At 40.6% G+C, this 259,915-nt stretch overlaps 3 protein-coding genes across 3 annotated transcripts; 2 read left to right on the forward strand and 1 right to left on the reverse strand.

Moving 5' to 3' along the window:
• The first annotated feature begins 1,493 nt into the window (after positions 1 to 1,493).
• LOC123827225 (transmembrane 4 L6 family member 4) lies at positions 1,494 to 33,134 on the forward strand. The gene is made up of 5 exons (XM_045851665.1): positions 1,494 to 1,911; positions 2,641 to 2,730; positions 21,087 to 21,223; positions 29,253 to 29,442; positions 32,547 to 33,134. The coding sequence occupies exons 1-5, from the start codon at positions 1,738 to 1,740 to the stop codon at positions 32,562 to 32,564; spliced, it is 609 nt and encodes a 202-aa protein (XP_045707621.1). The 5' UTR covers positions 1,494 to 1,737; the 3' UTR covers positions 32,565 to 33,134.
• Positions 33,135 to 54,286: 21,152 nt separating this feature from the next.
• LOC123827369 (transmembrane 4 L6 family member 4-like) lies at positions 54,287 to 66,785 on the forward strand. Its single transcript, XM_045851886.1, has 5 exons — positions 54,287 to 54,460; positions 55,197 to 55,286; positions 60,284 to 60,420; positions 65,445 to 65,619; positions 66,765 to 66,785. The coding sequence occupies exons 1-5, from the start codon at positions 54,287 to 54,289 to the stop codon at positions 66,783 to 66,785; spliced, it is 597 nt and encodes a 198-aa protein (XP_045707842.1).
• Positions 66,786 to 84,800: 18,015 nt separating this feature from the next.
• WWTR1 (WW domain containing transcription regulator 1) lies at positions 84,801 to 217,105 on the reverse strand. Its single transcript, XM_045851395.1, has 7 exons — positions 216,743 to 217,105; positions 215,876 to 216,309; positions 139,435 to 139,571; positions 109,024 to 109,226; positions 96,298 to 96,431; positions 92,286 to 92,398; positions 84,801 to 88,185 (listed from the first exon to the last, which is right to left on the reverse strand). The coding sequence occupies exons 2-7, from the start codon at positions 216,304 to 216,306 to the stop codon at positions 88,001 to 88,003; spliced, it is 1,203 nt and encodes a 400-aa protein (XP_045707351.1). The 5' UTR covers positions 216,307 to 216,309; positions 216,743 to 217,105; the 3' UTR covers positions 84,801 to 88,000.
• Between the last annotated feature and the right edge of the window lie 42,810 nt (positions 217,106 to 259,915).

The raw sequence follows: 259,915 nt of genomic DNA on the forward strand, positions 1-259,915 counted from the left end.
TCACTGTATCCAGATACTGTATACATAGTACCATTCTACTGAAAATAATTTTTTTTAATTTCTAAAAGAGAAAATCTATTAGAAGGCCATAGCCTGGGTTTTGGTGACACAGTCTTGATTTAAAATTTTAGCTCCCCCATATAATGCTGGAATGACCTTGCATAATATACTTAGCCTCTCTGAGCTTGAGTGTCTTAACCTGTAGAAGAGGTGTACCTTCTTCACGAAGAGTGAGGAGCAGTTAAAGTGCTTCTTTGTGCTCAGTATATTGTGCACACTCAATAAACACTTACTGTTTCTCTTCTCACCCCAAACCTGACAGCTCCGAAAGTATCTCTACAGAGAAACCAGTACACACTTCTTAGAATCTTTAGAAGGAGCCTCATCGCCCATCCACACTGACTTCTCTGGAATCTGATCCACAGCTTCCTTGGCCAAAAGTCCCTGAGCCTTGGCAAAGTGCCCCTCACTGCTTCTCTGGGAGGGACAGAAAACCCCATTGCCTGACAGGAATCACCACCATCATAATAATAATTCTTTTTATTCAGCTAAAACTTGACTCCCTATAAAATTCTACCTATTGTTAATTCTAACCTCTAGACTTTCATTAAAGAATTAGCAGGCTCCCTGTTCCACTCCTTAGACCTTTGTAACACCAGTACCAAGCAGGTCATGGCCTAATGTACAGCTTGGTCTAGGCATGACAGAGAGCTTCTTCAGTGACACAAAGTATCACAAGTTAGTAACTGAATCTTGACCCTGGCCATTGCAGAGTTTGCAGTAGGGGTCCATCTTACTGCCTCCTTCATTCCCTAGCTGCTCTTCCAACTTTGCCTGCTTGGCCTCCAGTCTACTCTACAGTGTCCTTTCTCTCTTCTACCCAACACCAACATTCCTTTCCCCTTAGAAGGCAGAGGTTTTTATTCCTTCATGGAAGATGTAGTTGAACAGGATGATTGCAAAACCATTTTCTAATTCCACCATATCATGTAGGAAAAGAGATAGAACTTGATGCAGTAACAGGTATAGAAATACAGCAATCAGGCAATAAAATGAATAGTTACACAGATTTTATTGTTTAAAAAGTCCTATAGGCCTGAATTTAGTGTTAGTCAACTAGACCATTAAATTCTTACCTTTGTATTGAAGAAAACAGAATCTTTTTTGAATAATCCTTACATTTCAGGCTTGCAGTGGAAAAAACAAAGACACATACTGTCCACCACGAAGTACTTCAGAAACATCAGTTTAGCTAGGTTGTAATTGAATTTATACAGTGATTTATAAAGAGCCTTGGGAAAATATTTCTTTATTTGGGCAGGGACACTGCCAGATTAAAGGTGCAGTAGTTCCAAATGCTGTTTGTTCCAGCCCTGTGCCCGATTGCAACAATGTGAGTGTCTTGTCTGCATAGGTGGATTATTAACAGAGGTTATTGGTCTCCATGGCAAAATGACTGCACTGAACATAATCTCATTTATGGGAGTGCAAAAACAAAAAGGGGGGGCTCCAGGTCAGGGAGAATGTATAAATATCCATCGTCATCGAGGTTCTGCTGTATTTGAGAAGCTGAAGCAACTCCACGGACACAGTTCACAGGCTGATTTGCTTCTCTGCTCCAAATACGGATTGAATTGGGGACATTTACTAGAACCCTCTGGCCGACAACTTTGAAGAGACACTGTGAAGGAGGCAGTGAAGAGAATTTCTCCCAGCCCATCCCTGTACTCTTCCAGCATGTGCACTGGGAGCTGTGCCAAGTGCCTGGGGGGCACGCTGATTCCCCTCTCTGTTTTTGGCTGTCTGGCTAACATTCTGTTATTTTTCCCTGGAGGAAAAGTGATAGACGACAACAAATACCTTTCAGAAGAGGTCTGGTTTTTCGGAGGAGTATTAGGAAGCGGGGTCTTGGTGAGTAGGAAAGCCTTAAAATCCTCCTCGAGGAGATTTTTACCCCATTCTTCTATCAGGATACTTCATTGCTAACAACAGCCTAAGCATTGCATGATGAATGAAGTCAATGCCTTAATTTTTCCCTTCTCCATTAGCACCTGACAAGGAGACCATGCCCCCCAAATTTACTAAGTAATTTAAACTTGGGCTGGTAGTTCTCGAGGTTCAATTAAGTTCCAGGAATTATCTAAAGGCCACAGAATTTCTTTATTCTGACAGGACATGGTGCTGGGGTGAGAGCAGTATGTGGGGGGGGGTGCATGTAGAAATACACTTTCTAGCCAACTGATTGACTAAACACCCCCCAGATAGGCAGGTGTCAGTAGAATCTTCTTCCATCCATGCATGGATTTCTTACCTTTTTTTCTCAATAGAGATTGGGAACTTCTGCTTTAGAGAGAGGTACTTTTCATGACAATTGAGGACACATTTTTTTTCTTTTCCTAACCTACCATCTAAATGTAAATTTATGTTGTTAGATATTGAAATCTTGATCCATTGAAACTGCAGCATGGCCAAATGGCATCTAAATGTTCAATAACACTTGCCCACCCTATCAGCCATGCCCTGTTAGTCCCTTTGGCCACCAAATTCCAGGTCATAGCTGTGACTTCTCACACACACAGACAGGTATGAGTCTTCCTTTCACATCTCAGAGCCATTCTGAGTTGCTTCTCTTGCTCATAGATGCTCTTCCCCGCACTGGTGTTCCTGGGCCTAAAGAACAATGACTGCTGTGGGTGCTGTGGCAACGAGAGCTGTGGAAAAAGATTTGCGGTGAGTAATGGGGGCGGGGCGGGGGGAAGGGGAGGGTAGGGGGCCAGACATGAGAATTATTCCAGGGCACACTGTCCCCTGGTGTTAGGCATTTTGAGCTGAAGATGAGTAATCAACCCCAAGCAAGACTCTGGGGACAGCGGGTAAAGGGATAGAAATTAAATTCTTCCTGTGGACGGAAAGTAACAATAAAAGTACATTTTAACACACAAGTGCCCTCTTATTTATAGGGAATGAGTATCATTTTATATTTTAAAAACAAGCAGGGATGTCTGAGCCGGAGAGCTGCATGGTGCCATATAAAGAATGCAGGCTGAGAAGGGGACTGGACCTCTCCCTCAGCCATGAGAGGCCCTGAGACCTTAGACAAGTCATTTCCTTCTCTGGTCCATCAGTAAAAGGGAACATTCCCTTCCCAGTAGCCCCCTAAAGTCCCCATCCACATCATTGCTAGGTCTCTGTCTCAGTGCCCAGCTCTTCCCACTTCTCCCTGGATTTTGCCTCAGGACTTCTACCTTCATGTAGCCACCCATCTTTTTGCAGTGGGCAGAGAGATTAGGCATCACTGTTCTATGGTGGGGTGGGAAGAATTCTGGGACAGAGGGTCGGGCTTCACTTCCACAAATAGGCAGGTTACTATGCTGCTCTTTGCCTTCCTTTGCTCACCTGTAATAGGAGGAAGTTGGACTAGATCAGAATTTCCTAAGTTTGGGACACACTCTGCTTGTTGGTACATAGATGTGCTGTATTTTTCAATAACATGGAAAGTCATTCCTTTTCTCTTTCAACCCTTTGATTTTATCACACAAAATTCTTATTTTGATGGAAAGAAGTCTTGACTTTTTCTAAACATTTATAATCTCCCTTTCCAACAAAAAAAAACATGCATTCAACTCCACGAATGCAAGCAATATTAACGAAGAATTCAATGATATTGTGTTGTGTTTGCTGAAGATTCTAGTTTTCTATTCAGACAAATTAAAGAAAAGTATTAAGAGTTCAAGAAGTTGATATGACAAAGACAAAATAGAACTGGAATGAGAGAATGATGATGAGTAAGGCCAGCTCCTGCTCCACTCTCCCGAGGTTCAGTTGTCTACCTAAGAGACTCACGTACCCTAGTGATAAACTATACCCACTCACCTGAACTTCTTAAAGGGAGAGCTCTTCTTCTGAAACAAAATCATGTCATCATTCTTTGTAACCATATTTGCTCATTTGTGCCATCAAAAATATTTATTGAGCACACACAAAGGGCTGAGGCTGGTACATTGTGCATACCACATGGATTTCCATGTAAAATCAAAGATCATGCAAAGAAAACGATCACACCTTCTTCACATCATCTTGAGTCCCAAGTAAGCATGAATTATTATAATGACCTTTAAATCACAATTTACAAAGAGTTGTAAAATAACCACAGTTTGATCTGATTATACTATATGTATTAAATGTGATATTTTTAAGGAATTAAATAGGAAAAATATAAAACTAATTTTCCCTTTTAAATGTAATTCTGTTCAACTTGGGAGACTTGAAGGAATAAGTTGAAGATGAGAATTTGAAAAAGAACAGCAATTAAGGAAATTGGGTAAAAAGAAACAAGACTCACTTCTTACAGATCTACCAGCTCATTCCCTGATGCTGAATAGAGATGAAGATTAGCCCATTAAAACAAGGGGTTTTATTTGTTTATTCTTATTTTTTGTTTTACATACAACGAGAGCGAGAAGTGAAATAACATTCAAGGTATTGTACAAAGTTTGTTTTCTAGTTAGATTTATGTGAAGTCCAAGACAGAGGCTGAAAAGTCACACCTTTAAGTTTTATTATTATTTTTTTCTTCACCTGAGGACATGCTTATTGATTTCAGAGAGAGAGGAAGGAAGGAAGAGGGAGAGAAACATCAATGCAAAAGAGAAACATTGATTGGTTGCATCTCCTATGCACCCTGACGAGGGACCAAACCTGAAACTTAAACATGTGCCCCCTGACCAGACACTGAATTCATGACCTTTTGATTTATGGGATGACGCTCCAACCAACCAGGGCTGAAAAGTCATGTTTTTACAAGAACAGTTAAGTCAATATGATCTGAAACATATGGTGGGTCCAATTCAAGTTGTCCCTCTGAGCTCCCTAAACCACCCACTCATCCCTGAATACCTGATATGACCTGCCCTTGGTGTGATTGAGGGTGACACCTCCAAATGACTGGCTGATTGTCCACAGGCCGTGCTGGAACCGGTGGACAGCAGAACCATTTCTTGTTTTTGTCTTGTTTGTTTGTAATCCAGCTGCCAAATTTTAAAAATAGCATTCACTAAAAGTATGTGCATACCTTACATCTTTATCAAAAATTAAAATATTACCGTGGCAGTCCTAGGCGTGTGCTTGGCACGATGGCCTGTGCTGGGCAAGGCTGAGCCAGCCTTTGTTTAGCGTCCCTGTCCTGCCCCTAAGAGCCATGGACCCAGGTCGCTGCTCTGGTGCCCTGTTTCCTTATTGTTCTGAGGGTCTGGAGCAAAGCAATAACCATTTTATGAAGAAAGGTATTTACAAACATTTTATCAGACAAAAAGAAAGAAGCAACAGCATAATCTGATCGGTGCTATAACACGGAAAGATTTGAATTATGTCCCAAAGGCTCACAGCATTCTCCTCCAGGTGTTTAAGGAACACCGGGCTTCTGTGGAACATTGTTCAACAAACCCTGCTGGGCAGAAAGGCCCCGGAGCATAAACGCACCAGGCCATTTGTGTGGGGGGTGGGGCTAAGGCCTGTTGCAGTCTGAAGGCCTTCCTCTCTATCCTTCCCTTCCTTTCCTAGCCCCTCTCTCTCCTCTTCTTTGCTATATTTTTCTGGAATATTCTTCAGAAGTCAGCTGCATCATTCTCTTTCCTTTCTTTGGGTAGTAAAACCAGGAACAAGAATCGCCAGTAGAAGCAGGATGAGGTGACTGTAGACCTGAAAAAAATTGTAATTGATAGTTCATGGTGAAACCAGAAAATGGAGATACACTCTCCTCCAAGGAAGAGCAAGATGGGAACCCAGCCCCCATCTACCCTCTTCTGCCTTCTTCAATGAGCTGGACTAAGTGAGGGTGGGGGGGGGGCACTTCAAAGGACCTGGGTTTATTTTCAGGTCTCAACCTCTTCCTCCCATACTAGAGGTTCTTCTGCCCTGTGATCCTTTTTAAACATTGATCTCTCAGGGTTCAGTGGGACTGCTAATTAATTTCATCAGCTCATTCGTGTTAAGTATGTAAGTAAGTAATAGGAGCCTTTTGAAGGCCTTGACTCAAAGAGCATCTTTAATAATGGAAATGAAGGTAGACTGTTAAGGAAATATGTTAGGGGCAGGGACACATTTCAGCATCCTTTTTACATAGATAAGGGTCCATCCTGCCCATAGGCAGGGCCAGAGGGCTGATAGGCCTGTTGACATGAAGATTTCAGTCAGGCCCTAAAGGAGTGTTTCATTATAGAGTCCTCAGGAGGGCCCCTAGGGATGCCCCTTGTGTGAGCATTTCTGGGGTGGGCATTTCAGCTAGTTTGAGGGGTATTTAAGAAGAGAGTTCTTTTGAAATAATAATCTTCAAAGTAGAAATATAGTACGGAGACTCCTTCATCGTGATATTTTTTATGCTATAAAATTAATCATAGCACTTGCTACCTTTTATAGGAACATTGCAAGGTTTGGGGGAAGATGTATTAGTGTGCCAGGAAAGGGAGAGTAATACCAAGTGCCTTAGGTATCGAGGACAAATGTTCTCAATAAATGCTTGTTGGATGAATGAAGTAAATGAACACTCAGGAGGGATTTCAGGTGATTTCCAAACTTACAGTTTCAATTCTCATAAACCTTTCAGTTAGGCATTGAACACCCCACTTTATAAATAGGGAATCTGAGGCACATGACATTATCTTTCTGACTGTAACACTTGTCTCTGCCATCTGTCCCCACTTCCCTGGCATTGCTGAGGTACAAAATATAGGACATTACCATTTTAAGTGGGGTGGGGGAAGCAGGTAATCTCTATATATCTTTTAGCATAATTGGTAAGGAGGAACCTCCTTGTCTACCAGAGATGTTTCCGCAACATGTTGCTACTACCCAAGTCTCTAAACACCATGTCCCAAACCACCCATTTTTACTCCCTTCCCAGTCCCTAGTGCCTCTTTCCTCTGGTTCAGCAGACATTAGTACACACCTGACCAAGGACCCACTGTGGATGGGGACAGAGCTGGGGTCCTACCAAAGTGGTCTGCTCCCACAGCCCAACAGAAAGGGGAGTCTTAAAGCTGACAAGTGGTGAACTAAAGCGCATCTGATTAGAAGATATTTTTATCTCCCATTTCAAGGGAAGGGTTTACAGCATATACATAAACAAATTTCTTTATCAATGTGGACAGAACAGGTGTGTTGAACAGCCATAAGGGAGTTAGCATTTTTACTTTTGTTTTCCTCCTCAGGGTTATGCTTTCCATATTGTATTTGTAGAAATGAATGTGTCAGGATATGATAATAAAAATGTTATGATATAATAATAACATTACAAGTGCTTGCTAATGACGTGGGAAATTATCTGAAACGTGGATGTAAGCAAAAGAGATTTCTGGGTATCCCATCAGTGAAGTACTGGGCACTATCTATTGTAATAACCCACCTATCTGGGGTCATTTGATGTCCTATTCACTATTGATTAGACAATCTTATACATTATGGTCTCCCTCAGGCAGGTACCTTTTATTGAGCCTTATTTTACAGAATGGAAATGGAGGTCTCAGAAAATTAACTTACCAAGGTCAAAAGGGAGTAATAAGGACTCAGACCCAGAATGGTCTGCCTGTAATTCATGCCCATGACCATTGCACTCTAGTGTCCCTCTTTAGCATTTATTCATTTAGCTGAGGAAAAACATTTTCACAGCACAAAGACTACAAAGGAAGCTTCCTACTCCTGACTCCAGACTCTGGCTTCTTCTCTTCTTCTCCCCTAAACCCCATGAGTTACCGCTGTTCCCAATTATTGAGTCTTCTTCCAGAGATATTCCAAACCTGTTGTCTATTCACTTAAAAAAAACACCAATTTATAGCATCTGTTCTCTAACATATACAACTTGATCTCAATAACTTTTTAACATAAAAATTGTGTATCTTGAAACCCATGATAAATTAAAGTTATTCCATATTGCCAAATTTGACAATTTTTAGAGACTTCTGAACCTAAAATTACTTAAAACAAAATGATGTAAAGTGTACTTTGTGTGTTTCATCTGAAAACATGAAAAATAAATTTGGGGGTGATTGTTTTATTTATCTTAAGGTGAGCTATGATTTCAAATTGGAATGTCAAAACAGAACATGGCACTTGTAGTTTTATGAAGTTATGCTCAATGCCATATTGTCTTCAGATCACTTTATAAAGAAATTAAAATTATTGGTTCAATTGAGAGTCACTGTGTTCCTGTCCTCTATTACATGTCCCTCCCTCCTGAGAATAACTGTAACATTGTCCATGTGCAAGCATCCAAACCTGTACAGAATTTTTATGAGTTTATTGAAGCCACACTGAGGACATGCCAGGAAGCAAGGTCTCCAGTGCATCAAAAAAAGGACCACTGGTGTTCTTTCTTACTCATTGGGAATTAAGGAAGGAATATAAGGAAGATTAAATGAAGGCTGAAAGAAAGCAAGCAGGGCAAGGAAATCTCTGTGATTGGATTATAGGGTAATTAACAGGATTTGATGATTCCTTGAGGGAGGTTCTACCTCTGGGGGTCTGAAAAACAGGCATTTCCAAAGGCTGTTAACCTAGATGCACAAGGAGACTTACGACCTCGGTTAAGGGGAAGATAAGCCTTTTTTAGGCCTGTTGCATGCATACCCACCATGATCTGCCCAGTTAACAATTTGTGATCAGATCACCAGATGAGGTTACTTTTAGTTAGATTTATTATAGATCCCCATTTTAATCCACATCATAAATTCAATACAGACCATATTCATGCATTTGTTTAAAAGTTTAGTACAAAAAAATTAATTTTCAATTGTTCTAAACTATGCTGTCCAGTACATCAGTCACTATCCATGTGTAGCTGTTGAGCACATGGAATGTGGTTGATCTAAATTGAGATGTAACATAACTATAAAATACACACCAGATTTCAAAGAGTTAGTACAAAAAGAAGAAGGTAAAATATATCCTTGGTAACTTTTATATTAATTATATGATAAAATAATGATATTTTAGATATGCTGAGTTAAAGAAAATATACATACTTAAAAAAAGATTTAATGGTGGATACTAGATAATTTTAAATTATATATATAATTTTAAAAATATATTTTATATAGATCTAAATATATCTAAATATATATCTAAATATATATATATATATATATATATATATATACACACACACACACACACACACACACACACACACACACAGGGTGGGAAAAAAGAAGGTTTATAGTTGTGAGTACACAAAACACAGTTTATTCTTATATTATTACTTATTAATTATTGCATTATTTTCCATACAAACAACAACACACCCACTTTTGCTTGATCCTGTATATACAAATAACATAACTGTATTGACAATATTTACAGTGGAAACTTTTTGGTAAAGAGAAAAATCATCTCATTGATATTTTATGTTAACCTGGTTTTAAATTTATTTAGACTTGCCTAAAATATAGAATGTTGGCATTTGTACTGTTTTTGTGTCTATAAACATTTACTGGCTAAAATGTTCCAAGAGGGATATCTAAAGCCTCACTCAGTTCACACAGCAGTAATAGCACTAGTCAATTTCTCCTCTCACTACTAACAATAGATGTTGAAGTCTTGGGTTGCTTTAACTTAAGGGCCCTTCTAGAACTTTCCACCACTTTCTTATGTTTAACACAGGAAACTGAGGCCAGAGAGGTTGGAGCCTGGGTGATGCTGAGGGTTGGAGCCAGGTCTCCTTGGAGTTCCAAGTGCTTCCCTATAAATGCAGTCTTTCCTTTTCATTACAGCTATTTTAGATACTCTGACACTCTCAATCAGTAGTTTAATAATTCCTGACTAATGATTAGAAATCAAGTCAAGTAAGCAAAAAGAAATTTTTCCTCATATGCTGTTTTATTTCTCTGAGAAAACCAATGTCATTCACAGGGAAACTTGCACGAACAAGAGTGTCTGGTGTTAGTGGCAGTGTGTTGTGGAGGTGTGTGTTCAATTTAAGGAGTGGAGGGTACAGGACACTGGGAAGGGAGGGTAGACACCCCAGTTCACAATCTAGCTCAGCCACCTTCTAGACATGTGACTTGGGAAAGTCACAAGGTCAGAGCATGGGCTTTGGAAGCAGTGGCTGTGAACTCATCCCAGTCATGCCACTTTGCTCTTAGATTTAGAGCAATCATCTTAATTTCTAGTGGCCTCAGTTTTCTGTCTGGAAAATGTACATTATACTACCCACCTCACAGGTTTGCTGAGAAAATTAAATGGCATTATGTGTCCAAAGCTCTTATGGAATGAAACTATTTTTATTATCTAGAAAGTGAGATGTGCTCTAGATGGTTACTGAGATTTTCTTTTTTAAAAAAAATAATTATAAAAATATTTAACCATTTATTTAGTGGAAATTCTGGTTTTGGGTCACTTTTAACTATTTTTAAGAAGTGAGGAAACCCTTCCTTCCTAGAGACAGCCCACTCTATGATGAGAGACAGCCCACTCTATGATGAAAGTGTTTCAGAGCACTCAGATCTCTGCTCTGAAAGGCCAGGAATAATGTTAGAAGACCCTGACCTGAGTGTAAGTTTCCATGCTGCACTGGGACAATCTGACCCTTCCTAGAGGTAGACCATCTGAGTCTAACTGATCAGCTATTTCGAAGAAGCATGGAGGTGGCTCAGAGACAAAGGACTCCTTAGACAAGCTCTCTCAGAATAGGAATTACATTTCCTGAAGTGTTTTCTTGCAAGAACTCACACACAAAAGAAGGTTATAGGTTCCATGAGACTGAGAAACTCTGCAAATTACTATATATACCCTAATACAAAGCAATAATTAATATAAAACCAATTCTTAGTTTCCCATAAAGAAGTTTCAAAATAAGCTCTTGACTAACATTAATATGTAAACTTTCAGTGACATGTGCCTATTTTAAATCACATGTATTAAACATAAAGTAATTTTAATATATTCATTTTGAAATATGACTTTTACCCCCACTCATGTGTTTTTAATGTATTTATGCTTATGTAATATTAACATATTTGCTTCTGTTAAAGACACTTGTGGAGCCATCAAAAGTTTTCCACTGCATCTTTCTTCCATTTTAGTTTGGGCGTGCACTTTTGTATCCATGTATGATGCTGTCAGTGGAAATCTTATTCCTTCACAAATATTAATTCACATAAGACAAATGCCATATTCAAACATTCCTCTTGCAGGTATATATTAGTATTCCCTACAATCATAAATACTGTGTGTTCCTTTAGAACGCCCTAAAAGGCTTGTTAGCTATAATAGCCAGTACTATGAATTATAAGGTCAACTTTCCTAATTAATAAATGTGTTAAGAAAATTTTCAATTAGTTCTGTCATCTAGCATTAATTGGGTTGTATCTGACAAATGTCCTCCCCATGCTCTACTCGGTTTTCAAAATAGACATTTGAGGAAGTGACCGATTGCCTGATAGGTGAAATTAAGGCTCAAATCTAACACAATTCCCTCAGGTCTGAAGGATAATCTGAAAGTTAATAATTTTCTTGTATTTTTGCATAAGTAATATGTTCCCTTTCTGAAATTTCACACATGTAAGTATATCACAAAGATTCTTAGACATACAATAGGAATAAACCCTATTTAACTTTATATAATTCCTCAATTTCAAAAATTATTCAAGAAAAGATCCTTTGGAAAAGATACTGCTGTTCTAATATGATAAACTGAACAAAATTTTCATTCATTCATGACCTAGATTTTATTCACAAATGTTCTCAATGGTGAGAGTGGACTTAGGATACTCTAAACATAAAAATCAAGAAAAAAATCTAAATAATAAATAATATAAAACCTTAGTCATTTAAAACATCCAACAGGTATTTGTCCAGTGTCTTTGATAAGCCAAGAAGAAGAAAAATTGAACAATGTCCTAACTAGCTTCAAAGAATTCACTGCTCAGGGCTTTAAGGAGGTTGTGCTTAGGATGGGGAAGACAGATATAAAAAGCTACACATTTGAGTCTTCAGGCATTGTGCTGTGATAGAAGTTTAGATAGTCAAGTACCTGAGATAAGAGGTATTAAGGAGGGATTGGTACATTCTATTTAAGAAGTCAGACAAGGCTTCATAAGGCATATGGGGCCATAGCTCAGTCTGGAAGGTTGCACCAAAAACACATTTATATATGATACAAAAACAAATATGAACAAAAGTGAAACTTCATTGTCACATAGATTTCAATTGTCCAGGCACAACCTGGTCCTCTCTTTCAAATCCTATTTCCCAAATATACATCGTGATAAGATTGTTAGTAATACATGTAGGGGAAAGGGAAGTACCTGACATTTAACTTAGGTTATCACATCTAATTTTCTCAACATACCTTTAGGTAAGCTTTATCATGCCCATTTTATAGATGGAAAAACTAAGATCCTGAGGAAACATACATTATGCAGAGTTATCACACAGAAAAAAGTGACAATCCTGAGATTTGAGTCTGGATATTCTGACTTGAAAACTTTTGGGCTTTGCAAGCGGAAACCATCTAAAGATCTCTTTTAGCTCATACCAAGTAGCAGGGCACAGGCAACAGGAGAACTTGGCTTGAACAAGAAGCCCTCCTAAGAGCCATCAATACACATGGTGGCCAGCTTCATGACCACAGCAAAGTACCACCCAACCACCTTTACAAGAGACACAACCAATGGGCAAAATGAGCAGGCACCAGAACCCAACCAAAGCAAATCTTGCTTTAGCCTCAGCACCTTCACATGGCTTTTTCCCTGTAGCCACAGTCAGTCCTCACAACATATCTTCCTGAGGCTCAATCCCTCCAAATGATATTCCAATAGCACTCAATGCTCAACTGCAATAAGAGGGCACACACAACCCACACAAGGGACAAACTTGAAGCACACAGCTCAGGTGAAAAGAAAGACACTGGACCTCATAGGACACTTAACTACCTAAGGCCATTCTACCAAGAATGGCAAAAGTAGCAGCTCTACCTAATACATAGGAACTAACACAAGAAGGCAGCCAAAGTGAGAAAAAAACAAAAATGTCTCAAATGAAAGAGCAGAACAAAATTCCAGAAAAGGAGCTAAACAAAATGGAGACAAGCAATCTACCAGATGGAGAATTTAAAACACTGGTTACAAGGATGTTCAATGATCTCAGCAAGAACTTCAACAAGGAGATAGGAAACCTAAAAATGGAGATAGAAAACATAAAATAAAACCAAAAATAAGGATAAGAATTATAGTGCAGTAAATACCTAAGCTAGCAACATAGTTATGTATTATCAAGTATTACATACCCTATATAACTGCACGTGTTATACTTTTATACCATTGGCAGTGTAGAATGTTTGTTGACACCAGCATCCCCACAAACACATGAGAAATGTGTTGCACTAGAGGTTGTGAGGCTATGGCATCAATGGGTGACAGTAAATTTTCACTTCTATTACAATCCTATGGAATCATCATCATATATGCAGGCCTGTTGTTGACCAAGACATCATTATACAGCACATGAATGCAAAATATTAGTAAACCAAACCCAGCACAATATTAAAACAGTTGTGCATCATTACCAAATGGAGTTTATTTCAGATATGTAAGGATGATTCATTATTAAGAATTCTATTAATAAAATTTACCTTAAAGACCAATAATAAAAAAAAAGCCCTGGTTGGTGTGGCTCAGTGGATTGAGCGCCAGCCAGTAAACCAAAGGGTCGCTGGTTCAATTTCCAGTCAGGGCACATGCCTGGGTTGTGGGCCAGGTCCCTGGTGGGAGGCGCTCAAGAGGCAACCACACATTGATGTTTCTCTCCCTCTTTTTCTCTCTCCCTTCCCCTCTCTCTAAAAATAAGTAAACAAAATCTGTTTTAAAAAAGATTAATAAAAAAGAAAACATAAAAAAGAACCAGTCAGAAATAATGAATAAAAATAATTGAAATGAAGAATACACTAGAAAAAATCAACAAGTTAGATGAAGCATAAGATAATATCTTCAGTGGAAAAATAAGGAAGCAGAAAACAGCAGCAAAAACAGAAGAAATGTAAAAATATGAGGATAGTTTAAGGGGCCTTTGGGACAACATGAAGCATACCAACATTAGTATCATACAGGTAACAGAGGGAAAAGGAAAAGAATAGTAAACTGAAAACCTGTTTGAAGAAATAATGACAAAAAATTGCCTTAACCTGGAGAGAAAATAGACATGCAGTCCCGGGAAGTGCAGAGTCCCAAAAAAGATGAACTCAAAGAGGCCTATACCAAGACACATCATAATTAAAAAGCCAAAAGAGAATCTTAAAAGCAGCAAAAGAAAAGCAGTTAGTTAGCTACAAGGGAGCTGCATAAGAGAGTCAGTTGATTTCTCAATAGAAACTTTGCAGGCTAGAGGGATTGGCAGAAAATATTTAAAGTGATTAGAAGCAAGGATCTACAACCAGGATTACTCTACCCAGCAAAGCTATCATTTAGAATCAAAGGACAGATAAAGAGCTTTGCAGACAAGAAAAAGCTAAAGGAGTTCATCTCCACAATCCATATTACAAGGAATCTTAAAGGGACTACTTTTAAAAGGATAGAAGAAAGATAAAAAATATGTATAATAAAATACCAATAACTACATATTTATCAACAATTACTTTAAGTGCAAATGGAATAAATACTCCAATCAAATGACATAGGGTGGCTAAATGGTTAGGAAAATAAGACCAATTCATATGCCACCAACAAGATATTCTCTCAGATCAAAAGGCACACACAGACTGAAAGAAGAGGGATGGAAAAAATATTCATAAAAATGAAAACTAAAAAAAGCTGGGGTAGCAATACCGGTACCAGACAAAACAGACTTTAAACAAAGGTTATAACAAAAGGCAAAGAAGGAGCCAGCAATTCCACTTCTGGATATTTATTCAAAGAAACTCAAAACACTAATTTAAAAAGATATATGCACCCCTATGTTTATTGTAGTGTTGTTTACAAAAACTAAGATAAGGAAGCAACCTAAAAGTGTCCATCAATAGACAAATGAATAAGGAAGAAGTGATACTATATATACAATGGAATATTACATGGCCATAAATAGAATGAAATCTTACCATTTGTGACAGCATAGATGGACCTAAACGGTATTATGTTAAGTAAGGTAGTCAGAGAAAGACACACACCAGTGATTTCACTTATATGTGGAATTTAAAAAACAAAATAAATGAGCAAACAAAACAGAAACAAACTCAGATACAGAAAACAAGCTGATGGTTGCCAGATGGGAGAGTAGTTGAAGCGTAGCATGAGTGAAAAGGAGGAAGGGATTAAAAAGTACAAATTGGTAATTACAAAATAGTCATGGGCTTGTAAAGTACAACATAGAGAATATAGTCATAATATTGTAATAACTATGTATGTTGTTAGATGGGTACAATATTTATTGGGGTGATCACTTAGTAATTATATGTGATTAATCATTATATGTGATTAATCATTGTGGTATGCCTGAAAGTGGTATAATATTGTACAACTGTAAATTTAAAATAAATATTATTTTTAAGAAAAATAAACTTTTTCACTTTGAAGTACACCTTCATGTCACCAAAGTAATAGAAGCGATCTTTTTCCACCTTTATTTCCAAAATTATTATGTTTCCATGCTATTTTCCTATTGCTGTTTAGAAGAGACATTACATCCATGGGCCTAATTTTTTTTTTAAATATACTATATGAATTTTGCCATTACAGTTGTCCCAATTTTCTCCTTTGCCCTGCTCCACCCAGCACCTCCCACTCCCTCAGACTATCCCCACATCATTGTTCATGTCTGTGGGTCATGCGTATAAGGTCTTTAGCTATTCCATTCCCTATATTATATTTTACATACCAATGGTTGTTCTGTAACTACCTATTTGTACTTAATCTGCTCACCTCTGCACCCATTCCCTTACAGACCCCTCCCATCAGCAAACCATCAAAATGCTCTCTGTATCCATGATTCTGTCTCTGTTCTTGTTTGCTTAGTTTCTATTTTTAGATTCAATTGTTGATAGATATGTATTTTTGTTATTTTGTTGTTTGTAGCTTTGATCTTCTTTTACTTAAGTAATCCCCTTTAACATTTCATATAATAATAGTTTTTTGATAATGAACTCCTTTAGTTTTTCTTGTCTGGAAAGCTCTTTATCAGCCCTTTGATTCTAAATGATAGCTTTGCTGGGTAGAGCAATCTTGGCTGTAGATTCCTGCTTTCCATGACTTGGAATATTTCTTGCCAGTCCCTTCTAGCCAATGAAGTTTCTTTTGAGAAACCAGCTGACTGTCTTATGGAGCTCCCTTGTAGCTAACTAACTGCTTTTCTCTTGCTGCTTTTAAGATTATCTCTGTATCTTTAACTTTTGGTATTTTAATATTATGTGTCTTTTTTAAGTATATCTTATTGAGTATGCTATTATAATTGTTCCATTTTTTCTCCCTTTTATCCCCCTTCACCCTGCATCCAACTCCCACTGGTATTTCTCACCACCCCTTAGTTCATGCGCATGGGTTGTACATATAAGTTATTGGGCTTCTCCATTTCCCATACCATTCTTAATAGCCCCATGTTTATTTTGTATCTACCAATTATGCTTCTTATTCCTTATACCTTTACCCCCTTCCCCTCTCCCCCTCCCCAATGATAACCTTCTATGTGATCACCATTTCTATGATTCTGTTCCTGTTCTAGTTGTTTGCTTAGTTTGTTTTTGTTATTGTTTTTTAGGTCCAGTTGTTGATAGTTGTGATTTTGTTGTCATTTTACTGTGTATAGTTTTGATCATTCTTTTTCTTAGATAAATCCCTTTAACATTTCATGTAATAAGGGCTTAGTGATAATGAACTCCTTTAACTTGACCTTATCTGGGAAGAACTTTGTCTGCCTTTCCATTCTAAATGAGAGCTTTGCTGGATAGTGATCTAGGTTGTAGGCCCTTACCTTTCATGACTTTGAATATGACTTCTTTCCAGTTGCTTCTTGCCTGTAAGGTGTTTTTGAGAAATCAGCTGGAAGTCTTATGGGAACTCCTTTGTAGGTAACTCTCTCCTTTTCTGTTACTGCTTTTAAGATTTTTTCTTTGTCTTTAATCTTAGATAATGTAATTATTATGTGTCTTCATGTGTTACTCCTTTGGTCCAATTTCTTTGGGACTCTCTGGGCTTCCTGGACTTCCTGGAAGTCTATTTCCTTCACCATATTGGAGAAGTTTTCCTTCACTATTTATTAAAATAAGTTTTCAATTTCTTGCTCTTCCTCTTCTCCTTCTGGCACCCCTATGATTTGGATGTTCCTAAGCCTCTCCTCATTTTTTTGAATGCTTGTTTCTTCATTCTGTTCTACATGAATGTTTATTTCTTCCTTCTGTTCCAAATCATTGATTTGAGTCCCAGTTTCCTTCTCTTCACTGTTGGTTCCCTGTATATTTTTCTTTATTTCACTTTCATGGACTTCATATCTTCCTTTATTTTATAGCTGTACTCAATCATTAGGATGTGAGTATCCTAATCACCACTGTTTTGAACTTTGCATCTGATAGGTTGGCTATCTCCTCCTCACTTAGTTCTTTTCCTGGAGTTTGACCTGTTCTTTCATTTGGGCCATATTTTTTGGTCATGGTGTACCTGTAGCATTGTAAGGGGTGGAGCCTTAGGTATTTATCAGAGTGGGACAACTCACTTTGCTTCATAGTGGCACTGTCTGTGGGGGAGGAGTCAGAGAGGGAATACTGCTGCTTGCTCAGCTCTCAATCCATTTTCAGTCCCTTCCCCCACCACCCACAAGTGAATGGTGCCCTTCCAGGTACTGCCTTGGTGCTGATTCTTGTGTGGGTGGGCTTGTGTACATTCTAGGACCCCACTGGTCCCTCAGATGGACTCTCCTGAGAGACTGGCTGTTTCTTCTGCTACCACAACTCCCACAGATTTTTACAGCCAGAGATTATGAGGCCTTATTTTTTCCTGTGATGGAACCCTGGGCTGTGTGGCCTATCTTGCTCCCTAGTTGTTCCTCCTGGCTTATCCACATGTGAACGTGGGACCACCCAGTCCACAGCCAATGGGTTGCCTGCCCAATCCATCTCCTTGCCACATGTCCTCTCCACCCCAGGTGCCTGTCTCTACCCCTCCTACCAATCTGGATGAATTTTTCTTCTTTAACTCCTTGGTTGTCAGACTTCCATACAGTTCTATTTTCTGGCAGTTCTGGTTGTTTTTTGTTTTTAATTTGTTGTTGTCCTTCTTCTGGTTGTGCAAGGAAGCAAAGGGCATTTACCTATGCATTTATCTTAGCCAGAAGTCCCCCCAAATGACCTTTCTTTTCTCCACTGAGGGAGAGAATTAGTCCTCACCAGGCCACAACCTCTCTGCAGTCATAGGAGGCCCAACTAATTATGATGTGTCTTGAAGTGGTCCTCTTTGCATCCATCTTGTTTGGGACTCTCTATGCTTCCTACTTGCATGTCTATTAACTTCACCAAATTAGGGAAGTTTTCTTTCATTATTTTCTCAGATTTTCAATTTCTTGTTCTTTCTCTTCTGACACACTTATGATGCGAATGTTGGACCACTTGAAGTTGTCCCAGAGGCTGCTTATACCATCCTCATTCTCTTTATTCTGTTTTCTTCTCAGTGTTCTGATTGGTTGTTTGTGGTTTTTTATGTTCCAAATCATTGATTTGATTCTCAGCTTCATCTAATCTACTGTGGTTTCCCTGTAATTGTTCTTTATTTCAATTAGTGTAACCTTAGTTTCTGACTAGCTCTTTTTTATGCTGTTGAGGTACTCACTAAGTTCCTTGAGCATCCTTATGACCAGTGTTTTGAAGTCTACATCTGACAGATTCCTTATCTCCATTTTGTTTATTTCTTTTTCTAGAGTTGTGATCTGTTCTTTCAATTGGGCCAAGTTTCTTTGCCTATTTATTTTGGCCACCTCCCTGTGTTTGTTACTATGTATTAGGTAGAGCTGCTATGATTCCTTGTCTTGGTAGCATGACCTAATGTAGCACATATTCTGTAGGGTCCACTGGCACATCATCCCCTATCAGCCAAGCTGGATACTTGAGGTGCACCCTTTGTGTGGGCTGTGAGTACACCCTCCTCTTGTAGTTCACCTTGGTTGCTGTTGGCAGGTCAATGGGAAGGATTTACTTAGGCTAGTCAGCTGCAAGGACTGTCTGTGACCAATAAACCCCACCCTCTGTGGAGGATCAGCTGTGCAGGGCAGGGTGTTGGTACTACAACATGGTCTGTAGCTGTTTGCTGGGTGTGCAGAGCTATGCAAATTCAGCTCCCACCTGTTTCTGCCCAGAGCTACCACGTATGAGCTAAAAGCAATCTGGGATGGCTGCTACTTACACTGGTTTTGGAGATTCTCAAGGAAAACCAAGCTGTCAATGTAAGCTGACTGCTGCTAGTGCCAGGTCTGGGGCCACTTAGCAAGAGGTACAGGGACTGGGGGCTCACTGAGGCCAGCTGTTGCTTGTTTAGGAGGAATTAGGAACTTGTGAAGCCTGGGCCAAGACCAGCCATTCATTCATCCAGAAAAGCCACCGTTAACAGCTTGGGTAGGCCCTTTATTTGTGTGGGACAAAGCTTCCAGAGATCTCCAGCGTTGGGCAAACAGTGTTAGCCAGGTTGATGGAGTCTCAGATATGATGCCTGCCTACCTGCTGGCTCTGTGGCTCTCAGGAGGAGGGGCTCACTCCAAAAAAGGATAATGGTGTCTTCCCACCTTTCTGTCTGGGAGAAGGCTGTCCATCAGCTCTGCCTTGATGTCATACACTTCAGCTCCTCCCTGTATGCCACTGGTTACTTTCATGTTGCTACCCCAGTGCGGGAACTCAGAGGGAGTGAGTCTAGTAAGTCCATTGTGAGTTCTTTAAGGGGCACTGCCTAGGACTCCAGAAGTTCTTTCACTGATTCAACCCCTGCCGGTTTTGCAGCTAGAAGTTATGAGGACTTATCTTCCTGGCACTGCAGCCCTGGACTGAGGGGCCTGGGTTGGGTCTGGGACTCCTCACTCCTGAGATATCCCTTCTGAATTTTTATCCATCCACACGTGGGTATGGTACCAGCCTGTTTTGCATCTCCTTTCCTCTTATTGGCCTGATGGGTATAGTTTCTTTAATTCCATTGTTGTTAGACTTCCATTCAACTCAGTTTCTGATGGTTCTGAGTGATGGTTGTTCTATAGTTTAGTTGTAATTTTGATGTGGTTGTGGGATGAGATGAGCCATGTTTTCCTGTGCCACCATCTTGACTGGAAGTTCAGGATGAGTTTCCTTGAGCGTAATTTTTTTTCATCTGTAAGAGACAGCTTGCTTGGATAGGCTCCAGGATTTTATTTTTCTGCTTTATTATTTAATTTTGTAATTTAAAAAAGCTGTTAGTACAATCTTTTTTTTTACTAAGTAATCTCTGTCATATAAAAATATTTAAAAGAACTGAAATTGTTGGACTTGTTTAACCCAACAAAGAGAAAATTTTCAGAGGGCAGAAGAAGTAGACAGATATAAAATATAAACTACCCTTATTTAAGATATAAAGTGTCCAGATATTTTTAAGGCTCCTATCACATGGATGAGAGGTTGAACTCAATCTTTTTGACCTCAAGGAATGTTAACTATAACCAATGAGGAGAATTTCTAGACTCCTGCCCTTTCTCATAAACATAACTTGCTTGCTATATAAGACAACAGAGTAACTTAGGCTCAATCAGATGATAGAACAGAAAACTTCTATGATTACTTTCAACTGTAAAATTCTTTGATTCTATAATAGACTAGTCTATATTACCTGTAAAGGAGATTCTATACTTAACGAGATTGAAAACCCTGGTTCAGAGGCATCAAATTGTAAGTAGCGCTTTAGTCATCAATCAATAAATGAAAAAGATATGGGCATGAGATAAAGAAGGGACATGAGACACCAAATTTCATTCTAGGAGATTCCAGAGTTCCCATTTCCTGTGAACACTGCCTTCTGTCTGCAATGGCCATGCCCGAAAAACAGGCGGGTTATGTGTGTTGAGACCAACATATGGACCACCTTAAGAACCTGACTGTTTCTCTCCTCTTTCAGATGTTCACCTCCACAATATTTGCTGTGATTGGATTCTTGGGTGCTGGGTACTCATTTATCATCTCAGCTGTCTCCATCAACAAGGGTCCTAAATGTAACCTGGGCAATGCCACGTGGGACTATCCCTTCCACAATGGGTAAAGTATACGCTGCAATGCCCACTTGCCATTACAAGGGGCACAGTCAGATAAATGGCCTAAGGAGAGAGACTGCACATATACTGTCACCTTAATTTACAAGTCTCAGCCATGTTGCTCTTTCAGGCAGAGCTGGAGTTGTGGACTGCAGTTAAGTTGAACAAGACCTCACCCCTAATCTCACCTCTAACTGCTGTTCTGACAGAGACCAGGAGCAATAATGAAAGAGGGCACCTCAGCTGGCCTGAGGGAAGGAGATTTGTGGTGTCCTCAATGACAACCAAAACTTATTAGCTGACACATGAGACAACTAATAATACTGATAGAGTATTGGGTTCCACTGCAAATCTTATAATAGAAAAGAAGAATGTCTACTCACTAACAGGGTGTGAAACCTTTCAATGCTTTGCTATAGTCTATAGCAAAGCATTTTTTAAGGTGCAAATTTACAGCAAATGGTTTCAGAAACATTAGAGATTCTCCATGAGATTTTATGTTAATAGAACTCATTAAAATCACTTCATATTTTCAAGGTACTTTGTAGTTTATAAATAACTTTCTTGTTTTCTTTTTTTAAAAATTTTATAATTTAATATCCATAACAACCCCAAAAGGTAATTTACTTCCTGCCAAGACAGGCATAATAAATTTGACTTGCTCCCAGTTGGCCCACTAGTTGTGGGCAGAGGCAGGATGTCCAGGCTCAGTCTTTCATGTTACACATTCTCTGCCTCTCCATTGCACTGTCCAATGCAGTCGCCAGTAGCCTTATGTAGCTATTTACATTAAATTGATTTCAGTGAAGTAAAATCTAAAACTCCTCAGTCACATTAGTCACCTTCCTAGTCCTCAGTGGCCACACGGGGCCGGTAGTGACTGTCCTGCAGATCACAGACAGAGGACAGCTCCGTGGATGCACACAGTCTGTCGGATGCTGCTGGGTAGCCTCTAACCTCTGCGAGGGCGGGGCCTTCCTGCTCTGTTCACCGCAGCAGCCCCTCTGCCCAGCACGGTCGCTGACAGATGTGGAGGGTCAGGAAAGGCGGGTGGTCCTCCTGCACGTGGAAGATGAGATCTTTGCTAGAAAAGCTATTGGATATCAATTTATTAACTGGAATCCATATTATTAACTTATAGTGAGAGGCTAAAGAACCTGAGGGTGGGATTCTGGCAGGGGATATGGTGGTAGTGGTTCTGTTATGATCTGAGGACTTGATGTGTTCACGAGTTTCACATGAAATATCATCCCCATCCTTCTCTATAGTTAATCAGGAATACAAGTCCTCCACTATCTTCATAACACAGTCAGGGCTACCTAAATTTATTACAAAGAGCCCTCTCATCTCACAGAGAACTGCTGGGGCCCCACTGCCATGGGAAGCCTTGTACTTTCATTTAACTTTAGGATAAGGTACCGGTGATAGGCATCAATGCAGCATTATATATAATTTTTTATTTATCTGTTACATGAATAATATCATCCTTGGTCAACTTAAAATCAATTAGAGTAAATCTGTATCCAAAACAAAGGAGGGAAAAAGGAAACACAACAGATGCCGAGCCACACATAAGGCAGCATGACATTCTCCTGTCTCTGACACAAGGCCACGTGTCCCCGGCACACCCGCACCTGCCAGTGATGCGATGGAACCGATGGCCTAGCTCATGAGAGTGACAGCTAATCTGTGGGCCAGCACAGGAAATGCCAGCTTGGGGGAAGGGCAGGAAACCAGCTTTCAAAGTACTTTGTGTTTGTCTTTCTGGCAAAGCAAGTTTTCAGTCTCATCACAACTATGTATTGCACATTATTCTGTGATAGACACTACTATATGTGTTATTTTATCTACTCCCCATGGCGACCAATTCATCCATTAATAGGTATTGGATTAGAGACTTTTAATAATTTTTTTAAATGAAGTAAATTTTTCAGGCAAGCAAGAACTTTTCAGAATTCTCTACTATCTCTGTTCACTGTATGGCTTTGTTAAGGCTCTGAGGGATGGATGTTCAAATACCTAAACATCCGCACAGTGACTTCAAATTATCATATGATCAAAAATTGCTATGTAGGGTTGTATTACCAAACTATATATACTATATTTTCCAGGTGATTTATAGGGTAAGAGTGGTTCTGACTATTCATGGTCTTCATGCCCTGACTTTAGAATTTAATCTCACATAAGGTGCAAGTCCACTCTCTGCTCAAGGAGAGACGTGACCCGAGTGGTAAAGGAAGGCTTTCAGGAGGGCGGGTCCAGGCAGATTGCTTCTCACTGTGTCCTTTGCCACCTGAAATACTTTCTCAGTGTTCCACTGTCTTCTATGTCCTATGGTCTATCTTCTGAGACAAGAGCTCACATTCCTTTTTGACTGAATCTCCCAATGCCAGCTCCAAACCTTGCCTCAGACTGCAGAGGTCCATTTGCATTTCAGTTAGCAAAGTGCTTTCACCTACAAGGTTTTATTTGATACTCTCAAAAAAGCTTGTGAGATTTTAACTGTCCTTCAGAGGAAACAGCTGAGGCCTGTAGAGTTGACAAGTAATTCACCCAAAAGAATACCAGTTCATAATGACTGGAGCTTGAACCAAAGTTTTCTGACTCCAAGTCACAATGCTTTATCTTTTTAAAAAAGTTATTTATTTATTTACTTATTTACTTATTTATTTTTAAAGAGAGGGGAAGGAAGAACAGAGGGAGAGAAACATCGATGTGCAAGAGAAACATATATCAGTTGCCTCTTGCATGTGCCCCAATCGGAGACCAAACCCGCAACCTAGGCATGTGCCCTGATAGGAAATCAAACCAGTGACTTTTTGCTTTGTAGGATGACTGGTCCTGAACCAGTCAAGGCACAGTGTGTTATCTTGACCACAATTCACACTGATTGGCACTATCTGCTTTTTGTATAGCTCCCACCTAGCAAAGCTCCAGTCTGTTTTACTAGACCATGGAATTTTCTTATCCATCAGATCCCAGTGTATGAGCATCGCAGCAGTCAGCACCATAGCTGCAATCCTAACACGCATGCACAGCTGCTTCAGAAGTAGAAAAGAGTAGTTACTGTACAAGCCCAAATAAAAGGACTCAAAACAGTTGCCACTCTTTCCTCATCACCAAATAGCAGCAATGACAGCTGCTTCTCCCTCCTCTTCCTCCTTCTCCTCCTGTTAATGATTAAGGGCTAAGTATTTTACATGAATTATCTAATTGATCTTCCTAATAAATATGAATCTGAGAAGAATTCTTATCCCTGAAGTAGAAAAATAAAGTTCAAGAGGCTAATTTGCTGAGGGCTCCCTAACTAGTAATTAGTAGAAGGAGAATTAATAAACAGACAAAATAAAAACACTTGGCAATACCCTACTTTGGTCTGAAGTTTGTCCCAACATACGAAGGAAGACAGACATACTCCCCACCTCCGCGAGCACCAGGTGACAACACAGGCCAGAGCTTCACAATGCAGAAAGGGATGAAATGAAGGGGTGCAAGAAACACTTCCTCAAGGCAGTGACATGGGCTGGTTTCGGAAGATGAGAAGTGTGCCCTCCAGGAGGGAATGGGCATGCATTTCAGAGAGAAGAACAAGCCCTGAAGCAAAGAAAAGGCCCGACATGCTCAGAGAATGGCTGGAATTTCAGGGTGAATGTGAAGGAGCGGAAGAAAAGGAGGCACCACTTGAAGGGGGTGAATGAGAGGCAGCCTGGACCATCAGGACACCAGGGAACAGCAGAGGACTTCAGGCAGGACACACCACTTGGGAGTTTCAGGATGATCATGCTGGTAGCAACATGGACAATGAACAGAAGGACTCTGTAACTGGACGTTGGACCAATAATCCAGATAAGATCATGAGCATCTGCAAGGCAGTGGAACTGGGGCTCAGATTTCAGAGACTCTGAGATGGAATCATCAGGATTTGGTGTGAGGGGGAGGTGATCAAGGTGCACTCAGATTTCCAGCTTGGGACCCAGGAACCACGGCTCTTAAGTAAGGCAGGATTTCACACTGTATTTCTCAGAAGTGTATATTGGTGATCATGTTAAAGGAGCAAAGACAGTTAACATCTCCTGTCATGAGAACAATACTAAAAAGGCATCCTAAAGAAGAAAAAGAAACTGAGATACTTTGAAATATGCTCTCTGGGCTTCCTTTGAAGTAAGATCTCCTCCCATCCAAGGTCTTCCTTTCTAAGACAATTGGCTACCTTTACCTTGACCTTGAGCTGCTGAAAAGGAAACAGCTTGCACAGGGCATGGGGACAGCTGTGGGAGGGAAAACTGGAGGAAAGGCCAAGGAAATTTAGCAGTGGGTGGAGGACAAGGGACATAGCCAAGCACAGCACTCCCTAGTCAGACTGTAGCCCTCCTTGGTCCCTGAGGAAGTGGTGAGGAGAGCATTCTCCCACCAAATCACAGAACTGAATTCAATTACATGATCATCCTGGACTTTCAGGTAATGCTATTTGCATTTGCACTTCAAAGATTACTTATGAGCAAGACACCTCATAAGCTGCTCATGAACACATGCCCTAGAGCCAAAAGACACACCCTCATCAGAAAGGTGAGATGGGACTACATCACCTGTTCCCAGCTTGCATGAAGCAGGGAAAACATACAGATGTTAAGAACTGCCTTTGCCCTAGGCCTGACTAGACTTAGGCTCCCGTCATACCTCAGCACATAACAATGATGTGACTTTGGGCCATGAATTTATGTCTCAGCTCTTTCTCCATAAAGAGGGGTAACAGAAAGGTCTACTTCACAGCTTCAGGCGAGAATGAAACAATATGATGTACGTAAAGCACTCAGCACAACGACTGCCATGTAGTGCTTGCTACACTTTCAACATCACTATCCATTTTTTATGAATACAACTCATTGCTACAAATGGAATTTCTTATTATGCATTAGAGCTTTCTAAAATGTTATGCTCCTATAATGATTTGTGATTTAATTTGAATATTGTCAAGCACTTACATGAAGACCCAAAGAGAATAATCTCTTTATCATGGTATAAATAAAACTTGATTGGCACACTATTATACATGTATTTATATTATTTCATCAATAAATCATATTTTAAATATACTAAGCAGACATAATTACTTAAATAGAGGGATTTGTAAAATAGTTAGGAGCATTGGCTTTCCACTCAGACAGACCTAAGGCTGAATCCAGACACTTCCATTTCCAGCCTCAACTTCTTTATCTCCACATGGTGTATGTTCATTCACTCAGTACCTATTTCCTGAAGGCGATTCCCTGACAGGCATCGTCCAAGGGGGGCAGCACCTCCTGGTCAGGCTGGGGAAGGTGATATAAAGCAGCTGCCCCAGAGCCCAGAACAGGGGCAGGTTGAGGTCCCTGAAAACTGCTGTTAGTTACTGAAACTGCCTGTGCTGGAACTGGGGACAGAGACAGGGGACATGCTCCTGCCCAAATGGCCAGATGGTGACACAGAGTGCTGAGAAGCACAGAAGGGGCACCGAAGGCAGCGGAGTGCAGGAGGAGCATCAGGAGCTGTGCTGGAGCAGGAGGTGGCACCTGGAGAAGCCAGACAGAGGGGCCAGGCTGAGCAGTCAGGCTCCCCTGATCCTTCAGCTGCAGGAAGTGAGTTGAGTGAAACACATGGCACTCCCTTCCAATGTTGATGGATCATGGCAGCTCAGGTGGAAATGCCATGTACAAGAACAGGATGCTTTAAAACTCTGACTCAGTCAGCTGGCTGTAAAGTGCCCCAGCTCCCCTTGCTTCACAGAATGAGGAAACAGGATTAGTCCCCAGGTCCATGAAATATGAGAGCTCTTCTCACTTGGGCTTGGAGGTTGGGCACAGCAGTCATTGCTGGGATGTCAGAGAGGCTCAGCATCTGGGAGTTAGGGGAGAGAAGAAGGACCTAGAACGGCCATCCGTGGTGGCTTGCGAGGGGTGAGGCAACAGCAGGAGTGGGACTGGGGATTGCTGCAGGCTCTAAACTCAATCTATGCTTCCAAGTTCCTCCTCTCCCCGCCCCAGCATTTACCAATCTCACCACCAGGGGGTGCTGTCATCCCAACACTGAACACCCTTCAGAAGAGGGAAAGAACTAAGCACTGCCAATCCCTTCATCTCAGGGTCGTTTCTTTACTAAATGTGTCTGGAAAATATTGTCTCTCTATGTAACTCCTTATCATCATCGTTTAAAAACTGTATAGCTAGATAGGACTGCAAGGGAAAATGCAGAACAGAAAGACGAGTGTTTAAAAAATAACAACTACTGGAATGAGTTCTTGCACAGCAATTCTTAAGTGGTATCATCTCAGTGAATTCTCACCATTGAGAGGTTCTTTTCAGCCTATTCCATAGATGAAGAAACCAATACCGCCTGGGGAAAGGGGTGGGGAGGGTGAGTAACTTGCATGAGGAATTCACAGCTAGTGAGAGGAGTGCTTGCACTCAAACCCATGCCCATTGAAATCCAAAATACCAGGTTCTGTCCTTTAGATCAGACAGCTCAGATTAAGTGACATTATAACAAGACCAATATTTATTGAGCACTTACTCTATGCCAGGCACTGTCCTAAGCACTTTCCTAGTGTGAACTCATTTAATCCTCACAGTAACTCTCTGATTTCATAGAGGATGTCATTCCCATTTTACAGGTAAGTCACACAGCTAGTGCACAGCTAGAACCTGTGCTCCTGTGGAAAGGTGAATCAATGCTATAAACAGTCTTTTATTTTTAAATCAGGAACAAATGCTCGTTTCTTTGTTCCTTTGATTCTGTTAAGAGACAGGGCATCTTCCATCACTGTAAAGATTTTTCAAATGTCAACACAGAGCATATTTAAATAAGTGTGTACTGATTACTAAAGAGTTTATCAGAAACAGAGTCATGAAAAAGATCTGAAAACAATAGGTGGGTGTTGATGTAGTAGCCATCTGCAGACAGATGTTCCCATTGAAGCCTTGAGAGGATAGAGAGGAATAAGGAAACAGTTGTGACCAATTTGTGGCTCTAGAATGTGAGAAGCAATAATAATGAGCCAAAAGACTGACCCACTCCCTGTGCTTTTTGTTGAAGACGGCATAGTGCACATTTCTCCTTCATAGCATGATGCCCTTTATATGCAGTGGACTCCTAATACGCAGAATTCATAAATATATTGCAGTGCTCCTATTTCAAAGGTTTTGTAAAATACATATTAAGGCAGCAGATCATTTAGTGATTTTTATTAATTAAATATTTTTGTATGTGGAATTCCCACATGTAAACAAAATATAATTGAGTCAAATTAAAAATTTAGCTATAAGATCTTTAAAAAAATCAAGCTCTTCCTTTTAACTGTATGACACAATTGTACTTTACATGGCTTCAGATGACCAGTAGATGTGACAGAATTTTGTCAAATGTCCACGTGGTCCCGAATGACAATAGGTGGGATGAAGCCCAGTAACATTTGTGTCTTCATTTTCCCAGCTCCCTATTAAGTATTGAATTTACCCATTCTCTTGATCAGCTCACAAGAATCACTCTGTAACACGTAGCTATGAGACCTAGGGGCAAGACACTTAACCTCTCTGTGCCTCCATGTCTTTATTTGTGAAACAGAAGAGATACATAAGGTTTCTTCCTTCTTCTTTTTACTGAAGAGAGAGAGAGATTTGTTGTTCCACTTATTTATGCATTCATTGGGTGATTCTTCTATGTGCCATGACTGGGGATCAAACCCACAACCTTGACATATCGGGACAACACTCTCATCAACTGAGCTACCCAGCCAGGGCCAAGAACCATAAGGTTTCTATAAGACATAAAAGAGTGAATATGTGTAAAATGTTTGGAACAGGGTCTAACACATAGTATAGAGTCTATAAAAATATTAGGTATTGTTTTTTAAAAAGTGTTGTTATGGGATTTTTTTTTTCTTATTGAGCTTATGTTTTTGGATGGAAAGTATTACCAAAAAAATTATTATAGTAACTTTGTAGTCTAGGGTATTGCCTATGTTTTATAGATGTCTCCTTTCCACCCCATGCTCCTGACAGGGATTACCTCGCTGACAAATCCTTATGGAAAAAGTGCATGGAGCCTGAGAATGTGATTCCCTGGAATTTGACCCTCTTCTCCATCCTGCTGGTCATAGCAGTGATCCAGATGATTCTCTGCATCATCCAGGTGGTCAATGGCCTCCTGGGGACCCTGTGTGGAGACTGCCAGTGTTGTGGCTGCTGTGGGGTAAGCTGAGGTCTTGGTCCTTACTTTTCAGGATGGGTGAGACGAGGCTGGCCTGCAGTGCTAGTGGAATGACATGGTGCAGAAGTGGCAGCTACAGAAAACCAGAGCCAGGCTGAAGAGTCCAGGCAGCCCCCTCTGCCAATACAGGGAAACAGTGACATGGTATTCCTGGAGCCCAGAAATTCTCTCTGTGCACATTAACAAATCCAGGTTGAAGTTGAGCAAAATTTTTAGTCTCTCACCCAGTTGACCATAGTCCTGGAGGCAAAGGACTGCATATACATACAGAAATTTACAAAATGTTACGTGAAAATCCCCAAGGAGTGAGCATTTGTCATATGCACATATTGCCAACAGTAACACATCATTGTCTGGCCAGAAATGTTCTCATTATTTCCTGACTAGAGCTACATGGTGGGTTAAAGTTATCAATATATGAAACACACTTCAGGGTATTTTTTTTTCTCCAACCAAAGTATTAGATGATAGTTGTTTGTGGGTAAGAAGACTTTCATTTTTCTTTCTTTCCACTTTATATTATTCAAATAAGGTTTAACAATTATATATTTTAAAATATAAAAAAGTATCCCTAGCCAAGTAGCTCAGTTGGTTAAAGCATTGTCCTGGTATGTCAAGGTTGCAGTTTTGATCTCCACTCAGGGCACATACACGAATCAACTAATGAATGCTTAAGTAAGTGGAACAATGAATCAGTATTTCTCCCCCCTTATTCTTCCTCTCCCTCCTTCTCCCCTCTTCCTCCTCCTTCTTCTTCTTCTCCTTCCTCCTCTTCTTCTTCTTCTTCTTCTCCTCCTCCTCCTCTCTATTTCTCAAAAAATAGTAAATAAAAATAAAATAAAATATAAAAAGTATAAACAAAAAGTTCAAAAATCTACCATAAAAATGCATGTCTTCCAAATAAATTTTACTGAGTATTGGCTTTATTGCTATACATTTTCAATTCTATTGCATTGTATTTAAATTTTTTGGTCAATAAACACAATTGGAGAGAAAAGAAAACTACCAATTATTCATCAAATTATTTTTAGGATTCAGTAAGAATATTGAGCATTTGAAGCTTGTGATTCCTCTTAAATGAATTCTTGCTTTCTAAATCAGGCAATTCATTTCAAACACTGATGTTATTTCTTTGTTTTTCTTTCACAGAAGACAGTTACACTTTTTAGTTAGGTAGCAAATTTTCATTGCAAGGTTTATTGGAAATAAAACTGCTCTTTGAATATAAAACAGTTTAATAAATCTGAGGATTATCTATAAATTTAAAAACATACCTGTAAATGTTAGTACATTGATTCTTTTCAGTGAGTGTCATATATTCAGGTACCATATTTGAACTATTTTAATGAATACATCATTTGATAGTCAAAAGACAGTGAATGGTGAATGAACCCTGCTGGAATTCTCTTCCTTCTTTCCTTCCTTCCTTCCTTGTAGGAGATCATTCTGCGTGGCATGGGCCCAGCTCCCACTCAGAGATGCCCAGGACCCACGCCCATGGATAGGTTCTCCCATAGGGAATCAGGCCTGAAATGTACCTAGGCTGCTTTGAGTCTTGCTTTTTGCTAAAACTCCCTCACCCTGAATTGAGGACAGTTACTGCAAAGTAACTTCCTAAAATCCATGCTAAACCTTCCAAGGATAAATGTAACCAGTTCAACCACTTTTGCCTTTTCATTTGCCAATATCCCATATCCCTCTTCTGTGATGTGATTAGCGGCATTGGCTCCTTTGTTTTCTGTAAAAGGTAACCTAAAGCAAAACTGTGCATACTAAATGAGGACCATCATGTAATGTGCCCAGAGATAGAAAGAAAGGCCTGTCATGGTCGAGGCCACGGCTTTTGCTCCCCTTCAGAGAAAAGCCATGTGTCCATTTTCCTCCACCAGACTTGGTAGTCTGTGTGAATGTCTCATTTCATCCATAATGACTTGGACAATGTGGGCTGGTGTCTGCATCCCTCCCTCCCTCCCTCCCTTCCTTCCTTCCTTCCTTCCTTCCTTCCTTCCTTCCTTCCTTCCTTCCTTCTTTCCTTCCTTCCCTTTTTATTTGGAAAACTTCAAATCTGTGTAAAATTTAAAAGAACAGTACAATGAACACCTGTAAGTTTTCACCTAGATATATAAGTTGTTCATATCTGCTCACCCTCTCTTTTTTAACCATTGGAAAATAATTTGCAGATATCCAGAAACTTCACTACTACATATTTCAGTGCATATTAGACCTGCATTTTTAAAAACTCAGTCTGGTGAGAATTCCTTTTTTGTTGCCAGCTTGCCTCTTATAAAGCGGGTCAGCATTCCTCTCCCAGGAGGACACTGTGGAAAGATGTGGGCTCTCAACAGTTTTTTTAATAGCTGAGTTACCCTAGCAAGCTTCCTAACTTCTCAGAGTCATAGTTACCCCAACCACTTTTGCCCAACTTCTGTACAGAGTGAGTAGATCAGCATTCATTCATTCAGACAGAAAAACATTTATGGAGAAGTTCCTCAGCATGACACAATCCTTGAATGAGGTAATAGACAAAAATGTTCTTTAAATTCAAACTATGACCTAGGATGAATGTCAGCTGTGCAGTCTTGGCCAAGTCAGTTGCCCTCGCCTGTTTCTTTGTAAAATGTTATTGTTAAACCAACTTTCTAAGGGTTGCTGACTGAGTATCTAACATGGGGTGATTAACATACATTCATTTGAACAGTTAGAAGGCTCAGTACTTTGTACTGATTGTTATTTACTAAGAGCATGAAAAACAGTGAGGCAGCATAACTTTCAGAAAAGAACACAATCTCTGGGTTAAACCTCCATGGGTTCAAATCCTGGCTCCTCTGCTTTGCTGAGGTTTTGGAGACATCGCTTGAGTTCTCTGTGCCTCTTACAGAAATTATTTTTAATAATAAATGATGCATAATAAATTGAAGCTTAAATTCCTATAACCAAAATGCAGTTAAGATACAGATTAAAGCTCTGAAAAAAAGTCAAAATAAATAGTATAGAAAACATTCCAGAAGTGACAAATAAGGGAAGGGAGGAGGGAAGGAAAATGTAAAAAAAAAAGTCATAATTAATTAATTTTTTCTACTTTCTAGGGAGATGGACCAGTTTAAACCACTCCGATGACCTTCTCTAACTCAATGGCATATGGAAAGACACCTTAAACTTAACTTTTTCTCCTTGTAGTTGTCAGTTTCTATCTGTGCCCAAACTGTCAAAGCTTAGGAAGGGCACAGTTATTCCTTCTCCTTTCCAACCAGCTTAGCTCCACTTTGAGTTTTATGTTAGTTTCAAAAAAAGAAAACAGGTTGTCCACTTAAGTTAGATTTGTAAATCTTTTAAATTAGCTTCCTTTTAGGATTGAAGAGCAGGTAAAAAGCTTGTTTTTCACAATTTTTTCTTTAAGAATGAAAAATGGATGTCACATGTACCACCACACTGCTTTTTGTATAAACAGGTGTTTATGTCTCTGAAAGTTTTCTATAATTCAGAGGAAGGAAGAATATGAAAAGTCAGAAACTGAGACCAGTTTTTGTTGTCAAAATTTATGGGAAAAAAGTGACTGGTGTGTCATAAATAATTTTTTATTTTTTTCTAACATGTTTGAATTGATTATGACTACCCTTTGAGTAAGAATTTCCTTATATATATTAAATTAAAATCATGATTCAGTGGTAATATAATAAAGGTGGTGTGTGTTTTGTGAAAGAGGGGCAGAAGGAATGAATAAAACCCACTTTTTACCTCTCTACAAATGCTGTCTTTCATCAAACATAAAACAATGTTGTTATGGTTGATTTTGGTAATTACTTGTCAGCCTATGGCTCTGGATTAATGTAATAGGTATAATTCTATGTGTTATATTATGACATTAACTTTGGTTGTATGAGTCAGGCACTAATAGGGAGTTAAATCCACAGTGTTTACATTCAAACCCCAGCTGCACCACATACCAGCTAGGGACCCTGGGAAGTTACTTTCTCAGTCTCCATTTCCCCATCTGTAAAAGAGTATTAATAGGCAATCAACCACCCAGAAAATGTTGAAGTCCCCCAAGGGTGAAACAAAGAGGCCTGTGGGGTTGGTCACATGACTCAGGTACAATAAGGAGAACCCCAGAGGCAGTTCCAAGCCAGTGAATCTCACCTCTGCACCTGCTGAGCTGATGGACCACACCATGTAAGTTAGACACACTGACAGCTAGGTTTCTAATAGTTATTAATAAGGCAATTCCCAATCTCCACCGAGTGCTGGCCCCTGAGGGACTGCCACTGAAGGCAAGGAGTTGCATGTCTTTTGATTTTGTCCTTACTACCTACCATGAGAACTCTGAGATCACAGATCAAATCTGGCACTTAACAGGGAAAAGGAAGAAAAGCAGTCATGCCACTGGTTCTCAAACATGGCTGATCATCAGAATCACCCAGGAAATGGTCTAAAACTGAATCCTGAGCCCCAGCATAGACCTAATGCATCTGAAAATTGAGGCATGAGGCATGAAGCCTATCTTTTGTCCATTACTTAGCTTTTAAAGCTCACCAGGGAATGCTAAAAACCAGCCACTTTGAGCAACCATTGATAGACCACAGACTGGCAGGCACTAAGAATGAAAAGGAGTCAGAGAGCATTGGGAACTCACACTGTAATGATTAATATTAACACAATGTAGTGTATGCCAAATCCTAAAGGGAAGCACAGGTAATTATGTGCCCAGAGGTTCAGAGATGTTAATTAGGACTGATCCACCTACCTAAGTTCTTTGATGAATAAATAAGAATGTGGGTAAGAGGCATCAATTCCTTATTTAGGAATTTTCATTGATTCAGATATTATTTTTTTCCTTTTAAATTATATTTTCTTGATTATGCTGTTATAGTTGTCACAATTTTTCCCCCATTACCTCCCCCAGTGAGCAACCTCCATTCCCTCAGGCAATCCTCACATCATTGTTCATGTCCGTGGGTCATTCATATAAGTTCCTTGGCTACTCCATTTCCTACACTGTACTTTACATTCCCATGACTATTTTGTGAATACTTACTTCTTATACTTCTTGTACTTCTTAATTCTTTCACCTCTCCACCCATTTCCTCAAAACCCCATCCCATCTAGCAACCATCAAAATGCTCTCCAATGATTCTGTCTCTGCTTCATTTCTTAGTTTATTTTTTAGATTTAATTGTTGATGATTATGTATTTATTGCCATTTTATTCTTCATAGTTTTGATCTTCTTTTCTTAAATAAGTCCCCTTAGTATTTCATATAATAATGATTTGGGATGATGAACTTCTTTAGGTTTTTTGTTTGTTTGTTTATTTGTTTGTTTGTTTTGGTCTGGGTAGCTCTTTATCAGTCCTTCAATTCTAAGAGATAGCTTTGCTGGGTAGAACAATCTTGGCTATAGGTCCCTGCTTCTCATGACTTGGACTATTTCTTGCCAATTCCTTCTACTCAACAAAGTTTCTTTAGAGAAATTAGCTGACAATCTCATGGGAACTGCCCTGTATGTAACTAACTACATTTTTCTTGCTGCTTTTAAGATTCTCTTTATCATTTGACATTTTAATTATGATGTGTCTTGGAGTGGGCCTGTTTGCATCCATCTTGTTTGGGACTCTCTGTGCTTCCTGGACTTGCATGCCTGCTTCCTTCATCAAATTAGGGAAAGTTTCTTCCATTATTTTTTCAGTTAGATTTCCAATTTCTTGCTCTTTCTTTTATGGAACCCTTATGATGTGAATTTTGGAATGTTTGAAGTTGTCCCAGAGGCTCCTTGGTTTTGGGGGGGTTCTTTTTTCTCCTTGTTGTTCTGATTGGTTGTTTAATCTTCCTTGTGTTCTATATCATTGACTTGATTCTCAGCTTCATCCATTCTACTGTTGATTCCCTATAAAATGTTCTTTATTCCCACTAGTATATCCTTCATTTCTGCCTGGATCTTTTTTATGTTGTTGAGGTATTCACTGAGTTCCTTGAGAACCCTTGTAACCAGTGTTTTGAATTGTGCATCTGATAAATTAGTTATCTCCATTTTGTTTAATTCTTTTTCTAGAGTTTTGATCTTTCTTCCATTTAGGCCATGTTTCTTTTTATGCTCATTTTGGCAGCCTCCCTGTGCTGTTTCTATGTATTAGGTAGAGCTTCTATGACTCCCTAGCTAGGTTGTGTGGCCTAATATAGTAGGTGTCCAGTAGGGTCCAGTGGCACAACCTTCCCTATAAACTGATCTGGGCACTCAAGGTGTGTCCTCCATGTGGGGTGAGTAAACACTCCTCTTATAGTTTAGACTTGATTGCTATTGGCAGACCACTGAGAGGGATTTACCCAGGACAGTCAGCTGCAAGGACTGGCTCTGACACTACCAACCTCTGCCCTCTGTGGAGAATCAGCTGTGCAGCGGCAGAGTGGTGGTGCTTCAACATGGTCTGTAACCACTGAGTGCACAGGCTCAGGGTTTCCCAGGAGGTGGAGGCCAAATTCAGCTCCCATCTGTGTTCTGCACAGGCCTACCTACCATGAGCTACAAAGCAATCTACAGATGGCTGCTGCTTGTTCTAGGCTTGGAGATTCCCAGGCAAACTCAAACTGTGATCCAAAGCTAGCTGCTGCTAGTTCCAGGCCTGGGGCCACTTAGAAAAAGGTCTGGGGGCTGGGGGCTCACTGAGGCTGGTTGATGCTTATTTGAGAGGATTTAGGAAGTTGTAAAGCCTGAGATGAGACCAGCCATTCATATGGAAAAGCCACTGTTAACAGATTGGGTGTGCCATAGGTTTCGTGGGGCAAAGCCTCAGGAATTCCCCAGGGCAGAGCAAACCATGTGAGCCAGACTGATGGAGTTTCACATATGACACCCATCTGCTGGCTTTGTGGCTCTGTTGTGGGGGAGTGGGGAGGGGATCCTCAGAAAAGCAACAATGGCCTCTGCCCACCATTCTGTCTGGGAGAAATCTGTCCCCTAGCTCTCTCTGTGATGTCAGACACTTCAGTTCCTCCCTTTATGCCACTGGTACCTTTCAAGCTGCTATTCCAGTGCTGGAGCTCCGAGGGAGTGAGTCTGAGTAAGTTTGTGTGTGAGCCCTTTAAGAGGCGCTGCTTGGTACTCCAGCAGTTCCTTTACCAACTCAAACCCTTCTGGCTTTTACAGCTAGAAGTTATGGGGCTAATCATTCTGGCACTGGACCCTGGGCTGGAGGGCCTGGTATAGGGCTGGGACCCCTCACTCTTGAGAAAAATTTCCTCTACCACACGTGGGTATGAGACCAGCCCATATCTCCACGTCTCCATATCTCCATGTCTGCATATCTCTTACCAGTTTGGATGAATGCACTTTTTAGTCCATAGTTTTTGGACTTCCATTCAACTCCATTTCTGATGGTTCTGAGTAATGGTTGTTCTGTAGTTAAGTTGTAATTTTTATGTGGGTGTATGAGGAGGCACACCTTCATCTTGACCCAGTGATTCAGGTTTTAGAAATGAAGGTTTGTTCATCATCAAATTCAGTCTCATTATTTTATAAAGAAGTAAAACATGTCTTTGAAAAGTTTGCACACAAAGACCCATTTTTCAAATTTAATTACCATAAAAATAGGGAATAAAACTTACCATGGATAAGAGAACTTAACAAGAAAAGGCAGGAAATAACAGGTATAGTCGAATGGGTCCCTTCCTTTGTAGATTATCCTCTACAAACACACACACGACCCAAGGTTGGTAATAAAACTGTCCAGAAACTTCACATATGTGAGCTGCTAACTTTGCATTGCTTTATTGTTAACATGACTTTTTTCTCTACATTTTGGAGTACAAAATCACAAGGAAAGGACAGTATCTGATATGAGGCTGCACCCCAGTGCCTAACAAAAGAGCTGGCATGTAGGAGGCAGTCCATAGATTTGTTGTATCAGTGGAGGTGCCCAGAGCTGACTCCCCTTTCTCCTGCATCCTCAGACTGAATAAGGTAGTGTCCCTGGCCCTGAAATAAACTGTAGGAAGATTTCCAAAGTAAGTAACCAAAACAAAAAAAGAAGTAGAAAGTAGGCATCTAAACTACACATTGAAAAGGAGCTAAAATGATCTCATAGAACCATAACAGATCCCCGAGTATAAAAGTTGAACTGTATTTCCTCTAAGTGCAATAGTTCCTGACTTTGGGCACTGGACTTTAACCTGGGCAGATTGTAGGGCTTCCCCTCTGCCTCAGCATTCCACTGGGCTCATGAGCTCAAGGCCCAAAGCCTACCTGGTAGGTGCCTCCCAGGAATTGAGGTCAGCTCTGCTCTGAGCATCTTAAGGAAGGCATGAGGACTCTGGAGATCTCCAGAGAAAGACAAACTAACAAACAGAACACAGATTAATATTCTAGCTATGACATCATAATAATCCAGTAGACAAAAACTCAGGTGGCAGAAGGATATGACTGAGGACTTTGTGTTGATCTCCTATAAAGGGCACATAAAGTGCACACAAATTAGTCAACAAATCATGGGTAACTGTCTTGGCACACACCTGTAAATGCAGGAGAGAGAACTCTAGCATATAGTATAGTCTACGGTGTGCATTCATCCAAAAGGTGAGACAGGACCAAAGACAGATGAGGTGAAGGAGGTGAAAGAGGAAGAAGAGTGGAAGGAAGAAAAAATAAGTCCAGGATTTAGAACAATTCATGGGAAAGGATCACTAATTGGGCCCCAGGGAGGTAAAAAAATATATATATATATTATTCTGCTCCAAAGAAAGAAAAAACCATCTTTAAACACTTTGTAATCAAACATTTATAATTTAAAAAAATAGCACTCTTTGTTAACATGCTGCCTTTCTACAAAGTTACTTTGTCCCATGTTAGAAACAATAATAGGCTGACTGTGACCATAACCTAACATTTTGGTCAGAGTTCAGAGACTGAAAAGATACATATGCATGTGTATGGATATAAAGGATTTGTAGGAACCAGTTAAGAAGCCTCTGAGATTCTCGCCTTTGTGTCTGACTCAGGAGCTATAAGTCCACAGGGCAGGGCAGGCAAGAGGAGGTGGACGTCAGGTGTGAGAGAACAGGCATGAGCTGAAGGCCATGCAGATGAACTGAAACCCATGTCCATTCTTACTGCTTGTGGCTTTGGAGGTGTGGGTGTCCTGAAGAAGCTGGAGTCCTTGATCATGGAGCTGAAAACACTCTTTCTGGCCCAGAGATTGGAGAAGCTGAGGGAGACTCAGGAAGGCAAGAGCTGTAGGTTCAGCTGCTGGCTAACGTAAGTGCAGGGAGGCAGCACGTGGGCCACATGTATGTGAGCTGCAAAGTGCTGCTGTTTCGCTCTGCCTCCAAAGCTTGCAGAACCACTCTTGTGCTGCATCCTAACAGGAAACTGAGAGAAAGGGGGGCTTTGGGGAATGCAGTTTGGCTTAGCCCTGTTGACAAATTGCAGTACCACTACATGCAGTTTGCAGAAGGGAATGGTGTTTTAGTTTTGTATGTGTAGACATGCTGTTTCTTAATGCAGGTCAGGATTTCTCATCCTCTACACTGGGACCAGATAATGTTTTTGTAGAGGGTGGGAGAGCTGTCCCATGCACTGTAGGATGTTCAGCAGTGTCCTTCACCTCTACCTACCCGACACCAGTAGCAACCTCTCCTCCTTAGTTGTGACAACCAAAATATCTCCAGACATTGGCAAGTGTCCCCATGGGCCAAATTCCATGGCTAAGAATCACTGTTCCTAACTGTGTGCTGTTTGAAGAGAACAGTAATTTTTTATCCTGGAAACCAACAGTGTTTTGCATATAGAAAGTGCTCAGTAATTGCTGGTCAAATGCACACATATGTGCAGGAACAAATGTTTACCTAGCACCACAGTGACAGACTTGCATTTAAAGGGAGGTGTTGGGAACCGCCCTTCCTGGTTTCAGAAGCTGTAACCCCCACCAAGGCTAAGGCTGAGGGAGCGACCTTGGACATAAGCCACTAAGGAAACAAAGATTATCTCCCTGGCAGGAACTCGGCTTCTGCTCCTTTTACTTCATCCATAACTGGCCCCCAATGCTTGGTCAGTTCGCCAATGATGGGTAAGATTCCCCAAAGGGGGGAACAACCTAAGCCAGGCACGATCACATGGGAGGCCCCCAAGGAAAGACTTAGGGGGCTACAGCAAAAGGAGGTGATCAACCCTCGCCCCTCAGCTATGACAAAGCCTGAGTCCTCATTCTGTCTGCAAGAAGTCTCCTAATCTCTTGGCTGCCTTACTTCCCTTGCCCCACCTAAGCCTGAAACAATGACAGAGGGTGGTGCAGCCCTGTGCTAGAAAGGGCAGGTTCCCCGGGCAATCAGGCCTAAGAAAGAATATGTAAAATCCTGTGAAACCTGCTTTGTTTAGAATGCTTTCAATTAAATGATAAGGGTCCAAGCAAGAAGTAAGTTAGTTCCTCAAAGTTTTATAGCTCTTTAGCTATCTGACCCTGACTCAAAATAGGCCCTTAAAGTTCTTTGTTATCTGTTGTTTGATCCTTACTTCCTGACAATGATTAATGAGCTTTATCTGTATTCCTGTGCAAATGAACCCAATAAAAACCCATTGAGGAACAGGCTCCTGGCCCTTCTCCTTTGAGAGAGTGGCCACCCCCTGTAGGCGGACCCCCCTCCCCACAGGGAGGTATCTGCACTTGAAATGTCAGTGTTCTGACTTCAGACACTGCTCTTTTGGTCAAATACTCTCCTAGATGACCTTCCCTGCTGTGGTTTTTATGATTATGTTCATGACTCCTGTATCTTTACCTCCAGCCCAGACCACTGCCTGACCTGCTAAATGTCTGTTTTCAAATGTCTCAGTGGTGCCTCAAAGCAACATTTCTAAGCTGAACTCTTCCAGTCCCTCCATACATGCTTCTCCTGAAATCCTGGTGTCAGGGAATGTCATCATCTGCAGAAGCAGACACAGAGCCTCACAGGTGATCCTGCCTCAGGGATGATCCTAGATGATCAATACACAACTTACCATGCCATGCCCTTTCCGGGGTTCTGTCACCCAGCCCCTATTGGCTGCTGCACTGGACCTGAACATAGTAGATGCTCACTGAATAGGATGTTATCATTGTTGTGGCAATGTGACTAAACTATTCTGCTCTGCCCTGGCTATTGTGGCTCAATGTATAGAATACTGGCCTGTGAACCAAAGGATCATCAGTTCAATTCCCAGTCAGGGCACATGCCTGGGTTGCAGGCCAGGTGACCAGTAGGGGGTGCGTGAGAGGCAACCACACATTGACATTTTTCTTCCTCTTTTTCTCCCTCCCTTCCCCTCTCTCTAAAAATAAATAAATAAAATCTTTAAAAAATATATTATTCTGCTCCAAAGAAAGAAAAAGCCATCTTTAAACACTTTGTAATCAAACATTTATAATTTAAAAAAGCAGCACTCTTTGTTAACATGCAGAAATCTTGGTAAGTTATAGCATGGATAACTTAACTTACTCCTCAGAACAACTGACCAAGGATTCACCATTGCCCATTTCTTACCCTTGGCTTTATCTTGACTTTTGCAAAGATTCTCCCCTCCTCACAGGACTCTTTGCTTGGCCCCCAGCCTGCGACAGCACTCAGGTGTCCCTTTGTCTGCTTCCCTTTTAAAAATATCCCTTTATCAGGGTACTGGGCTGACCACAGTGAAAGACCTTTCCTATCTGACTCCAACCATCATGCCCCCTTGCTTGCCCAACTTCTTGTTGCTGCTAAGGTCTGCCTCCTTCTTCCCATTTTGTGTAAGAGTAAAGTGAGGCTTAAAAAAATCATATCTCTCCAAGGCCCAGTGAACAGTGTCAATGAAAGAAGAAAGTCCAAACTTATAGAAAACTTTTGTTAGTGTTTATTTGAGCCAAAAGATACTGAAGACTTGCCTGGAAGCCTCCTTTCCAAGGACTGAGAGTACGCTCTGAAAAATGGCACTTTTGCAGGCTTTGTAAAAATACATGTAGAATCAAAGGAAAAAACATAAGGAAGATTACATGAAATCCATTGGTAGTATGTTAAGGATGGTATTTAAGGTGAAGGCTTCTGCCATTTTGGTGAGTTACTCAGTTTTCAAGTGTGCCAGAGGTATGCATGTTATTAAACTTTCACTTGTTTTTCTTCTCCTAAAATAGCCTGAAAACCCTTGGAGAGTAGAGGGAATTTTTCCTCACTGCTTACCTGAATTAGTGAAAACTATCAATTAAAATATTGAAACTGAGGGTACTTTAAGACTGATTAAATTTAGCTTTAAATCTCAGCCCTGGAAATCACCTGAAGAAATGGCTCAGTACCCTTACCTCACTTCTGACCAATCAGCTTCCAGCACATCCCTGAACCCTCTAACCCACTTGTGTCTTGTGATTTTGCCCTATTTAACGCGCAACCTGCACACCATTGGGGAGTTTGGGCTTTTGAGCATTAGTTTCCTGTTCTCCAGGATGGTGCCGCTCATAATAAAATAGGCCTATTTTATTTGTTTGTTTGGCAGGAGGAAAAACTTTACTGATCCTCTAGCCCTACTTTTTTGCCCTGCATAGTCTTGGTTCCCTGTAGACGTCCAGTCCAGCAGACAGCTCTTCTCACTGTCCAGTGTTTTTTGCTCTAACGCCAGGTGGATGGGCTCTTTCTGTTCAGTAACAATATCATAATCAAAATTAGCATTTTTTAAATATTTTATTTATTTATTTATTTATTTTTAGAGAGGGGAAGGGAAGGAGAAAGAGACGGGGAGAAACATCAATGCGTGGTTTCCTTTCACACACCTCCTACTGGAGACCTGACACAGCCTAGGCATGTGCCTTGACTGGGAATCAAACCTGAGACCCTTTGATTCCCAGGCCAGCACTCAATTCACTGAGCCACACCAGCCAGGGCTCAAAATTAGTATTTTTATATAATCTTTCAAAGACAGCCACATAGAATCCCCCTGTTTGCTCACTCCCATGCTTCTTACTTCCCAATATTTCTATTTAGTTGAGGAAAGAATGAAGATAGAGAGTATATAAAATTGAGTCACTATAACCAAGCTGCTATAATAATTAATATTATGAAGATTAAAGCATGGGAAAGACTCCATTCTTGTTCTAAACAACTTGGAAACTCAAACTTTTTTTAGCTTTCCAGTCCTGCAGCGATGCCTGGATATACATTTGAACCCCCAGGTGGTCCCCTAGTTATCCCCTGAAGGACTCACATGTACAGCTACATGACATCCATTATCCTGACCCCTGGGACGCAACCAGACCTCCTGATACTCATCTTCTGGACCACCTGTCATCAAACTGATAACCATCCTAGGGCTAAAAATGCAGGACTGATAATTCTCAAGAATGCAGTTTTTGCTATAAGAACTATTAACTTTCCTCTCTTCTTTGGAACACTTCTATGTTTTGGCCTGGCTGTTTCCAATTTGCAAACTCTAAGACTCTTGAATAAATACCTACTATTTATTTGTAGCAAAGCCCCCTAACTCTTTTTGAGTTTGCCCAGCATAATAATTTTATCTTCTCTATGTGGAAGAAGGCCAAATGAAGAGGTAGATTTCTATAGTGCTCAGTGTCAGAAAAGAAAAAGCAGGTTCCTAAGTAAGCTCTCTGCCCCTGTGCAGCACCAAAGAGGCTCTCCACGTCCCTTGTGCCTGCAACCCCGCTTGAGGGGCTGACACTTGCAGAGCATGATGCAGATGTGGACACCACTCTACACATGTGTCAGCCCCACTTAACACCACAACTCTCAACAGCAGTTGTGCTGATATTACCTTATATGAGAAGTGAGGAGACTGAGGCACAAAGAGGCTCAGCAAGAAGCCCAAGGTCACACAGCAGCTCAGTTGCAGAGTTGGCATTAATCACAGGACATCTGGCTCCAGAGCTTCCCCCAACGCTACCAGACTCTTCTGCCCTGTCCCCCAAAGACTGTCCCTCTGCTGTTCTACAGCTCTGCTGCTTTCCACAGGCCACACAAAGGCTAAGCCCTTCTCAGTACTGAGCAGACCAGCGGCCCTTTCAGTCACAGGATCCATCATAGAGCTCTCAGCGTGATACATGCCTACAGACCCTAACGTTAACAGATTCTTCAAATACCTATTCCTATTTGTTTTCACAAGTATCTACTCCTATTCATTGTCAAGATTCTTCATATATCTATGAAGATAGATATTCTCTCAGATTAGTTCTCAAGGAGCTTGAGGAACTGAATTCTAACAAAAGAGCAACAGGCACTTGCAGACATTGGGCCAAAGAGGAAAATTACTTGGAGCTGACATGTCATTAGCATGAACTATCTTCATCTTCTCATCCAAAATGTGGCATGTAAAGCTCATAGAGAAACTTTGATGTATGTGGTTTTCTATCCTTTTAAAATTTTCTTTTTTGAATACTTTATAAGGTATACAATACATTAGAACAGTCATCCATGCATATAATTTGTAAATAAAGGAATAAAAAAGCAAACACACATACATCAGGGCTCCATGACAAAGGAATTGGGAGACTACACATCAAGGTCTGGTGGTCCTCAATCTTAAGAGTCACCAGAACTGCTTGAAAGGTGGCGAGGGCAGATTCCCAGCCCTCAGCCTCATTCAGATTCAGGAGTCAGAGAAATTCACAAATTACCCTGACATCTTATGACATTGGACCAGTGACCCAAGACTCAACTATGAACCTTGCCCAGAAGATGCATTCATTTTTAGCCTCTGTAGTTAAAAATATCTTTCATGTAAAAGCCACAGATCTTCTTGGCTATAAAAGTGACTGAAAAGAAGGAAATGAAAAATATCAGTATTCTGAATGTCTTTCTACTTCCCCTTCCCCTGACACCCCACTCTTTTCCCCAGGATCCCCTGTCCCTCCCCCTAGTGGGGCTATGCTCACAGCACTACAGCAAAGCCAACTACTACCCTCTAGTGGCCACTCCACCCAGCAGACCACTCAGGAGATCATTTCTCAGGGTCATGTTTGGCCTTCTTAAAGAGCTCCATTTTTCTCTATGGCCTCCACTTCAGGCAACTTTTTCAGGACATGGAAGGGTGGGAAAACAAGTCAATCAGAAGTGGTGTCATCCAGAGGAATAGTTGTAGTATTAAAGACAATAGGCTCACAAACATATTCATTCATTCAACAAATATATTGAAAATATTTGGAACAGTGTACTAGGCATTGTTCAAGGTGCTCATACAAAACAAACAAAAATTCCTGCTCTTACAGTGATGACAGACTAATGGGGTGAGACAGTGAAGAAGTGAATTAGCTCTTCTCTTAGCTGGTGTTAACTGCTGTGGAGGAAAACAGGACCCGGAACAGAGGGAAGAGCTCCCACAAGGAAGAAGATGAACATTTATGGACTACCTATGAATTGAATTACTAGGTGCTTTACATAAGTCATCTCTCCTAATCTTCCCCATTCCCTCATTGTATCCTCCCCTTTTTCATCACTATCAGACTCTCAGAAATGCTACAAGAAAAAGAGTGCATGTAAGAGCACATGACATAATCCATCTATCTCCTGAATGTAGAAAATCTGTTCAAATACTAGGGAAAATTATACAATGAGACAAAGTGAGTCTTTTGAAGATAAGGAGAATAAGAAATAAGACATGGAAAGATTAAGTGAATTTTGGAGACTGTAATTGTTACCGGTCATTCCATATAGAACTACCATTAGTGCCTGACTTCCAACACTGAGGTTTTGAGGGGTTTTATTTGTTTGTTTGTTTGTTTGTTTTTTGTCTACCCATCTTCAACTTTCATACTTTCAGGATATTAAGAAAGCAGTTGAATTGAATTTTTTAAAAAATATTATGAAGATGTTAATTCTATCTAAGTAGCTCTATAAGTATAGTGCTATTCCAACACACACACACACACACACACACACACACACACACACACAAACACAAACACACAGATGGACTACTGCTGCCAAGTTCCCAGGCCACAAAAGGTTGTCATTATACATTGTTGCTCGTCCATTGTTTCTCCCAGGACTTTGTTTAATGGTTCCCTATGCCCAGGATGCTCTCCCTGCTCCCCTCATCCTACCTCATCACCCAGCCCCAAACGATCTCCCTCTCTCCAGAACTGCATTAGCATCCACTTGATACTAAACATAGAATAGTGTATGAGGTCTGTCCAGAAAGTATGCAGCCATGTAAAGTGAAAAATGGAGACATTCATTGAAGAAGATACAAGATACAAAAAATATTATACATGGAAAATGATGCCTCAGTCCCTTTCAAAGTAGTCACCTTGGGACCTCACACAGTTCTCCCAATCACCTGCCCAGCTGCCCAGTTGTATTTTCCTGAATCTCATCAATGCTCTGAAATCTCTTCCTTTCGAAGGTGATTTTGGTTTTAGGAAAAGAGAAGTCACAGGGCCCCAAATCTGTGCTGTAGGGCAGCTGAGTCACCTGGGTGATTTGATGTTTCTCCAGAAAACTCTGCATGAGACGTGATGCATGAGCAGGTGCATTGTGTCATGATGAAGCTGTTCATCACCAGTTGCCCACAACTGCAGCCTTCTGAATCATCTGAATAGTTTCCATGGAGGAATGTTCAAGATTAATGCAAAATGTGATGCAGATTTGTTGCTCTACTCAGTCATTTTGAATGCAATGGCCACACAGTACACATGCTCACTCAATGGTGTCTGCCTCCCCCACTGACTAGTACAGTGCAGTCATCATTGTTCATGCATGCACATTCCAGTCCATTCTCCTTGGCTGCCAGGTTACCCTGATGTTGCCCAAACTGTTCTCATTACATTAACAATGGCTGGACTTTTTCTGGACAAACCTCATATTATTGTTTTGGAGGCAGAAGCCATGATATCAATTTCTTCCTGTCCTCTTAGCACCAAATAGGCCTTTGCACTTGGAAAGGGCCACCAACTTCTCTCCAATTGCATCCACTTCTACTTTTTGGCCTGTTTGCCTGAAGTTGCTCTGCTATTGGAAATCCTCCTGTGGCTTCCACTATTTAAGATAAACTCCAACTCTGGAGTACAAAATAATTTTAGGACTGTATAAATGTAACTACTCCTTAACTATGAAGGAGTTGAAATTACATTTGGCCTTTTGAAGGCAATCACAATGCTGATGTCACCCCCCGGCGAAAATGAGTTTGAGGCTCCTGCCTTAGAGGATCATCCATCAGCTCCTTCTACCTTACTGGGCCTCGCCTCCTGCCTCATTGTCCCCACACACTCTCCCTCCAGGGCCACGGACCTCACCTCTCTTCTGCCCAAATCCTCTGCTTTCCTGTATGCTCTGTCCTTTACCTGAAATGCCTGGGGAACTCCTTGAAGCTAGGAGTCCTTCACTGCCCAGCTGGAGGGCCTACTTCAGACACCATGACCTATTTGAGGCTGTTCACTCCTCTTCTTCCTTCCCTGCTCTGAGCTCCCATTTCTCTTTGTCCCACGATATATGGCCCTGATTGAACTGTAAGTTCAAAAAGGATTGAGTTTTCTTCATCCTTGTATTTCCAACGCGTATTCAGTGCTTCTAACATGGCAGGGGCTCAGCAAGTACAGAGGTGAATGAATGAATGAATGTGAAATAGATATTTGCTTGTTGTTGATACCTGTGACCCCGAGGCTATTGGGAGATATTAAGGAAGGTCCTAAAAGAGTTTCACATTTTTTGGCATCCTTGGGAGAGATCAAGTCTGACTTAGGACCAAAGGCCCCAGATTCACCAAACTGTCTCCTAACATTGGAAACCCAGCTGACTACCTGAAATAGTTAATGAGAGGTTATTTCCGAAGAAAATATTAATAATTCCCTGGCTTCACACAGGCTCCCGCTCAGAAGGGCCCATACTTGTTTAACTGCTCTAATGCCACCACCTTGGAATTCTTCATTTTAGCATGCGACTCATGCTTTTGTTTGGCACTGGACTTGCCCCTATTCATTTATTAGGCCGATACTTCTTAGAAAAGTATCATGCTGGAAATTTTTTCCTCCCAAAAGTGGGGAATAACTCTAGAATTTGACAGTAGCATCAAAATAACCAATCAGGCAAATTAAATGACCCTTTGACATCTTTTATTTGCTCTTTTCCAGTGTCACTGTAGCTGAACCTGGGAGCACTGATCACTTATTGCCATCCCTTTTTTGGGCAAAATCTTCCACTGCTATTGGCAGAATTCACAGTGCACCTCCTATCGCGATTCAAATAGATCCTTCAAAACCCCTCAGAATAAATCAATATCCCATGCCTAAAGAAGCTTTTCAAGGTATAAGGCCCATAGTAAAAAGAATACCAGGTTCAGAGCCTTGTTCACCCTTGCACTAGTGTCTGTAATACTCCTCTTTCATCTTTGAGGAAACCCAAGGGCTGAGTGTGGAGGTTTGTGTGGAGGTTTGTTTAAGATCTCTGAGCAATAAACAACATTGTTATACCTCAACACCTGTTGCTCTAACCTCATATGCTACTGACATCCATCTCGACTGAAAGTAAATTCTTTGTACTGATGTATGCAGTGCATTCTTTTCCATTCCAGTTAATGAAGGTAGTCGATACCTTTTTATCTTCACTTAGAAAGGAAAATAACCTGGACAATTATTTCTCAGCGATTTACTGGGAGCCCTTCTTATTCTCCCAGATTCTGAAGCCTGATACAAATGATATGAAGTTCTCTAGGGGTTCTACTTGTTGCAAAGCAGATGTGAACCACTGGCTTCTTTGCCTTCCTCCCAAGTCTCCTGACAGGAAGATATCATCCACTTGCTAAAGCTTTTAGCCTTTGAGAGACATAAGGTCATCTAGGAAACCATGAAGTTTGTCCAAACCCAAGTTTGATATTTAGTGCATTTGATATCAGAACAAGGGCTGCACCCAGGTCCAGATAGGCTTCATTGTGTCCTAAGTTTCCCCAAACCCCAAACTAAGCATCAACTGCAAGATCTTATCAAGCTCTTTGGGTACTGCTGGAAGTGGATTCCAAATTTCTCCCTTATGGCCAAACCTCTATATGTTTTAGTAATGAACAGCCCCAGCCCAATTTTATAGGAAGATGAGGACTGACATAGCCTTTAAAGCCTTAAAGCAGAGTTTAAATGAACCCACCTGCCCTTGGGCATCCAATTATCACATCCCCTTGTTCCTTTATGTGTATGAAAAGGAAGGGAATGCCCTTGGGGTACTTAGCCAGTAACATGGAGACAAGCACCAATCCATAGGGTATGATAGCACCAACTGGGCCCTGTGGCATGGGGACATCCCCCTCCTTAGGGCCATTGTGGCCACTGCCCTTTTGGTTAAGGCCACTGAGGAAGTCATTCTGGGATCCCCTTTAGCCATCTTTGTCCCTCATGCAGTGGAATCTCTTCTAAATTCTCATTAAACTCAACATTTTTCATTCAGCTGCTTTACCTCCCATGAGGTCCTTTTGTTAACTACTCCTCACAGAACTCTTTCATGTCAGAATAACCTTAACCTCACTACTCTTTTCCCCTCCATAACTGATAAAGCCCTCATGGCTTCTGATTAAGATGTCAGTGCAGGTGAATGTGGTACTCTCATCCTTCCACAACCACATCAGATGCAACTAAACTGTGCAGGGGACTTGCTCCCTGAAATGGGGAGGGTTGAATGGTGTATGTGTACATTGCCCTGACAATGAGGATGATGTGTGCTGGGGTGCAAGGGATTTGAGGGAGAGAGATTCATTAAAAACAAAACAAAACAAAACAAAACAAAACAAAGGAGCACAGGGCAACACAGCTTGTTTTGGTCTCTCCTCCTTGTGCTGAAAGTCCTGGGCCCCAGACATTAGGGACAGTGAGAGTAAAGGGGAGGAGGCTCAGCCTGTCAGTGGCAGATCCTGTGCCCTTCCCCCAGTAGGGGTGTGTCAACAACTGCCAGGGCAGGCCAGTGAAGTGCAGTTGACAGCCTGCTGCCAATAGGAGATCTAGAAGCACAGATGCTGAAAGATGCCTGAAACTGAACAGTGACTAGAGACCAGCTAAGCCACCTGGTTTAAGATACTTTTGGCTGGGAGAGGCAGTTCCTGGTGTAACTTTGAACTGAGCTGGCAGAGGGTGACAAGGTGATTTTTCTTGGGTGTCTAAGAGAAAATGGGCAGTAAGGCAGAAACTTGCCATTATTTCAAATAATATGATTGTTACAAATACTTAAACAGCTATTTTGGGGGTTTTTACCCTTTACCTTTATAGTGATTATTAAATAAAATATTCTTTTCCTTCCCACTGAACTCTGCCTTTAGACATTTTCCTGGTAGGCAGCAAGCAGTAGGATCCCTCACCCGCTTACCGGTTGAGTTTGGTAGCAAAACTACAGACCAACCATCCCTCAGAACCAACAAAGCTTCTCATGACTGCTTAACACTGACAGATCACCTCCTGACCCCTCATGATGATCTGCAGGAAACTCCTTGAGTAACACCAGCTTCTCGTGGTTCACTGAGAGTTCATCTTTAAAAGGTGGCAATGGCAAATGTACAAGAAATGCAATGTCAACACCCTTTGTAACTGGAACAGCACCTTTGCCTTTGCTACTGTAGTCTGACAAGTCTAATTATATGGCTCATTCTTGCTCACACTGGCCTGCACCCCAGCCAAGGTCAAGACTGACAACATTTATATTGACAATGGATCTACTTTTGGAGCAACTCATGATTTTGGAATGTTGTAGAAACAACATGGCTTCCTTACTTTCAGTGGAAATAAGATTAAAATTGGTCATATGTCCTGGAATTATTGGAAGCCATACTTTTGCTTGCTACTTTAGCTATCATTAAGTTCCCAGGGTATTCTAAGCACATCCCTCTGAAGTTAAAGGAAATCAACTTGCTGACACTTGTGGAGGGAATGCTGCTTTTAAAGGAACCAACAAGAATCAAAAAGATATTTCCCCAAATGATAACTTAGAAAAGCTGGCTAGAAAAGCCCAACAACTGGCCTCATAAAAGGAAAGCCAAGATTGGAAATCCAGCAATTGTTAGCTTGGTAAGAAGAGAAAGCTCTGTTTCAAACCAAGTAACAACCCAGTCCTACTGGATACTCTACAATATCCACTTCTAACTACTGTACCTGCATAAAAGCATCGGTCCACTAACAAAATGATAGCATTCATGAATCAGTGTGGGTGGGGGAATAATAACAATAAGGCGACAAAAAGCACTAATCTCACTTGTGTCACTTCTTCAAAGTACAACCTAGGGAAGCCTGTTTGCACTGCTCTCAGATGTTTTAAATGACCTAACGGACTATTCAAGTGGCAAATGGCTTTCATACAGTTTCCTCATCTCATGGATATAAATGTGTTTCAGTATCAGGGTCTGTATATGTTCTCACTGGACTGAAGCTTTCTCTGCAGACAGGCTACTGCCTCTTCTGTGGCTGAAGTCCTTTAGTAAACATTATCCCTACCTGAGGAACAAACTCCATAGTGATAGGAGAACCCATACTATGGATCAGGTGCTTTCACAAGTCTGTGTTGTTTGGCTAGTTTTATACAACACTTTGCACTTACCACCCTCAATCCTCAGGTTACTTGAATGCACTAACAGCATTGTTAAGACTCAACTGGCAAAAGTTGGAGAGATCTTCCAAATACCTTGGTCAAAAGCATTGTCAACAGTCCTTCTAAATCTCAGATCCACCCCCTTGGGAACTCACAAACTTTCACCAACTGAAATAGTCTTGAAATAGCCCCAGGGCACTCAATGTACACAGCCTCTGCCTCTCTTGAACCACAGCTGACAAAGGGAGACATACTTCAAAATTATGAAGGCCTAATTGCTTCTATCAAAATTAACCATGTTGTGGTATAGCAATCTTTTCACAGTGTGCTTGCTCCAGGCAGATGAAGACCTTAAGCAACATACTCTGCAACCTGGAGATTTCATCTATTGGAAAAGAAACCTCCAATCTCACTGTCTTCAACCTCACTGAAAAGACCCTTGTTAGGAGTTGCTAGCCAACATTTGTGCCAGGGAATAGATTCCTGGATTCATGTGACATTTCTAAAGAAAGCATCCTACCCTGACTGGACCTGCACACTATCTGGTGACCCGAAGGTGAAGATTTCCTGGAACTGAAGTAGACAGCACCTGATGAGACAGCTGTCACAAGACATTCAGACCAGGCCAGTTAGAAGACTTAAAATTCACAGAAACCTCTTTCATCAGGGGTATTAACTGACTCTGCATTCTTACCAAATTTCTAAGTTCCTGAATTTACCCTATAGGTTGTATTATTGATAAGGCATTCTATTCCAAATAATTTCTTCTGAGATAATAGTTTAATTTGTTTTATGTTTTATTCCTACATCATATCTTCACAAAGCATTTGTTTAATTCTTTCAGTTCTGTGTATCTTTACTGTATTCACTATTGTAAGATATAGACTTTAGGTGGGAAATGCCTGAAGATTTTCTATCCTACCCCTTCTTGTACTCACATGTGACTACAGTAGGTTTCCAACTATGCATTTCCCTCTGACATGGAACATGACAATGAGTCATGGAGGCAGAAAGCAGTTCACCTGCAGACTTGCTCCGCTCTATCACTTCTCCCAAGAGGCCCAGGAAATGTCAGGTCATGGCTGCACCCAAGTTACAATGGTATTTATTACAGCCAGGTTAGAAAGGGCTCATTTTTGTTCAGAGCAGACTCTACATCATTGAAGAGGGGGATCAGATCTTCAGATTCCAAAGTGCCGAGGTCCACATTGGTTCCTGGAAGACAGTCCAGAAAATCAGAGAAACGGGTCTGCTGAGGATTGATGTTCATGGGCATCTGTCCTGCACTTTCTCCTATAACAGAATAAAAGGAAACCATTTGACTCTTTTTTTTAGGCTCTTATAAGTACCATGCGCTAACCGGTTGCACCACTGGAGCCCCCTTTTTTTAAGCTCTTGAAAGAGAAACAGTCCTTCTAAAATTTATAAAGAACTCACAAAACTCAAGACCAAAAAAAAAATCAGCCCAATTAAAAAGTGGGGAAAAGACCTGAATAAACACTTCTCCAAAGAGGACATACAAATGGCCAGTAGACATACAAAAATATGCTCAAACATCAATAACCATCAGAGAGATGCACATTAAAACCACAATGAGACATCTCACATCTGTCAGGATGACTACCATTGATAAATCAACAAACATGCTGGCAAGGATGTGGAGTAAGGGGAACCCTTCTGCACTGTTGATGGGAATGCAGATTGATTGATGTAGATTGATTGATGTGGAAATCAGTACGGAGATGTATCAAAAACTTAAAAATGGATCTGCTTTTGACCCAGCAATCCCACTTCTGGGAATATATCTGAAGGAACCCAGAACACTAATTTGAAAGAACATAAATGCCCCCTAGGTTCATTGCAGTGTTACTTACAATTGCTAAGATTTAGAAGCAGTGCAAGTGTCCATAAGTAGATGAGTGGATAAAACAACTATGGGACATTTACACAATGAAGTACTACTTGACTCTTAAAAATAAGAAAGTCTAACACTTTGCAATAGCTTGTATGGACCTGGAGAATATTATGCTAAGTGAAATAAATCAGGCAGAGAAAAGCAAACACCATATGATTTCACTCATATACGGAATCTAACAAACAAACCGAACTAATAAACAAAAGAGAGCAGAATAACAGTTAAGGGTGGGGAGGTTAGGGTGTGGAGGAACTGAGCAAAAAGGAAAAAAGACTCATGGACATGGACAACAGTGTGGTGATTGCAAAGGGGAGGGGAGTATAAGGGACTAAATGGTGGTTAAAAAATATAATAAAAATTATTTTTAAAAATAAATTAATGAAAAGTTAAAAAAAGAAAGAGGGACAGTCCAAGTGTTAACATAACTCTCATCTTCATCTGTGCTGTGCCTAAATTTAACCAGAAGATTATATTGCTGCAAGTCTAAAATATTCCATCTCTGGGCAAAATTTCAGCTGCCACAACAGACACTGAGTCAGTGACGTTCACCCCTAGGAGACACAGAGGTGCCGGCTGAATCTTCCACAGCTCTGGGTAGACATGGTCCAGAATAGGGAAGTCCAAGGAGACAGGAAAGGTGCATGTGAAAGCCCTTTGGGTCTGATCTATGACCCATGCTTTCCTGTGACAGCTGCATGAAGAGTTCTTTTTGTGAAAGAGCAGAGAGGCCCTGCCCATAATAACTTCCTCATCATGGGGTATAATCTCAGGATTTAATTGCAAGCTTCTATGTACCCATATCCTCCCTCTTTCTGTTCAAAGATAGTGGTGAGGAATTTCTTTTCACCATGTTATTAAAAGGCTGTCTTCATAGATGGCTCCAGGGATCAATTTCAAAGCATTTTATGAAGTGGGTTCTGTAGGTCATCCCCCTCCCTCCACACACACATACACACCCCACCCAGCTACCTGCCTTTCTCACAATGCCTATGAGTCACAATGCATGCAAACATATCAAAGTTCTTAGAAGTCTTGAAGTAAAGAAATCTGTTCATTTTGTTTAAGCTACTATTACCTAACTCATTTAATCACATAATCCTATATTGATAGAACTTCTATCCTGATAAAACCAGAGTCTGTAGAACACACTTGGTCTCCATGGCAAAATGATTGCTCTAAATGAGGTACAAAATCAAAAAGGACTTGGGGTCAAGGAGAATATATGAATATCCTTCACCATCGAGGTTCTGCTCTTTTGAGAAGCTGAAACAACTCCACAGACACAGTTCATAAGCTGATTTGCTACTCAGCTCCAAAATACAGACTGAGATCGGAAACGTTTACTAGGACCCACTGGCTAATACCTTTGAAGAGACCTCGAGAAGGAGCCAGTGAGGGGCCTTTTCCACAGACGTGTCCTGGACTTCCCCATCATGTGCGCTGGGGACTGTGCCAAGTGCCTGGGGGTCACCCTCCTTTCCCTCTCCACAGTTGCTTTCCTGTGTAACATCCTGCTATTTTTCCCTGGAGGAAAAGAGATAGGCAACATCAACCACCTTTCCCAGGAGGTTTGGTTATTTGGAGGAATATTAGGGAGCGGGTTCCTGGTGAGTACAAAGCCATAAAAATCCCCCTGAAGGAGATTTTTATCACATTCTTCTAAAAACAGGCTCTTTTTGACCTGCAAGATATTTTGTTGCTAACAAAAACCTAAGCATTGTATGGCTAATTGCCTAAGCATTGCCTTCATTTTTCCCTTCTCCATCAGGGCCTGACAAGGAGGCCATGTCCCCCACATTTGCTAGGTAATTTCAACTTGGGCTGATGGTTCTCATGGGTCAGTTAAGTTCCTGGAACTAAACTGAAGGTCACCCCAGAGAAGGTGCTTGGAGTGCTGGAAGTGGGGGGTAGAAATACACTTTCTAGCCAATTGATTGACTAAAAACCATCCAGAGAGGCAGGTGTCAATGGATTCTCCTTCCATTCATGCATGAAGGATTTCTTACCCTTTGTTCCTTATAGAGATTGGGAACTTCTGCTTTAGAGAGAAGTACTTTTCATGACAATTGAGTACACTTGTTTTCTTTTCCTAACCCATCAACTAAATGGAAATTCGTATTGTCAGATATTGAAATCTTGATGCATTGAAACTGCAGTATGGCCAAATAGCATCTAAATGGTCAATAACACTTGTCTAACATACCAGCCATACTCTCTTAGCACTCGCCATACCCTTTGGCCACCAAGTCCCAGGTCACAGCTGACACTCCTCATACACACAGGCACATATGAGCCTTCCTTTGACATCCCAGACCCATTCTGAGGTGCTTCTCTTGCTCACAGATGCTCTTCCCCGCTAACATGTTCTTGGACCTGAAGTACAATGACTGCTGTGGGTGCTGTGGCATCAAAAGCTGTGGACAAAGATTTGCGGTGAGTAACCAGGGGGGCAGACACCTGCCAGGGTACACTGTCCCCTTGTGTTGCGCATCTTGAGGCAAAGACGATAACCAAACTTAGGGAGAGCTGGTGCAGGGATAGAGATGAAATTCTTCCTATGGATGGAAAGTAACAATAAAAGTAAATTTTAACACACAAGCACCCTCTTACTTATAGGGAATGAGTACCAGCCTTGGAGTGCAGCTTGGCCCCTCCTATGCCCAGCTCTGCAAAACTGCCAGAAAATCAAACTGAATGGAAGCCAAACAACCAAGGAGTTAAAGAAACATTCATCCAGACTGGTAGGAGGGGCGGAGCCAGGCAGTGGGGCAGAGGAGACACATGGAAAGGCAACAGACCATGCAGGTGAGGCACTGGCTGGTGGACCAGGCCATCCCACATTTGTACACAGATAATCCAGGAGGAACAAATGAAGAGCAAGACAGACCATGAGACCCAGGGTTTCAGTGCAGGAAACTGAAGACTCAAAAACCTCTGGCTATAACAATCTATGGGGGTTGAGGCAGCAGGAGAAGCTCCTCATATCACAGGAGAGTCCGGTGGAGAGGACCACTGGGTACTAAAATATACACAAACCCATCCATCTACAAATAAGCACCTGAGGGGCACAACCCACTTGTGAGAAGCAAGGAAAATGCAGAAAGTGGAGCAAGAATGAGCAAGCAAGCAAGCATCAGTGTTCCTTCTCTGACCCCTCCCCCCTAGACAGCGCCACAAGGCAGATATTACACATTGCCTATTAAAATACCAATGGTATATTTCACAGACCTAGAAGAAATATTCCAAAAAATTATAAGGAAACAGAAGAGATTCCAAATAGCCTCAGAAATCTTGAGAAAGAAAGAACAATTGGAGGGATCACAATACTGGATATCAAACTATACTACAAGGCCACTGTAATCAAAACAGCCTGGTACCTGGCACAAGAACAGGAAGATAGATCAGTGAAACAGAACAGAGAGCCCTGAAATCAACCTACACCTTTATGGTCAATTAATATTTGACAAAGGAGGCAAGAGCATACTATGGACTATAAACAGTCTCCTCAATAAATGCTGTTGGGAAAATTTGACAAGTACTTGCAAAAAAAAAAAAAAAAGGAAACTGGACCAACTTATACCATAGGCAAGAATAAGCTCAAAATGAATTTAATAAAAAAATTCAAATGTAAATTTCAAAACAAAAAAAAATGGAGGAAAAACAGGCAGTAAAATCTCAGATAATTCTCAGACAAATATTTTTGCTGATATTTTTGCTGCCCTTCTGGTGCAAGGGAACACAGGAAAAACAAAACAAATGGGACTACATCAAACTAAAAAGCTTCTGCACAGCAAAAAGAAAACCACAAACCATCAACAAAATGAGAAGTGAATTTATCATATGAATGAACATATTCACTAGTGCTATATCTGATAATGAGTAATCTCCAAAATATATAAAGAACTTGTACAACTCAACACAAAAAATCCAACTGAAAAATGGGATCTACACAGAGATTCAAATTAAAACTGCAATGAGGTATTACCTCACACCTGCCAAAATGGCTACTATCAATAAATAAACAAACAAGTGCTGGCAAGGAAGTAGAGAAAAAGGAACTCTATATCACTCTTGGTGGGAATGCAGACTGGTATAACTTCTATGGAAAACAGTAGGGAGTTTCCTCAAAAAATTAAAAATTAAGTACTTTTTGACTTAGTGGTCCCACTTCTAGATATATATCCTAGTAATCCCAGAACCCAATCAGAAAGATTACTGTATTTTATGCACTTTTTACTGTATGAAAGTGCATATGTAATGTGTACTTTTTTGCCCAAATTTTTGAAGAAAAAATAAGAGTGCATATACATGCATATAATGATTCCATACCATGAGTATAATAATGGGTATAATAATCCCATGTATAACATGCACAAAAACCTGGGTGTGCATTACATGCAGAAAAATACAGTACATACACTTCTGTGTTCATATTAGTGTTGTTTACAGTAGCCAAGATCTGAAAACAGCCCAAGTGCCCATCAGGTGATGAGGGGATAATACAGTTGTGGTACATTTACGCAATGGAATGCTATGTAGCTTTAAAAAAAGAAGGATCTCTCACCCTTTGCAACTGCCATGGATAAACCTGGAGATTATTATGTTAAGTGAAATGAGCAAGTCAGAGAAAGAGAATACCGTATGATCTCACTAATATGTGAAATCTAATGCACAAAATAAACTAATGAACTAAATAAAACCAGAAGCATGGGTACATGGAACAGACCGAGAAATGTCAGAGGGAGATGGTGGGGGGAGTGGGTGAAAGAAGGTGCAGGGACTAGCTAAAGAACGTACATACATACCTCATGGGCACAGACAACAGTGCAGTGAAGGCCAGGGGAGGTAGGGGCAGGGGCTGGGTGGCAGTAGGTAAAGGTGAGGGATAGGGGGCATCTGTAATAGTGTCAACAATAAAAATTAAAATTAAAAAGGACAAAGCTAAATAAATAAATAAATAAATGCATACTTTTAGCTAAAGTCCAAGCTAATCTGATTAAAACACATTTACACTGAAAAAAAGAAAGTTATTTAACTTTATGTAATTTAACAATTTCCAAAATTATTCAATGAGACATATTTTGGAAAAGAACACCTATTCTGACATAAGAAATTCACCAAAATTTTTATTTACTTATGACCTAGATTATATTCACAGATGTTCTTGATGGTGAGAATGGATTTAGGGCACCCTGGACATAAAAATTAAGCAAAAATTCTAAACAGGGAATGATATGAAACTTTAGTTATTGAAATCATCCAACAGGTGGTTATAAACCAATATCCTAACTACCTTCATATAACTCACTGTCCATGGCTTCAAGGAGTTTGTGCTATGGTTAAGGAAGACAGACACAAAAAGCTAAACATTGAAGTGATGTAGGCACTGTGCTGTGATAGAAGTTTAGGCAGTCAGAGTACCTGGGGTGGGAGATAGGGAGAGAATGGCCACTTCTACATAGGAAGACAGACAAGGCTTCATAAGGCACTTGGGGTCAGAGCTGCATAGAAAGTTGCACCAAAAACATATTTATATATGATATGAAAACAAATACCAACTAAAGTGGAACTTCATTACTATGTGGATTTCAAATGCCCAGGCACAATCAGATCCTCTCTACTCCCAAACCCCACCTCCAAAATATGCATTACAGTAAGATTGTTAGTAATACGCAGAGAAGAAAGGGAAGAAAGAAACTGACATTTAACTCAGGTTTCACAATGGACCTTTAGGTAAGCTTCACCATTCCCATTTTATAGATCAGAAAACTCAGATTCTGAGGAAACACTCATGATGCAAAATCACTACACAGAAAAGTAGCAAAGCTAAGATTTGAGTCTGGGTCTGCTGACTTTTAAAATCGTGTACTTTGATTCCACTGCTAGGATTGTATCCTAAGAACCCTGAAACACCAATCCAAAAGAACCTATGCACCCCAATGTTCATAGCAGCACAATTTACAATAGCCAAGTGTTGGAAGCAACCTAGATGCCCATCAGTAAATGAATGGATCAAAAAACTATGGTGCATTTACACAATGGAATTCTATGCAGCAGAAAGAAAGAAGGAGCTCCTACCCTTTGCAACAGCATGGATGGAACTGAAAAACATTATGTTAAGCGAAATAAGCCAGGCGGTAAAAGACGAATATCATATGATCTCACCTTTTACAGGAACCTAAGCAACAAAACAAAGAAACAAGCAAAATATAACCAAAGACACTGAAATATAGAAAAGACTGACAGTGTTCAGAGGGGAGAGGAAAGGGAATTTCAGGGGAATTTCAGTGGAAAAGGGGAAGGGTTTACAAGAACAAGTATAAAGGACACATGGATAAAAAATAGGGGTGGGTGGAAATGGAAGAGAGGAGGGGAGGGCTGGGTGGGTGGGTTGGGATGGGATTAAAAGATAGGAAATTGTACTGCAACAACAATTAAAATAAAATTTTTAAAAAATCATGTGCTTTGCAGTAAACCTTCAAGTCACCAAAGTAAAGTTAATAGAGGTGATAATTTTCTACTTCTATTTCCAAAATTATTAATGTTTCCACACTACTCTCCTACTACTGTTTAGAATCAACATCACATCTCTAGACCTAATATGATTCATCTGTAAGAGACAGCCAAATGGGCTCCAGGATTATTTCTGCCTTTCATATTGCATAATTCTATTTGGATTTATAATTAATTAAGTAAAAAGAAAGATGCTAGTTCAATTAATATTTTATTAAGTAATCTCTGTCATATGAAAATATTTAAAAGAACTAGGGTCCTAACAGGTGTGGCTCAGTTGTTTGGGCATTGTCTTGCAAAGCAGAAGGTCACTAGTTTGATTCCCAATCAGGGAACATGCCTAGGTTGTGGGTTCAGTTCCTGGTCAGGAAATGTATGAGAGGCAACCAATGTGTCTCTCTCACACTGATGTTTCTCTACCTCTCTTTCTCTATCCTTTCCCCTCTCTTTAAAAATAAATAGGATCTTTAAAAAAAAAGAAGAAGAAGAAGAAATGGAAAGTTGGGCTTATTTAACCCAAAGAAGAGAAAACTTTTAGAGAGTGTAAGGGGTGGAGAGATGTTGAATATATAAAATAAGAGATATTTAAGATATAAAATGTCTGCAAATATTTTAAAAGCTGCTACCATATGGAAGAGAGGCTGGGCTCAATCATTTCAATCACAAGGAATATAACTACAACCAATGAGAAGAATTTCTAGACTTCTACTCTTTCTCAACAGCAGAACTTGCATGGTACATGACACCAAAATCATTCTCTGAGACCCCAGAAACCCCATCCCCTGAAAAGACTGACTCCTGCCTGTAACAACCCTGTAGCCACCATGTTCAGCAATGGGCTGGTCAAGTGTGTTAAGACCAACATATGGACCACCTTAAGAACCTGGCTACAGGCTGTCTCTCTTATTCTCTTTCAGATGTTCTCCTCCATAATATTTGCTGTGATTGGATTCTTGGGTGCTGGGTACTCATTCATCATCTCATTCATCTCAATCAGGAAGGGTCCTAAATGCCTCATGGACAATAACGAATGGGGCTACCCCTTCCACAACGGGTAAAGTACACCCTGCAATGCCCACTTGACACCACAAGGGGAGAAGCTACACATGTCCAGTCATCTTAATTTACAAGTCTCATGCATGTTGCTCTTTCAGGCACAGTTGGAGTCGTGGACTGGAGTGAAATTGCACAAGACCTCACCCCTAATCTCACCTTTAACTGCTGTTCAGACAGAGAACAGGAGCAATAATGAAAGAGGGCAGGCACCTCAGCTGGCCCAAGTGAAGGAGATTTGTGGTGTTTCCACACACATCCAAAATTTATTAGCAAGACACAGGAGACAACTAATAATACTGATAGAATATTGGGTTCCACTGCAAATCTTATAATAGAAAACAAGAATGATTATTCACTAACAGAGCTCAAAGCTTTCACTAATACCTCAAGTTGTCTATAACAAAACCATTTTTAAGGTGCAAGTTTACAGCAAATGACATTGGAAACATTAGAGATTCTCCATGAGAGTTTAAGTTAATAGAACTCATTAAAATCACTTCATATTTTCAAGGTACTTTGTAGTTTATAAATAACTTTCTTGTTAAAAAATTTCTTTTTTTAAAAAAGAAAGTTATAAATAACTTTCTTGTTAAAAAATTTCTTTTTTAAAAAATTTTATAATTTAATATCCGTAACAACCCCAAAAGGTAATTTACTTCCTGCCAAGACAGGCATAATAAATTTGACTTGCTCCCAGTTGGCCCACTAGTTGTGGGCAGAGGCAGGATGTCCAGGCTCAGTCTTTCATGTTACACATTCTCTGCCTCTCCACTGCACTGTCCAATGCAGTCGCCAGTAGCCTTATGTAGCTATTTACATTAAATTGATTTCAGTGAAGTAAAATCTAAAAATCCTCAGTCACATTAGTCACCTTCCTAGTCCTCAGTGGCCACACGGGGCCGGTAGTGACTGTCCTGCAGATCACAGACAGAGGACAGCTCTGTGGATGCACACAGTCTGTCGGATGCTGCTGGGTAGCCTCTAACCTCTGCGAGGGCGGGGCCTTCCTGCTCTGTTCACCGCAGCAGCCCCTCTGCCCAGCACGGTCGCTGACAGATGTGGAGGGTCAGGAAAGGCGGGTGGTCCTCCTGCACGTGGAAGATGAGATCTTTGCTAGAAAAGCTATTGGATATCAATTTATTAACTGGAATCCATATTATTAACTTATAGTGAGAGGCTAAAGAACCTGAGGGTGGGATTCTGGCAGGGGATATGGTGGTAGTGGTTCTGTTATGATCTGAGGACTTGATGTGTTCACGAGTTTCACATGAAATATCATCCCCACCCTTCTCTATAGTTAAACAGGAATACAAGGCCTCTGTTGCAGGCAGTGATTCCGAATGTGTATTACGGTAAAGAGCCCTCTCCTCTCAGAGAGGATCGTTGGGGCTGCACTGCCATGGGGTTGGCTTGCCTGAGAATGGCATCCAGACATCAGAAGGCTGAGCCATCTCCTAAGGTTTCTTACTCCGATGGCTCTCTCTCTCCCTCCTGGGGGTGTGGCTATGAGCTACAGAATCTGTCTTCTTTCAAGGACCTGTTTCTTATTATTTCTAACAACATCAGTGCAGTGTAGATAGGTTTTACTATTTATTCAGGTATGTGAATAATATCATCCTTGGTCAATTTAAAATCAATTAGAGTAAATCTGTCTGAAACAAAAAAGGGAGAAAGGAAACACAACAGATGCCGAGCCACACACAAGGTACCACAACATTCTCCTGTCTCTGACACAGGGCCACGTGTCCCCAGCATGCCCACACCTGCCTGTGATGCGATGGTACTGTCACCTAGCTCCCATTAGCTCACTTCAGAGAGCAGAAACTCTTTTTTTTTAATTTAGCTACAGGCATATCATTAATAATTTTGTGACTTAATTTGATCTTTTGGAGCACTCCCATGAAGACTCAGAATAATCTCTTTATTGTGGCAGAAGTAAAACTTGATTGGCACACTATTATACATGTATTTATGTATTTTATCGATAGATCACACTTCCAATATGCTAAGGAGGTATAATTCGTTGGAGGGACTTGTGAAATAGTTAAGAGCATTGGCTTTCCACTCAGACAGATCTAAGGCTGAACCCAGGCACTTCCATTTCCAGCCTCAACTTCTTTATCTCCACATGGTGTATGTTCATTCACTCAGTACCTATTTCCTGAAGGCGATTCCCTGACAGGCATTGTCCAAGGGGGGCAGCACCTCCTGGTCAGGCTGGGGAAGGTGATATAAAGCAGCTGCCCCAGAGCCCAGAACAGGGGCAGGTTGAGGTCCCTGAAAACTGCTGTTAGTTACTGAAACTGCCTGTGCTGGAACTGGGGACAGAGACAGGGGACATGCTCCTGCCCAAATGGCCAGATGGTGACACAGAGTGCTGAGAAGCACAGAAGGGGCACCGAAGGCAGCGGAGTGCAGGAGGAGCATCAGGAGCTGTGCTGGAGCAGGAGGTGGCACCTGGAGAAGCCAGACAGAGGGGCCAGGCTGAGCAGTCAGGCTCCCCTGATCCTTCCTTCAGCTGCAGGAAGTGAGTTGAGTGAAACACATGGCACTCCCTTCCAATGTTGATGGATCATGGCAGCTCAGGTGGAAATGCCATGTACAAGAACAGGATGCTTTAAAACTCTGACTCAGTCAGCTGGCTGTAAAGTGCCCCAGCTCCCCTTGCTTCACAGAATGAGGAAACAGGATTAGTCCCCAGGTCCATGAAATATGAGAGCTCTTCTCACTTGGGCTTGGAGGTTGGGCACAGCAGTCATTGCTGGGATGTCAGAGAGGCTCAGCATCTGGGAGTTAGAGGAGAGAAGAAGGACCTAGAACGGCCATCTGTGGTGGCTTGTGAGGGGTGAGGCAGCAGCAGGAGTGGGACTGAGGATTGCTGCAGGCTCTAAACTCAATCTATGCTTCCAAGTTCCTCCTCTCCCCGCCCCAGCATTTTACCAATCTCACCACCAGGGGGTGCTGTCATCCCAGCACTGCACACTTTTCAAAAGAGGGAAAGAACTAAGCACTGCCAATCCCTTCATTTCAGGGTCTTTTCCTTTACCAAATGTGTCTGGAAAATATTGTCTCTCTATGCAACTCCTTATCATCATCAAATTTAAAAACTGTATAGGAAAGTATTGCAAAAATATGTACAGTTTTACAAGTTTAAAAATTGTAAGAAAAAATGCAGAACAGAGAGACAAGTTTTAAAAATACTACTGAAAAGAGTTCTTGCACAGCAATTCATAAGGGGTATCATCTCAGTGAATTCTCACCATTGAGAGGTTCTTTTCAGCCTATTCCATAGATGAAGAAACCAATACCGCCTGGGGAAAGGGGTGGGGAGGGTAACTTGCATGAGGAATTCACAGCTAGTGAGAGGAGTGCTTGCACTCAAACCCATGCCCATTGAAATCCAAAATACCAGGTTCTGTCCTTTAGATCAGACAGCTCAGATTAAGTGACATTATAACAAGACTAACATTTACTGAGCATTTACTCTATGCTAGGCACTGTCCTGAGCACTTTCTAGTGTGAACTCATTTAATCCTCACAGTAACTCTCCGATTTCATAGAGGATGTCATTCCCATTTTACAGGTAAGTCTCACAGCTAGTGCACAGCTAGAACCTGTGCTCTTGTGGAAAGGTGAATCAATGCTATAAACAGTCTTTTATTTTTAAATCAGGAACAAATGCTCGTTTCTTTGTTCCTTTGATTCTGTTAAGTGCCAGGGCATCTTCCACCATTGCAAAGATTTTTCAAATGTTAACACAGAGCATATTTAAATAAGTGTGTACTGATTGCTAAAGAATTTATCAGAAACATAGCCCTGGCTGGCGTAGCTCAATGGATTGAGCTTGGGCTGCAAACCAAAGTGTCACAGGTTCAATTCCTAGTCAGGGTACATGCCTGGGTTGCAGGCCATGACCCCCAGCAACCACACATTGATGTTTCTCTCTCTCTCTTTTTCTCCTTCCCTTCCCTCTCTAAAAATAAGTAAATAAAATCTTTAAAAAAAAAGAATTTATCAGAAACAGAGTCATCAAAAAGACCCAAAAACAATAGGTGGGTGTTGATGTAGTAGCCACCTGCAGACAGATGTTCCCATTGAGGCCTTGAGAGGATAGAGAGGAATAAGGAAACAGGTGTGACCAATTTGTGGCTCTAAAAATGTGAGAAGCAATAATAATGAGCCAAAAGATTGACCCACTTCCCTGTGCTTTTTGTTGAAGACGGCATAGTGCACATTTCTCCTTCATAGCATGATGCCCTTTATATGCAGTGGACTCGTAATACACAGAATTCATAAATATATTGCAGTGCTCCTATTTCAAAGTTTTTGTAAAATACCTATTAAGGCAGCAGATCATTTAGTGCTTTTTATCAATTAAATATTTTTGTATGTGGAATTCCCACATGTTAACAAAAATACAGTTTAGTCAAATTCACAGTTTGGCTAGAAGTCCTTTAAAAAATCAAGCTTTTCCTCTTAACTATGTAACACAGTCGTCCCTTACATGGCCTCCATTGACCACTAGATGTGATAGAATTTTGTCAAATTCCAAGTAGTCCTGAATGATAATAGGTGAGGTAAAGCCCAGGAACATTTGTGACATTCTCCTCCTAGAGTATTTCATTTCCAGGCTCCCTAATAGATATTGAATATACCTATTCTCTTGACCAACTCACAAAAATTACCATGTCACTTAGTAGCTGTGTGCCTTATACATAAATTACTTAACCACTCTGTGCTTCAGTATGTTTACTTATGGAAAGGAAGAAAACCATAAGTTTTCTATGAGAAATATGAGAGTGTATTTGTGTTAAGTATGTAGAACACACACTAACACATAGAATATAGTCAATAAAAATGTTAGGTATTGTTTTTAAAAATAGTAATATTATGGGATATATTTCTTATTGAACTTAGGTTTTGAGTGGAAAGTATTGCAAAAAAATTATTATGGTGATTTTGTAGTCTAGGGTATTGCCTACATTTTGTAGATGTCTCCTTTCCTCCTTACGCTCCCGACAGGGATTACCTCACTGACAAATCTTTGTGGAGCAAGTGCCTGGAGCCTGAGAATGTGATTTCCTGGAATCTGAACCTCTTCTCCATCCTGCTGGTCATAGCAGTGATCCAGATAGTTCTCTGTGCCATCCAGGTGGTCAACGGCCTCCTGGGGACCGTGTGTGTAAACTGCTGTAAGGTAAGCTAAGGTCTTGGTCCTTACTTCTCAGGATGGGCGAGCCAAAACTGGCCTGCAGTGCTAGTGGGATGACATGGTACAGAGGTGGCAGCTACAGAAATCCAGAGCCAGGCTGAAGAGTCCAGGCAGCCCCCTCTGCCAACGCAGGGAAACTGAGACAGTGTTACTGAAATCAGAAGTTTTGCTTTCTGTGTGTATTAACAGACTCACGCTGAAATTAACCAAAATTTTTAGTCTCACTCCCAGTTGACCATAGTCCTGCAGACAAAGTGCTGTATATCGTATAGAAACGTACAATAATGCCATGTGAAAATCCCCAGGGAGTCAGCATTTGTCATAGGCACATACTGTCAGCAGTAACACATCATGGTCTCAGCTGAAATGTTCTCACCGCTTCCTAACTAGTGCTACACAGTGGGTTAAAGTTGCCAGGTAGTAGTATTGAACATACCTCAGGGTATTTTCTTTTCTCTGGAAAAGAACAGAACTCACCAATGTATAACCTGTATTTTGATGAAATTTATGATCCAGATGAGAGAAATAGTAACATGTGGAAAAACAGTCACTGAGGATTTAATATAAGTAACCAATAAATGGGGATATTAATCAGTACAACAGGGGTGATGGGGAGGGAAGAAGGAAAAAAGGAAGCAAGAAAATAAGAATAATATTATAATTAATTTTTCTACCTTTTAGGGGTATAGACGAATTTAAACCTCTGTGATGACTTTCTCTAACTCAGTGGCATGTGGGAAGACACATTAAACTTAACCTTCCATCCTTGGGGTCGTCGGTTTCTGTCTGTATCCGAACTGTGGAAGCTCAGGGAGGGCCCAGTTCTTCCCTCTCCTTTCCAGCCAGCTTAGCTCAAGTCAGAGTTTTATGTTAGTCTCAAATGAGAAATACTTTGCCCCTTACATTATATTTTTAAATCTTTCAAATTTACTTCCTTTTGGAATTGATTCAAGCAGATTTAAAGTAAATTTACAAAATTTTTTCTTCCAAAGTGAAAATATATAAAATCACATGTACTGCCACACTGCTTCTTTGTACTTCCACATGTTTATGTCTTTGGAGGTTTTACATAATTCAGAGGAAGGAAGTACATTAAAAGTGAAAAACTAAGACTATTCTTTGTGTTTCAGATTTATGGGGGGAAAAAGTGATTGATGTATCATAAACAATTTTTATTTGGTTTCCTTTGGCTAACATGTGTGAAGAACATGTGACTAGTCTTTGTGCCTACCATCACTAGCAAGGGTTTCCTTATGCACATTAAGTTAAAATTATAATTCAGTGGTCATATAATAAAGATGATGTGTGATTCCAGAGGAAGGACAAAATGTTGAATAACGCTCTTTTTTCACCTCTCTACAAGTGCCTCTTGTGAGCAAACAGAAAATGACATTTTTAAAAAGCTGATTTGGGTCTATGGCCCAAGAATTAAGGTAATAGGTGTAATTAATTCTATGTGTCATATTATGACATTTACTTTGGTTTTGAGTCAGACACTAATAAGGAGTTAAATCCATTGTGTTTAAGTTCAAACCCCAGCTGCACCACATACCAGCTAGGGATCCTGGGAAGTTACTTTCTCAGTCTCCATTTCCCCATCTGTGAAAGAGTATTAATAGGCAATCAACCACCCAGGAAATGTTGAAGTCCCCCAAGGGTGAAACAAAGAGGCCTGTAGAGTTGGTCACATGACTCAGGTACAATAAGGAGAACCCCAGAGGCAGTTCCAAGCCAGTGAGTTCCACCTCTGCACCTGCTGAGCTGATGGACCACACCATGCAAGTTAGACACACTGACAGCTAGGTTTCTAATAGTTATTAATAAGGCAATTCCCAATCTCCACCGAGTGCTGGCCCCTGGGGGACTGCCACTGAAGGCAAGGAGTTGCATGTCTTTTGATTTTGCCCTTACTACCATGAGAACTCTGAGATCACAGATCAAATCTGGCACTTAACAGGAAAAAGGAAGAAAAGCAGTTGTGTAGGCATTAAGATCTCCCTGGGGGAAATGTAAATAGACACACACACACACACACACACTCATATATATAGTGTTTCAAATCAGATGAGACCACTGGTTCTCAAACATGGCTGATCATCAGAATCACCCGGGAAATGGTCTAAAACTATGATTCCTGAGCCCAAGCATAGACCTAATGCATCTGAAAATCGAGGCATGAGGCACGGAAGTCTGTCTTTTGTCTGTTACTTAGTTTTTAAAGCTCACCAGGGAATGCTAAAACCAGCCACTTTGAGCAACCATTGACAATTTAGTATTTGTAATTAAAACAAAAAACAAAAACAGCATTTTTTACAGAAATCTTGGTAAGTTATAGCATGGATAATTTCACTCACTCCTCAGAATGACTGACCAAGAGTTCACCGTTGTTCAATTCTTATCCTTTGCTTTGTCTTGACTTTTATGAAGCTTCTCTCCTCCCCACGGGCCCCTCTCCTTGGTGCCCAGCCTGGGACAGCACTCAAGTGTCCCTTTATCTGCTTCTGGGGAGACTGGGCTGACCACAGTGAGAGACCTTTCCATCAGACCCCAGCCACCATGCCCCCTTGCTTGCATAGCCTCCTGTTGCTGCTAAGGTCTGCTTACCTCTCCCTAAGAAAGAAAAACTTTTTCTGTGTGTGCCTGAGGCAACAGCAAATTACTGAGACTGGAGATTCTTCTGCTGCAATTGTCCTTTTGAATAAAGTTTCTCCTTAGCTAAATCTGGGTCTGTTTGTATTTGGCACAGCCTTCTGACATAGAAACTATGATTAGCCCATTTTGTATAAGAGCAAAGTGAGGCTTAGAATAAAATTGTAGCCTTCCAGGGCCCCATAAATGGGAAATCCAGATCCAGGCCCAAACAGTTGAGTATTTGAGGGTGAGAGTCCACTCTCGCAGCCACTGTGCTAAGTAGCTTCACTGAGTCTCCTAAAGGCATCTAGGAAAACATGCTACCTTATTTAAGGCTCCTGTGTAGAATGAAAATTTTGCTATTTTTCAAATATTATAATTAATTCATACTAACCTGAATTTAAGTAAGAACTATCAATTTAAAAAACTATAATCAAAATTAATATTGTGTATAATCTTTCTGAGCACTGATATAAATACAGCCACACTCCGGCCCCCTGGATGCTCATTCCTGTACTTTTTATTTCCCAAGTATTTCTTTTTCTTCTCTTTTAGTTTCTTCTTTTTTAAAATATATTTTACTGATTATTCTTTCCTTGATTTTCTAATTAAGTTTATTAATTAGAAAAGCTGCTTCCTGCCCACTGACATTGGAGTGACATTGGTTAATAAAATTATATAGGCTTCAAGTGTACAATTCTATGGTACATCATCTATATATTGCATTGTGTGCCCACCATCCCCAATTATTTCTATTTACTGATTTTATCCTCTGTATGGAAGAAGCCAGGATGCAGGAGAGGATTTCTAGAATTATCAGGGTTTAAAAAGAAGAAAAGAAAAGGCGGGTTCCTAAACTCTCTTCCCCTGTGCAGCACCAAGGAGGCTGTCCACGTCCCCTGTGCCTGCCACCCGCCTTGAGGTGCTGACACTCGCAGAGCATGACACAGATGTGGACACCACTCTACACATGTGTCAGCCCCACTTAACACCACAACTGTCAGCAGCAGTTGTGCTGATATTACCTTATATGAGAAGTGAGGAGACTGAGGCACAAAGAGGCTCAGCAAGAAGCCCAAGGTCACACAGCAGCTCAGTTGCAGAGTTGGCATTAATCACAGGACATCTGGCTCCAGAGCTTCCCCCAACGCCACCAGGCTCTCCTGCCCTGTCCCCCAAAGACTGTCCCTCTGCCGCTCTATAGCTCTGCTGCTTTCCACAGACCACACAAAGGCTGAGCCCTTCTCAGTACTGAGCAGACCAGCAGCCCTTTCAGTCATAGGATCCATCACAGAGCTCTCAGCGTGATACATGCCTATAAACCCTAACATTAACAGATCCTTCAAATATCTACTCATATTAGTTCTCCAGAAAGCTCCATGAACTGAGTCCTAAGAAAACACCAGCAGACACTGCAGACATTGGGAGCTCCTGTCTGTGGTCTGCAGCTGACAATGCCGTGATTTGAGCTACATTACCAATGTGTGTCTTCTTCAGGAGTGCTTTGGATTCACTCTTTTAGTGTGGCACTAGACCAAGGAAGAGAGAACTAGATGCTGGCAGAGATAATAATAACTGTATTGCTGTGGAGAAACTTCAGTCCCGCGGCCTCACTTGCCTGGTCTGTAAATGGAATCAATGATTCAGGCTGTCACTACATCTTCTCTAACACTACCATGCTCGGGTTTTGGAATTGCCAGAAGTAGCCTAGGTCTTTAATATTTGGGTCCACAGAGCTTAGCTTCTGTGGAGAGCTTTAAAAAACCCCAGTATCCAGGTGCCATCTCCAGAGCATGGAGTAAATTCCAGAGTAAATGCCTTTAGCCTAGGCATTAGTCTTTTTTTTTTTTCTTATAACTCACCATGTAATTCTGATAAGGAATGAAGAGGCAGGTTTGAGAACCAGTGCTCTGGAGTGTTCTCAAACTTGAATATTCATCAAAAGCACCTGGAAGGCTTATTCCCACCCCAAAGTTTATGATTCAGTAGGTTTGGAGGTGAAGCATTTCTAGTAAGTTCCCAGGATATGCTGACACTGCTGGCTCAGAGGTCCCACTTTGAAAACTGCAGGAGTTTCCACATGCTCTGAAATGGTATAAATGGTCAGATGAGCATATTTTTTTCCCCTGCCACGTAGAGAATGTTTATAAATTGCATTAGATTCTCAAAAAGACCCATAATCCTAGGCATTAAGAGCCAGATTTAGAGTCTAATCATGAATTTTAAACTTTTTGAAAGCAAGGATTCATAGCAGATGATTTTGCAACTTGTTCAGTTTTGAAGCAGGGTGTATGTGAGTGTGTGTGTGTGTGTGTGTGTGTGTGTGTGTATGTATGTAAGTACCTAAGCATTGCTGGGCTCCATGTTGCCATCACACTGACCAGTCCACTCAGGGCACAGGTTAAGGAAGAGGGTAAACATGACTACTTCCCTGAATACCAAATGTGAATTCATAGGGAGTTAAATATAGAGATAGATATACGAAGAGAGAGAGAGAGAGAGAAGGAGAGAGAGAGAATATCCCCAATGACACTATGAAGCAAAAATAAAATCTCTACAGATAATCATACTGCTTCCTGCCCACTGATGTTGAAGCCATAAACTTGAAGAAATGAAAGTTGTGCCATCACAATCACCCTGAGGATCAGTTAAATAATATTCCCTCAGCATGCACTATCCTCATATTCTCATCCAAATTGTGGTGTAGAAAGTTCAAACAGAAATTTTAAAGACTTCTGATCAAGATGGAGGCATAGGCAAACATGGCTCACCTCTTCCCACAACCACACCAACATTACAACTAAAATATAGAACAACCTTCACTCAGAACCATCTGAAACTGACTCGAATGGAAATATGACAACTATGGACTGAAAAAAACCACATCCATCAAGACTGGTAGGAGGGACATAGACATGGAATGAACTGGTCCCTTATTCATGTGTCTTGGATAAAAATTCAGGAGGGATATATCAGGAGCAAGGAGTCCCGTCCCCACACCAGGAAACCCAGGCCAGGGTACCAGTGCCAGGGAGATAAATACCCACAACTTCTGGCTGCAAAAACCAGTGGGGATTAAGTTGGTGGACGAAACTTCTGGAGCCCCAGGCAGTTCATCTTAAAGAAACCACACGTGGATTCACCAACTCAGACTCACTCCCTTTGAGTGCCAGTGCTGGGGTGGCAGCTTGCAAAGCACCAGTGGCATAGAGGGAGAACATGCAGGTGTTCTCACTTCATGTTATTTCATCAAGGTGAACAGAGAACATTGTCCCTTTTCTGAGCCCTTTCCCCACAGATCTGGCAAGCTGGTGCCATATCCGAGACTCCATCAACCTGGCTAATACTATTTGACGAACCTTGGAGAGCCTCAGAGATTCTGCCCCACATAACTTACAGCCCCACCCAAGCTGCTTTTCCATATGAATGGCTGGTCTTGGCTCATGTTTCACAACTTCCTAAATCCTCTCAAACAAGCAGTCACTAGCCTCAGTGAGCCCCAGGACCAGCACTAGCAGCAGCCAGCCCAGATTCACAGCTTGGCTTCATCTGAGAATCTCCAAGCCCAGAACAAGTAGCAGCCTTCTCATATTTCTTTATAGCTAAGGCAAGGTGGCCACAGGAAAAACACTGGTGGGGGCTGACCTTGGCCTGCATTACCTGGGAAATCCCAGGACCAACATACCCAGTGGACAGCTACAGACCACCCGCCCCTGCACAACTGATCCTCCAAAGAGGGTAGAGGTTGGTGATACACAGTCACAGCCAATCCTTGCAGCTGACTGGCCTGAGTAAATCCCTCCCATTGATTAGCCAACAGCAACTGGTGCTCAACTATAACAGAAAAGTGTACTCACATGAAGGGTGCAACTCCAGCATCCAGCTTGGGTGATATGGGAAGTTGTGCCACTGGATTCTACAGGACACCTGCTACATTAGGCCACACTATTAAGACACAGAGTCAAAGCAGATCAACCTAATGCACAGAAACAAACACAGGGAGGCTGCCAAAATGAGCAAAGAAGCATGGCCCAAATAAAAAAAAATCAAAATTCCAGAAAAAGAGCTAAATGAAATGGAGATAAGCAATCTATCAGCTGCAGAGTTCAAAACACTGGTCATATGAATGCTCAAGGAACTTAGTGAGGACCTCAACAGCATAAAAAGGATCCAGTCAGAAACTAAGGATACAGCAACTGAAATAAAGAACAATTGACAGGGAAAACAGTAGAGTGGATGAAGCTAAGAATCAAATCACTGATTTGGAACTTATTAAGGAAGCATAACACAATCAATCAGGACAACAAAAAGAAAAAACAAATACCCCCCAAACGAGGGCAATATAAGCAGCCTCTGGGACAACTTCAAGCAGTCCAACATCTATCAAATGTTGGAGATGGCCAACCTATCAAATGCAGAGTTCAAAACACTGGTAATCAGGAAGCTCACAGAAATGGCTGAGTATGGCCACAAAATAGAGGAAGATGTGAAGGCTATGCAAAGTGAAATAAGTGAAAATATACAGGGAACCAATGGTGAAGGAAAGGAAACTGGAACTCAAATCAACAATTTGGAACAAAAGGAAAGAATAAGCATTCAACCAGAACAGAATGAAGAAACAAGAATTCAAAAAAATGAGGAGAGGCTTAGGAACCTCTGCAACAACTTCAAACATTCCAAAATCCAAATCATAGGGGTGCCAGAAAGAGAAGAGGAAGAGCAAGAAATTGAAAACTTATTTGAAAACATAATGAAAGAAAACCTCCCCAATCTTATGAAGGAAATAGACATGCAAGTCCAGGAAGAACAGAGAGTCTGAAACAGGATGGATGCAAAAAGGCCCACTCCAAGATGCGTCATAATCAAAATGCCAAAGGTTAAAGATAAAGAAGGAATCTTAAGAGTGGCAAGGCAAAAGACGTTAGTTACCAACAGAGGAGATCCCATCTGACTTTCAGATGATTTCTTAGAAGAAATTTCACAAGCTAGAAGGGCTTGGCAAGAAATATTCAAAGTCATGAAAAGCAGGGACCTACAGCCAAGATTGCTCTACCCAGCAAAGCTATCATTTAGAATTGAAGGACAGATCAAGAGCTTCTCTGGCAAGAAAAAACTAAAGGAGTTCATCATCCAAACCATTATTATATGAAATGTTAAAGTGACTTATTTAATAGAAAGATCAAAACTATGAACAATAAAACTACAAAAAAATACATATCCATCAACAATTGAATCTAAAAAACAAACTAAGCAAACAAGAACAGAGACAGAATCATGGATACGAAGAGTGTTTTGATGGTTGCCAGGTAGGAGGTGGTTGTGGAGGGAATGAGTGAGGAGGTGAGGGGATTAAGAAGTACAAATAGGTAAGCCCAGAATAGTCATGGGGATGTAAAGTACAGTGTAGGGAATGGAGTAGCCAAAGAAATTATATGAATGACCCATGGCCATGAACAATGGTGGGAGGATACCTGAGGGAGTGTGGGGTCTTGGGTGGAGGGGGGCAGAGAGGAAACAACTATAATAGCACAATCAATAAAATATCATTTTAAAAAGAAACTTGAATGTGTATGGTTTTTCATCCTAAAATTTTCATTTTAGTGAATGTTTTATAATATATGCAATACACTAAAACAGTCATCCACAAATATAATTACAAATAAAAAAGCAAACACATACATCAGGGCTCCATGACAAAGGAGTTGTGGGACCACCCATCAGTTGTTGTGGTCCTCAATCTTAAGAGTCACCAGAGCCACCAGGAAGCTTGCTAAATGAATGCCAATTCTCAGCTCTCAGTCTCATTCAGAAGTCAGAGAAATTCACAAATTACACTGACATCTTATGACATTCTGACCAGTGATCCATTGACTCCACTATGAAACTTGCTCAGAAAATGCCTTATTACTCTTAATACTTAAAAATAACTTTATTCTCACAAAAAAAAGCCACAGATCTTCTGGCTATGAAGGTGACAGCGAAGAAGGAAAAGTATCAGTATTCTGCATATCTTTCTACTTCCCCTTCCCCTGAGACCTCACTCTTTTCCCCAGGCTCCCCTGTCCCTCCCCCTAGTAGGGCTCTGCTCACAGCACCACAGCAAAGCCCACTGCTGCCCTCTAGTGGCTACTCCACCCAGAAGGCCACTCAAGAGATAATTTCTCAGGGGCAGTTTTGGCCAGCTTCTTAAAGAATCCCACTTTTCTCTACTGCCTCCTTCCCCACTTCAAGCAACTTTTTCCAAAAGCCCTGTTCATTCAGGACATGGAAGGGTGGGCAAACAAGTCAGTCAGAGCTGGTGTCATCCAGAGGAGTAGTTGCAGTGTGAAAGACAATAGGCTCACAAACATATTCAATCATTCAACAAATATTTTGAAAATATTTGGAACAGTGTACTAGGCATTGTTCAAGGTGCTCATACAAAACAAACAAAAATTCCTGCTCTTACAATGCTGACAAACTAATGGGGTGAGACAGTGAAGAAGTGAATTAGCTCTTCTCTTAGCTGGTGTTAACTGCTGTGGAGGAAAACGTGACCGGGAATAGAGGGGAAAGCTCCCACAAGGAAGAAGATGAACATTTATGGACCACCTATGAATTGAATTACTAGGTGTTTTACATAAGTCACCTCTCCTAATCTTCCCCATTCCCTCATTGTATCCTCCCCTTTTATCATAATAGCCAGTTTTACATGTAGAGAAACTGAAGTTCCAAAACTTTAGGAAACTTGGCCAAAGTGTTCATTAATAGCTGCAGGCACGGATGTTCTTGACTAGTTGTAGGAACAAAGCCCTGTGCCAAAGTGCGAAGGACACTGCTCACACCTGCCTGTGTCCACTGCTCACACACCCACCTCCTCCAGGGCCTGCCATGTGGCAGGGAATATGCCAGCCACCTTCCCCTTAGTGTTTCCCAGTCCTCATTCTCTGAAACCCTTTTGTTACTCTATGCTAATTCCATAATACATTCTCTTTCTGGAGGGCAAGGGGTTGGTGACGGTTAACTTCTGCTAATCACACAAACTAATTTACTCCATTTTTTGCCCTATTGTCAAATCATCATTACCCAGGTAGTATCTCTGGGCAGGGCCTTTTTCTGGAAACAGTTACTAATCTTAATAGTGGAAATGTCAGGCCCTCTAGTTGGGCAGTGAAGAACATGCTTGCTGAGGTTATGTCATTTACGAGGATCAGAGTCATAGTTAAAATATGTTTCTCATCTTCCAGTCTTAGAACTATCAGACTCTCAGAAATGCTACAAGAGAAAGAGTGCGTGCAGGAGCACATGATGCAAATCCATCTATCTCCTGAATGTAGAAAATCTGTTCAAACACTAGGGGAAATTATACAATGAGACAAAGTGAGTGTTTTGAAGATAAGGAGAATAAGAAATAAGACATGGAAAGGTTTAGTGAATTTTGGAGACTATAATTATCTCCATTGCAGATAGAACTGGCATTAGTGCCTGACTTTCAACACTAAGATTTTGAGGGGTCTGATTTGTTTGGTTTTTGTCTACCCATCTTCAACTTTTATACTTTCAGGATATTAAGAAAGCAGTTGAATTGAATTTTTTAAAAAATATTATGAAGATATTAATTCCATCTAAATAGCTCTAAAAGTATAATTCTATTCCAACACACACACACACACACACACACACACACACACACACACACACAAACACACAGATGGACTACTGCTGCCGAGTTCCCAGGCCACAAAAGGTTGTTATTATACATTGTTGCTCGTCCATTGTTTCTCCCAGGACTTTGTTTAATGGTTCCCTATGCCCAGGATGCTCTCCCTGCTCCCCTCATCCTACCTCACCACCCAGCCCCAAACGATCTCCCTCTCTCCAGAACTGCATTAGCATCCACTTGATACTAAACATATAATAGTGTAGGAGGTCTGTCCAGAAAGTATGCAGCCATGTAAAGTGAAAAATGGAGACATTCATTGAAGAAGATACAAGATACAAGAAACACTGTACATGGGACAATGATGCCTCAGTCCCTTTGAAAGTAGTCACCTTGGGACTTCACACAGTTCTCCCAATCACCTGCCCAGCTGCCCAGTTGTATTTTCCTGAATCTCATCAATGCTCTGAAATCTCTTCCTTTCAAAAGTGATTTTGGTTTTAGGAAAAGACAGAAGTCACAGGGCCCCAAATCTGTGCTGTAGGGCAGCTGAGTCACCTGGGTGATTTGATGTTTCTCCAGAAAACTCTGCATGAGACGTGATGCATGAGCAGGTGCATTGTGTCATGATGAAGCTGTTAATCACCAGTTGCCCACAACTGCAGCCTTCTGAATCATCTGAATAGTTTCCATGGAGGAATGTTCAAGATTAATGCAAAATTTGATACAGATTCGTTGCTCTGCTCAGTCATTTTGAATGCAATGGCCACACAGTACACATGCTCACTCAATGGTGTCTGCCTCCCCCACTGACTAGTACAGTGCAGTCATCATTGTTCATGCATGCACATTCCAGTCCATTCTCCTTGGCTGCCAGGTTACCCTGATGTTGCCCAAACTGTTCTCATTACATTAACAATGGCTGGACTTTTTCTGGACAAACCTCATATTATTGTTTTGGAGGCAGAAGCCATGATATCAATTTCTTCCTGTCCTCTTAGCACCAAATAGGCCTTTGCACTTGGAAAGGGCCACCAACTTCTCTCCAATTGCATCCACTTCTACTTTTTGGCCTGTTTGCCTGAAGTTGCTCTGCTATTGGAAATCCTCCTGTGGCTTCCACTATTTAAGATAAACTCCAACTCTGGAGTACAAAATAATTTTAGGACTGTATAAATGTAACTACTCCTTAACTATGAAGGAGTTGAAATTACATTTGGCCTTTTGAAGGCAATCACAATGCTGATGTCACCCCCGGCGAAAATGAGTTTGAGGCTCCTGCCTTAGAGGATCATCCATCAGCTCCTTCTACCTTACTGGGCCTCGCCTCCTGCCTCATTGTCCCCACACACTCTCCCTCCAGGGCCACGGACCTCACCTCTCTTCTGCCCAAATCCTCTGCTTTCCTGTATGCTCTGTCCTTTACCTGAAATGCCTGGGGAACTCCTTGAAGCTAGGAGTCCTTCACTGCCCAGCTGGAGGGCCTACTTCAGACACCATGACCTATTTGAGGCTGTTCACTCCTCTTCTTCCTTCCCTGCTCTGAGCTCCCATTTCTCTTTGTCCCACGATATATGGCCCTGATTGAACTGTAAGTTCAAAAAGGATTGAGTTTTCTTCATCCTTGTATTTCCAACGCGTATTCAGTGCTTCTAACATGGCAGGGGCTCAGCAAGTACAGAGGTGAATGAATGAATGTGAAATAGATATTTGCTTGTTGTTGATACCTGTGACCCCGAGGCTATCGGGAGATATTAAGGAAGGTCCTAAAAGAGTTTCACATTTTTTGGCATCCTTGGGAGAGATCAAGACTGACTTAGGACCAAAGGCCCCAGATTCACCAAACTGTCTCCTACTATTGGATACGCAGCTGGCTACCTGTAGTATTTGGTGGGAAACATGTTAGTAAAATGTTAATAATTTCTTGGCTTAATTCTTGTAATTATTTCTTTTATTAGAAAGCCCTTGTGTCAGCCTCTTCTTTTTCTTTTTCTTTTTTTTATTCTTAGAATGGAATCCACTCAAAAATCCTCTGATTTGCAGGATCGCAATGGGCAGGACTGGCTTCCTGGACAATGTTTCCTGCGTGGTCGCACAGGGTCCCCACCCAGAAGCGCCCCACACTTGGTTTAATGCTTTAATGCTACCATTTTGCAATTCTTACAAAATTTGAGCAAGGAGCCCATATTTCATTTTGTACTGGGTCCCATAAATCATGTAGCCAGTCCTGCCAATGAGTATATGATGCACTGTTCTCAACTCTTCCCAGTTTGCTTGGACTTTCACAATTTTAACACTTAAAGTCCCTCAAAACAGAAAAACTTTTTGTACTAGGCAAACCATAACAATTGGCCACCCTGCTTTTGGTCCTCAAGCTGCAAACATATGAAGCATGTTTCATATTGTTCAGTTAATAGTATGACCTCATGACTTATAAACAGAAGAGTCAATTTAGAACATGTAATATTCTATGGTACACTCTATTTGTGACTTCTACAAATTAATGTTTCTAAATACAACTTATGCATCTCTGCTAACTCCAGTTCAAAACTTTATCAAATCACATTTTTAATTTATAAGGGACCTATTTCAAAGTGTAGTTGTGGGAACAAATTGCAGAACCTAATGTCACTAGGAGGGCTTTAGCAAATTTATGAGCATCTGGAATTCATGTAAATGTATATGTGAGCACTGACTATGAACAACATCCAAAGCCTTGATCACTTTCTCAAGTCCTTCAGAGACCATGAAAAGTATAATGCAGTTGTTAACTGTCGGTTAGTATTAAAATTTGGGGGAATTCCAGAGAAAGTTCTAAGGTACTCTTCTTTAAGGATCTCAATGTACCGGATCTTCTAGGGCATCTGTGGAATAAATCCATTCTGTTTTAGGGCCAGAATTTTTAGACCTAGCTCGTTCCAGTGACCAGAAACTCTTCCAAAAAGTCTTCCTAACAGGACATAGTATGTCTGATGTTGATTCTATATTCATTTTAATACATTACATATACTTATCTATTCTGGGCAGCAAGGCAGACATTGTAGCTTCTCCAGATTTTAACCTAAGAGTTATAATACCATCATATGTGCTCTGGATTAAATTGTATATTCAGGATCTATAAGGTCCATACAATATTTAATCGTAATATTTTAAAATAGTGCCTCTGGGGAAAATCTAAAATATAGTGGTTGCAACTTTTCATTAGAAATGGCAATACATGAATTTTCAATAAATGTTAATCCTAAAAAAAAATCTGGAATACACTGTAAATGTAAAAGTCCCAGCTCAGAACTGATTTAGCTGCAAAGCCTGTGACAGATTTAGTTGTCAGATAGATTAATCAACTAGATAAGCATGGTTGGCCTTAATGCCCACTGATTTGTGACAGATTTGTTTAATCAACTAAATTGTCTAGAAAGCCCCTTCTTTTCTATCTTTGCAACACACCCCCACCTCATTCTCTGTATTTTCCCTCTGAAACTGCTCACTTCCTTGGGGAATACAGAGTGCAAGAAAATTCATTCACTGAAATATTTACTGCTCATCTGCTATATTTTGGGCATTGCCCTCAGGACTGGGGATACAGTGGTCAACAAAACAGCAAGTTGCCAGCTTCGCGGGGGTTACAAAATGCCTGTATCAGTTTACACTGCCAACAGTGTGTTGTGTTCCCCTTTCACCACATGCTAGCCAACACTTTGTGTTGGTCTTTCTGACTGTAGTTTGATAGAAGTGAATGGGTCTGTCATCATTACCTAGTTTCCATTTTCCTGATTAGTAATGAAGTTGGTAAATTATTTGCCATTCAATTTTCTGTCCTATAAATTTTCAGTTCATATCCTTGGCTTATATTTCTATTGGACTGTATGTTTTCCTTATTAATTTACCTTATTTTGTTTTGCATTCTGGATACCATCTTCAGTCTAGTTCCCAGATCCTGATGCAAGTGTTCATGCACAAGTGATTTTTAAAGAAACATTATTACTAAAGAATTATGTACAAGGAAGTGGATATATAGAGGGGAAACGGGTAAGAGAGTGGGTAAAGCAGGACAGGAAAAGGAAGGAAACAAAGCATGGGTGTGCTCTTAGGCAAAGTCCGGAAGAAGGCGGACTCTGCCGGATACCACCTGGCTCCGGAATGCTGCACACCCACCTGTCATTGGCCAAAAGTCATGCAGGATGTAAATTCTTTGGCATTTCCAGTTTTCCACGCATGTGGGGCAAAAGACTCTAGCATGCTTTTTAAGAAGAGCCACAGGAATTAGCTGTTGGAAGCAAGGTAGGTGTGGGGCCCCAAAACAGCGAAAAGGAACAGAGGGTGGAGAGCCGACATCATGCATTATAGACAATCATGTTATAAAAAGAGCCTTCAAATTTACTATTAATTCCAGAAATTCAAACGGTAAGGTATTTTTACCTGTCATATTTATAAAGATTTAAGAATTAGACCAAAGTTCTCACCACAAAAGAAAAAAGAAAAGAAAATTGGAACTAAATAATCTATGTATTAACTAACTTTACTGTGGTAATCATGTTGCGATACATACATATATAAAATCACTATGTTGTACACCTTAAACTAATATACTGTTATATATCAATATCTCAATAAATCTGGGGAGAAAACAGAACTCATTTGCATCGTATGTTATTACTAGAATAGAACCTATATTTTTCATTCAAATTTTGAACTTTACCTATTCCACATACCTTCCCAAATATTTTGTTGAAAGTGTAAGCTGGAGAAAAACAAAAGTTAGTGTTTATGCAAATCAAATGTGACTATTTTTTAAAAAAACTTCATGTTTGTAGTAAACCTTTTTAATATTAAAAATAATTAGGAGCCTGCCCTGCCTGGTGTGGCTCAGTGAGTTTTGCATCATCCAGCAAACTGAAAGACTGAGGCACATTCAATTCCCAGCCAGGGCACGTGCCTGGGCTGCAGGCCAGGTCTCCGGTTGGGGGCGCGCAAAGGCAACTGATCAGTTTCCCTTGCACATAGATATTGCTATTTTTCCCTCCCTTCCCCTCTCTCTAGAAAATAAATAAATACAATCTCTTTTAAAAATTAGGGGGCTGGTCAAGATGGTAGTGTAGGTAAACACAGCACTCCCATCCTCCCACAACCAAATCAAAATAACAACTAAACTAGGGAACAACCATCATTCAGAATCACCTGAAATCTACCTGAACAGAAGTCCTACAACTAAGGATATAAAGAAGCCACATCAAGACTGGTAGAGAGGGTGGAGATATAAATGGGCTGGTCCCACCCACATAAGGTGGTTAAAAATCAGGAGGGATATTTCAGCTGCAGAGGAGACCCTGAGAAGCAAGGGGACCCAGTCCCACACCAGGCCTACCAGCCCAGTGTTCCAGTGCCTGACAGAGAAGTTCGTATGAGTTATGGATGAGAAAACCAGCACAAATTTTGTCTGAGTAAGACAGGGAGGCCACTGGAATCCCAGGCAGTTCCTCTTAAAGGACCCCCACACAAACTTAATCGACTCTCTTTGAGCTCCAGTACCGGGGCAACTGCTCAAAAGGAACCAGGGACATACTAGGAGAAACTGAGTTGCCTGGTATCAGCTCAAAAGCTGGAGGGACAGCTTTCTCCCAGACAGAAGTACTGGCAGAGTACATTGTTCCCTTTCTGAGCCCTCCCTTCACAGAGCAAGCAGGTAGGTGCCACGTAAGTCAACCTGGCTCACACTGTTAACTCCACCTGGTGATTCCCTCACACTCTGTCCCACCCAACTTTCAGGCCCACGCAAGCTGTTTCCAGTGGCTTTTCATTATGAATGACCTATCTTGACTCATGCTTCAGACTTTCCTAAAAATCCTTTAACAAGCAGCATCTGGCCTTGGTGTGCCACCTCCCTATGCCCCAGCACTATTGGCAGCTGGCCATGGTGTACAGCTTGTCCTCTCCTGGGCACCTTCAAGACCAGCACAAGTAGCAACTATTTGCAGATTGTTATGTAGCTCATACTGGGTGGCCCCAGGCAGAACACAGGGGGCTGCTGTCCTGGGTCTGTACTTCCAGGGAGGTCCCAGAGCAAGAGCATCCAGTGGACAACTTTAGACCCTGTCAAAGCACTACCACCCAACCACCTCCACAAGTGACACACTCCAGCAGTGGACTCAGTGGACACCAGAGCCCTGCTGAAGTAAGTCCTGCTCCATGGGGTGAGGCCCCGAATAGCAATGGTCACAGCTAGTCCTTGCAGCTGATCTGCCTGAAGGTAAATCCCTCCCACTGAGGTTCCAACAGCAATCAAGGCTCAACTACAACAGAAGGGTGTACACAGCCCACATAGGGTGGAGGGAGGTGGGCACACCTGGACTGGCCAGCTTGGTTGAACAGAGAGGCTGTGACACAGGACCCTACAGGACACCTACTACATTAGGCCACTCTACAGAGCCCAGTAGATGCAGCAGCTCTGCTTAATGCATGCAAACAAACACAGAGAAACAGCCAAAATGCAGAATCAAAGAAACATGTCCCAAATGAAAAAACAGGTCAAAACTTCAGAGAAAAAAACTAAACAAAATGGAGACAAGCAAACTACCAGATATGAAGTTCAGAACACTGGTAATAAGGATACTCAATGAACTTAGGGGAAGAATAGATGAACTTAGAACTTCAACAGCATAAAAAAGGACATGGAAACCATAGAAAAGAACCAGTCAGAAATGAAGGATACACTATTTGAAATGAAGAATAATTGACAGGGAATCAACAGCACAGTAGCCAAGAATCAAATCAGCAATTTTGAATATAAGGAAGCAGAAAATACCCAATCGGAAGAGCAAAAAGAGAAAGGAATTCTCTCCTTGACCCCAAAATGAGGATAGCATAAGGAGCCTCTGGGACAATTTCAAACATACCAACATTCATACCAAGGGGTGCTAGAAGAAAAAGAGAGTAAGGAATTGAAAACATTTTTTAAAATGACAAAAAAAACTTCCCTAACTTGGTGAAGGAATTAGACATACAAGTGCAGTAAAGGCAGAGAAACCCAAACAAGATGAACCTGATGAGGCCTACTCCAAGGCACAGCATAATGAAAATGATAAAGATTAGAGGAAAGGAGAGATTCTTAAAAGCAGCAAGAGAAGAGCAGTTAGTGACCTACAAGAGAGCTCCCATAAACTGTCAGCTGATTTCTCAACAGCAGCTTTGCAGAGAAGGGATTGGCATGAAATATTCAAAGTGATAAAAAGCAAGGGGGACCTACAGCCAAGATGCCAAGATTACTTATCCAGTAGAGCCATCATTTAGAGTTGAAGGACAGATAGAGCTTCCTAGGCAAGAAAAAGTTAAGGAGTTCAACATTACCAAAACAGTATTACACGAAATGTTAAAGGGTCTTCTTTAAGAAAAAGAAAAAGATTAAAAAATAAGCAATAAAATGGTAATAAATATATATCTATCAACAACTGAATTTAAATAACAAAATTAATGAACAAGTAGAACAGAAACAAACTCATAGATAGAGGACATTTTGACAGTTGCCAGATGGGAAGGGGTGGGGAAATTGGGTGAAAAGGTGAAGGGATCAAGGGAACAAATTTGTAGTTACAGAATAGTCATGGTGATGTAAAGTACACCATAGGGATCACATTCAATGGTATTCTAACAACCATGGTGTCAGATGTGTACCAAATTTATAGAATGACCACTTAATAAGTTATATCATGGCTAATCACTATGTTGTATGCCTGAAAGTTATATAATATTGTATGTCAACTGTAATAGAAAAATTAAGTGTTTTAAAAAATGAAGTATAAACAGAAACACACAGAAAAAATAGATAACATATAGCAACTGTTTTGCATAATGATGCCTAGCACACAGTATTTGCTCAATAAGTATTAGTAACATCACTATTATTGTTAAAGAGAAAAAAAATGAAAGCTTCTAAACAGCATGTATAATTGCTTTCCATTTGCAAAAACATCCATCTTATAGGAGAAAGAGCTAATGTGCATTTTTTTTTAAATGTGAGATTTGGGGGATACAGAACTTTCAGCTTTTACTTTATACATGTTGTGTTTATAACATTTTCAACAATGAGCACGTGTTACCTTACAAGTGGTGATGAAATATGGTTTAAAAAATGATGCTTGAGACTTTGACCCTGGAATGCTGGTGATGTTTCCACTAGAATTTTTTCTCTCTGTTGTTTAGCTGAATGCTTCTGATTAAAACACTCTTTTTTAAAAGATTTTATTTATTTATTTTTAGAGAGGGGAATGGAGAGAGGGAGAGAAACATCAATGTGTGGTCGCCTCGAAAGCACCCCCTACTGGGGGCCTGGCCCACAACCCAGGCATGTGCCCTGCCTGGGAACTGAACCAGTGAATCTTTGGTTTGCAGGCCAGTGCTCAATCCACTGAGGCACACTAGCCAGGACTAAAAACACTCTCGTATTAAGAGTGCTCTCACCTAGTGTTTCTGTGCAGTGACAAAGGTATCACGACTGTGAGAATCAAGGGACTCAACAGGCAGAGAAAATATATTCTCATGAACACACAGAAGGGTGAGGGGCTGTTTTCAGTTTTGACAACAAAAAAGGTAAACCATATTGTTAATAACAGAAGAAAAACTGAATTCCTCTAGTTCCGATGTCTCAGTCGTATCTGTGAGGGTGTTGGAGGGACAGTGGATTTTTTAAGTAAATCCCAGTGGGTCACTTCAAATAACATAGAAACCAGAATTCTGTGAATATTTAGAATATTAAAGAATAGGCATTTGGGCCAAAAAAATGTTTGCCTACAAAATTTTGTTTCTTTCATTGTCTGCCAGGAGGGTTGCATAAGCTTGTCTTCAGCACCACCCAAAGCCCTCAGTAAAAGAACACATACAAGAAAAAGACAAAGCCTCCAGGTGGAAATTCAATTGTATTTATTTTTTTTATACAGAATCAGAGAAGTAAAAACCAGTACCAAAGTCCAGGTAAAATGGTTTGATCTGATTGATTTGGCTGCATACTTCTGTATGCATAGCATTCTAAATTAAAAATAAACACACATATGTCATATTATAAAATGTAGGAGTAAGTTTTTTTTTAAAGTTAAAGTACTAGCACATAAATGATGTAGTGTGTTAGGGAAACAGTCTCTGTCAATCATCCATTTTCCCAATTAAATTAATCTACAATTTCTTTTCGACAGCTTTTTTTTTTTCATAAAAGTTGTACTCTCAGAAATTACTTCCTAATGTCATGAGAACACGACTCATAACTACCAGCACCTGTGCCACTCCAGATCGCCTTCTTCCGCAGAGAGCTTTCCTACCACGCCAGGAACTGCCGCCCCCCACCCCACACACTAACAGTTTTGTTCTGTTTGACGTGCTTCCTGTGGAAGACATGGCATTTTACATCCTAAATACTATGGTGAAATACGAAGAATTACTTAGACTTAACAGAGTTGCAAATACGTTTTAACAATGTATTCACTTCAAGAAAAATATGTTTAATCAGAAAAAAAAGACCTAGAAAGATCTCCAAAATTATTTTTCAATTTCAATTTTAATATGACTTTCCTATGGCAATACTATTGGATGAAATGCTGAAATTTATTGATTGACGTAGGACTACATGACTAGATATCCTGGCAGTTGTTCTCTAATAAGAAAAACAGTATAAATAGCACCTTATCATGATTCTGCAGGGGGTTTAACACTTACAATCATAGGAAATAGCCTTTAAAAAGCCGCTCTTACATTGATTTCTAGCTTTAGTGTTCTTTAACAAAGGCCATATTTTAGGGCCTTAAAAACAAACAAAAAATTATATCTGGCTTTATCTATTAGTAAACACATAGTCAGGGTCCATATTTAATTCTGGAAAAATATTTATGTTCATTAATTATGTTTCAACTAATTTCTCTAGGAAAACTTCTAGTGTTTTCTAATGCCACAAGCTTACTAGGAAATTACTTCTAAAAATAGATAATATAAATCATCAATGTTTTAACTACTTTTAAAAAAAAGAGGGGTATCTGTTTCTTTTATATCTGATAACCTGAAAATGAGTCTATAAAAATATTTTTTAAAAAAATACAGTAACACTGCTCAGTTTTGTTAGGTCCCTTGTTTTTGTTTTTTTCCTTAGAATGTACAACTCTTTTTGCAATTATTACTAACGTAAGAGAAAAAGATATAGTGCTCCCTTCAATTTAGTAGCAACACAAACATCACCCCCGTCTCTCTCAGAGCACTTGGAGAGAGAGAAAGAATCAGAGGAACATAAACCATGGGTCCTTCAGGAAAAAGCAATCTCTTCATTGTGTTGGAAGCAACAGCAGGCTTATGCCCTTGTCCTCCTAATGCTTAGCATCGGCAAGGCCAGAGCTCCACTGCCCCTGCCCCTCCCCCTCCACATAAAGTGCACCAAAGGCTGCTTTTCTTCTACAACACTCTTTTGGTATAAAGGTTGTAGTAGAAAATTGCTGTTTTGTTCTTTTGGGGCACCTCTTATACCTCCTGCTTGTCTTGCTTTTGGGGTACTACAACTTGTCAATTTCCACTTCACAACTGGTAGGCTTCCCCCTGTATTCCATAACTTCTACTACTTCATCTCTGACCTTTTCACATGCCTTCTTTCCAACAAGATAGAATGTATTCTTTCTGTCTATATTCTGATAGATCGAAAAGGATCTTATTTAAGATTCTGAACAAATAAGCCCCCTTGGGAATTGAAAGGTTCCTCTCAGAGACCTGAATTATTGTCTTTCTAAAAAGATATTAAATTCATAGATTATAAATAATGTCAGCTGAAAACATTAAACAGTTGAGGACTTCATTGGCAATGCAGACAGAGTGCATGCCAGGTGAACCTGATGCTCTCGCTCAGTCCTTAAAAGCTAGTAAAAAATAATTTTTGGTTACATAAGAGGTATTGAGTACATATTTCATGCCTTTTTATACCAACTGTAGCTAACAGGGTTAGGGTAATATACTTAGGAATCAATTTTACTGAATTCAGAAACATATGTCTCCACCATACACCCACAAAGGGCATTTTTTAAAACGTCAGTCAGAGATCTGCTTCATCCTTCAAACAGTTTCATAGATAAGACTATTTTAAACACTTGAAATCTTAAAAGCAAAACTGACAAGGCTTCAGAATTCAAAAAGCAACAGCTTACTGTGTGTGCCATCATGTTGAAAGCTACGCTTTCCCGATGTTTTCAGAACAGTTTCAAAAGACAAAATTACAGTTGCTACTGATTTATCAAAAAACATTTGGCTGCCCTTTGTCATCAGCTACGGAATTATAGTGCATCAGAAAATAAACATCAAATTCTAAGCTGCAACTTTTAAAAAAATCCAACTTGCAATTTTAAAATGTTTTGTTTGATAAATGCTCATGATTAGTACCAAACTGGTCTCTTTCCTCAGACCTGTGGCGTAGGACTGTGGACACCACTGCCGCTACTCCCCTGCTAAAAGGGCCAGTTGTCTAGATGCTACCACATAAATGGAGGATAAACTAACGTGCGTGACGTTGTAAATACAGAGTAATAAGAATCATCAAAACCAGCATGGATTCACAACTACATTGTTTTCCATACAGCAGAATTTTACTATCCATATGATGAGTTTTTTTTTAAAGCTTGGGTTAAATATGTAAAGCATTTGGTACTACGGTCATCAATACAGTTTTTGAAACTGTAAATCAGGTCTAATTTTGTGTACATTTCCTGGACCAAGCCGCCTGTCTGAAGTCACTGCCTGTGGTCAGCTTTTTATGGTTTATAATCAAATGATGTATAAATTTCAACTAACACCCATAAAGCTTAGTCATGGGGCTGCAGAGAGAAAAACGAAGAAGCTATTCTGCGTAACCCACCACAGGAATGCAGGCTTGCAGAAAATGAAAATAGAATATTTATTTATGTTTAACTTAAGTTACTGTCAATCAAATCCAGGCAATGATTAAACTGGCCAAATGGAAAGGAGGGAGCATGAGTCGTGGAGGCAGAAAGTGGTTCACCTGCAGACTTGCTCCGCTCCATTGCTTCTCCCAAGAGGCCCAGGAAATGTCAGGTCATGGCTGCACCCAAGTTACAATGGCATTTATTACAGCCAGGTTAGAAAGGGCTCACTTTTGTTCAGAGCAGACTCTACATCATTGAAGAGGGGGATCAGATCTTCAGATTCCAAAGTGCCGAGGTCCACATTGGTTCCTGGAAGACAGTCCAGAAAATCAGGGAAACGGGTCTGCTGAGGATTGATGTTCATGGGTGTCTGTCCTGCATTCTCTCCTGTAACAGAATAAAAGGAAACCATTTTAACTCCTTTCTTAAGCTTTTGAAAGAAGGAGAGTCAAAGTGTTAACATAATTCCCATCTTCATCTGTGCTGTGCCTACATTTAACCAGAAGATTATTTTGCTGCAAGTCTAAAATATTCCATCTCTGGGCAAAATTTCAGCTGCCACAACAGACACTGAGTCAGTGACGTTCACCCCTAGGAGACACAGAGATGCCGGCTGAATCTTCCACAGCTCTGGGTAGACATGGTCCAGAATAGGGAAGTCCAAGGAGACAGGAAAGGTGCATGTGAAAGCCCTTTGGGTCTGATCTATGACCCATGCTTTCCTGTGACAGTTGCATGAAGAGTTCTTTTGTGAAAGAGCAGAGAGGCCCTGCCCATAATAACTTCCTCATCATGGGGTATAATCTCAGGATTTAATTGCAAGCTTCTATGTACCCATATCCTCCCTCTTTCTGTTCAAAGATAGTGGTGAGGAGTTTCTTTTCACCATGTTATTAAAAGGCTGTCTTCATAGATGGCTCCAGGGATCAATTTCAAAGCATTTTATGAAGTGGGTTCTGTAGGTCATCCCCCTCCCTCCACACACACATACACACCCCACCCAGCTACCTGCCTTTCTCACAATGCCTATGAGTCACAATGCATCGAGGGTATGAAGGTCCTGAGAAATCTTGCAGTAAAAACAAAACAAAACAAAACAAAAAAACCCACTTTTGTTTATCTTGTTTGTTTGGAAATTTATTTCCTAAACCCACTGAATCACCTAATCTGATTTTGGCAGCATTTATATCCAGATAGAACTAGAGTCTACAGAACACAGTTGAGAAAATGCTTGAGGACTTCATTGGCAGTGAAGGTTTTTGCCTTCATTGGAGGAAGGTTCAACATCTGGGGTATAACATGAGGAATACATGTTCTTCATAATAATACTATAGGAGAAAATGTACTGATCTTTGTGCCAGTAGACTGACCTTTTTAGCTGTGTGAACTTATACACACATAACTTGTGTGTATATGTGTTGTCTGGCCCTCAGTTTACTCATATGAGATTGGGATTATAGTACCTTTTTCACAAACTGGAGGAATCCCCCATGTGATGGGCTCCACAGCGCCATGGCTCTAGACACCATTTGCACATACAAACTTATATGCATACACAACTACCATAAATGTTTCCTGATTGTGTTAGAGAAAGAAGAACCTTGGAACTCAATCTTGTTGGCTACACAGTATTAGAACGGCTAGTTAATTCAAGCAATTTTCTGAAGGGACACAATATACCCAAAGACTGGGGAGCACTGATAACCAAGGCTAGCCCCCACACTGCATCATTTTTAAGAAACTCATTAAATTAGCTTTTGTGTCTCAAAAGTGCAGTAGTCTTCCTGAAAAGCATGCACAGAAATTTTACCATCCTGAGTAAAATTGCAGAAAATTCATTTTAACCACATGCATTAAATATTTTCTGGGGAGAAAAATTACATCTTCTCTAGTGATGAGGGAAACATAATCAAACTTTATTTTGGTGATAGCAAAACTTAATGACTTTTCTATGACTCATAAAATATCAATGTTTCTTGAGAGTATTTTATAGGATTTCAGTGCAAAAGGCAATGAAAAAATAAATCAAGTTTAGCCACATATTGAAAACATCAAAATAGAAAAGAAAATCCAAAATAACTTTTTCTACCCACTAGAGCATAAGAAATGGAAGTGACGTTTAAAATCTCCAATCTCAGGTGCCAGATGTATTTTTTCTTTATCTCCAGTTAAAATAATTATCTCAATTTTCTATTTAACTTTCTAATAACTCAAGAATACATTTTTTAGCCAAACAAAAGCTCCCTGTTTTAAAGAATTCCTATTATCCTTTCTCTTCAGACATTGAAAACATGAGGAGACTAGTTAGGGATTTTTGTTGAGGTTAACAATTTTAAAATGCCTCTCTTTGGAGCAACCCTGCAATCTCATTGTAATCTTTTCACTTAACAATTTAAATATAACAAATATTTGTTTGGAGCAACTTTGCAATCCTTTTGGTCTTTGTAGTAGTATCCATTTAAAAAGTGGGAGAGATAAAAATCATGCAAATCTTACAGGGGTGTGATAATTTCAGAATATTCTGGAAGGATGAATAACTTCCCAGGCTTTGCTCTTGCTATCTATCTCCTGTACTCTGTTCACACCAAGTCCAACTGTTGTTTCCAGAGCATTTTGCAAGGGCAGTGCTCAGCTGGCTCCTCCCATTCAATATGTGGTCAGTGGATCTAACCCACCTTTTCTAGCTACACTTGAGCTCTGTCCACTGTCAACTGCTCCTCATTTTGTTCGAGTGTAATCACATTTCTCCTTTCCAGAGGGTTCACGTCCACTTCCTATAAAGATGTCACAGAAGTGACCCTAAACTCAGTGGGATGATACTCATTTAACCAGGTTAACTTGGAGCCCTAACACTTACCAAGTTCCTTCTGTACATCACCTCAACCTTCTCAGAAGGAGGGGAAATGAAGGCCAAGCTCTGTGATCTCATGACTCCTCACAACTCGAAGAAGTGAGCACATTATTCCCCCTTTATAGGTGAGAAATCTGTGTCCCAGGGAGGCTACAGGACTTACCCAGGAAGTGGGGAAGCAAGGATTCCACTTAGGTTGCCTGCCTGTGAGGACCATGTTCTTTTCAGGAAAACAATTCTACATTGAGGCTTTAAAACATTTCCTATTTACACACTCAAGGCCATATATTTATTTGTTTGTTTGTTTGTTTATATTTATGTCAAGCTTAGATTTAGGTCCTTAGTCTTTTTTTATTTAACTTTGCTTTTTACATTTACTGGCTTCCCACTGTATAAAAGATGAAGCAAAAGAATATTAAACATAGGAAGGAACCACTCCAAAGAGGGCAAAACAAATCTCACACCGAAAAATAAAGGAATGAAGAAAGAAAGGGAGGCAGGAACAGAGGGGAAAAATTGAGGTAATAAATTAAAGTAAAACTAAACAAATAGTTAAAACTATTCCTGGGTGACTCTTCACAAGACAGTCTGTACAATCCTCTAAAAGTGGAGATGATGCCCTGCCTCATCTCCAGGAGACCCCGGGGCAGCCGCTCCAGCGTCTACACTGGCTGGTGGACGATGTCTCTTGTCTGACTGAAAATTTAGATTCAGAGTGATAAGTGCAGGCACTAGGAGCAGAGTGTGACGAACATAGGCACTATGGGCAGCAGCAGCTGGAAAGCAATTATGTTCATCACAGAACAACTCATTTCTATCATCAGTGAAGAGAAAGGAGAAACTTGCATAAGAAAACTCCAAATAGTGAACACCTCAGCTGTCTGTTATTTTTAGTTCTAGAATATCTTCTGGAAGTTTAGGACTTTGATAACTAACTCGAGATTTAACTAATAAAACCAAATCCAGTTTTTGCAATTGAAGGCCTTTCTCCTTGCGAAGAGGAGGCAAGGAAAGGTAACCAGGAAGCCAAGTGAGGCCTGGCCTGAAGGAGGAGCAGGGACTAGGTTCAAGTCACCCTGACTCTCCTTTTTAATTGCTGGGAGAGGACATTATTACCATTGGGATTTGGAGCTGACAATTTAGAATCCTCTGAGTTGCTTAACTTTCCAAATGCCCACTGCCAATTGCCTCCCAAATGCAGTGAACGACATGAAAAAATCTGCACGCTGGTGGAACTACAAACCAGTAGCCTTCCCAAGAGCAAAAGTGTCCCATATGTTACAACTGAAAACCACACAGCATTTAACTCTTCACCTGTTGAAGAATGAAAAAGCAGGCGGTAGTGTATTCATGTGATTGTGAGGAAAGGGCTAGATGAAGCAAGGACAAGCAAAAGCAAAGAGAAAAAAAAAGCAGAATTTAAAATCTCATGCCCATACATAAACTATATTTGTATAAACCAGGGGGAAGGGACTAGAGTTTGTGAACAGTGCTTGGGGAGCTGGGTGGCCTTTTAGCTGTCATTTTATGTTGTTTTGAGATTAAGTGGTTCTCACTGGATTTTAGAATTGAGATGACTGAAAAGATGATTTAAAAATACAAACGCATTGAAAGTCCTTGCAGGCTTTGCTCCTACCTGTGTCCATCTCATCCACGTTGCTAAGGAAGTCCTCCGGGGTTGTGGGGACACTGTAGCACCCTAACCCCAGGCCACTGTCATTGCTCTGCTCCCTTGAATGATATGGTCCTCTGGAGAGAAAAAGATGGAGAAACTTCAGTGTGAGACCATTAAAGATATTTCAAAACTAAAATAGTCATGAAAACCCTAACCCAGTGTAGTTCTGTCACTACCCAACTTTCCAGGTAATGAAGAGAGGCAGACTTTGTACCTCCTTTTAATTTTTTTTGAAATATACATCCTAATGTCAATGTAATTAATAAGTTGCAAGCAAATAAAATGGGCTATTCATAGTAAAATGACACTGTTTTCTTTTTTCCTTCAAAATAATTTGAACACTATTTATGTAAATTTAAAAAAACGCCAAACAATGTTGAACACTGCTTCTGGATGCACATGGTATCAGGCAGTAAGAAGCATAAAAATACATGTGAGGAACACATGCCAACTTGGAAATAGTGCATCCACTAGGGAGAGAAGAAAAAGAAGACACATTTCAGTAGTAGAAGGGATGAATTTAAATATTAACTGTAATACTTATTTCAAAAATGTAAGGTCTGGGTTTTGGGTACATGGGTCTTACATTATTCTTTATACTTTTCTGAATATTTGAAAACTTTTAAATCAACAATTTAAAAAGTTTCCTTTATTATTTCAGCCACTGTTTGTTTTCATCTCTCTGTTTTTAGTAACTTTTCAAACTTGTTTTTATTTGCCAGAATCCTCTGGAAGGGCAGAAAAACACAGGAAATAGAATACTGCCCTTTATTTGAATTTAAAAGACTACATTAAGGTTGACTACTTCTATTCATGAAGATACCCCTTTTTTTGTTTGTTTGTTTTACTTTTTTTAAATTGATTATGTTATTAGAGTTGTCCCAACTTCTTCCTCTTTGTCCCTCTTCACTCTCACCCCCCACTCCAGTAGCCCCCTCCTCTGTTCATGTCCATGGGTCATGCATAAGTTCTTTGGCTACTCCACTTCCTATACTTGCTCTTAACATCCCCCTGCCTATTCTGTAACTACCTATTTGTACTTAATTCCCTCACCTTTTGCCCCATTCCCCCAGACCTCCTCCCACCTGGCCACCATCCCAATATTCTCCCTATCTATGATTCTGTTTCTATTCTGCTTGTTTGCTTAGTTTGTTTTTTAGATTCAACTGTTGATAGTTGTGAATTTATTGCCATTTTAATGTTCATAGTTTTGATCTTCCTCTTCTTAAAAGTTCCTTTAAAATTTCATCTAATAAGGGCTTCTTGATGATGAACTCCTGTAGCTTGGACTTGTCTGGGAAGCACTTTATCTGACCTTCGATCCTAAATGATAGCTATTCTGGATAGAGTAATCTAGGTTGAAGGTCCCTGCTTTTCATGACTTTACTTCTTCCCAAACCCTTTTAGGCCTGCAAAGTGTCTTTTGAGGAATCAGCTGACAATCCTATGGGAATTCCTTTGTAGGTAACTATCTGCTTTTCTCTTGCTGCTTTTAAGTTTCTCTCTTTATCTTTAACCTTTGGCGTTTTAATTGTGGTGTGTCTTGGTGTGGTCTTCTTTACGTCCATTTTGTTTGGGATTCTCTGTGCTTCCTGGACTCATATGTCCATTTCTTTCACCAAATTAGGGAAGTTTTCTTTTATTTTTTCTTGCCCATTCTCTTCTCCTTCTGACACCCCTATGATGCAAATGTTGGAACATCTGAAGTGTCCCAGAGGCTCCTTGCACTATCCTTGATTTTTTGGATTCTTTTTCCTTCTTGCTGTACTGATGTCTTTTTCTTCCTTATGTTCCAAATCATTGATTTGATTCTTGGCTTCATCCATTCTACTATTGTTTCCCTGTAAGTTGTTCTTTATTTCAATTAGTGAATCCTTTGTTTCTAACTGGATCTTTTTTATGCTGTTGAGGTCCTTACTAAGTTCCTTGAGCATCCTTATAACCCCTTTTGAACTCAGTATCTAATGGATTACTTATCTATATTTTGTTTAGTTCTTCTGGAGTTCTGTTCTGTTCCACCATTTGGGTCATATTTCTTTCTCTCCTCATTTTGGAAGCCTCCCTGTGTTTGTTTCTATGTATTAGGTAGAGCTGCTTTGACTCTGTGTCTTGGTAGTATGACCTAACATAGTATGTGTCCTGTAGGGTCCAGTGGCACAGCCTCTCCTATCTCCCCAAGCTATGCACTCAGAGTGCTCCCTATGTGTGGGATGAGTACACCCTCCTCTTGTAGATGAGTCTTGTTGCTGTCAGCAGGTCAATGGGAGGGATTCACCCAGTCCAGACAGCTGGCAGGATGGGCTGTGACCCCTGGCCAGCAACTATCTCCCTCCATGGCTTGTGGAGGTGGTTGAGTGGTGCTCTGACTCTGACATGGTCTGTAACTGTTCGCTGGGTATACAGGCTCTGGGGTTCCCCAGGTGGTGCAGGCCAAGGTCAGCCTCCACCTGTGTTCAGTCTGAGGCCCCTTGGCATAAGCTACAAAGTTATCTGCAGATGTCTGCTGCTAGTGCCAGGCCTGGGGACACTCAGTGAGAGGTATGGGGGTTGGGCTCAGCTGTTACTTGTTTGAGTGGATTTAGGAAGGTGTGAAGCCTACAGCTAGCCCAGCCCTTCATATGGAAAAGCCACTGTTACCGGGGTGAGACGATTGCTTGGGTAGGCCTGTAACTTGGATGGGACAGACCCTTAGGTAATCATCAGGGTGGGATTTACCACGTGAGCCAGGCTGATGGAAACTCAGATATGGTGCCACTGCACTGTGGCTCTGTGGGGGAAGGGTCACAAAAGTTACAATGGCTGCTGTCTACAGTTCTCTCTGGAAGCTGCACCCCAGCTCTCACCCTGATGCAAGATACTTCACTTTCTCCCCATATGCCACTGGTGACCTCCAAGCTGCTGCCCTGGTGCTGGAGCTCAGTGGGAGTGAGTCTGAGTAAGTCTGTGTGTGGTGTGAGGCCCTTTAAGAGGAGAGGCCTAAGAATCCCTCAGTTTCTCCTGCCGACCTAACCCCACTAGTTTTTACAGCCAGAAGTTATGGAGACTTATCTTCTTGGCACTGGAACCCTGGGCTGGGTGGTTTAGTGTGGGAGTGGGGTCCCTTGCTCCCGAGATAGCCCTCCATTTTATATCCACTACATGTGGGTTTGGAATCAGCCAGGTCCATGTTTCTATGTCTCTACCCCTCCATCCCTTCCACCTGTCTGGATGAATATGGTTTCTTTAATTCCTGAGTTGTCGGACTTCCAACAGCTTGATTTTCTGGCAGTTCTGAGTGATGGTTGTTCTACAGTTTAGCTGTAATTTTGCTGTGGTTGTACAAGGAGGCGAGATGCATTTGTCTATGCCTCCATCTCTAACTGGACATTGATATTCCTGACAAAATTATCTTTTCCCTCTGCCCAAGTGTTTTCTATTCTAAAACATCATCTCTTTTTATTATTTTATTGTGAAATAATTTTAGAGTCTCATAGAGGATGCTAAAGAAACAGATTCCTATGCACCCTTCCCCCTGCTTCACCCAGCGACAGCTTACATAACCACAATACAATGATCAAAACCAGGAAATTGACATCACATAATACTATTAACTAAACTATAGACCTTATTCAGATTTCACCATAAACACCACTTCTTAATTATTATGGTCTCTATTTGCCACATGGAATGCTTCTCCCCACACTGGCCACATAAAACCACTAGAATCTTCCAAATAATTACTGTGCAACACCATCCCATAGAAATTATAAGTTTATCCCCATTTTAAAATTATTGACTAGGAATTTGAGATTTTTTTAAAAAGTAGGTAACTTCCTCTGCTTTTATTTTTTCTGCTACCACCCTCTACTTGCTGCCTCTATTCTCACTCTAACTTCTAGCTCCCCACCTTCTCCCAACATAAACAAAGGCTCACCATACTCTGGACCACAAAATAAAGAAAGCAAAAAGAAATGACTCCAAAATGTTAACTTACCCATTGAGGAAAGGATCTGAGCTATTATTAGTGATGGATCTCATGTCTGGGGTCATGGCGGGTGGGTTGACAGCAGCCTGAACCGTGGCCAGAGTCTCTGCTTCCATGGGGAGCTGTCTACAGAGGGCGGCTTCCTGGAGAAATATACCAGTCACAGGGAGAGGCAAGAGTTATTCCCTTGGTCACAAGGATCGGAGCGTAGCACGTGCCCCACGAAAATGTTTTACCAAATACAAAGCATTTTACATTTATTCCTAATTTGCCTGCGGACACCTAAAGTAGCAACTGTCCCACCCATCCAATTCTTTAAATAGCTAATTTGCATAAAGGCCTCTCAAGACACTTTCTCAGAGACAAGGCTATTTTTATCCCAGACACTCAGACCAAATCTAAATCACTCAAAGCAACTGGACTCCTCTAGACTAGTAGGTACCTTCTGCTCTCTACCATTTATCAGTCCTTAAAAATCTGAATTATAGAGTTCAGGCTCTACATTAAGTTATATCATTAAGTCTTCTGGCAATTTTATGTCAGTAGCCAGGAGAGCAAAACAATCAGTTAAAATTTCTTTGTCAATCAGTCTTTCCATTTAACTAATTGTTTTGTTGACCTGACTAAAACAGCTGAAGGTTAGGGAAGCATGTAGACACAATCTAAATCCTACTGCTGATTAACTGAGAGCATCTGGATTTCATTAGTAAAAATTAGGAGCTAGAATTATTCTTTTAAAGCTATCATCTCTTTGCCCAGGAGAGTCAATCCAAAAGTTATGGATTTGACTGCAATTTTTTTCTCTAGGTATAACCTCCGAGGAGTCTCTCCCATCTTGACAAACATGACCAGACATTAAATTTCTTTCAAATTTGCTGCTCTTTCCAGAGAAGAATACATTTGTATGTTTATACTTCATCCAAAAATCAAGACTGGACCCTTCCTATATGTACGCCTATCAGTTGCCCACTTTCCAGGCTAATGACATTGATCTTACTGTCCCTTAAACTCTCAAACCATGGTAACAATGGTGAAGAGAATATTTAAGCCACCTAAGTTACAGTATCTTTGTTAGATCTGTTCCAGTCCTAACATGCTATGATTTTAGAGAGTAACTGCTGTCTAGACAAGTCTAATGAAGTCATCGGCTATAAAAATTTTCGGTTACTAGAGTTCATTGCACTGTTACTAGGTGTTCTGGTAGCATGACTCTTACAAGCTGAGAGAGACCTGATTGACAAGACACTGCATTGCTAATGTATACTGAACTTAGGGCTCTTGGTTCACTCCTGCTCTTTCAGAATGCAAACATCCAGAATACTTTACTAACAAATTTTATTCAGTTAATCCATAAAAAGCAAACCAGGAAAAAAAAAGGAGATTTTTAAAAGGTAATTAAAATCCATAATCTAAATCTTGGAAGTCTCTTCTTGATAAATCTAGGAAAAAAATGGAATATTTTCTGATAGCTGTCTTTCCATGGCAGGGAGTGTGCCCTGGAAACCTTATTCTCCAACCAGAGTTTACCTGAAGGTCTCACGTGGATGAACAGCAAGGACTAAACCTGCTGTGAGGAGACTGGAACCCACCAACCCCTTAAGCACACTCACACACTAATAAACATGGGGTTATCCCCCAAACTGATATCCTTTGAAACATACAAATTGAAGAAATGGCTACATTTCATTGTATTTGACATCATTTGAGCACCATATGCTTTAAGAATACTGAATGAATTTGAAATTTCTATGTGGTTTGGATATAAATATAAGAATCATTTCTGGAATTTCATGGCAATTAAAAATGCATATTATATACATAAAGCATATGAATTATTCATCATCTGTTATTGTATATGGAAATGTTCAAATTATAAGAAAAATATCAGAAACCAGGGACATTATATATAACCCTAAACTTTCCTCTTCATTTATTATTTTAAAGATTTTATTTATTTATTTATTTTCACAGAGATGAGAAGAGAGGGAGAGAAACATCAGTGTGTGAAAGAAACTTCAACTGGTTGCCTCTCACACACCCTCAACCAAAGACCTGGCCCACAGCCTAGGCATGTGCCCTGACCGGGAATTGAACAAGCGATCTTTCAGTCAGCAGTACGATGCCCAACCCACTGAGCCACACCAGTCAGGGCTCCTCTTCATTTAAATTACTCCTGGCATATTGCAAATAAATACAACATAGATTTTTTTATGCTTGTGTGGCTAAATACATAAATAAAATCCAAAAGAACTATATCTAATAATCAAAGCTGAAAGAGCCTATACTACATTGGGGAAAACATTTGGACCATTTCCCATCTGTTTCCTCTATTTTAAATCAAAGACAGCCAAAGTTCTGTTCTTCAGCATCAATGTTCAGCCCGAGTAAAGTATAATGAGCCACAAGAGTTTCGGATAGGTGGAGCATGCCTTGCACACCTTCCTCCTGATAAGCCATTCCTTACTTAAGTCCCTGCCTTTGTCATTTAGTGATTATGATTTAATTGTGCCTTCCAATTCTTTCCAAATCTGTCACCTCCAGAATATGACCAGGACACCAACGGTCCAGTAATGCCAGCCTTTGGACACCAAACCTGCAACTTCCTGGTAACAGCCAACTAACCAGGATTCTGTAAGGTCCTTCCCCTTACAGGAAGGACTCCCTCCATGCTTCATCCCCCCTTTCAGGGCACCCCTGACCCACGGGTAGGTAGGACAACATCCATGTCCAGCCGGAAGCAGTTACAAGAAGATGAGACCTTCGTCCATTGTCCCTTTATATGATTATAAAGTTGTATATCTGGAAGGAGGGATTTGTAGGAGGGTGCAGCCAGAGGGTTCCCAAAAGAAGGATTTGTAATGGGGTCCAGAACTCAAGGTGTCCAGATTTTAGGATGTCCTAAACAAGAACTCAAGGTGTCCAGATTTTAGGATGTCCTGGATGTCCTCACCCCACCCCCCGCCCCCAGGTGTGGGTTGGGGGAAGGGACAAATGGAGCAGGGCCATTGAAAACTGTTTCCCATAGCAACAGCCTTGCAGCTACCCTCTGGCATGGTCATTTAACATATCTATGGCCTTTGGCTGGTTACACAGATAAGTTAAATAGCTGTGGCCAAGCTCTGAGTCAGGGGAATGGAAGTAACTTCCCCACTGAAAAGCAACTGGGGGGCAAGTCCCCCGAGTTACAGCGCCTGCGTGGGAGCTTGGAGATGGTTGGCTCCATGACATGGGGCCACGCCTGCCCAGACCCACAATGGCAGCCCAGCAAAGCTGGAAGGATATAAGTTCTGGCATGTGAGGCCGAGTGTGGGAGGAGTCGGAAATGGGGCTGCAGAGGAAGATTGGTGCGGGGATTTAAAACCCAGACAGGGCAGCCATTGAGGGGAGAACCATGGGGCTTTAGCAGAGTGGGGACTCCCGCAGCTCTGCGAGAGAGAATCACCGTGCGGCTTTAGCAGAGAACCACCACTCGGCTTTGGCAGAGTGGCGACCCCCACCCCCGCTCCTTGCAGCCATTGAAGAGAGGTAAGCACGCGGCTGCAGCCATGTAAGGAGAACCTCGCACTTTTGGCACAGGGGGATCACCCCTCCCTCCCTTCCCCCTCAGCCATGAGAAGAATCACCACGCGGCTTTAGCTGGAGATCCTGGCAACACAGCTGATGGTGCTGGGAACCAAGGAAGTCCTGCCAGCCAGGCATGGATTACCGGGAAGAACCAGGTGCTGCCTGAGCCACGGACTTCCATTTCTTTTCCTGAGATGTGGTACCCCAGACTGGGCAAAGGGGGGAAGGAAGGACTGTGTATGTTTGTGGGTGTTTTAAGGGACTTTGGGATTTTGATGAAGACATTAAGTCATTACCCTTTAGTCTGTATAACTTAAATAAATAACTCCTTTCCTTTTCACCAATCTCGAACATGGAAAGCTATAATTCTCTGGCAAAGGGAAAGGTGAACCTAGTGCAGGGTGACCCCAGGAGAAACGGGGGTCAATTCGGTAGCATAGTGGGACCCTCTTTCCTGGTGGCCAATCGGGGAGGATCATGGGAGACCACATGCGCAGTAGCTTTAAAGTAATGCAACTACTTGTACACACTCAGTAAAAGCCCACCAAAACTAGCCAGGAAGGATCCGCTCTATAAGAATAGAGTCCCTCCAGCCCATGATGGTCAATCTCTGCTTGGAATTGGCCTGCTCCCATGTTCTCTACTATAAACTCTGGGTGTTCAGTTCAATTCTTTGTCCCAATCACTAAGAACCTGGTTACCTGTGCCCACCTGTGACACTATGAAGAAGCAGGGGACCGTTTAACTAAAAGAGAGACTTGAGGGGCACACCTATTCAAACTATTAAGGAACCATGACGTGAAATGAGGAAGATCTCTTTTGCCCCAGATGGAGGCTGATACAAATGAAGGGCTTTCTAGGTAGTCCATTTAGGGGTAAAACGGGCTCTTCTCAGTTCTCTGGGGTACTGGACTCTCAAGCAGTTGTTAAAGATTCAGTGTTATTAGACATGTCCCGGGCTTGACACAGGAAAAACAGTGTCCTTGGAATCAGAAAGCTTGGAGTTCAAATCCCAGCTTAGTTACTCCCTAGCTATAACATCTTAGACTAAATTCTTAACCTTCCTTGATAGTTTGTTCATCTGACTCATTTTGCTGGGCTGTTAATAAAGATTAAACTCCCTATTTGTAAAGAACCGGGTACCATGAGGCAGCCGACAGAATGAACGTCCCACAGCGGTAAATGTTTTTGGAGGCACCGATATTAGCTGATACCTGCATATTGCTCAGGATGTGTGAAGCACTGTCCTAAGCATTTTAACATGCTCTTTCCTTTCATCCTCATGACAGTCCAATCATCTCCATCTTACAGATGAGGAAACAGTCATGGAGAAGCGAAGCAACTTTCCCAAGATCTGGCTCCAGAGTCTGTTCTCGTAACCGCCACATGAAAAGTGGTAGAGAGGGGAAAGCTGAGGGTTGAAGTTGGCAGGCCTCAAAATTTTGGCCCTTTTCACCTACTGGCTGTGGGACTTGGACAAGTATTTCATTTCTCTGAGCCTGTTTTCCCAGCTCTGAAATGGAAATACTAACCCTTATCCTTCACACAGTTGAGAGGAGGATTTAACAAAGCAGCCTGTTTGACTCTTGAATACAGTTAACTGTTTTGAATTGGGAAAGAGATGGAACCGCATGAATTCTATGATCCTTTTCAATGTATATGGGTGGAGCTAGTGTCCTGGGAATTCACAACACATCAACAAAGTCATATGTTCAGATTTTAAACGCCAGTTTCAGAAAGATCTGGAAAGCTGCCTCTGGTAACCCCACCTCTCCCCTCCTCCACCACAACTTTATTTTTTCTCTAGATCCAGGCTGGGGGTGGAAAGACTGTGGCAAAATGAGAGCTTAAGAATCTCTTTCTGAATTTGTGGTGGAGGCTGTGGTCGTCCATCTAGCTCCCTGAAATGAATAATTACATGTAGGTTTAACAACACCCTCTCCTAGCAGCTGGGGCCTGGGGGGAGGGTGGTGGGTAAAATAGTTGGAGGGATGAGGGATGTGAAAATGCTGATTTGTCGGTGGAAGGTGTCCCTGGAAGTAAACCCCAAACCTCCTCTCCTTCCAGCTCCACACCGCCTGCAGCTTGCCTGCAGAATAAATCAACAGAGGAGTGAGAAAGTCAACAGCAGCTGAAAGCATCCTGCAGCCCCTCTGTCCTTGGCCTAGGGCACATCTCCACCAGCCAGCTCCTGCTCACTGGAATGTACTTCAAAGAGAAACGAATGACAATAACCTTTTCTGAGGGTGCTCTGCTTGATATAAGTGTGTGTGGCCAGGGATTCCACACAAATGGAAAATTGAATTGTTTTAATTATAAAGGGTGGGGTGACTAGAAACAAATGAAAAAAAAAATAAAGACAATATTTTGAAATCCTAACATTAAAATAGTTATTCTGGTGCAGAGAAGCTGTTCTCTCTGCCAAAACCCTGAGGGACTTCAGAGGCAGAATGCTAAATTATTTACCTTCTTTACATAAAAAAAAAAAATCCTGATGTAAAGTTCTTTTTAATTATGTGCCAAAGGGTTCTAGAAATTCATTGTCACGTTTCCTGGAGCCTCCCTTTCTAAAATACTTCATCGCACCGCTCAGCTGCCCGAATGTCGCTATGAAAGAACAGTCAGAACTCCAGCACTGCAGGGAAGACATTGGTTGAGTCTGTAATTATTATCCACGGCCTGTTTGTGGCTCTTTTAATTCAGGATGTACATAACAATCTTGTGTTATTCTATAATCTCTGTTGTTTCTTAGAATCACATTAAGGGACACATTATAATTTAGATATTCTATTATAGTCACAACATAATTCCATGACACTCTCTTTACTTAAAAAAAATAGCCAAATGCATTTTGAAATGGAATATTTCCTCATATTTTCATTATCTTATTAAGGTCAGAAATAAGAAGCTGTGTTTTCCTTTGTGTAAACTTCGTGAACCTCCATTTTTAAAATGTGTTCAATTTATAACATTTTCAAAAGGCTCCTTTTAAAAAGACTTTAGTTTATATTACTCCTCAACAACATGAGAGCACCAGGACATTTTAGAAAATGGGTTATTTCTGGGACTGGTTGGCATATACAAGAATACTTGACAGAGACTGGAAGGGAAGCCCTACGAGAAGTGGAACCAAGTCTGTCTGTCCACTGCTCTGCGTTCAGTGTCTCCAGCATCTGCTGAACAAGGAGTGAATGAACTTCACTCGCCAGGTTGCTCTAGAGAGATTTATGCATTGGTGGAGTCACAGTCAACCCTGAAACATAATTCCATGAAACGCTTTTTTAAAAGTTAAATTATAGCCCCTGTTCTAAAGAAAAGACTTTATGAAGTAGCTACCATTTATGCTTCTGCTATGCTGTGACACTCTGTAACCTCTCTAAATAGCTATTCTTCACGTGACAAAAAACAGACCTCAGAACCTTCCCCCCAGACCAGAGCTGCTACAGCCGGGTGTGTCCCTCCCCAGGGCCCTTGGTCAGGAATGGCCGTGAGCAGCTGGCCAGCTGGCCAGCCAGACCCGGTAGTGGCTTTCAAGCCCAAGAGAAATCGGTGAGACCTGCCAAAAAAATTCCTCAGCCTCCTGCCCAAACCCTCTGTCTTGTCGCTGTTGCCCTGACAACCAGAGCCCAAGCTTAGTCAGCATTTTTGTTTGACAAGCTGCATTCTCCTGTCCACTGAGCCCCAATTAAGGAAAGTATGGAGGTAAAAACAGTGCTGGATTTGCTTGGGAACGATAATGATTTCTCAACAATACATCCCCTCGGGAGGGGCAAGGGGAAGCCAAGACTTCTCCACTTCGAGTTTTCTGGGCCCTGTGGGCTGACAGGAAATCTTCAAGGTTAAAATCTTGGAGGCAGAAGCTCATTCCCCCCATATCCCCTGCTTCATATTGAAATGAATAATATACAGGGAAGGGAATATTGTCCTCAGATAAAGGCATGAGTCTGTTTTCATGTCAAGGAATTGTTCTTTCAGATGGGTAAATAGGGACAGAGAAGGCTGTTTCTCAATATCTGACTGGTTACTAAAATTTTCCATTATATTGAGCAAAGTTGCAAACATGTCCTTTGTAATACTGAGCAAATACTGCGTTGAATTTGAAGCTGTAACAGCAGGATATTCTGCAGTCATTATAGGCACGTGTGACTCATGTTATCTTAAAACACATTTCACACTGTGGTAGAAAGGATTCCTGGTAGCTTAGAATCGATACGACCGAAGTCACAGCACAACTTGCATCACAGAAAGTAAATAAATGATGACTTCCCAAAATATTGAGATTAAAAAAATAGTAAGAGGATGTAATATTAATTGTGTTTTAAGAAATAATGTACATACACAGATACAAAGACCGGAAAGAAATCATCATCTTCATAGCTGCTCTACCTACGTAAAAGTATCAGTGGTTATTATGCCCTTCCTTGTTTTCTGAGTACTTGAAATATTTCCTGTAATGAATGTGTTTTATCTTTGTTATTATTTTTATTTACATACAGTTCTGAGTTTTGACAAATACATTCAGTGATGAAACAGCCACCAAAGTTAAGATATACAACTGCGCCATGATGCTCCAAATTCCCCAGGGCTGTCCCTTCTCAGGCAGCCCCTCTCCCCTTCCCCTCACCCTGGCCGCCACTCATCTGTTCTCTGTTCCTACTACTTGCCTGTTCCAGAATGTCATATAAATGGAATCATATCGTATGTAGCTTTTTTGGATCTGGCTTCTTTCACTTAGCAAAAATGCTTTCTTTTATCTTAACTAGAAAAAACTAAATATATTTTTTAAAGTTAAAAACGTTATCTTTCCAATATAAAAGAAAACTCCACAAACTAGATTCTATTTTCTTTTTATATGAAGATACCAGGAAGTACAACTTCAACTGAGATTCATTTTTTTTCCCTAAGCCTGCCATTTCTCTGATAGACCTGAAGCTGCCTGAAAGCTTTTTGGAAAATTTAGCAAAACTTAAACTCTCACTATCCGGGACAATGGAGGAGGTCTTTCACAAAAGTTCACTCTCCACAATGTCTGTGCTGGATGCCTCTTAATAGCAGGCGAAGATCTGCTTCCCTAACAAGGAAGTGCACTGGGGCCCCAGCAGCCACACTCATGGCACCCCTGCACGCGGAGCACCTGGCACATTCCGGGATGATTCATCAATGATCAGATACATGAAGTTCAGCTCTGTTGCTGCAGCAGCCACTGGTAATTGTAGAAGCCATTTTTAATGAGCCTCTCCTGCTTCAGAAGATTCTAGTGGGGGATACACCAAATCTTGCTGGCCCTTGGATCCTAATTCTGTAACAACTTGTTAGCCAAATGGGCCACCAGAAAAAAAAAAAAAAAAAAGGAGCATCCGATGCTCACGTTCATCGCACTCTGTGCTTGGAGGAATCTGACCTCTGCTCCAGTAATGAAAGCCAAAATGGTAGCTACCTGGACCCCAGTAAGTAGGGAGTAGTCTGAATTCACCCTCCCAGCCAACAATTAGATTTAATCATATTGTCTCCTCAGATAATATATAACTTGCCTGAAAGCAGCCATGTCCCATTTATTATTTTCCAGCTATATACATGTTGGTTGAATAAAGAGATGGTAAGATAAAGGAATTAAAAACATGTTTCCATCACGAAATCATGGAGGTTCACTTTAGATCTGCAATCAAACGTTCCTCCAATCTAGTTTGTTAATATCCTGACATGACTTCAGTAGCAACGAGTGAACACAGGAGCCCTTGGCATCATGAGGTGGACATCAGATTGTGCACTGAGGACTGAGGAGTGGTTTTGTTCCATGGCACAAGATCATCTGACCATATGCCTAGAGGACTAATGACATGGAAGAAAGAAGCAAGAAGAGGAGGGAGGAAGGGGAAAGGAGAGGAAGGTGGGAGAAGGGGGAGGAGGAGGAGAAGAAAAGAAACAGAATATTTATATAGCACAGAATTTATAAGGAACTTTCACATTTATTATATATTTAAGTATGATAAAAAATGTACAGAATAGTGATGATCTCCCAAGAATTAGGGAATAAATTCATCTACTTAATAAGTTTGTCACCCTCCCTTCCTACTCTAGAGATGGAACACAGGTAATTCTCCCTTGATAAAATGCATGTAGGCAGAGGGCCTGCCTGTGGGGCAAGGGCCCTGTTAAGAGAGGCTCTAAAACTAGGGCTGCCCTTCAAGCACAAGGGGAGCTGGGCAGTTACAAACCGCCCAGTGAGCCAAGGATATTCAGGCAGTTGTTGACCACCAAGGACATGGAGTAGGGCAGAATGAACACATGGAAGTGTAAGGATACTCTTCAGACCTCACCAGAACCAATCATTTCCTCCATCCCTATAACATTTCAACCAGATTCTGGAAGGTGGCTAACAGGTGAACTAAATATCACTTTTACTGCCAATCCATTTCCCTGCCTCTGCCCTGACAGGGCAACTAGTGCAACTAGTGAACCAGGAAAATCACCAAAAGAAACAAGTAGAAAAACCACCAAGATGATAGACATAATCCACACCTGCACAATCAGGCATCTTGACAAATGCCCCAGAAAACTATCCTGGAACACTCCAATACCAGTTGTTATATGGCTTTAAGTAATATCTTTGACATTAAGGAGCAGGTTACTTCTAGATGGGGAACAAAAGCTTCCACCATTAAAAAGCCTCTTTAGACCTCTATTCCTATATTCCATAATAAAAATAGTGAGACATGTACCATCCATCCCATCTCTTTCTCCTCCTCCTCCTTCCAACTACACACACACACAGTCGAAGCTGAACTCTGTGAGGCTCTGTGGGCAAATCTGGACAGCTTTTCTCCCCACTGTCCTACACAGTGGAATGCATACCATGAGGCAGCAAAATGCACTAAATTCCTTACCCTGTAGGGATCAGCATTTAAGGAACTTGGTTGGCATTTCTGTAATATGAACCATCAATACTACATTCTGGTTCAAAAGCACCTACAGTTGCAATAGAAGAAACAATCTGGGGTACTTTTCCCCACCCGCTTTCAGAAATACTTTCTGTGGGAAAGAAGGAGGTGGGGCAAGAGAGAGAGAAACACATAAAGGCGGAAACTGAGAAACAAGCCTACACTGCAGAATGATTATGGCTTTGTCTAAGAAAAACTTATGAAAGCTTACTGAAATATAAAACTGAGAGAAAACTTACAAATGTTACTATAACAATACTGTTTAATTTACTCTACATTATCAAAAAGAAAAGTTATTCCAAATGCAATTATTATCCAAAGACAGAAAACAATAATATAATTATTTCCTACTGAGAAACATGATTCTGTTTATCTAAAAGCAGTATAAACAACTGTTACCCTGAAATAACCATGAAACTTTTGTACATAAATCCTCATGGTAAAAGGCAAAATTGCAGTCACAATGTAAAGCTGACCTCAAATTTAGAGAATAGTTCAAATGAACAACAAAGCACAATATATGTTCATTTCCCTCATTTTCTTTTTTTTTTAATCAAGATTTCATTTATTTACTTTCAGAGAGAGGGGAGCGGAGGGAGAAAGGGAAGGAGAGAAACATCATTGTGCAAGAGATATATCAATCAGTTGCCTATCACAAGCCCCCCAACCAAGCATCTGGCCCACAGCCCAGGCATGTGCCTTGACTGAGAATCAAACTGGTGACCTTTTGGTTCACAGGTCGGTGCTCAATCCCCTGAGCCACACCAGCCAGAGCTATTTCCCTCATTTTCAAAGGCTCTGTATAAGGACTTATTTTAATTCACCATGTTTTTCAAACCTCACATAGCATAGATACTTTATATCTTAGAATGTATTTGATGAGAAATACATTATTCATTAATGGTAAGTCAATGTATTTTTTTAAAGTATCAGCTGTAATTAAAAGAAAAAAAAAACAGTATTTACCCTAATACCCCTACTCCCTGCAAGAACAAGTGAAAGGAAGTACCCGTGTATCTGGCTTCATGGGAATCATAAAGCCAAGTCTGAAGAATCAGAATAAACTGAAGCTTTTCTCCCCAAAACGTAGCCAGCAAAATTTATGAGATCCCGAAAACTTGTGCTACCTTCATTTTGCAGCTCAGAAGCAAGACTTCGGCTCTTGTGTAGGACAAGCTTCAGAAGCAGGGAAAAAAACTGGGTTCCCTCAGGGATTCTCTGTATTCAGTTTTTGAGGTATAGCCCTGAGCCCAATCCACAGATCAACATTCTGTTGACTGATCAAATGAATAAATGGATACATGCTGTCTGATACAAAGGTTCCCAATCAACACCCAGGCAATTTTGCAGACCACTCTCCCAGTCCACATGCAAATCATTTTCTTTTTTCACTCTTCCTCAATTTTTCCTCTTTTCCATGTTCCATGGTGAATCAAATATGTTTGCAAATTGTTTGTCATTTCTTCCACAGAACACCCCCTCTGCTATCTGCTCTATCCGGGGCAGTGGAGTGGGAATCTCTGACTGCTTTGATCAAGAGAATTCAGCAGAAGTGACTCTGTGACAGTTTCCAGAGCCAGGCCCTAAGACACTGGCAGTTCCATTTCCTGTCTCTCGGAACATTCTCTCAGGAAGGCCCACACTGCTATGCAGTATGTCCCATTACTCTGAGATCACCATGCTAGACATGCCATATGTAGATGCTCCAGGTTTTAGTCCCTGCAGAGCCCACTCTCCCAGCTATTCTGACCACAGGGCCACATACTGAGTAAAGCCATCTTGGACCCTCCAGACCAGCCTGCCCACCAGCTGAATACCACAAAGTGACCCCAGTCAGTACCATGTGGAGCAAAAGAACAGTCCAGCTGAGCCCTGCCTACATTCCAGACCCCGCAAAGTATATGATGTAATAATATGGCTATTGTTTTAAGTCACTACATATCAGGAAAATTTGTTACCCAGCAATAAATAATTGGAACATACTCCTTCTAAAGATTGGCAGTGGCAGCCAAAGGCAGCATGCTGGTATACCTCATCCTTGTATTAGCTCTGAAGACAGTACAGGCAGAGAGGCTGGGAGAAGAAACTGGGTTCTATTCATGAAGTCTGAAGCAGGGCTTTGGGCCTTTAATGCTTCTAGAGAAAGATTTACCCTGGTGGCAAGCAGCTACCTATCCAATAGCTTTGGCAACAAAGGCCACAAACCCTCTCCAGGCACCATGAAAGGTCTTACCTGCCTCATGAGCTCCTCTTGGCGCATTCTAATCCTCTCTCTCTCCATCTGGATCCTCTGAAGCCGAAGTTTCTGCTGGTGCTGCTGCTGAGTGGTCAGCGCATTCGGCATACTCATGAGCCCTGCTGGTGGGTTCTGAGTAGGGTGGTTCTGCTGGCTCAGGGAACTGGGTGCCATTTGCTGCTGGTGCTGGTGACTCATCACTATGGGAGGGAAGAACATACGGGAGATTAATGCCAAGGGTCTACAGGAATCCATCAGACTGTTTTGTGCTTTGGAGAATAGGTTCCTGAGATTCCTCCCAAAGTTCTTTCCTGTTAATCAATACTGTTTAAGTAATCACCACCTTGATTCAATTCATGGACACTCAGATACTGGCCTCACTGGTGATTCATTTAGTTTCATCTTTTGTGCCCTGTAAAAATGTTAATTCATACCTTCCCTGTGTCTCCAGTGCATTTTAAGCCTTTCAGAGAAGATAGTGATCAAAAGTAAATTCTACAAAGGTGACCACAACATATGAGACAATTTCACCAGGACACCTGGGTATGTGCGTACTTCCTTAGGCAACCTGTCTGCTGAGGGCAGAGCTAAGGAAAGACATGGTCATCAGTACATGTTGGGTATACAATAATATCTAGGGTGAATGAGGGAACGGATAAGCAACATGTAAAACACAGCACCTGGACCAGGGACATACACGCGACCAGGACACCGTTAATGTTTTGTTAATAAAAAGGGTGCACCAAAGAAGTAAGAGCCAAGCTCAGGAAAAAATAACTAATTGAGAAAAAAAAAACACGTTTCAGTCTTTGCAAAGAGAAAAATTAGTGATAAAAAATTACATAACAAAGTTAATGATGCTTGTGATTGGATAAAGGCACTAGAAGTGTTTTAAACTTTTTAAGGATTTTCTATTTGTCTGCATTTACCAACATTTTATATTTTAGCATGTTGTACTTCACATTAGAAAACAATTAAAAAATCCTCTAATAAATTCTGTAACTGGCATTCTCACACACAAAAAATGTATTTTAAAATGTGCTAGTTTTTCTCAAAACAGTTTACCAGTCAAATTTGCTTAACTTCTGCCTGGGCAATATCCTATAATAATGAGAACCATGCTTTTTAATCTATTTATTCTTAGGTCAGAGGCAAAGACAGCAACTTCACTCACATATATACACACACAAGTACACACACAATGAAAATTATCTATAGGAAAATTGGCTCTTCTAAGGAACAATTAATTTCATGGTGGGACTTCCTCCAGCTAGGGGAGAGGGGGTATACCACTCTTTTTTTTTCTTTCAAGAATAGTCTTTTAAAATTTTTTTTCTTAATTGATTGATTATTAGAGAGAGAGAAAAAGTGAGAGACAGAAAGAGAGAAACATCAATTTGTTGTCCCACCCATTCATGTATTCATTGGTTGACTTTTGTATGTTCCCTTACTGGGGATGGAACCTGAAACTTCAGTGTTTTGGGACAATGCTCTAACTGAGCTACCAGGATAGGACTAAACCATTCTTTTTAAAATTTTTATTTATTTCTTTTTAGAGACAGGAGAAGTAAGGGAAAGAAACATCAGTGTGTGAGAGAAACATCTATCAGCTGCCTGTTGCATGCACCCCAACTAGGGACTGGGCCTGCAACCCAGGCATGTGTCCTGACCAGGAATTGAACTGGTGACCTTTCTTTTTTCAGGATGACACTCAACCAACTGAACCACACTGGTCAGGGTAGAAACTGTTCTTTTTTTTAAAAAAATGTATTGATATTTTTTAATATAATACATTCAAATCTTTACTGCATTCCCACTGTGTTCTAGGCACTGGGCTTGCAGTTGGAATAAAGAGCTCCTGCCCCCACGGGAGCCGATATGCTACTGGAAGAAATGTGTGAAGAAAGGAGTGGGATTTTATGTGTGGCTGTGGAACTTTACAATGTTAGGCTTTGTAAGGAACCTTGGAGGTTATCTAGTCCATCCCTCCATTTTTTGGAAGAGAAGACGAACCCAGAAAGGTGAAGAAATGTGCTCTGATTAGTGGCAGGTAGAACTATGGCCAAAGTTGCCTCCTGAAACCCAGTCCACCTGCTTTTTCAACTGTCCTTGGCTGCCCTCTGCTTCGCCTTAGACTGAAGAACAGGAACAATTGCTCAAACTGACAGCAACCCTTCACACAGTCTGCCTATGATAGCAAGGAAGTACCACTTAGACAGCAGGTCGTCAAAAACGGACCCTAGGCCCAAAGGCTGACCAAGTTACAAACAGGAAGTTTTCAAGGAGGGTTTAGATAGATTGACAACTCTCTGCTCAATAACGAGCTACAGAGGGAGGTCAGAATATGTGGAATAGTTTGCCTAAACCGTTTAGGTCTCCTTTCCTGAATTCACCCCACCACAAAGGATGCTCACCTCCTGGCACCATCTCTGGCACTTGGGAGGCTCAATAAATAATGTGATGGATGAATAAAAGCACCTGGAAATGTTTTATGTTCTTAAGGGATGCCAAAAGAACCCAAGTAAGTATTCCATTCCCATAGCTTGTTAAAGCACAATTTCAACCTCTATTGGAAGGGCTGAGTAGGAGGCCAGGGATCATGCACGGGGTAAAAAGTGCTCTTAAATGCAGAGTCAAGGAAGACAAAGTGCAGACATCCAGGAGGGAGCAGCTCATTAGACCTCTTTCAGGCCAAGGGGATGGGGATTATTTCCAGGCACTGTTACTTCCAAGCCTCCTAAAAAATGATGCTCCTTTTTTTCTGATATAACTAGCAACAACAACAATGACAAAAAATGCCCAGTTGTGTCTATAAGGGAAATATGTAAATTGAATATTTCCAATACCAGAAACCCTCAAGTTAGGGAAAAGAGGCTTGTAAAGGTTAGTTTTTTTTGTTAGTAGTTTGGAAGTTATTAACTGTTAATTTTTATAACTCAGATATATTGAAACATGTTTAAAAATGACCCAAGTCTGGTAACTTATTGATGTCATAAATAAACAGGAGCCAGAAAATCTTCAGCAGCTGGCTTGGGAAGACTGCTGTCAGGGTACAAAAGCCTGTGCTGGGTTTGCTTACAGTGGATTCTACCACTCATCTCCACATAGTAACCAGACACTGCTGCAGACTTGATTGATGTCTACGTCCTAATCTGAGGGAGTGTAAGACTGGGAGAAGAGCTCTTCCAAAACCACACCCTCGTTAGTCTTCAGAACATCAGCCCTGACACAGCTGTCCACAGAGGGGAAAGGTGAAGATGCTGCGTTCTTGCACTTAATTTAGATTTGACCATTCAGACTAAACATCTCCAGTTATTAACTGTAGAGAATGAAAAAGAGCGGAACTTAGACAACGGCTTTGTTTTTAAAGCAAGGCACACACAAAAACAAGTAAGTTTGTATGAAGCTATTCACTGTGGTAGAGTACGTAATAGCAAAGACTAAAAATGTCTACCAGTGGGAGATGATGATCCATTCACTGAGAGGAATTGTGTTCACTGCTGCAGAGAACAAGGGAGTTAAGCAGGTATGCCTTTAAGAAACATTGTTCAGAGAGGGAAAAATTTGAGGGACAGCACTAGATCTATGAGCATGCTCTTATCTGCAGTTAGAAAAGGGGGACTTTATTATACATATACAGCAAATCTCTGTAGAAGGACACACAAGAAAGCAGTTACAGTGGTGCCTCTGCAGAGGAAACTGGGGGTTGGGGATGGGAGATCTTCCTTTTCCTTTTCTGCACTGTTTGAACTTTTCCTATGCACACATATTACTTATGTAAAACACAAACAAAACGTAAAAGTAAAAAACACAAAATGAAATGCTCATGTATGCATCAAACTTGGTATTTTCCTGGTGGAGTGAAAGGAGGCAATCTCAAAATTATTTGAAAAATAAATAGGGCTTAAAATATAATCAAGGTCATCAAAGCTGAGAGCCTGCCTGATGTAATTCCTCCTGGTGGAGATGAGGAAATCAATACCCAGAGAAAGAGGATTGAGTCAGGACACCTGATTTCCAGGTGCTCATTATTCGACCTGCCGCTCTGCTCCCTGTAGTTGTTTCACTTCAAACTGTTACTAAACCTTCTCTGAGACTGGAGCTCTCTTTGAAGTCACTGCTTCTGTTAGCCACTCAAAGACAATAGGGACAGAGGAGGCCCAAGGCCGAGATAAGCAGAGAAGAGGACTGAATAAAAAGGCCAAATACCTAAATTTATGATGAACAAAATACAACTTGGGAAAATATTTCAGAACATTTTAGGGAGAGAACAAGAGCTCATTTAAGAAAAAAAAAGGGGGGGGGGGGAGGGAAGCAGAGTATCCCAAATGCAGCATCTGAGGCCAAACCAGTTAAGGGCAGACTGCCATTAAATGCCTCAAAAAGGCTAAAGACCTCATCAGTTCTAGACTTTTGCCAGTCCCCACACAAAGGAATAACCCAAACAAGATCTCTCCATCAAAGCAGGAATGCATCAAATCTAAAGCAGAGACAATCTTTTTTCTTTCCAAAACAGTCAGAATTTCAATTTAAATCCACATTTCTCTTTTTCATTGTTTTCATCTCCTTCTCCATTTTGTTTCTTTTTGCCTTCAATACTTGGCTTTCTGTTCTGTGCTTGGAAATCAATATAACCATGCTCTGCAGATATGTGACCAGAAACATTTCATTGCTATTATTTAATATAATGAAACACGAAGAAAAAGAAACTCCACAGCATCTAAGATATAAACATTCTTTTGATTCAATGATTGTGTCCTTGTGAAGCAAACAGTGAACATGGGAATGGGGTATATATAGCAGGATGGGGGTGACCATACTGGACAGGACCGTCTGGTTAATGCTGCCCGGGACAAGGTACACTGATGCACCTTCTAATGTGTTCCAGCAACACCCTTGGTCAATTCATCTAAAAACTCCAAGCTGTGTGCCTCAGTTGGTTGAGTGTCATCTTGCAAAGCCAAAGGTCACTGGTTTGATTCCTGGTCAGGACACATGTTTGGGTTGTGGGTTCAGTCCCCAGTTGGGCATGTACAAGAGGTAACTGATCAATGTTACTCTCACATCGATGTTTCTCTCCCTCTCTTTCTCCCTCCCTCCCCTTTGGCTCTAAAATAAATAAGTAAAATCTTTAAAAACCCCACAAGTAGGCTCAAGGCCAGGAAAGTCCCTGGACTCAGTTCTAAGCCTACACATCATTTGCCATATAAGAAGCAAACATGGGAAACGTAAAGGCTTCACTCCAGAACGTTTGCCTTTTGCCACACCAGGAAACAGAGAGCAACAGCTCATAAAGTGCTTTGGCAGTTTCCCCAAGCCAGGAGCTGCAGACGACGAGGGAGGCCAATGAATCAGAGGCTGTCCAGCATGCCTCCTGGAATGTTTGACAAATGTCTTTTTGACCTTTTGGGCTTGCTTTTCTGTGTCCTCAGTGTGCATGTGTGTGAGTACACACACACACACACACACACACACACACACAGAGCCAAGTGAAGAAAACAAAAAGTTAGGCTCAAGTACAAAACCTATCACAGGCCCGCATGCGGCTGGCTATGTAGGCTATGGAAAAGGCAATCAGTGTGCCAATGGCAAGAAGTCACACTTAAGCCCTAGAAAGACAAAAATTATTTTCTTTAAATCCTTCTTCCCAATTCACATATGAGTCTCAGGATGGAGGAAAAAAAGTTCTCATCACAGCCCAAAATGGAGGGATAGGTGGATGCACTGTGCCTGCTTGCAGACCCAAGATAGGGACAACAACAATTTAGAAACAGAATAACAACCACAACTGACAGGAAATTGATCTGAATGGAAGTCGGTCAACCAAGAAGTTGAAATTGACCCATTCATCCACACCGGTAGGAGGGGCGGAGTTGGGAGGCCAGCAGGGGTTGGAGCACAGAGAGTAGAGAGCATTGGGACCAGTGCATAAGGCCTCCAGGGGCGAGTAAGGCATCCGAGGCGCGCAAGACCGCAGCAGGTAGATCCTGAGTACGCAATCGGCAGCTGGCAGACCCCGGCCAAGGGGTGGCAACTGGCAGTCCCAGTGAGGTGGCAATTGTGAAGCAAAGTACTGCGTGCAACCCAGGATCCCAGAGCTGGGAAATAAGAGCCTTGGGACACTGACTGAGGTCACCTGTGGAAATTGAGGCGCACAGAGAGACACCCAGACTCACAGGAGAGGTTCTTGGAGGGTCCCACGGTGTGCATAAGCCCACCCACACGGGAACTGGCACCAGAGGGGACCAGTTTGCTCAGGGGAAGCAGCAGAAGGGACTGAGGTCCCAAGGAGAACGGAGCAACCGCCATTGTTCCCTCTCGACCCTGCCCCAACATACAACGTCACAACCCAGCAACTGGGGTGCCCCACCCTGGTGGACACCCAAGGCTCCACCCCTTACCATAACAGGTGCAACCAGACCAAAAAAAAAGAGAGAGAGAGAGAGAGATGGCTCAAACAGAAGACCAAATAAAAGCCCCAGAATCCATCCTTTTAAGTGACCGAGAGATAGCCAACCTATCAGATGCATAGTTCAAAACACTGGTGATCAGGAAGCTCACAAAATTGGTTGATTTTGGGCGCAAATTAGATGAACAAATGCAGGCTACAATAAGTGAAATGAAGAAAAATACACAGGGAATCAATAGTGATGGAAAGAAAGCTGGGTCTCACAACAATGGAGTGGACCAGAAGGAAGAAAGACACAACCACATAGAAAAGAATGAACAAATAAGAATTCAAAAAAATGAAGAGAGGCTTAGGAACCTCCAGGACATCTTTAAAGATTCCAACATCTCAATTATAGGGGTACCAGAAGGAGAAGAGGAAGAGCAACATGTGGAAAAGTTATTTAAACAAATAATAAAGGAGACCTTCCGCATTCTGGCAAAGGAAATAGACTTCCAGGAAGTCCAGGAAGCTCAGAGAGTCCCAAACAAGTTGGACCCAAGGAGGAACACACCAAGGCTCATCATAATTAGATTAGCCAAGGTAAAAATGAAGGAGAGAATCCTAGAAGCAGCAAGAGATAAGGGGACAGTCACCTACAAAGGAGTTCCCATCAGACTGTCAGCTGATTTCTCAAAAGAGACCTTACAGGCAAGAAGGGGCTGGAAAGAAGTATTCCAAGTCATGAAAGACAAGGACCTACATCCAAGATTACTCTATTCAGCAAAGCTTTCATTTAGAATAGAAGGGCAGATAAAGTGCTTCTCAGATAAGGTCAAGTTAAAGGAGTTCATCATCACCAAGCCCTTATTTTATGAAATGTTAAAGAGACTTATCTAAGAAAAAGAAGATTAAAAAAAAAACATGTATAGTAGAATGACAGCAAACTCACAATTATTAACAACCACACCTAAAACAAAACCAAAAGAAACTAGGCAAACAACTAGAACAGGAACAGAACCACAGAAATGGAGATCACATGGAGGGTTAGCAACAAGGGAGTGGGAGAAGGAGAGAGGGAGAAAAGGTACAAAGAATAAGTAGCGTAGATGGTAGGTAGAAAATAGACAGGGGGAGGGCAAGAATAGTATGGGAAATGTAGAAGCTAAGGAACTTATGACACATGGACATGAACTAAAGGTGGGGAATGTAGGTGGGAGAGGGTATGCAGGGTAGAGGGGAGTGAAGGGGGAATCAGACAACTGTAATAGCATAATCAATAAAATATATTTTTTAAAAAGTTCTCATCACAAGAAAAAAAATGTAACTATGTGTGGTGATACATGTTAACTCGAATTATTGTAGTGATCATTTCATAATATATACAAATATTGAATTATGTTATACACCTGAAACTAATTAGCTATCTGTAAATTACATCTCTTGAAAAGTAAATGAAATTGAAATAATAATAATAATGTATCAATATTGGTTCATGACTCATAACAAATATAGCATACTAATGTAAGATGTTAATAATATGGGAAATTGGATGAGAGGATATATAGGAACTTGATCTTATCAATTTTTCTGTAAATATAAAACTGTTCTTAAAATACAATGTGTGTGTGTGTGTATGTGTGTGTGTGGTAACCATGTCTTCAATAAATATCAGGACCATACTGGGCACTGTCTCTTCAGCATTCACTTATAACCGGCTTTCATGGGGTGTATAAAGCGGGTATTCAGAAAAAAACATGGTCTATAGTTATGTTTTATGGGAGTAAATAGATATTAAGTTAAAATTTAAATAATTATAGCTGCTTTCAGGAGTGTTCCATGGTCAAATAAGATTGGGAAATGTTTAAACAAAGTTAAAAGAGCGTATTTTACTGTAGGATTTCTTGGAGCCTTTAATATACTGACACTGAGACTTTCTGAGAGAGAGAGATAAAATACAGCACTTCTCAAACTTGGAAGACTGGTGTTGTTCTGTGTAGGAACACTGGACAACATTGGTTCACTTCAGCTCAACAGATATCTTGGCAGTGCTGAATTATAAATTGGGTTGAAAATGAATTAATATATATTAAGCTCCTACTATGTGCTAACCTCTTTAAAACCAACTAAGAAGCTACATAAGATGTGGAGCCAGAAAAGAAAACATGGCAGCCTGTGGGTGTTGCACAAAGTGATTTCATGTGTTTAGAATTATGACTGCTGTGCAAGATACAAACAAAAACACAGCAAAACAAGACACAGGGAAAGCAAGCATTTTATAAAAGACAGAAAGAACATAGCTGAAATTCTCCATAGCAAATGCCAATTTAATGGGAAAATTTCAAAGACGAATTAACCTGTACATCGGTTTTCACAGGTGCTGAACAGAACCTTGCTAAAATAACTTTAGTTCCATATAGTCACAATAAGCTATCTGTCAAATTCAGTTAGGACTTTTTTACTTGCTTTCTATGATAAAACAACATTAACTCTTCCAAACAATGCTTCTAACCTCATCCCTTAAAAGTGTAAAGAGGAAAAGACTGACATTGTTTGAAAACCTGGTTGCAACTTCCTCAAAATAGGTGAATATATAACATTCAAGTACCACCTTTTTCAAAATAGCTGAGAATACACAATGTCCAAGTAATATTGAGTATTGGGTAACTGGGTAATATGCTTGACTTGGGATCTGGAAAACCAGACAGAACAGGTGTTTAATTCAGTTTGATGTCTGGGCTAATAAATTTATATAAATTGCATCAGAAACTTTATGGGAGGGAAGTATAAGAGCTCCCGAATCCTGGACTGGGGAGCTAAAAGCTTAACCATCACTTCATTCTCTGCCCCCACTCTACAAATGCTGAAGTTGAGGTTTGTCACAGTGGACTGAGAGGTCTCCTGAGACACAGCATGTTCAGTGCTAAAGCTGGGAGTGCCCAAGCAAATGGACTGATTGGTTACCCTAGGCCTGTGACTGTCCACTGCCCCAGAGCTGGGTCATGGCAGTAGAACCTGTTTCCTGTTTCCACCCCAATGTGTTCCCTGACAAAGAGAACCAGTACCAGCCAGCATGAAATAACCTCTTGATGTATAGAACCACAGCCACACTGTCCAGATCAGCTCTCCGTGTGTCCCTCCATGGATTACAACTAGCTAGTTGCCTTTTTGTACCCATATTACTTGATAATCAGAGAGTCAATGTTATTCTTCCACTGACTAACTTTTAAGGAAATCAAGCAGCATTTATGACATTGCATTGCATGACTTGTAAGCATGTACTTGGTTAAGTCTGAAAGTCAGGGAATCTTTCCTGCTGGATTCCTGACTGAGCCATCGGCATTTAAGCACTTTAAGAAACAGTGAACTATTTTCTTGTAATCTGAACTAACTCATCTTCCTGAGGGCTGAATTTGTGCTCTTTATAAATAAGTCCTGGGAAGGAGCCAAGTGTCCCCTTACTGCTCAGAACCAACCTCAGCAATATGGATCTTCCTTATAGACAGAACAAAAAACAATTTAGTGCACTTGTATGCTGGTTCACTGTGGACCTGGTACCTCTTCTGTGAGATGGCAGCTGAGCAGATTGCGGCACTCACCATGGCCAACAAAAAGCCCAAGGAAAGAGTCAAGACTGAGAACAAGGATCAGATTAATTTGAAGGTGATGGGGCAAGATGGTTCTGTGATGCAGTTTAAGATTAAGACGCATACACCATTGGTAAACTAATGAAAGCCTATTGGAAACCACAGAGTTTGTCAATGAGGCAGATCAGATTCTGATTTGACAGGCTGCCAATCAATGAACAGACACACCTGCACAGTTGGAAACAGAGCTTGAAGATACAATCGGTATGTTTTGGTAGCAGATGGGAGGGGCTGCTAAAAAGGGAACCTGCCACTTTACTCCAGAGCTCTGCTCCTCCAGGCCAAGAAGACATTCTCACTTAAAAAAGCTGCAATTTGGTTCCACCGCACTGACTACCACAGTATAGTTTTCTCCATTCTTTCATTTTCCCCTTCCACTAAGTGCATGAAATAACTGATGTATGTGCACAAGCACTTGCATTTTTTAAATTAAATGGCCAATTGTATGGTTTGATTGGCATCAAATGGAGATGGGATGAGGAAAAATACTGGGTCTGTTGAAATACCCCCTCCTTTCTCCATTAGTGGCATGCTCATTCAGCTCTTTACATCCTAGTACGTTACTTTGCTCTCACTGTTTAACAACGACAACAAAAAAAAAAAAACCCCATAAAAATTCTTGAATACCTTGTTTGGTGGGAGAATTTTAATGTTTTTCATTTATCATTGTAAAACCAGACAATTTTATAACTTTTTTGTACATAGCTGTCACATGTAGAACAATCTGTCTTTAAGTAGGAATAAATTACTGTAAAAAAAAAAAAGAATCCTAGTTTTCCCTTCAAGTCAAGCATCGGGTTTAAATAAAGCTCTTATTTAAATTGAAAATAATAATAATAATAATAATTTACTGTACTTAAAATCTGACTTGCTAAGGCACACAGTAGGTATTAAATACATTTTGCCTGAATTTAGCATCAAGAGTTTGTGAGTGAGAAATTGGTAGTAAAATACCAGTTTTATTTATAAGATGATGATCATCACAGGCATTCCAGAACAAACTGGAAACCTCTTCCCACTCCTAAAACACAACAAACACAAGTCTTTTTCTCCTGAGGAATGCATTTTAACCATTACTCCCATAATTTTTAGGTGGATATTTAATGAATACTAAAGTTTTGTTGCTGTTGTCTCTGTATGTCCAGAGCATATTCCCTGCTCAGCACCCATTTCATTTTGCTGCTTTATCATTAGTGGTTAGCAAACCCACTTTCCCCACCACACTTCTTATAGGTGGGGCCGAGCATTCATCCTACATTGTATCACCCTAGAAGTTAAGGCTGGAAGGGGCCTTAGTCCATTAGACCAGGGTTCTCAAACTTTTCTTTAGCAGTAGGATCTTTCTCCAGAGCTCGATACATGGGGTGAAGCAGAGGCAACCCTCAAGTGCAGGGATTCATTCAAAGCAGGCCTGGGGCCTGCACTGGTGCTGGTGGGCAGGTGAGCACTCAAGGGCAGCACTCAAACTGTCTTCTCTAAGTGCTCTTGGTCTTGCTTTCACTCTGCTTTCCCTGCTGGTGTTGTCAACTCTTATATCACAAAATACAAACCAACTTTTAAAATCTGCTGACACCACTTTTGGAGACTTTGGACACTAACTCAGCTTTGCTTCTGCTCACATATCCCTGAAACCCTGCCATGGGACCTTGGGACACAATTTAAAACCAATGATTTAGGCCAATTCACTCATTTTAGAGATGAAAAAACTTGGAAGGTTAAGTGACTCAGCACAAATCACAGGCATAGAATGACAAACCTATGAAGCCCAGAGAATGCTAGAATGCCCTGGCTGGCATCAGTTGTGCTGGTCACCAATGGCTACCCTGTCCTGTCCAACCTCAGTAATCAAAAATACTTACTGGGTTAAATTTGGTGGCAAGAAGTATTTCCTTTTCCCTGTGTCATAAAAAAGCCTAATGCAGATTAATGTAATTAACTTAGTTACTACTATAAAACCGACAGGGATCACATGTTATGATGGCAACCTGCTTGTGTCATCTGGTTTTACAGAATATGGTATAAGGCGTTCTTTTCAGTTCTTAAAAAAAAAGGAAAAGACAAAATCAGATAACTCTGACAAGTTACATTTCATAATTCAAGAAGGTTTAAACAAGAAGAGGTACTTGCAGGAAGTAGTGCTATGTATGCAACAAAAGAGGCCAAAACACGCAGGTGTCCATCGTTTCTGACACACAGGCGGACCCATCCACCAAGCTTCAAAAGTGCTTCAGAGTTAAGAGTCCTGAGAGCAGTTACGGGTCTTTTCCTCTCTGCTGATGGGCCGTACATGGTTTAGCTCATGTGGACTGGCCAATGTCAGGTGTCACGCAGTCCTGTCTGATGGGAAACATATGTCTACAGAGGTAGAAAGAAAACCCAGGCACAGACCAGCCCTGACTCAGTCACGATACAATGAAGGGAAAAAGGACTGCAGACGCGTCTCTCGCCCTCGTTGTGTCTCTCTTAGGTCCTGCCAACAATGAGCTGCTTGTTTCTCCTATTTCCCAGAAACAGCATTAGCCGTCCAACAAGGTCAGCAAAAAAAAGAGCAGCTTTTCACTTCATGGTACATTTGGTTCCAAAAATCTGTTAAATATTAAACCAAGAAGTCGTACTATCCCAACTTCACACTAAGCGCTTTCTTCCAATTCAGGGTGAGAAACGCTGTAAGGAAATTTCTCACCAGCTCAGTGGATAAGGCCCCAAGCCCCAGGACACATGTGCGTTCAGCCCCACCTTCCCAGCCTCACGGTGTCAAGCCTTCAGATCACTTCCAGGTGCCCCAAAGCTTGACAGGTGGACCTTCGGTTTCCCAGACGCCCCCAGCTCTTCTGGCTTTAGACTTATAACCCAGGCTGCATTTATTTCACAGGGACCTTAAATTTTTAGGATAAGAGATGAGTTTCCTACTTGCTACCCTGTCTGCCCATCAGAACAGCAATGTGGCCAACATACCAGTGGTGCAAGTATCTAGCAACTCTGCTCTCCCAGGTGTAAAGATGTTAATACCAATAGCACGGGGTTTTATGTCACCCTAGCAAATGCACTACCTAAAATGTATATTTTATTTGCGTTTAAAGGAGTTAGACATCAGTTGTCATCACAGCAATATTTCCAGAACTAGCAAGGAAAAAAAAATCTTATCTTTCTGGCATGTTGATTTCTTCTGGATCCTTTTGGTGTAAAGGAATCACATTTCTTTACTGAAAGCAGCACCAGAATGTGCTACTCAGATTCCATCTGACTTCAGGGATATCTCCAGATTTATCATCAGTGGCTTGTGGCAGGAAGCACATTGATGAAGCTAGTGAATTTAGCAAATAATGACCTAACTTGGAAAAAAGAGGAAATTGAGTTTCACTGTGCTGCTTCACAAAGTTATCTTTGTGTCTTTGAATTTAATGCCATGGCCTGGCAACAGCAGCAAAACCAAAACTGTTTTATCTCCAGACAATAGGTATACTTTTACTCCAGCAGGAAATGGAAACTCTGATTCATGCACTCATTTTCATTAGTCAGGAGAGAGTTGACTGTAGCTTTTTACTGGTCAGCTTCCCTGAATGGTTTTAAAACTACTCCAGGTGCAAAGTGTGGCAACACAAGCTAAATATCAGAAAATGAATCTACAGCTGTTTTCCACAGAAGCAGAGAAAATTTACCAGTGTGAGCCACTAGTTTTTAATCTTTTTTCTTTTCATAACATGCCATTTCAGTAAACATCCTTATTATTTAAAGAGCTCATAGAGCAGACACTATAAGAACCAGTCAACAGACTTGAATAATTAATGAAAGAGAACATGCAATTAGTAATCAAACATGGAAAAATTATAAGCTTCACATGAAATCATAGAAATGCAAATAAAAGTAGGCCATTTTTCATCAATCAAATTAACAAAGACAATAATGTGATGTGAGTGGTTTTCATGGGGCCAGGAATACTGGGGGGACGGGGTGGGGTATAAAACAAGAATTAAATCAAGGGTAGCAGGATTAAGAATTCTGATATAATGACATGTCAAATCGTAGGTGTTTGTGTCTATGCATTTTGAGGACCATACCCTTAGATCTAACGAGATTGCTAGTGACTCCAAAAGGATACCTACCTTTGAAAAGAAAAAGTATCTAAGTACTAATAATAGTGGTGTTTGGATGGTAGGACTATAGATGATTGTTTTCAGTGTTCGTTCTGCAGTTCATGTAACTATTCACTCACCAACTATCTGCTGAACCCCAAGTAGGAGCAAGGCACTGCTTCCAGGTGCTACAGATACTAATGAACAAGATGGAAAGCTCCTGGCCCTCTGGGAGCTTGTGGTCTAGTGGGGACATAGACAATAGCGAATGTACAGTGTAACTCTAGGGCTAAGGGCTTTGAGCAAACAAATGTGGACTGCTTTGGTCACGGAAGTTAAGGAAGACCTCTCTGAGGAGGTGATATGTGATCTAAGAAAAATCTGAATACAGTGCAAAAATCAGTGTGGGGGGTCAATCTAGGATGAGGAATAACAAATGCAAAGGTCCTAAGGTGGGAAGGTGCCTGACCTGTGGGCTTCGAGTAGGGTGGCCCGCATGGCTAAGGAGCAGAGAGTGAGGGACCAGGGCCCGTGGGCCTCACAGCTGTGGTGAGCACTGTAGTTGGCCTCTATTCTAGCATGATAGCAACCTCCTTCTGGCTCCCTGCTCCGACTACATGGGAAACTGCCAGAGTGTTTCATACTATGGTAAAATAACAACTTCTGAGAAAACGCAGAGTTGCAGAAATTCTGGGGGTACACCCCTCAAGATCAGTGTCTGTGAGCTGTTGTCCCTTCAGCCTGTGAGGTGGTTCAGAGTCACCTTTTGGGAAGAAAGGAATACGGTTTACACTGGAACTAAGGGAAGTAGAATCCAAAGCAGCTTTGTTTTAAAATGCTCCAAAAGAGATTCTGGTCCCAAGCAAAACAAAACAAAAACCTGTAACTCTAAATTTTATTTGGATGGGTGTGTTAAAGGGGTTCTACTCTTTTTGAAAATTATTTTTATATCCTCACCCAAGGAAATGTTTATTGATTTTAGAGAGAGAAGAACGGAGAGAAACATCGATGTGAGAGAGAAACATCAATGATCAGTTACGTCCCATACACGCCCCGACCAGGTCCAAACCCACAACCTAGGTATGTGCCCTGACCAGGAATTGAGCCCACAACATTTTGGTGCACAGGACGACACTCCAACCAACTGAGCAACCCAGCCAGGGTAAGGGTTTTATTCTTAAACACAAAAACAAAACATACAACAATAAGAAAAGCCACAACTCTGGATATCCTGAGTTAATCCTTGACTCACACTGGGCATGTGGTGGACCCTTGTCTGGTCTCCAGCGACTCCTGGCTGGTGCTGTGAGATCATGTCATCCCAGTATTTAGGGCAGTTACAGAAAACCTCTCTCTAAAACTCGTGGTGTTCACTGTTGGGAGATTTTTTGAGGACTGTCCCCTAAATCACAGTGTATAGATCATTTATGGGGAATTACACAAAGAACTCCCTCTTAAGTACCTAAACCTGAAAAAAATAAGATTTGTCCTCCGTGCTAGGCAAGCCTTTAGCTCAGGCATGCTTTGACTCCTGTAATTGAACGTATTGCCCTCTTTGCAAGGGCTCCCCAAGTTTCAAAGCCAAGTCTGCAGGCACCTCTAACTACCACATAGGGTCTGTGTATGCATGTTTTCCCTGGCTAGTAAAATAATAAATGTTCTTAGCCACAGTCTCCCTTAACCCCAATTTAACTCAATTGTTTATATGTATTCTTTTAAATTATATGTTTTGTAAGAGGCAAAAGTAGGGAATAAATGCATGGAAGCATTGCAGTTTCATTTCAAAACCCAATCTCTGTGTATATAGCTGCATAGATATATTGTTTTATTTGTTGATTAAATACTGTTCTGTGAAGCTTAACCAGGCATACTGGAAATGGCATTTGCATGTTATCCGAAGAAGAAAAGTTGACATGACCTGATGTCATCTCTTACAAACACCTGGTGAACCAAACAGTTTTCTTCATATTGCATTGTCTTTACAAAACATGCTCACTGGGGGAGCCAGTTGACTCAGGCAAACCCTGCTCCCCCACCCCCCTCCCTTCCACAGACACTGCCTTAACCAAGTCATGGAAGCCACCATCACCCAGACTGGAACAAACTGATGGCACGTGCCTCTTGATAGGACGCAATGAGCAGAACACAACCTCACTTCTGTGCTCTTCCAGACAAGAATGTACAAACTAAATCTAAATCATAAGGAACACTAGACAAACCCAAATTTAAAAACAATCCACAAAATAATTGACCTATACTCCCAAAATGTCAATGTCCAGAAACACAAGGGCCAAGGAACTGTTCTAGGTAAAGATTAAGGAGACAGGACAACTAAACGCAGTATACGATCCGTGATAGCTCCAGAGCCAGAAACCAAAACAGCCATTACAAACATTAAAATTTGAAATATGGCCTGCAGATTAGACAATAATATCATACCAACGCTGAATTTCCTGGTTTTGATACCTCTAGTGCACTTAGGTAATTGGAAAATACAATCTGATGTATTTTGGGGTAAAAGGGCACATGTCTCCAACTTAGTCTCAAAGGGCTCAGGAAAAAAAGAAATAGATATATATTTATATACAGAGAGATATATACACACAAAGAAAGAGAGATAAGAAATGTGGCAAATCATAAACAATTAACAAAGACAAACTTGGGCAAAGGGTACATGGGAATTCCTTGTAATGCACTTGAAACTCCTTTCTAAGTTTAAGATTATTTCAATATTAGCCCTGGCTGGCGTAGCTCAGTGGATTGAGTGCGGGCTGGGAACCAAAGTGTCCCAGGTTTGATTCCCAGCCAGGGTACATGCCTGGGTTGCAGGCCATAACCCCCAGCAACCGCACATTGATATCTCTCTCTCTCTCTCTCTCTCTCTCTCTCTCTCTCTCTCTCTCTCTCCCTCCCTTCCCTCTCTAAAAATAAATAAATAAAATCTTTAAAAAAAAAAAGATTATTTCAATATAAAAAGTAACATGTTAAAAAACAACAACAAAAAAAGAAAGAAAAAACTTCCCTATATACATCTTAAACTCCCTGACAATGGAAAATTCTCTAGCTGGCAGGGTCCAGAGTAACTGCATTGTACAAGGGCCACTGTCCTGTGGCGTTATCTCTCTTTGAGGAAACCCCTCCTAAACAATGGTTTTGAGAACTGACTGGGGCTTGTAGGGGCGAGAACCCTGGTTGTAACACGTGCTAAATGATTCTGATACCTCTTACTCACTGTTCCTTCCAGCCTCCCCATCCCACCTCCACCCCTCAGAGCTAATGTAAAAAACACTTCTGGATGAAGGTGGTCAAAAGACACAAACTTCTGATTATAAAAATAAATCCTGAGGATGTAATGTACAGCATGGTGACTGTAGTTGATAACATTGTATTGCATATTTGAAAGTCACTAAGAGAGTAGATCTTAAAAGTTCTCATCACACGAAAATTTTGTAACTATGTGTGGTGATGGATGTTAACTAGATTTATTGTGGTTATCATTTTGCCATATATACATGTATCAAATCATTTATGCTGTATACCTAAAACTAATATAATGTTATATTTCAATTAAATCTCAGTTTAAAAGGATCCCATTTTCAAAAACAGAGAGCCTGGGAATACAGAATCTGGAGGTGCCTTAGGGACGGGTTGGGATGGTCTTTCAGAAGACACAGCTCTGCACAGCTGTACCTGACAGGACATTGGACTAAAGAATTACAGGTTTTCTTGGGGGGAACCTGGGTTCCAAGAGCTAGTTGACCACAAAGCTTAAGGCTCTGTGGTGAAAGGCCCTTACTTCATAGGGTCACAGCTGAAGAAACCACTCTACGTTAGCATTCTTTTCTTTTTAATCCTCACCTGAGAGGACATGCTTATTGATTTTAGAGAGAGGACAGAGGAAATGAAACATTGATCCACTGCCTCCCATATGCACCCTGACCAGGGACCAAACCAGCACCCTAGGCATGTGTTCTTGTAACAGGGTGCAGCCAAGAGGGTGCCCCCAAATAGGGATTTGGAATGCCATCCAGAACTCAAGGTGTCCAGGAAATATTAGGATGTCCTCACACCCCGCCCCCCCACAGGTATGGGCTAGGGGAAGGGACAAAGAGAGCAGTGCCATTGAGAGCTGTTTCCCACAGCAACAGCCTTGCAGCTACCCTCTGGCATGGTCATTTAGCATATCTATGGCCTTTGGCTGGTTACATAGATATGTTAAATAGCTGTGGCCAAGCTCTGAGCCAGAGGAATGGAAGTAAATTCCCCACCAAGATGTAACTGGGGGCAGGTCCTGAGTTACTGCGTCTGAGTGGGAGCTTGGAGAAGATTGGCTCGATGACATGAGGCCACACCTGTCCAGATTCATGATGGCAGCCCAGTAAAGCTGGAAGGATATGAGAGTGATGGCAAGTGTAGCCAATTGCGGGAGGAGTCGGAAATGGGGCTGCAGAGGAAGATTGGTGCAGGGATTTAAACCCAGACGCAGCAACCCTGGGAGGGAGAACCATGTAGTTTTGCCAGAGTGGGGACTCCCATAGCTTTAGAAGGGAGAACCACCACCCGGCTTTAGCAGAGATCCTGGCGACACAGCTGATGGTGCCGGGAACTGAGGGAGGCCTACCAGCCGAGACGGATTACTGAGAAGAACTGGGGGCTTGCCTGAACCACGGACTTCTATTTCTTTTCCTGAGATACAGTACCCTAGACTGGGCAAAGGGGGAAGGAAGGACTGTGTGTTTGTGGGTGTTTTAAGGGACTTTGGGATTTTCATGAAGACATTAGGTCACTACTTTAAGTCTGTACAGCATTAAATAAACATTTCCTTTCCTTTTCACGAATCTCTGGCATTGAGAGATGTCTTTCCTCTGGCAGCTGACATAACGAACCTGGGGCTTCCTTTTGGTAATAGTATATTGTCCCAGCCCCCCCCCCTTGTTGTTCTGTAATACTCTGACTGGAAATTGAACCCACAACCTTTTGGTTTATAGGAAGACACTCCAACCAACTGAGTCACATCGGCTAGAGCCATGTTGGCATTCTTAATGAAGGAAAAGCGGGACAAGCTAAGGAGGGTAGAGTTGCACATGGAGAAGGAACTAGCAAATGCAAACATATGGCAGCATGTTCCAGAATGGAATGTCTCAGGCCAAAACCATCCTATTTTAATACAGTTTGGATCCTGGGATTCCTTCGAGCTGCAGGGGAAAAAATTGTGCCTGGAACTGGTGTAGAGACAGAGGAGAAGACATACACAAGCAACTGAGACAAGAGGGGCTCAGAGGAGCATCCTGAGTTTGCAGTGTCCCAGGCGGTAGCAACGGGAAAATGACATGAACGGTGATGGCTGGAGTCCGGCACCTTCCACGTGCTGCTGCCCCAGCTTTCATTATATTAGGATGGGATGATCCAATTCCATTTGGGGAGAAATTACAGCTCCATTCTAAATAATTACAGCATTGTAGCAGTTGATAAGGGTGGAAATAGAATGCTTTTCTTGATAGTTAAAGTGTGAGCTTTGAAGCAGCAAAACGCAAAGTCTTGGGAGCCAGAACTAAATCAGCCACGTTAAAAATTGTTTCACTTTATTTTTTTTCCAGCTCTGAAAATATTTAACTCTTGGCAAAATTGAAAACTCAGAACTCACTCTCCATTGGTGTCTGAGAAATATAATACTGGAAAGGAAAAGGATGAAAATAACATGGAATGAAATGCATGACATGTAATACTGGGAAGAAAAATAACTTCAAATGAAACTTCCATTTATGGCTTTAGTCAAAAACATATGGATGTGCGAACTGAAGAACAGAGCCAGTGGGAAGGCTAGGTGCCTGGTTAAAAACACACTTTTTGAGGCAATCTTAAATCATTTTTTGTAAAAGCAAGTAGCACCCCAAATAAATGCCTGCCCCCAACACACGCACAGTGCATCTGCCGACAATTATTTGTTTAGTTCCATAAAAGCAAACCATGGCAAAACTGTATTTCTAAAGGAATCCTTCTACTTTACTAAAAAACATTCCAAAGAAACTGGAGAAAATGAGGGAATTAAAGGAAGGCACAAAAGTTTATGTCCAAGAATTTTACTGTAACATCATTTATAATGGTTAAAAAAAATGCATCAGCTTATATGGTCTCTGGGTAGAAGAACTGGTTACATAACTTATGGTTGAGTCACAAAATAGGGTATTATACAGGCATTAACATGATATAATGATTTATAAACATAAATCTTACCAAGTCTAGTCATAACTTAAAAATATATAAATTAAACAATGAATCTAGTTTGTACCTATCAGAATGATAAAGACTAAAAAGTTTGATCATGGACATTACTGGCCAGACTGGGGGAAAGAAGCACTTTGTTCCACTGTTGGTTGAGAGTGTAAAGTGGTGTAACCGTTTTGGAGGGAAGTGGAACATCTCTTGTAACTTCAATGCACACCATCTTTGACCCAGGAATTTCACCACTGCAAAATTATCTTCTACATAAGCAGCATATGGCAAAGGACTATATATAAGGATTCACACTGTAGTAATTTTAATAATAGGAAACAATCAGAAAAGAACTTCAATGTCCAGCATAGGGGACTTACTTAAATAAATTATGGCACAACAATAGAGTAAAATATTATATTGGTTTGGCCAAAATATTTATTTAGTTTTTTCCATAAAAGACACATTTTTCATTTTCACCAATAACTTTATTAATTTGGACATTTTTAGTATGTTGGCTATCTCCTACATGGTATAATGTTGACTGTTCTCAATTAATGTCTTAATTTGATCGCTATCAACTTCAACTGGTCTACCTGACTGTGGAGCATCATCCAGCAAGAAATCTCTAGCACAAAACTTCACAAACCACTTTTGACACATTCAATCAGTCACAGCACCTTCTCCATACACTGCACAAATCATTTTTTGCATTTCAGTTGCATTTTTACCTTCCTTGAAATAATAAAGCATAAAATGCTGAAAATGTTGCTTATTTCCTTCCATCTTCAATATTAAAATGGCTACATAAAAATTCACCAATTGTGGTAAGTTTTTATAATGCACACTGTTTCAAATGCACACTGACATGACAGCTGTCACAATACAATCAAACAAAATTGTTTCGAATGAAATTAAAGACAACCAGGCGCTACTAGGGCCATCTTATGGGAAAAACGAATGAACTTTTTAGCTAACCCAATATATTGCTGACAAGGAATGAATACATCTAGAAGTTGTAGTTTAGAAGTCTAAGATGTATGAAATTTTAAAAAGATATACATCCAAGCATGCATATATGTATGTAGAATATTTCTAGAAAAACAGCTAATCAAAAAATATTGTAGAAAATGGTTATTGAAATGGATAGATGGTCACAATACATGAGTGAAAAAAAAAAGGGTACAAAAGAATGTAGAAGATTTTCCAACCTTTTTTTGTTTATGTTTGTACTGAAAAAAAGACAAATATATGAGAAAAAGTTAGTATGATTTTGAATGGTCAAATTATAGTGTTTTATATTTTCTCATTTTTTGCTGATCAGCATTTTCTAAAATCACCAAATATTAATTACATACTGTGTGTATGGGGTAAGATTTTCAAATCTTGCTGCCTCAAATACATTTAGGATTGTATTTTTTCTTTTTATCCCCCCCTCTCCAAACCAGCACTTAATGAGAAAAGACTATGAAGGCTTTTGTTTTGCTGGATTCTATTATGGTATTATTTTGCTGACTGCATCACAGAGAATTATTCAGAGTCAAGCATGGCGGAGCAGCTGTCCCTGACCACCAGCAACTGCTGAACACTCAGGGCATAAATTTAGACTTCCAGAAAGGAAGAAGAAATCAATCTTCCAGTTGATATGGGGTGGGGGAGGTGATGATCACATTGAGGCGGGACAACATTTCTAGAGGCCCCAAAGAGGAGACCAAAGAAAAGTATCCAAATGTCACTTGGCACTTATCAATTTTGGAACAAGTGACTGAACAACAAACCATCTCAGAATCCCTTTGCCTCAAACTTTAGGCAAAATGGTCCACAGCAAGAACATTCCCAAGGGCAAACTATGCAAAGTCAGCCAGCAAATAGTACTAAAACTGTCAAAATTATTTTTAAAACTCTCAACAGAGGCCCACAGCTTGGTGAGATTAGATTCTGTTATAAATGAATGAATAAATAAATAAATAAATAAATAAATAAAGTGCTCACGAAGAAATGACTAAGGAAAAACTTGAAGGAGGTGAAGACCTAGCCTCTGCTCTTCTTTGGGGTATGGGGTGCCCCTCTGAAATCTTAGGCCTGCAGACCCTGACTGTCTAGCCAATTCTCAGGAAGCAACGTTAAGACAGGCTGACATGCTTACCTTATGAATTTGGACAATTACAGTAATCTGAATCCCAAACTGAAACATTTCCCTGAGTTTTTGAACTTTACTTGGTATGACTGGGGTTAAAAGTTTCTGGAAAGTGGCTTCAGCATTCACTCACCTACTTGGGTACTTGTTGAAGATTCATTCACTCACCCACTTGGTGACAAACGTCAATGCCATAATGTCTATTTCAGGCAAAGAAGACAGTCTTTGTCCAAAAAAGTAGGTGAGTGTTCTGGAGTTCTTTTTAGGTAACTCAGCTTAAAGATTTAATATCTGAGTGGGGTTTTGCCACTTATTATGATGGCATTCTCCAATCATGGCGCTCAAACACACAATTCACTTATGGTTCCTATGTCTGGCTGATGACCAGAGTCATCTGGGCACATGAAACAGCACCCATTCCCAGACCCACCCTACATTGTCTGAAACAGGATATCACAGGGTTGGCGCCCAGGCAGTATTCCTCCTAGAAGCAGCCCATGACTGTTCTTTGGGGAGCAATCAGACTGCTGGATTCTGAACATGTGTGTTGGACAAATGCTCCATGGGATACAAATAGTGCTAGACCTGGGCCCCAACTTGGAAAAACACTGAACTTAGAGAACAGAAAATGACTTGTTGGTCACAGGCAGACTAGGTCAGCTGCCTAAGCTTGACCATTCAAGGTTCTGTCCATATTACTCATGAGGGGTAGGAGTGGGGAGTTACAGCCTTCTTTCTGATACTGAATCTGCCTTTCCCACCATAGAAACTGCACCAAGCAATTCTCCTTTTTTTTTCCTTCTAGCTACTATAAAAGTTATATAACCATATTATAGAAAAAATAAAGGGAATCACCCCCAATCTAAAAGTCTTATTATAATCACTATTAACATTTAAAAATACGTAACCGATTTATTCTACAAAATTGTACACCTGTGCCACACAATGCACCTGGTCGGCTAGGGGCTGGAAATACACAGCTGGAGAGCAAACTCTTGTGGGAAAAAGAATCTGAGAAAAATGTTTTAAAAATAAAATTATAATTATAGCATAAGCAATTTTGCCTGTTTTATAATATTAGACTGACAAAGTTTTCTATGTGCCACATAGTACTTATAACTATTATTTTAATGGTTAAAATAGATTTATTTTTTGTATTTAATTGAGGGTGAACTATATTATAAATAACACACCTTTTTTTGTATAGATTTCCAAAGTGTTCATCTAACATACTACATAGGAATTTTGTCTTGAAGGATATTTTCTTATGAAAATTGTGGCAGTTTTCATTGCTCTTGAGATTTCTTATCAAACATGAGATTTCCTACCTAAATTCATAAATTTCATATAATAAAATCTACAAAGCTTCATTACCTAATCTTAACGTATCAAGATAAACAAAAACTGATCTAAATAAAAGATTCATGAATATTAAGATAAATAAAATATGCTATGAAAACACAAAGTTCATTTCTTTATATACTATTTTGTTCTATTTTATTGCACAAGAGGAACTGAATCAGTTGAGGCCCTGGCTGGATAGCTCACTTGGTTAGAGTGTAGTCCTAATATATCAAGGTTGTGGGTTCAATCCCCGGTCAGGGCACATACAAGAATCAAGTAATGAATTCATAAATAAGTGGGATAATAAATTGATGTTTCTCTGTCTTTTGCTTTCTCTCTCTTCTCTCCCTTCCTCTCCAAAACTTTAAAAAAAAAAATCAGTTGATAATTTGTTTTCAGCAACCATTTCACATAGTCCTTAAAAACCTTAAAAGAAAGGAACTGCAATGATTCTCCTTTTGGAAAACCCAAAAATCAGTCTTTAATACTGCTGACTAAATAGAATAAATTTGGACAATAGATGGCTTCCTCCAATCTAAGAAGAAATTATAATATTGATTTTCTACAGAGTTTAGAAAACTGTTTCTTCTTTTCCTAGTCAAGGGGGAGAAATGCTTTTATACCTCAAATTAATACAAAATAATATTGAATGTGAACTGTAATTAGAAAATAAAATTTAAAAAGAATGCCTTTTTACCAGAAGCCTTTCCCCATACCTACCAGTCTCCCTTCACTCCCATAAACACCCACTTCCTACCACTCCAGCCCTATTACCTCTACCCTCCCTCACAGAGTCTGCAGGTTTTCCATTTGTCTTTGGGTTTGCGTGTGTGTGTGTGTGTGTGTGTGTGTGTGTGTATACGCGCGTGCATACACTCGCATGCTAGTGCACTTTAGGCTAATTTATCCTGCAGAAACCACAAAGTTCAAAAAGTAGTGAGAACATCAGAGCTGGAAAAAACACAGTAGCCAGATGTGTCTGCCATGAACTCACCACATAAAGTCGATTAGGGGGGAAAAAAACACTGGAAAAAGAAAAAAAATAAAAATCCTACATATAAACCTGACATTTAACAAACTTTCAGGCTACCTTTCTACATGCTTTAAGCAATGCTAGGCCATTTTATTTGCTTTTGATAAAATGGTTTGAAGTGTCTCTGTGCACTTCCTAGAGGGAAGAATGAGCCAATTTAGCAAATGAGCACAGACAAGATTTTCTTTCCATCTTGTCTTGAAAAGCAGGCTTTGCAAAAAAAAAAAAAAAAAGCCACACATATGTTTATAATTTGAAGTACAGATGAAGACAGACCTGGAGGACATTGACTCTGGCCTGGGGGATGGCACACCTTCAAAGGGAGTGTGTGTGAGTGTGTGTGTGTGTGTGTGTGTGTGTGATATTTTAAAAATTCCTATAGCATTAAAAATATACTCTGGCTGCACTTAACCACAAGTCTCTAAACCGGCTAGGGCTGGCAGTCTGATGAAGTTTTTATGCAGTTTATTTTTCCTGTCCTGTCTGGGAGGATACTGGCACCCTCAGCTGGGGCCTCATTCCAGCAAAGAGGTCATTAATGTGTGACAGGGGCCCAGCACACCATGGTTTATGATTGCTAGGGTTCTCACCAAAGAGGCAACATTGTATATCACTTTCTCTTGGCAAAAACATCTGAAAACAGTCCTGGCCAGGTAGTTCAGGTTAGAGCATTGTCCCCATGTACAAGGTTATGGGTTCCGTCCCCAGTCTGGGCACATATAAGAATCAACCAATGAATGCACAAATAAGTGCAACGGCAGGTCAATGTTTCTCTCTCTCCCTCTCCTTCCTCTCTTTCAAATCAATAAATTAAAATTTTTTTAAGTTTTTTTTAAAAACATGGGGATATCTTAAGTAACCACATTATTTCAGATGCTCACAAACCCCCTGTCAAAGATGTGACAGTTGAAAAGCCAGGTTACCAGCATGTTCCTCTTCATTCCTCACAACTGCCATCTGGGGTTAAAAATTACTTTAGTAGTGTATAAGCAAACGTGCCTAAGCGATAAAAATTACAGGCACCACGTCTGGGCTTTCCAGAGGAGGAAGTACATAGGCTCTTCCTTCAGTACACAGGGGCCAGAAATGTGAGAGAAAACCAGGCTACCAGCTAACAGTGAGGTTTTCTTTTTAAAATTGAATTTACCGGGGTGACATTGAAAATTATATACATATCAGGTGTACAATTCCATAATTCATCATGTCTATATTGTATTGTGTGTTCACCACCCCAAGTCAAGTCTCTTTCTATCACCATTTGTCCTCCTTTTACCCTCTTCTACCTCCCCCTCCCCCCGCCACTCCCATTTCCCTCTGGTAACGAGACATGTTTTGGGGCCTTTCTCTAGGCCAAGTACCAAGGCATGGACAACCTCAGCACTCAAAAAAACTTTTATGAGGCAGGTACTCTCATTGCCACTGTTTTACACATAAGGAAAATGAGTCTCAGAGAGGTTAAATAACAAAAGCAATTCATAAAAGTCGAACCCAACAGAAACTCAGTTCTGACTTCAAGTTCTTCCCATTAAGCACTAAACAAAAAGATCCGCTGCCCTCCACCCCACCCCCATCACCACCCTAACACTCTGATTTCTTTAGCAGGCTCCATTTTTCCCCAAGCCCATTATTCTATATATTATAATAGGGCCTGTGTAGAGTCTATTTCACTTTTTTAACTCCTTCAAAAAATTTTAGTGGTTATTAATAGTTATCAATCATACCAAGAACCCATTCAAAAGATCCTATCCAGTTTGTGTCATGGGAAAAAAAAATCCACTTTCAGAAGTGTACTGATTTCCCCGTCAGCCCTCGAGGGATGGGCTTTCACCTAGTGGTGATCTCTTTACTCTCTGAAGTCCTCCAAGGTCTCCCTTTCTTCCTCCTTCACTGAGTATCTCTGGGACACACACTTGAAGGTCACTGATCTGCTCAGACAGAGTTGAATAGGATAACACCTGACAGAAAACACAATTTGGCAAACTCAAAAACAAACATTTCAGTTTAAAACCAGACAAAGCTAAAAACAGTTATTTGAAAAAAGTGCCAAAACATTTTTTAACATTTTTTCACTTGCAGAATATTTTATTTTACAGGCATGTGAAAAGTCAGTGAATTCAAACCCATAACAACTCTGCCGTCCTGTAGAGAGATGCCTTTGCACTGCATACTGACACAGCCTGACAGAGGATGCTCCACTTGGACAAAGTCACCCATCCAGGATGTTTTCAAGTGATAGGTTATTTTTTCCGCTCTGCCCATGAAAATAAGGTTTCATTTACAAGGCACATTGCTGGGGGGTGGGGTGCCCCGTGGCGATGGGGGGGGGGGCGGTTAAGGAAACCTGGGGGTGGGAACTAAAATATTTCCACCAGATGGCGCTATCCTCGCTGAAAGTAATAAATACAGTATTCCTGATTTAAAGCACTTTGTATTCTAACCAGTCCAAAACAAATCTTATTTTTTTTCTTGAGATCTTTTGCAACAATGGAAGTGTCTTCAAACCTAACACTCTATAATTAAAGAAAATGTAAAATAAAGTTTTTCTTTCCACAAAGAATGATGATGATAATAAGAATAAACACTTATTTTATAGCTCATTATGTGCCAGGCATGGATCTAAACACTTCATATATATAAACTTATTTAATTACTTCATACTACAAAAATAATCCTCATTTTACACATGGGGAAACTGAGGCACAATTAAGTAACTTAACAGAGACATTAAGCTGGTACTGGGCAGAGTTGGTATTGAAATTCTGACAGTCTGGTCCCCAAGTCCATGTACCTACCCTACAGAAAACATAGAATCCCAGTAAAAGGAAATTTATCAATAAATGTACTTATCTACATTACTAATTATATCAGAGCTCTAGAAATACATTAAAATTGGCTTATGAAAGTTACAAATTCTATTATGTGATAGAAATGTTATGAACTGTATTTTAACATTTTCACACACACATAAATACCTCCCAGTGAAGGGGACATATTGCTTAAGTTCACTTATTTGTCAGGTATATTCCACTGAAAAGATAAAACTTCTACATTCAGGGAGAAAAAAGAGGAGAAAGATATGTTCTAGCCAAAAGGTAAAAAGAGGAAAAAATGCAGTTGATGTAAAACAGACATAGAAACTTTGAATCATATTCAAAATATCAATTTTTATATACATGTTTATATATGTTAATGTACATGACACAGGTAAACATTTATATGATATATATAAAAGCAGTGATATATATCTATTATTTTTCAAATAATAAAAATAAAATACTACATTCTAAATCTTTAAACAATAGGAGAAGAATCTGCTCTTTATATTTTAAAGATTGGTAATAAAGAGTATAAACTACAAGTAGACCTTTAGCTTGAAATCAAATATGCTGTGTACATCATTTGCTATTAGGACCACACTGTGGCTCTAAATCACCCCCATCTTTGGCGCTTACTTTGCATTCCCCATTACATTCCCACGTACGGAACACGGCTGAGATTCTCCATCGGCTAGCAGCATGCTTTGTAATGGGTAAATGCTCAAATATTGTGGGAAAAACCCCAGAATGTGTGTCTGGAGAAATTTACTGCCCCAATTTATTAGAAACCTGGAAGGTAAAGTATTTTATTCAACCACAGGTAAACTTACTTCAGACATTCAGATTACAATTTCTTTAGATATGCTTTACAGCAATGGAGCTTTTAGTGTGTGGCAGGGGAGGCATGGTGCGTGTGCAGTGGTGACACGTGCAGATTCACATGTGCCTACAAAATCAAGTTTCAAGATTTAAAGTCCTTTTTCTTGTTAGTCTCCTTCCTACTTGCTGCACAATTTTTAAAAATTAACTCTAGTAATTTATGTACTAGCCACATACTAGTATCTAAATATCCATCAGTTGGGGGTTAGTTACTAATTATAGCATACCAACATGTTGGACTATTAGGCAATTTTTTAAAAGGAGACAGCTCTGCCTGTACAGACATAGAAGTGGAAAAAGCAAGGTGACAACTGTGGGTATAATATACTAGCATTTGTGTGCAACTGAAAATTCTGGTTGGCTCCAGGCCACATTTAAGGGACCAAGGAATGGGGACCTGAGGAAGACTTACTTTTTGAACATCTCTTGGAAAGAGTGTTTGATTTTTTTTTTAACCAGGCCCATAAAAGATTTTTTTCCAATTATAGTGATTATAAAATTAAGGTTAATATTTTATCATCAGTTTTTAGAATTTTTAATGAAAATTAAATGGTTAAAGAAACCCTGAAACTATTCTAATGCTACCTAATGCATGGTTTCTTCACTACACTTGCATCTGCTTGCTTCCTACTTGAGCTCCTATTTTTGGGACAAATGACTCATGGGAAGTTTTGGTTTACCGCTGCTGGTAGAGGCATTGAACCATTTTCCTTGCTCTGCCCTTTAGACAAGTAACACAACAGAGGTTATTCCAAGTCATTTACCTTTCAGCTAAACATTTTAAATCTGCAAGCTTTAAAATGGTACACCCAAACTTCCTGGAAGAACAGACAAGGTATTTGCTTGAAGCTGACTTGGGTCTACTTCAGTTCCCACTCTGGCCACGCCACCGTGTGAGGGACAGGTGTCTAGGAAAAGGGCTTCCATTCCCACAAATTTCATGGGATTCTTTTTGCTCGCTAAAGTTAACAGTTCTGTGTATAAAGCAGTATCTAGACATTTGATCTTAAATGGAAATGTTATCTGAAAATGGTACCATCTTTTAGAAAACTTTAAAATTTGCCATTTTATTTTTATCCTTTGGGGGAGGGAGGGAATGACTACAACAAAATCTCAGTTCTGTTGCTATAGTATATTAGTTCACATCTGATTATCTCTCCTGGGCAATTAGCAGAAAATAATCTCTTCTCAAGTCTAAAATCACACTTAAACATTCAAAATCAGATGACAAATGAGTCACACTACCTCCGGGCAGGTATGGCGAGAAGCTGCCTGCAGATTATGTGACTGTGGGATGCCTTCCCAAACAAACCGACTTCGATTCAAACCACTCCCTCCTCGCTCTGTTAGCCTCAGGCTGTGTGACTTTGAGAAAGTTTCCCCATCTATAAATGGGAATGCTGTCACTTCTTGTAGGATTGTTGTGAGAATTTAATGAGATAAAGCAAAAAACACCTACCTTGGTATCAGTCATACATTATGCAGCAGAAAAAAGAAAAATAGGAGGAAGGAAAGAAAGGGATTTCTTTCCAGAGTAGCACCCTTTGGCAGTCTTCAGGGACCAAAATTCACAGAGAGGAGCTATGTGCCCTCCTTGCTTTTGTCTGGATGAAGACAGGAGGCCTATGTGATTTCTTCAAAGAATCTCAATAAAGGCATTTGGAGGGGATGCTGGAAATGTAGTGCAAACCCCATCATAAACTGTAGCAGAGGCCAAGAAAAGAAGGCCAAGGTGGTGGAAAGGTGAGGCAGCCAAGATGTGGCAAAGAAGGCTCTCTGGGTGCACACATAGGTGTTGGGGCAAGCAGAGCTGCTTCTGGGCCCACAGGCCCTCAGTTGACACCTGTGTATTCAACTCCGAGTCAAAGCTTGGCTTACCGAGATTTGGCTGAGACACGGCCATGGCCCTCTGGGGTGCTGGTGTGGAAGTGGCGGCAGGGTGGAGGCTCATATGATTCAGGGGCTGATTCATCACCTTCCTAGGGTCTTGCCATGTGGTGATTTTTTCTATGTGACTAAAAGAAGGAAAACAATTACCTTTTTAATTGCTGCATCATTATCATTATCACCATCACCAATAACAGTGCAACAGTTAAATGACTTTGGCTCTTTTTTCCTTAGGATTTGCTTACAAGCAGCTGACACATTCTACTTGTTTTCATCCAAGGTCAGGTCACTTACCTCCCGTCCAAACTGTGCCACACTGAGATTTTGCAGGTGACTCTCTAAACACAAGCCCATCGCTTAGTTGTCCCAGATGCTCCTACTGGCAAAAACCCTCTCAAGTGTTTTCTGCCTTACTGGGGACAGACAAGCCCCAGCATACCTCCCCATATCAAGAAGCCTGCATTTCCAGGTCCCTGGCACTGGGACACCACGGTGTGAACTCTCAACAAGCAGGGCCAGCCTGCCCTCCCACACTGGAGGCACACATAATTGACATAATGAGGACACCTCTGCCTATCCTCAGTCAAAGACAGGGCCCTTGAAACCACCCTCGAAAACATGGCGTGACTGAGCTCTTACTAAGGGTAAGGCACTGTGATGTACACACAGGTAACACATAAAACCCTCACCAGGCTTACGTTCTACTGTGCAAGGTAACAGCTGTGCAGCTGAAACAGGAAGTAGCTGGAAGTTAGTGCAAGAAGGCATGCGAGAGCCAGATTATGGAGAAACCTAGACATGGAGGCTTGAAGGTTTCTGGGGGAGAAAACATGATAAGACTTTGGCTCATATACAACTTCCAATATTTGTTATTATGACTTAATCTGAAAGAAAGTACCACAGCATAAGCTTCTGCCCAGGGTTTTTGGCTATGCCCACCTCCCTCCAAACCATATCACGAATCATCCCGGGTGCCTTATATAAACCCTATGCCACTCCACGGGCTCCATCTTTTTTTTGGAGGTTATCACATTTTTTTTTTTAAAGCTGAGCAAACTTATCTGCTGCCACACCTTTGTTTTAGGAACTGTATCAGAGATGTTTCTATATTTATCAAAGACAGCAAACTGACAGCTGAAGCTGAAAGTCATCCTTAGTTCTAGGCCTCACAACTAGGTTTGACTCTCCCAAATCAATTGGCAATGTCTGCCCCCAGGCACTACAGACCCTCACAGATCCATAAGAAAGGGGACAAGATTGCTCCCTCCTTTAAACACACCTCAATCATTAATAGCAATAGCCTCTTCTCGAAACAACTATTACTATTGTTAACTGTGGTTGTATTTCCTTATCTTTTGCTTCTGTTCTCCTCATATTTAAATGCTGCCCCTGCTAAAAGCCATCTTTAAATTTCTTCATCCCAAACTGGAAGTTATTGCCAGGGGGAACTCGTCCATTGCCTTGACGAAAACCTTGGACCTTGTCCCAAGAAAGCCTTTAAATGAGTGTGAGTTTTCAAAAAGGGGGGTCAGCCTTGGTAAAAATGGCAAAATTAAGTTGAACTTCTGAGTTTCACTACTGTAAGAGCCATCAGCCGTCTTTTAAAATATCCTCAAAAATGAACTGGAAGGAATAAAATCAAAGAACCAAAACTATCTTAAGAAAAAAAAAAAAGGAAGTAGAAGGGGGAGAGACTGATCTAAAGAGATCAGAATCAATTGCCTAAGCACTAAAAAAATGAAAAAGAAATGATGGTCTTAGTTATACCTTTAGTTGAACAATGTAATTCTGTGTAAAGCTTTCATAAAGTCTTTCTGTCAACTTTTGGTTCTGTGGAAACTCATGGGGTTGTACAACAGGACCCTGAGGGGGATTTATAACAGGTCTTCAGAATGAGAAATGAATGGAGGAGGATGTCAAAGTTAAGTAAACTTGCTTTAGCAAAGTAATTAGGGCTAAGAAACCCTTTGACTAACTATTTCTTTAGGACCCATGCTATTAAAACTTGTTTTCCACAGTAGGCACATCCTGCATACTTGGTACCATGTATGGTACCATCCACCATGGTACGAAAGGGGGAGGAATCATCCTCTCTGCCAGGAGCCTTGCTTAGACCCTCTGACACCATGGATGTTGATGCTGTGCTACAGCCTGAACACAACCTGGGTGAGATGGAGTGATATACAGGGAATAGAAGAAGACATTAAGGACACTGCCGTGGTCAGACACTCAGCTACAACTCAGTAGTAGTACTAACACAGGAGCCGGAGGATACTTTTCCGAAATGTTGGTTCCCCATTCTGCCCTTCTGAACTAGAGGGCCGTGAGTCAACAATATTGTGATAACTATGTATGGTGCCAGTGGGTACGTGAAAAATCGTCAGGGACAGACTTTGTGAAGTATATGAATGTCTAACCACTGTGCTATACACCTAATACTAATACAAAACAATGTTGGATATAAACTTTAATTTAAAAATAAAATAGCCCTGGACAGTGTGGCTCGGTTGTTTAGAGAATTGCTCGGTAGATGGAGGGGCTGCAGGTTCAATATCTAGCCAAGAGGCAATCAATCTCTCTCTCCTCTCCTCTCTCGCTCTCTCTCCCCCCCACACCCCATTCCCTCCTTCCGTCATTCTGAAAGCACTGAAAAATATCCTCAGATGAGGATATAAAAAATAAATAAATAAAATAAATTTTAAAAGTTAAAAACACACACGCTGGACCATGGCTCCAGGATCTGGGGGGAGCAGTAAGACCCACACTCCAGTGGTAGATGACCTGACCTTGCCTAAGCACTGCCACCAAGGCTGGCCGCCTCCATCCCCTGGAACAGAGTGCAGGGCTTTCTGGACGAACTCTCTGGCCCTCTTTCCGATAGGTCTGACCCCAAAGCTGTACACCTCCACCATGGCTTCAAGTTCCAGCACTCCCCCAGGACCGTGGGAGCCTCCACAGCCCACCCTTCAAACTCTACAACCAGCCAAGGCTTTTAAAGTTTTGTTCCCAGCGGATTTGTTAATTAAAAGTGTCACTCACAGTATTTCCCAAAGTCTCGAGGACAAAAGGGAGACTTTCTTAAGTGAACAGTTCTCATTGCTCTGAAACAACTCTGAGAAGAAAGCCACTCAAATTCCCAGCCTCTGTGGACCTGTCCACAGGACACCAGCTCTTCCCTGAGGCTCAGCTTATGTGATAATGTCCAGGGTGGCTCCCAGTCTGAATGCCAAATGTAAGGGCATTACTCACAAGAACTTAATACATCGCTGATGATTTGATTTGAAACCTCAATTCCCCTATTGTTCAAATCACATAGCGCCCCTCACCCCATTCCCAAATGTAGGATAAACCATTCAGTCTTACACGCTGCTGTCTCATCTCCCTCTCTGAGTTAACTGAGTCATTTCCTTTCTCGTATTTCTCAGCGCAACCTTACTGCTTGCCAGAACCCACAGTTTAGCTAGATTAATCCCCACTTCCCTGCTACTCCCACCTTCTTCCTGATTTCACTCTCTTGCTAAATCTACTGCAAGAAAATATCTCTCTGCCATCTTTAAAAGTCTAATTTTTCTTGGGAACTTATATATACATATAAATAAAGGAAATATTTATACATATATTAAAAAGGGAAAAAAGATACCAAAAATATTTAGGCTGATATATTCAATTGCTCACTGGTGATTTTTTTCCTTATCTAAACTCTTCTATACTTTCCAGGTTTTTAACAGTGACTAGGTATTGTTTTCATAACCAGTAAAAACAAAAATACTCATGAAAGTACAAAAAGACAAAAAGGAAAATGATGCATATCTGTCTTCATTTGGCCAAAGTAAGAAGGGAAATGGAATCAATTACCGGGCTCCATGTTGTTTATTAAGAAAAAGAACACCAGTTCCTAAGGGAAAGAAAAACTGACCTCCCCATACACACCCACTCAAAATTTTTTTCTGGACTAAAAAAAGAAAAAAAAAAAGACTGCAGGGCTTCCCTTTGAGGCCCAGGTGTGTGAGGAGAAAAAGTTGCCTGTAGCAAAGATAATGGGGATGGTCTTTTCTTGTTCCTTTGAGGGTCCCTCTGACCATTGCTTCCCAGACTGCCTCTATCACAGCCACAGCAAGAACAAGACAAATCTTCCCCTCCAATCAGCTGCAAGTTTGGAGAAGACCTTCAGTCGCCTGGGGGCAAGATGGGTGAGTGAGCACCTCTCTAATGAGACATCTTTCTGGAAATGGCACCTTATGGAAAATTGTCATGTGTGAAATAATTTTTGTTTCTTGGATTAGTATGTTCTTCAGTAAGGACACATACTTAAAAAGCCATTTATTTACTAAGGAAATTCTGTGTTTGGAGTTAAAATGTTGAAATCAGTGGGGGAGCGGGCAGCGTTAGCACCCTCCCAGTCACCGGCTCCACTCTGCCTGGCCTCTCCCATCAGCCTCCAGGGGATTGTTAACTTAGCTCCTATTTCCTTCTCGATGGCCTCCTGGGTGACCTTTCACCTAGATGATCACAAAGGCCTCCAGGCTTCCCTTCCTCCAGGCTTTAGGTTCTCTTCCCACCCTCCAGCCCTTCCCCACCCTATCTGACAATCCACTCTCTACCCCACCTCCAGACTCTCATCCCAAAGACAGGGGGGATCCAAGTCACCCCTGGGCCCTTGGTCCCCATTGCCCGTGAAATAAATAAAAGTCCTATTCACATAGGCATCTTTCAGACAGACAGCCTCCTGTGAGACACTGTGGGCTCTAGCACGACCAGTCTTGGAGTCATGCTTACCTGAGTTTTAATGCTAACTCTGACCTCGTGTGACCTGTGTGAGCCATTTAAGCCATTCTAGTTTCAGCACCTGTATGCATGAGATGAGTGAGGTAAAAATATTACCACACACACCGGGATTCCTTGTTGTGAAGGCAAAACAGACCTGTTCTGGGAAACTACAGATTTCTTGACCACTGGACTCCCGCAGTGAACGCATGGAAGGCAGCTCCAGCCTTCCCAAGGCTGGCCAACACTTGGTTCGAGTTTATTCAACAACCAGGGATAGTATTCCTATTGTGTGTGATGTACTAGTAGGTATAAAAAGGAAAAGAATTTTGTAAATACAAAACCCTGACTAGCAGCAGAACCATTAAAGGCAAAGATAAAATCTTATCTGTAAAAGTAGAATCCACCAGCTTCTCACAGCCCAGGAAAAGGCCTAGTGTTTTTGGATGAATTTACCCTCCAGTTCATGACCTATTACACCAACTTTATGGAAGGAAGCCACATAACAAAGACTTTCTGAAATAGAGTAGGCCTATGTAATACATTTTGTATTGCTGGAAACATACAAAGATATAAAAATAGGAATGACTACAAATGCTTAATTTTGAAAGAATTTAGAGTTCTTAGCAACATAAGCCGCTTGCTTATTTCCACGGGCAAAGATTTCATCTTCAAATTTACAGCATTTTTCTTCCCTTTCTCTCTGCCCTCTCTTCTTTAATATATCATCAGTTGATTAGTGTCAGACAATAATCAGACAATACTCAGAGTTCCCTACCATCAGCAGAGCTGTTACGACAAGACTTAGAAGCAGCCTCCAACCTGCCTCTTCTTTTCCACCACAACTTAGAAAGGTAGTTAGAGAACCACATCAATGAGATGGGGAGTTAAAGGCGGCCTGGCGTCATACAAGCAAGGCTGACTGGTTCAAAACTTGGTTCACATTCCATGACACTTGGCTTCACCCTCTGACAATCCCAGTTTCTTTGTAACCTCTCCCTTCTTGCTTGGGGGTTGCTGATATTTCTCTTCCAATGGAGCACAAACTCTTTTGATGACAGAAATAACTGGATAGGGCAGAGAAAAAGTGTTCCTGCCCATTAGCAGGCGTCTGAAAAACAATGCTGCTGTGATCTCCACAGTATTCACAAGCCTGATTTAGGGTATAAGTAAATTGTCTTATTTTTTTAAATCAGCCATTAAAAACCTTTTTGATTTGCGAGGCCAATTTACCACCCTCCTAATGTCATAACCAATGTACATACACTGAAGATTATTTGCTTAAAAAACTGCTAAAGGAAATAGCTTCGAAACTTGCTTGTTGTGACCCAGTTCAATTAAACCCATCAGTGTTCAAAATGAAAACTGAAACAGGCTTGCATGAGGTTGACAATTTCCCAGGTAGGTCTGGCCAAGTAAATCTGATCCACTGTCAGCAGACAGCAAACACCATGCCAGTGCTTGATCCTGGAAAGGCTTGCCCAAGACTCGCATTAAAGTTTTGAAATGTTCCCTAATTAAAATTAAAATACAAATATGCAAAAACTGGCTTACTTTTTTGTTGTTTTTCAGGGATAAATGCTGCCTCTGTTTCAATTAATATAAACGTGCTAGCAGTGTGTTCAAATTTTAATTTAAAGACCTGGGAAAGACACATCCTATCTGACTCATATCTTACATGTCTTTGAGTGGCGCCTTTTGTTTTTGTTTTGTTTTTTTGCCAGTGCTACTTAGCTCTTCTGACTGACACCAGAGGTGGGTCTTAACCACAAGGACAAAGACAGCTGGCATACACAGTTACTAATTCTCCCAGGCCCAGATGCACATTCTTTCTCCACATAGTTCCTCTGCTGTCACCTAAAACCAGAACACAGAAGCAAGAGCTGATCACAGCGGCGCCCCATGGCCACCGCCCCATCGCCACCATGATAGCTCACAGCCCGCATGTAAACTGGCAACACCACCTGACTAGTGGCCATCCGGTAAATTGTTTCCCTCTGCTTAACCCTATCAGCTCAGTTGCAAAATGGGGAGTCAGCTCCTGGACTTGGTTGGATACATTGACAATCAAAAATAAAGTGCTGGCTCTTCGTCTGGCTGAAGCACTCATAATGTTCCATAGCATTTCTAAAACCATCAATCTTCCTCCCAAGTTGTCACCACAAAGGATGATTCTTTGCCCCAAAGCAGCTTTCATAGTGCTATAATTGGTTACAATTCTTCTTCTGTTCTCCCCAAATCCTAAACAACGCTGTCTCTTGCTAGTCCAATGTGTTAGAATAAAAGATACAAAAAGGTAAGAAAGAGGCAGGCTGCAAATGTACTAAGCTGACACATCCATTAGCTAAACACACACATCATTCACGGATTAAGTCTCAAAGCTATAAAAACTGAGTTGCTCATGCCATACAATACAGGTGGCTGGTTCATATAGCAGGAGTGTGTTGGATGAGAAAGCTCATCCTACTTTAAAACCACAAGGAATTTATAGTTAAAAGGTTCCGGTCACATTTTCACTTAAGCAGCTCATCAAACATAGCTGCAGTGTATGACACAGAAATAATAACTCAAATATAAAGAGGGGACTTTTTAGGATCCTCTAATAAAAGATGATACAAAACCAGAAGCATTATTTTGGTGCATGCTTCCGGTCTGTACAATTCCAGCATTCTCTGGAATTTCGAATGAATGGCAGGGATTGTATTTTTAACTACCAGGCTCTAATCCTCAACTTCCATCACAGCCGTGCCAAGAAGCCTCCACTTGTTTAAATTAGCAGCAGTAGCAGCCGCAGCAGCGAGGAAGGTCTGTTAGCACTTCCGCTGCAACCAGCTGTGACGATCTATCTACTCGAATCCTTTCCACTGAGCACTGTGACTCTGCAGACTCACTGCTGAACCTGCTCAGTCGGGGCAGAAGCTGAGTCAAGCAGACCTGCTGTCCGACCCCTGAGCTCAATGTGAGCCACTTGAGAGGGTAACATCCGGCAGTTCCTGCACGGGTTTATTTACCAGCATTCTGTTCCCGGGGCGATAAAGAAGAGGACTCTATGAATGTGCCACAGTCTGGAGAAAACCACTTTGAGAAGCCAATGACTCATCAACACAGCCTGAGGTGTGATTCACCGACCTGGCTCCAGAGGGTGAGCCATTGTGCTGGAGAGCTCAGTCGTCCCAGATGAGGTCCCCCAACACCACCCAACCTAGGCAAACTTGATATCGCCTCTGCAAACTGAGCCAAACTCTTGCTTAACCTCATTTCCCCTACCCCCTACAAAAGCAAGAAGAAAAAGTAAAGGACTGGGCTATTGTTTGCTTGTTTGCTTCAGGCTGAGAGGCCTACTAAAAAACTTTGGCTATATGGAGATTTTACTATCAATACTTGGCATTTTTTTCTCTTCTCATGTCGGGATTGAAAATTCTTCATGTCAAGGTCAAAAATGCTATTAAAAGATTTACAAATTACATGAAGTTTCTTATGTTTAATGGAACAACAGTATAACAGCTTATTTCACTGTCTTATTCTTTAACAATACCAAGTATAAATTATGTATTTGGTACATGTTTTCCCACTTTTTCCTTTTTCACAAACAAAAATATGGGAGTGAAATGAGGAAAGTGGAGAAGAGATGAGGCTTTTACCAATGGTGAATTCTAGAATTATCAGGAAGAGGTGGAATATATTTGTCCGTTTCTTCATTTGATAATCATTTATGGTGGAGCTGTACCTTCCGTGCAGATTTAGTTTCAAGATCAGTTTTGGCAAATGTGGATGTGGTGAAAATCACCACTGAAAATCATTTAAGTGGCCCCTAATGGACAGTCTACTAAGCTTTCTGTATATTATATTGTTTCCCAGTAAATCCATCACAGTCAGCTCCTTCCAGGGTTAGGGCATGGTAATGTTAATACAGCCAAACTCCAGATGAAGTGATGCTGTCCCCAAGCACTCACGTTGGGATTTGCTAGATGTGTCGTGTTGAATTCATGTCACACAAATAGGCATTGGCTCCAAGTGCCTGCGGTGTCTTCTGCTCCAGGAGCCGCATGTGACAGAAGATGATCTACCATGGACTCTAGAAGCTGGCAATCAAATTGGTAGGGATGTAGTGACAATGAAATAAATAATGAGTGGTGTGGAGGTTGAACGAGCTCAGCCCCTATTTTCATGGGTTAGTGCAAGTGGTCCAGAGCCTAACATTCTATCTCGAAAGCTGCATGTAGATACACTTCCCACATCAGCTGTGTCTGATATCTGAGAAACAGCTTTCATTTTGTGATCAGTTTTTAAAAGGAGCTTGTTTTTAAGCCACTGAGCTACCCTAAATGTTAAAATACTTTGAATATTGTTTTTCCAGGCTCTCTGTGCCCAACACATGTTTCAACGTGTTGTTTTTCCAGTTGTTCTTAAATAGGACATTGACACACTGCTTGTCTGCCCCTAAGCCACTCCAAATATAAAATACCTCAAAGCTAAATCTGCAGCTGCCCTTCTTTCTCTTCCTCCTAACGAGACCAAATGAATTAAATGTCACTTGCTCAAAAACAAATAAATAAAAGGCAAAGTCTCCTTAAAACCAAAAATTCTTTTGGGTTAAGTCTAGCTTCTCCTCTGGTTCATGTGAAGAGACTCAATTCCCTTTGGGTTTTTCTTTTTTAATTCTGGGAAGAGGATGAGCCACCCTGGGCTCTGGACGTCTGACTGTCAGAGTCACTTTCTGCACACATTTAAAAGACATGACACAACTGGAACTAGTGAAAAAGCTGGCAGGGACCCCACCCCCCCATCTGGAGAAAGACTAGATATGCTTTTCAGAACCAGGGTCCCCTTTCACAGGAAATGATTTGGAGTCTCAAGACAAAAACTGAGGCGTTAAAAGGGATGGAGTTAGGCTTCCGCAGGGAGGGGAGGGGTTGCTGGGGACTTGAAGATAATTACTGGGCAACGCTGCTTATGTTTCATGTTTTAAACTCTGCCCACAACATGCCTTTACATGTATTTCTTGGCATCTGGTTGCAAGTATCACCCAAATGAGGCAGACTGGTACAGTGGATTTGAACTTTACCTCTGATATTAACCAGTTAAGTGATATTTTTGTTTTGAATATTTCATCAAATAATAAAAGTGTCAGACACACATGACACTATAAATATTCATTTCCCTCCTTTCCCTTATGAAAATCTATCACAACTATTTAAAGAAATGTGAGGAATTCAAGTGCAAAACAATCAGCAAACACCTTATAGTACAATGAACCTTCCAAAATGGGGGGAAATAATGCTGGGTATCAATTTGCTACAAAAACTACAGATATATTTGACTTCACATAGAGTGTTAAGTAATAACTGATCTAGAGACAAAAACCTTCTCAAAACACAAAAGAGCCAGCTAACCACCAGCCTCAGGTGGCTCCTCCACCTTCTTTTTGTGCATTCCAATATTATGTCAGATCCCGTGTAAGAAAAGGCCAAAGCTAGGGTTCCTTTAGTGCCGTTAGGTCCTCCTGGTGGTGATGAGCATCCCACGCCAGCACAACACTTTCAGCCTCAGAGTAGAAAGAAATTTCACCCTGAAGTGGAAAACGTGGTACGAATGAATACTGCAAAAAGAGTATGTAAAAGCCTCCCATACTTTTCTAACAGAAAGGCTCACAAAGTTTTAGCGTCATTTAGTTTTTCAATCATTTACAAAGTGACAATAATTAACCTCCACAGTTTCCCCCGAAGGTAGGGGTACCAATCAGGTTACAGAAATACAAGACTGGAGGTTTCTGGGACACAACAAATGGAAAAACATAATTTAGCCAAAAAGTATTATAGTTTTATACAAAGCATGTTTATGCAAACTTCAGATAGAGTTAGCTTTGTACCCACAGGTGGATGTATTTTAAAAAAAATATACTATTGTTTAATCTTTTTTATTCAACAAAGAATAGAAATACGTATGTTTCAATTTTTATGACTAATTTCCCCCATCCAACCCCAACTGTTCTTCACTAAAATAGTTTTAGTTCCCATATAAAATAAGCATCTACTTATATGTATGTAACTTTTAACTTTGATATGAGTTTAAACTTATAGGAAACTTGCCAGAATATACAAGGTGCTTCCATCAACTGATTCATAAATTGTCACATTTTTTTCAAAGTTAGTTCTGACTGAAAAGTAGCACTAACATAATCATCTGTTTTTATATGATTCCTTAGTGATAGTAATACTTTGGCAGGTCACTTTTCTAACTTTGAAGAGAAGTGAATCTCATTCTGTAACACATGCAAGATAAAGATGAAAAAAGGCCAAGATCATCGATCTGAATAACTAAATCAAGAAACAGAGCGGCACCAAATTTGTCCATGTCTAATCAGAAACTATAAAAATTCGGCAATAATGGTGACCCTTAAAATCTTTTCCCTGAAAGAGAAATAGGCACCACCCAAGAGCAGGGAACCACAGGCAGATGATTCCAGTATTTCTGGAACTGCGGATGGTCACCCTGCGGCGTCAGAGGAATCAAACACGTGTCTGAACACCAACTTGGGCAGAGCAGCGCTTTCACTGCGCTCTTTACTTAACTGGCAGGGAGATTTTTCAAACTGGAAGAGAGCCGCCTTAGTTTGGTTAGCTTATTAATTCAATCTCCAAATAACTTTTCTTAGAAGTGGAGGAAATGTGTATAAATAACATTTAACTTCTCAGGCAAACATCTTTCCAGTATCTGTAATGAATGCTTTACTTATATAGACAGATTTTGAAGAAAAAATTATAAACATATCAAAAATCCCCACGTCACCCTCTGCAGAACGTGTGCTTTAAACAAAAGAAAAACACAGCTTCTAAAGGAAAGAAAGAAAGAAGGGTGGAAAGAAAGACACAGCTTCAGTACACCAGCTTCAAAGATGCTAATAAAAAGCTCACAAAAGAACCCATAGTCTTGCCCTGGCTGCTATGGCTCAGTGGATTGAGCACTAGCCTGAGAACTGAGAGGTCACCAGTTCAATTCCCAGTCAGGGCACATGCCTGGGTTGCAGGCCAGGTGCCCAGCTGGGGGCATGTGAGAGACAACCAACTGATGTTTTTCTCTTTCTCCCTCCTTTCCCCTCTCTCTAAAAAATAAATAAAATCTTAAATAAAAAAAAAAAAGAAGAAGAACCCACAGCCTTACTAAGGGTCACTCATGCATATAACTACACTTAGCTTGGTATCATCTTTCTGGAGGATAGTTTGCCAACATGTAACAAAATGCTTTGGAAAAGTTTTGGTCCAGCAAGCCCACTTCCATGAAGCTCATACGAAGGGTACAATTAAATAGATATAGCAGAGATGGCAGGCTGCTTCTGCATATCCGTGCCCCCTTCTTCTAGGTGCCAGGTGTGGCCAGACTAAATTCTCAGCAATAAAGAGAATAAAAAGAAGAACTGTGTGGGATTCTGGGGAGACTTTCTTTCCTCTGGCTTCAAGCCCATTTCAGATTTATGCAACATTAGAGATAAATAGACAATCTCATTTCACATCCCTGTTAATCACAAACATGATTCTAAACAACAAGCATGCTAACTGTATGCACAGCATGTCAACTGTATGCACAGACATGTCCATTGCAGTTTTATTTATAACTTAAATGTGTTAATAAATTATGACTTAGTCAGACAAGGAAAGACTAAACAGTAAAAACAACATAGACCTGACCTATATTTGTCAAAACAGAAAACTGTTCACAATATATTACTAAGAGAATATAAGCCCATTTTGGTCAATATACAAACATATAAATGAGGGCAAAGTGAGTTTTATTCCTATCTTTAGATTTCTTTGTACTTTATTTTGTACAATAAGCATTATTATTATTTTTTATCAGAAAAAAGAGACAGTGAGCCCTGGCTGATGTGGCACAATTAGTTGGAGCATCATCCCATGGACCGAAAGGTCACAGGTTCAATTCCTGGTCAGGGCACATACCCAGGCTGGGGATTTCATCCCTGATTGGGGTTGGGGCATGTACAAGAAAGCAACCTCTCTCTCTCTCTCTCTCTCTCTCTCTTCCTTTCTACTCTCTCTAAAAGCAATGAAAAAAAAAAATGTCCTGGGGTGAGGATAAAAAAAGAAAAAAGAGAGAATGAGAAAGCTGTCCTCTCCCCAAATGAACTCACTTCCTCCTTAAAAAATAATGTTGCATTCCACATTTGAACTTATAACTGCTAATTACAGCCCCTGAGAATAATTGCACAGCTAGAGTGTAGGGGTAAAAATCTTGTCAGTCCCTTAAGTGTGAGCTGGAAATGGCGCCACAGTAATGCTCCCATGAGTGCTTAGCTTAAAGGTGCTGAACCGGGGAAGGGTACAAAAGAGGTGGGAAGGGAGCAGTAGAAAGAAGGGATAAAGAGGATGAAGGGAAATTCTATAATTAAGCAATATTTTATGGCTGCCTTTGGCAGCTGTTTGAGCGAGGGGGAGACTGAACAAGGAAGGCGTCAATAGAGGGGAGCAGGCCCTCCTCAGGCAGATCAAGCGGGGCCTATCATCCCAGCACTGTCTACACTTCACAGGGCAGATGGGGCATCTTATATCCAGCACCTGTCAGCTGTGGAGACGCCCAGCTGCGGTGCTGTTATTGCTGTCATCTGCCTAATCCAGAAGGGACAGGCATTTATCGTATCTAGAAAGATTAAGATGAAACTATCTTTGATTGTTTTTATAAAAGAGAATGCATGCCTCATGCAATTGTGTTTGTTTTCTTCTGGCTCGTACCCCACCTCCAACTTTTCTCTCTCTCTTTTTTTTTTTACCTACCCTTGCAGCTCTAGTTTTCATTTTAAACCCCCATGTTAATTATATATTCATCCCAAATAATGGTTTAAATTTAGTCTGATGACCAGCCGCAAGGTTCCTTCTCATCCCACTGGGAGGCACATCCTGCCTTCAGACCCTTTACACAATTCCCATTGACTTGGAGAGGAACTCCATGCAAGGAATGGCGCAGGATATAGACCATAAGAATTGTCAGAGGAAATAGTATTTTCTTTACAGGATGCTTTCAGATTTTTCCTTCCCATGAGACTCTTTTAAAGGGTGTTGAAATTGAAGGAGACTTTAAATAAGCTTCCAACTTCTCAGTAGTTCCCACTGGGAATTGAGTAGAAGGCCTGACACACAGCAGATATTCCAGTACCACTCATGGAATAATTGAACTAAGTAAAGGAGTGAGTGAGTGAATATATTCAATGGTTGTCCTTTAGCAAATCATTTTATTGTCAGTGTTGGTACCAAATGAATCTTATGAATGGAATATCTTATATATCTTTATAAAGTACTTGAAGAACCTACCCGGGAAGATCTGGTCTTTATTTGCCCCCGTGAGAACATGACAGCTAGAAAATACTTTAACATTCTCTAAAACCAGTGAAAAAATTATAGGTTTATTCAGCAAACAGGTTGACTGAGTCTCGACCAGGTTCCACCCACCATGGGCTCTGAAAGCACACCACCCTGGACTATAATACACATTCAATAAATGCTTGTTGAAAGAATAAATAAATGAACTGGTACTAATCTTCATGAATAATGATAGTCATGATAATAATGATTCATTTAGTCATACACCATAATATTCACCATAATGATAGTAACAATGTCTGAGAGTAAGAGTAGAGAGTTATATAGCATTTTATAGCTTCAAAAATTACCTTAATTTGATCCTCACATAACAGACTTATTAATCTCCATTTTGTAAGATCCAGAAACTAATTTGGGATGACTAAAATGACTTAACAAATTCCTTGAAATTCTATATGACAATCCTGCTCTAATAGTGGTGTGTGGGGCTTTTCCCATTACATGATACTGCTTTGTGACCCTGAAGAGGTTGACGCAATAACCTGGAGCACTAGGCAGGAAGGAAAAGAGGGTATGGACAGTGGGTGCTGCCGATAGCCGGACTTTGTCCTGAAACTTCTATAGGCTCAACCCTTCAGAGGAAAGGGTCCACGGACAGATTCTTCTTCCTCTCGCTTCAGTGACACACTACCATGCCTCCTTGTCCCTCCTCAAGCCCCTGAGTCACGTAGTGTGTAAACGTGCCTGCCAAGTTGACCTTTTAACCGCCTGTTTTTAATCAGGCCCATCCTGTCAATAAAAGGGACTCTTGCATGACAATAAAACAAATGAGTTCCATATGATCTTGTAGTAAATATCAGGGAGAAAGGAGAGGGTGAAACAATGCTACCTTAAAAACATAAACCAAATACAAGGAGAAGCTAACACTCTGCTCTTACTCAAAAGAAAAAGGGTAAAAGGACCTGAAGATGGACTTGGAGATGCAACAGCAACTGAACATGCCTGGCATGCACAGGGCTGCAAGGCCAAGCCAGAGCTGGGCTACCATGCTGAGGGCCCCACCTCCGAGAAAGGAAGCCCTTTTCTCCAGAAACCAGTCTCTGACAATAACAGTTTCAGCCTGACTTGTTCTTAGTTTTTATTAATGTCGATTACTAGGGAAAATATCCAAATATGGTTATGTTCCATAAAACAAATGTGTGCATTCTGTAACATGCTAGGTTATTAGCCTCTTTTATTGACTATAATTACTGAACTGAAATTCAATATCTTTCCTGCTTAGTTTTGTTTCAAAGGAGAAAAAAGATACATCAGAGATAATTCCAATTTTCCTAAGCTCTTTATAATAACATTTCACATTTTTAACATTTACAGAAGGCATGTTTTTGTGACAAGCTGAAATAGTGACATTGGAAGGAACATTTCATTGGGGGTTAGGATTTACATTCATTGTAAATGACTTTTGGAGAAAAGGTTCATATTTGCCCGTTCAAGCAAATAAATACAATGTTAATATTAAAAAGTACAAGAAAATGTACAAATGTTGGTTAACATATGTTGCTTAATGTGAGAAAAGTGTAGAAGCCTATTATTACATGGAAATGAAGCCAAGAGGCAAATGATAGAAACTTGACTTTCTATGACTATTTAAATTAACTACCTGTATTTTCTTAGTTTGCTCCAAAATATTCCTTGAACATTATGTTTCTGCAAATATAGTCCGTCAAAAGGAGGCTGAGGCAATAACCAGGCAATTGTGCTTAAGTCCGGAAAATTCCCATAATACCGACAACAACTACTTTGACAAAAAGATGGAAGTGTGCAATAAGGTGGGCATCCTGGGGGTAACCAACACTAAGTCATTGTGAGGCAATTACAGAGAGACTCTCCTGATGTGCCAAGCACGCAATTGCAAGGATGGGCCTTACCTGACATTCCACCCTAAAATCTACTTCTCTACGTCTACAAGAGTTTTAAGGCTCATTCACATTGTGAGGAGGTACAAGGTGTTGGGGGGAGGGGCAAAAATCCAGAATTTATTTATAAAAAATTCTATTTATTGTTACATGTTTAAATTTCAGTTGCCTTCTAAGTACTCTCCCATTTGCTACAATACACCTTTCGAGATGTTTTTTCCACTGCTCAGAACAGTTTTTGAAGTCATGGATTTTAATGCCTTTTAGTGCTTCTGCTGTTTCCTGTTTCACCTCTTCCACTTGACAAAATGGTTCCCTTTAAGGATTTTTTCATCCAGGGAAACAAAAATTTTTAAAAAGTCACTTGGGGCAAGATTGGTGAATAGGGAGGGTAGGGCATGGGAGTCATGCTGTTTCTGGTCAAAAACTGCTGAACACTTAGCGCGGTGTGGACAGATGTGTTCATAAATCACCCATCATGAAACGGGCAAATGCATCGAAAGTCTTCAAAAAATTCACCAAAGCCGAACACAGCCTCTCACAACACCAGCTGGTACACTGCTACAGACGGGCTCCTAGAACACTCACCTAGCCGAGAAGCCTGTACTACAAGGGGAAACACTGAATGTTATATTTCCCTCATAAAATCTATACTATATATATGCATTATTATAAAAGGTTCTGGGTTTAAATTAGCTTAACCCAACATTTCTGTAATTTATTTTAGGTGTGATCTTTTTTCTACTTTATTAATATGCTGTAGAATACATTTTTAGGAATTAGAATATACCATTTGTGGTATTTATTACAAGCATGACTTCAGCTTCAATTCAGCAGCATTGACTGAACACACTAATTGCTTCAGATATTATAACAATATTTTCATACCAAATTTATCAGAACTAAAAAACTATAGGCAGTTCCCATTGAGGCCCACTCGACAAATATGAATGTGATGCTATGAAGCCCTGATTCCAAAGCATCCCAATGACAAAGTTTATCCAATGCAGAGTTAATACAGATAAGACAAAAAGAGAGAGGAGGGGGCATATATAGGCATGTATGTATGTGTTTTAAACACTAAATTTAGTTTGAAGTTTAATATGTGTGTGTATATATACAAAATTATATTAAAATTAAACTGGGGTTTTTAAAAAGTGAACTGAGCTGTTTGCATCCAGAAGCTTTTAACCTCCATCCTTACTTTAAAATCAAAAGCCTGTGGGTGTCTATTCTTAGTGTACTTTCAGTATGGAGTTTCCCTTGGCTCAGGGACACAGCTGCTGCACAGCACTCTGGGTGGCTCCTCTCCATCTCCTTGAAACAACTTGTGGGAACCTCGCACTGGACCATCAACCCAGCTGTTCAATCTCACTTTCTAACTTTAGCAAGTCACTTCAAAACGGATGTCACTAGGGCATGCCACATTGTAAACCCCATCAGTGAAGGCAGATGCCTATCTCCCCTCCTAAAAAACTCTAGGCACACAAAGCAAAGTCACACTCAGGTGCGCATAGCAGTCTCACCCAGATGCAGAATGCGTGACGCACATAAGCTCATTTCCTGGGCATCCACTAGACACCACTACTCAGTAGGCCACCACTGCATTCCCCAGGTCAGCCCATTAGAAAGTTACCTATGAGCAGGTACAGAGCCCAATAACCTAGAGCTGCAATTTTCAACCTTTTTCATCTCGGGGCACACATACACTAATTGCTAAAATTCTGTGGCACACCAAAAAATATATTATTTTGTTGATATGACCAAAATATAATTAGGTGTAATTTTAATTGATATACAAAAAATAGTAATAATAGTAAGTATGTACACTTTTTGCTCCAAAGGGACTTTAAAAAAAAAAATCAGGTGCCTGTACTTGTATATAAGGATTTCTGGTACCAAGAATGAATCAATCACACACACACAACCTTACCATGCAACGTGACCAATAAGATGCAACTCTACTATGCGACCTATATATGTATGGTTCAAGACAAGGAATTCACACCGGATGGCTACTGTTGTGTTGGCTGTGGTCATTTTTTTATTTGACAGTCTAACGGGAAAGAGGTCAGTGCCAGCACTGCATGTTTTAAAAATCTGGCACACTGGTCGCAAATTGCTGACATAGAGTCTAGAAGACCCTGACAGCAATGCTGGGGTAAGCACATACACTGTGCTATGTGTTGGCTTTCTTACGAGAATGCAGGATGCATGCTTTTCCACACTGTTAATGTACCATAAAATTGTCATGAAGCCCTCATGAGGTAATTACTTACATTTAATTGATTGTACATGCCCCCATCCTAGTTTTCTTTTTTTTAACTGCATGCTCATTGTAATTGCTTGTCCCAAAGCCAGATTTCAGAATTATTTGACTGTTTATTATCCTTTGAGAGTTACTAATTAAAATAATTTCCTTCAGTGAAAAGAGTTGCTCTTTTCCGAATTCACTCTGACACCGCTCACCACTGAGGAGAACTCTAAGAATGCTTCGCTAAGCTCCCCTACAATTGACTGCCTCCATTGTTAGCATATGCGTGGACTTAAAAAACATTAAACGACTTATACAAATGGAAACAAAATGCCCTTTGAGTTCTATTGATAACTTAACCTTTAGCTTTTTGGATGAAATCCATTTTCCCGGGAAGCAGGGAGAGCCACTGAATGAAACCATTATGTAAAACCTTGTTGTGGGAATTATTTTGTGTGAAAATATATACAGCATATCATTTAAAATTTCTTTGATTAAAGGTGGGTTTTCATAATTTGTAACTAAAACATACATCTCTTCTACGGTTTCTCTGATTTGTGTTCCTCTTTCAGGGCAATAGAAGTCCTTCTGAGCAAGCCAACGAACCCATGGCTGAGCATAAGGAGAGTGGCACCCTTCGGGGTTGTGAGGGTATAGAAGGGGGAAGGAGGCTGCTTCTTGCAGCCGGGAATGTCCTGTTTCTTGAAAGCTGCTTACATGGGTGTGTGCTATTTAAAAATTCATCTAGCAGCATACTTAAAATCTGTATATGTTTCAACAAAAAGTATACTTCATTTTTAAAAGATAAACTGCTTTAATTTCTGTATATGTTTCTACAAAAAGTATACTTCAGTTTTAAAAGATAAAGTGCTTTAATTTTTAAAAGTAATTTCTACAAGAGAAAAACAGATATAGTTGCCATCTCCAGAAGCATAAGAATTAACCTAAAGTTTTCACAAGGAATAGGATTAAAACTGTCATTTATTTTTCTGCTTTGTTTTTCTTAAAATGATGCATCGTATTTGGTTTGAACAAACCAATGTAGAAAGCACATCTGGGACAACTGGGAAAATTTGAGTATGTACAGGGTATTACAGATGCCCTTAACATAGATATTAAGAAATTATGGTTTGTGTTCTGGCTGGTGTGGCTCAGTGGACTGAGTGCCAGCCTGAGAACCAAAGAGTCACTGGTTCAACTCCCAGTCAGGACACAATCCTGGGTTGCAGGCTGGATCCCCTGTGGGGGGGCCACGAGAGGCAAACACACATTGACGTTTCTCTCCCTCTCCCTCTCCTTCTCCCTTCCCTTCTCTCTAAAAATAAACAAATAAAATCTTTTTAAAAAATTATTGTTTGTATGTTGATGTGATGCAATAGGAAATTCACAAAATAATTTATGTTGTATTTGTTAAAATTCTGACAAATCATAAATTTTTAATCATAAAAAACCCATGTGCGATATTGGTCTAAAGTCTTAAAAAAGAAAAACTTAATGTTGTGGAAAAAAATAAGGGAGAGAGGGGCACTGTTTTGAATCAAGAGACATAACAACTAAATGCCCCGCGTAACCCCTGATTGGATGCTAGAGCAGGAGCACGAACACCCGAACACACACGCCTACTCGCACTCTAGGCGGCAAAAGGCGTTTTGGAACTGCGAGTGTTTGAATAAGGGCTGCTTATTAGGCTACATTATTTAACTAAGGCTACTTTTCTTGGGTGTAATCATGGTATTTGCTGTTGTGTAAAATAATATCCTTATTCTAAGTCACTGCATGTTGAACTATTTGGGGTGAAATCTCTCATTGCCTGTAACTTGCTTTCAAGTGTTTAGTAAAATATAAACCACTGTTAATTTTGTTAGGTCTGAAAATAGTAATTTTACTATGAAAAAAAAAAGCCCTTATTTTTTTTAGAGACACCTACTGAAATAGTTAAGGTTAAACTATCCTATCTGTTATTTGCTCAAAATATTTCCCATTTAAAAGATATGAAACGACTGTGGGAAATGTTAACCATTCTTAATCAGGGTAAAGGTATACAGTAGGTCATTATACCGTTTCTCTATTTGCATATTTGAAATTCTGTACACTGAAAGGTCAAAAATAGCAAGCTTTGTGATATTTCTTCTCTCTTTAACAATGAAATCCTTCCCACGTCTTTCTGGTCTCATTACCAAAATAAATTGCAGAATTTCTTCCCAATTAATTTTCAAAGTTCTCTATAAACTGGTAGAGCACAGGGAGACTCTATTGGACCTGAAATTCTGATTCTTTATAAATAAAGTAAAAGGGTACATATTCCTCTCTTCCAGTTATAAAAATAATGAGGGGAAGGGGTGGTAAGTATCCTCAAAGTTGGGACCTTTTCCAAAGACAAACCATCATATTCCTGCCCTGCTCACTAAAACACTGCCACCAATAACACCATGGCCTTCGGGAATTCCTTCTCTTGCGGACCATTCTCCATTGGGGGATTAGCTCTGGCACTTGTAGCGCTCCTGCTGGACCCTGAGCAAGCCCCGGCACTACAGGAAAATCACTCACAAACTGCTGTAGGCCAGTGCACTGAAAAAATTCAAAAGGGAGAGCCACTTCTTTGCTGTCCTCCAAAGCAAGGCAATAGTTCTAGGGCAGGGGACCTTTATTGGGAACCTGCCCCTGTCTTCTCCCTGCTGTTATGACAGCAGACAGCAAAAAGCCCTAATCCCATAGCCTCAGTCTTCAAGGCCATACTGCACCACAGGCAGTGGTGTGGAGTCTCAAAAACCTGGTTTGAAGGCTGGCCACCTCTGCCACTCAGTAGATGTGTGACCTTAAGCAAGTTATTCAGCCTCTATTTCTCATTTTCTTAAATGGAGATATCAATTAGTGGTTAACAGATTTGGAGAGGGTGGGGGAAATGAGTGATGGTGGTCAAAACGCACAAACACGCTTATAAGATAAATAAGTGCTGGGGATGCACTGTACCACACAGTGACTGTAGCTAACGAGACTGTAAGACTGTAACTGAAAGCTGGTAGGAGAGCAGATCTTAAAAGTTCTCATACAAGAAAAGAAAATTTTAACAATTTTTTAATTTTTTTAACTTTTTAAAAGATTTTATTTATTTATTTTTAGAGAGGGAAGGAAGGGAGAAAGAGAGAGTGAGAGAAACATCAGTGTGCAGTTGCTAGGGGCCGTGGCCTGCAACCCAGGCATGTGCCCTGACTGGGAATCGAACCTACGATGCTTTGGTTAGCAGCCCATGCTCAATTCACTGAGCTACGCCAGCCAGGAGAAAAAAATGTTTCAACTATGTCAGTGACAGATACCAATATACACATATATCAAATCATTACACTGTACACCTTAAACTTACAAATGTTAAATGTCAATTATATCTCATAAAAGTAGAAAACAATTATAATATTTTAAAAAAAAAAAAAAGAGTTCTGGAGCTACACTGTGTCCCAATCCTTCAATCCTAGCTCCTGCACTTGAGCAAGTTGTTGAATCTTTCTGGGCATCAGTTTGCCACCAACACCTATTGCATACAAAGACCTTGGCAGGCTGGCAAGTAGAAAGCGATCAGTAAGTGTTAGCTACCATTATTATTATTAGAACAAAAGGATCCACCCCATAAAGTTATCTTGAAATTAGAGTCACTAAGTCATGTAAAGCTCTTAGCATAGTGCCTGGCACATAATAATTGTGTATAAATGTTATTATTGGGCTTCACAATAATCCTGTTAAGTAAGCAATGCCAATATTAGTACTTGACTGATGAGGAAACAAAGGATCAGAAAGACTCAGTGACATTCCCTTGGCTGCATGCTGACAAGAATGACCACTGCTCTATGCCACTTCCTAAAATTCTCCATGCCTCAAGGATCCACTATGAAGGAGAGAGCAAAACTAAAATAGCATTTGAAGATATACTCATGACATCAGCATAAGCATTCAGAGGCACAGTTTAAAATATAAAACAGTGCCCTGGATGGGTGGCTCAGCTAGTTGGAGTCTCGTCTACACACCAAAAAATTGTGGGTTCAGTCCCCAATTGGGGCACATACAGGAGGCAACTGATTGATGTTTCTCTCTCTCTTCCTTCCTCCTTTTTTTTTCTATAAAACAAAAACAAAAACAGTAAACATATCCTCAGGTAGTAAGTAGGTGATGAGAACAATTGCAGACTGCCCTACAAAGTGTTTGAAAGAAAAGAAAGGAGTCCAACATTAGGCACAAAATGCACTTTACTTTGTGTCATTGAAAGTTTATGCTGAAACCCTTTTATATGTGGTTTGTTTTCATCGCATTTTAAATGCACAGAGAGCTCCCTTTGAAAAATAATTTCGTTGCATATCTTTTAGAAAAGTGGATAGTTATTTTTCCTAAAGAAATAAGCTCCCCCTTTATCAATGTTATTGGATGTATAGATTTTTCTGTACTTTAAGTAAAAAATAATCAGGATCTGTATTCAAGAGTGCTTGCCGGCAGGCTGGTGTTATTGGCTCATCTCCAGGAGACAGTGATGGTCCCTGAACACGTGACAGTGCCTATACTGGACCAAAAAAACCATAAAGGCAAATTCTCCCAAACAGATGCTTCATAGCATCTCTGTTTCTCAGTGTCAGGTCCTACTAGGAGCTAACAATGCAAAAATCAGAGCACAACACCAAAGTCAAGAATACAACTGAGATCCCCTTGAAGTGGTTGGTACTAGCTACCACCCAGCTATAGGTCTCCTATAGAATCTCAACAATTTTAGTTGAATCATTACCTCATTTAATATAATAATCCTGCCAAAAAAAATTATCTCTATTTTATGAATGAGGAAAATGAGGTTTTCCTCTGACAGTGTAAGAGACTTGCCTAAAGACCAATAGCTCATTAATAGTGTAGGGATTTGGACCTAGGTCAGCCTGGCACCAAAGCCAAGCAGTCCTGAGATTTTCTTTACTTTTCTTGTTAGTGTCACTTGGAAGAAAAAAATAAGATACTTAGAATCTTAAGAATCTGAATCTAAAATTAAAAGAAAATAAATATTATAAAGAGTTGAGCTCAGTCAAGTCCAAGAATTCCCCTGTGGGCTCTGTGCAGAGCAAAAGACATTACTTTCTAAACAAATGCAGGTTGATGGGTTCCTGGCCCCTGCGTTCTGCTTACTGTGCAGGTCGCCTTCTGCTTGGTTCTTGGCCATCATCCACAGTGATAACCACAGGCTATGGCCTCCCACTGACTGTTCTGGACCAGTTCACTACTCAGAATCAATATTCTTAGGTCCAATCACAGTTGGGAGGGTGATGAGGTTTTAAAAGAGAGACAGTGAGGGTAGGGGAGAAAGGAGGGAAGGACTCTCCTCACTAAAGAATGTGATTGAATGTTGAGCTGCAATGTGGAGAAAAGCAGTTGACAGCCATCACAGCATCTGAGGTTGAGCTGTACTTCAAGAAAAGTAGTCCATGATTTTGGCTACTACCTTTGTGCTACAGAGAAGCTTTTCTACAATGTGCATTTAGACAAATTTCTGTTTACCTTCCAACTGGCAGGCTTTCTTTCCAGGCCTCTTCGAGGAGATAAAACTCAACAGAAGGGGAAAAACTGCTAGAGCAGCAACTTTATTTTTAGCAAAATAAATATAAGTGGTATTTTTAACCATTGTGACCTGCAGTGGTAGGTCCAACCTCTCCGTGAAGGGCTGAAAAGAGTGAGGTTTGATGACATCTTGTCTACATGGTCCCTGTAGTTTCATACATATAAGAGATTGGCTTACATGTTGAAATGATTTTTAATTAAAAGAAACAAAAAATGAATAAAATGTTGATAAATTTCCTGACATTTCATGACACTTATTAGTATCAAAGCCAGGAGTCACAGCATTTTTATTATATTTAACTTTTGAGCCCTTGTGGGGAAAACATATTGAAACAGATTTTTCCATAAGGATAATATTATAGACCACAATGTTATCATTTTCAATAAAAGAGCCCTGAAAAGATGTTCCAAATATAGATTAGCCTGCCCCATTCTCATCAAGCTTTGTGTGACTAAGTAAATATACTGATAATTAAAATATCAAGATTCTTTAATATGCACCCAAAATACATCCCAAATATCTCTAGCAATGGTCTGGTAATTGAATACAGTGGCCATAAGTCATACTGCCTCCACTACAGCACGTAAGTAACTTTTTCTAACAGAACTCCTATGTTCCTCAAATTGCTTGTATTACATAAAGCCCTCAGGTAGGCTCCAGAGAAGACCAGATTTGCAGGCATCCTCAGTGCAGGCTCATTTCTCCTTAAATGGTTTTATTAAAGACTCAGCAACATGCAGACAGTCATCACTTATCAGAAAGGCTGTGCTTCCAGAAAGCTGTTATCAAGTATAACTTTTTAACTCAAAGTGCCTTTTCCCTTTCATTTGCATTATGATCAAAGAGCCTATTCCTAGAAAACAAAAATGTATGCATCATTCATTCCACATACACCTACGATGTTAAGAAATAAAAAATCCTTAGAGACCATCTAATCGAACTTCCTTGTTAAATTGTCTTCTGCTTCACTGTGCCACATTCCTGAATGACAGCAGGAAGCACTAGAATCACACACCTCTCACAGACCATCTCAAAAAGAGAATGTGACTTGAGCATGGGTATCATTTTTTCTGGGTGGCAGCCAGTGGACCTCTCCAGTCTTTCATTACCCAAGGGCTTTGTTCACCTTTTGGAGGGCTAGCACAATTGACAGTCAGCCAGTGGCAGCAACCAACTTTTATCTCTTGCTTATTTTTATTAAGTAAAAAAATTGATTGCCTTATTAAGGATGACTCATTACATATGAACTTTTATAATTATATGTGCATAAGAGCATATTAATGATATTTGACTATAAAATTATCTTTAATTAACAAACCAATTTTTAATCATAGGTCACTGATGTCCTGTTCGTGCCCTATTTGGATTTGCCAGTCTATAAGGTAAGGATTCTAAAACTGCAATGACCAAGGTCTACCAAAGGAAACTTGTTTAGAAATTAACATCAGTCTGCATAGTACTGACTTGTAGACTAATTGCTAGATACTGGAAGGAAGATTTGATTCATCAAAGTTAATGGGCTGGGGAAAATAAAAGCTCTAATTAGCAAATGGATTATTCTTGGACTATTTGCTAAATTCAGAGAGATAAGCTTATTGGTTCCCATGGTAGAAAATGCAGAACAAATAACCAGGTTAATCACTAAAGTTCAAACAAAGTTGGCCAGTAATGTCTGTCAGGGCTCTGTGTCCAGGAAATCCTGCCAGACAGGCACTGTTTGCAAATGGCTGGGAAATATGCTCCATTGCCATTAAAAACAGATGAAAAAGCAGGATTTGGTTAAAAGAGGAGTCTCTGCCCAAGCAAAACCTTTGCAAAATAAAGAAACAGTGTATGCTGGCTGCCGACTGACCTCACTCAGCTAGAAAGAAGGGACAGTCCCACACTGGTGCTCATTATACTCAATATACCAGGTCTGTCCAGAAGGTATCCAGCCATGTACTATGAAAAATGGAGACATTCATTGAAGAAGATATAAGATACAAGAAACACTGTACATAGGACAATGATGCCTCAGTCCTCTTCAAAGTAGGCAAGTTGGGACCTCACACAGTTCTCCCAATTGCCATCAGCTGCCTCATAGTATTTTCCTAAATCTCATCAATGGTCTGAAATCTCTTCCCTTTCAAAGGTGATTTTAGTTTGGGGAAAAGCCAGAAATCACAGTGTGCCAAATCTGGGCTGTTGAGGGGCTGAGTCACCTGGGCAATTTGATGTTCTGCCAAAAAAGTCTGCACGAGACGTGATGTATGAGCTGGCACTTTGTCATGATGAAGCTGCCAATCACCAGCTGTCCATAGCTGTGGCTTTCTGAATCGCCCAAATAGTTTCCATGGAGAAATGTTCAAGTTTAATACACAATTTGAGGTATATTCATTGCTCTACTCACTTCAGTCATTTTGAATGCGATGTTGACACAGTACACATGCTCACTTAACAGCGTCTACTGCCCTCACTGACTAGTACAGTGAAGTCGTCATTGTTCACACATGTGCATTCCAGTCCACCCTCCTTGGCTGCCAGGTTACATTGATGTCGTGCAAACTATTCTTGTTATATTAAAAACATCTAGACTTTTTTCAGACAGACCTTGTACTGTTAAATGGTATTGAGTGCAAATAAGACGTAGTCAAGGGAAGACCCTGTCAACTCTGACAGTGTGGTAATATCCCAAACTAAAATACTTGGATTCTCATTAAATCAGATTTTTTTTAAGCTTAAAAGTAAAATACACTAAGATAATATCTATTCTAGTATTAAGAGAAACGATGATAATATGAGGAAATATTTAAGTATGTAGTAATCAAAAACATCAAAAATGCAAGAATTTCATCTTTACAATTATCTTTAAATGGCAGCAAGGTATATACTATACAGAGTAATAAAAAAAGCAAAGGATTATTAGGAATAATCTCTTCCAAAAGTAATGTCATTACTGAGACTCAATAGCAGCAGTAGTTTAAGATTCTACCAGCCCTGGGTAGTTCAGTTGGTTAGAGTGTCATCTGATACACCAAGGTTATGGGTTCAATCCCCAGTCAGGGCACATACAAGAAGCAATAAATGAATGCATAAATAAGTGAAGCAACAAATCTCAATCTCTCTCTCTCTCTCTCTCTCTCTCTCAAATCAATAAATTAAAAAATTAAAATTTCTTTTTCTAATTATATTTGATTTATTATGCTATTACAGTTGTCCCAATTTTTTCCCCTTTGCCCTCCTTCACCCAGACCTCCCCCCCACCCACTCCCTCAGGCAATCCCCACCACGTTGTCCAGGTCCATGGGTCATATATATACGTTTTTTGGCCACTCTATTTCCTATGCTGTACTTTACATCCCCAGGACTACTAACAATTTGTTATTAACTACCAATTTGTTCTTAATATCTTCAGCTTTTGGCCCACCCCTCCACCCCACTCCCTTCTGGCAACCATCAAAACGTTCTTTACAAAAAAGAAGATTCTACCAGTAACATCACCTCTTTAGGGAATATAACTGAGATAATACCTATAAAGTGCCTGGTACATTGTAAATACTATGTAAGTAGTAGCTCAGCTAATAAAGTCACAGAGCCAAAAGGGAAAAGAAGCCTGTCAGCTTCCTCACCCCAATCCTAACACAAGTGTGCCCTCCACATCCCTCCAAGAAGCTTAAGCTGGGATCCAGCACTCTGTTCCTGACACTCCATTCACCTGAACGGGAATAGTAAAACAGACCTGTAATAAGCATTAACTGTACCTCTCAGAATTAACACCTTCCTCTAACCCATGGTAGGAATAAGGCCACCTTCCCCAAGGCAAGAGCCACCAAGAGAAAGGGAGAAGGGATCTATTTGAAGCATTAAATGAAATTCAAACAAAGTGTTTCTATAAGCCATATAATTACCTATTTAAAATCATATTCTCAACTGTTTGACCATTAGAATATGGTGCCAGTTTCTGAGCTCAAGTTTTGACAAACTCACAGTTTCCACTTTCTATCTCTTGGAATGCTCATGCTTGGCACCCAGCCACCATGCCATCAGGAAGCTCAAGCAGTCAACAGAGAAACCCTCATGGACTTGGCACTTCACGGACATGCACTGCGCTGACTGCTAGTTGTGGGAGTGAGCTGCCTCTCCAACTGAGGCTATGTGAACAGAGGTAAGCTGTTCCTGCCAAATGCTGTCAGAATTGCAGATCTGAGAGAAAAATAAATGACATCTTTAAAAAAGTCATATCATATCAGTAAAACAGAGCCATGCTCAGGTTCTAATTGGTCAACATTTCTGAACCCCAAAAATATTGACATATGAATTTTAAGGGGCGGGTGCATATTTCAAAAGAAGCAACCAGAAAACGGCAACGCTTGGTTGGCTCTTTGTCCTTTACTTGAAAGTTCAAGATCAATCCTCCCCCAACAACTTTCCCACAGTTAATACCTACTGCTTCTCCAGTTAACAACCAGCCCAAATACCCCTAAACCAATACAGCCTTCAATTCTTCTTCCTATAATGTCACTGTAAACAAAGCCATATGACTTAGGATATGAAAAAATAAATTTACAAGATACTGTTTCTTGCATACCATTTAAGGGTTTAAGGATCCTCTAGTCCACTTGAGAAATAAGATGTACATGTCTATAACAAAGAGCAAACAATTCCACAGGCAGTACTGTAGCAAGTGCCTGGACCACATCTAATCTTCACATTCACCACTAATAACCACAAGCCAGGTGCCACTAAAAAAGAACTATCAATATGCATTTTGTAGGCACTCAAATATTGCTGATGGGAAAATGAGGGGGGAAATTGTTTTGTTTCTCTCCCATAGGAGAAAAGTATCTATATGAGGTTCAGAAGGCCTGTTAGGAAAATGCAAGACAAAGTTCAGTTAGAATTTTTCATTCCCAAAGTCACAGTATAAAAGGATATTTTAAAATCTTTTATATTTTTTTAAAAAATAAAAATAAAATCTTTTATATTCTTGAACGAGCATTTGCATATACTTTTGCTAACAACTACTTTGGAATGAGCTGAGGGTCTGGATTAACTTGGAAGCAGAGGATGTGAATGCAGGCAACCTGAGACGGAAAGGGGTTTTCAATAGTAGCAATCCTCCCTCCTTCATTTCACTCAGAGCCCTGAGTAACTTGGAAATCCCAGCAGACACAGGGTCCTCAATGCTTGGGGCCATCCCAACTCAATCTCTCAGGCTTCGAAGGTATAAAGCAGGAGATCTCAACAGGAACTTAACACCAGTGTTGATTGCCACCATAGCGCACCTTTTGAATGGTCACTAAACCTGTTAAATAGCTTTATCATCATTTAAATTGACCATGATGATATTCAAATAATTTATGAGAAAAGCCTAATTTTAAAGTCTAATTAATAATAACAACCAGGCTTCTCCAATTCTATGCTTTAACTGTAGAAACATGTTTTCAAGCTGCAAAAACTATTAACTTTGGCCAAGAATTTTTAAAATCTGATAAGAAGAAACCCTAAGGTAACAACTGGGTTCTTCTTTGAGGAGCCATTGTCCTGGTGACTTGCCCGTCTTTGTCCCCACTTGTCCTGGGCTCACAAACTGCCCTCATCACTACTATTCTCTGGCTTCCCATCAAGTCCTCAAGAAATGACTTACTAAGTTCCATCAAGTAACCAGATTCTATAAAATAATAAAAGGAAAATAGAGTTCATGGCTGAAATCAAGCTGGGTGGAGACATAAAGGGTCTTTTGTTAATAACTGTACAAGGGAATGCAAATGAAGACAGGCTTCACAAGGAATTCTGACATCTTAATGAAGATTTATGAAGAATTTTTGGCATGTAAACCTCAAATGCAAAGGAAAATGGTCACGTAAAAAAATGTTTTATGACTTCTACAGCTTAAAACTATTCAAAAGACAGTTTCTTCATAATAATCCTAATAATTGAGTTGTGGAGGGGTGTTTTTCTCTGTCCTCTACTCCAGCTACACTCCCCGTAACCCCTCACACTCCTCCTTTTCTTCTTTGGTTAACTCCGAAGTGGCAGCTCACTAGCTTGCCCTAAAGCTGTGAGCCGCCCTACTGATGAAATCATGAGGGCGATTAGATTTCCCTACTCCACACAGACAGTTTTGTGTTACACAGTTTTCTTTGTTCATGTTCTTAGTAATGCAGAAAATCAACTGACATTTTCTCCTAATAATGATTGGATTATGAGATGCCGTCAATGAAAAAAAATGCTGTCACAGTAAAATGCTTTACTGGGGCTTTGTAAATGTCATACAAAAACCAGCATGTGAAGCAGTACAGATCTCAGTAGGGAACACATTTCCCACATCCCAGGTCAGTGATGGCATTTTGCCACAGCCATGGATTTTATGATGTGTTCATGATACATAGGAAAAAATCAAAATGACTGTGAACTTATGAAATATACTTGATAGGCAAAAATTGTTTAAACTTTATAAGAAGGAATAATAATATTACTGGTAGTACCAATACTATAAGTAGCATATGCAAAATATTTCTACATTTCAAAATAGACAAAACATTTTTGCTTTTGATTCCCTTTATTTATTTCATGTTCTAATCCTGCAAGGTAAGTGTTATCCCCACTTTGTGGATAAAGAAACAGAAGATTGAAATAATTTGCCTAAAATCAGGTACCTAGACAATGGCTGAGACCCCGATCCCTGAAATGGGCCCCTAATCACAGCTCATAGGGTAGAAGTCCCAGGGCACCCTGAAAAAGGGTTTGCCACAAGGCTGGGTAAGGGCACCAGAGTTGGCTTTCATTTCTACTCATCATTTAGACAAGCTCTTTAACTAAAATTTAGTCAGTCTCAGGAAATGAATGCTAGCAGCCTGGTTTACTCCTAGGGTTCTATCCCAACGTTTAGCTATAATTCAGAAAGTCCAGGATGCTAAGGAATGAGGTCAAAGGAAGAGCCCTGGGACTTCCAGGAGGACCAGGTGCTCCCTGTGTTGCAGTTGCTGCTCTGAGGGCTGCCTTAATCCCCAGTCCCCAGCCCAGCCCCATTCTTCCCAGCCCACATGCTGGCCAGCTGCTCAGTGCGTGCGTGCGTGCATATGTGTGTGTGTGTGTGTGTGTGTGTGTGTGTGTGTGTGTGTGTGTGTGTGTGTGTGTGTGTGTGTTTAGGGGTTGGGAAGCCTCCTGGCCCTTCCTGCTGAAGTGCTGCTGACCTGCCCCCCCTCAGGCTCTCCCCACGTCTCCTAGGATCAGACATACTGGCAGACCAGAAGGCAGGTGTGAGGACAGGTGCCAGGAGAGACCAGGCACAGAGAAAGGCCCACAAGGAAACTGAAGCCATAAATTCTACACTCACCCACCAAGCAAAGAGGAAAAATGTCAATGAAGGCTTGAGTTACTGAGGTTCACAGTCACCTCATTTCCTGGATTTCAGGGTGTCAAGGTTCAAAGAAAGCCTTTCAGGCCTGTGTGTTGGGAGACTGAAGGATCACTGACTGAACAGTCAAGTAATTGAGGCGGAGGGAACAGCACTGCCAAAGGTCCAGAGGCTAAAGAGAAAACAGTATGTGGCAGGTCTTGTAAGAAGTTCAACATGGCTAGGGCTGGGTAAGGGCCATGAGGCGCCTTGTAAACTCAGTTAAGGCATTTGGATTTTTTGAGGAACTTTAAAGCAGAGGACATGATATTAAGACCTTTGTCTTTTAAGAAAATCACTATGGCCAAAGTGTGGCATTGAATCAGAGGAGAGTAAGGCCACCCAGGAGGAAGATCAACTAGAATAGAAAACTACTGCAGGAGCCTGAGCAAGAGAGGATGGTGACCTAGACAAGGGAGTGTGGAAAAGGGAGGTTATGGAAAATTCTGGAGGTGGAACTGAGAGGACTTGAAGGAAGGTTAAATGTGATGGGTAAGGAAGAAATGATGGGTGAGGTTCCAGCTTGAGCAACACTTAATAGTTCCAAAACAATGGAGGAAAGCAAGTTTGGGAGTGAAAAAATGAATTCACCTTGGACATGTTTTCTTGGAGGTGACGATGGAACACATGAGTGCATCTAATGGTATACATCTAACGGTAAATATCTCATTGTATTTAATAGGTACAAGGGTCTGGAACGCAAAAGAAAGATTTAAACTGAAGGTTTGGACAGGGGATTTGTCACAGACAGTGGCTGAAATTTTGTCTAGTTACTGAAATGTGGCTGTGACTTGCAGGCCCCCTCAAGCCCCAGCCACTCTATGAAGCTGCTTTCTCACCACCAATTCGTACTCTGAACTCCTCTTCTGAATATAATAGCCTGAATATAATGGTTGCAATGAGATACTGGAGGGGAAACATCAGACTGGGATACAGACAGACAGACAGTGTCATTGTTTGCATACTAAGCATTTCATGCATATGTATTTTCCAGTCCCACCCATCTTTAAGTTGTTTAAAGACAATGATGTGTCTATTATATGCCCTGATTTTTTCCAAGGAGTTCTGGGTTCCAAATATTCTGGCCCTATGCATTCTTGTGCCATTAAATGTTCTAAAAAGTTCCAACATTTCCTTAAAGAGTAATTAAACAAATCTAGTCAGCTAACATTGTAATTAAAGGTATAGGCCATGAAAGTTTGAGACCCACAAAAGATACACAGAAACAAGGGATGCAGGAACATCAAGACTTCTCACTAAATCACATGAGTAGTAGTGGCTTATACTAATAATTCTCTGACTGAAAGGTCCAGGAGGGAGGCTCTGGGGCAACATGAACCTGGCTGGCATCCCAGCTGCATCATGGACAGGGAAGTAACCTTGGGTAAATCACTTAGCCTTTCTATACCTCTAAAGCCTAAAGCCTCCTTTGTGAGGGGAAGGTATACATACATAACAAATACATCCATTTATACCAAGTGCTGGGGTAGAGTAACAGGCAATACAGACTCTACACTCATCTGGCTTACTGTCAGATAATGGCATAAATAATTAATGACCGTTGTTATAAAGAAATTGAGGATGATATAGGGCGTATAACAAGGGGAGCCTTCCATCCCCAGAAAGGTCAGGGAATGCTTCAGTGAAGAAAGGATGGATCTTTTAAGATGAGACATCAGAAATTAACTAGATGATAGAGTTGGAAGAGAGGGGCAATGAATGTGTGAGAGGTCTGAGGCCAGATTTAACTTTCTTTTATCAGAAAAACTGAGTGGTAACCACTCTGGTCAGAAGCAGAGCAGAGGGGGAGTGGTGTGGACGGGAGTGACGAGGAACAGCAGTTATCGTTGGGCTGCTATTGTTATTATTATGATATTATTGTGGGGGCATTTTTTTCTATCTGTAAAGCCCAACACCACCACCCCCTCATAAAAATAAACAAAATTTGTGACATCTAGGTAAAGCCATGAGACAGGTTTAACAAGTATTAAGTATTTTTGGTTGCTTTTATTTTGCCCATAATTGTTTCAGTATTCATTGAACAAATGCATGTGGAATATTTTAGAAGGAATATTGTATAATGCTAAACATAAATTCACTATTATTACTTAGAAGGCTGGTAGTATAGATAACTTAAGTTCCTTTGAGAACTTGACAGAGTAATTTTCTAAAGGACCTATTTGATTAGCTTTATCTAAAGTTTTACATAGCTTGAAGTGGTTTTCAAATTACCTAATATAACTAAAAGGAGTTAATTCATTCTTTGTCAGTGAGGAGTTAGAATTATGTCCAATGATTAATAATTTTAGAAGACTGGGAAGGTCAACAAAGACCTGTGTGACCAACTCTGATAATTCAAAAGCATCACTCAGAGATTTGCCAAGAGATAACTGAAACAAAAAACATACACCTCTGAAAAACAAGTGGTGAATAGGCAGACCTCTTGTGGAAAGTAAAAGTAAAACTACCTACCCATCACCTTCACCAAAAGATTCTTATTAGAATATAAGCTTTATATTTAAAAAATAAAAATAATTTTTAAAAAATAAGCTTCATAAGGACAATTTGGCCCTCAATGCAGAGACCAGTGCCTTGGCACATAGTAGGTGCTCAAGAAATATGTGTTGCATAAATGAGGAACTACAGTAACAATGCAAATACTGAAATCTGATCCTTTTTAAAATTTTCAATTTCATATAATTATTATATGTTTTAATGTATTTCAAATGTATGATTACCCATTATATTGTTTTTATAACTATAAGAAAGGCTACTTTTCTCTTTTTCACAATATAGAAAAGGTTTTGTTTGGAATACCAAAATGCAGTTTTGTGTTCTGACTACCCCACCATCTACCTCCACACACACAGCCACCGCTGCCACCAAACCCTACACAATTAGGGCATATCTGTTTCTCAGTAAATATCTAAATAAGTTTAAGGAAGATAAATTGCAAGAATTTTCATCAGCATACGTACAGGTGATATAGGGCCTAAATGTTGAAATCTACATGAAGCCTTAAAAGTCACCTAGTCCACCTGGCTGGTGTGGCTCAGTGGATTGAGTCTGGCCTGCAAACCAAAGTGTCACAGGTTCAATTCCCAGTCAGGGCACATGTTGGGTTGCGGGCCAGGTCCCCAGTGTGGGCCACATGAGAGGCAGTCACGCACTGATGTTTCTCTCCCTCTCTTTCTCTCTCCCTTCCCCTCTCTCTAAAAATGAATAAATAAAATCTTAAAAATTAAAAAAAAAGTCACCTAGTCGGACCCCTCCATACACCAGATGAACTACCAAGTGCCACTCAACTCTGTATCCATGGGACACGGGCTCCTACAGAGTCATCCACACTCCACCAGGGATTTTCCTCACTAGTTTGTGTTAACCGATCATAATGAGACTAAAAGGTAAACCAAAAAGTACTAACTATGCAGTGTGTTTACCACTACACACCTCCTACCCAACTCCAAGAAACATGCTGATGATGGAGGGGAGTCAGCAAACAGTGACCCGCAGCCATGTCCCCCTACCCAGTTTTCTTGCAGTCAGCAAGCTAAGATTGGTTTTTACATTTTAAATAAGTGAAACAAATTAAGAATATAACAGTGTCTGTGACACATGAAAATTCAAATAAAGCTTTATTGGAACCCAGCCACACTTATTTGTTTATGTTCCATCTACGGCTGCTTTTGTGCCATAACAGCAGAGCTGAACAGTTGCAACAGAGACTATACGGCCCACGAAATCTAAAATATTTATCTGGCCCTTTACCGAAAAGGTCTGCTGACCCTTGCACTAAGAGACAGTCAATGTGACTTTGGTAAATTTCACCTTCTAAAAGAGCCAGCCCTGCCCCTGCCAACCAGCTGCAGTCACTCATATGCTATTTCCTCTTCTTTGATTATTGAAACTTCACAGCAAACTATTGTTTTTACCAGTCACTTAGAAAACAAAGATAAAAGTTTCCACAAAGGAAATAATAACCTTCCTTTTCCAAGGTCCTCATCTGCCTCACTTCCAGTGAAATTAAAAGCAGTTCTCCCCTCATGAGTTTGAATCATTTTCCCCAACTGAATTCAGGACTCCAAAGGCTCACTTTTGCAATGAAGGATTCAGGCAGGGGAGGAAAAAAACTAACAGCTACGTTAGCAAAAGTGAATTTATCGTGGGGGCAGGGGGATGTTTATTATTTGAAACTGAAAAGCACTTTTCTCTTACTTTGAGATGCTATTCTCCTAATATCAAAGTGTGAAAACTATCCTTACATGCTACACATCTTCTACAAATTGAGAATAGTAATGTCCATACTTAGATTTTCAACTTGCCAGATTTCCAAATGAAAACAAAGTTCTAAACTCATACATGTTCAGTGATTCAAAATAATTAAGATGTTATCAAATTATTTGTTTTGATTTTGTTTTATTTTCCTTTTCTTTTCCAGTGTACAAATTACTGCCTTGTAATGCGTAACGTAGGAAATAACTTTAAGGGTGTCTATGTTCACTTACATCATGACCCCCAGCTGTTATGCTTCTAAAGGCACAAATGGCCACTCTTCTTCATTTTAATAGCACATTTAAAGAAACCTAATGTTAGTTCAACACGAGTAAACAGTCTCTAACTCTGTGTAAATAAAGAATTCTTTGAGTTGTAAACAGTAGTTGCTCAAAGTAATAGAGGGCTGGCTGAGAAAGACAGAGACAAAGGTCGTCACAAAGGTGGTCACAAAGCTCGGAGGCCCCTGCTCCTCCTTTCTAAAAGGGCCACAGGAGGGGCCAGGACACCACACATCAGGAAGGCACTAAGAATGTCAGCTCTTGAAACCAGCCACCATTTGGCCACTGTTCACTCATTTGCCAAACATCAGCAGAACACCTCTTAGCTATACAACATCCAGGGGATTACAGAGAGCAGAAAGGCTCTGACTCTGCCCTTAAGAAAACTACTCACCAGCAGATAAAATAAAATGTGCACAAAACCAATAACACTACATAGTTGACAATGACATGTGCTAGGGGTTGACTAACTATAGCCTGCAGGTCAAATCCAGCAGGCAACTTGTTTCTGTAGATGAAGTTTTATTGGAATATGGTCACACCCACTCATTTATATATTGGCTATAGCTGCTTTGATGCTGTGTTGAGAAGATGCAACAGAGACCATGCAGCCCGCAAAGCTGAAATATTTGTTATATGGCCCTTTTCAGAAAAAGTCTGCCAACCCCTGAATATGCCAGAGATCACATCCAGCTGGGGTAATAGGAGGAGACCACATAAAAGAGCTGGCATGTGGTCTGAGCCTTGAAAAATACACAGAATTTCAAAAGGCAAAATGGGAAAAGAATATTGCGAGAGGTAGAATGGCCAAGATGAGAAAAGTCTGAGAAATGAACAGACCACATTTGAACGGGGAACAAAATATGAAGAGGGGAATTGTGGTAAAGTGGCCAATAGCACTTACCTAGACCACACAGTTTAACCATTGATAACACAGTACCACAGGGTCTGCTCACTTACTGGCAAGGTCATTTCCCTTTCCTCTTTATCTTCCTTGGCATTTATGACAAACCTCACTGGGACCTAGCAAAAGCCAAGCTGCAATACAAGGGTTCAAAAACGAAATGGTTGTTCACTGATTGGTTATTATGTTCAATTTGCGTGTGACTTCAATTTCAAAAACACTTTTTCACATTATTGCCTTGACTTGCATTTAACCCTCAATCATAGTAGACATTACTTACTTCCACTTGGCAAAGGAGGCAGACTCGGAAACTAACCTCCTGTCTCACATGGAGTCAGGGGCCAAGAGCCCTTGGATTCTCTGCTCCATCCCATGACTAACTTCAGGAAGACACGCATGTTGGAGGGGCTGCTACATGGGCTGCAACGGAGACTAGAAATTCCAATAACCAAAAACACCAAATAATCACTCAGAAATGTTTTATTTGGACACATTCTTGCCAAACTTGAGCTGCGGATTGATAGCCACATTAGTTAAAGCTTGGTGCTACTCAAAAGCCAGACCAAAGGCCAAGAGCTTGAGGTAAGTTCCTTTTGGACTTCAGTGAGCTCTGGTTAACATGCATAGTTGTGTTACATCAGGTACCAGGTAAATGTTCACAGGGATTACATTAATCAGTTACAGATAAAAATAAAACCCACCTACCAATACACACCTTGGCAGTTGGATCATCGTTATTCTGTACTGGAAAACTTTAGGATCCATAGGCATTTTGTGTAATTAACTCTCCTGTCTCTCTGTACTGGCTAGTCACAATAAACAATATTTGAATGAACCCATTAGAACCCCCAGTTGCCTGCTAATTAAGTAATATCTTCTTTTCAGGGAAACACTAAGTATTTCCTATGCAAGAGGATATGAGGCTGCAGCACTGAATTTCTCCAGCAGGATATTCAGTATGATGAGTAAATTAGCATGGAAACCAGAGTCACTCTCACCATTTGTCATTCCAGAGGTCAGAGTTTCCACAATCACCAAGTTTGTATAAATGGTTTCTTTAACCATGGAAGTTGTCTTCTCTCAACCCCTTCCCCATGCCTCTCCCCTCACACCCACCTCCACAGATCCCTCAAACATCTCTTCCTGAACAGTTTTTAATGTTTTGTTCCTTCAAATGCTTGCTTTACACAAGCCTATCTAGAGGTCTCTATAAATTATTTCCATTATGGTTAACTTTAGAACAGACAATGGTCTGAAAACCATTTTGAAATATGTGGTAATTCTTTTTCCAAGGTAGACATTAGGAGGCTGGCAGCGGGGCAAAGACACATTTTTATACTTTCAGGGTTGGAAAGGGGACTACCCCTGTTCTCTGAGGTGCCTGTTCAAAGCACTCTGCTAACGTCCGGTCTATCAGCACCCACCATCTCCTAGCCTTTCCCATCACCCATCTCTGGAAGCCAGCTTCAGAAGGAAGATCAGAAAATGTAAAGGCAACTTCTGGCCAAGATGGAGGCGTAGGTAGACAGACTGTGCCTCCTCGCACAACCAAAATAAGGTCAGCAACAAGTTAGAAACAACAACAAGATCTGACAGAAAATTGAACTGTATGGAAGTCGGACAACCAAGGAGTCAAAATATACACATTCATCCAGACCAGTAGGAAGGGTGGAGCAGCTGGGCAGAGAGGGGTCACACAGGACACAAAAGTGGTGGCACCGAATGCGTAAAGCATCCCGGGTGCATAAGGCATCCCGAGCGCAAGACCGAAGCAGGCAGACCCTGGGCATGCAGGCAGCTAGCAGACCCAACGAGGAGGCAACTGTGAAGCAAGGCACTGCGCGCAAGGCGCCTGGCTGTCTGGGCAATCCCACATTCACACAGAGATAAACCAGGCGAAATTGGTCAGGGAGACAGATCATGCAACCCAGGGTCTCAGCGCTGGGAAATAGATCCTCGGGACACTGATTGAAAACACCTGTGGGGGTTGGGGCGCAGGGAGATACTCCCAGCCTCATAGGAGAGTTCATTGGAGAGACCCACGGAGTCCTAGAATGTGCACAAGCCCACCCACACAGGAATCAGCACCAGAAAGGCCCAGTTAGCTTGGGGGAAGCGGCGGAAGGGACTAAAATCCAACGGAGAGAGGAGCAAGCACTATGGTTCCTTCTAGGACCCCACCCCCACATACAGCGTCACAACCCAGTGACTGGGTTGCCCCGCCCTCGTGAACAACTAAGACTCCGCCCCTCATATGTAACAGGTGTGATGAGGAAAAAAAAATGGCCTGAACAGAAGAGCAGATCATAGCTCCACAGCAAATACAAGTGACCAAGAGATAACCGACCTATCAGATGCACAGTTCAAAGCACTGGTGATCAGGATGCTCACAGAATTGGTTGAATTTGGTCACCAAATTAGATGAAAAAATGAAGGTTACAATACGTAAAATAAAGGAAAATGCATAGGGAACCAATAGTGATGGGAAGGAAACTGGGACTCAAATCAATAGAGTGGACCAAAAGGAAGAAAGAAACAACCAAACAGAAAAGAATGGAGAAATAAGAATTCAAAAACATGAGGAGAAGCTTAGGAACCTCCAGGACATCTTGAAATGTTCCAACATCTAATTATAGGGGTATCAGAAGGGGAAGAAGAGCAACAAGTAGAAAACTTATTTGAACAAATAATAAAGGAGAACTTCCCCATTCTGGCAAAGGAAATAGACTTCCAGGAAGTCCAGGAAGCTCAGAGAGTCCCAAACAAGTTGGATCCAAGGAGGAACACACCAAGGCACATCATAATTACATTAGCCAAGGTAAAAATGAAGGAGAGAATCCTAGAAGCAGCAAGAGATAAGGGGATAGTCACCTACAAAGGAGTTCCCATCAGACTGTCAGCTGATTTCTCAAAAGAGACCTTACAGGCAAGAAGGGGCTGGAAAGGAGTACTCCAAGTCATGAAAGACAAAGACCTACATCCAAGATTGCTCTATCCAGCAAGGTTTCATTTAGAATGGAAAGGCAGATAAAGTGCTTCCCAGATAAGGTCAAGTTAAAGGAGTTCATCATCCAAGCCCTTATTTTATGAAATGTTAAAGGGACTTATCTAAGAAAAGAAGATAAAGAAAAAACATGTATAATAAAAGGATGGCAAACTCACAATTATTAACAACCACACCTAAAGCAAAACCAAAACAAACTAAGCAAACAACTAGAACAGGAACAGAACCACAGAAATGGAGATCACATGAAGGGTTATCAACAGGGGAGAGGGAGGAGGAGAGGGGAAAAAGTTACAGAGAATAAGTAGCATAGACAGTAGATAGAAAATAGACAGGGGGAGGGCAAGAATAGTATGGGAAATGTTGAAGCTAAAAAACTTATGACACATGGACATGGACTAAAGGTGGGGAATGTGGGTGGGAGAGGGTGTGCAGTATGGAGGGGAGTGAAGGGAGGAAATGGGACAACTGTAATAGCATAATCAATAAAATATATTTTAAAAAAAGAAAATATAAAGGCAAAAACAGAACATCCCTGACTGGTGTGACTCAGTGGGTTGGGCATCGTCCCACAAACCAAAATGTCACCAGTTCAATTCCCAGTCAGGGCATATGCCTGGGTTGTGGGCCAGGTCTCCAGTTGGGGGTATGTGAGAGGTAACCTATCAATGTTTCTCTCACACATTGGTGTTTCCCTCCCTCTCTATCTCCCTCTTTTCTCCTCTCTCTAAAAATAAATAAATAAAATCTAATAAAAGAATATGAAGACAGAACAGAATCAAGTATGTTTCTGTTCTGAATACAGCTTCAGGGGGACTTGCCTATGAAATATGGTCAACTCTCCTCCCACCTGATCTAGTAAAATGATAGAAATGTCATGAAGGTGAACATCACTTCCCGTCAATGATGAGGAAACAGAGGTGAGAGCCAGGGACCAAGTTCGGGGCTGAGGAGAAGCAACAAGGCTAAGGGTAAAAACTTGGTATCTGCATTCCCTTCACATTCACCTCAATATAGCCAATCTCTACTCCCTGTATGCCTTCTTTTATCTTGGTAATTCACATTCTTTGATGACTTTTTAAACAATCAAATAACCTAGACTCATGTTGAAAAAATTATAAAGTATGGATAAACGAGAAAGATGACTGGATAAAAAAAAGAAAAGAGAAGTAAATCCGTAATTCCCCAACCAGAGAACCCACTGCTAACACTCTAGTATTGCCGTATAGCCTTCCAAACTTGTTCTTGCTTTTGAAAGGGTGTTTCTTGAGCTGGCTTCAAATGTCATATTTTACTTTTATTCCATATGGAAAAATCAGTTCAGAGAGCCATCACCAACATACTTCTCAAAGGCAACAGCACTGATGATTATGAATTTTTTTCCATCTAGTAAAACATAAATGCATAATTCTATACTTTTTTCAAAAATTAAGATGGCCATTTTGTCCCTGGAAGTCTTTTCTAAAAAACATAAACATTTTTCAAAAGGAGACATCAGAGACATACCTTAGGTGATGGGATCGGGGGGTTTATTATACTTCTGCTAGTATCGGGTATGTTTGAAATCTTCTATTTAAAAAAAAAAATTCATTGCACATGTACCTAAGTGCTGATTTTGTATGCAGATCATGATGTGAAGTATTCATTGAATGAAATAAACAATATTTTGTACTTTCAAAGTGTCACTCTTGAATAAAATATTTGCAAACATCTTCTGATTTAAAGCAGAAACACCTAAAACTCAACTATGAAAATTAGTTTCAAAATACTGACTTCTACTGTTTTTTAAAGGGTTTCTTTAGCCTACTGATTTTTTCAGACTAACTATGCACAAAATTATGTGTTATCTTGAAGTTGCTTTAAAATGACTTAGCTAGCAGTTGTTGCAAACTTTAAAACATTTCTAAAAATGAAAGGGATTTCATGAACAAGACTGGCAGACTGCTGAGAATTGTTTAAGTGGGTGATGATGGGTATATGGGAATTTATTACACTAGTCTCTCTACTTTCATGTATAGTATTTCGACATTTCCATAACACAAAGTTCTTTTAAATCACTGTGAATATATTGCTCCTATCACAAATAAATCTTTCATACCCAGTGTAAAGATTACTAAGCTTTGCTGGAGTAGCTACTGTGGGGCCAGCACTGTTCCCTAGCACTGTATACACATCTGTTCGCCATGACATGCCTGCTCAGTCGCTGTGATTTGTCCCAATTTGATATCTGAGAAAACTGAGACTCAAAGGAACGAGGCCAAGGGCTCAAGGCAAGTGAGATGGAGGAGCAGCCACACCGTGGAGGTGTCTGCTACACACATTGTTTGGTCTCTTTATAAATATTATTGTACGTGAGCATGTCTGTTTCATTGTCACTTGCAGTATTTTAGTGCATCCTGTTTTTCTAGAAAAATGAATCAGCCTCTCTCTGTTTATCCAAGATAACAAAACCAAAAAAAAAAGGCCTGAGAACAATATTGGTTTGATGGAGGCCATCCTGACTGTAAAAGGAAATGTCCCTGAGTCAATATCCTCAGAGAGAGACATCCCCTCATAAAACAAACCAGGAATATTCCAACAGGATTCAAATGCACATAAACATCCCCAGCATCCAATGGGTGCTACTCTGCTCTCACCCATTGGAGTCTGAACGCCGGGGTAGGCCTCTTCTGTCCCCTCTCAGATTCATCCCATAGACTATTTCCTCAAATGGCTCCAGCTTTAAAGCTGCCATTGGGTCTCTTACTTCTTCCCTTAACTGAGATGCCCTCTCCCTGCCCCTGGCCCCTGTCTTCTGCCTATCGTAACTCTACCCCAACTTTAAAACCCAGCTCAGGAAGCACACCCCTCCAGGACCCTATGATCCCCTAGTGGCAACTATGTGTTTCTTCCTCTGTATTTTCCTAATGAAATGGCTGTCATCTCCTTTAATAAATTTCCTCCATTCACCATTTATTATGATAAGCCATTTTCAGGTTTCTTTCTAAAACTCGATGTCAATTATTTAGGACGAAGTCCCTGTGTTGATTCATGCTTACATCCCACAGTCCCAGAACATAGCAGAAGCTCAGTGTGGCAGAAGAAAGCAGGAGGAGATGTTGCTTTATATATATGGGCCACGGATGAGTCTAATAAGGGGGTTAGGCTGGCTCTAAAGTCACCAAGTCAAGACAAACTGATGCAGGAAAATTGCTTCTGAAAATTTATTTGCACACTAAGTTCACTGTGCTGTTTTTAGACATTCTATCGCTTAACAAAACCAGCATACCCAGTCTTCCCCCCTCAGCTCTGGGTCAGAAAGCTGAAAACACAGCCAGCCTGCACTTAGGTGCCACACTATGGTCACATTCTTAAGGGTCTCCTGGGAATCAAGATGAGCAGAAGGAAAAACAGACTCATATCTCATTTCACAGTCACCCCAGGCATACCTTCCCAGAGCCTATGTGAAGCACTGTGCAACCCATCTTACTCTCTCTCTGTGCCCCACTCGCTCTCCAGGCCCACGGAGTTGCACACATAATGCGATGGTGTCACTGTGCTTCTTCACATACCCAACTACTAGAGCCTTACGGGTTTCCACAGACTGGTCTCATTCTAACAAAGGATTTATTTGGAGCCCCTCAGAATTCCATAAATCATATCAGTATTATTCATGAACTCTAAAAACCTCTCTCATGGATATGAAAATAAAATGTAGAATATTCCACCACTGGATAAAAGCTGTTATTATAGTACATGCTCGTAGAAACACCTGAAAGGATGTATACCACAGTGGACAATGGATATTTAAATGGTGGGTTATGGGAGATTCCCCCCCTTATTTAACAAAAAACTATGATTATCTTTGAAATAATTTTTTAAGAGATTTTTTTTAAAGGCCACTATGAAGTTCTCAGGGATGGACTAAGATAAGAGATTATAAAGACAAGTCTGTGCCCTCTGCAAGCACGTTCTTTCGGACACTGAAGAATGGCATGAGGGGCTCCTCGAGCCAACAGGCTGCCTGCCCAAGTTGGCCACAGGCCTGGGCTACGAAGTCATGCAGCCAACAGATATGTCCAGGCATGCTGGTGGGGTCGGCAGACAGCGAGGCGCTGGTACCAAGCTGGGGGTGCGTGGCCCAACAACTGAGCATCCATCTGTGCCAGTCTTGGTGCCAGAGGACCCACACATGTCTATCTCTACCCTTCATAACACTCCAGGCAAGCAAGAGGCTATGTAATTGATCCCAGGTCGCAGAGCCAGAAATAGCAGAGCCAGGGTTTGAAACCAGGTAAGTCTGGCTCCAGAAAGTTCTCTAAACCAAAGGGATATGAAGATGTGGTCCTCACACATCTGGAGTTTACAGACCAATGAAGAAAAAAGCAAGGGATATGTAATGTCAGGTGTGAAGAGTAAGGACAAGGGGTTCAGGAATGGAGAGCAGAGACGTCTTACAAAGGGCAGAGGTGAGATGCAAACCCACTTCTGCCTGGACATAAAGTCTTTGTGCTTCACACTATATTAGGTTGCCTCTCCAAGTGGCCAGAGCCTGGAAAGACAAAAGTGCCAACTGAGAGAACAGTGACCTGACGAGTGTTAATCTGTCCCCTCTGCTTCTCCCCTCTCCCCAAGTACCACCTGGGCTCCAGAAAGGGGCAATGCATGAGCCAACACCAGCCTCCTGCCCACTGACATCTGAGTGATACCCAAAGAGATATGGGTTGCTGGCCAAACAAGGAAATCCAAGATAAACCTGCCATTCTGTCATGACTGCAAACTGCTGGGAGAAAGACAGAAACAATGGCAAGGAGGAATAGCCCTGTTATGTTTTCACGGCACCTTTCAGGAAGAGATGAAATTCACCATCAGTCACACCTCTCTGAGGTTGCACCAAGCAGTGTAGGTGGAGACTCTGCTGAAGGCCATCCTTAAGGCCCCCTGAAACTTCTTAAAGAATGAAAAATAGTGGTGCTTCTCCTCCAACTTCACACTAATTGGCAGGTGTTCCTATGAGGCAGTGGTTGTCAGCAGTTTTATTTAAAAAGAAATCAGGTGTATCACACTGGTTGGTGATTTCTTCAGTCCCCACACTCTCTTAATTGCAGCCCAACAAAGGCACTTTTGTTGGAACCTACCACTTCACGAAACTGCCAGGAGGAGGTCCATGGGTTACCTTTGTTGACCAAGGATACGACTGCCCAGCAATATCGCCTGTTTGGGTTGCTGGTTAATCCTAAAAACAGGCTGAACCTGCAGATCATATTACACCAATGTTCTGGTTCTCTCAGCATCGCAGGGGGTTGATGCCTAAATTGTTTTCCACATTGGTGATCCTTTGGAAGCATCTAGGATTCTGCCACTGCACCTTCCTTCAGGCACCCAAACAGGGACGTGGCTCCATTTGACATCTACATAGTTTGGTTTTCTTTAATTTGTGTTGGACCTGGGCTTCATCATACAGCACTCTTGAGCACTTACCTTAGTACTTTCCATAGACTGACTCTCATAATCCTGGTAAGCCTTGTTGGATTGGTGCTTTTGTTATCTTCTCTGTTTAGAGAGGAAGAAACTAAGACACAAAGAAATTATGTGCCCAGGGTCACACTGTTCCTAAGAGGCCAAGTCAAGAAGTGAACTCAAACATTCTGACTCCAGTGCCTTGTATTCTCACCACTGTACTAGACCATCTCCTCTAAAGAGGGTTAAGGGTAACCTGGTTTATGTTTTAAATAAGGTACTCACAAATGGAAGCATGGACTGTGGAACAGAAACAAAGGTACAAGGTCATACGCGGACATCCTAACTAACCTCAGTGATTTGAAACCCAAAGATGTAATTGGATCTTCTTTGAAGCTCTTTGATCAGACTTTACGTTGAAGCAACAAAATTCACCCTCCAAGATGATGGCAAGTGTGACAGCAGAGCTCAGCTGGACTGACAAGCCAGGATGAAGGGGGCTATTTAGAGATCAGTTGCTTTCAAATTCGATTCCAAGTGCCCTAAAGAAGATCCTTTGGGGAGCTGGATCTCCTGCAACTGCATATCATGTTCTCCTGCAGCCTCCCTGCTCCACACACATGCACGTCTATCTTTGTAAAAGACTTCTCTTTTAAACTACGGAGCATCTACACAACATAACAGAGGATGTTTTCACAGGAGCTGAAATAAATATCTAGATCATTTCTATCTAGATCCTGCCTATCTGCAGGTCAAGATCCAGCCCAAATCCCATCTGTCTAATTCTAACAGCATTTCCACTGCAAAAAGTTACAACTATGTCTGCCCCACATCCAGGAATAAACTGACCAGGCTGCCGAGACCACACACATCACCCTTTACGTAAGAATCTCAAGCTTTCACTGTAGTGCCTTCTGACAATTCTCTGTGCTCAGAATGACACAAGTGGAGAAGGTGCAACAAACTACAGAAACCTCGGACATGGGGAAAGAATCCCTGTCACCCTAAGGAGAAAAGTTCAGGGATTAATTTTGCTGAATGAATTACAGATCCCTGAAAACAAATTTGCTGCCATTCTCACTTTATGGTCCTGAAAATGTCACAGAAGACATCCTTTTCTACCATGACTTTCGCCTCGCTTGAACTGCTTGAGGTATACTAAATATGGCTATTTAAAGGGCCAAACACAAACCAAACGGCTTCTACGCCTCTCTTATGAAGAAAGAGTCCTTGTATTTAAACTCTTCAAGCTTCTTAAATTTGCTTTTTCACTGTCTACTTTTAAAAATTCCAGACAGTAACTCTAATCACAGAAGTCTTTGTGAAATTATATTCCTGTGATTTTTTTAAAACTCAAGCAATGTTATTGGAAGGAAGGAGAAAACCACAGTGCCCAAACAGAAGTGACTAATGCTGGTAGCAAGTGCTGCAAGAAATAAGGGCCCACAGAGAAAGAGACCACTGCACCTCTGTAGCCTGTTGTATGTTGCTGTGGGCATGACTATTTGGTGACTAGCAATCAGGTTTTCCAGCTCCCTTGATGTGTTAACGAAAGTGACCAGGTGCAACATCTTTCACTGGCAATATTTTGCTAAAGATGATACAAGAAGAAAAAAGAAACCACAGGAGGAACAGCAACTAAGGAAGGGAAGAAGAAATCAATAAACTTGCAATTCAGTAGAAGACAGAAGTCACACTGTACATGCCCAATTATATTACAGACCTATTTTTGAAGTTCTGTTGTCTGGTGTTCTACACTGCAGGTGTTCTCAGGGAGTTTTACATGGCAGATAGGCCAGTGACCTAACATTAAACTCACAGAATCCACTACTGTCATTTCAACACATTGGCATAGTTTCAAAATTAGTATGCAGTTTCTCTTTGATGTAATAAGGATGTTTGCACTGGGTCTCCAAAGAGTCAAAATGGCTTAATCAATCATTTAGTTTTCCTTATCTTTATTCTCTCAACCCTTACTCATTCACCTGTGTAAAAAGCATTTTAGTAGAAATCATGAATCCATATACTCCACCCTCTGCCTGCAAAACTCATAAGCCTCTTCGTGACTACTCACTGCCCCCCCCCACCCTGTGACATAATTGGTAATAACTATCTCTTCATCTTGTTCATCTCAAGAATAGCTAGGGGCTTGTTTTAACCCAGTCTTAGGAGATGTTTCCCTGACAACAGTGTTTTAGTTACAACTAGGTTGATTAAAGCAAAAATGGGATGTTGTAATTATTTTCCCAAGTGCTAATATCTTTTCTATCAAGGATGTTATTATTTGAATAATAGACTTATTTTTCAAAAACATGAAAGTACAACCACTTTTCAGTTTATTAGAGACATTAAATATATACCAATATAATAAATGAACAGTATACAATAGTGATCATGTTTTGGAAATTACTATCAAATTCTATTTACCCACATAGTTTAAAAAAAATAAAGAGTTCATGTACTTGACTCAATAACCAACTAAAATAATTCTGAGTTGCCTCGACTGGGGCAGCTCAGGTGGTTGGGTGGTGTTCCACAAAGAGAAAGGTTGTCAGTTTGATTCCTGGTCAGGGCACGTGCCTGGGTTGCGGGTTCAGTCCCCATTTGGGACATTCACGAGAGGCAACCAATCAATGTTTGTCTCTCACATTGATGTTTCTCTCCCTCTCTCTTTCTTCCTTCCTTCCTTCCCCTCTCTCTAAAAATAAATAAAATCTTTAAAATGATTTCAGGTTGATTATCATTCTTTTCTCACTGTCTCCAATAAACAGTGGCAATAATAGTCTTGGATTCAATAACTCCATTTCTAAGAATTAATTCTAATGAAATAATCATGGATGTGTCTTAAAAATCTATTATATTTATCATATGGCTTATTTAAAGTGTGAAAATGGGAAACCATCTAAATAATTACGCATGGGGGCTGGATGAATAAATTAGGGTACAACAATAAGATGAAATATTGGACAGCCAGCAAAGTCATGCTCTAATGCCACTGGTTGTGAAAGGCATCCAAAGCATTTAAGTTTGCAAAATATGTTGTCTTTCTTTTTTATGACTAAAGCCTATATCTACTAAATAACATCACCTCCATGAACTTCCATTCTGACATGTGACTTGAACAGGAGAGAAGCAATTTCTATGGAGAAATGGAGATCTGCATAAATAAAACCATCATTGCCTTCAGGGCTGACCAGCCAGCCACTATGTGCCCATGGAGCAAAGAGGTACAATTGTGATGAACAAAGTGGAGGGCTACTTCTTGTGGCAGAGGGGAAACTGCATGTAATACTGAAAATTCACAGTGCTCTCTGAATGACCTTAGTTCACACTGATGGCTCTTCATTCTGCATCTCATTACCTTTAGATAGCTTTGGCAATGCCATGCTCACATGCGTGTATGCGTGTTAACTCTCCAGTCAGCCTACAGGGTTAAACTAGGGTCGTTGTCTCCCACTGTAAGAAGGTATGTGGTTACTGTCTATTTGGCATCTCCTCACCTCTTCTGCTCCCCCCACCACCACCATGACCACTTCCATTAAGAAACTTCTCTTTCTCCATTCCAGCTACATGTTTCTTGGTTGGTGGCCAATCCAGTGTCCTGCTTCGCTGGGCTCAGCAGAGGGGAAGCAAGCAGATACTGGTGTACGCTGAAGCTGGGGGTGAAGGAAGCCCTCTCCCTGGCTGGCGTAGCTCAGTGGATTGAGCTTGGGCTGCAAACCAAAGTGTCGCAGGTTTGATTCCCAGTCAGGGCACATGCCTGGGTTGCAGGCCATGACCCCCAGCAACCGCACATTGATGTTTCTCTCTCTCTCTATCTCCCTCCCTCCTCTCTCTAAAAAATAAATAAATAAAATCTTAAAAAAGAAAAAAAAAAAGGAAGCCCTCTCAGTCCTTTCAGATTGTTCATCTGGAACATGGAACTCCCAGGTCTGCCTGAGACCACACTCATCCTAACAGGAGAAGAAGTATGGCCAACAGAAAGAGAAAAGCCAGAAACACATGGGACTCCACATTTTTACTGATAGAGTCCCTGAATCTGGAGTCCACCTTGGCCTCACTCGGGTATGTGCACCAGCCATTGTGAGTTGGGCATCCATCATTTGCAGCTGGAACAGTCCTGACTGGCTCATTCTCACTCACACAAGCCAGAGAGAGGACTCTACATTCTGTGCTCTGTTCATGGCCAATAGAGCCAATCTCTGCTCTCCAAGGTAACTGGTTATCACCTTGAAGGTATAGGTCACACAAGATTCAGTTTGCTGCATCTGTCTAAAATACTAGTGCTTGTGCGAAGGAGAAGAAATTGGTTCATTCTGTTTCTTATAAAACTTAGAAAAATAAATAATAATCTCTTAATCTTCATAGGAAGTCTCTTCTCAGAAAAGGCTGGTTGTTAGTAAAAGAGACAACTCTGCCCTTTTCCATCCCTGGCTTCTATGTTAGGATTATAGTAACTTGATTTGTTTGTTTGTTTGTTTGTTTTTAATGAAGCAAAAATTAGGACCACATACAAATAAGTATTTTCTCATAAGGAAGACATGAGTTGTTCTAAGCACAGCACTAAATGCCCTGACTCAACTCAAATGCCACCTCCTTAATCACTAATACACCTCCATACAGCACCCTGTTTCCCATTTAAGTACCTACCAAGTCCCTCCCTTCCTTGAAGTCTGACACCCAGTTGAGCTCAAGGATCAAGGTGACACTCATAAACCATTCCTAGCGATGAATGTGCTGCAACCACATAGTAATGACTGCAAAATAATTGCCACTCATAACACGTGAGTTTTCCTGCAAGGCCCAAGAAATGAAAACATCGCAGATGGTGTTCTGAGTCAAACCAAGGCACAAGGGGCAGGTCTTAAGTTGGGAAAATTGTCCATTGTAAATAAATTAATCCCATTCTGTCAATCCTCTACATTCATAACTGGAACCTCCTATTTAATAACAGAGCCTCCAAAAAAAGAGAGAGAGAGAGAGAGAGAATACCCCAAACCCAGTAGACAGTGAGGTAACACTCAAGGGCAGACCATGTCAAGTAATCCTTTGTGTTGCATGATCTTAATTTCTATTGTTTTTTTCTCCCCTAAATCCCATCCTGTTGAAATTAGTCACTGCACAAAACAAAGCTAATAATTTCTCTTGAGACAGAATTTATATATATGGGGAAAAACATTGGCCAAAACCAATGTATTCAACATAAAAATGAAAATAGTTTTTACTTCAGCCCTGGCTGGTGTGGCTCAGTGGACTGAGAGCAGGCCTGTGAACCAAAGGGTCACGGGTTCCATTCCCACTTTAGGGCACATGCCTGGGTTGTGGGCCAGGTCCCCAGTAGGGGGCATGCAAGAGGCAACCACACATTGATGTTTCTCTCTCTCATTCTCCCTCCCTTCTCCTCTCTATAAAAATAAATAAATAAAATCGCTTAAAAATTTTTTTAAAGAAAACAATTTTTACTTCAAATAACTCTCATTAAAAACACAAAAGCAGACTCAATATTATTGGTTAGAGATAAAATTCTACTCCTCTTCTCCAAATTTCAAGAAAAGGTGTTGGAAGTGTTTACTCATGATCACGAGGACTACAATAGGGCATCAGTTGGAAAATTGCCCATATCAAATGTGTGTTCAGATGGGGTGATGAAATACATAAAACATAGGAGTGCATCCAAAAATAGTATCAAAAACAAGGTGTTGCCCGACCCTGGCATATAGTGAACAGGTAGTTGAACACCTACTCTGTCCTGAGGCCACCAAGCAGCTGCTTAGCCAATACTTTATTTATGCCCTGCCCTGTCCTCTCTTAGTTCACACTAATGTAATATCCTGCCTACTGGGCCACTCCCCAGCACCTCTCCAAAGCAAAGAAATCTTAAGCCAGGTAAGCTAGAGGCTAAAAAAAATGTCAAATGAGACACGAGAAGTGTCTGAGGGGACCCAGGGCTGCCAGAGTTAGCAAATAAAAATGCAGGTTAGCCAGCTATATCTGAATTTCAGATACACAACAAATAACTTTAGTACCGTACATCTCATACAATATTTGAGACATACTTATACTGATAATTTAGCCATTGTTTATCTGAAAGTCAAATTTAACTAGAAATCTGTATTTTTTTCTGGCAGCCCTATTTAGGGTAAACATCTGTGGTTGACTGCACGTCAACTATTCCCATTTCTTTCCTGACCATAACCCAAATTTCCTAGGTCACACTTGCCCCCATTTTCAGCCATGTGGGCTGTCGTATGGGTAGTCAACCCCGAATTTATGCTGAGCAATGAAATGCAATAAGCAAAAGAATACCAAGTTTTAGTGGAAAGAAACTACTCTCTTTATTCTGCTAGAGAAAAAGAAGCTTGAGAGAATGGACGATAAGACAGCTGCCTTAACCCAAGCTCCTCCACGTGCCCCTCTGAAACGCCAGGGAAGCCAGGAAAAGGACTAGGTGGTGAGAGCTGAGAGTGCGCTGTGGCTACAGCAGGCATCCCAGATCAAACTGGGACACCCAAGTGGTGTGGCCCATGAGACCCCAGGGTATTTTTATCCATTGATAAGATTTACTTTGCTCTCTAGAGTGGGTCTTCACCTCTTTGTTTAGTGTAGCCTACAAGGGTCTTTTTTTTTTCTTTAAAAAAAGTATTGTTTAAAAAACAATTCTAAAGGCATAAAAATGTCCATTATTAAGCCAGCAAGCTTAATTTCTAACAAATAAGCATTATTTGTAACATTAACATTATTCTAACAAAATGGCTTCCATTGAATATCAAACAAACACCAAATTTGTATCTTGGTGTTGCCCATTGCAATGGGCTCATTTTTCCTCCAAGAGTCTCTTTTTCCACATGCTGGAGTGGGTATATCCATGCCAACAGGAAATACAAGGTAAGCTTTTGGAGGTTTGGAAAAATGACTCTAGATCAAGTCCAACTGTTTCAGACATTAGCACAAGGAAAAAATTCTAATCCAGTGATACCAGTCTTACAGATCATTCTTCTAGAAGTCATCTCTGCCAAATAAAAGAAACATTTTTTCTTAATTGTGCAGCATAGGTTTAGAAGGAAGTCTTCCCCACTCCAGCAGCATTTAAAATCTGGGGATGGGAAGACCTTAGACTCCCCAATTATATAAATAAGGCTCTTTATAAAAGACGATTTCACCCCTTTCTCAAATTAAAATGTTTGTCTTTGATCCTACAGCAGAGTCCCTCAGGCTCACAAAACCCGTACAAAGAAGGACCTCAGAAACCATCTAAGAACTAGTTCAATATTTCTGAGGTTAGGAAACTCACTAAGCCTATCGAATCCCAAGCAGGACTTGAAGGTGGGATATAAAGACTCTCTCCACTGAACCCAGTGGTTTCCCCAGTATCACTGCTATGCATCATCATTTCTGAATCTGAAGAACACAGTCTCTCTCTTCTGTTTTCCAAATACCAGTAACTTGTTGTCCAGCATCTTGGTGAGGTATATGAAGATACCCTTCTCCACCACAATAATCTTTGATAAATATCTTGTTTTAGACATGACTGACCCTAAATATTATATTAAGCCTCTGTAAATTTTAAATTGGATAACAGCACATATTAGAGCAATTTTAAAAGAAAAAACACCTTTCAAGTCAGCCAACCCATCTAGTCTGGAATATTTGATTATGAAAGCATATAACAATATGTAAAGTATATGTATAAGCACATAGGAAAAAATGTGAAATTTTAGGATGATGAGATTTTTTATGAGTCTGTCCTTTTAAAAAAATTCCAATTATGATTATAAATTACTTTTGCAGTAATATTCCAATATTTAAGTGAACATAATTATGAGTAATAGTCCCAAAATAACTTGTATAAAATGAAAGTCTTAAAAGTCTTTAAAATTGTGCTTCTGCTTCCAGCTCTAGCAATGAACATGATGAGACAGAAAAAAAGGTGTTTTGTTGTTGTTCTTGTTTTAACACAAGAAAAAAGAAAATCAGCAACTTAGACCAACAGCCAAAGACAACAACCTAAAATTTTCAGAGGTCATGTAAAGACCTTGAAGACAAGTGATCAGAATTTCTTCTTGCTCCTCCTCAGCTCACTGTATTTTCCAGGCAGCCATGAGACAGCAACACGAGGCCAAGGCCTGGCACAGTCACATGCCCCAGCCCTTCTGCCCTCGTTGGGTGGGCAAACAGAACTTTGCCTGTAAGTCAGCATGCCTCAGTCGCTGGACCAACAGAAAGCAATCATGATATTTAAGGTAATGAACAGAGCTGGTAAGTCAGACGTTTAAACTGTCCTTTCCAGGGTCATGGTATAAACACAAGGTCCTGAGGTCACCCCAGGAAGATACCCATTCTCACCCAATCTGTTTAATTTTACACAATTTGCATTTGGATGCAGCAAACTAAATTTCCTTCACTCATTCCTTCCTTATTTCTAAGCTCTACTAAGAGCCACCATCTAATGATGGAAGAGTCAGGCTTAATGGGAAAAAGAGAGTCAGTTCCCCCAGAAATAAATATTCTTTTGTAGAGATGTCCCACACAAATTCTGGTCATTGTGTCAGCCTGGGAATGTTGACAGGTTCCCACTGCTGTGCACAGTTCAGACTAGCAGGGAAGATGTCAGGCAAGACCTGTCTCCACTCACCTGGGGCCAGAATGGGTGGGGGGTGAATATTCCTGTCTCCCCACAAATAATTTTCTCTGCCTCCCACCAAGTTGACAGGGGCAGAAGTTAAGTTTGGATAAAGAAAATGGTTTACTTTACATTCTATCAAAAGACCTGCAGTTATAAAATTAGAGTTCTATGTTTCTAAAACCTACTTACTTTAAACAACAGGAAAATATTTTGGTGATTCTGGGTGTGAAGTCAGGCCTTGCCCAAAATGCAAAATTGTAGGATTCCTTGATTCTTAAAAACAACACTAGCCAAATCAGTGATACAACTATGAAATCACTCTCCATGTAAAGCTTGGATCATATTAATAGTTCACCCCTTAATTCATCCAGTTACTGAAAAAGGTATTTTCAATCTTCACATACAAACCCCAAACATAAGAGCCAATAGATGCTTAGTAATCACAAATGCAGCTATTTTCTGAGGTAACAACCTTCAGGTAAAAGCCTACAAAGGAAACACTCCACCTTCCTTGCCCATACCCACAAAGCATGAAATTCAATCCCTCTGTATTTTTTCAAAGTGGGAAAAATGTCTCACCTCCCATAATCGTTCTTCTCAAACGGCCTGATGGAGTAGAGAACACATCACAAGTCGAGACCCAAGAACAAGACAAGCCATTATCACATGCAAGGGGAGACACTGAATGACCCCAGTAAGACTAAGCAGGTCCACCCTGGTAACTCCAAATGGGGTAATGGCCCTGCACTCCATGCTTGGTAGGGAGGCTGTGAAGCATGACACCTCACTAAAATTGACAACTTGAAACATTCTTTTATAAATTTATTTTGCTTATTTACTTGTATAGCCATAATGAGATCCCTCTGCACTTGTTGAGTGGCCACAGGCACCATACCCTCTCCATCACGATCCTGACTTTGAGGAAGCAGACAAGGTAGTTTCTATTGATGAGGAAACTGGGCTTGCTGAAGTTATGCAAGCTTATCAAGTGGCAGAGCTGTGATTCAAACCAGGAAGTCTGACACCAAAGCAACAAGTATTCCCTATGACTGCTCCATGCGCTGACAACCAAGTTTCCAACCACCTGCCCGTGTGCACTGAGCAAACACAGCCACCAATCCCTGTTCCCACCTTTACAGCAGTGAGGGAGACCACTGCAAGAAAAACCATTTTCCCCTCAAAAATAAGTATAATTAGCCAAATGGCAGAAACAACCCAACTGTTCACCAACAGATTAATGAATAAAAAAATGTGGTAAATCTATGTAATGGAATACTATTCAGCCATGAAAAGGAATGATGTATTGATATATACTACAACATGGATGAACCTTGAAAACACTATGCCAACCAAGTAAAAGAAACCAGTCACAAAAACCTTATAATATGATTCCACGTATACGAAGTGTCTAGAATAGGTCGGGCTTTAGACACATAAAGTAGATTAGCAGTTGTATAAGATTAAGAAGGATGATGGTACGTGTATGTGTGGCAGCGGAGTTGGGGGGGGCAGTGAGAGTTAATATGCTTCAACAAGTAAGAGAATCTCTTTATTGTGAAAAGGTGTTCCAAAATTGACTGTGATGAGGGATGCACATATCTGAATAGATGAAAAGCCATTAAATTATATACTTTAAATGGGTAAAATGTATGGTATGTAAGTTATATCTCAATAAAGTTATTCAAAAATAAATAATCAGTTTAAGAAAATTAAAAGAGGCCTTAGTGATCATCTTCTTCAAGTCCCCTTTTTAAAGGTGAGGAAACCTAACGATGACCTCCATATTAGGGTCTAAATCAGTGTCCCAATGTGCTCTGCCAACTAGACCCACTACTCAATGTCCCCTGGGTACCCAACTCAGTGCCAGACCACAGATAATGGGAGACCCTCATGCCTGCCCCCACATAGCTGCATTGTAGTTGGGCTTTTTTAAGCCTGAAACCGCAAAGTTATACCCAACAGCCTGTTGGGTATAACAGCATTGAGTATGAACCCAACAGCATTGGGTTCAGAGCAGGTAAAGACCACAGGCACAGAAGACTCCAGCAGGAGGTGAGGGCACTCCAGGGAAGGGAGACAGGCACAGGCAAGTAAGAATTCAGTTACTACCTGGTCTTGCAGATGAGGTTCAAATAACATTAGAGTCCCATTTCTAGAATAGGTAACATTCAGGGCTTCAGTCCCCACAAGACAGGATGCCAGGGAGAGCTCTGAAGTGGGAAATGACAGGATGTGAGCTGTCTTCACAGAAGACAATCCTGGCTACAGAGTGCAAGGGATTGCAGTCAGAGGCCAGCGTGTCGTAATCTGCAAAGGGAGTATCAAGACACACAACAGGGCAGGGGCAGCAGGAAGGGAGAGGAAGGAAGGATGAGAGATTGCACAGCAGAAAAACAAAGCCCAAACATTCAAGACCTGTGGCGAGGAATGGGGGAACAACCAGAGCTCCGACCTTGGGCCCAGACTGCCTGGGTTTACATCCTTACTAGCTGTGTAATTTCAGTCAAATTCCTGAAATGCTCTTTGCCTCAGTTTTCTGAGTAGAGTGGGGATAAAAATAGTGTTTCTGCCAGAGTTGTTGGGAGAATTAAATGTGCCAGTGCTTAGAACAGTGCCTGGCACAGAGTATGCACTATGTTCTTGTTTGTTAAATAAACACACGTAAATGCGTATTTAAGATCTCTGTGACCCAGCTTCTAAACACAACAGCAGCAACCAAGAAAAGCTTCATTATCTCCCATCAAGCTTCCTTTTTCATTTTTCCCTATTCATTCACCCTGGGTTCTAAGCTCTAGGAAGAATAAAACGTGCACTTGAGGGTGAGCCTTCTGGGAGAAACCAGGCCAGAAAACAGAGCCATGACTATTCCCTACCAACACCCACACACAATAAATGGCTGAGCAACATGTTTGGTGTGCAGCCCACAGAAGAAAGTGAAAGACCCTGGACCAGACAGGCTGGAGCTCCTGTTTAAAAAGCAGTCAGTGCCCTAAGGTAATGTTCAGCTGGCATTAGCCCTTCTCCCTGAGGCTGCCCTTTCCAGGTACGCCTCAGACCTGGGAACCAGCCTCAGACCTGGGAACCACCAGCCTCTTTCCTGCTCTGTTTCCTAGGAGCTCACCCTCCGGGCCTGGCCACAGCCTCTCCTCCCATGCCTGTCCTCTCACAACTTAAAGACTCTGAGGCCAAACCTTGAATTGACAACGCTGGCCGGAAAGTGTTGGGCAGGGCTTGTAGGCTAGAGGAGAGGAGGGATACTGGCCTTTCCAGCACCAGAGGAAAGAACACAGTCTGTGATTTTGACCGAAGAGCCGTGCATGACTGGCTGTCAGAAACCAGAGCAGGGCTCTGCTTGACCCTCCCGTTCCTGCGGCTGTGATAATGTTGTGGTACCTCTACCCACCCCACTCCCATGGTGCCGATATAGTGCCCATATTTTTTAAAGTTTTAAATTACCATAAAAATGCAGTGTAATTTCAGTAATTGGACTTGTTGAATCTCACGTCTTTGGATAATTACTAAAAATAGCCCTTCAAAAGGATGAAAAATTCAAATGAAGTAAGAATTGGATTGCCCTCGCCAGGTAGCTTAGTTGATTAGTGCATGGGCCCGATACACCAACATTACAGGTTCAATCTTGGGTCAGGGCACATACAAGAATCAACCAGAGAATGCACAGATGGGTGGAATTGTAGGCCGATGTTTCTGTTTCTCTCTGTTCCTCTGCCTCTCTTTCTCTCTCCACTCACCCTTCTTCTGTCTCTAAAATCAATAAATAAAGCAAGGTTCCCTGTACAAGGCCCTGGCCTGGTCTCCTCGCCTTCTGCATCCACTGCATCTGTTGGACTTTATGGAAGAACCTCACCCAAGAATAAATAAATAAATAAAATCAATAAATTAAAAAAAAAATTTTAAGAACTGGAATTATACAAGGTATTGCAGATGAGGCTTAAATAGTATTATAGCCCCATTACTTAAAAAATAGGTAAATAAACTGTGGTATAGCCATATGCTGGAATAATATAGAAGGTAGATTTCTAGCTACTATCATGGAAAAACATACTTTAAGGAAAGAAAGAAGTGAAAAAAAAATCTGAACTGCCGGTTTCCACAGGAACAGGAAGGAGTGTGTTCCTGAAGGTCAGACCCTGAACTGAGAGAGGGACTCACCATCCCGGGGAGAAGAGCAGAGCTGCATGTAGAGACGCAAGAGAGACTGTCTGTAGCTGGGCTTCTTTTCTTTTCTTTTGGTGAGTTTATTGGAACCAAACTAACAACAATTGCTGGGAAGTAATATCTCAATAGATTGAGAAATACTCCCTGGGTTTCTTAAAACAAAATATAACTTGGGCAACTTTAAAAAATTAAAAAATGGATATTGTTGTATTTAATATATTACCATCTATGAAAGTAAACCTGGTTTGTAACTTTAAATTCTTCTCTTTTTTCTGGTCAGAAGGAGGTTCATTTTCCAGTCTTTGAAGAGCTGAAAATACAATTATTTTAAATCCTGGTTCTGTGTGGCCTTATGGAAAGTATAAGAAATAAAAGAGCCAAAGTTAAATTTTACATTAAAGATAGTAATAACAGATATATGATTTAGAATGTGATGTTCCCAGGATAATCACTTCTCCTGGGTTTATCTGGTTAAACTTCCTTTTAAGTTTGTTTGTGGATGACAGTGACACCACTGAGAATGGACCTGAGGCTGTATTTAAACACTTACTGGAACTAGCTCCTCTGACATCTCTGTATTCACTACTGACACTGTTAATCTACTTAATTACAGTATTGTTGATATCTCAAAGTCCCCTTATTTACTTTGCATCCTGAAAAATCCTTTGAAACCTAAACAGTCTACTACCTCTCCAGCTCTATTTGGAAAGGTTACAATCTGAGGATCGCTTGAAAGTGGGGAGAGGGGCGGAGGAGGGACAGGTGGGGGGGCTGTTGTTCCAGCATGGAGTGGAACAGAGAGATAACCTGGAAACAGACAAATACACTGGATTCTTACCGGCAACTTTGCCCCTCTCGGATTATCGTTGTTCTGTTTAAGGAAGTAGTTTCTTAGAATTTATAGTTACACTAATATTTAAATACAAAGAATAAAACATATCCTAAAGTGTAATATACTTTATGTGTACCTACTATGCTAAAGCATGGTACCAGTATCTGACACATAGTACATGCTCAATAAGTACCTATTGGCTTATTGCAATAGGAAAGAAATACCAGATGATCTAAATAATGGAGAAATAAAAAATCATTTCTCTTTCTTTCAAAAAATATTAATTGAACTCCTACTCTGTGTGCCAGGCATTGGGCCAGGCAATGGAGAGCTACAAGGGATAATATTTGGTCCTTGTCCTGAAGGAGGTTCACAGTACAAGGGATGAAAATAAAGCACAAGAGCTTTCCATTGGAGCAAATACTCAATGGTTGTCTATTATTTCTAACACCCAATTTCAAATCAAACTTATTATACTATTACACCCAACCTAAAAGCACCCATTTCTGCCTATGAGCACCCAGTAATGTTTTATTTTCAACAGCATGCTCAACATCAGCATCGATCTCAACAAATATTCCCTGGTACCAATGTATGATGGGTATGAGGGGCAATACAAGACCAGGCCCGTATTCTAAGACTTAACATGAGGGGGGAATGAAATAAAGCCATTCATTGAACAAGCCTTCTACAACATTTTAATGGACAAGAGACATGATTAATGACCAAATTACCTGTACATATCAAACTACTCTGGAGATCTGAAGGAAGAGACACCTTTCAGTTTGATGGTCCAATAAGGTGTTAGAGGGACAATGGAGGTGGCTGAGTCCTAACAGACCAAGCAGGGAGATAGAGGACATTCCAGGCCAGTGAGAGAAATGACACATACCCTTAATCAAAAGTCCAAAGACAAGCCACTCTGTATGAAATAGGCAAAGGCCATGAAGATAAAATAGAAAATGAGAGAGAGCAGCACAGTTATCACTATGGGCTGCCTTCAAGACTGTTTATTCACATTCCCAGAAAATCACTCCACTGTTACATACACGTGTGCCTTGAGAGGAAGGCGACCTACTGGAAAGGGATACAAGCTCCCAAGTAGAGTATAATTCCCTAATATTTATATTGTTAGAGAGTTCATATGAAGGGCAAAGGCATTAGCATAATACTGGCTCTGGACTTGGGATTTTTAACCAAATGATTAAAATGACTCGTTTTCTCTTGTCTCTGTGCATGCTTCCCTCACTATCTTGGCCTATTTCTCTTCTCCCTTCCTTTATTTTTTCTCTCTCCACCCTTCTCTAAGTTAAAAAAAAAAAATCAGTGACACAAGTCTGTATGTTTAAATTCAGCCCACATGACATTTCCTTCGAGTTTAATTGCTTCCATACAATTTATATCCGCTAGTCACGCTAGACCCCAGAGTATTAAGCATGCTCTTTTACAAAGAAGCTCTTGTCCTATAATAACCCCCATAATTAAAATGCAGGAATTATGGGTAAGGTCCAGCCGGATGATGCCGGGTGAAACAAACAGATTTTTAAATTCACCCAAAGCAGGCAGGAAGCAAGTCAAAGCCAGACAGTCTTCAGAGCAAAAACACTGGAGCACTAGCTCAAACGGAGATTTGGGCATCTCCACACAGCCAGCATATCACAATAAAGTCAGATACTTTATCTTTGGGCTACTGTGCAGAGCCACCGCACAATGTCACTTAAAGAGATCTAGTTACATTCAAGTCAGCCCATTCCAAAAAGTTCTAGTGGCAGTCTCCAAAGGCCACTCTTTCAAATGTCTTTAAAATGAGTAGATAATTCCTCTTCATTACTCTGAGTAGACTAAGGTTATCTCTTCCTATAAACTACTTGGGCAACATTTCTGGCCTTGTCCTATAGCAAAGGACATCTACAAACATGTCAAGGTCTTTATAAACCCTATCTTTCTGGACACTTGTTCGACTTATTCCATTATCTTCCTCTCCTCAACAAACTAACCTCCCCAAAAGTTCACCTTTGAAACGTTATAACTGCATGAAGCACTAACAGGACACCCTAGATCTCAGTATTGAGGTAGCCTACCTTGCACAAGAATTGTGCCTACCTTTCTTATAAAATCCATGCAAGCACATTTTGGTTCTCCAACAGTATTCAGATGCATGCCTCTCCACTAAGGTCAGAAACAACAATTTTTAGTTCCATGCAATCTCTCCTTATGTTCAAAATCAATTCAGAGCAAGAACGAAACAACCTGAACTACTTATCAGATGCCCGGGTTCAATTTAAATGTTTCTATAGCTTACCCCTTTGCCTATATTCCCTCATTGGTTTTCATAGACAAATGATAGGTTAGAACACATATAGTTTATATTAAATGTTATCCTAGCCTTAGAAACTGACAGATAAAAACATTTTGCTTATTGCCAATGAACTACTTTTGATCTATTATCATAAAAAACAACTTCTATGCTATGCTAAAACAGAATGTCACTTCGGGTTTATTTATCTTTTACATGTTATACAGATGTATTATTTATTGAAGTAGTCTAGATATGGACATATTCAGAACCATAATGACTTTATGTACCAAGTTACTAGACAGATCAAAGTAAAATACAATTTTTGAAACATTCTTTTAAAAATTCATATTTATATTTTGGAAAGGAAACCTTATATTTTAATGGTATCATATAGATATTATTTATTTCACAGTATCCTTTTCTTTTGTTCCACTATATAACTTTTTGTTTTACTCTTGGCAGACTTTACTCTCACTGTACAAAACAGACATTGTTTTAAAAAACCCATTTGTAACACGTGTCAGTAAATACAATCTTTTACTTTAGCTCAAACAACTCCATGGTATCAGTTTACACCTCCATGCTCACTTGGAAGTTTAAAATACTCTTTTTTTCAGCAGCTCTCAAAACTAGACTCCAAATAGATACGTACCAGTCACCAAGACATTTACCATGCCTCAGAAGGACCTTCCAAGAACTCTTAAAACTTAACTTGTTACTGCCACTTGGCTTTATGGAGACTGTGGACAATGCACTTTAATTAGCCAGAACATGGGCCCTTTTATTCACACACAAGGCAAGTCGGACATTCCAAAATCATGTGCAGCTGAGAACCTTTAATGGTTTTCAACCAATTAACTAGGGCTGGCCAATTATTAGGTTAAACGAAAAACTCTGTGGCACACCTTGACTCACTTCACTCTGGCTAATAATTAAAAAGGCTGTGCTAGCCCATCCCTTGCTCTACTCACCTGCCAAAGTTTCGGGCAACAGTTTCAACAATTCTAGATCTAACCTTTAAAATCATGTCTTTAGTGCTGACATTCCAAATTGTCCATAATGACCCTACACTCTACTCTGCCCCTGCTGTTAAATATCTGTTAATAATCACAGACTACTCAATAGTTATTAACAGGTAAGCAACAGACAAACAGAAAGAACAACGGCTGCACTGTGTGCTGCGTGGGTTGCCGTCCTGGGACCTCCGCTCAAGAACTCCGCTTTCCAAAGCCCAAGGCACAGCAGCCCTGGCCATCTCCATACTTACACAGATGCAAGATCGGTAAATTCAAGTTTAACTCTTTGCATACATAACATAGCTAAACTTTTTTTAAGACCTGGGAAAAAGATTATATCTTAAAAACATATTTGAGTACAGCCTAACATTTAAGTAACTGATCCTTTCTCCATTCCTATCTTTCTTTCTTTTGAGTTTTTATAGAATATATATTTATGGTTGGATTTTATGTTAAACTGCATGAGTAGTCAAATATATGTTGGATGATTTAATTGTGTAAGAAGAACCCACATTTATCAAACATTCTGCATACATAGCCTTACATTTCACACATTACATAAAACAGGCCCATGGAAGTAGAGATAATTGGACTAGAGAATGCATCTTCAGAAAATTTAGGTAATTTTATAAGTCACACTGAAATTTTCGGCTTCTTTTATGCTTCTTAATCCCTCCTACAAAATTCACATGTTTATGCAAATTCCAAACCAGTAACGAAGCCACCAGGTGCTCCCCATACTAGCAAAATGTAACAGAATGGCTTTTTAACTTCCACCTTTAACTACAAAATACATCCAGACTCACTCAAACCAGTCTGATGTCATCAAACATGTTTTATTTACTTACCTATTTTGAAAGGATAAACTGGCCTGGGCATTTACCTGCACTAATTTCAGAATCTCCTTTGCCAGCTATCAAAATCAGTTACAGCAAATGAAGAAATAAAGATAGGAAAGATAAACGATTATCTGAAACTACAATCATGTAATATTCCAAAACATAAATTTTTAACTGATGCTCTCCAAACAGATTCTGCTATGGTTATGGCTGCAAGTAAGTATGACGCGTGCCAGCAATAACAGCCCCATGTGCTATAAACTGCGGCGAGGTTTCTACCTGGCTAAGACCAGAGACTGTAATCCCTCACAGCAAGTGATTATTGCAGAGCAATGTTTTTACCAAATCTTATAATTTATCTCGGTTAGTTATAAAACTCTGATTTGAGACTTCATTTTAACAGGATATTTAAATAGGCAAATGTGTGGTCCTTCTATACGCCATCAGACCTGTAGTAAGAGAGCCGCACTCCTCATCAGGAACACCACAGAGTATAAGGGAACTGGATGATGTGCCTTATCTGATTAAGATGCCTAATTTCTTCATTTTTCTCTCTTCAAAAACTAGATTATGTAAATTAGTACCCTAGGCCCTTGCCCTACCCTGAGGAAAGAAAGTGTCCTCTGTGGAAAAACTATCCACTGGACATTTTTCAGTTCTCACCGTGACCTCTGAGAAACAACCCACAGAATTAACCCTTTCTGCTCCCTGAATTTCCCTGCATTTCATGGATTCCTTCCTATCTCTCTAGCTGTTTCTTCTTCTCCTTCTCCTTTACAGGGTCTACTGGGACTTTCTTCTCTTTTTTTCTCACTCTATCTGTAACCTCTCAGAAATCTCATCCACATTTGAATTGGAACAAACACATACAGAGTTACAGTTACACAGATACAGTTAGGTAACATTAGTTATCTGGATATAAATCAGTTAACTATTGTGTGTGTATCTCCCCTGGATATCTTCATGTTACCTCAAACTCAACATGTTAAAAAATTTCTCAACCTCTCCTAAACCTTTCAGTACTGCTTGTTACAATTGGTGACATCATTCATGCCATTATACAGCTTGTAAATCTTCCTTTTCCCATCTTTTCCTCAGTGCTCCAATCTAATGTATTACCCAATCCTGTCAACTTCACTCCTTGATATCTTTTAAATGATGTCCCATGTTCCCTTTTTCAGTACCACCAAACCAAGTTCCCAGCGACTAAAACACCCTTTAAGGACTTCATTCCAGGGTGGCAAATATTCAAGTCACTGCTTTGAATTCTAAAACTGCAGTTAGAATTTCTATCCCCATTTCATCCCAGTACAGCCCACAGACCATCCTCAAAAACCTCATCAGTTTCGGAGCACCAAGGACATCAGCTTCTTGAACCACAAAGCCAAACTCCAATCTCTGAACTATAGTTACTCCAACAAAGCTTTTCTCCCTAAGACTTCCCCATCAGTCATCGCATCTAGTTCTCCATAATTCAATCCATGCCTATACTCTATGCAGTTCCAAGACCATGTAAAGGTCAACCAGAAACAAAGACCACCTAAGCTTGTGGCTCCCACAACAGCAAAACAACCAACTGATGCCATTATAAGTGAAGTCGTATGTGTGCATAATAAATCCCTGGAAGACATGAAAGCGACTGTGAACAGTGGTTACACTTCAGTAGAAACTAGTAGGTAAAGGACTCTTTTCACTTTATATCCCTCAGTTCTGTTTTAATATTTTTTTTAAATTTTTTTTAAAGATTTTATTTATTTATTTTTTTAGGGAGGGAAGGGAGGGGAGATAGAGAGAGAGAGAGAGAGAAAGAGAGAAACATCAATGTGCGGTTGCTGGGGGTTATGGCCTGCAACCCAGGAATGTACCCTAGCTGGGAATCGAACCTGGGACACTTTGGTCCCAGCCCGCACTCAATCCACTGAGCTACGCCAGCCAGGGCTGTTTTAATATTTTTGATAAAAGTATGTTAAAAAGCCAGCTTTTCAAAATAAATCTGAAAATGATTAAAATCAAGTCAGTAAAAGTTATGTGTTTATTTTAGTTCCATCTGTCATTTGCTTGCATGTTCTACTTTTCAATGGGTTACCACAGCTGCTTCCCCAGTCCTTGAACGCCCAGGCCAAAAAATGATGTTCGTGGACCAATTGGGAGAAAGACCAATATTCAGCATCTTAATGTTTATAGAAAAGCCAGCACAAAAGGATATGTATTTTTAATAATCAATCCAACATGTATGTTCTTCTCCAGGCACCATGGTTTAATTACTCAGTGCGTAGCTAGCAATGCTTGCAGGTAGATTATTCACAAAAAAAAGAACAGAATTTAGATTTATCTTCAGTGTTCAGAACTGAAGTGTGCCAAAGCATATTTCCAAAACAATGAGTTAGCATAGCGACCACAAACACATAAAATATATTATGTACTAGAAAATAGATCATACATAACGTTTGTGCCATAAAGCTTGTTCCTATATTAAGACTCACTATTCAACATCTTAGGTGGATTATTCTTAGAAGAGATATGATAATTGATTGGTTGGTTGATATATAAAAGACAGTTATAAGGATAGATAGAAAAATAAAATGATAGGAGGGTGGGTGGATGGATGAATGAATGGATAAATAGAATTAAGAGAACCAGATCAGTGATTCTCAAATTATTTGTGGTAAAGGTCCATGGTTTTTTTTATTTTCAATCTGTCAAGACCAGTCTGTGGTCCTACTGTGGATGGCTTGGGCCACGTGTGAGTCACCACAAAAGTTTGACACATTCAAACTACCCTGTTCTGTAAGACAATCCCACTGATCCTGTGCTGAGTTGTTACAACAATGTCATTTTCCTATAAAGTTTCTAAGCACTCTCAACGTCTATATCTAGCTTGTCTGGAACCAGTTACAGACAAGCTAGATGGTGTCAGCTCATGGGGCCACACTTTGAGTAGCACTGAGATATCATCAGCTACCTCACACTAGTGTTCTGGAAAGAGAATCAGAGGACTAGGGGAAGGTGGAAGAGAAACTTCTCACAGTACTGTGTTGGTACTATTTGAATTTTTGTTATTTATGGGTGTTACCTATTCAAAAACCTTTTTTTAATTTAAAGAAGTCATCTAAAAACATTACCATGTGATTCATTCAGCCGTGTGGCTTAGCATGAAAAGACTCTGGCTGGGCTTCACTGCAAGTTTAGGAAGGCTGCCCCTGAGAGGAAGGCTGCTGGCTGCTCAGATCAGGCATCCCCAGGGGACAGGGTGTAGGTGGGCCTTGGTTGGTTTACTGGGTTGCAGAATCTGAATGTTATCTGTGCCCCATTGATCAGCCTCAAAAGAGCTGAGAAACTATTGAAAACCACATGCGGGTGTTCTGGGAACAACTAGAGCCACAGACTATTCATTTACCAGCAGAAATGGCAGACTCAGTAGGTCTGGGCCTGAGCCAAAGAGCAAAGACCACCCACTACTGTGAAACTGCACAGGCTAAACTGAATGTATGACATATGGATGGACAGATGGATGGATGGATGGATTGCTATAAAAGGCTCCACCATTTCAGACTCTTAAGTTAGTATAAAATGCTTAGTTCCCTAAACAACTAGAAAGATCCCAAGATAGGGGTCAATGATGGGGTCTTATCCTGCATTCAGATAAAGCTAAGATTGGCAATCTCAGAATTAAAAGATGAGGAAGTTGACACTTACTAGCAAAATGTCAGTATTCCCATCCTAGCTGAGGTCTAAAGCCTCAGTGGGATGCACAGTCACTTACCAACCAACATTTGTTTTCACCCAAGTCAGGCTATGTTCTTCTTGGCCTCAGGGCCACACCTTTAGGCCCTGGCCAGGTAGCTCTGTTGCTTAAGAGTATCAACCCCAGTCAGGGCACATACAAAAATCAACCACTGAGCGTATAGATGAGGGGACCAACAAACTGATGTTTCTGTCTCTCTCTCTTCCCTCTCTCTAAAATCAATAAATAAAAATTATTTTTTAAAAAATCACACCCTTAGCATTTCTGCTTCTTGCACTTCTCTTCCTATCCCCTCTTTCCCAGGAGGCCTCTTTGCCCACCTACCCACATTCTGCCCATTCTTCAAGGCTCCATTTATGCCCAATCACCTTTAGAGAGATGTCTGTAAACACCCACCCACCCTTCATACATCTTCCTCTCCACTGCATTTAGTAAGTGGAGCTATAATTCTAAACCTTCAGACCAAGGGGCATAGGTATGATGGAATTATACTCCCAGACATGGCAGATTCCTATGAGAAATGTCTAAGGCAAATGACTAAAAGATAACAGGACAGGATTTCTTCCTTATCAGGTGCCCACCTATGTGCCAGGCACTGTGCTCAGGTTATACAATGACAAGCAAGACAAGCACCATTCTTGCCTCCTGGAGGTTAGAGTACTAAAAAAAGAGAAATAGTTAACCAGTATTAAGGTGGTAGTGCTTCAGCTAAGGCACAGGGCTCTGGGAGCACGTAACAGGCTCATCTAAAACAGCATGGAGGCTGAGTCAGGGAGAACCTCCTGCAGGCACGGCATCTACGCTGATGCCTAAAGGTAGCATAGGAGTTAGCCAGGCAAAAGGCAGGGAAATAATGTTCCAGGCACAGGTAATAGCTTGTGGCAAGTTTCCAAAGCCAGAGGGAGCATAGCCAATGGGTGAAACCAAAAGACGTTCAATACGGCTGCAAATTTCAGACCAGTAGCCAAAATAGAAAGGACTGCTTTATTATGAGACAGCTCACAAGAGCTTCCAACCCACGGGGAGCAGCTGCTCCAGGTTCTGCCACCACACAGGTCAGAAGGCAGCTATTTAGTCTGGTTTGTCTGTGTTCTCCTTGTCTCCCCAGGTAGACTGTCAGCTGCCTGAGGTCAGGAAACCTGGCACCCATCTCTCACCTCAAGGTACACTGCATGCTGCAAGCACACAAAAGGAGTTTAATAATTTTTCGTTGTAAATGAAGAAACAACTAATGTCCTCTAGGTGCCACAAAGGAAAAGTCAAGGGAGTTCACAGCTCCCGTTCCCATCTCCAGAGGAATGGTAACAATAATAAACTTTGGACAGTGCTTACCTGCCAGGCACAGCAATAAGCACTGCATATATATCCCCTGATTTCACTTCACCTAACAGCACCAAACAACTGAACATCATTTTGGCCTTTCCTATTTACTGCCTGCTGTGCCTAGATGGAACAGAAAATAAAAGCTAGAACTCTAGGAAAGAGAGCATGCAGATAAAGGATAGACTGAAGGAATCCATATCACCTGAGATTCTCCATAAGCTGCCTTCTCATCCTAAGGGGACACCTATGGAGAATTCTTGGTTAAGATTTTAGCAATTACTCTGTCAATTCATTTCTAAAGAAAAAAAACCCAAAACAAGAAATACACTTCAGTTACATAAACTGAGCTTCAGCTAAGATGGCCCCAGGGTCCAAATCTACCTACCAAGATCTACCACTCCACTGATTCTTCTCTTTCCTTCTCTTGTAGTTTTTATAACCTCACTCTTGCCAATTTAAAAAGAAACGTAGAAATGGAGATCACATTTCTACGTTTGGCGGGTTATCAACAGGGAGGGGAAGGGGGGAGAATGGGAGAAAAGCTACAGGGAATAAGAAGCATAAATGGTCAGTAGAAAATAGACAAGGGGAGGTTGAGAATAGTACAGGAAGTGAAGAAGCTAAAGAACTTATATATATAACCCATGGACGTGAATTAAGTGGGGAGGAATGCAGGTGGGAAGGTGGATGCAGGGCAGAGGGGAATAAAGGGGTGGGGATGGGATGGGACAGTTGTAATAGCATAATCAATAAAATATATTTAAAAAATAAAGAAAGAAATAAAGAAATATATGCCCTGACCAGCATGGCTCAGTTGGTTAAGCATTGTCCCACAAAGCAAAAGGTCACAGGTTCAATTCCTGGTCAGGGCACATGCCTGGTTGTAGGTTCAGTCCTGCTCCAAGGCACATATGAATGAGAGGCAATCAACAGATGTTTCTCTCTCACATCTGTTTCTCTCACTCTCTTTCTGCCTCCCTTTTCCTCACTCTAAAAATAAACAAATATTTTTAAAAAGAAAAGAAACATGTTTATCATAGAATATTTGGAACAGACAGAAAGGCAGGAAGTAGACAAGAAAAATTATCCATAATCCTAGAAATTACTACTGTACACATTTTGGTATGTACCCTTCTTCTTTTCTCTCTCTCTCTTTCTCTCTCTCTTACACACACACACACACACACACACACACACACACACACACCCCTAAAAACAAACCACGCCCTGGCTGGCATATCTCAGTGGATTGAGCACAGGCTGCGAACCAAAGTGTCACAGGTTTGATTCCTAGTCAGGGTACATGCCTGGGTTACAGGCCATTACCCCCAGCAACTGCACATTGATGTTTCTCTCTCTCTCTCTCTATCTCCCTCCCTTCCCTCTCTAAAAATAAATAAATAAAATCTTTTTAAAAAGTGAAAAAAAATAAGAAAATAAAAACAAACCAGGATTACGATCCTATCAAACTGTACTGTAATTGCTATTTTTCTTGTATTATATCCCACTTGTCTGACATTCAGGGCCATTTCTCACTTCTAAGCATTGGTAATTAACTGTTAAATCATGAAATATAAATGAAAATATATATACACAAAGCACACTAAAAAGAAAAACTGTAACTTAATTCAGACATGAAACTCTCAACTGTAAGAACAGTGAAGGTCACAAAAAGGTTTCATTCCTGAGTGGATGATAATAGATGGTAGTTATAATACAAATGTTCAAAAATCAAATAACTTTGTGAAATATTGGCTTAAACAAAAATAAACTAGTTTTTGTAATAAGTGACTTTGGAGTCTTCAATGTTTTAATATATTGTGAATTCTAAGGGAAGGATAAGAGCATGCCACACGTCCTAAACCAGGGGTATCGAACTCATTTTCACCGGGGGCCACATCAGCCTCGAGGTTGCCTTCAAAATGGTGAAGATGAGTTTGACATCCCTGTCCTAAACCGATAGGTCCAGAAACCTTTTGTTCTCAAAGCATGTGAATGAACTAGGGCTCCAAGGAATGCACACTGGAAAACACTGCTCTACCAGTATTTCAATGCACTAAAACATTCACGGCTTCCCACAGACCAGCAAAAGGGCTATCCCTTCAGAATTTGCCCTTCCATAATAAGCTAACTACTTCAGTCCTCAGTCTTCCAAATCACCCTTTATTTAAAAAAACAACAACAACAACAAAAGAAAACTATTCCCTGACTTGGTTGGTTCTTTTATTTCCATCTCCCTCTCCTGTGATTAGATATTTAACTGAAAGAGAAAGGGAAGGGAAGGGGTGAGATTTCAGGCTGTAATTCCTACAAGTCTTAATTCAGTTGGTCAACAAGCAAAAATTGAGACTCAGTGCCTCAAATCTCTACAGAAATTTATTTCCAATCAATCTCTGCAATCATAAAGGTAATGAGAAAAATCTGTCTCTTTTTCTCCTTGGAACTACTTTACAAACATTTATCTAATTAACCCTGTCCACAAGTCCTCAGCAGTGCACCTAATCCAGACTCCAATTAGGTCATCGCCTCCCAGGCACACCTGTGTTCCCTGTGAAATGATATGGATTCCTTAATGGTGGAAATCTTCAGAATAATATATAAATAGGCACTGTAGGTATATGATCCATGTCTGGTTTGTTTGTTTCATCTCCCCTCTTTCTCTCTCTCCCTCTAGCACCAAGAGCTCCAAATTTGATCACCCAGACTGAGTTCAGAAGCAAACTCTAATGTTCCATCCACCACTCCAGAGTTACCTTCTCTTCTAGGATATCTAATTATAGGGCCTAATTATGGGCATGTAGTTGGCATGAGGCAGCACAATGTAAGGGCAGGAACATAGGTTTTAGAATCACAATTCAATCTCTGCCGCTCACCTATTATGTGACCCTAGGCCATTGACTCAACCTATCAAGCCTCAGTTTCTTCAACAGTAAAATGAGTTAATAACAGGTACCTATTCACAGAGTCACTACAAGGGTTAAAAGAAAACATATGTGAAAGCACCTAGGGTTATGAAAAAAGTTTTTATACACACACGTCAGGAGTGTATTTCATGGCTGATTCTGATGATGTCTCTCTGGGAAGCTCGGACTCAGCTCCCTGCCTTGTCTGGCATAGAATAGGTCATCAACAAATGTCAACCACCTCCCCTCTTCAAGTCTCCCATTTCTCCACCCCATCCTCCCTCCACCCCACACAAAATCAGCCCACTAGTAGCTACAAGCCAGATTCCAAGAAATAAAAGACTGTCATCAGAAGGGGTTAGGTATTATCTGCCCAAGATGCTAAAGCAAAAGGGCATCCAGGTAGGCATTCCTATTTAGGTTCCTTAACAGGAAAAGTGACTCTCAATCCTTACTTTAAATTTTAAAAACTGGCCTTCAATCCCAGATCCAGGTTGTCACTCAGGGTCATAAGTACAACTGAGAGTTAAAATCAGCTTTTTTACTGTCAAGGTTTCTGCATCGGATTTGGGCCAGGTAGACAGGCAGGGTATGTGTGTGGGGAGAGAGGCAAGGGGAGGCAAGAAGAAACTTGCACAGAAAGTCTACTATGTGCCAGGCACTTCAAATATGTTATCTCATCTGATCTTTCAGAGTACCACGAAATAGTTATTACTATCCTCATTTTACTAAGAAACTAAGGCAGTAGGCAATACTTTTTGAATGACAAAAAGCCCTTTGTGAAAACAACTACATTATATATTGTCATCCAAAGATAAATAGAAAACACTCAAGTCAGTTCTTTAAGAAAATCATTTTAAAACAACTTTTAAAATAAATATTTTCAAATTGAAAAGGACTTGAAAAATTTACATCCCACAAACATTTCTTATGAAGTTATTCAAGCACGTACTCCAACAAAATGTAGGCATAAACTGGAAAAGAGGAAGATATGGAAAAAGGAAATAGCACTTTCAACCATGGAAAGAAGTAAAAAGAAATTCCAGGATGACAACTCTGTTGTAGGGCTAAAGTCCTGAATGGCACAGAAAGATGAAGGGATCTGGGCATAAAAGCTTAGGAAACAACTTGATAGACTGATGGGATTAAGAGCCTAGAAAAATTTTGAGACATGGACAAAGACAAATAACAAATAAACATATAAAAAGGTAATTAGAAGTACCAGGAAGAAATCAAGGTACAAAGGAAGTCAAGGTACAAGGACGAAGAAACTAAAAGGTGACACAAATGTAAACAACTATAAGAGTGAAAAGAATGAATCTGTTTGACTTTGGTGCTGATATATCATCTTCTGACTGGCTTAGGAGTCCTGACACCAAATCCAATGTGCAAGTCTAAATGAATTATATTTATAGAATTGCAATAATGTAATTGTTGTCTATGGATTTTCAACTTCAAGAATAATCTATAGTCCTGGCTGGCATGGCTCAATAGATCGAGCACTGGCCTGCAAACCAAAAAGTCACCACTTCAATTACCTGCTGAGGCACGTGCCTGGGTTGCAGGCCAGGTCCCAGCTGGGAGCACACAAGAGGCAACGGGTCAGTGTATCTCTCATGCATCCATGTTTCTCTCCCTCTCTTTCTCCCTCCCTTCCCCTCAAATCTTTTAAAAACAGAACAATTTATAAATAAAAAGATACATTTTGGGGCAAAGCACAAAACTTTTATTGGTAACTGGTTCAGGGCTTTGGAATGTTAGAGTGCTGTTAATAAATATTAAATTATATAACAGGTAGCTACCCAAACCTCCTTCACTTACAAAATGGAGAGTCAAGAAATACTGTCAAAAGCTGACCCCAAAAATAACAAAGATGACCTAACAAACTAAAAACAATATAAATATTAAATTTGGAAGAGGAAGAAAGAAAACTTAAGGAGCTACATTTCATTTTCATATCAGGAGTTAAAGTTGATAAGACAAAAATAGTGGTAAACAAATATTAAAGTTAAGAAGGTAACAATCTAAGAATTAAATACAGAAACAGTTAAAAAAATTAAAAGGTCCTCTTTGTGAGGTTTAAGGAGGTGAAGGAAACCACTGTTTTTCAACAAAAGTCCTTCTGTTCTATTGGATTTGTTACCAAGTGCATAAATCACTTTGACAAAAATAATTTTCTACCACACATTTAAAAAAAGGCAAAACATGAAAATTATTACTAAAAATTTGGAGTGGCAGACAAATATTATAATTGGAATTGCATTTAAGAGTGGGGATAAGATATTTTTTCTAATAGAATGTTATTCAAATGAAAATATCCCGCAATGGAAAGTTCTACTGAAGCCAGATCATTTTATTCTTTATAATTCTCTATTTTCTGGTTTATGTACAACCAACATGTATTCCATTTATAACCAGAAACAGTTTAAAACCTCAGTGTGATCAATGTTGAAAGTCAGTTGCCCGGTTGCTAAGAGTCCAATGCCCACGCACACACCCCGCCTGGTTTTTGATCCTTAGAGCACATCAGGAACGGGGCTGTCGCTTTCAGAGGCCCCGTGTTTTTAACATTTGATCTTCCCTGTGGTTACATGCTACCCCAAAGCAATGCCTGAACAGCACAGGATGAACAGTCAGCAAAGGTGCCCTTCGAGTGATTATATCATATACCTAGGAACAATCTTCCCTGAGAAAACGACAAAAAGCCCTTTAAGGCGTCTTAGATGTCCAGACTTTATTTTCCCTTAAGCTCATTGTTCAGCTGGTGAAGTGACATGTGGGCACAAAGGTGGGAACGGGAAACCGGAAAACTGCTCTGTAAGCAGAGGGCAACAGATTAGAGCCCCAGTCCAGGGTCTGCCATTAAATAACCACATGGCTTTCCCAAAGTTAAGTCATCACTGTTCCCTGTCCTCAGTTTTCTAGAAGAAAAAAAAACAGCCAATGTCAATTTTAAAATACTTTGATTTCTGATTTAGAAAGCCTTCAATTCCTGACCTGGGATTCTATTGCTAGCACCATTTTACAGATGATGGAGCAAAGTAATGAGCAGATTTTAGGAAATTAAATCAAGGTCAATTGCCATCATTTTTCAAACTTAATCCACCAAAGTACATTGCCTTTTGAGGCTGTGCAACAAAGTGTGACATATAACATTTGCCTTATTCCGACTTTAAACAAAGTTCCAGCAGAAACTCAGAGAACCTCTTGGCAGATTGCTAATCTTGAAAGACAGTAGTCATAATGACTTAATTTCTTTAGTTCCCCAAACAACTTGGCCAGAAAATTTCCAGGGATAGCATCAGATCAGGCTAGCCTACTACCTACCTGTTTTTTCAGCTGTTTTCACTGACGATCCAGTGAAATGAAGATGCACTTTACTTTGGGCTGGGAAGTGGTTGTAGTTGGGGAGATGGACAGATGAATCAGAGCAACTTTCTCTCTAAACCCAAGGCTAACTTACACTGCTACCCTAGTTTCACAAACATAGTTCTGAGCTGCTCCAGTCATTCAAAACGTGTATAAAAGGGAATTTTTTTGTTCTGCTTTTATTGGAGGGTCTTTTTTCCTTAGCTTTCCTCAGATAATGGGCAAGCCCAAATCTTCTTATATAGTTGTCTGTATATTCATAAACACAGTTGAAAAACCATTTGGGTCCAAAAAAGACCCCCCCTCCAAATTATTGCATATTATTGTTACTTTTTAAATTTTATTTCTTACTAACTCTATTCCTATAAAAGTTACAATAAAATATTCAAAACTGCACTTACTTATTAATACAAGATGCTAGCTATTTGGGACCTTCATGTGCTCTAGAAACGAATGTCATCCTTCAGAACAACATCATCACATTTAGAAAGATGTCATGTTATTACATCACATATTTGAATTCCACCAGCCATTTAAAAATCAAAGAACTGAGTACATTTCCACATTGTCACTCAATAACAGGAAGACCAGTGGTGGAATAAAATAGCCACCAAGTCTGTTTCAGAAAAAGTACTTCTCAGCATTGCACCAACCCAGAAACAAATAAAAAACTCCTCCTTGTACAAGCTGTCTACAGCTTTGGGATAAGGAAGGAATAATTGGTCACCAGTAGGAGTCAGAGTTGGTTAAAATAAACCTCATCCATTACTGTGTATTAATTATTAAGACCCTTGGATAGCAAATATTAATACCAAAGAAAGGATTGAGCCCTGGCTGGTGTTCTCAGTGGATTGAGCACTGGCCTGAAAACTGAAAGATTGAAGGTTCAATTCTCAACCAAGGCACATGCCTGAGTTGTGGGCCAGGTCCCCAGTTGGAGGTGTGCCAGAGGCAACCCTATCGATGGTTCTCTTTCTCCCTCTCTCTCTCTCCCTCTCTCACTCCTGCGCTTCCCCTCTCTAAAAGTAAATAAATAAAATCTTTAAAAAAAGGATTATATTTTTTAAATAGCACACAATGTCTTAACATAACATTTAAACTTAGACTGCTCCATCAAAGAAACATGGGCTTTTAATAAATAAACTCTAAAGGCAAGTTCTTGGAAGAGGATTTCCCTCAGTGGCTGTGAATGGCCAGCCAGGGAAGGCAATCCTGAACCAAAAGGTCCAGCTGGCACAACTTCCATCTAGGCCATGGGTAGCCTGACCCTCCATGACCTCACTGGTTACATTTCAAGTTCCAGCTTGGTTTCTCTTCTGGAATATAATCCTTTTAAGGTACCAAAATGGAAACAATCTTCTTTATATCTGTGAACATATTTTCCTGTAAGTCTAACACGAACCTAATGCAATTCATTACATCAGAAAGCTGGAACAAGGTGAAGGAAAGAAGAATGACAAGGCAGGCTCCTGATTTGATGGTATTTTAAGTTACCAAGTAAGACATAATGACATAATAAAACTCCTGACCCAATTTCCACACAATTCATTTGTCCAGCCCACAACCACTTCACCACGCAGTTGTTAATTACATCGCCGTGCTGTGTGGTCATTACATCACCAAGCTGGGAGTGGTGAGGCCTACTAAGCAGTGTTCACTTTTCCAGCTTGCTTTTCCCCGTAACAGACTGACTGAAGACCACCTACACCACCAGGGGTTCCTCTTCTCCCCAGGCCTCAGAACTTTTCTCACTTTTATCGTGGTGTCACAGCCCAGAGGACCAGGGTCTCAGGTATCTATCTGACTTAGAAAGGTCAGGAGAGGGGTTAGGGTTTGTGCCCAGGAGTCTGTGTCAATACTCCAGATTCAGGACAAAGTCAACCTATGTGTCTCATGAGGACTGGTTCCCACCCCCCCCAAAAAAACTACTTTTATTTCTCCTACCTCTAGAGTTTCTACGTCCCGAATCTCTTGCAATGTCCTGGAAGAACGTCACCACTCTGCTTCTGGTCGTACCTTAACATTCCAATACCCAGGACCCATTCCTTACTTCCAGGTACCCAGATCTTTGGGAAAGATACCTGGAAAGACACACCATCACGCACACACACGAGCAAGCAAGCGCGCCCTGAGCATCGTGACTCTGTATGCCACCCAACCCTCGCCCCCCAGCATCAGACTGACTTACTTGAGGAAGTACCTCTGGCCAGTGGCAGTGAAGGTCATCTCCCAGCCCGGGGGCAGAGGCAGCTCGTCGGTTACATCGTAGGACTGCTGGCGAAGGTGCGCGTGCTGCTGCGCCGGGCTGCCCGCAGCGCCCGCGCCGGTGCCCAGCTGCAGAGACGCGGGCGAGGAGTGCGAGCGAACGTGCTGGGCGCCACCCGCCAGCCGGGGCCCCGGGTGGCCGCCGGAGGAGTCGGTGCTCGACTGGCGCGAGTGTGAGCCGGAGTCAGGCTCCTTGAAGAACGATTCTGGCAGGATCTTCTTCCGCCACGAACTGGGTTTGGGGTTCATGACCGAGTTGAAGAGGGCTTCGAGGTCTGTGTCTAGGTCCTGCGTGACATGGATCACTTGCTGCCCAGGCGGCGGGAGCGGAGGGGGCGCCGAGGCCGGATTCATCTTCTGCAAGGAAAAAGGTCAGATCAGCCTTTTATTTAAAGTCAGAGGAGGGAGTAAGGAGAGAAAATGGAGAAAAAAGAGACAGATAGGTGTCCGCCTCGGGATCCCAGACTCCCGGCCGTAGGACTAGCCGGATGGGGGAGGGGTCCCTCTGGTCCTCCAGAATTATGCAACTTTCTTGGAGCAAAAAAAGTTACTGAGAGGAGCAGGAAAAGCGGAGGTGGGGGCGGGGGGTGTAGGTAACTGCACTCGGGCCCTTGCTGAATTGTTGATGACAAAGATCAGGTCGCAATTTTCCAGGGCAGGCAGTCCCCCGCCCCCACCCCCTCCCCAAATAAGTCTCAACCCAAGCCAACTCCACATCTCGACCCCGGAAGCCCGAGGGGCCGGGCGCCCGGGAGTGAGTGGAGCGCGGGCGCGCTCCAGCGGGCACTACCTGGGCACGCAGTGAAGCCGAGTCTGGGTGTGCGGCGGCCGCTGTCGGGCCTGGGTCGCTCGGGTGCGTCCCGAGGTTGCAGGACTGGAGCCGGAGCCCAGCTGGCAAATCCCGACCCGCCTTGGTGTCTGACAGTCGAGGGGCTTCGGCTCTCACATCCCCAAAATTGGCCTCAGGCGTTCGGGCTCTCGAAGGAGGAGACGAAGAAGCAGACAGCGCGGCCGCCGCGGCTCCTGGACTGTCCCATAAACAAAGTTTGGAGCAAACTCCCACTCCCAGGAAAGAGGCGGGCCGAATGTTGAGCTGTTGAATTATGCATGACCTCCAAGCCCTGAGCCTGCCTGCCCCGGCTCGTCCCTCCCCTTCCTCCTCCTTCTCCTCCTCCCCCACTCCGGCTCCAGAAAACCTTGGGCGTGATGGGTACTTTGCAGGCTAAGAGGAGAAGGGTGTCCCCCACCCACTCCTTCAGGTCGTGCGGACCTCTCCCACGGAGCCCTGGATCTGCATTCCTTTGAGTTTACCACGGACTTGGGGCGGGATCAAAGGGAAAGTGACCCGAGCCTGTTTAATCAAGGACTTGTGGACCGAAACCAAGGCCGGAGGCGGCGAGGGCACGCGGGTGAGGGGCCCAGACGGAGGAGAGGCCGGTCCTGGGTGCGGCGCCCTCCCTTCGTACCCGGTGCTAAGGCCGGGAGCGCGGGGAGCGCCTCACCGATCCGCGATTCTGCCCGAGGGCGGGCCTGGGTGCGCCCCTGCTAGGGGAGACACCAACGCCAGCCTTTCCAAGGGAGGCTGCTTAAGCGCTTGTGACCATATTTGGTCTGGCGAGGAGACTTCTGGCTGTTTGGCTTTCAATTGTCTGCTCGAGCGCAGACGGTGCCCAGAAAGTACCTCTGTCGTTAGAGATGCGGCTTCGCCAGTGGGTGCGTTGTAAACAAACAACCTTCGAATCATTCATCAATCCTTAGTTTCCTCTGCGGGGTGAATCAGGTCACCAGGGATTGAGAAGAAATTTAGACAAAGCTGGGTGCTGGAAAGGGAGAGCAATAGTGGGCCCCTCCCCCGCCACATCCGCGAGGGTAGTGGGAGGATTGGAATGTCCCTGACGCCCTCCAGAGAGCCTGGAACTGGGATGGAACCCAAGCAGGTGGCTGGGAGTAAAGAGGGTGCGCCAGTGACCCGGGAAAAGCCACTCACCCTCCCACGGACTGAATCTGAGCGAGGGGTGGAGACCCCCTGCCCCTAGATCTAGCCTGGCAAGACAGCTGCGGTTAGTAGTAGGCGGCCTTACCCTCCGGAGTAGCTCAATTCCCTCTCTCCTGTCCCCTCTCCACTGGGGGAAAGGGAAAGTGGCTAATAGGTAAGACACGCTTCAAAAAACCCCACCCCGCCCTATTTAATTTCTATAGAAGTTTATGAAGTACTTTAAAAAACACAACATATGTAAAGTGTTTTGAGCAGCACGCAGCTGTTATACCTGTTTGCTAAACAAAATAAAATTGCATTAAGTGCAAGTATTGTGCCTCAACATTTTTATAAGGGTGAAATGAAGTCAAAATTATAATCCGGAGTTGCCTTGAAGAAGACAAGCTTACAGGAAAAATAAGGCTACCCTATAGTTTTGCCTTGGAAAAGGTGGGAGTGTTTGGGGCCACTCCTCAATGGCTACTACCCATCATTGCCCAAAATAGAGCAGAGCTCAGGAAAGTGAACCACCTTCCCCCATTATCTGTCCTTGTGGGTGTACTCTGATTCCAGACTTTCCATAGAGTGGTACAGATCAGGGTTGCCTTAGAGAAAAACAGCCACGTGGAACACCTTCAAAGATAAGCAGAGCATGGCTCCTTTCAGGAGACTGGAACTCCCCATGCAGCAAGTACTCTACCCACAGGATCCACATAGGAAAGGTGGAAGCCACCAAAAGTGACTCCATGGGAAGTGGCATCTTTGCAGAAGCTATCTTCAGAAACCGCCACGGTTTCTACAATGGGGAAATTAGCTATAAAACTAAAGGAAGTGACTGGGACCCTGTGGTTATTCAAAAGCCACAAGGCTGACCTGATGATTAAATGATGGAAACCTGAGGCCAGCCCTACTCCAGGAAGGTCCTCACCCAAGAAGGAAGGCCCTGTTTTGTAAATAGTACCTGGCTGCTAAAAAGAAGATGCTGAGGGAGCTATGAAGCTAACCCTGTCATGAGAATCAGCATTGGGATTGGATGGGCAAGGAAATTGTCTTCATTCCTTAATAAGCTCCAAGAAATAGATAGTGAAGGACAGAGGATCAGATACCTGAAATGGAAACTGAATAGCAGAATAACTCAGAGTCGGTTAGATGTTCCCAAACAGTCTGTAAGATGTGATAATGGATAGTTAAAAAGATTTGCTTGAGTCCTTCCTTCAAACAGTAACTTCAGGTTAAATAACATTCACATGTACCTTGTATGTATCAGGTACTGCCCATACAAAGCAGCATGGTGTAGCAGATACATGTATAATCTCTACAGCAAAATACCTAAGCTCTTTATTCCTGGGTTTCTTTCTTTGAAAATTAGGGACAATAATAGTACCTACCTCACAAGATTCTAGGTCTAAACATCAGATAGGCGTAAATTAGAGACATTGCAGATTCTGTTCCAGACCATCATAATAAAGCAAGTGTAATCTCTTTGTTGGCAGAGGGTTTTGCCTTCAATTTTTTTTAAACACACAGTCTTCATTAAATGCAATAACACAAAGCATAATAAAGAGGACGTATGCCTGTACAAATTTTGTCTGTTGACCCATGATTTAGAATATAAGCTTTGAAGTGCCCAGCTCTATTCTCTACATTGGGCAAGTAACTTAGCCTCCTTAAGTCACAGATTATTCATTTACAAATTGGAGATACTATTCTAGTCTGTGACATTGCTGCCCTTCAATGGACTACCCTCCTGTTAGTTACACCCTCGTGGAGTCCCTTCCACTTAAATCTGGACTTAAATCTGGATGGGGCTAGTGACTTGCCTTAGCCGGGAAAATGAAGCGAAGCTGTATTAGTTCCCTACCCTAACCCCTGAGGTGTAAAAGTTTCTGCTTTTAGACTTTTGGGAGACTTACTGCACTCTAGGTAAGAAGTCCAATTGAGTCGCTAGAGAAAGCAAACGGAGAGAGAAAGAGGCCCTGAGATCTGTGGAGACGGAGAAGTTCAGCCACGCAGAATCTGAGCTGCACCCAGCACTCAGCCAGCCCACCAGCTGACTGCAAACACATCAGTGACACCATCAAGATCAGTAAAAGAACCATAGAGCCTAGGCTACCCCAGATTGTAGAACTGTGAGCAAATAAAATGGATACTGTTTTAAACCACCACATTTTGGAATTTTTTTAATACAAAATGGAAATTCTAAGGATTAAATAAGGAAGTGCAAATAAAGTTTTCAACACAAACTTTGTCAAATACTTAAGCACTCAGTAAATAATAGTCTCACAGAGACCCCAAAAATACCATATTTTGCAGTGCATAATGTGCACTTTTTTGCCCAAATTTTTTAGGGGAAATAAGGATGTGTATTATATGAGGGTAGTACTAATTCCTTACCTATATAAATGTCTTTAATTCTTTTACTTATGCTTATGCATTAGAAGTATAAATCTAGAAAGCAATAACAATATCTATGAAAAATAATACCCTAGAACATGATAACTGGTTTTGTTGAACTTCTTAAATTGAATTAAAAAATTAAGACAAAAGATTTTTTCCCTGAAAGTTTGGGCCAAAAACGTGGGTGCCCTTTATACACAACAAAATACAGGATAGATAATGTATTACACACTCTCATTTTACAGATATGAAAATTAGCCCTATGAGTTTTAAAGTATTTTGTCCAAGTACGTACAATGAATTTGGGGGGGAGGAGCGGCCGGTGGGGGGAAGAGCTGGGATTCAACCTAGGGTTTGTAATCCTAGATCAGATTGTTTTTTCTACTCTCCCATCTTACGTGAGCCAGAAGCTGCTCACTTGTATTGTCATTTTAAATCAGTGTGATATCTACTGCCTGCCTATCTCATAGAGAAACTCCACAGTTTTTATAAGATAATCAATTGAGAGAACACTCCTGCTGATATGTAAATCTTTCTCTCCACTTGCAAAGATTTTCCACTGGAAGTTCATAAATTCATGCCTACTTCCAAATTTTCCTCTCAACACACGTCCTACTGAAAGCTTCACTGAGTCAGCAGTCCCTCCTCATCCAACCAGTGGCAGGTACTGTCATCCTTTCTTCTGGCATCCCTCAAACCCATCCTTGCTTTCCCCTCTCCCACAGCCGGGGCCTTATCTCAAAACCTTGCAGTGGCCTCCTAACTGGTTTCTCTGCCTCCACTCTCTCGTTTCTAGCTCCCTGATTTCATAATATCATCTCCTGGCTCACAAGCTTTTAGCAACTGCCCACAAAAATAAAGGTCAAAGCTATCAATCTAACACCCAAAGCCTCCCAACAAACCACCATCCCCTAGCTTTCCGACCTTGATTCTTATACAACTGTGTCCATCATCCACTCCAGTAGGCTCTGCCCCAAGCATATTCAGCCTATGCCTTCACTACACCACTGTCTTGTTTGAACCCTGCTCCTAACTGCCCTCCATACTCTATTCTCAGCCTCATTAACCTCTCCTTTTCCCTAAATTCAAGTTGTTCTTGTCTTTTTCATTTCCTTGACACATAATTATACATAACACTTAACTCAGTATCCCTTGCCTCCTCTCCTGAATCAGAAATAGGTGTGGGACTAGAAAAGTCTTACATTTCTTTGTGGAATTGCTCTTCTGGAGGCCGTGGCTCCTTGTTAAGGGCAGAATGATTCTTATATGACTTTGCCTGTTCTTCTTTCAGCACCCAGGAGTGTGCTCATTAGTTTGTGAGGTATCTCCCCACCATTCAAAACAATTTTGGCACTGTGTATGGACTCAACTCCTGAACAGGACTGCAAGCTTTTTGAGAACAATTCTAAGAGGATTTTTTGCTTTTTGTTTGTTTGTTTGTTTGTTTTTCCCATGTCTAACAAAGTGTTCTCCTCACAGAAGGGTCCAGTATATGTGGTCACCTAGCCCAGTGGCTGTTGTCCCAACTATGTCATCTGCCTTTTTTGCCTCAGGAATGCCACAAGCAGCTATTCTCAGCCAGGCTTACCCCTTTGAATTGCAGACTTGGTCTGAGTGATTGCAGCTAAGGTGAATGGTCAGACACTTGGTGGGGTGGGTAAGTTGTTAGAGGACTCTGGCCCAGGAGTCTTTGGGCAGAACCTGCCTGGACTTGTTGAACCAGTATGGAGAAAATTCCCAGAGTAGGGTCACCATTAGCAACTGAAGAGGAACAAAACAGACAAAGATCTTGAACAGATAAGAGTTTGAATAATAAAGTGTCCAGAAAACTGTTGAATAAGATCAATCAGTATTTCAATGGGAGGATAAGAGTTTACCAATTTTATGACAAATCAAACAGGACACATGCATTCATAATTTACCACATCCTTAAGTGTCTAGCAGTGTGCTGCATATAGTAAATTAACAAATATTTAAATCAAAACAAATTGGTGTTGCCACCCATTTTTGCATTCACTCTTCCCAGGTGCACTGTCACACTTTGCTTCTGTGGTCCTAGTAATGCATGACTTGCATGATTATAAGGAAGATAATTTTAATGATGATGTTGATGATGATGTATGGCCTGTCTTCTGCCTAATGTTATCTATTGCTTCAGCAATGCAGTTGGACCAGAGGGAAATTTCTGAGACTTAGTCTTTACTTAGGTACTGTGTGCAAGTTATTTGTCCTTCAATACTTTCACAGTGTTTTTTTTAACTGGGAAAAGTATTTTTAAATGGAAAAAATTAACTAAAAATTAACTAAATATTTTCTTAGGAAAACAAAATAGACTTTGAAAATGTGTAACAACATAAAGTGTGTTTCAGAGGTTAACCATCAAGCCATATTGTGAAGTTGCCAACTGCAGCATAATCATAGTAGAGGAAAATTAGAGAACAGTAGGGAAAATCTATTAGTAGAGAAAACATTAACAAGAGATTGGCTAACTATATCTGACAGTATAACATATCCAATGAAGCTTTCCAAAAGAATATTTATAAAGACAATGTACCAATGTGAAAAGGATCTTGTTTATAATTTTTGATGAAAAAAATCCAGAAACAAATATGTATGAACACCATAACTACCACTTTGTTTAAATTCATGGGTAAAGTGAGTGAAAAATAAGATGCTAGAATAACACCAAAAAATAAAATACCTATGTAAAAATAAAAAGATAAATGTTTCTTCCCATGTAATCTGTGTAAATCTGTGGATGTATAACCTGATAGAGAAATTGAATGATCACTCTAAGAAGCCTAAACCATAATAATATCATTAATATTATTTTGGGTGTGTTGAGAGAACTACTTAGCAGTGTTTTGGGTGTTATCTCACAGTGCTTAGTATTATCCATATATTCAAGAAATATATATATGTATATACATATACATAAATATACTGAGTGCCCACTGTTTGCAAGACCAGATGTGGTCTTTCAGGCTGAGCTTAGAAGAGTTTGCAACCAGATAGGACATTCATTGGTTGACGATGTCATTCAGCTCCTCCCTCTACCCAAATAAGTTCCAGATCTGGTTACACCAGCTGTTCAAGCCACTGCTATTTCCCTGTCTTATTTGTCATGTTGACAGGAGCCAAGCATACACAAACTCTACTATTATCTCTCTGTCTGGGCATTATTCAATCTCAGTTGAGGCCACTTTTTGTGCCTGGTCAGGAAATGTCAGTTCGTGGTTTAGAGCCAAAGAGAGGAGAAGAGGACCAGCCAAACCAAGGCAGGGTGGAGGAAGCTCAGAACTAAGTTCTACTCCACAAGACAGCTGACCCTATAAGCTTGAGTTCAAGTCACTCATGCTTTAAAAATAAGAAATTTTTCCTTTAAAAATATGTATTTGCAGATAAGCTTAGACAAGAGGGTGAGTTTATTCTCATGTATCTGCCACACAATAAATCCTAATTTGATTATATGACTATAGACATTTCCATGTAGTCATAATAATTAAAAGTTGTATTTCAATAACCACAGTAATAGTAAATAATATTTATGTAATATTTTACAGACCACAAAACAATTTCACACGTACAATCACACATGAATCTCACAGTAATTCTGTGAGAATGGGCAAACAAGCCTTACCAGAACTCCTATGAACTGAATCAGAGTCTTAATTGCTCTGTGAAGAAGAAAGAAAGAAATAGAGAGAGAGAAGGAGGAAGGAAGGAAGGAAAGAAAGAAAGAGAAGAAGGAAGGAAGGAAGGAAGGAAGGAAGGAAGGAAGGAAGGAAGGAAGGAAATTGAAAAGGAAAATATTTTAAAGTTATTTCTCCTCCACTGACTTACAGGATTATTTCACAAATGCTTTATTGTCTAATGGCCATTCAATGCATAAAGACTCCTAAAATTTTAATTGAACTTTAGTTTTCTCTTCCCTCTCATTAAATAAATGAAAACTCAAATGTGTTGGAGGTACTTAAAAGGCAATCAAACCCTAGTTAATGGAGTACTTGTATGTATTTAAAAACCTTTCTGTGATGTGAATCATCACTATTAATATGGAACAAGTGGTCCTTATTTTTTAAAATTTATTTTTAGAGAGAGGAGAAAGAAGGGAAAAAGAGAGGGAGAGAAACATTGATCAGTTACCTCACTCATATCCACAACCGAGGACCTAGCCCACAACCCAGGCATGTGTCCTGACCAGGAATTGAACTATTGACCTTTCAGTTTGCTGGACAATGCCAAACTGACTGAACCACACCAGTAAGGGATATTTTTAAATGGTTATATTCTGAAAGTTATTTTGTAAGTTGATCATTTGGAACTTATAACAAATTTGCTTTTTTTTTAAGATAGAATCTTTTTACTTTAATTATTTATTGATTTTTAGAGAGAGAGAAAAACATTAATTTGTTGTTACACTCATTTATGCATTCATTGGTTGATTCTTGTATGGGCCCTGACCAGGGATTGAACCCACAACCTTGACATAGCTGGACAACACTCCAAACAACTGAACTACTTGGCCAGGGTGATTGTAATTTGTTATAGAAAAAATATATTACAAATGATGGCTAGGAAACCCAGACTAGTAATCTAACTAAGAGCACCAGCACAGCCCCAAAATCTTGGGAGCCCCAAAACCTCAGTTAGTCTGTCCTGATCATCAAGCTGAGTCTGTTAGAATACTTGTGTGGGAAAAGAGAGTGCAGAAAGCCTGCAGATTTCTTCCACAAAAGCAGCAAAGTTCCTGTAAAATCAAGGTGTTTCTTGTGAGTCCAGGATTACATGGCAAATTTATATTTTCTGAATCATGCCTTCTCAACGAGTGGGATAAACAGCAGTTAAGACTTCTCTTGACTGCAGGTAAAAAGTTATGTTTACTTAATCAAAAGGAAGTAGTTAAGGATAGTGCATGGAATCCAAGGAAGTCCACACAAACACACACACCTCACACATTCTCTCTCTCTCTCTTTCTCCCCGCCCCCCACCACCTTGCTTCTCTCTCTCTCCTTGCTTCTCTCTGTATATTTATTTTATTCTCCTTCATGGACCACCCAGCTTATTCTCCTCTTCAACCCTTGTGGCAAATGGACACCCATAATTTCACATATTACATGTAATTCCTCAGAAGAGAAATGGACTTTACCCTCATGTCTAAATTCCCAGGGAAAGTGTCTGATTAGTTTAGTTTGAATCAGGTGTCCATCTTTGGACCAATCACCTTTGATGATGGAGGAGACTGTAGAGTAGGGTCAAAAATAAGTGCAATGAGCATGATCCCAAAGAGGGCAGGAAACTCCCAGAAAGAAGGGCCCAGGCAAAGAACCCTAGAGGTGGAATAGCTGCCCATATTCATCTACTTGGTATTTCTTAGCTCGAACACAGGTCTTCAGCCATTTGCCTTTCAGAAATGAATTGGCAACAAAATACTTGGAGGAATTACATGATGCTCTTGACAACCAAATGACTGTGAGACTTTACGGGCACTAACCTAGTGGCTATACATTGTAATTCTACTGACTCATCATCTCCCATTTTGGGGGCAAATATTTCAGGCAAGAGACATTTTATAGTTCACTTTGCATATTTCCTACCACCAGCCATCATTTTGTGTTTCACAGAAAGGAAAATAATTTGAAGATCTGAAAAAAGATTTTAAATACCTTGACAAAATGCCAAGGAAAAACGGAATGAGAAGATTCCTGAGGTTTACCCACTGCCTTCTTTAAAAAATTCTGCAACTGTTGTCCATGAAAGTGTCAATCAAAGCTCTTCCTCATATTGTTTGTGCATCCAAAAGTTCAGTACTAGAGATGGTAATAGTTCAGTCTGGCTAGTTGGCATTGCATCTATAAAAATAAATCTGGTTAATGGTTTTCAAAGAAGAAGGCCTCTAGGTTTTTAATTGTCCATTTCTCTTGTAGTTGTTCAAAGAGAGCCTTATCCAATTAAGTATGGCAGCTTGGACCTTTCAATGAGAAAGGACAAAACCCTTCATTTGAGAGATCTATCTATTCTAAATGCTCTAGGGATGGGTATATTGAGGTGTACCAGAGCTAATGTTTCATTACTTCATATTGTAATCCATGGTTTTAAGTTAGACGTGATGGATCCCATTCTTAGAAAAAAGTAACCAACAACAGAGAGGAACCCTTTTGATGAATTCTTTGACAACTCTGAAGCGATAGGTATATTGATTCTTCCACATAAGCTCCCTCTGACACTTTACTCACCAAAGAATGTCACATAGATTTCAAAACTTTTTGCATTCGTGTTTAAACACCCCACAGAGTGATTACCAAGAAATAAGTCGTAGTCTGTTTGTCTTAAAAGACAGACATAATCGGGTGGTAAATTTCTTTCTTGCTCATGAATCCTCTCTTTGACTTCCAGTTGGTCTGATGAGCTTGGAGGCCAAACTTTACAGCCTCCAAAGCAAGCTGTTGCTATGGGAGAGATCCAGTCCATTTTACCTAAAATCACCGAAGGCGTTTGTGCAGGTCCAAATTTTTACTTTCAGCCAGTTTTTCCTATTTCACTCCTGGTGGGGGGTTTGTTTATTGGGAGAGGCAGTAAGAACCCCACATATAGGTGTTTTTCTACCCAGACTTATTTATTTGCAAGGGAACCTCCTCAGTAGCCATAAAATCCCACAAGGAAAATCCCAACCAAGTTTATTCCTGTGCCAATCCCATTTATTCACAGTTTGGGGCAGCACTGTGTAGTCAGTCTGGGAACAAAGAGTGCTCTTTCTTTTGATTATCACAAATTCATCTGGACTCAAAAGGACCTCACTTGAATCAGGAATTTCTATTTTCTAGAAATGTAATTTTATTTGAATTTACAGTTCTATGGCTTAAAGAAGACAACAGAGTTCCTACCACTATAGTCTAATAGGACTAAAAAAGGTGGGAACCATAAAAGTAATCCAGGAAAACTTTGAAGGTGAACTTGCCCTTGATGCAAAGTATATCTCTGTTCTCCTGGTACAAGTCATAGAAGATACTTACACATCCTGTAACTCCTCTGAAGAGTTAAATTACAGTAAATTGCCCAGCAAAGATACCTGTCCAGTAAATGTGTCTGTTTAATCTTCAATGTTCAAACTATATATCAAGAAAAAAATTTTTTGAGAAAAGCAGGTGATTACTTGGAACAGAACTAGCAAGCATGTTTTGTGGGTCAGCTCAGATTCACCAGAAAGCAAATGCCAGGGTAGAGTTAGATGAGCAAGAGATATATTGAAGGAAATAAGATATTTTTTTCCTCCAATAAAGGAGACAAGAAAGCAGTGCAAGCCAGAGGAGCCTTCAGATTACAATGTACTGATGAATGTACAACACCTGAGAAAAGAGGAAAGCTGGAAGGAGAATTGCATAGGATGAGACTCAGACTGTGACAGAGCTCTGAGAGAGTTCTGGCCACACTAATGGGGAGCTCAAAATACTATTTGGCCTACAGAAGTGTCCCAAATGGGCAGGAATGGCTCAGCATTAACACCCTGCTATTGTCAACCATTGCCAGGCTGAGGAGAGCATGGTCTTCAGTACGAGCAGCACAGCCAGTTTCACAAGGGCAGCCACACCTTCCTTCCATCTCGTTACAGTAGATTCTCTGTCAAGGGAGCCATGAGCCACGAGCCAGCAAGGCCTTCACCAGTCTGCAGACTGAATCACATAGACTGATCTCTCCACCCACACTCAGGGTGCAATTATTCCAGAGTTTTAATGGGGCTCTCCTTCTGAAAGGAAACTCAGCAGAGGGAAGTTAGTGAGAAACCACAGCCCCTGTTGCTGCAGTTGGTCTTCAGGACATAGCTGGAATTTAACTTTTCTCTCCTCCACTATCCTTTAGACTCTCTCTAAAGTCTCCATGTCCTGTGAGGGTGTTGATGGCTTGTTTACCTGGAGGTACAACTCAGACCTGCAATTTTGAAGGGCCCAAGTTCTTGGAATCATACTCTTCTCAGGTTGAAGCTGCTATGCATGTCCACACATGGTTATCATTGGGAAGGAGAGTTCCCAGAGGCACTGAGTGGATCACCTGCTTGTGCACTTTTCTTCCTGCCCACACTCCTTGTGCAGTAACAGCCTTAGCTCCTCCTGTTCCTCGGGCCATTGGCCCCAGCCAGAATGATGATGACTTTTCTTCACTGCTGGTTCCTGGACACAGGAGTCTAAAATGCCTAGGTGACATTAATAGACTATAGTTCAGTGATACTCTTGCTATGTTCCCTAGCAAGAATGTACTCCCTTTGGCATGCTGGGCCTCTAATCTTACACAGTCCAACGTTGTAAAGATGAGAAGTACAAAGTTCCCCAGTGGGTCACTGGAAGTGATGTTAAATGACCTCACTCTTTTTTCCACCCTTTGTTTGTGGATCCACGCATTCTTGGACTCATGCACTCTTCCTTTGATATGACACAACCTTATATAAAGACTTGGTGTATACACTGCACCTTAAGGGATGGCACCTCACCTCTGCAGAGTATGACCGACAAGTTAATGCTTCCACTGTGCCTACTTTCTATCAATTTAGCTATTGTAGCATGTAATAATACAACCAGTGGGTCTTAATATACCATGGTCATTTCTACACCTCCATTGTTGCAAAGTGGATCCCCTGATTGGATGCTGTATTATATGTGATTCTATGCCTATGGACCAGGAATTATATAAGTTTCTAGACAGTTGTCCTGATGGAGGCTCTGTGGGCGGGAAAGATAAACCCATACCCACAACCTATTTCTTTGCAGACAACCTGGATGGAAGGGACCCACTATGGTCAACCTGCTAACTGGCTGGTTGTACTCTTCTAGGAATACTGCCACGTGGCAAGCTCAGTATCTGTTGTTGCTGGGTATGATCCAGCAGCAGGAACTGGATCAGCTTTGGTAAGTGCGAGTCCATACTGTTGGGCCCATGCATAGCCTCTGTCTCCAACACTTTTTATTTGACTATTATATCAATTCTGTGGAGCTGATGGCAAAAACTGGCTAACAGTGATTGGCCAAGTCCATTTTGCCTACTTGACTATTTAGTGCTTCTTCAATGGTAAAGACTTTTGGGTAATTATTAGTATGTGACATAAAATCATGCCCACTCCTATTTATCTACCTACATGCCTCTGATTCTGATCTCTTTGTCTCCAGTCTTCCAGTCCTTTCTCTTTCAGGGTCACTGCACAGAAAAGCATACACCTCAATCAGTCACCTCTCACACAAAGGGAATGACCTTTTAATACTTGAAGGTCTACCCACTGGAAAATTTCTGAGCCATTGTCTATTTTTGTCTTGCACACACATACTAACCCAACTGATCCATAAACCAAGCTTGGGCTTTTTCTTCTCCTTTCAGGGACCCTACAGGGAATGAAGAAGTTCAGCACATCCATGGTGCGTGACACAGGGGTCTAAGATACCTGTGAATGAAGTTTACTCATGCCCTCTGGTCCTGCTCAGGCTCAGTCCAGGTCTATCATTTACATTTTATGATGGACTGCTCTTGGGCCTGTCCAGCTTTATGACTTGGTACCCCACAGCCAAGTGCTCCATCTCTACTAGGCCCTCGTAACCTACCAGGAGCTGTTTCTCCGAAGATGCATAACTCTGCTGCATATGGCATGCCTTCCTCTAGAAGTCCTTGAGCCTGTTTTGTGATTCTTCCACGGGGTCTTGCTATAAATCCCACACTGTACCTTTTCCCATCTCCAGTACTATAGGCTCTTCCAGGTAGTGTGGTCAAGTAACAGGAATATTTACACCATAACATGTACTTTCTATAGATTATTTTCTTGCTCTAGGTCTCAAAGCTAGCAGCCTTCCATGTCACCTGTATCTGTGCTACAGGGACATTCCTAGTTACGGAATATGTTGCCTTTGGTACATGAAGAGGCCCACCAGGTATGATGGTTCCCTCTTTGTAGTAGAAGATGCATGATACAGCATTTTATATTTCACTTTGGAGAGGTTGTCCTAGAATCAGCTTGACTACTGAACACTTATCAACTTCACTGAAGTGGCAGATCCCTGGATCTTCACAGGGTTTGTCTCCCACCCTCTGGTGTTCATGTCTCCTATCAAGGCCTCCAGCATACTAGTCACATTTTGCTCCTTCTGCCTGATCAGCACAGTGTTATTCATATAATGGATCAGTGTGATGTTCTCTGGGATGCTTAGATAGTCCATATCTGCACTATATACAATGGAGGGTAGGAGAGTGAACACATCCCTGGGGCAAAGCTACAAATAAATGTTGTCCCTTCCACATGAATGTAAACTGTTTCTGACTCTCTTTCCTTGGAATGGAAAACAACTAATTTGCTAAATCAACCACTTCATGGCATGTACCTGAGGCTTCATTAATGCATTCTGACAAGGAGAACAGGGCTGGCACAGCGCTGCGATCACAGCTGCTGCTTGCTTGAGTTTGCAGTCATCTATAGTCCTTTCCTGTAGTTCAGATTAAAAAATTAAACGGAGATGTGATAGAGACACCCCACTCTTTTGTACCCTTCAGATACTTAAAGGTGGTACTGATCTCTACCACCCCTACTTTCAACCTCTCCACCAGACTACAGTATTGCCTTTTATTTACTCCCTTTCTGGAGCAGGCAGTTTGGCAGAGTGCCACTGCAGAGGCTTCTATTTTCCCTTCCCCACTGTGATGGCTTTAGTCCTTCAGGACAAGGGCCCAAAGTGCGGGTCAGTCCAACTGCCAAGTGTATCGATCCCAATAATATGTAGACTGAAGAAATGACCTCCAGGTAGATCTGCAGATCCAAGGAATTAGCTCGAAGTCAGACTTTAGCCAGAACTCCATTTATTTATCTGGTCCCCATACCTCCAACTCAGCCTCTTTACACTAAAGCTACACACAAGAAGGGTACAAGTCTGACCACTGTGGCAGAAATCATGCTCTCCACATGCAAGAAGCCTGATGTAAAATAAAGACAATTGGAGACAAGTGGGCCATAAGGAAAGAACAAGAGGTAAATCCCCAAAGATATTGTTTGAGCTTCTGGATTTAACTATTTCTAAAGTCCAAAATATACAGTTACAGGACCAATAAATTCTTATTAATTCATGAATGGATTTGAGTTCATTTCTGTTTCGAGAAATGGAACTGGTGACTAATACCTAGAATTAAAAAATGAATACACTTCTCTTTTAACCCCTTTCCTTGAGCCTAGAAAAAAGCCATAAGCTTACCTGTTTTCTGTATTTTGAGCCCCGGTGAGCCCTTTAGTTCTTCTGTGACACAAACTGATTCTAATGAAGCCCTACATATTCAAGGGTTTAAAAAAAATCCATAAGCATATGGCCGCACAGCCACTTTCAGCCCCCTAATGTTATTCTTTCATTTTACTCTGCCACTATCTAGAAATCCAGGCCTAAGTAATAAGAGAAGAAGGACTGTGAAAGATGGCTCTACCCTAGGTGGCAATTCTACTTTCTGCTCTGTTTTTAGTTTTGGGGTTTTTTTGTCTAACAAGTTTATGTTTCTCACCATTCATCCTGTTTAATATTTCCGTGATAGATCCTTTTCTCTCTAGTGCCCACACTTCATATTTACTGAGCCTCCTACCTGGGTTAAAATGGGTCCAAGAACAGAGTAGAGTCTAATGAGTCAAGGTCTTGGCCTGTATCTAGAGACCAAGCTTGGGAAATGGCTGGGAAGCATCCTTACAGCAGCCCATGGTAAGAGAAGCTAAAAATAATTATCTAAGGGCTCAGCTACCTTTAAAGCCAAAGCAGCTTAGTCCTACCTTTCTAAACGCATCCTCTGAGGAGTCTATCTAGATGGAAAATGAAGTTAATAACACTAACCAGGCCACTGTCACCTTGATATCATTTTTTGAGCTTCATGGGAAGCCTTGGAGGTAGAGGAAAATGAAGTCCCACTTCATGGCCTTCTCCTCACCACTCTGAGAGTATTTAGGGCTGGGCAGCAGACCCAGGCACAGGAACTATGGAATCCATACCATTCCAGGGTTACCACTGTAAAGCATTATTACACTAAAAGAATTTTAGGCCAATTACATTAAAATATCAGATACCTCCTGCTGTAAAACAGGCCACCACAAGCTTGGTGGTATAAAACAATAAAAGTAATTTATCATAATTTTCATGGTCCTGGGAGTTGACTGAGCTCAACTACGCCGTGGTCTCTCAAGATCTCTCATGTAGTGTCAGATGGTGCCTTGGTTGGACTCCTCTCAAAGGGAGAAGCTTCACTCACAAGTCTGGTGACTGATTCTGGCTTTTGTCTGAGACCTTAGCTGAGACTGATGACTAGAACACCTGTAAGTAGTCTCTCTATGTGGCCCGGATTTCTTCATAATGTGGCAGCTGGGCTCCAAGAGAAGTGTCCTGAGAGAGCCAGGCAAAGGCTGTAGCACCAGTGTAGCCTCTCAAATCACACAGAGTCACTTCCACTACCTTCTGTTGGCAGAAAAGTCATAAAAGCACACCAGGTTCAATGGGAGGGATATAAATCTACCTCTTGATCAGAGAGGAGCAAGGTCGCATGGTAAGATGAGCACGTGGGATGAGAAATATTGTTATAGTCATCTTTGGAAAATATCTGCCACAGTGTATTTCTTTCAATAATGTTAAATAGGTGGTGGCTGAATGAATATAAGATATCATTATTATTTGAATATTAATTATCAGGAGCTCCACTAAAACACTGTGATACAGAAAAGCAAAAGTCACCATGTAATGAAAATGTTCTCTAGTATGCAGTGAAGCATTTCTTCCCACTTAACACTGAGAGCATGTCTGTTGGAAATTGTAATATACACACATACAATGCAAAATGAAAATGTGAGTCTTGCAAAAGGCTAAAGATTTCATTAAGTGAAATTTCATTATTTTTAGAGAATATTTGGAATCTCATATAACTGTTAGGGCAATTAACAACTGAAGAAGAAAAAAATAAACAGGGATGACTGATCATGAATTACTGGAATTACTTGAAAAGCCAAAGACTAAGAAAAGCATTATAGAAAATTGTTAAAACATTTTGAACATTTCTGCATGTTAAGTGAAGGTTGTTCTGTGTGTTCATTCTTGTTGGAAAAATTATATACTCTCCAAAAAAATTAAAAAACAATAAATTGATTTAGTCTTGTACTTTTCAAGGACTAGCCCATAGTTTCTATTATAACCTAAATTTTATTATCTATAAGATAAAGTTGTTTTTATAACATTTAGTTTTAATTTTTAGATATAGTCCAAGTCACACTTCTTCCTTTAAAATTTTTATCTCTTTTGCATGAATTTACTTCAGTGGTCTTTTTTCTACTATTTTTGATAAAGGCCCTCCTAAAATTCACACAAGCTTTCACTCTTCTTTGGAGACTTAAATATGAGCCAATCAACTAAAATGACTTCAGTGATTATATTTCCACAACTTCCTTAGAAAGCCTGTCATATCAAGTAAAATTAAATCTGAGATCTTGCCCTAGCTGGTATGGTTCACTGGATTGAGTGCCAGCCTGCAAACCAAAGGGTTACCTGTTCGATTCCCAGTCAGGACACAAGCCTGGGTTGTAGGCCAGGTCCCCAGTAGGAGGCACATGAGAGGCAACCACACATTGATGTTTCTCTCATTCTCCCTCCCTTTTCCTCTCTCTAAAAATAAGTAAATAAAAAAATTAAATATTTTAAAAAATAAATCTGAGATCTTTACAAGAGCATTGGTTTTGGCCTTACATGTTAGGACAAAATGCATCTCTAGTTATCTGCCAGATACTCTATCATCCAACATTTATTGAGCACCTGCTTTGTGCAAGGCAGTGTGCTAAGTACTATGGGAATCATAAAGGTGAACAGACTATGATGCAAGCATCAATACATGTGTTTTCATTCAAGGTCTCTATGAAGTCTATACCACCATCTCTACTAACACCAGCTACAACCACATAAATCTAACAATATAAAATGTATTTACCATGAAAAATAGATTTAAATAAAGAACTTTACCCTAAAATTATTAGGGAAACTATATCTCCCATTCATTTAATTAACTACTTTTCTTGGAGTGTATAGCCTGAGACAGGCTAGTAAACCAGGACAAGCACCATAGGGAAACTGTGACAGATAGTTAAACAAGCAGTTTGTAGCCATCTAGTAAATCTGATCTTCCCTAAACCATGGACACTTAAGAGAAAATGGTTTGCACTTCTCCTTTCCAATCAGAGCTTAAAATATCACCCTACTCAGGGAGATAGCAGAAATCCAATTAGTACCATTTGCCAACCACACCCAAGGACAGGAGAAGTTAAGAAAATTAACCTCATTTTGGCACATCTGCATAAAACCAATGAGTATTCTTTTAAGATCCTCCCCTAAAACCTCCCTTAAATTCTTAGCCTTAAAACCCCCTCACAACAAAGGCCCCATCACACCCTCTACCTCCCAGATGCACACACTCATTTTTCCCTTCCCCCTCCCCTTCTTTTCCCCCCACAAACATGCATCTCCTAAACCGTAAGGGACCCCACAAAGGCTTGCAACCAGGGAGCAATGGGCAGCAGCAGCAGCTTGTCCCAAGCTAACCCCCTGACCCTGTTCCTGAGGCCCCTTTTCTTCTGACTTCTCAGTAAGCCAAAGCAGCCCTGCCTAGCCCCATCTAGTCCCTCTCCTGTTCCTAGGCCCTTACTTATTTCACTGTCCCCAACTTTAATAAATGTCCTCAAAAAGCCACCTGCGCTCGTGTTGTCAAATCTTTGTTATACAAAGTCAAGAAACTACATACTACCAGCCAGTCCTAAGCAGACCCACTAAGGACCAGGTCCCCTTCCTGGTAACACCACCTATTACTAAATGATACAAACCAATCTGCTGAAGTTTTCAGAGTGGTTTTCCAGCATTTTGACACATAAAAAGGGAATTTCAAGTGTGAAGGAATCATAGAAATTATTTGTTCTAACTCCCTCATTTTTAAGATAAGGAAGATAAAGCTCAGAAAGGTGAAGTCACTCATCCAAGGTCACACTAAATAGACAAGGAAAGATCACAGTACGAACTCAATCTTCTTGACTTAGTCATTGCCCAAGGTCTTCCTCTCCCACACAGCAGGAATCCCCATTGTAGGAGGATGAGTAAGGACTATCCTTCCAACCTGAAAAAAAAATTATCACACCTCTAAGGCAAATAAACAAAAAGAGAGGGAGAAAGTGCATATTTTCTTCTAGGAGTCTGTTAGGTCAGGGTGTGGCCTGTTATGTAAATGAGGAGGCCACTGGCAAGAGAACAGGGTCAGGGGCTTCCTGGGGATCCAGCATGATAATGCTGTATGCCCTGGAAGGAAAATGATACTTTGAACTTCTAGAATACTTTTCATCAATCCAAAAATAATAAATAAGACTTTGTACTTTCAGCCAAATAGTGCAAAGTACTTATCAATATTTAACTCAGAATCCTCAGAACAACCAATAAAGGAAAACTTGAGCAAGGAAGAAAGAGAGCACCTCTCATTTTCATGATTCAATGGGGAATCTAAGGTTAGAAGAAATGAGTCTACAAGTAGCTGAGACACAACTGGCAGGACGCCTGACATGCAAAGACATTCCTGTGTTGGAACACTGTCTAAGGTGACCTAGACACAGGATTTCAAACAGGGGAGAGGTGGACCAGAAAAACCCTACTCCTTCTTCCAGCCCAGAGAATCTACAAAGCTTTCAAAAGAGCTTTGGTTCTGGGTCTATAAAGGTCCTTTAGAGTCTCCTCAAAAATTGGCTTGTCCCCTAAAAGAGTTATTTTATTTTTAATTTGTAAAGATTTTATTTATTTTTATTTTTGGAGAGAGGGGAATGGAAGGAGAGAGAGAGAGGGAGAAAAACATCAATGTGAGAGAGAAACATTAATTGGTTGCCTCTCTTATGCACCCAGACCGGAGACTGAACAGGAAACCCAGGCATGTGCCTTGACCGGGAATCAAACCAGCAACCTTTCCTTTGTGGGACAATGCCCAACCAACTGAGCCACACTGGTCAGGGACCCTAAAAGAGTTTTTCAAACCATGTATCCTTTCACAAAATTTTAGTTGACATCTAAAACATTTCATATCTTTAAATCATTTCAAAGTTTATAATTTCAAGCACATTGTTAATATAGGTATTTTAAAATAAACTATTACAATACTATTTTTTAAAAAGATTTTATTTATTTATTTTTAGAGAGAGGGGAAGAGAGGGAGAGGGAGAGAAACATCGATGTGCAAGACATCGATCAGCTGTCTCCCGCATGCCCCCAACCAGCACCCAATCCACTGAGCCATACCAGCCAGAGCTGCAATACTCAACCCAGAGAGCAGAGCAGAGAGAATGTGGTGTGGTGGTGGTGAAGCAGCAGCAGCAGCATCAAATGGCAGAAGGGGTGGTCCCACAAGCATGTTTGGCAGATAAAAACTGGGAGGGACACCGGGGGAGCAAGCCATCCCACCCCCAGGCCAGACAACATAGTCCAGGGTTCCAGCAGTGGGAAAATAAAGCCTCATAACTTCTGGCTGTAAAAAACAGTGGAGGTTGGGGCCACAGAAGAAACTGCCAATCCCCCAGAAGAGTATGTTTAAAGGACCCACACGGCCCTAAAATGTACACCCATTCTGGGATTCAGCACCAGAGCAGCAGCTAGAAGACTGCCAGTCACACAAGGGAAGTGGGGGAAGTGACTGGAAATGGGGCAAGAGCTGAGCAAGTGGGCTTGTTCCCTCTCTGACCCCTCCTCACCCACATACACAAAGCAGTGAAGTGGGCTGCCCTACCCTGGTGAATACCTAAGGATCCACCCCTTACAACATAACAGGTGCACCCAAGACATGCTCTAGGTAATACACAGGAACAAACACAGGGAGGCTGCCAAATTGAAGAGACAAAGAAATATGGCCCAAATGAAAGAACAGATCAAAACTGCAGAAAAAGAACTAAGTGAAACAGAGATAGCCAACCTACCAGATGCAGAGTTCAAAACACTGGTGATAAGGATGCTTAGAGAAATCATTGAGTATGGCAAATGCATAAGGGAAGAAATGAAGGCTACACTAAGCAAAACAAAGAAAAATCCACAGGGAACCAACAGTGTAGGGAAGGAAGCTGGGGTTCAGATCAACAGGATGCTAGGAGGAGAAGAGGAAGAACAAGAAATTGAAGACTTATTTGAAAAAATAATGAAAGAACCCACCTCCCCAATTTGGTGAAGGAAGTAAACAAACAAGTCTAGGAAGCATACAGAATTCCAAAGAAGTTGGACCTAAGGAGGACCACACCAAGACACATTATAATTAAAATGCCAAAGGTTAAAGATAAAGAGCAAATCTTAAAAGCATCAAGAGAAAAAAGAGAGTTACCTACAAAGGAGTTCCTATACTATTATCTGATCTCTCAAAAGAAACCTTGTAGGCAAGAAGGGGCTGGAAAGAAGTATTGAAAGTGATGAAAAGCAAGGACCTACAACCATGATTACTCTGTCCAGCAAAGCTATCATTTAGAATGGAAGGGCAGATAAAGTTCTTCCCAGACAATGTACAGCTAAAGGGGTTCATCATCAACAAGCCCTTATTATATGAAATGTTAAAGGGACTTAAGAAAAAGAAGATCAAAACTATGAACAGTAAAATGACAACAAACTCACAGCTATCAACTGAACCTAAAATAACAAAAACAAAAAGAAACTAAGCAGACAACTAGAATAGGAACAGAATCATAGAAATCCATGGAGATCACATGGAGAATCATAACCCTCTATGGAGATCACATGGAGGGTTATCAGTGGGGAGGGGGAAGGATGAATAAAGAAGAAAAGGTACAGGAATTAAGAAACATAATTGGTAGTTACAAAATAGGCAGGGGAGGTTAAAAATAGTGTAGGAAATGGAGAAGCCAAAGAATTTATATGCACGACCCAAGGACATGAACTAAAGGGGGGATTGCTGGAGGGAAGGGGAGTACTGGGTGAAGGGGAGCAAAGGGGAGAAATTGGGACAATTGTAATATCATAATCAATAAAATGTACTTAAAAAATTCTCTTCAATAACACCCACATTATGTAAAGGAAGTATATAAAAGTTTTATACATGAGTGTTACCTAGTGTAGCAGAGAATGTAGTAGTCTCAGAAAACATTTCAGTTAAGTTGAAAAGAATTTGCACTACTTCTGAAGTTGCACTAGCTTAGAGAGCATCCTTCACACACATTCTAGTAAAGGTGGCCGACACTGGGTGAGGTGTATGAGAATCCAGCTTGTGTGCCATTCTGTTGTGTTTGTTGTGCCACTCAGTCATGCATCAGCGACAGAAACCTGCATTGTTTGCAGTACTCACAGGTGATTCTCTCCAACTAATGGTACCTTCTATGGCTGAATTTTGAGAATAACTGAGAACAAATTGTAGTCCCCATTTTTAGCATTGGAAGTGTTTTTTGCTTTGCTGTCATGGGTCCCTCCCTAAAGAGTTATTATTTCTTTGATAATAATCAGGACAAGAGATTGTAAGTCACCCTGCCTCTGCACTTTACAACACATCTGAATCCAGATCCTCTCAACACAGGCCCAAACACCCCACATCTTACTTTTTATGGAAATAAAGCTACACCTTACCCTTCATGGACAAACCAGCCAGGTAATTTCACTTAATCATTAAAGGAGGCTCTTTCAAAATCAATACTTTAAATCACCACTTTGTTTACCTTTTCCCACATTTTCCAGAAGATCTCAAGATCCTGGAGATAACATTGCAAGGTAAGTTTCGGAATGGGTAAAGAGAGGTTATTTCAAAGTGGGGGGTGAAAATAAAGAGTTTATGTTAAATTTGAGGCTAGTTTTCAGAAAGAACAACTTGAAAATCTAGATATTGATTCCCTTAAAAAAATCCATGTACATATAACTCCTTTGGAATGCTGCATAACTCAGATTGAAGATTATTCTTTTAGGGAGATTTCTGTAGATCGTACTTCTGCTTAGACAGAATAAATATTTAAGCGAGATCACGTATTTGTGTTTTGTAGTTCAGCTTATAGCTAATATTCCTGGCACCAGCCTTTGACATTCCAAGATCCCTGGCTCTTCCAATTCTTATATTCTATGATAAGAAAATTCTTTGGTAAATCAAATGTTTTTCTGAAGGTCAGGGAGAACCAATGAAATTTTTTAACAGAAGGGCTATGTGGCAAAGTAATGTTTCTGGAAGATGAATGTGGCCATATTGTATAAGGTGGGCTGTGAGGGAAAGAAAGTTAAGAGACCAGTTATGAAGCTACTATACTTGACTCTGAGGCAGGATACAAGCGCTTGGACTAAGGTGGTAGGAGGAAACCAGGATGACATATCTTCTTCCTTTTTATTTACTCCTTTTTTTCTTATATAATAGAACTCTAATTTTATTTGGGAATCCATACCTTAGGGAAGATGACCTATTCCTGGGTCAGGGGTATATCCTGATCAGTCTGACCTAATTATAATAGTCCTATACATCTTGTCAATGATTAGGATTAAGACCCAGTTTGGGTCAATGAGATGTGAGGAAAAGTCTGCAAAGGAACTTCTAGGAAAAATGTCTTCATTCTTATGAGACACACACAAGGAGATGCCCTCTGCTATATCTGCACATTGCAGTGTCTGTGATGCCTAGGTCTGCCATCATCTTGACCAGAAGGGCATCTGGCCTGAAGGTGGGTAAACAGATAGACAGGAACAACCAGGGTCCTTGATCATGTTGTTCAGCCACCACCATCCCATTTTTGAGCTTGTATCATCAGGTCAATAATGGCACTGAAGAGAGAAATGAGGAAAGTGAGAGAAAAGGAAGGTTTTGGAGCCAGAGGACAAAACTCTCAGTGTTATAAATGTTGAATGTGAAGAACAGTGGTGTTTCTACGTGGAAATTGCCAGCACCTAATTGGAGGCATGAAAATAAAGCTCAGGGGTGCTATCAAGCCCAAAATGTTGACATAAAAGCTCTTCACAGAAACTGACATCTGCAAAGGGAAGAGGTAAGGGTTGGTCCTGCCCTAATGGCGCACAGCTAACTCTTCTAGGGGAATTTAACATCAAAGGAAGAAATTAAATGACCGTCTGCTTGAAGAAAACCAAGAGAGACATACCTCTGCCGACATATTCTTAAAGTAAAGGTCGATTTATACTCCAAAACAAGAATTCTATTTCCCAAATTTAGTAAAAGTGTTTCTAGACAATTTAAGGATTTCAGCATTTCTGGTTTTAAAGTAGAGTCCTAATCTTCTCTCATCACCCCAGCAATATGAAAATTCAGTCTCATTCTTATTAAATAAGAGCATAATCTTTATTTATTTATTTTTTATTCTCATCTGAGGACATGCTTATTGGTTTTAGAGAAAGGGTGAAGGAGGGAGAAGGAGAGGGAGATAAACATGGATGTGAGAGAGAAACATCAATCGGTTGCCTCTGTATATGCCCTGACCATGGACCAGACCTGAAACCTAGGCATGTGCTTGATGGGAATTGAACTGACAACCTTTTGCTTTGTGGGACAATGACCAACCAACTGAGCCACACCAGTCAGGGCTAAATAATGAGATTCTTTGTGTTTCTTTATAAAAAGAAGAAATAAAAGTATCATTAGAGTAGATGACCTTTCTGATGATGATAATCCCAACTTTAGTTTGTTGGGTTTTGTGTTGGGTGGTTTTATATATTGTTTCCAGTCTTCTTCAGTAACCTGCCTGGCACATATTGTTAGTCTGGATTTACACATGAGGGAAATACAGAATTAGTCAGAGTAAGTAAATTGCCCAGGGCCACAGTTAGCTGGGATTCTAAATCATATACGCCTTTCTCCAAGGCACATACTCTTTGCCATACACCATTGACTTTTTGAAGGGAGAAAATTTAAAGCCAGGAAACCAATGGGCTTTGCAATGTACATACTTTTCAACAGAGAAATCTGCAAAACCAGTTACAGAAGGAGCAACCTGAAAGGTGGTATTAAACCCTGAAGTCTCTCTCATTGCCTCCAAATTCCAAAGGCAACTGGATAATTTTGAGACTCTTAAATGTAGCAGGAACAATCCCAAGGCAACCAGATACTCCACTTCAGAAGCCACCTCATATTTGTTAAAAATGTCTTCCCCTCAAATACTACTGATGAAAAAGACCGCTGTAGATGCAAACAGCCATAGAACTAAAGAAGTTGGTGGTCATAGAATTCTGTGTCTTCTTGTCCTTTTGCCTTCTCACTACACAGTGTCTAGGTCAAACTCATCCATTGTCAAGGCTTTTACTGCATTTCATATGCTGACAAATCCCAAATATTTATCTACAGAACTCTTTCCATCTCCAGACACCACATCACATCTCCTCATGATGTTCCTATAGGCATCAGACACAATGTGTCTAAAATTGAACTCATCATCTCCCGCTCACCCCAAACCTGCTTTTCAGCCAGGATTGTCTCTCCTGGGAAGTGCCATCGAGCCAACTGGTTGTTGACACCCAACTTTGGTACATCATTCTCACAGTTTCCATCCCTCCTTATTCCACAGTCCCAGTGGACCTCTACCCTCTAAACAGCTCTCAAATTCAATGCTTCCCAACCCTCTATCACATCATGGCACACAAATTCTGAGAAATTTGGAGTTGCTTCATGAAAAAAAAATTTGTGTTTTGTTTTTCAAAAATTAACCTACAGACTTATAGCTAACTCATGGAAACTAAGGGCAGTAATGCATTTAGACCTCGATAACCCTCTGTATCCAGGGTCTGAAGTTCTGAAGGAAACCCTAAAACCCCTCTCTATCTCTCATCTGTCTTTCTTTCTGCTTCATTTTTCTCTTGAAGGCCAGCATTTTCCTATTCATTTATCAGAAGATGATCACACCCAATGAATGAACTAAAAGTCTTTTCATACTAATTCCAAGGTCTCAGATGAAATGGCTCAATGACACAACTAGAATCAAGCACTCATTCTTTATACAATTAACTTTCCCAGCTTTATTGACATATAATTCACAAGTAAAGATTTATTTAAAATATACAACATAATGATCATGTATACATTTTGAAAGGTTTTCCACTGAGTTAATTAAATAGCCATTATCTCATATATTTACCCTTTTTTTTAGGAGGGGTTGAAAACATTTAACTTCTCTTTTAGAAAATTTAAATTATACAAAACAATATCATCCATGGACAACACTGTAGTGATTGCAGGCAGGAGGGGTTGCATGGAGGTAGAAGTTATAAGGAGGATAAATGGTTATGGGAAAAATAAAATAAGAATAAAATTTTTAAAGAAGCAGTATTATCAACTATATCAACATGCTATACATTAGGTCTTCAGACCTTATTCATCTTAAAATTGAAACTTTGTAACCTTTTATCAACCTCTCCCCATTTCCCCCACCCCCAGACCCTGGCAACCACTATTTTACCCTTTGTTTCTGTGAGTTTGAATTTTTCATTGTTCATTGTTTTGTTTTTAGATTACACATATAAGTAATACCATGCAGTATTTCTCTTTCTCTGTCTGGCTTATTTTGCTCAGCATATATAGTACCCTTCAGGTCCATCCATGTTGTTGTAAAAGGCAGGACCAATGAATTATTGCAAAGAATTCCTATTTTATAAACAAGATTGCTTTCACTGTCACTATGTGGATGGGGTTAGAGGTACAATTACCAGATAAGGCAGAATTATAATCAACTAGGGAAATAAACCATTAAAATTAAGGAGATTTTTATTTTTTCTAGTTTTCCATTTGTATATTCAAACAAGCTCTTTAAGCTTAACTGAAAAAGTCTTAACTTCAGTTGAGATGACTATAATTCTAGCCTTGACATTTAGTTCATATGAATTAGAAATACTAAAGTTGCCATACTAGAAAGTGTAAAGGTTCTAAATGTTTTACTTGAAATGTAAGCTGGAAAATGTATTCAATATTATGTGGGGTTTTTTATTGGTTAATTTTTAACATTTTATTTTTTTCTCTTTCCAATTTTTGCAGTTATACATTCCTTCTATGCTTTTAGTACTTACCCTAGATATTACAATGTATATCATTCATTTTTTAAAATATTTTATTGATTATGCTATTACAGCTATCCCATTACCCCCCACTCCCTCCCCCTCCACCCTGCACATGCATCATTCATTTAACAAAGCCTATAACTTACCCTTCTCCTGGTCATTGCAAGAAACTTAGAACACTTTAACTTCCCTTATCCCATCTTACTCATCTACTATTATTGCTGTGAATTTAAACCTCACAGACTTTATTTCTGTTATTTAATATGGTCAATATTCATTTAGGTTTATGTACATGTTTCCCACTTTCTGTTCTTTTTATTCTTTTATAAATCTCTGACCTTCCAACTGGGATCATTTTTCTTCTGCCTGCACTTCATTCATTAATATTTCTTTTAGTGCAGTTTTGCTGGTGGAAAACTCTCTGTTTGCTGATACAAAAATATCTTCATTTCACTTTCATTCTCAAAGGATATTTTCACTAGGTATAGAATTCTAAATTGGCAGTACATTTTTCTCCTGATCTTCATTGATGTTATTGCTAAGTGAACTGTCAGTCTAACTATCATGCTTTTGAAAGTTATGTCTTATTTTTTTTCTAGCTACTTGAAAATTTTTCTTTTTGTCACTGGGGTCTACAATATCATGGTGACTTGTTTATGTATTCCCTTCTATTTCTTTTACTTGAGATCCTTTTGGCCTCTTGAATTTTTTAAATTGTGTTTTTTATTATTTCTGGAAAATTTGCCATCTTCAAATACTGGCTCTAATTCATTTTCTCTCACCTCTTCTTATGGGACCTCCGAAAACATATTTATACTTTTTCTCTTTAATATATATATAGATATATATCAATATAGATATACACATATATCCATATATCTTACTGTCTACTCTATTTACTCGCTCTTTCATCAGCTGTGTCCAATCCACTGTTATACAAATCTACTGAGATCTTAATTTTTGTTGTTATAATATTTCATTTTATTGTTAAATTTCATTTTAAAATTTCCACCTTTTCCAAAATAAGTTGTAGTCTCTTTTGTGGTTTCTCTGCTCAATTTTTCAAGTTTGTCATGTTAAGCATAATTGTTTTATAGTCTATGCCTCATCATTCCAACCTGTCAAATCTAAATTAGTTGTTTCTAATACCTTTTCTGGAAAGTTGTTCCTGATTATCTAGCTTGCCATTGTTGGACACAACAGATAACTTTTTAAAGCAGGTTTTACTCACAGAAATGGTTGAGTATGGTCCCAAAATAGAGGAAGAAGTAAAGCAAAATATACAGGGGACCAACAGTGAAGGGAAGAAAACCAGGACACAAATGAATGATTTGGAACAGAAAGAAGAAATAAATATTCAACCAGGGAAGAATGAAGAAACAAGAATTTTAAAAAATCAGGAGAGGCTTAGGAACCTTGGGGACGACTTTAAATATTCCAACATCCAAATCATAGGAGTGCCAGAAGGAGAAGAGAAAGAGCAAGAAATTGAAAACTTATTTGAAAAAATGATGGAGAACTTCCCAAAACTGGCAAAGGAAATGGGCTTCCAGGAAGTCCAGGAAGCTCAGGGAGTCCCAGAGAAGTTATACCCAAGGAAACACACACCAATGCACTTCATAGTTACACCAAGATTTAAGATAAGGAGAGAATCTTAAAAGCAACAAGAGAAAAGAAGAGAGTTGCCTACAAAGGAGTTCCTATAAGACTATCAGTTTACTTCTCAAAAGAAATCTTGCAGGCAAGAAGGGGCTGGAAAGAAGTATCCCAAGTCATGAAAGGCAAGGACCTACATCCAGGATTACTCTATCCAGCAAAGCTATCATTTAGAATGGAAAGGCAGAGAAAGTGCTTCCCAGACAAGGTCAAGTTAAAAGAGTTCATCATTACCAAGCCCTTACTATATGAAATGTTAAAGGGACTTATCTAAGAAATAGAAGATGATTAAAAATATGAACAGTAAAATGACAACAAACTTACAACTATCAACAACTGAACCTAAAAAAACAACAACAAACAAACAAACTAAGCAAACAACTGGAACAGGAATAGAATCAAAGAAATGGAGATCACATGGAAGGTTATCAGTGGGGAGGGGAAGGGGAGAGAATGGGGACAAAGGTGCAGGGAATAAGAAGCATAAATGGTAGATAGAAAATAGCCAGGGGGAGGTTATGAATAGTATATGAAATGGAGAAGCTAAAGAACTTATATGTACAACCCATGGACATGAACTAAGGTGGTGAGGGGTGCCAGGTGAAGGGGAATAAAGGGGAGGAAAAAATGGGGCAACTGCAATCGCATAATCAATACAATATAATTAATTAAAAATAAAGTTTTAGCCCTGACTGGTGTGGTTTAATGGATTGGGGGTCATCCCCCAAAGCAAAGGTCACTGGTTTGATTCCTGGTCAGGGCACATGCCTGGGTTTTGGGCCCAGTCCCTGTTTGGGGTGTAAATGAGAGGCAACTGATTGATGTTCTTTTCCTTCTCTTTCTCCCTCCCTTTCTTTCTCTCTGAAATAAAATAATAGAATAAAATAAAATAAAAAATAAATCTTTATAAAATCAAATCAAATCAGGTTTTAACTTGAAAAGTTTACATGTAATTTCTGACCATAGCTTCCTTACAATGAATGGTTTCTTTAAATTTTTGTTATCAACTATTTATGAAAACCAAAATTTTTTCATAGACATTCAAAATTTTACATCAATTGATATTGTATTTAAAGAACTTAAATCATTAGCAAATGAAATGGTGTGTTTTTGAAAATTTTTATTTCTTTCTTTATTTTTAAACAGAGGGAAAGAGAGGGAGGAAAAGGGAGAGAAACATCAATGCAAGAGAAAAACATTGATCAGTTGCCTCTCATACATGCCCAGACAGGGGACCAAACCTGCAACCTAGGCATGTCCTGACCGGGAATCAAACCAGTGACCTTTTGCTGTGCAGAACAATGCCCATCCCATTGAGCCACACTGGTCAGGGCATAATAATGCATTTCTTGAGATAACAAAGTGGATTTCTAATTCAATCCAACTTTTTTTATAGCAATTATTTCAAAATTTTGCTGAAGTTTTAACTCACAGAACACATTTGATTTGTTATTAAGGGTGCTGTTCAGCTAGCTTGGATGCCACGAAGAGACAATGAAGGTAAAGACAAAGATTTAGAGCCATCACCAAGAACTGCGGAGCCCCTGTCAGCATTCCCTCATCGGGAACACATACTCCTCTGACAGCTCTACAGGGCTCTGTTCACAATAGGAAGTAGTGTATGCTACAGTAGCTGCTAAAGGTGACAAAGCACCTCCTTGGCCATGTTCGGAGCATCACAGGAAGCAGAGAGTGACAGATGCTCTGCAAGGACCAAAGTCTGTACCATCAGATCATCCTCTAGCAGGGGTGGCCAGCCTTTTTGCGTCTCTGGGCCACACTGGAAGAAGAAGGGTTGTCTTGAGACACACATTAAATACATCGTAACATGTAATTACAAAAAAAATATCACAATGTTTTAAGTAAATTTATGATTTTGTGTTGGGCCGCATTCATAGCCATCCTGGGCAGCACACAGCTCAGGTTGGACAGCTCTGCTCTACAGACTTCCCTCTCATCTCCACCTGTAGTCTGAGGTCCCTACCCTGCCACCACAAAGGTACAAGATCAATATCTCTTTATATGTCACTTGCTGATGGCATGCTGGTTGGCAATTTCTAATCCTAGCTACCTAATTCTATCTCCACTGTCAAAGGTGGGTTTTACAGATTTTCCATGAAGCTAATAAAGTTTAATCTTTAGGACCCTGTTTCATGAAAAATCTCCAAGGCCCTGGAATTCTCTATCAATGTGTTCATAAGGCCATATATTTTTATAAACCTTACAAAAGTAGTGTATCTTATTATTTTAAAAATTTTTATTTACTAACTTTTAGAGATGGAAAGAGAGGGAAAAAGGGAGAGAAACATCAATGCAAAAAAGAAACATCGACCATCATAGGTGGCAAGGCCAACATACCTGGTTAGCAGTGACCCCAGGACTGCAACGCAGGAATCCAAATCTTTGCAGTTCCTCTATTGGGCAGGAACAGTTTTAGATAAAATGGCAGTCCAGACAATTAGCACGTTCAGCTGACCCCTTCTATGTCCTGCATTTGTCATCTGTGTACCTGTATTAGAAGATTATGGTTTCTGTTACTTAATTGTATATCCTTGTATTATAAATAGACAGATTTGTCTTTAATTTTGTTATATATCAGCAGGAATAAACACATTTCCTCTTGGCACATCTGAAATGTTTCCCACATTCAAAAATGAACACTGAACGAACCATCTCAAGTGTGCATGTTGTCTGTCTGGCCACAGCATGCTAAGTCAATGAAAGGAGTCTGGGCTTTGGAGAAAATTCTACAAGTCCTGTTTTTAAATACTATTTAATTTTTCACCCCAGGACATGCTTAGAGAGAGGGGAAGGCAGAGAGAGAAACATTGATCTGTTGCCTATCGTAGATACCTGCCCTGACCAGCGCACCACTCTCATATACACCCCAACCAGGGACCAAACCCACAAGCCAAGCATATGCCCTAACTGGGAATCAAACCCACAAACTTTCAGTTTACAGGACAACACTTCAACCAAATGAACCACACCAGCCAGGGTCTGTTTTAATTTTTAATAGCTTTGAAACCTCAGGTAAGTTGCTTAATCATTCAGACTTACCTTTTCTCATATGCAAGATAGACTTAATAATAAAACTGCAAGTTGTTTGGGAAGATTAAATGGGCCCATGTATGTGAAGCATCCAACAAATAGTAAGCAGTAAGTAATAACAGTTATAATAATAATTCCTATATATTTTTTTATTTTCTAAAGCAGCTTTTTTGACTTCAATCTTGCAAACTAAAAAAGTGCTATCAGGCATATCCTGATTGACTAATTTAAAAAAAAAAAGCAAGATTAGTCTTTCTTTGACTATTGGAGCCTAAAAATCAGTTTAAGAAACTTCAATTTCGCCTACTGCTTACCAGGTCAGCCCCGGCATTTCTGAGACTGCAAGGGCTGTTGTTTTGCTGTGAAACTGGCCACATGCCACACAGTCCAGGCCTACTCAAGTGACTCCCTGTTGTCCCCCAAACTCTTATGAAATCAGCTGTGCCAGAAGGGTGTCAGTTGTGGGAATCCTCACCAGCACATAAAATTAGATTTTAAAATGTGGAAGGTATTAATATTTAGCATGAACCTTGCTAAATCCTTGCTACTGCTCTCCCTCCCCCCAACCTAAGTCCAAATCCATTCCTACACATCACTCTAGAGAAAGAAGGTAGACTATAAAGTCTCCTATCAAAGTAGGTATTAAATATAAAGGTTTTCTCATTACAGAGATTTGAGTCACTCAGTGATAAAATCTTTGGTTGTAAGGATGCAAGCTAAAGTAAGTAGATTTAGGAACTTGTGTTTGGAAGCCTGTGGTGTTGTGAAGAAGTATGTCTCAAAGTGGGAGCCTGGATGTCAGAACCCATCTGGGACACACATGTTGTTTACATCTCTAGCCACATAAAAGGTAATGAACAACCCAAGAAGATTTGCCAACAAATCGAAACATTTACCATGAAGCAGTTATAATGGCCAAAATATTAAAAACCAATTAGAAAATCATGAATGAACACATTTACAGAACTATTCTAAGCAAATTAGTTGATTTGGGATTCTGGCACAGAAAAGCTAATTTTTCAGAATAAATCATTACATTAAAGATATCTTTAAAAAAAAAATACTGATTAAAGCCCTGGTCAAGTAGCTCAATTGGTTAGAGCGTTGTCCCAATATGCCAAGGTTACTGGTTCTATCCCAATCAGGGCACAAACAAGAATCAACCAATGAATGCATAAATAAGTAGAACAAAAAATTGATGTTTTTCTCTCTCATTCTGTCTCTCTCTCTCAAATCAATAAATAAAATTTTTTTAAATACTGATTAAAGATGGCCAATTGAGCAAATGTATTTATCCCTTCCCTCAAATTTCCATTAAAATAGAAATAAAGAGATATTTAAAAATTAGAAGGAGGGGGAAATAATAACAAAATTTTAGAGGCTGAATAATAGGACAATTGGTATTTGACTTAGAAAACTGAGAAGCTAAATCTTAAACCAAAAGATAGGAAAACCAAGGAGCAACTCAATTCCCAGGATAGTCTACCTCAAAAGCCCCTCTCCCAGATGTATCTTAGCCAAATGCCTCTCCTAAAATAGCAAAAGACTTGAGGTTTTCTTCAACAGAGGATAAGGGTCTCTAAGCCAGAATTGGGGGAACTGGGCATGATTAAGATCAGGAATATAACACTGAAAGCAGAGAGTTTGGAAACAAGGTTTATATGATGTGTTGTGATTCTACAGCCCACATTTAGCTTCCAGCACACCGGAAGCCATTGTTCTCTAGGTAAGAGAGGAAGTGTTTCCTCTCCGAAAAATTCTAAAAGACCAAGAAAAAAGATCTAAAGGTAATGACATTTCTCCTCATATAAATGTCCAAGACAGCCCCGACCGGTATGGCTGAGTTGGTTGGGTATTGTCCCACACAGCAAAAGGTCACTGGCTTGATTCCAAGTTAGGGGACATGTCTGGCTTATGTGGTTTTGGTCCCCAGTCAGAGCTCATACAAGAGGCAACCAATGGATGTTCCTTTCTCACATCGACCTCTCTCTCTCTCTTTCTTCCTCCTTTCCTCTCTCTCTAAAAATAAATAAATAAAATCTGAAAAATAAAAAATTAATGTCCCAGGCAGATCACCTTAGAGTAAAGATTGAACTCAACAACCTATGTCTATTTCACAGCATTTCCCATCAGCTTTAAAAATATGAATGAAGGGCAAGGATCATCAGACATCTGAAGAAAGCCTCTACCAGAAAATAGAGAGACAAAACCATAAAACTAAAAAAAAAAAATCAATTGGAGAGGAAACAGAGACTATGCAGGGAAATAAAAGCTTCCAAAAAAATGCTATTAATATATTTAGAGAAGTAAGAAGAATTTTATAAGAATAGGATACTATGAAAATCATTAGAAATAATAAAGAATGTTTGGAAATTTAAACTATGATAATAACATTTTAAAACTTTACAAAAGTTTTAAGCTGATAAAGTTGTGGAACTCTCAGAAAATAAAGCCAAAAGACAGAGAAAAGGGTAATAAAGAATAAGAGATAAGATGGAATATCAATGTAGAAGTTCTAATATTCCAATAAATAAGAGTTCCAGAAAAAGAGAACAGAAGTAATAATGGGGAGGAACTCATAATAAATTAGTAATTCAGGATTTCCAAAACCAAGGGACATGAATTACCAGACTGATAGGGCAGTAAATACCAGGTACAATGGATTAAAACAGACCAACACTAAAGCACATCCTTGTGAAATTTAAGAACCCTGGAAACAGGATAAAAATTCAACAAGCTTTCAGACAGAAAAGCAGGTGTCACACAAAGGACCAAGAGTCCCAATACTGGAAGGCAGTGTAAGATGGTAATTATTGTCAACTGATGGTCATTGGTACCAATTCATCCTCAACAGGAATCCACAACTTGGTGTATGGTGAAGAAAGAAACTATTAAGTGCAAACAGCTCAATTGTGATACAGCACAGCTCAATAGTGTTATAGCTCAATTATGAAGCAGCAAGGCTGTGGAACAAGCACAGCAGTGAGGTGGCCCTGAGGTGAGGCCCCTCTCCAGCTAGACAGCACTGCCTCGCTCAGCTTGGCTCTGCTCGGCTCTGCCTGCTCTGCTTTGTCCTGTGCAAGTCTGCTTCCCTCTTCTCCACTTGGTCTGGCCAGGTATCTTCCGTATTTTGTCTTTGGTATTTCAGCTCCAGACAAGAGCTGAAATTCTTTCTTGGGTGCAAAGGGAAAGTGTGCTGTATCAGTCAAAAAGGGGCTGACTTATATAGACAGAAGTCCCCAGCCCTGTTCACTGGTTGGTCTTATCCTCACACAGATGAGAACCCCAAATCCTCACAGCTTGATTGGGATTGATTGGTGAAGATGCTGATGGGGACAGACTGCACAGCTTCAGTTGGACCAGGAAAGCCTCATTCTTATTGGTAGATATAAGGCTCCAGGAACTCCTTTATAAGGGCTGGCTCAGATGACAAGAAAACAGTGCAGGCAAGCAGTTCAGTGCAGGCTTCTCCTTGAAGCACAGTGTGCATGAGAGCCCCTGGGTAGAGATGGCTGCTTGGTGCTGTTTTTTTGTTTTGTTTTTGTTTTTTAAGTTTCAGCCCAGTTAACCACCAGAAGTCCTTCTTAGTAGGTATCTTCTTTCTCAGGGTCCACATTATTAATCCATACAAGAGACCAAGATACTGGTTCATTTTCTAAAAATAAAGGGAAGCAGTAGTTAGCACTTCGAAGAGAAATCCTAGCTATAAAACACATCTGTAGGACAAGAAACTGAAAATAAATGCTCAATGTTTTGGACTTGGGTTGAGAAATAGATTATAGCAGGGATTTCTTTTTAATCCTTGAATATCATCAAACCACAATCATTCTGGCTAACCTGAGCCAGGCAGCTCATTAACCATTTCAAACACATGTTAGTTTGAGTAATCCTCATAACAGTCTAAATAGGCAGGAATAATTATCACAGTTTTACAGATTAAGTTATGCTAATTAAGTAACTTACCCAAAGTACACTATCACTGGTTAAGAGAACAAGCTTGAATTCGAACGCTAAAACCCATTGTTTTAGCTGCTATACCATGTGGCCTTGGGAAATAATGTTTATATTTAAATATTGCAATCACAATGTTCATAAAGCTCAATATTTCTGCCAACACTGACTAGAGAAAACAAAAATGTGTGTGTACTTCATATCTTTATATTTTGAAATAAGAAAAGGAGATTAGTTTAAAATTAATCTAATAAAATAAAATACTAGTTCCTGGTTTTTCAGAAAAGAGTACCTTGGTTAGCTGGCGGGACCTCTAGGAAACATTTTAAGAAAAGGAAAGCGTCAAAGATGAGGGTCCAAGAAAGAGTAGCAATATTTCAGTTTTAGCTGGCCTACCAATTGCTCAGTGGTATTCATGCTCAAACTACAGGAGGGTTTTCACAAGGCTTTTATAATTTGGCCTGGCAGCCATTTTTATGTACACAAGCCCTCCCATACTGAATTTTCCATATTAATGTGCTTCCATTGTTCTCAGTTGGGCCTGCAGTAACTTTAGCCCTCTTCCAGATGTTTCCTGACATTAGCATCCAAGATGTGCTGGCCAGCTGTCTTTAAAATTGCAGGAACTCTGTGTTGTGTGCATTAGTTATGCAAATGGAAAAGCAAGGACAAGAAGCCAACGTAGAGGATAAAAAAGAACCAGGAAAAGGATTGGAGCAGAGCTTTGCTGGCACTTGTAGTGTAGGTAGAAAGCCAAGAAAACAAGCTGTCTTTGATCAAAACCCCCTGCAGCCCTCACCACCACTGCCCACGCAGAGGGGTCATTGTCCTCAGTTCCCAGGTCAGGCCTGGGTTTCTGGAAGCTTCCTCACCCTGGTGATTTAATAGGAACACACTGAATACCCACAGATCTATCAAAACTCTAACCAGTTTCTCCTTTACTCTACTTTGTCAACAGAAAAATATCTACATAAACTAGAGAACAAGCCCCCAAAGTGCAGTCCTCAGTAAAATAATAGATATTTCATGAAAAAGCAGGACTGGGCAGTCAAATGAGTTTGGAAAACAAAGTTAAGCGATTTCTTCTCCAAAGCACTGAGTCTCAGGGCCTCTGACACATTCACATACACTGAGAAAATCAGAAATAGTCGTTTCTCAGAGGACTGAGTCCACCTGAGAAAATGATGGGCAAGAGGCAATGTGGCTTCTCAGTCCCAACCACCCTCTCAGAGGCTAAACTAACTGCCAGCTGAATAGCTTTGCATGTCCCAAAATTAACACATGTGTTACCGAACTCACAATTGCCTCTTGTATCTGCCCAGGCTCCCCCTTCTGTTTCCTGAATTATGGCAGTACCATCACTATTCTCCTAAACCAGAAATAGAGCAGTTGGTTGTCCTTTCTTTTTCCTTTGTCCTCATCTCCACCCTTCCCCATCCAGCAACCTGCCATAAAGGGCTATTGCTTTGTCTTCAGAGCACCTCCATGGGTACCAATCTCCCACCTCAGACTATAGCATTCCTAGCTGATGACTGGACATTTCCATTTGGTTCACTACCAAACACTGTACCTGGGCTTGTCAATGACGGACTTCGAGTCTTCATCACCCAACAGGTACCTTTTCCCCAACTCTCTGTAACTCTCAATGATTCAGAATCACTATGTTCTCAGCCCTACTGTGTAGGCTTTCTTTTTCTTGTTTGTTTTTATCTTTGTTTTGTTGGTTGGTTTATTTTTTGTCTGTTTTATTTTTAACTGTGGTAAAATATATATAACATAAAATTTACCATCTTTCTCATTTTTAAGTAAACAATTCAATAGTGGGAAGTACATTTACAGTGTTGTGCAACCAATGTTCAGATGCCTTTTCATGTTGCAAAACAATCCCCCACTCCACTCTTCCTCCAGCTCCTTCTATTTTCTACAATCGCCATGTCATTCTTTCTGTAAAACTGACTACTCTAAGTACCTCATAGAAGTGAGGTCCTAGGATTTGTAACTAGCTTATTTTAAATACTTAGCATAATTTCCTTAGGATTCATCTATGTTATACTATGTTTAAGGCTGAATAACACCTGGGTTGCTATCATCTTTTGGCTATTGTAAACATGGGTGTACAAGCACCTCTTTGAGAGTCTGCTTTTGATTCAAAAGTAGAGTCAGATAGAAAATCAGGCTTGTGCCAAAGTGATTTTTACTCCCCACCTGAGTGAAGCTTTTACTGATTAACTCTACCTAAGTTGATTATGTAGTGATTTAATTATGTGGGCACTGTTTTGGAGGAAGACCTATATACCTAAAAAAAAAAAAGAACAGTCAGAATTTTTATGGGACCATTAAAAGTATGGGAAATCAGCAGTAAAATAATTCTACCCTTCTTACTAGCTTATCAAAAGTGATATAAACCAAGTAGATTCACCTCTGTTTTATTTTTGAGTTGCTGAATGTCAGCAACCTCTGGAGTGTGCATCTGTGAGTGGGAGTAAGGCTGTGTGCTGGGAAGTGGGTGTGATATCACTGTGCCCTAACTCCACTCACCTCATCAGCCATTTGACATTTACCATAAAGTTATTGCTCTCTCCTTTCCCTTCTTAGGGGTTTATATAAAGACCATATTATAAAAAATGCATGTCTAAAATGAAAGAAGGATGTGTAGTCATCTATAATATTTTACAACTAAATCATAACTCTAAGTTCAGTACTTACATTTCTTTAGGACAATGCTCCTAAAAACCATAGAAATAGCTAAGTTTTCCAGCAACTCCTCTTATTTCACAGTGAAATTACACAAAAAGATTAAGCAAGTGATTTGTTCAGAGAGACCGAGTAATACACACTAGGCCACAGGTGGCAAGCACAAGGCCCACAGGCCAAATCTGGCCCTCCACCTTGTTTCATCTGGCCTGGCACCTGGTTTCTACCCAGTGGCAGCACCGAGCTCTCATTTAACTGTTAAGGAGTGGTTACATTTATACAGTCCTAAAATTACACACGGCCCTTTGAAGGCAACCACGAGGCTGATGTGGCCCCTGGTGAAAATGAGTTTGACACCCCTGCTCTAGGCTTTCATGAAGATGAGCTCATGGATAGATTTGGTGGTGTGGTCACTCTGAGGGAAAGTGGTTCAACTCAGCCACGTTTCACTAGTGCCACAAAAGGCTGTGCTGTTATACCCAAGAGAGCTGTAAGATGCATTTGCTTTGTGAGAGAATGGCACTAGAACTTCTTTTACAGAGAAAATTTACCTTAGCTCTAGGGAATACACAATTTGACCACTAGTTCTGTTCTTTGCAGACCTTTACCCCCAATCTTCACCAGCTGGGCTCCCACCCAGACCACTCCACTGACCCTCCTTCTGCCCGGGCCACTGAAGGCCAACTCTGGCAGTCACTGCTGGCTTTCATCTCACCTATCCTCTCAGCAGCATCACTTGACCCAGTCTCGCTTTCTTGAAACATTGTCTTCTTTTAGCCTCTTGGTTCTCCATTTTCCTAGTTTTCTACCTACCATTCATCTGCTTCTTCTGTCTTGACAGCTTTTCTTCCATCCACCTGACCTCTTAAAGGTGGAGGGCCGCGGGGACCACAGGGATTCACCCAGTCCCTAGCCCAGGGCTCTTGTGGCCCTCTTGCTGTCTATACACCAGAAATGTTCTCACCTTGGGGCATTGGCACTGAATCTGCCTGTAACACTGTTCTCCCAGGTAGCCACAGTGCTAACTCCTTACTCCTTTGAAATCCTAAAGGTGACCTTATTTAAAGGCTCACATTACTAATCCTTCCCTCCCTTTTTTATAACACTTGTCACCTTCTAAGATACCATGTAAGTCCCTACTCTAGTACCAGTATATAATATACCCACTAACACATAATAGGCATTCAATATGTATTTTTGAACAAATGATTTAATCTCCATGCCAACAAGCGTCACATTAAATCTCCAACTCTACTTTCTCTCCTGAGCACCAGAACCATATGTTTAAATGACTATTTGACATCTGCATGTATTTGAAAGGTACCTCAAAATCAACATGCCCAAACAGTGAACTCTTGGTGTATACCTTTACCCAAACTCAGGTTTTAACATTTCAGTGGTTGCACTGCCATGCTCCAAGTTGCTCAGGCCAAAAGCCTGGGAGTCTTGATTGATTTCTTCCTTTTCCTGATGTTCTGTACCTAATCCATCAACAAGTCGCTTTAATTCTTTACTACAGCATATTGCCAAATTTCTACTTCTCACCTTCTTAAGTACCACCACCAAGTTCCATCCACTATCATCTCCTGCTAGGAGTACTGACATGACCCCTTAACTGGTATTCCTGGGGTCACTTAACAAGAGTTACAGGGCTTGTTGAAGCCAGATGTTGCTTGTTTGAGAGAATTTAGGAAAATCTGAAGCATGGACCAAGATAAGTCATTTGAATGGAAAAGCCACTGGAAACAGCTTGGGTGGGCCCAAAGGTTGGGTGGGGCAAAGCCTCAAGGAATCACCAGAGTGGAGCAAACAGTGTGAGCAAGGTTGCTGGAGTCTCAGATATGGTACCCGCCTGTCGGTTTTGTGGCTCTGTGGAGGAAGGGCTCAGAGAATGAACAATGGCCTCTGCCAGCACTTCTGTCTGCTTGAAAGCTGCCCCCGCCAGCTCTCACCCTGATGCTGAAAAATTCAGTTCTTCCTCATGTGTCTCTGATGCCTTTCAATCTGCTGCCCCCATGCTGGAGCTCAGAGGAGTCTGAGTAAGTCTGTGTGTAGGCCCATTAAGAGGAACTGCCTGGCAATCCAGAAGTTTCTGTCTTCCACAACCTCTATCCCCAATGATTTTTATAGCCAGAAGTTATAAAGGCATGTACCTGGCACTGCAACCCTGGGCTGGGGGGCCTGGAACCCCCTGCTCCTAAGATATCCCTCTCAATTTTTATCTGCCACAAGTGGGTGTGAGACAAACTTGTTCTGTGTCTGTCCCTACTTCCAGTCTCAATGTGGTTTGTTTTTTACTTGTGTAGTTTTAGGACTTCCATTCATCTTAATTTCTGACAGTTTTGAATGATGGTTGTTCCATAGTTTAGTTGTAATTTTGATGTGCTTGTGCAAGGAGGTGAGCTGTGTTTACCTTTGCCACCATCTTGAATGGAAGTCGCAAGACTATGGCAGTTTAGCTCAGCTTTGTATTCCTAGTCCTTAGCATAGTGTCTGACACACATCAGGTGCTTAGTTTATATTTTTTAATTGAATTAATGCAGAATGAAGCTGAAGTCATAGGAAGAAAGGAAAGGGAAAGGAATGAAAAGGGAAGGGAAGGAAGGCAGAATTTTATTTTATAGTTTTAAACTTTAAATTATTGAGAACTTTGATAGAAGGGATGAATGAAAATACAGAAAATCATTTCCCCAAATCAGAGTTTTTCTAACCATGACTGTCTTCATGTTCATTCTTTGATTTGCCATTTAACCAATATTCTCTTGTTCCTGAACTCTTCTGAATTCACATTTCCTGTGTTGTAATATGAGATGAGCCCACTTCTTGAGCATCAGGTTGTTTTAGTTGCTGACAACAGCTTATATCATCAAGAGGAAAAGCTCCCTGGCCAGGTAGCTCAGTAGATTAGAGCATTGTCCTGACACCCCAAAGTTGTGCGTCTGGTCCCTACTCAGGTCATAAGCAAGAATCAACCAAGGAATGCATACAGTAAGTGGAATAACAGGTCGATGTTTTTTTTTCTCTCTCTCCCTTTTTGACTCTTTTTAAAAATCAATGAATAAAAACATTTTTTTTAAAGAAGAAAGCAAGTGTGGCTAGCGCAATTAGAATTGTATACCCTACCTTTGCATTATTGAACTTTATGAATAAAATTTTTTAAAGTAGCTCTGGCTGGTGTAGGTTAGTGGATTGAGCATGGGCCTGTGAACCAAAGGGTCACAAGTTTGATTCCCAGTCAGGGAATATGCCTGGGTTGCAGGCCAGGTCCCCAGTAGGGGGCGCATGAGAGGCAACCACACATTGATGTTCCTCTCCCTCTTTTTCTCTTTCCCTTCCCCTCTCTGTAAACATAAATAAAATCTTTATAACAAAATTTTAAGTAGATATTAGTTTGAGGTCAATCCCAAAATCTAATTTCTATGGAATAGTAATAGCCCTAGCTTCCTGACTATACTCAAAACTCTAAATCTTAATGGAAATGGCAAAATAATTTATTAATAGATATTATCCAGGCTACTACTAAAAAGGATAGAAGGTATTTTGGCACCAATTACACTTCAGAAAAATACAAAAGCTATATCATTTAATCCTAAAAATAACTCTAAGAGGTGTATGTTATTATTATTTGCTTATATGGAAACTGAGGCTCAGTCAAGTTACATTTGATCAAGGTCACACCATAAGTAAATAGGAAAGAGAGGTGTCCAATGCCCAAAGCTACATTTTTTTCTTCCACCCACATTGCCTCCCAAACAAACACCCACATTTGACACAGCCTGTTAGTGAGAGGGACTCCCTGGTGAGCAGGGTATGTAGGTGGAGAGGAAAGGTAATACAGAGAAATAAGAAAGTGCCTGAAACTTATGATTTGGGTTAAGTTGGAGTTGGGGTAATTGAAGTTCAGAAATAATTTCCCATGTACTCAATATTAGTTTTGAAGTATATTTCAGTTTCAAATATTTGACTTAAAACTTTTTACACATAAAACATTAGAAATTCAAGTCTGTCTATGGCAATTCTAAAAAATAACACAAAAACCTAATTATCTCCTGTAATAATGTGTATCTTGAATTTTAAAATCTATCAACTTATTTCACTTCTCTGAAGCAGTCGTCCATCTCATAAAATGGAGATAATGGCACCCACAGATGTGTCACACATGGGAATCGGGAGACGGATAAATTCAACTCGGCGTATGCGAATAAAATGCTCTACAAATACTACTTCCTCTTCCTGTTACTTATAGAAATCACCAAAAGTTAAAAATAACAATAACAAAGTGGTGGGGATCCCAAAGGGGGCTACAACATATTTCACTAGATAAAATGTTTTATTTTGTGTTGTTTGGGGTGGGTAAGCAGGGAGTTTCACCAACATTTATAACATTGTCTTCCTAGGGATATTGGTCCCACATTTGCTTACAGAGAAAACACTGACAAACTTTGAGCATAAAATCTTTCATCTAGTGAGGGTTATTCAGAAACTGCTGTTCAGATGCGCTGAAGTCTCTGACCCCTTAAGCTAAATCTAATCATAGTTGTCAAAGGAGTAAAAGGACATTCTAGATTTCTTAATATCTACAATGTTCTATAAGTCAACAAATGACCACTTGAGTGGTTCTGAATATGTAGTTTAGGATAAGTCCACAAGAATGAACAGGTTTAGAAAGTGAAAATTTTTCATAAAGGAAACTTAACAGAGAAATCATAAGAAAAAATAAAACTATGAGAAGTACATGGACAAGGACAAAAAATTATTTTTTACTCTTAAAAAAAATCTGTCCCTAGCAATTATTTTTGACCACTTATTGATTACTTATTAGAGAAAAGGCTTTGTCTTGCTAACCTGTCTCCTAGAGGTAACTCTACTTTGTGATTATATGGTTCTTTCTCCTTTGAAGGCAATTTCACTCCCATTATCTCACTTTATAAGCTTTCAAGGCAAGAATAAGAAAAAGAATTTTAGATTGTGTTCAGCCTAAAAACAATTAAGATGAAAAAAAAATCTGAACTAATTGTTTACAAAGACTTTACAAGAACCATTCTTTTGATTGTGCAGATTGATAAGAGTGGCAGCCTCCTAAGTAATCATTACTTTCTGTCTCTGGTGGGTGTGGTGAGCCATCAGAAAAAAACGTTAATTATCAGGAAGAACAAAGCTACATTGTTCCTTTAAGCTTCTTCTAGGTGCTGGAGCAAATCCAGAGAAAACTTTGATGCGGGGCAGGATGAGC

The sequence above is a fragment of the Phyllostomus hastatus genome, unplaced genomic scaffold (assembly GCF_019186645.2).
Source record: "Phyllostomus hastatus isolate PE091 unplaced genomic scaffold, TTU_PhHast_1.1 phas_contig_86, whole genome shotgun sequence".
Lineage (NCBI taxonomy): Eukaryota > Metazoa > Chordata > Mammalia > Chiroptera > Phyllostomidae > Phyllostomus > Phyllostomus hastatus.

Coding starts and splice junctions, on each gene's coding strand:
- LOC123827225 (XM_045851665.1), top strand. CDS start 1,738: ATGTGCACTGGGAGCTGTGCCAAGTGCCTGGGGGGCACGCTGATTCCC. Junction 1,912..2,640: donor TATTAGGAAGCGGGGTCTTG/GTGAGTAGGAAA, acceptor TCTTGCTCATAG/ATGCTCTTCCCCGCACTGGT. Junction 21,224..29,252: donor GACTATCCCTTCCACAATGG/GTAAAGTATACG, acceptor TGCTCCTGACAG/GGATTACCTCGCTGACAAAT.
- LOC123827369 (XM_045851886.1), top strand. CDS start 54,287: ATGTGCGCTGGGGACTGTGCCAAGTGCCTGGGGGTCACCCTCCTTTCC. Junction 55,287..60,283: donor GCTGTGGACAAAGATTTGCG/GTGAGTAACCAG, acceptor ATTCTCTTTCAG/ATGTTCTCCTCCATAATATT. Junction 65,620..66,764: donor TGTGTGTAAACTGCTGTAAG/GTAAGCTAAGGT, acceptor TTTGTGTTTCAG/ATTTATGGGGGGAAAAAGTG.
- WWTR1 (XM_045851395.1), bottom strand. CDS start 216,306: ATGAATCCGGCCTCGGCGCCCCCTCCGCTCCCGCCGCCTGGGCAGCAA. Junction 96,432..109,023: donor AAGAGGAGCTCATGAGGCAG/GTAAGACCTTTC, acceptor ATATTTCTCCAG/GAAGCCGCCCTCTGTAGACA. Junction 92,399..96,297: donor TCAGATCCTTTCCTCAATGG/GTAAGTTAACAT, acceptor TTTTCTCTCCAG/AGGACCATATCATTCAAGGG.